Source organism: Megascapheus bottae, chromosome 17 (genome assembly GCF_031878675.1).
Source record: "Megascapheus bottae isolate mThoBot1 chromosome 17, mThoBot2.hap1, whole genome shotgun sequence".
Classification (NCBI taxonomy): Eukaryota; Metazoa; Chordata; class Mammalia; order Rodentia; family Geomyidae; genus Megascapheus; species Megascapheus bottae.
The window spans coordinates 50,953,117-51,185,230 of NC_143525.1; the positions used below are offsets into that span (position 1 = coordinate 50,953,117).

Here is a 232,114-nt window from a genome sequence, read left to right on the forward strand (position 1 = left end):
ATGGTGTGGCAGAGTCGTTGTAGAGGAACTGACCGAAAAGGTCAGGCCCTTCAAACCCCAACACTGAAGGAAACAAACACTTCTCTGGAGCAATCCTCCACCACCCTACCCCTGTGCACATGCATCACCTCTGAAGAGGGCCTCTTCCTGTCCCCACACCCACTGATGAGTAGTTGAATAAACGAGGGCACAGCTACTGTGTCACCCCAGGAACTTGGTGGGGGCTCTCTTAAGGACCCTGGTGTCACTTTGGTCCATGGTATTGGTCAAACATTATTTTGCATTATTGCATGAGACTGACATTTAAATCAGCCTTAAAGATTAGAGTTGGGCACAGTGGCTCACGCCTGTCATCCCAGCTATTCAGGAGGCTGAGATCTGAGGATCAAGGCACAAAGCCAGCCCGGGCACAGAAGAACCTGAGACTCTTATCTCCAATTAATCTCTAGAAAATGGAAGTGGGGCTTGGCTCAGGGTAGGACTGTAACCTTGGGCTGAAGAGCTCAGGGACAACATCCAAGCCCAGGGGTAGGGTGGTATCCTTGAGCTGTAGAGCTCAGGGACAGCACCCAGGCCAAGTTCAAGTCCCATGACCCCCCCCCCCCAAAAAAAAAAGAATAAGTTTGTGAGACTTTTATCTCCAATTGAACACCAAAAAACTGAAAATGGTACTTGACTTAAAGTGGTAGAGCACTAGCCTTGAGCAAAAAGAGCTCAGGGACAGTGCCCAACCCCAGAGTGTATGCCCGTATGCCCCATGCCGCACACCTGACAAAAAAAAAAAAAGAGTACCTCTCTATAACTGATAGCTCATGCCTGTAATCCAAACTACTCAAGAGGCTGAGATCTGAGATTTGGGGAGCAGTCCTGAGATTGAACTCAGAGTCCCCTAGTTGCCAGTTAGGGGATCTTCCTTCTGAGGTCCACGCCAGCAGTGGTGGAGCACATGGCCATTCTCACCATGAGTGGACTTTGCGGATCCGTTGAAAGCCCGAGTGGATTAAAAGACCAACCTCCCGCCCCAGGGAGGGAGAATTCTCCAACAGGAGGCCTTCCCAGCAGGCCAACCTTGAGCTGGCAGGGGTGCTGTGCATACTGGATGAGGGCTCCAGGCTGCTGGCTACAGTCATGAGAGACCTGCTCCTTGTCCTTTCTCCACTCATGTAGGTCCCTTTGGTTCCGCTTCCCTGGACAGCCACATCATCTCCCTCCAGGGATCCTTTGTCTTCCAGAACCTGACCCTGTGTGGCCTGGACCACCTAGTGCGACACTCCACAGGGTAGGGTGTGGCCTTCCGGGCAGGTCTGTGATGATTAAGGCCTGGGGGTTCCCCCCCCCCCAGCTCAGCCCAAGCCACCGCGACATGGAACCGCAGAGCTTGGACTCTCCTTCAGATAGATGTGTCTCCGCGGGGCAAAGGCACTGGGAGAGTTTGAAAGCCAATTTATTTAATCCTTCCAGTTGGGAGAGTAGTGACAGCACCTGGTGAGCCAGGGTAGGGAATTGAGGGCCTGAGCCTGCTGCTAGCCAAGGTCTGCTGGGGCCATGGGTGCCTGGCTGGTCAGGCGGCTCACGGTCCTTGGCACTGGGCTGGGGTTGGGTGGACCTACTGGTTCTTACGGGAGGGTATTCCTGGTAAGGAGAGCGCAGGAAGGGACAAGGGAAAGTGAAGACCATGAAGGCCTGAACTCTGCAAACTCATGCCTGTTGTGAGCTGGCCCTTGGAGACCAGGGAGATTCCCGGCAGTAAGATGTGTTCCTCCCTACCACGATGCTAGCTGACCCCTGATGACTGGCTGCCAGAGACAGGAGTGTGCTGTGGTGACACAGTGTGGCCCTGGGCCCGGAGAGGAGACAGCAGAATGCAAAGGTGGCCAGGTGGCGCCAGAGGCTGAGACAAAAGATTGCTTGAGCAGGTTTGTTTTTGATCTGTTGTGGGGTTGAACTCAGGGCCTAGGTGCATCTTTGAGCCTCTTTGTGCTCAAAGCTAGTGTTCTACCACTTGAGCCACAGTGCCACTTCCAGTTTCTTTTTTGTTTGTTTTGTTTTGTGATTCATGGGGCTTGAACTCAGCCTGGGCCATGTCCCTGAGCTCTTCAGCTCCAGGCTACCACCCTGCCCTTAAACCAAGCCCCACTTCCCATTTTCTAGAGGTTAATTGGCAGTAAGAGTCTCAGGTCCTTTTATGCCGAGGTTGGCGTTGAACCCTGATCCTCAGATCTCGGCCTCCTGAGTAGCTGGGATGACTGGTGTGAGCCACCGCGCCCAGCCCTAGCTACTCAGGATGCTGAGATCTGAGGAGCACAATTCAAAACCAGCTGAGGCAGGAAAGTACATGAAGCACTTATCTCCACTCACTTCCATCAGAAGACAGGAAGTGGCACTGTGGCTCAAAGTGGCAGCGTGCTAGCAGCCTTGAGCCAGAGTGCTCAGGGAGCGGGCCCCTAGTTCAAGTCCCGGGACAGAAACCAGCATTAAAACAGGATTGGAGGCATGTGGAGGAGCACTTGCCATGCAAGAGCAAGGCCCTAAGTTCAAACCCTGGTACTGCCAGAAAATCAGTAGTAGGTGGTCAGGCTGCCTTAGTCCTTGGCAGCTGGAGCCAGACTGCAGGGCAGTGGCTTGGTGTGGCCAGAGGAGGCCACCATGGCTCCCGCAGAAGAGCCCATCTTCACCTTGTTCAGAACAGTCTTCTTGATGGCGGCCGGTGAAACGGTCTCCTGGTCAGCCATGGTCTGTAGCTCCCTAGAGAGGCAGTAAGGGCTTAGGCTTGCTCTCTCCTCCTCCTGAAGCCCCCAGCTTCCTGCACCAGACAGCCTTGGGCTGTGCTGTCATCTAACCTCAAGGTCTTGGCATCTGCAGTCCTCTCTGCCTGCCAGGCCTGCCCTACACAGCTGCACAGCAGCCTCGCCCCAGTCAAAGTGGCTCAGGGACACCTCATCTACCATCAAGGTGGCTCGTACCCAGGGCCTAGCTGGAGGATGTGTTTCTGGGGCCTCAGCAGGCAGTGGTGGGAGGCCAGGCCAGGCCCGAGCCGCGAGGTCATGTGGTACACCGTCTGTGGGCACTGTGGCCAGAAAGATCCACCCTGCAGACCAGAACTTAGGCAGTGAATCTCAGCCCTGGCTCCGCTATGAGTGGCAGCAGTTTTTCAACTCTCATGGGGCTTTCCTGGTTCCAGGGCGCTGCCACCCTATCTAGTGAACCCCCTGCAAGGCCCCCAAGATACTGAGATCAGGGCCCCCCACCCCAGGCTCCCCGGTGTGCTGGCTCCCTCTCTGCCCTGGCTTCCTGGCAAGCCAGAGAAGGCTTCCAGCCACATCTGTGGACCCTTTCTCATAGCATAACCGAAGGAAATGAGGGCTCCTGCACACTGACCCCAGGACTGCGTGATCCCACCAGACCAACAAGCCAGAGCTCAAATATCTGCTGCCACTGGTGAGGCCAAGGCTCTAAGGATGCAGGGAGCAGGCCCACCTTGTGCGGATGCAGGAGGCCTCCACCGCATTGATGAGCAGGGACCGGAAGCCCCCACTCTCCAGCACATGCAAGGCGTGGATGGTGGCACCCCCAGGAGAACAGACATTGTCCTTGAGCTGGCCTGGGTGCTGTTCTGAGTCCAGTAGCATCTTGGCAGCTCCCTGTGGCCCAAGAGAAGGGCTAATGGTAGTGGGATGGGGTATCCCCTGGCCTGTGTGGAGCACAGTCCCAGGTAGCTTAGCACTGCTGAAGCCCCACCCCTGGGCACTCAGTATGGAGGTCCAGAAATACTGACCAGAAGAGCCTGGGCCCCGAGGCGGACTGCCAGGCGCCTTGGAAGCCCCATCTTCACACCACCATCAGCCAGAGCATCCAGGGCTGTGAACGCCTGTGCAGGGAAGGAACCCTGAGCCACTGCCCCTGCTCCCCCCGACCCCCCCCACCTCTCTACCTCCTTTGGGGCCAAAGCCGGGAGCAGGATGGAGCCAGGTAAAGTACCAGCCTCACAGCCTTGAAGCCCCTACCCCAGGCCTGAGGGGAAGAGGGGCCACGGTGTAAGAGGCTCCCGCTCCCCCCCTCCCCCTCCCCGCTGCCACCCACCCACATAAGCAGGGCTCTCACATAAGCAGGGCCACTTCCGCTGAGTCCTGTAACAGCATCGATCAGATCCTCCTCCACCTCTGTGCAGAAGCCCACACTGCCCAGAAGCTGCTCCACTAGCCTGCCATCCTCCACCTGGGCGTGCGTGCCAGTGGCATATACCGTGACTCCTTCACGCACCACAACTGGGGTGTTGGTCATACAGCGGATGACCTTGGGGGCTGGCCGAAACGCCGTCAGCTTCTAGAGGAGACAGTGGGCAGATAGCCCAGGCCACCCAGCCAGGCGGTGAGGGTGAGGATATGCTCCCTCAACCAAGGGTTTCCTGACCTCCCCAGGGCACAGAGCGCACCCCATTCTCAGGGGGCGCAGGGGTCCCCATGGCACGCCCACCCCGAGGGCCTGCTCCGCAGCACCCACCTTCTCAATGGAGTTGATGGTGACGCCGGCTGCACAGGACACCACAATGTGCCTGTCCTCGATGTCAGCACCAATCTCATCCAGAATGAAGGGAATGATGTGAGGCTTCACGGCCAGGAAGAGCACGTCACTGTGCCGCACCGTCTCCTTGTTGTGGGGTGTGAGGCTCACCCCTATCTTCTGCAGGGGTGCGAGGTGGCTCAGCCTGCCCCTGGGGGCCGTCTGCCTACTGAACCTCTACCCCTCCATGCCAAGCACCCAGTGTGTAGAACAACCTAGAAGCTGCTGGGCTGTAGGTGCAGACTAGACAGTTCAGGACCTACTCAGCTGGCTTTCCCAGGCTGAGAACTCAGAGCCCTCTCCGCCTCCTCCCCACCCCCAAATGGAAGTCTCATTCTGCTCTGAAATGCATCCCTATGCAGACAGAAAAAGGACACTGTCCAAACCCCAGCCCTGGCACAGCTTGGACTGCAGCTTCCGGAGATTCTGGTCCTCTAGGTGTAGGTGGTAGTCTCAGGCTGGGAGCATGCCATTGCCTTTAAGCCTGACACTCAGCCATGGCAAACCAAGCTGTATTCCACCCCAGGTATGTTTCCTCTGACAGCCAAAGCGAGGCCCCAGTCTGCCTAGCTGTGAGAAATCTCTCCAGTGATGCCTTGACCATATTCTAGGACCCTGCTCTGAATCAGCTGCTTCTTCCACTGGCTGTCCTCAGGCCAAGACAGGGGAGCCACAGGCAGGACCAAAAGGCAAGAGTCTGGAGATAGCGGGACTCAGGTTGGTCTTACAGGGAGAGGGGGCTGTAGCACTGCCTCCTCCCACTCCTGCCAGAGCCACCAAGCTGCTAGCTGCTGGCTTGGCCTGGACCTTGTAGGAACCTGATCTTCCCGTCCATCCTCCATACCTACCCTGAGGGCAGAAACCGTGGTGAGGTCCATGTCTGGGGAACTGGCCATGATCTTGTGTGCAGCCAGGACACCTGCAGGGAAGACGACCTACCTCAAGGCCTGTTTGGCCTCCTCAGCCCCATGCCTAGGAAGGAAAGGAGACAGCAGAGGGCCTCCTCTGCCCCCTCCCCTGGCAGTGCTCCCCACCCCCTCGGAAGTAGCAGACCCAAACATATGGCAACTTCCATTCTTCACAGAACTCGGGCCAGGCAACCAGAGCCCCGACTTCAGCCCCAAGTCCCCCCCTTCCCCCCCGGGGGACTACCCTGCCAGGCTGTCCCTGGCCCCGGGCTCTACCTGCCGCTGTGAAGCCCTTAGCCAGGGCAAAGGCCAGCTGGCCAGCTCCGATGAAGCCCACACTCATGGTGCCCACAGTTGGCGCCGGCTGTCCGGGGAGGCTCAGGAGCTGGGCAGGGTGGGCGGCAGGCGGCGGCCCGGCTGCCTCGCCAGCAGCCCACGCTCCTCCACCCAAGGAGCTTCCCCGCAGACGCCGGCCCAGATCCCGCGTCCCTGGCCTGCTGTCCAAGGGCCAGAACCCCGAGACGAGCCCGGAGGCGGCGAGGGCAGCGGTGGGAAGTAGGGGAGGCTCTGCCGCCCGGCGCTCCCCGCCCCAGTGCGGACGGCTGTCCCGGCCCCGCGAGCCCCGCGCCCCGCGCCCCGCTACCGGCTGCAGCCCGGAGACTGGGCCGCGCCTGCCACGCGGCACCCGCGCCCGCGGGCCACGCCCCCGCGCCCTCGGCCAATCCGCGGCGCGGCTGCCACGCGCTGACCAATCAGAAGCCGCGGCCGGGTGGCTGGCATTGCATCACCCGCGGGCCAGCCTCGCCCGCGCGTGCGCCGCCCGGCAGCCCCGGCGCCCCGGCCCGCTCGGCCGCTCTCCGCCGCGCCCCCGGCTCCCCCCGCTCCCCCCGCGCTCCCCGCTCCGCCGCGCCTCCCCTCCCCCGCCCCCTCCCCCCGCTCCGCCGCGCCGCCCCCCGCGCTCCCCGATCCGCCGGCCTCCCCCCGCTTCCCCCGCTCCGCCGCGCCTCCTGCGCCCCCGCTCCGCCGCGCCGCCCGCCGCGCCCCCCCTCCCCCGCGTCCCCCCGCTCCGCCGCGCCCCCCGCTCCCCCGCTCCTTCGCCCTCCCCCGCGCCCCCCCCCCTCCTCCGCCGCCCCCCGCTCCGCCGCGCCGCCCGCCGCGCCCCCCCTCCCCCGCGTCCCCCCCGCTCCGCCGCGCCCCCCGCTCCCCCGCTCCTTCGCCCTCCCGCTCCTTCGCCCTCCCCCGCCCCACCCCCCCCACCCCCCACCCCCGCTCCCCCGCGCTCTCTTTGCCCCAGGAAGAGAGAGCTGGGCGCAGCCTCGGCCACCACCGCCAGCCTCCAAGCCTCCCCGAGGCGGGGGGGGGGGGGGGGGGGGGGAGGGGGGAGGGGGCTGCAGCCTCTGCGCCTGCGCAGCGCCCAGCCCTAGGGGGCCTTGTCTGTCCGGGGTCCCCGCGGCCCTGTACCAAGGTGGCATTCCTGGAACCCCCACCCCCATCGCTGTCTAGCTTAGACCCTCTCTGAGGGACACCCGTGGTGACACCTGACCTTCCCCTGGAGCGACACCGAGCTTGAGAGCTCGGGACCAGTGTGAGCCACACAAAGCTCCCTCTTAAGACAGTGCAGGCCAGGCCGTTCTCTTCCTGAGCCCTCAGGCCTCTGGAATTTGGGCCCAGGAAGGTGCTGGAGGCGGAGGCCACTCACAGGGAGAACCCTGAGAGAGCTGGGCCTTGCTGGCAGAAGGAAGGAATGAAATGGAACATTCCTAGCTGGGCACGCAGGAGGCGGAGACCTGAGGACCAAGGTTCAAAGCCAGCCCGGCACAAAAGGACCTGGGACTCTCATCCAGCTAATCTCTAGAAAACGCAAAGTGGGGCTTGGTTCAAGGGTAGGGTGGTAGCCTGGAGCTGACAGGCCGAGTTCAAGCCTCATGACCACCAAAAAAAAAAAAAAAGCCAGTTCCTTCCCAGACAATGGCCAGGCTTTCCCTACGACTGGGGTGTGATGCACCAGGCAGGCTCCTGGATCCTCTCAGTCCTCTCAGCCAGCGGGGACCTTCAGGACCCCCCAGACATCTACAGCTGCCTGCGGGATGCTGGCCTCCAACCCCTAAGTAAAAGGCACAGACAGGCCAGGTGCTGACAGCTCACGCCTGTCAGGAGGCTGAGACCTGAGGATCATGGTTCAAAGCCAGCTTGGGTGGGAGAAAGTCCGAGTAACTTCCAAAACAAAGCCAGAAGTGGAGTAATAGCTCAAGTGGTAGAGCACTAATCTTATCTTTTTCTTTCTTTTTTTTTTGTTTTGTTTTGTTTTGTTTTGCCAGTCCTGGGCTTGAGCTCAGGGCCTGAGCACTGTCCTTGGACTTTCTCAAGGCCAGAGCTCTACCACTTGAGCCTCAGCACCACTTCCGGCTTTTTTCTATGTATGTGGAACTGAATCTGGGTCTTCATGCATGCTAGGCAAGCCCTCTACCACTGGGCCAAACAAACTCTTGGCCCATGTCTTGAACAAAAAAATCTCAGGGACCACACTCAGGCCCCGAGTTCAAGCCTCAGGATCTACACTGAGAAGAGAAAGGGTGGAGGAGGAGAGAAAGAGGTATTGCCAGACCCACGCAGTTGTACCCTCTCAAGTCAACCAGAAAAGACCACTGGGCTAACTTAGAACCACACACTGCCTGCTCGGGGCTCTCAGAGCCTTGGCTCCACTGCCTGGAGAGCTCATCCCCTCCATCTGGGCCCAGGACCCCAAGACTTCTGGGTGTATTAGGGGAGGGTCAGGGCCTGCGCCTCTGGGAAGGAAGATGAGTTCAGCATGGACCCTACCTCAGTTTACTGGCCCTCCGAGAGAAAGCCACCTAGCTTTTCAAGATAGGCCCAACGCTTCCTGCCCTCAGAGCCTGAGAAAAACCCAGAGTCACCCCCGCCCTCAGCCAGGCCCTGGTCTAGGCCCTTCTCCCGGAGTATGAAGGGAAGCAGTGTAGTTGACCACATCGCCCCTCCCCAGCAGAGACCACGCAACCAGAGCCAGGTCACAGTGACCATCCACATTTATTTCCTGCTCAAGGACCTGGTGGGGTGAGGGGACAAGCAGTCTGCAGGGTGAGGAACTGCTGAGCTCTGGCCTGTGATGCTTGGGCTCCATGCGGCCAAGGCCTGTACAGAAGAAACTGGCTGGCCGTGGAAAAGGAATGTGCCATCAGGCCCTGGCATTCAAGAACTGCCAGATAACCAGATACTGAGGAGAGGCACCTGGTGCCCAGGCTCCATGTTGCAGCTGCTCCAGGCAGGCCCTCACTCTGTGGCAGTTTTGCCCATCAGACCGGCCTCCCACAACCAGGGACAGACCCTGCAGTAGCCCACAGTCGGGGACCCTGTAGTCCTACGGACTTCAGCAGGCCCTTCCATGCCACTGGTGCAGCTCCAGCCTGTCGAGCCCCCGGAGGCCGTCCTGAATGGCCCACTGTGTCACCAGCACCCTCCCCTGGGGGCTGGAGGCTGGTGAGACTGGAGCCAGAGCTAAGGGCCTTTCTGTGATCTGGTGCTGCTTCTTAGGGAGGGGATCCAGCTCCCACACCCCTCTAAAGGCTGGCCCTGGAGCTCTCCAGGGCTTGTTTCCCATCCCTTCCACACCCCTGAAAAGGGTACCTTCCCAACTTTGTGTGTGTGTGTGTGTGTGTGTGTGTCTAAGCCCTAGGGCGTGAACTCAGGGGCTGAGTGCCATTGCTAAGCTTATATACTCAAGGCTAGCATTCTACGGCTTTGGGCCCAGGGCCACTTCCTGCTTTCTGGTGATTAATTGGAAATAAGGGTGTCATGATGCTCAGATCTCAGCTTCCTGAGTAGCTAAGATGTGAGGCGTGAGCCACCAGTGCCGGCTCCTTTCCCAACTTCTATCACCAGCCTCCGTGCCACCTCCAGCCACATCTCTGCCGTTCATCTAAACTCATTGGCCTCCTTTTCAGGACGGTCGCCACAGCACCTGCTCAGAGGGTTCCCGTAGGTTTTGGTGACCAGCATGGAGCCTGGGGAGGGCCAGGAGAGCAGAGGCAGAGGCAGAACTGGGAAGAATGAGGGCCCTGTTTTCCTGGTCACAGCCTCCAGTCCCTCCGTCCTTCCTCGTTTCTCTCCTTGCCCCGAGCCCTCCTGCTTGGCCCTAAGGTCTTGGGTCACCCTGCTCACTCCATGTGCCCTTGACCAGAGAGCAGAGGTGGGCAGGCTACCGCTTGGCAGGCTACGGGGTGGGCATGAAGCAGATCCTCTGGGAGTAGGCCAGGTCGACGACATAGAGGAGCAGGTTGACGTATGTAAAAATAGCCACCACCAGCTGGCTGTCCCAGGAGCAGCTGCCCTGGGGACAGTGCAGGGGCCGCACCGGTTCCCCGTACTTCGGGTCAAAACAGAAGACCGGCCAGATGACGGCGGCGCTGAGGTACAGAAGCACGGCCAGAAAGGTGTACACCACCACGAGGCGGTCAAAGGGGCAGCCCTGGCCCCCCGCGAGGCCCAGCACACTGACAACCACCACGGCCACCGTGGCCAGGAAGCACAGGCTGTACACGGCCACACACCACTGGGTGGCCACGTAGCGTCCGTAGCGGCTCTCGTAGACCAGCGCCCCAAAGATGATGCAGGCCACAAAGGCCTGGACTATCTTAAGGAGCCCCGAGAGGGTGGCCATGTAGCTGGTGGCCTGGCCTGGCCTGGCTCGGGTCAGGGCCACCTCGGCAGCGTAGGCCAGGAAGAGGAGTCCCGCGAAGACGCTGGCGGCCAGGCGGAAGTTCCTGGCCACGCAGCCGGCAGGCTCGGGCGGGCACTCCAGCCTGGCGAAGTACAGCGGGTAGAGGACGGCGGCCGTGGCGCACAGCAGCGTGGCCAGCATGGCGAAGGCCGCCGTGAAGTTGCCCCAGGAGAGGCGCAGGCAGTCGTGGAGCTTCGTGAACTCAAAGGTCACGATCAGGACGGAGAGGGCAAAGCAGAAGCCCCAGGAAGCCATGCAGAAGGTGCCCTGAACACCTGTGAAACCGCCCCGGTGGGCCACCAGGCTAAAAGTCGTGCAGCCGAACGCCAGCTGCAGCACGCGTGCCGTGCCCACTGGGGAGGCCACGGCCCCCAGGTGCAGGTAGGCGCCCCCCGGGGGCATCACGTTACTGCCCATCCTGCCGGTTACTGGGCCTCACGCAGCGTCCAGCGGCTGGGGGTCTCTGCGGGCCGGGGTCCTCCGTCCTCTGCGCAGTGCTGCTGGTGACACCGCGGTGGCCGAGGGGAGCGCCCCGCGCTATAAATAGGCAGCTGCCGTGATCAGAGCCCAGGAATAGCAGCCCACGTGCCTCTCCCCGTCCTGGAGGACAGATGACCCGTCTCAGGTCCCTGGGGAGCCCCTGCCAGGACCCTGACCCCACAGCTGCAGGCACACCCACCTCTCCTCTGCCCTTCCCTCGGGTGCGGGGAGGGACTCCAGCGGAAGCAGTCTCCAGGGCTGGCTGCTGGGGAGGGGGCAGCGGGGAGGTGGGGGGCGGACATGGCCTATCTCTGGCGGCCAGTGAGGGATTCCTTTCTGGGAGTTTATCCCAGTCTTTCAGGCTAGTGGCTAATGCAGAGCTTTGCTTAGGTCCAGGACGTGGTTGTCATTGTCCCAGTCCCCGCCCCTAACCTGTGACTTGCGAGTTCTGGGGAAAGAACAGAGGGTGGGAATTCTCCTGACCAAAAGGCTACCCCCACTCTGCCTGTGGCCCCGGCCAGACTTGGGAGACCAGAGATGGGGGAGGAGCTTTTGCATTTTAGTAATTATTTTGAGGGAACATTTTGAAGCCCCTGTACTCTTTAGGCATGTAGACAAACTTAATGCTCAGAGCAAGTCTACCCTCCTCTTCTCCCTCCCTTCCTCCCTGGCTGCCCTCTTCCTGTCCTTTCTTGAGAAGGCACGCAGCTAAGGCTAGCGTGGAGCACCCTAGGTCCTATCTCAGCCTCCTGAGGGCTCAGTGCTTCATTTCACTAGTGTGTGTGTGTGTGTGTGTGTGTGTGTGTGTGTGTGTGTGTGTGTGTGTATTGCCAGTCCTGGGCTTGAGCTCAGGGCCTGAGCACTGTCCTTGGACTTTCTCAAGGCTGGAGCTCTACCACTTGAGCCTCAGCACCACTTCGGCTTTTTGCTATGTATGTGGTACCAAGGAATCAAACTCGGGTCTTCGTGCATGCTAGGCAAGCACTCTACCACTAGGCCAAACTCCTGGCCCCTTGCTTTCTTTTTTATTTGGTGCTGGGGATCTAACCCAGCCAAGAACATGCTTTTCTAGGGGGAGAAAAAAGGGTGAAGAAATGCAGCAGTGGAGCACAGGCTGTGATGTGGGTCGAGAGGGGAAGGAGGGGGCTAGAGGAGGGAACAGATGACACTAGGTAACAGAAACTCTACTTATTACCTGATGGGTGCAAAGGTAAACCCTCTGTATATCACCTTTAAGACAACAATAAAGTTATTTGGAAAAATATCAAAAAACAAAAGCATGATTTTCCACTGAGCTATACTCCCTGTCCATCAAAAATTTCAATGCAATATGAATTTTTTTGGAAATGAAAAAAAATCCCGACTGTAAAGTTTGAATCTGCTCATGCCTAAGGAATATAGGAAATGTGAAAGAAAAATGATCCATTCCACTGTCTGGATTCCACCACTGTTAACCTCTCCCAGTGAATCTTCATAGATCTTCCTCAGTATTTCAGCTGGAGAAGAGTCAGATCTATAGCAGAGTTGTAAAATAGTGAAGACAATATCTATATGCCTTTTACCTAGATTCTGCAATTGTTTTTCTAGTCTGAAGACTAACTCAGGAGGATTGCAAGTTCAAGGCCAACCTAGATTACATAATGAAACATCTGCCTCAAAAGGACACTAACCAAGCTGAAGTGGCACTGTAGCTCCTGTAGCTCAAGTAGCAGACTGTTAGCCTTCAGCTCAGAGAGACTCAAGGACAGAGCCCACGCTCTGAGTTCAGAATGGCCCATACAGGTCACAACTGTGACCTTAACTACTCACGAGGCTGAGATTCGAGGATCAAGGTTCAAAACCAGACAAATCCCAGAGTTTCTCATCTCCAATTAACCAGCAAACAGCTGGAAATGGAGATGTAGCTCAAGCGCTAGAACACCAGCCTTGAGTGGAAACATCAAGTCAAGAGCGTGAGGTCCTGAGTTCAAGCCTAAGTACTAGCATTTGTGTGTATGGAGACACATACACACGTACACACAATAAACAAAAACAGGGCACAAGGTGAGATTCTTTTGTTACCTTTTTTCATTATTTAAAAAATATGTTACAGAGCAATATCATTCATCATATATTTCTTTTCTTTTTTAAAAATTAAAGTAATAAAAAAAGTCACTTTATAAAATACTAGCAAAGGACATGATGTGTAGGGGTGGGCGGGCGGGGGCCTGAGCTGCTGGGGTGATGAATGCAGTGCTTTGTGTCTGGCTCCCCCGGGGCATGGTGGGCTTGGGGAGGTGGGGCTGCAGGCAGGGGCAGGTCACAAAGGCAGGGCTGGCTCCGGGGGCATCTCACACTGGGGGGCAGCAGGGGTTCCCTGCGCTCTGGGAGAGGCAGGAGGGCCCTGCTGGTGGAAGAGTGGCCCTGAGGCAGCGGCAGCCACCGTGGCCCGGCCCCAAGCTGGGTCCTCCAGGCAGCGCCCTATCTCCCACTGCTCAGCATGCCTAGCAGCCTGCTGGGCTCCAGTCCCTGTTGCTGCGCCACCGTCTGCACATCAAAGCCCATGTGCATGAGGAACTGGGCCACGTTCATCTCCTGCCCTGTGAACTGGTCCCGGATTGTGGGGCACGAGGGGTTGCAGTGGGGCCAGGGGCAGGTGTCCACCAGGTGGAAGGGGCAGCCCTTCAGGGGGGCTCTGCTGGCTCTGTGGCTGTCATGGAGGCTTCTGTCCCAGCAGTGCAGAGCCCGGGGCAGAGAGGTCCCCTTCACCTGAACATCTGTCCAATGGCTGCACAGAAAAGATGGGGGTCACGAGGGCGGGAGGGGCTGAGGCTTCACTGGCCACACAGCAAGTGAGCGGGGGCTCATGGGGGGGCCGTGGGGGGATGGGTGCTGCCCAGAGCCCAGGAGCACTGACCTCCGGATGATGACCTCGTGGGAGAGGCAGGCAGGGGCAAAGCTGGCCCTGGGGGAGAGGAGACAGACAGCCTGAGCTGCCACCCAGCGGCTCCAGCCCACCCGAGCGGGCCCGTCCCCTGCGGGCCAGTCCCCCCCCCAGCTGCCCAGGCCTTACCCCGCAGCGCCCTGCTGACTCCTGCAAATCCCTCTTAGCTCTCTATCCCTCACCTAGCGAGCCAGCGAGGGAGCAGGCAGGGCAGCGAGCCAGGCCCGCCAGGCCGCACAGGAGACTGTCCAGGACAGATCAACTCCATTTCTGAGCCCTCTGGCCTTTTTTTTTCCTTTTCTTTTTCTTTCTTTCCTTCTTTCTTTCTTTTCTCTTTTGTTGCTGTTGATTTTCTTTCTTTTTTTCAATTTTTCTGTTATTGGGGAACTCAGGGCCTCAACCTGGTCTGCTTGCTTGCTTAGCTGGCTCTCTCACTACTTTAGTCTCGCCCTCACGCTTCCAGCCTTTTTGGTCGATTGTTTTAGAGGTGGAGTCTCAGGATCTTCTCTGCCTGGGCTGGCTTTGAGCCTTGAGTCTCCAGATCTCAGCCTCCCGAGCAGCCAGGATTACAGGCTCGAGACACTGGTGCCAGCTGACACCCGTGTCTGTGAATACAGTGGCTGATCGAGCCACACCGGCAGGCCTGCGCCAAGCAGGGCCACGGCTTCCACACTCACGGCACGTCCTTGAGTGTGCTGCGGAGCTCACGGCCGAGGTTCTGGATGTACAGCCACTGCCCCTCCTGGACCGGCTGGCCTGTGAGGTGCACGTTGTCCACTGTCAACTGGGCCTCGTCAAACAACCACTGGACCACGAACACCGGGCCTGGGACAAGGACACCGTTCAGCTCAGCACGCCTCGGCACTGGAGGCCCAGAGGCTCCATCCCAGGCTCCGAACCCCATCACGTGTGCCCTTTCTTCTGCCCCTACCCCTAGACCTGGGGATGGGTAAGTACACCCTAGCCCACCCTTCCCTCCCTCCCTCCCTCTCTCTTTCTATCTTTCCTTGAAGAGGGACTCTTATTAACCTGTTATCATCTCAGCCTGGCTGTCACAAAAATTTGGTGATGTGCAAGGGACCTCACTACTCCTCAGAATGTGGGGACAGACCTGTCAGTCCCCCGCCTGGGCACAGAGAAGCTGCATGGGCCAGAGAGGGGCAGTTAGTGCCAAACCCCACCTCTCGGCAGCAGCAGAGTCAGCTTGTAGCCCAGGGACCAAGGCACTGGACAGTCCTGAGTAAAGGCAGGACATGGGCCCTGGCACAGATGTGGCCACCCCTCTGGTGTGCTGGGCTGGACTTCAGAGGAGTGCCTCAGCGTGGATACCCTGCTTCCCACGAGCCCATGGAAGCTGGCCACTCACAACGCAGAGTCGGGTAGACTTTGTAGCCAAAGAAGCAGTTCCACTCCTCGCCCTCCTTAAACTGGCGCCGACAGCGTTCGGGGACCATGCCGTTCCAGTACCTGTGTCACAGCTGTGGTCAGGCCATGCGGGGCCTCTCCAGCAAATGCTCCCCCCCATCACCACAGCCCCGCAGACGGGCCAGCACGCAGGCGGGCACCTGATGCCTCTGCGGATGGCCTCGGTGGGCGCGCAGGTCATGGTGTCCACGCAGTCTGTTCGGTGGTATTGCTTGTTGTCCAGAAACCAGCCCGAGTCCGCCAGGCCCCGCACCTGGATGGCCGGATGGCCCAGCTCCTCCAGCTGCGCAGCCACCCGGTCCACGTTCAGTAGCACACCAGTGCCCCCCGCGCTGCAGGAAGGCCAGACATGAGGCTAGCAGGCCCGGGCGGGGAGTCCGTGCTCACTCCGGAGCCGGCGGTCAGTCCCAGCCGGGGCCATGATGAGGAGCAGAGGTTCTGCCGCCTCTGACGGATGCTGCCTAATGTTTGGCCTCCAGCCATGTCCATGTGTAAGACATGGCGGCCTCTGGAAATCTAGAGGCAAAAGACTGGCAGAGCAGCAGGCCCAGAGCTGCCCTGGGTAGGGATGGCCTCTTCCGTCCCTCCCTTCCTATGTTTCAGTTTCTTCACTTCCTCCATGCCCTGGATGGGCCCATCTGCCTCTGGAACACAGTGACTGACCAGTAGGTTATAATCCCAAGCCTCAAAGCCTGGGTCCTGGAGAAAGGACACTATTAGCCACAGCTGACCAAGTACCCAAGGCAACCCAGAAACAGTCAGTCTCTGGAAGTTCCCACTACAGAGTACTGAGGGCCAACATCCAGCACCCCTCCGGGGAGCCTGCTCCTTCCCGCAGGGCCTGTGCTCTGCCTCCTGCCTGCAGGGTTGGCAGAGCTCCATGTGGAGAGGAGAGGCCTGCACAGCTCTGCTGCTCCTCTCCCCGAGCCTCTGGCTGCCCCCACCTGTCAGCTGACCACCTGGACTCCCTCCACCCATCCTCCCCCTCCTGGCCAGCCCGGCCTACCTGCTCCCGGCCAGCAGCAGCACCTTGGCCCCACTCAGCCCTTTGCCCAGGAGCTCGCGCACCACCTCCTGGATGATGAGGGCACCCATGAAGGCATACTGGTCTGCATGGAGGAAGGAAGAAGAGGAAGGGGGTTTCAGATGGGGACCGGGCAGCAGAAGGCCTTCTATTCCAGGCTGACCGGAAGTGGGGTTCTGGGCCCTTCCTGGGGCTGGGGCTGGGGCTGGGGCTGGGGCTGGGTAGGTGGCTCAAGTACAGGAGGTCCTTGCTGCCCTCCCCCTCCCAGGGAACAGGGATCTGGCAAGGGCAGGGCCAGACCCAGCAAGGCTGGGACCCTGGTGAGACCCTCAAGGAGGTTGTAAGGCTGAGAGTTTGTCTCCCCCAGAAGCCCTACCACGGGGGCCTGGGTGCCGGGACTCACTCTTCTCAGACCTGGAGGAAGCCCCACTCCAGACGTCGCTAGAGCAGTACGGGATGAAGCTGCAACACGGGGTCACATGAGCCTGCCCCCTGCGGCCGTCTGCCAGTTTCTGGGGGGCCCCAGAGAGGATCCCCTCTGTCCCCCTTCCTTCTAACCCCCCCCCCGGCCTCCCTACAAGAGCCCAGCAAGAGCCACCACAGGACAAGGGTCCCCCCAGAAGCCACCTCCCCTGAAGGATCCCAGGAAGGGCTCCCCGGAGGCCCCCTGGGGGTCCCTGCTCTTACACCATGTTGGCATTCCACCAGTGAGGGTTCTCCTCTGGCTGAGAGGACAAGATCCCAGTGCCTGTGGGGCAGAGGTGGACCTCCTGGAGCAGGGGGCTGGCATCGTTTTTAACTTGACCTCAGCAAGGGTCAAGGTCAGTGAGGCTGGTGCCCCCCAGGGGGCTGAGGAGGTGGGCGAGGGAGGAAGTCACCCACTGTGGCTGTGGTGCCCAGGGTCTGTGACCATGGATGGGACCTCGCGCACCCCACCGCAGGGCTTTGGCCCTGGAGGGCTGCTGCTGGCCACAGGGGGCTGCGGGCAGGCTGGAGGAGGAGGCGGTGCGGGTGAGGCACATCCCCCCGGGTCTCGGGCCAGGGCTCCCCGCTGCCCAGCGGTCCGGGCGCGCTGCTGACCTGTGCGCGTGCGCGGCCACTCTTTGGAGCTCATGAGGCGCCGCACGGTGTTGAATCTGGAGTCGCAGTTGTCCCGGCTGAAGCAGTACCAGCCGCCTGCGGGCACAGCCCCCAGGCTCAGTCTCGGGGCGGGGAGGCGCGGGCGGCCCCCCCCCCCGCCACGGCGCCCACCTTCCAGGAAGACGAGCCACCGCCGACTGCCCCTGGACTCCTTCAGGTAGTAGCTGCGGGAGGGTGCGAGCCGGCGCAAGTCAGCGCCCGGCCGCCCCCGCCCCGCGGGACACCTGTCGCCGTCGGCGGGCGGGGCGCGGCGGCCGCACGGGGGCGCAGCCCGGGCGCAGCGCCCGCCCGCCCGCCGCGCCCGGGAGATGGCGCTCGCGGGGCGGGGAAGGTCCGTGGAAAATCCCCGCGGCCCGCCCGGCGCGCGGGAGCCGAGCAGCGCCCGCGCGTGGAAGGGGCGGCCGGGCTGGCGCGGGCCCGCTCCGCCCGGCTTCACGTCCGCGCGCTCCCCACCCGGCGCGTCCTGGCGGCCCCACCGCGCCCTTTCCTGCCCTCCACCCGGAGCCAAGCTGGGGTCCCAGGACGCCCATCCCCGAGTGTCCAATCCCTGCTGGAGCCGCGGCCGCCCTGGGATGGCGGGTCCCTCCAGGAAGGACGGGGAGGCGGGCGGTGCAGGGCTGGAGAGCCGGCGCCCCAGGGGCGCAGCCCGGCTGGCACGTGCCGTCCCGGCCCCGGGCCCCGGCCTCGGCCCCGGCCCCATCCTGCCCCGCCCGGCGCCCGGCGGGCCCTCGCCCACGGGGAGGCCTGGCGCGGGCAGCTGGCGGGAGCGCGGGGCCTCGGTCCGCTCAGGTCCGCGCCCCGTGTCCCGGAGCCCGGCGGGGAGCGCGAGCAGGGGCGCCGGGAGGGGCCGGGCACCCCCGCCGGCGGGGGCCTTACCCGGCCGGGCTGCCGTCGTTGCAGGTCACGGACGTGTTGAGCAGGAGGTGCAGCCGCAGGTCCTCGTTGAGCTGCTGCACCGAGCAGGGGTACAGGGACTGCGCCAGGCTCTTGACCTGCGCCATGAAGCTGTCCATGTTGCCCTCCACTGCCGTGAAGTCCAACGGGAAGCTCTCCACCGGCTGCCCGGCGCCGGGCGCCGCCTCGGCCCGCGGCGCGGGGGGCGGCGGGGGCGGCTGCGGGCCCCGGCGTCGCCAGGTCTTCCTGCCCTCGCCGCCCCCGGCCCAGTGCAGGAGGCCCAGCAGCAGCAGCACGCGCACCTCCCGGCCCATGGCCGCGCCGCGGGCCCGCGGCCACCTGCAGACAGCGGGCGGCTGTGAGCGGCGGGGCGCGGGGCCGGGGCGCGGGGCCGGGGCGGCGGGGCGCGGGGCACGGGGCGCGGGGCGCGCCCTTTCTCGAAGGACCCCGCTTGTCGCACGCGGGTCTCCGCCGGGGCGTCGAGGCTCCCGCGCCGGTGCCGCGGCTCCGTCCGCCGCTCGGCGTCCACGCGCCGCCGGCCGGGGCAGCGCAGGGTCTGGTGCGCTGGCTCCAGCCCGCGCCAATGGGCGGCCGGGGCCAAGCTGGGCGTAGTTTGCGGGGGCCGCGGGGCCGGGGTGCCCGAGCGTCAGAAGTGCCGCCGCCGCCCGGCCTCCGCGGAGGGGGAAGGGGCCGCGCTCGCTCCCTTCTTGGCGGAGGCATCGCCTTTTCTTCCCAAACCGCAAGCCTGACGGAGGGGCCTGGACTACCCCGCCGCGGCCGCCGGAGGCGCTCCCGGCCCGGCTCCGCGGGGGGCAGCGCCGCCGGGCGGCCCCGGAGGCTCCCTTCCCCGCGGTCAGCCCGGCGCCCGCCGCGGCCCCCGCCCTGGGAGCGGCCGGGCCTCCCCGCCCGCGGGGGGGGGGGGGCGCTCGGCGGGCGGCGCTGCCCGACGGCGCGGCGCGAGCTCGCGCTGGGAGCCGCCGAGCCTCCCGCCCCGCCCCGGTCTCCCCGCGCTGCCTCCCCGGCCCCGGCCCCGGCCCGAGCCCCGAGCTCACCGCGGGCAGCCCCGACTCGGCGCCTCCCGGGGTTGCGCCCGGCTGGCTGCGCCGCGCTCCCCTCTGGCGCTGGCGCGGAGCCGCCCGGGACTTTTATCCCGCCGGGCCCCCGGGATCAAAGCGGCGGCGGACACGCGGCTCCGCGCCCGGGGGCTGGCAGCCGCGCCGCCCGGCCGCCCGGGGAGCGGACAGGTGTGGCGAGGCCCCGCTCCCTCCGACGGCAGCCGAGGGGGCTGGGGCGCGGGGCCGCACGCCCGGGGCACCCAGCCACCTCCCCCGCCTGCCAGGCCGGGCGGGAGCCCTGCGCGGAGCCCTGCGGGCGTGGGGGCCTGCGCAGCACAAGTTTTACCTGGCCACCAGGGCTTCTGAGTCCACTTCCCCTCCCCTCCGTGCGCCCCATCCTGGTTTAGCCGAGATGGGGTGAAATTCCTGTCCCGAGACCCAGACTGTGGAGGAGGCTGGCGGGGTGGTGAAAGGAAGCAGGCACCGTCCATGCAGCCTCCCCTTACCCCGCTACCTGCACCGTCCATGCAGCCTCCCCTTACCCCGCTACCTGCACCATCCATGCAGGCCTCGCCTTACCCTGCTACCTGCACCATCCATGCAGGCCTCGCCTTACCCCGCTACCTGCAGGCTGCTGTCCCGCCTTTCGGGACAAGGGCGCAGGCACCTGGAGGGTTCCTAGGTCCAGAGGCCAGAAACCTCGCCCTCAGAGGGCACCTGCTTTAAGAGCCAGAAGCTGTTGGGGGGGGGGCGAGGAGGGTCAGCGGCCACAGCCAGAGGGCCTCTGAGCAGCCATGCCAGGGTGAGTGGAAGAAAATCCAAGCCCAGGGTTTTCAGGCTCTCCCCTAACCCTAGATACTCAGGAGGCCACGATCGGAAAGCCAGGCAGGACAGGAAAGTCTGTGAGACTTTTTTTTTCCTGGTCCTGGGACTTGAAGTCTGGGTCTGGGTGCTGTCCCTGACTTTGTTCTTTTCTCAAGGGTAGTGCCCTACCACTTTGAGCCACAGTGACACTTGCAGTTTTCTGAGTCCCCCCCCCCATCCACCCCATCCTGGTTTAGGTGGCTGAGATAGGATGAAATTCCTGTTCATGTGAGACAAGAGTCCTAGAGTTGAGTGCTGGTGGCTCATGCCGATAAGTCTACCTACTTGAGAGGCTGAGACTTGAGTATGAGCTTCAAATCAAGTCCAGGCAGAGAAGTCCATGAAACGCTTATCTCCAGCTAACCACCAGAAAGCCAGAAGTGGTGCTCAAAGTGGTGGACTCAGCCTTGAGCAAAACAGCACTCAGACTCTGCCCCACAACTGACGGAGGAGGAGGAGGAGGAGGGGGAGGAGTTGTCATCTCATGGGCTTTTAATCCTTAGATCTCAGTCTCCTGAGTATCTAGGGTTACAGGAGTGAGCCACTGATGCCCAGAATATGAGACTCGTCTCTACCAAAAAGCTGGAAGTGGAGCTGTGGCTCAAGTGGTAGGTCATGAGCCTAGATCAAAATGCCCAAAGACAGCACCAAGGCCCTGAATTCAAGGCCCAGAACCAACACACACACTTCCAGCATAGCCGGCAGGCTGGCTTGAAGAACAAAGTGAGAAGCTTAAGATGGGACTTCATGCCATGAGGGTGCCCCTTGTAAATGCAAAGCTGTGACTCTCAAGGAAGGGGGGACATATGGCCCACTTAGGCACCTGCAGAGAGCTACGTGCCTATTTTCCTGATGGAAACTGAGTTCACAGAGGCCAAGAGAACCCGAGCTCTTGACCTTGTTCTACTCATTCTAAGATCTACGTTTGCCATCCCATCATTGTTGGGTCAGTTTCAAAGGCCCTGTGAGCCAGGTGCGGTGGCTCACGCCTGTCATCCTAGCTGCTCAGGAGGCTGAGATCTGCGGATCCAGGTTCAAAGCCAGCCCCGGTGGGCACAAAAGGACCTGAGACTCTTTATCTCCAAGGAACCTCTAGAAAACAGGAAGTAGGGCTTGGCTCAAAGGTAGAATAGTAGCCTTGAGCTGAAGAGCTCAGGGACAGCTCCTAGGCCTAGTTCAAGCCACATGACCCACATTAAAAAAAAAAAAGTCCAGTGTAGGACTGGCCCAGCCCAGCTGCTTTGTCACCATCAAGTGTCCTCTCACATTCTCCAGTGGTAAAAGCGGATCTGCTCCAGACTTCAGCAGTGGGCAGGGACGTGCCCCGGTAGCCCTTCACTCTAGGTGTCTTATTCCAGCTCTCCACAGAGAAACACTGACTTCCAGCTGGATAGCATCGCCGTCCAGATTTGTGCTGCACACCACTCTGGCCCTGAGCCACTTCCTGGGCAAGGCCTGTGACCTCTCTGTGGGTCCCTGTTTCCTCTTCTTTAAAGCAGGGCAATGACCGTGCCTGTCAGAGGGTTGTTGAGGGATTATGGGAGCCCATGCGTGAACGGGCTCGGCAGGGTGGTGATGATGACTGCCAGTGACGTTCCCGGAGCAGCGGAGGCCATGCTCATCTTCTCCAGCATTTGCTTGAAACAAGATTTAGCGTGCACCGTGAACCACGAGTTTGTGTTTTGGTTTGTCAACACAAGTAGCAGAAGGAAAGAGGACTTAAGCCCAACCTTGCCTGCAACTCACTCCTCCTCCATCTCAAGACCCCTGCCCTTCTGCACCCCCCCCCCCCGTCCTGACTTGATGAATGACAAATGGCAACCCTAAAGCCAGGGACTGTGACGCAGACGCTCCATGGCGCCTCATACTTGTCTTTCAGTTCACTGGAAAAACAATAACAACTGGCTTTGTCCTTCTCCAGGGCCAGCTTGTCCTCTGTGCCTTAGATGTCTCCACTGGGAGTTTTTAGTGCACCAGGCCTGGTGAAATCTCCCCGGATGGCAAGTCCTTCAAGCCTCAGGGTGCTGGGCCTCTGCTTTTAGGCCATCTGCACCAAGACCAGAGGCCACCATGGTCCCAGTCCACCAGCACTCCAGACACTGCCCTGTGCCCTATGGGGGACTATGGACACAAGCATGGAAATGGCAAGTGCCAGTGAGAATGTATAGTCTGCCCTTGTGCACTGCTGTGGGAATGTGGGATAGTGCAGCTGCTGCAGAAATCCATTATTGTGACTTCTCAATAAGTTAAATGTAACACTGACCTATGACCCAGCAATGCCAATAACTAAATGAACTAGAAATAGAGCCAGGGGCGGTGACTCACGCCTATAAATCCTAGCTACTCAGAAGGCTGACGTCTGAGGACCATGGGTCAAAGCCAGCCCTGGCAGGTAAGTCCATGAGACTTATCTCCAACAAGCCACCAAAGATCTGAAAGGAGAATTGTGGCTCAAGTGGTAGCGCACCAACCTTGAGCAAAATATTGAAGGGATAGTGCCCAGGTCCTGAGTTCAAGTCCCAGCACGGATACAAAACAAACAAACAAACAAAAAACTAGGGCTGGGAGTGTGGTCTAGTGGTAGAGTGCTTGCCTAGCATTCTCCAAGACCCAGGTTCCATTCCTCGGTACCACATACATAGAAAAAGCCAGAAATGGTGCTGTGGCTCAAGTGGTAGAGCTCTAGCCTTGAGAAAGTCCAAGGACAGTGCTCAGGCCCTGAGGTCAAGCCCCAGGACTGGCAAACAACAACAACAAAAACCAAAAAACTGGAAACAGGTATCCAAATACAAGCTTGTATAGGTCCTGTTCTCAATGGCAAAAGTTTGAAACTAGTCAAAAGTCTATCAGCAGAGGAACAGGTAAGACAAATATAGCATAACTCTACAAGGGAATGTATTTCAGATATAAAAAGGAAGTTCTGACGCTTAGGACACCTTGGAAACACTATGCTAAGTACAATAAATCAGACACAACAGAGCACATACTATATCATTTCATTGACAGTAAACATCCAGAATAGGCAAGTTCACAGACACAGAAGTACAGGGGTAATTGCCAGGGGCCAGGAAGCTACATGGAATGCCTGCTAGTGAGAGGAGCCTAGGTTTATCTTTGGGGTGATGGAAATGTTGAAAATCGATTGTGGTGATGGAGCACGGTCAACTTGAAAGGAGCTCCTTTGTCACCTTGCTGCAGTGGCCCCTCAGAAACACTGGGTGAATGCTGGATATGCAATGTGCCCTTCTGTGCCCTCAGCTGCTCCTCTGCCACACTGGCGCCAGATGCTATAAGTTCTGCCCCTGTGTATTCCTGGCTCTCGTTACCATTTGTGGTGGAGTTTGGATCTGGTGTCCGTTGGGCTACAAGGTGGCTTGGCAAAATGTAAGCCCCAAGAACAGGATGGGCACAGAGTTTGATTCTGAGGTTTTGGGAGAAGCGGGGGGCCCAGGAAGACAGGGATGAGCACAGGGAACTGAGGGGAATTCTGGGCCTCACCTTTGAAGTCGGAAGTCCGATTCCTGGGAGGATGATTCAGGAGGTGAGAGCTGAGGCTCCTGTTGAGTGGTTCAGGCTGGTCAGGAGGTGCTGGGACGAGAGAGCAACAGATGGCCCTGCTCGAGACCCTCAGCAGAAGCCTACACACCCAGGGACCTCGCGGGGCACAGGCTGTCTACCTGGATCAGGGCCCACTCAACCCCCACCCCCACTCCTCCAGGCTGAGCTTTCATAGCAGGCCAGTCTGCCTTCTGGGGACCAGCTGTTGTGTGCTAGCTTCAGGAACCCCACCTCATGCAGCCCCTTCAGTGGCTCTATGGGCCTCCGAGGCCCAGATGAGCAGAGAAACTACAAGCCACCCCTCCACCATGGCTCTGGCCCCAGTCACAGGACAAGGTCAGGCAGAGCCTCTGCAGTTTAAGCTCCCCTTTCATTTCCATGAAGCCTCCCCTCCCTCACTGGATACCCTGCCCTGAAGAAGTCCCTCCCCAAGAGCTGACTGGCAGCAGGTAGGAGGCTGTGTCAGGGCCAGAGGAGGGTAGAGATGGCCGTGTGTGTGTGTGTGTGTGTGGTATACTCCAGCTCTGGCTCTGCCGAATCATGGGGTCACTTGATGTGCGCCTTGGGGCTACTTGACAGAAAGAGAGCCCTACTCCTCACCCTAGAACTGAAGCAGGAATCAGAGCTTCTTTGCCCAGGGGTAAGAGCCCTCACTGCACCCCTGGCTGCCCTCCCCCCAGCACTCTAGGCCTCCCCAGGCCCAGGCTCAGACCTATGGATGCTTTTGATCCTATGGCCCCTCTCTGAACCACCCCACTGCTTCTCCCACTTTCTTGTCTGCTGCAGGTGGGCCTGTCCTGACACAGGCTACCAGGCAGGGTCCGGGTCCACAGGGAAAGCTGGGGAAGGAAGCGGCACAGGAGGGGCTCCCTGTTAGCTGGACATAGGGCTGCCTGGGATGTCCAGGGCACCCCTGTGTTCCCAGCGTGTGTCCTGATCCAAGCCCAAGTTCAGGGAGGTTGGAGGCGACTCAGAATACAGGGGGGCTCAGCTCCGCCCTTACTAACAACTGCAGGCCTGATCTCAGCCACCAGCAGCGGGTCCCCAGGTCTCCGGGAGCTTTGTGGCTGCCAGCCAGGGAGGCCGGCTGGGCATGTGACCCTGGGCCAGCCCCTCTTCTACCCTGTGATCTGCTTGCAGGCTTGCACGTGGCCTCTGGGGAGGCAGAAACTAACCTTCAGATCTCACCACTGGGAGCCTTTCAGCACTGCCCGGGGTGACAGATGCTGCCCTTAAAGGGGCCTGCCGCTTTTAATTCAAAGCAGATCGGGGCACAGCTGTGTAGCTGCCTCTGGAGCAGCAGGAAGGCTTCCTGAGGGCCACCCTCCCCCGCTCCACACCCACTAAAGCCCGAGGGAGGTGTGGGCTGAGAACCCCAGACAGCACTGTGAGAGGTGTTTTTCTTCACACACTGTCTTACAGGAGCCCCATCCATTTGTCGGGGGGGGGGGGGGAAGCTGAGGCGGAGTGAGCTCCTCACACAGGGGACTGATCATCTGGCCATTCCTGCAGGCAGCACCCTGGAGTGGGGGGTCACTTAGTGAGGAAGGGGACGCAGCCTCTTGGCCAGTTTGGGCTAGAGAGACTGTCAAAACTTCTGCCTCTGAATAAAGAAGACATCACTTCATGTTAATACTTAGGATTTTTTAGAGAGAGGAAGCGTGTGTGTGCGTGTGTGTGTGTGTGTGTGTGTGTGTGTAAAAGGCTGTTGAAGGAAGAGGAGCAGTTTGGAGAGTTACTGTTCTGCAGCTGTGAATGTAATAATGAGTCAGGTGCAGAGGCACTTAGGTGTGTACTCACACTACTGCAGAGGATAAAAACTGAAGCAGCAAGAGTTGGGTGCTAAGCTGGGTGCTGATGGGTCAGACCTCTAATCCTACTCAAGAGGCTGAGAACCAGATAGTTAAGGTTCAAAGCTAGCCTGGGCAGAAACATCAAAAGAGAAGTTCTCCAAATTCTCAGCCCAAAGATGGGCTGTAGGGTTCGGAGGCATGGCTCAGTTGGTAGAGAACTAGCCAATGAGTGAAAGCATCAGGAACTCAGTTGTTCAGCATCTGAGCAACAACAAAAACGCTGGTTGACAGCTGGGCGCCAGAGGCTCATGTCTGTAATCCCAGCTACTCAGGAGGCTGAGAAGTCAGGACTGTGGTTTGAAGCCGGCCCAGACAGGAAAATTCTTGAGATTTTTTATCTCCAATGAACCACTAGAAAACTAGAAGTGATAATTGTGGCAAAAGTGATAGAGTGCTAGCCACCCCCCCGCCACACACACCAAAAGAAAAAATGCTAGCTGAAGGCATAGCAAGTGGCAGGATTCTAGCTAAACTAGCTAGCTAAACAAGCAAATAAAATAAATAAAATAAAATAAATTTGAGGCCAGTGTGGGTAATTAATAAAAGGACTGGGGTGTAGTTCCGAGATAGAGTGCTTATCCAGCAATCTGGAGCCTGGGGTTTAATTTCCAGTGTGTGGGGTAGGTCGGAGGAATAATGAGCCATTCATGAACTGATGCCAAAATTGTTGGGTAAATGGTTAGAGGAAAAACATATTTGCAAGCTCAAAGAATTACCCCACACCTGGCTTATTTACTTCACAAGGAACAAGGGACCTTGACCATGGCGTACGGACTCTGGCTGACCCCAAATAACCATCAGATGGTCAAACTTCATGTCCTCACTGTCAGGGCACGCTGATTCTGGAGTTCTCCTGATGGCCTATCAGCTTTGGCTCCAATCGTTCAACTGGAAGATGCAGTCTGTGGAAGATACAGTCTGTGGGAGATGCAGTCTGTGGGAGATGCAGTCTGTGGGAGATGCAGTCTGTGGGGCAGTCGCAAGCAAACAGGTCCAGACTGAAAACGTTACAACAAACTCACTGATGATGACATGATGACAGCGTGGGTGGCTCTGTGAGGCTGCACAGAGCCTGCAGTCTGTAGACTTGAGTGGCATCCCTGTGGCTTTCCCAATTTGTCTCACATACCTGGGGCTGCCTGTGTTTGTCAATATACAGAGGTGTGTGTGTGTGTGACATGTGTGCCGTCGTGTGTCACTGAGAACACCCACACAGGGGCGTTGCAAGCACATGCAGCTGCTCGGGGTGGAACGCGGTGCTTCAGCTTCTGTGCACCTGAATCCTGGCCGGGAGCCACAGAGTACACCAAGACAATGGGGCAGATGAAAGACCTATGGGTCCACCAATATACCATGGCTGGAAAGCTGGGGAGGACAGTGTCCAGAAAAGAAAGGGTGTGTACCCCCATGTCTACTCCCAGGATTTCACAGCACTCCACTCACCACGGAGGAGGAGCTTCAAGAGAAGGCCAGTCACCAGTGCAGGGCTCTGGGAGGAGATGGGGCACACAGGGCAGGTGAGCGGCTGTCCAGGTGATGGGGTAAATAAAGTAACCTGTGCGCGCAGGTGCACTGGCAGGGCGGGGGGTGTGGGGGTGTGGGTGGGTGTCCGGGCTGGGTGAGGGGGAGCGCAGGGCGGGGGTTGGGTGTCTGGGGTGAGGGGGCGCGCAGGGCGGGGGGTGGGTGTCTGGGTGAGGGGGCGCGCAGGGCGGGGGGTGGTGTCTGGGTGAGGGGGCGCGCAGGGCGGGGGGTGGTGTCTGGGTGAGGGGGCGCGCAGGGCGGGGGGTGGGTGTCTGGGGTGAGGGGGCGCGCAGGGCGGGGGGTGGTGTCTGGGTGAGGGGGCCCGCAGGGCGGGGGGGGGGGGTGGTGTCTGGGTGAGGGGGCGCGCAGGGAGGGGGGTGGGTGTCTGGGGTGAGGGGGCGCGCAGGGCGGGGGGTGGGTGTCCGGGCTGGGTGAGGGGGCGCGCAGGGCGGGGGGTGGGTGTCTGGGGTGAGGGGGCGCGCAGGGCGGGGGGTGGGTGTCTGGGGTGAGGGGGCGCGCAGGGCGGGGGGTGGGTGGGCGTCCGGGCTGGGGCAGAGGGGTGGCGAGGGGCTGCGCGGGCAGGCGGGCGCGGGCGAAGGGCTCTGGAAGGCGGGAAGCGGGCTGGCGGGATCGCGGCGCGGGGCGGCTGGACGGAGCCGCGCGCCGGGCCCGGCCCGCGCGCCGGGAGCAGGCGGCAGGCGGGGACTCGCGCCGCGGGGCCGCCCGGGGCCGCGGAGGGGGCGTGGCCTCGGCGGGGGGCGTGGCCCGGAGGCGGTCCCGGAAGTGCGCCGGCCCCGCCGCGGCGGCCGCGTGGCTTTACGACCCGGCTGTTGCGGCTGAAGTTGTTTGAAGGCGAGCGGGCCGCGGGTCACGTGAGCGGAAGATGGCGGCCCCGGCGGGCGGCGGGGGCTCCGCAGTGTCGGTGCTGGCTCCGAACGGGCGGCGCCACACGGTGAAGGTGACGCCGAGCACGGTCTTGCTGCAGGTGGGACCGCGGGCCCCGGGCGGGCCGGGCGGGCCGGGCGGCCGGCGGGGGGCGCGGCGCTGGGCCTCGCCCGGGTGGCGGTAACCCCGGGGCCTTGGGCGGCGCCGCGGGCCTCGGGGGGCGGGGCCTGCGCCGGCCAATGGGCGGGGCGGGGCGGGGCCTCGACGACCCCGCGCCCCCGCGGCGGCCCCGCGCGTCCCGGGCCGGTGGGCCTGCGCGGGCAGCGAGCTGCGCTGCGTCCCTCCCGGCGCGCTGCCCCGGCCCGCCGGCCGCCGAGGGCGCGCTGGGCTGCGGTCGGCGCGGCCCCCTCGAGGAGCGCCGGCCCGGGCGTGGACGGGCGCTGGGCGCGGGGCGGCCGGGCGGCCGGGCGCGGGCTGAGCGCACACGGCTCACCGTCCTTCCTCTCCCAGGTTCTGGAGGACACATGCCGGCGGCAGGACTTCAACCCGAGCGAGTACGACCTGAAGTGAGTTTCACGGCCGCGGTCCGGCGGAGTGACTGGGCTCCCTCGGGCGCTCTCGGGGAACCCCGCTCCCCCTCCTCCAGCGCCGGGTGCCCGGTGTGCCCATGGCATGCGCATGCGGCGCGTGTCGGCCGCTGGGCCTGGGCGCTGGCCCCAGGCCACCACCCTCACCCTTGACCCACAGCGCCTAGTCCGGGTTCTAGTGGTCAGCTGGAGGTGAGAGCCTCACAGGCTGGCTCTGAACCGCGATCCTCACATCTCAGCCTCCTGAGAAGGCTAACAGGCGCGGTGCCTGGCTCCTGGGCTTGCGAGGGTATCGCTGAGTTCCCTCCCTGCCTTCCTTTTTATTGCCAGTCCTGGGCCTGAGCTCAGGGCCTGAGCACTGTCCTTGAGCTTTTTCAAGGCTAAAGCTCTACCACTTGAGCCACAGCACCACTCTGGCTTTTCTTTTTTTTTTTTTTTTTTTGCCAGTCCTGGGCTTGCGCTCAGGGCCTGAGCACTGTCTTTGGACTTTCTCAAGGCTGGAGCTCTACCACTTGAGCCTCAGCACCACTTCCGGCTTTTTTTCTATGTATGTGGTACCCAGGAATCGAACCCGGGTCTTCGTGCGTGCTAGGCAAGCCCTCTACCACCAGGCCAAACTCCCAGCCCCATCTTTTCTTTCTTGAACTCCAAGTTCCAATCCTCAACCAGAGGCTCACACCTGTAATCCTAGGGACTCAGGAGGCTGAGATCTGAGGATTGTGGTTCAAAGCCAGCCCAGGTACAATGTCTGTGATACTCTCTTATCTCCAGTTAACCCCTAAAAAACAGGAAGTGGTGCTGTGGCTCAAGTGATAGAGCCGTAGCCTGGAGCTGAAGAGCTTAAAGACAGTGCATAGGCCCAGAGTTCAAGTCCCACCATTGACCCTCTCCCCCTCCAAAAAAAGAAAAAAAAAAAAAGAAGAAAGAGCTGGGTGCTGAAGGCTCATACTTGTAAACCTAGCTACTCAGAGAGGCTGAGATCTGAGGATTGTGTTTCAAAGCCAATCAAGGCAGGAAAGTCTCCTGAGACGATTTTCCAATTAAACACCAGAAAACTGGAAGTAGATCTGTGGCTTAAAGTGGTAGAGTGCTATCCTTGAGTGATAAATCTTGGGGACCGTGCATGACTGACCAAGTTAAAAAAGGGGCCTGGGAGTTTGGCCTAGTGGTAGAGTATTTGCCCACCATGCACGAAGTCTGGGGCTCAATTCCTTGGTACCACACAGATAGAAACAAAAGCCAGAAGTGGTGCCGAAGCTCAAGTGCTACTCTAGTCTTAAGAAAGTCCAAAGACAGTGCTCGGGCCCTGAGCACAAGCCCAGGACTGGCAAAAAAAAAAAAAAGAAAAGCCAGAGTGGTGCTGTGGCTCAAGTGGTAGAGCTTTAGCCTTGAAAAAGCTCAAGGACAGTGCTCAGGCCCTGAGTTCAAGCCCCAGGACTGGCAAAAAAAAAAAAAAAAAGGTACTTATTACCTGACTGATAAATGTACATCACCTCTGTAAGAACAATGAAGTAACTTAAAAAGGAAAAGGAAAGCCCGGTCTGGTGGCTTACATCTGTAATCCTAGTTACTCAGGAGGCTGAGATCTGAGGTTCGAGGTTCAAAGCCAGCTCAGGCACTAAAAAGTCCATAAGACTCTTAACTCCAATTAACTACCAGAAAATCAGAAGTGGCACTGTGGCTCAAGGGGTGGGTGGTAGTCTTGAGCTGAAGAGAAGAGCTCAGGAACAGCACCCAGGCCTAGAGCTCAAGTCCCATGACTAACAACAAAAAAAAAAAAAAAGGAAAAGAAATATAGTTTAGTTCAAGATCTGACTTGTAGGCCAGAGGCAAAAGACAGCCCTCTTGTGTTCCCTTCAGTGGACTGGACATGTCTGGTAGATCACAGCCATACACGTTACTGTTTTAGAACCTTCGGTGGGAGTTTCTCAGACTTGTAGTAGTTACTTGTAATGTTACTGGAGCTGAGAGAGTTAGGGTGAAGGGGGACAGGGCAGGGAAGCTCGTGAGATTCAGGCTGCAGCTCTGCCAGCTCTAGGTTAATGCACAATAAATATCCCCTTTAGTCTCTCTCCTTTTGCTTGTCCCTTCAGTCTCCCCAGGGACAGGGGTTTTCTCCCATTGGTTCATGGCCCTAGGTGGGTCTGAGCTGGCGGCAGGAGCCACATATTAAGGTCCCTGCTATGCCATTGTGCCGCCTAGACTGCTTGTTGTCTCTTCTGCCTGGTTTTCTGTCTGCAAGGCCAGCTGGCCATGACCATGCTTGTACTTTCTGGAGAGGGCAGGTTCTTGGAGACTGTTCCCAACATGTGCTGCTTGAGGCTGCTGGCCTCTTTTCCCGCCCTTGCATGTCTCTTCTGATTTACTATGGCTCTTGGTTCTCAAGTACTTCTTTCTTTTCTTTTTCCTTTTTTTTTTTCCCAGTCCTGGGGCTTGAACTCAGGGCTTGAGCGCTGTCCTTGTGCTTTCTCAAGGCTTGAGCTCTACCACTTGAGTCATAGCACCATTTCTAGCTTTTTTCTATGTAAGTGGTACCAAGGAATCAAATCCAGGTCTTTGTACATGTTAGGCAAGCACTCTACCACTAGGCCAAACTCCCAGCCCTTCCTCGAGTACTTTTGAGAAACCATATCCCTCAGGGCCCTGGAAAACCTGTGAGCATCCTTTCACGGGGCCTACAGGAGACTGGGCTCACTCTGTTCTACACGGGGTCCATGCTGACCCTCCCCACTGGGAAGTGTTTAGTCCATCTCAGGGAGCGGTGATGGCTATTGTGGGTTGGAAAGTATGGCTGTATGTCTGGTCTCAGCCTGAGTTTACTGTTTTGGTTTTTTTTAGTCCTGGGGCTTGAACTCAGGGCCTGGGCACTAATCTTGGGCTTTATCAAGACTAGAGCTCTACCACTTAAGCCAGAGCACCACTTCCAGCTTTTGTCTGTGTATGTGGTACTGAGGAATTGAACCCAGGGCTTTGTACATGCTAGGCAAGCACTCTACCACTAGGCTACTCCACTCCCGACTCCAGCCTGAGTTTACTTTGAGAATATTAAGTTGTGCCATGCTGGCTATGAGTCTGTAACCTCAGCCTTCTGTGCTGGCGACCAGGTGTGGCCCATTTGAAGGACGACCGGAAGCAGGAGCGATGGGAGGAAGGGTTCAATCCCATTGGCTGTTACCTAAATGAGAGCCGCTGAGGTAGCTAGGATACTGGAGGTTAGTCTGTTAGAAGCTGTGTTTCCTTTCTGGGGTCTGCAGATCCTGTCCTCACCTTACAAAGAGGCTCAGGCTGCTGTGTCTTCGCGCCATACTCCTTCCTTTGTGAAGGCCGCTGTAGTGAGGGGCCATGTTGAGTGGTTGCTGTTGAGGCTGAGGGAGCAGCTGGGCGGGGTCACCTGGGGCCTGGCCAGCTCTGTTGGAGTGCGTTGGGTCTGCAGGGCAGCATGTGACTGTGGTCTGTCCTGCAGGTTTCAGAGGACTGTGCTTGATCTTTCTCTCCAGTGGAGATTTGCCAACCTTCCCAACAATGCCAAACTGGAAATGGTGCCCGCCTCCCGGAGCCGCCAGGGGCCAGAGAACAGGGTAGGTGGCCGGCCACGAGACCCAAGAGTTTGCTTGCTGCTTCATGGGGGACTTGGGGAGCACAGGAGCTGAACGGGAGCTAGGGGGAGGCTTCGAGGTCAGCCACAGGCCTGCCTCACTCTATTTTCCTGGCTCAGGCTCAGCCAGTGTTTTAACTTGGGATAGCAATGACTGGAAATTGAATTGCGTTCCCCTTTCCCCCAAGTTGTGGGGCTTGAACACTGGGCTTGGGCGCTGTCCCTGAGCTCTTCAGCTCAAGGCTACCACTCTACCACTTGAGCCCCAGCGCAACTTCCCGTTTTCTTGTTTAGTTGGAGATAAGAGTTTCCAGGACTTCCACGCCTAGGCTAGCTTTGAACTGCAATCCTCAGATCTCAGCCTCCTGAGTTGTTGGGATTATAGGCATGAGCCACAGCGCCTACCTTATAATTGTTTGTTTGTTTGTGGGTCATGGGGCTTCAACTCAGCCTAGGCTCTGTCCCTGAGCTCTTCAGCTCAAGGCTACTGCCCTATGCGGGGGAGCTAAGCCCCACTTCCCCTTTTTCTAGAAGTTAATTGGAGATAAGAGTCTCAGGTCCTTTGGTGCCTAGGCTGGCTTTGAACTTTTTTTTTTTTTTGTGGGTCATGGGGTTTGAACTCAGCCTGGGCCCTGTCCTTGAGCTCTAAAGCTCAAGCTACCAGCCGACCCTTGAGCTAAGCCTCCCACTTCCTGTTTTCTAGAGGTTACTTGAAAATAAAGAGTCTCAGGTCCTCTTGTGCCTAGGCTGGCTTTGAACCTTGATCCTCAGATCTCAGCCTCCTGAGTAGCTAGGATTACAGGCGTGAGCCACTGTGCCCAGCTTGTTTACTATTTTGGTGGGTTTATGGTGCATATCCATCTTTTTTTTTTTTTTGCCAGTCCTGGGCCTTGAGCCCTGTCCTTGGACTTTCTCAAGGCTAGCGCTATACCACTTGAGCTACAGTACCATTCTAGCTTTTTTTCAATGTATATGGTACTGAGGAATCGAACCTGGGTCTTTGTGCATGCTAGGCAAGCACTCTACCACTGGGCCGAACTCCTCATTGCTGTCTATCCATTTCTGGAAATAGCTTTCATGTGCCAGCCTGATGCTTCTGCTCATAGGACCTGTAGAGCCAGGGGCAACACCAGCTGTCCCCATGGCTCCATCCTACCATACAAATGGGCCCGGCCTTGCCTGTCCTTCCCCGTGGCTGGCTGGGCTCCAGCTCTGCCGTGGGCTGTGGCTTCTCCCCAGGCTGATGTTTGCTTCAGGAGGGTTAGCTGTGGTGAGAACACCAGCCCTGGTGTGAGACCCTGTCACGGACACAGCTGGCCCTGCACTTCCCTGCCTCTGTGCCCTCTCTGTGCTACAGGAAAGAGAGTAAGGTTTTGTTTTTGCTTTGGTAATACTGAGGTTTAAATTCAGTTTTGTAACTCTCCTTCTTCCTCTGTCCTTTTTCCTATATTTTTGAAATAGGGTCTTTAGTGTGTCTGTGTGGTCCTCTTTGTTTATACTTTCTTTTTTTTTTTTTTGCTAGTCCTGGGCTTGGGCTCAGGGCCTGAGCACTGTCCTTGGACTTTCTCAAGGCTAGAACTCTACCACTTGAGCCTCAGCACCACGTCAGCTTTTTTCTATGTATGTGGTATTGAGGAATTGAACCCGGTCTTTGTGAATGCTAGGCAAGCACTCTACCACTAGGCCAAACTCCCAGACCCTCTTGTTTATACTTTCTGCATAACTAGTTTGATAGTCACTCATCCCCCCTTACCCAACGCTTTTGTTGTTGTTGTTGGTGGTGGTGGTGGAGGTCCTCGTGGGGCTTGAGCTCTGGGCCTGGGAGCTGTCCCTGAGTTGTTCAGCTCAAGGCTGCTGCCTACCCCTTTCTCAGGGACTTTAGTGCCAGGTCTGGCTTTGAACTACAGCCGTGAGCTACCACCCCGGCTCTTTTTTTTTTTTTAACAGAGCTCAGGAGCCAAGCGCTGGCCAGTCCCCTGGGCTGTGTTCTTTCCTGTGACTGCTGTGCTCCTCTTGTGTTCTTCTTCCTCTACCTTGGGATCAGGGGTTGGGGAGGCTCTGGTGTCCTGTCATGCAGGGTGGCTCCTTTGTGTGTTTTTGGGATCTAATATAAGTGTACACTTGAAATGATTTGGAGAAGTAAACTCTGGGCTCTGGTTCAGAGCTGAGGGTGGCCATTGGTGGCCATTTCTCACAGAAGTGGTGGGCTTCTGTCCACCCCCAGGCTTGGTACACAGTGTGTCTGTCACTTGTCAGAGGGGCCAGAAGATCATTTGAGGTTGACCTTTGAGATTATAGGGTATATTCCTCATTGGAGACACAAGTAAAAATCAGTGCTTTCAGCTGGGCACGGTGGCTCACGCCTGTCATCCTAGCTACTCAGGAGGCTGAGATCTAAAGATCAAGGTTCAATGCCAGCCCAGGCACAAAAGACCTTGATACTCTTATCTCCAGTTAATCACTAGAAAAATGGGAAGTAGGACTTGGCTCAGGGGTAGGCGGTAGTTATGAGCTGAAGAGCTCAGGGATAACGCCCTGGTTCAGAGTTCAACCCCACAGCCACATAAAATCAATCAATCAATCAATCAATCAGGGCCGGGAGTTTGGCCTAGTGGTTAAAGTGCTTGCCTAGCATGCACGAGGACCCAGGTTCGATTCCTCGGTACCACATACATAGAAAAAAGCCAGAAGTGGTGCTGAGGCTCAAGTGGTAGAGCTCTAGCCTTGAGAAAACCCAAGGACAGTGCTCAAGCCCTGAGCTCAAGCCCAGGACTGCCAAAAAAAAAAAAAAAAGAAAATCAGTGCGTTCAGTTAAGGAAAAGAAGTTCAGGCAGCACTGTATGTATCAAACAGTTGTCCATTGTGCAGAAGTTACTCTAAACTTGGCAGTACAGCAGCAGCTGTTCACTTATGACAAGGCTGTGGAGTCAGGAAAGCCTCTCAGCTCAACCCTGGGGCTGCACAGGTGCCTCTGAAAGGCATCTTCCAGGGGTGCTGGAACATGCAGTTCATGATGGCTTGCCACAGTGGGGTCCCCTCAGCCACCCTCCATCTCCAGGCCCATCCATGCGAGGCCTCAGCAGGGGTGAGTGCCTGCTTCTGTGCTCTCAGAAATGGCCTGGGTATGATGGAGCAGCTGCTTTACTCCTGGTGAGATCTCTCCTTTCCATCTCTCCAGGTCCGCATTGCTCTGCAGCTGGATGACGGCTCTCGGTTACAGGATACTTTCTTCTCAGGCCAGACTCTCTGGGAACTTCTTAGCCACTTCACACAGACCAGGTGAGCATTGGTCTGCAGGCCTCACTGGCAGAGGCCAGGCCAGTCTGAAACCTGCACTGTGCTCCTGGCCAGAGCATGCAGTTTTGGTGGATGGGGAGAGGCCAGTAGGTTATCTTGCTGAGCTGCAACACTGACTGCCCTGTCTCATCCTCCAAGAAGAGTAAGGTCATGCGTGCCTCTGTCTTGGTTAGGACAAAAAAGATCTCAGGATTGTGGCGCTGAGAGAAGGGAGTGAGGGATGGGTGTCTTTTACAGTGCCTATATTTCCTTGGATGGAGTGCGTGTTTTGGGGACCCTTAAATAGAACTAGATAAAAGGCTATATATAATGACTCCTCCACTAAGAACTTACTGGTGTGAAATTGGGGCTTCTTGATTATCCGTTCTTCCTGTGGATTTAATGGCTTAAACTTTATTCTAGAATGTATAGAAATAATATTTTTTGTGTTTGGAGTGTGGGGTGGAAATCTTTTGTCAAAGTGTTATTATGTTTTACTCTTTTTGCCAGTCCTGGGGTTTGAACTCAGGGGACTATCCCTGAGCTTCTTTTCCACCACTTGAGCCACAGTGCCAACTTCCAGCTTTTCTTGTGTATATGGTATTAAGGAATCGAATCTTGGGCTTCATGCAAGGTAGGCAAGCATTTTACCACTGAGCTACATTCCCAGCCCATGTCCAAGTATTATGATTATGATTATCCATTTTTTTTTTTTAGGTCTTGGGGCTTGAATTGGCCTGGGCTTTGTCCCTGAGCTCTTCAGCTCAGGGTTACCACCTTACCCCTGGGCCTGGGTGTTGTCCTTGAGCTCTTCAGCTCAAGGTTACCACCCTACCCTTGAGCTAAGCCTCCCACTTCCTGTTTTCTAGAGGTTAATTGGAGATAAGGGTCTCAGGTCCTTTTGTGCCCTGGCTGGCTTTGAATCTTGATCCTCAGATCTCAGCCTCCTGAGCAGCTAGGATTACAGACATGAGCCACCAGCTTTTTTTTTTCCCCTGTGCTGGGCTTGAGCTCAGGGCCTGAGCACTGTCCTTGGGCTTTCTCAAGGCTAGAGCTCTACCACTTGAGCCTCAGTATCACTTCCGATTTTTTTCTACGTATATGGTACTAAGGAATTGGACCCGGGTCTTCGTGTGGTCTACCACTAGGCCACACTCCCAGCCCATATGGGCTGGCTTTGAACTGTGATCCTCAAATCTCAGTCTCCTGAATAGCTAGGATTACAGGCGTGAGCCCCTGGGCTCTGCTGCTGCTGCTGCTTCTGCTGCTGCTGCTGCTGCTTCTTCCTCCTCCTCCTCCTCCTCCTCCTCTTCTTCCTTCTCCTCTTCCTCCTCCTCCTTTTTCTTCTTCCTTCTTCCTCTTCTTCTTCCTTCTTTCTTCTTCTTCTTCTTCTTCTTCTTCTTCTTCTTCTTCTTCTTCTTCTCCTTCTCCTTCTCCTTCTCCTTCTCCTCCTCCTCCTCCTCCTCCTCCTCTTCCTCCTCCTTCCCCTCCTCCTTCCTCCTCCTCCTCCTCCTCCTCCTTCTTCTTCCTCCTCCTCTTCCTCCTCCTCCCTTCTTTTTCTTTCTTTTTCTTTCTTAGTTGTTGTTGTTGTTGTTGTTGTTCTTCTTCTTCGTCCTGGTTTTGGGGACTGAATTCCTGATCTTGCATTTGCTAATCAGGTGCTTATTATTATTCGTGGTGTTGAGGACTGAATTCCTGACCTTGTATTTGCTAATCAGGTGTTTTGCCACTTGAACCACACTTCCAGTCCCTTTTTCTATTGTTTCTTTTCTTTTTTTTTTCTTTTTTTTTTTTTTGCCAGCTCAGGGCCTGAGCACTGTCCTTGGACTTTCTCAAAGCTAGAGCTCTACCACTTGAGCCTCAGCACTACCGTCTGGCCTTTTCCTATGTATGTGGTACCAAGGAATCGAACCCGGGTCTCCGTGCATGGTAGGCAAGCACTCTACCACTAGGCCAAACTCCCAGCCACTATTGGTTATTTTCTTTCTTTTTTTTTTTTTTTTTGCCAGTTCTAGGGCTTGAATTAAGGGCCTACGCACTATCTCTGAGCTTCTTTTGGTCAAGACTGGCCTTCTACCACTTGAGCCCTGGTGCCACTTCGAGCTCTTTCTGTGTATGTGGTACTGAAATTGAAACCAGGACTTCATTTATGCTAGGCCAGCACTCTACCTTGATGCCACCTTCCCAGACCTCTGTTGGTTGTTTTCATGGTTGAGTCTTGCTCTTGTCTGGGCCAGCCTGGACTTTGATCCTCCCGGTTCCTAGGCCTGCTCCACTGCTCCAGTAAGGTAGAGTCATAGCCTTGGTTTTGCCTTTGTTTCAACCTGGCCTTGAAGTGCATTCTCCTCTTTGCCCCTGACATTCCCATTTCCACTTCCCAAGTAGCTGGGATTACAAACTTCAATCCCAGTGGGATTGCCACTGTGCCTAGCCTTTAAAACTTTATTTGTTTATTTGGTCAGTTCTGGGGCTTGAATTAAATTCAGGTCCTGGGCACTGTCTTTGAGGTCAAAGTCCCTTGTCATGGGATGCCATTGTGGAAAGCAGGGCATGAAGACAGATGGATCCAGTATGCCAGGACCCCTGGAGCTGGTGGAGTGGTACCTTCCAATCCTGCTTGTTCTGGAATTCTCTATCTTGCCAGGGTGTCGTGGAACAGTGAGGATAGGACATGGGCGTTCCTGAATGAGGAAGACCCTATTTTCCCTGCACACCTCTCTAGGAAGGAGGACACCAAAGACCCTGCTGAGACAGGAGGGAAAGAGGTGGGCACAGATAAAACTGAACAAATAGGGTTAGAGGTGTGGTCGTAAAGTGCCAGCCAGTGAGCAAAAGCAAGCGTCAGATACTGACTTTGAGTCCCGGTCAGGGACAAATAACAAACAAAAAAACAAATGTAGAAGCTGGGAGTGTGGCTTAGTGGTAGAGTGCTTGCCTATCATACACGAAGACCTGGGTTCCATTCCTTGGTACCACATACAGAGAAAAAAGCTGGAAGTGGTGTTGAGGCTTAAGTGGTAGAGCTCTATCCTTCAGAAAGTCCAAGGACAGTGCTCAGGCTTTGAGCTCAAGCCCAGGACTGGCAAAAAAAAAAAAAAAAAAAAAAAGGTGGAAAGTAAGACAGGAAAGATGTGAGCCACTCAGGCCCGGTTGACATTTTCCGCCCGTGCTCCTGGTGGGGGTCGTGTGGAGGTGTTTGGATGGAGAGCTACATTTCCTTTGTAACTATCTCAGTCATAATGTGTGGAAACAAAGACACCAAGTGGCTCCAGTGTCCCAGAGCAGCCACTAAGTTAAGAGTGGCTGAGCTAACTCAGGAGGCTGAGATCTGAGGATCAAGGTTCAAAGCCAGCCCAGGCACAAAAGGACCTGAGACTCTTATTTCCAGTTAACCTCTGGAAAACGGGAAGTGGGGCTTGGCTCAAGGGTAGGGTGGTAGCCTTGAGCTAAAGAGCTTAGGGACAGGGCTCAGGCTGAGTTGAAGCCCCATGACCCGCCCCCCCCCCCCCAAAAAAAGTGGCTGAGGGTACCAAGTTTCGGGAGACAGTGCTGAGTTCATGGGGCTCCTCAAAGGAGATCCCTTTGAAGACATATTGCAGGAGAGTATGGGGCTGCTTTTCCAACAGCAGTGTTGGAGGTCCTGGGAGCTGCAGGCAGCCCTGGGGTCTAGGTGACAGTTGGTACATGCAGTGGTGAATAGTGTGTGAACGGGGTACAGTCTGATTTTCTTCCCCCCGCTTTTTTTTTTGCTATCTGTTAGCTTCATTTTGCCCAGGACTATCACTTCACCTCTTGAGCCACAGTGACACTTCCGGCTTTTCTTTTCCTTTTTTGTTCATTCTCTCAATTTTTATTTAAATCATTTATTAACATTGATTTTTACATCCTATTTCAAATGACATGTTTAACAAACAAATATTCAAGAAGGGAATCTCTAGGTACAACCACTGGCACATCATTAAAACCAGGTGAGGGTTTGTCTGTCATAGGTGCATGTGAATCTATGTCGTGAAGTGTCACACTTTCCGCAGGGCTGGCTTCTCCCGGCAGTCCTCAGATCTCGCCTCCCGAGCAGCTAAGATTGCTCCCGGCTTTCCCGTTCCCATCTGCCTCTTACGGTGTCTCAGGGTCTCTTCCTGTGGTTGAATGGACTTGTTTTGTTTAATGGTGCAGTGTGACAGCCGCACCACCCAGCAGCCCCAGTGCTCCCTGGTGTGGCTGCTTGGCTTGTCCTCGGGTCGTCTCCTTGAGGATAAGCTCGGGCAGAATTGCTAGGCTAACACATAGGCATATGCTTTAGGTGCAGAAGTTTAAACCTCAGCTTTGTTTTGGAAGCTGTCACCTTCTCCTGTGAGGTGGGTTGGAGGCCCCAGGGTGGGCAGGCTCCAGCCCCACAGAAGTTCCTAGTGGCTGAGGTGTGGATGTCTCTGGTTGTGGAGACATCAGTGGTCCCAGATGATTCACGTTCTTTGTTGAGAATGGTTCCTGCGTGGCTGGGCTTAAGGACTCCCCCTCTCAGCCCCAGGGACCAACAGAGGGCCAGTTATCCTGGTGCTTTCCTGAAAGTGGGAGACTCCAAGGCCATGTGAGTGCTGCAGCTGTGAGCTATCTCCGTGGTGGGGACTGAAAGCTCACAGCCCTATGAAGCTGATGAAATCCGCTCTGTTCAGGGTCCCCTGGCAACTGCCATTGGTGTACCACGCAAGCCGTAGGTACACACAACTCTTATGTGTGAGCCTATGTGCCTGTGTATGCACGCACGTGCATGTGCATGTGTGTGTGTGTGTGTGTATGTGTATGTATATATGTATATGTATATATATATATATATATATATATATTTTTTTTTTTTTCCCCCAGTCCTGGGCTTGAGCTCAGGCCCTGAGCACCGTCTTGGACTTTCTCAAGGCTAGAGCTCTACCACTTGAGCCTCAGCACCACTTCCCGCTCTTTTGGATGTATGTGGTACCAAGGAATCAAACCCGGGTCTTTGTGCATGCTAGGCAAGCACTGTACCACTAGAGCAAACTCTCAGCCCTGTATGTTTGTTTGTTTGTTTGTTTGTTTTTTTCCCCCCTTCAGTTGTGGGGCTTGAACTCTGGGTCTGGGCGCTGTCCCTGAGCCACAGCTCCATTTCCCATTTTCTGGTGGTAATTGGATGTAAAGCGTCTCATGGACTTTGATGCTGGCTTTGAAATGTGATCCTGAGTATCTAGGGATAACGGGAGTGAGCCACCACCACCACCCAGCTTCAACTTATAATTTCTTTTTCTTTCTTTTTTTTTTTTTTCCCCCAGTCCTGGGCTTGAGCTCAGGGCCTGAGCACTGTCCTTGGACTTTCTCAAGGCTAGAGCTCTACCACTTGAGCCTCAGGACCACTTCTGGCTTTTTCTACGTATGTGGTACTGAGGAATTGAACTCCAATCTTCGTGCATGCTAGGCAAGCACTCTACCACTAGGCCACACTCCCGGCTCAACATTACTCGTTTTTGTAATGTTTAACTCAGTACACCCAAATACTATCCTTTGAACATGTAATCAGTAGAAAAGTTTAGCTTGGTGGTGGTGGTGAGACTTGAACTCAGGGTCTGGGCACTGTTTCTGAGCTTTTGTGCTCGAGACTAGCAGTCTTCCACCTTGAGTCACAGCTCCACTTCCTGGTGGGAAGTTTTTGAAATCCAGGCTTTGTCTCATACTCAGCGCAGCTTCTGGTCTCCTGGGGAGAGGCTGCTCCTCCTGGCTGCCTCTTGTGCTCTGCTGCCTGGGGTCCACCTGGAGAGTGGCTTGGAGCTCCTGGTCCAGCTGCCCCCTATTCTGGAGCCTGAGAGTCTGCCCCCATCTGCCTTGCCTAGGCCTGCATTTGCTTTAGTTGAGGATGGTAAGACCAATGCCACTTCAGTGGTTAGTTAAGATACTGGGGGTAGGGGTGGGGGGAGGGAGTCCTGGAGTGTGGCCTAGTGGTAGAGTGCTTGCCTAGCATGCATGAAGACTGGAGTTCAATTCCTCAGTACCACATACGTAGAAAAAAGCCAGAAGTGGTGCTGAGGCTCAAGTGGTAGAGCTCTGGCCTTGAGAAAGTCCAAGGACAGTGCTCAGGCCCTGAGCTCAAGCCCAGGACTGGAAGAAAAAAAAAAAAAAGCGCCCAGGCCTTGGTGGTGGTGATGGTGGCATTTCCAAGCCTGCTTCTGAAAAGAAGCCCTCCTGGAGGCCGCTGAGGCTCTCACCCACATAGGGCCTGTCAGACAGGCTGCCGCCATCTGTCCATCCATCTATCCTCTAGGAAAGGGCCAGAGCTAAGGAGTAGGATGGAGGCTGGATGGACTGTGGCTCCGGGGAGGAGGAAGGGGCGTGGCGGCCCCGGCAGACTCCTAAGCTACTTGGGTTCAAAACAACGCTAGGCCCCTCATGCCTGCCCTCTGGACACTGCAGACTTTGGGGAGTGTGGCCTTTTTTCTGCTCTGTTAGTGCCAGTCCACCCCCCAGCTGTTCTCTGAGGTTTGTTTGGGACCTGAAGTTTTGTTTTCTGGGTTTTTTGTCAATGGCAAAAGTTCATGAACTTGACATAAAGGGGTTCACGCTGAGAAACTGCGTGCTCACTGTCCTCTCGACCATCTCTCTGTCCCCGAGTGCGGTCCCTCCCGTTCTGCTTGCAGTGTGACCTGAGCCCTTTGTGCACTGCCTGCCATTTGTGAGTGTGATTCCTGGGACCCCAGAGGGCATGTCTTCCAGAGGACAGGATTCTGCCACAGTTTGAGAACCCAGCTTGGGCCCACATTCAGGGTAGGTTTTTTTTTTTTTTCTTCCAGTCCTGGGACTGAGCTCAGGGCCTGAGCACTGTCCTTGGGCTTTCTCAAGGCTAGAGCTCTACCACTTGAGCCTCAGCACCGCTTCCAGCTTTTTTCTATGGATGTGGTACCGAGGAATTGAACCTGGGTCTTTGTGCATGCTAGGCAAGCACTTTAACCACTAGGCCACACTCCTGGCCCCCATTCAGGGTAGTTTTATGTGCCACTGAGCAGCTAACTCTGTTCCTGTCCAGCTCCCTGGGTAGAGATGGGTTTTTTCCTCTGGACACTCCTAGGTTCAGCCTCTCACCCAGCTGGGAGGTGCCTTATTCTGCCTGCAGTTACAATTCTGGTGGTTTTTGCTGGGGTTCCTTGGTATCTAATTTTCATATGGAAGCACAGTAGTGTCAGACTTGTTTTGGCAGCACTGGTATTTGTACCAGCCCTGGCTTGGTTAGGCCCACGCAGGTGACATCCCACAGAGAGCTGCAGACAGCCCAGCCGTTGGCCCCAGTGCACAGTGCCTATCACTTAGCAGCTGGGCCCTAGGGAGCAGACTGCCCACTTGTTTGTTGGGGGATGGGCACGAGCCTTACAACAGCCAGCCTTAGTGGCACCTAGGTCCATACTTGCCAGCCAAGGGAGGGAGTGAACAACCCCCTGTTGTGCCTGGTCTTTTTTTCTTTTCTTCTTTTTTTTTGTGAGCATGGGGCCTAAGCTCTGGGCCTTGGTGCTCTTCGGCTCCAGGCTACGGACCTACCCCTAGAGTCACAGCCCCACTTCCCGTTTTCTAGTGATTAACTGGAGATAAGAGTCTCATGGTTTTTAGTTCTCATGGTTTTTAGTGCTCATGGCTTTGAACCTGGGCTCTCAAATCTCAGCCTCCTAATTAGCTAGGATTGCAGGTGTGAGCCACGGCGTACAGTCTTTTTCTGTTTTTGTGGCATTACTGGGGATTGAGCTCAGTCTTGTGGACTTGCATTGGTCTGTGTAGGTCGTCAGCGTTAGTGCTGAGACATGCCTTAAACCCTTTTTGTGGTATTTTTTTTTTAGTTAAGGCCTGGGTCCCTTCCTGAATGCATCTCTCACTGTGATTTGCCTGGTTTAGGCTCTTTTCATTTTCTGGGTGACAGGTCACTGGAACCAGTTTTTTTGTTGGGATGGAGTCTCATAGACCTTTTTTTTTATTTTTAAATGTTCAGGCTTGCCTTGAACTGTGTTCCCTCCATTCTCATCCTTCCAAGTAGTTAGGGTCACAGGCCTGTTGTCTGGCAGCGTGGCCTGGATGGCAGGGCAGGTCCCTGGCATCAGAGGCGCAGACACGTGGAGGTCATAGAGCCTGTGGTGTGGCCCTGCTGGAGTGTGAGGGGACGTCTCCACGCCTGCCATGCTGACAGGGTGGCAGAGGTCTGGAAGCTATTGCTGTAGCCCCTCCCTCGGCCTGTGGCCGCCCCTCTCAGTCCCAGTCTGCATACACGCACAAGGGAACCCAGCCTCCTGCTGCTCCTCCGGAGAAGCTGCACATCAAAGCCAGGCCGCTGTTTGATGTCGTGTGCTGGGCTCTGTCCCTGTTTGTGATTTGTGTTCCATGGGGCCCCCAGGGAAGGGCTTTGTGAAGGGGTGCTGGCCATGCCTGGCCAGCTGGCCATGCTTAGTGGGCAGTCATGGATGGGTTGCTTGGCCAGCTGTGTGATAAGCCAGTTCCTTCTTTTTTTCTCTTTCTTTTTTTCTTTTCTCTTTTGTTTTTTTCTAGCCAGTCCTGGGGCTTGAACTCAGGGCCTGGCCATTGTCCCTGAGCTTCTTTTGCTCAAGGCTAGAGTTCTACCACTTGAGCACAGTGTTTCTTCTGGCCTTTTCTGTTTATGTGGCACTGAAGAATTGAACTCAGGGCTTCTTGCATGCTAGGCAAGCACTCTACCACAAAGCCACATTCCCAGCCCCAGCCAGCTCCTTCTTGAAGCAGGTCAGTTATATGCCTCATATCTGAGAGTCAAGAAAGTCTGGGTATGTGGCTCAAATGGTAGCACGATTGCCGTGATGTCCTGAGTTCAAACCTTAGTACCACCCCCCCCAAAAAAAAAGCATTCAATATGTCAGGTGGTCAAGTGCCTGCTTAATAAGTACAAGGCCCTGAATGCAAGCCCGAGCACTGCCAAGCCAGGGCTTATTCAATGAAATGAAGAAATTAAGTGACAAGACATGCAGCTCTTACATATTTGAGAGGCAAAACTCATTATTTCCATCTTTTCTGGCCCTTTCTCACTCCTTCTGTGTACTGTCTTTCCGGGTGGAATTTTCTCCTTTTTTGTTTTTGTGGCTTTTGAAGGAGGAGCTGCAGGAACCTGGCCTGAGCCCCAGGGCCATCGGGGTCTCTGGGCCAGGTCCCTTTAGGACACCCACTTGCGTCTTGGCTCCTGGGAAAGATGGTCAGTCAGGCTTCTGCAGGCTGACTGCCCTTTGTGTCTGCAACCCCAGCCCTACCCTGAGGGCTGGGTCCATGCGCATTCTACCCCATCCTGTCAGGGCCTCTGCAGGCACCAGAGGTTGACCGCACAAGGCCCCAGGCTGCTCTCAAGAATGGGGAACACACAAGAACAAAAGCAAAGAAGGGACATGAAGGAAAATTTGCTGGTGCAGACGAGTCATGATAGAGATGAAAAATGGTCTCCTTTGTGAGAATGCCGTGTGCACGTGTCTCATAGCTGTACCTTCCCAGGGCACCGTCCTCTGCTTTCCAGGCTTGCCCTCTTCAAGCCCAAGTTTGCCTGTTTGTGTGTGTGTGTGTGTGTGTGTGTGTGTGTGTGTGTGTGTGTGTGTGTGTGTGTTCTACCCCTTCCCAGCTGTGTGTCTGTTTGGATCATGACAACCCACAAGGCCTCTTTTTCTGCTGGACCCTGCCCATGGCCCAGCTTCTCTGTTTCCTGTCTTGGAATGGATGGGCTTTTGCTGCTTCGAGGGTGAAGTTGACAGTGATGTGTAAGAAGATGCAGAAATCAACTTTCCTGGGCATTGGCAGTGGCAGGGCTCCAGGCCCAGGAGGGGGCCGCACTCCATCTCCCTGGGGAGGGGCGGTGTGAGTCAGACGTCAGACGTGCTGTGTGCGAGTCTGTCAGGTTCAGCTCCCTGAGACCACCATGAGCAGAACGCCCTGTGTGGAGGAGAGCGGGCAACGGGCCCTCAGTGCTGGGATGGCAGTGGAGGGGGTATGCAGAAGGGGGCCTGCCTCACTTTCCACCTGCCTGCGGTGCTCCCTATCCATTTTCTGCTCTCCATCCTTGTCCTGTGTCCCCATGACCACATGGCTCAGCGTGCTCTGTTTGCAAGCACTGTCCAGGCTGCCGTAGCTGCTGCCATCATGCACTTGAGTGACAGGCACTTCAGGAGTTGGCCCTGCCCTGCCTGATCCCGTGGTTGTCGTTGTGATTCATGAGAGGTGTAACTTTTACTTTCCACATCCAGGCACAGAGCAGAGGTGTGGATTGAGGTCACATAGCTGGAAGGTAACTGGTACAGGTGACGGAACGTGACTCCAGAGCAGGGCATAGGTCAGGATGTGAGCTGCAGCCTCTGGAGCACAGAGAGGATGGCCTCTGCTGAGCCCGCTGTGTCCATGCAGGCCCTGAGCTCGTCGTGGTGGCCTGGGGAGCCAGAGACCCTCTTCATGGAATCTTGAGACAAAACTCAGACCCTAGAATCCTCAGGGCTGCTTGCAGGCACTCATGCTTAGTTGAGCTCATTCCCGTTAGCAAGGAGCCACATGGCAAGGGCACGGGGGTGGTGGCTGGGCTGCTTGCCCTTTGCTCCTTACCGGCTGTGGGGGCCAACCTCAAAGCTGAAAGGAATGGAGAAATCCCTGGCTGAGAGCCAGTCACTGAGGCTCTGCTTAGCTGCGGCCTGCATTGTTCTGATGGTTGTGGGGTTCTGGGAAAGTTGGGGCTGCCTGGCTGAGTGCTGCTGCCTGGACTCGGGCAGGGCTTCCACCATGCTGGGCTGGGTTTCTGGGGTTCCCGCTCTCTGACGCTTCCTTTCCTGTCAGGGAGTGCCTGGAGCATCCTGGTGGGGCGACCCCAATGTGCGTGTACATGAGAGTTGAGGTAGGTGGTGCCCTCCCCACCCGCTCACCAGTCCAGCCCAGCCCACTTTCCACCCTGGAACTGCAGCCCTGCCCAGCGGGAGCAACAGCTCCTGAAAGCAGCATGTGTTTTCTGCAAAAGAGTGGAACGGCCGCCTCTGCTGGAATGGGACCACGGCTGCCCGCCCGCCCGCCCGCCCCGCCTGCCTACGCTGCTCCCAAAACCTCCCTCAGCGTCCTGTTTGTTTTTTCAGCTTCTCTCAAAGCCCAAAGAGTCACAAAAGTGGTTTCATTTTAGTAAATATTTGCTTTGCTCCATGTTTTGATCTTTTTCAAAACTGAGTACAGCGCAGCAGAGGCAAAGCCTGGAAGCCAGGCCCTGGCCGTCTACTGGCCCCGCCCACAGATCTTACAGGGCCTTTTTGTTTCTCCCCTGGCCTAGGGCCCTATTTGGGCATCAGTGGTGGTGTGCTGCCCCTGGGAAGACCCAGGTATATGTAAGATCTCCCAATTCTCTCAGTCAAGGTCCTCCAACCAGAACTGTGTGGAAAAGCAGGGGGCCATGCTGGCCGGTTTCCTCCTTGGGAGGACATGGCCCATGGGACCTCGGGGACCAAGGCCTCCCTGTTGTGCTGGGCATACTCACTGGCGAGACTGGAGCCCAGGCGTAGGAGGGCTGCCGTCAGCTCTGGAGCCAGTTTCTACTCATCAGACCAGCATGAACTCGGTCGGGGCTCAGGAGCAGTCAGGCCTGAGCCCTCTCTGACCTAAGCTAGGTACCAGGAGAGACTTGCCATAGTCACTGGCATGGGACGGTCTTCTCCTCTAGGCAGTGCCAACCCGGAGGACAGCTAAGTTTTGGTGGAAAAGAGGCGGTGGTGTGGCTTTGGTCAGGCGGGTGCTGACAGGGTGTTAATGCCTGGGCCAGGCCAGCAGGGCCTGTGAGACTGGGCATAGCTCAGCAGGCCACGCGGCAGACAGGCGCTCAGAGTCTGGGGCCGGGAAAGAGACTCAGGGACCGCTAGCGGCATGCTGTTCCAGGAGGCCCGCAGAAATGCCAACCAGTAGTGGCTCTAGACGCTTGGTGCTTAGGGAGCAGCCCGCTAGTGTTGGTGAGTGGCGTGGGACCTGCATCCTGTCCAACTTGCCCTCGAGAAGTTGTGCTAGAAAGCAATCTGTGTATCTCTCCCCTCCTGTCCCTGTGCGCATTCCCTGTCTCTAGTCTTTCGCTGTTACCCTAGGCAGGTCTCTGGCTGCAGGTATCCCCTCCTCAGCTTGGTCTTCCCTCCCCAGCCTCTGCTGGGCTGTCCCAGTTCACAGGGAGGAGGCGAGGCTGGGTGGGGGGAGAGATGTCACAGACCATGGACTGTCGGGGGAATATGGGGGGCATGATAGAAGAGGTCCCCGTGCAGCAGAAGGCCTCAGCCCACGCCTGGTAGGGGCTTTGTTGACGAGCACTCTCGAGAGGGATGGTTTTAGGATTGCTCCAGGCTTGCAGATTCTTTGCTTTGCTTGCAGGTAACTGGTGGACCTGCCCTGCAGAGCACAACCCTGCAGTCTTTGGGCCTCACAGGGGGCAGTGCTACCCTCAGGTAGGAACAGCACAGCCGAAAGGCTGGGAGAGCTTATTTAGTTTCAGAATGTCTCAAGAAAAAGCTGGGGCCAGGCCTCTGCCTCACGCCTGTCATTCTAGCTACTCTGGAGATCTGAGGATCAGGATTCAAAGCCAGCCAGGACACAAAAAACCAGGAGACTCTTATCTCCAGTTGACCACTAGAAAATGGGAAGTGGGGCTGTGGTTCAAGGGGTAGGGCGGTAGCCTGGAGCTGAAGCGCTCAGGGACAGCGCCCAGGCCCAGGGGTTAAGCCCCATGACCAAAAAAAAAAGTTGGTGAGGGGTGTTTGAAAAGTAGGAGCAAACCCGTGCCCGGGAGTGGTGTGGTGGCCGGGGTGGGTGACCTCCCTCGGCCGTCTCACTTTTCCCTCCATGCTGAGGCGGTGAGGTGGGTCTGGGGAAGGGGAGGTGTTGGTACAGGGGGCTTGGGGCCTCTTTCTGGCTCCCCTGCAGGTTTGTCATGAGACAGTGTGACTGCACAAGCAAGCAGGAGCCTGGGCCCAGCAGGAACAAGACACCGGGGAGCCCGACCTGCTCCGTGTCAGCTGACCAGGCGTCCAGCAGCCCTCTGCTCCCCTTGAGCTCCGGGGAGCTCAGCAAGGGAGACCTGAGTCACCAGGGAGACGCAGGCACCTCAGGGACTGGCCTTGCCAGTGGCCCCAAGCCAGTGGATGCCCAGGCAAAGCAGAACGCCAAGGAGCCCGTCCCTGTCCCCTTCATTCCTTTCTCTGGTGGGGGACAGCGGCTAGGGGGCCCTTCTGGTTCCTCAAGGCCTCTGATGTCACCTTCTGCAAAGTCACCGAAGACCTTCTCCAGCCCCGGAGGCCCCTCCAAGCCCAAGAAGTCAAAGGCCGGCGAGGAGCTCCAGCACGACCCAGAGCTGGTAAGGGATGGATGGGCCAGGCTGAGGCCTCGGGGTCGCTTCTGAGGCATGTCCTCGGCTGTGCCCGTGTCCTGTTGAAGTGTGGAGCCTGAGGAGCTCCGACGAAGGTGTGCTCACCGTGCCACCCAGATGTAGGTTTCGCGTGTCTCCATCTCCATGGTGTCAAGCTGGGCGGGTCCCCACAGCGACTGGTCCCTGCAGCCTGGGCTGCAGGCTGTCACGTGAAGAGGGTGGCTCTGAGGGTGGACTGCCCCTCCCGTGGCCAGTGTTTCGTCCTAGGCTAAGTCACCTGTGGAGCATCTGTGGATTTTACCAGGGCAGGTGGGCCTGTTGGTCTGGACATCCTTATCTAGCATTGGAAGCCAAACAGGAGGGCTTTTGGCTTAGCTGCTAGGGACTTCTTTGCCGTGGAAGTTACTGTTGGCCATAGAGGAGAAAGTGGCTTCCCTTGTGAAACAGCTGCTCTCCGTGGTTGGAACGTCTCTGGGTCTCCGCTGGTGAGCTTCCGCTGGCTTCTTTGGAAAGAGCAGAGCAGTGTTGGTGTACTCACCTGAGGATGCCTGGGGGTGCAGCCCGAGTGTGGCACTTGTTGGCCTCATGGGACTAAAAGCTTCACTGCAGACTTCTCGCGTCTGGATTATGCAGTTCTTTTCCCCCAGGTTGCTTGGGAATCTAGTCTTCCTCCCTCACAGAGGGACCTGGAGTGGGCTTGTGGCTCTAGCGAAAGGCAGGGGAGCATCTCTCCTGGCTGAAGTTACCCTTGTACCACCAGGGGAGTCCCTGGGGCCTATTGCTCTGTTTAGTGGCTTAAAGGAGGGGGCAGCTGGTTTGGAGATAACATTTTTTTTTTAATTAAAAAAAATTTTTTTTATGACTACCAGGGCTTGAACTGGGAGACTCACACTTGTTCAGCTTTTTGTGTTCCCCCAAGTCACAGAGGCATTGATGGATTGGTTGATTTAGTCAGTCCTGAGGCTTGAACCTGGGGCCTGGGCACTGCCCTTGAGCTTTCACAAGGGTAGCACTCTACCACTTGAGCCCCAGCACCACCATCCCAACATCTGCCTTTTTCTGTGTATGTGGTGTGGAGGAATGGAGCCCAGGGCTTTGTGCACGCTAGGCTAGCACTCCACCACTGGGCCACACTCCCAGCCCTAGCACTTGAGGCACATCTCTGGCCTGGCTTTTTTTTTTTGTCCTGGGACTTGAACTCAGGGCCTGGGTATTATCCCTGAGCTCTTTTGCTCAAAGTTAGCACTCTACCTCTTGAACTACACCACTTCTGGCTTTTTGTGGTTAATTGGAGACAAGAATCTCACTACTTGCCTGCCAAGGCTGGCTTGACTTGGTTTTTTGCTGATCATTTTGGAGATAGAGGCTCATAGATTTTTCTGCCTGGGCTGGCTTTGAACTACAGTCCTCTCTATGCTTTTTTTTTTTTTTTTGATCAGTCATGGGGCTTGAACTCTGGGCGTGGATGCTATCCCTGAGCTCTTCAGCTCCAGACTACCACGCTCACCTCTTAGCCACAGCACCACTGCTGGTTTTCTGGTGGTTAACTGGAGCGAAGGGTCTGGTAGACTTTTGTATCTGGGCTGATTGGGAACTGAGCTCCCTGGATCTCAGCCTACTGAGTAGCTAGGGTTACAGGCATGAGCCACCAGTGCCCTGCTAAGTACAGTCCTCTGCGTCTGAGCTTCCTGAGTGGCAAGGCTTACATAGATCCACTGGTGCCAGACTTTTGGTTTTTGGCTTTTCTGTGTGTGTGTGTGTGTGTGTGTGTGTGTGTGTGTGTGTGTGTGTGTGTGTGTGCACGTGTGCCAGTCCTGGGGCTTAAATACAGAGCTTGGGCACTGTACCTGAGCTTGAGACTAGTGCTCCACCACTTGAGCTACTTACTGCTCTACTTCTGTTTTTTTTGGTACTTAGTTGGGGATAAGAGTTGCACAAGGGCTGTGAATGTAGCCTAGTGGTAGAGTGCTGGCCTAGCATGCATGAAGCCTTGGGTTCAATTCCTTAATACCACATAAACAGAAAAAGCTGGAAGTGGCGCTGTGGCTCAAGTGGTAGAGTGAGCAGAAGGGAAGCACGGAGATAGCCCTGAGTGCAAGCCCCTGGACTGGCAAAAAAAAAGGGGGGGTGGGGGCGGGAGTGTGGCTAGTGGTAGAGTGCTTACCTAGCATGCACGAAGACCCAGGTTCGATTCCTTGGTACCACATACTTAGAAAAAGCCAGAAGTGGTGCTGAGGCTCAAGAGGTAGAGCTCTAGCCTTGAGAAAGTCCAAGGTCAGTGCTCAGGCCCTGAGCCCAAGCCCAGGACTGGAAAAAAAAATAAATAAATAAAAAGGTCCCACAGACTTGTTACTGCCTGGGCTGGCTTTGAACCTTGACCCTCAGATCCTGAGTAGCTAGGATTACACGTGTGAGCCACCCACACCTGGCTTGTTTGTTTTTTTGAGCCAGAGCCTTGCTCTGTAGCCTAAGCTGATCTTAAACTGCCAGTGCTCTTGCCCTACTGCCAAAGTACTGGGAAAGAGATTACAGTCATGCTACCTTCCTGGCTCGGAAAGAGGGTATGTGTGTGTCATGTGCCAACATGCCTATCCTGCCTTGGTGTTAGGGCCAGTGTCAGAGCCCTGGAGCTGGACTATGAGTCCAGCCTGGGTCCCTATGTATTGTGGTCTGTGTGTTCTACCTCTTCCCCTGCCCCTCTCCTTTACCCATGGCAGTCCTGCTCTTACCTGCTTCTGTGGTTGTGCTTTGTGTCTACCTACACATGGAACTGGATGCAGCCTGGAGTACGCTGCTCGGCCCCCCCCCCCCAAGCATTTAATAGTGGCCTTGCGTTTTGACTCACAATCAAGAGTAAGGGGGACAGTACTGTGGCTGACTGGTAGACTGCTTGCCTAGCAGGCACAAAGCTCTGGGTTCGATTCCTCGGTACCACATGCACAGAAAAAGCTGGAAGTGGCGCTGTGGCTCAAAGTGGTAGAGTACTAGCCTTGAGCAAAAGAAGCTCAGGGACAGTGCTAGGCCCTGAGTTCAAGCCCCCTGACTGGAAAAAAAAAAAAGAAAAAAGGAGCAAGGGATAATCATCTGGATTTTCAGTGTGGTCAGAAGGGGAAATAGGGGGCCGGGAGTGTGGCCTAGTGTAGAGTGCTTGCCTAGCATGCACGAAGACCCGGGTTTGATTCCTTGGTACCACATACTTAGAAAAAGCCAGAAGTGGTGCTGAGGCTCAAGTGTAGAGTCCTAGCCTTGAGAAAACTCCAGGGGCATCCCTCAGGCCCTGAGCTCAAGCCCAGGACTGGCAAAAAAAAAAAAAAAAAAGAAGGGGAAATAGTCTTTTACCTGCTGATAACCTGAGCTCTGAGCTGCTGTCACCATATTTGTTTTGGTTGAGAAAAGAAAAATTATTCCTAGTTTCTCATACCCTTCTGTAGCAGTTTGTGGTTTTCCTTCCTGAGTCCTTTTCCTGGTTGTGTGTGATTGCATGTGTCTTCTGTGAGTGAGTCCATGTGTGCTTGAGTGTGAGTGAGTGTATCCATGTGCAAATGTGGGGCTTGGGTGATTGTTGGTGGTGGTTATTTTCCTCGCCTCCTGGACTGTTTCTGTCCCTTGTATCTGCTGGTGTCTCTCATTCTGGTGTGTTAGGTTTATGTCCTTGGGTGAAAATAGCTCTTAAAAAAAAACTTACTTCGGGACTGGGAGTTTGGCCTAGTGGTAGAGTGCTTGCCTAGCATGCACGTAAAACCTGGGTTCAATTCCTCAGTACCACATACATAGAAAAAAGCCGGAAGTGGTGCTGAGGCTCAAGTGGTAGAGCTCTAGCCTTGAGAAAGTCTAAGGACAGTGCTCAGGCCCTGAGCTCAAGCCCAGGACTGGCAAAAAAAAAAAAAAAAAAAAAACTTACTGCTGCGTGCAGCGAGTGGTTCATGCTGATAAGCCTAGCTGCTGAGATCTGAGGATCGTGGTTCAAAGCCAGCCCAGGCACTAAAGACCATGCCATTCTTATTTCCCATCAACCACCAGAAAACCAGAAGTGGTGCTGTGACTCCAGGGGTAGGGCAGTAGCCTTGAGCTGAAGAGCTCAGGGACAGCGCCCAGGCCCAGCGTTCAAGCCCCATGACCCACCAATAATAATAATAATAAATAAATAAATAAATAAATAAAAACAATGTACTATTAAGTAGTTGTCTAGAGGTGATAGTGAGGTTATGAGTAGAATGCACCTTCCTCAGTATCATCCCTCTGCCATCCTCCCCTCCCATTCTCAAGTCAGGTAGCTCAGTCTTTACATAGGGAGCGTTGACTGTAATGACTGCATTTGCTTCCCCTCCCTCCCAAATAAAACCCTGATGGGATAAATAGCTCTTTGAATAATGAATAATGTGAATGAGGAGGCATGGGGGTTGTTTTGTTTTGCAGTGCTAGGGGTAGAGTCCGGGAGCTCTTGCATACTAGGCAGGCTCTGAGCCACACCCCGGTCCTGCCTGTACTTACAGGCTAGCATCCAGTGGCTGTGTTCAGGAACAGACTTGCTGGGAAGATGAGCTCTTCCCCAGAGTACAGTTGGGAGGGGAGTAATGTGGCGGTGTGGCCCAGCTAGTAGGGTACGTGACACTTTGCAGGGGTTCCAGGAGTCGAGCCTGTTGGGGAGGTAGGACTTGTTCCAGTGCATGCTGGGAGGGCGACATGGAGGATGCATGGCAGGAGCCACCTAGCTCAGGGGACTGGGGGACCAGCTGGGTGACCTGTTCCCTTGGCCTTCTCATGGGGAGCCCCAGAGGACCCAGGGCTGGCCCCTGGGACGGTGCACATTGCCTGGGCAGCCTTGGCATGGGACAAGGTGAGGAGCAGATGAGCTGCCTGTCTTGCCCTTGGCGCTGGTCTGCTGCGTGGGTGACTCACCTCTCACCCGCCTGCTCAACAACCTTGCACAGCTGCCAGCCTCATTCTTCTTCTTTTTTTTGAAGATCAGTTTTAGTATTTGATAGCAAAGCCACTAAGCACCCCACTGTCAGCACAGCACACGAGCAGGGGCTGATCTACAGGGCCTGTTCTCAGGACCCGGACTCCAAGGTTCATGCTGAGGCTCACTGTGGGTTTGCATGCATGTCTATCGACGTGCCCACCACCCCCTGTCACCCGCCCTAAGGTGGCACACTCTCCTACGCTCCTCCCACCTTTCGCTGTCTGTAAAGTTTTGCCTCCTCTACATGTCTGTTTGCCTTTGTTTTGTTTCGCCAGTCCTGGGCTTGAGCTCGGGGCCTAGGCCCTGTCCTTGGGCTTTCTCAAGGCTGGAGCTCTACCACCTGAGCCTCAGCACCACCTTAGCCAGGTGCAGTGGCTCACGCCTGTCATCCTGGCTACTCAGGAGGCTGAGATCTGAGGATTGAGGTTCAAAGCCAGCCTGGGCACAAAAGTCTGAGACTCTTATCTCCAGTCAACTACCAGAAAACTGGAAGTCGTGCTGTGGCTGAAAGTGGTGGAGTTAAAAGAGCTCAGGGACAACATCCAGAACCTGAGGTCAAGCCCCACAATTGACCAAAAAAAAAAAAAACGTGGGAGAAAGTTGAGGTTTGTGGCTTGTTTGGTGTAAGTATCTGTGAGGCCTGCATCCACAGCTCTTATCTGGAGTGAAGTTTCCGTAGAACTTGAGGTTGAGCCGTCTGCGCACGCAGGGGGTCATCCACTTGCCGCTACCGTTTCATTTTTGGCTTTAAGGTTAGTCTGAGTTTGCTGACACTTTAGACCTCCGTGTCTGCATTCATAGAGGCTGTGATTATTGTTTGTCCTCTGCCTTTGTTCAGCCTGAAAGTTACGGCCCTGACGGGGACAGGACTCATTTCCCTTCTCCTGCTATGTTTTGGACATAGCCTTTGCAGAAGGGAACATTTGTCTTGGAAAGATGGCTGCTGCCTGCTTCGGGCTCTGCCTGCTGCCCCTGCGGTCACGGTGTGATGTGGTATGTGGCGCACTCTGAGCGCGCACGCATGGAGCTCGGCTCTGGCCCTCTGCCTCTGTTGCAGTGTTCCACTCCCCTTCTCTGGTGGGCTTCCTGGCCGCTGGGCTGACTGGGTCCTGGCCATTTCTATACTGGATCATTTCTGGTTACAGATTTGTGGCCACATGCTGTAGCCCTGTATTCTCCACAGAATGAGGGTGATCATAGCACCCACAGTGTTGAGTGGAGAAGGCAGATGGGGTCCCTAGGCTGTGTCTGGTGTAGGCTCGGGACTTAAAGAATCCATTGGTGAGCATTGGAGAAGGAAGGGGGGGGCATGTGGACCCAGGGTCCAGGTCCGACATGGCAGGCAAGAGCTCCCTGTACTGCCTCCCTCTCTCATTTCACCTTATAGTTAAGATATTTGGGGACGGGAGTTTGGCCTAGTGGTAGCGTGCTTGCCTAGCATGCGTGAAGACCTGGGATCGATCCCTCAGTACCACATACATAGAAAAAGCCAGAAGTGATGCTGTGGCTCAAGTGGTAGAGCTCCAGCCTTGACAAAGCTCAAGAACAGTTCAAGACCCAGGACTGGCCAAAACAAACAAACAAACAAGATGTGTCGCTAGGCCTTTGACTCATGCCTGTACACCTACTCAGGGGGCTGAAATCTGAGGATTGCAGCCAATCTGGAGAGGAAAGTCTGTGAGACTCTTTATCTTCCATGAACCACCAGAAAACCGGAAGTGGCACTGTAGCTCAGGTTGTTGGGTGCTATCCTTGAGCTGAAGCCCCAACCCCATGACTGACCCCCCAAAAAAGAAATATACTTCAATGGTGTCTGGTTTCTTTTTGTGTGTGCCAGTGCTAAGGCTTGAACTCAGGGCCTGGGTACTCTTAGTTTTTCACTCAAGGCTCGAGCTCTACCCCTTGAGCCTCAGCTCAAGTTAATTGGTTAACTGGAAATAAGAGTCTTAGAGACATTCATGCCAGCATGGCTTTGAATTGTGATCCTCCAGCCTCAGCCTTCCGAGTAGCCAGGACCGGTGCCTGGCTTGTCTGGTTTCTTACTGGGGAGTGAGGGCTTTGATCTGTGTCTAGTGCTTTCTGTCCACAGAGCCCCACTCACCGTTCTGTGTATCTGGTGGTTCTTGAGTTCACGCAGCTCTTTCACACCCCTATAGAAGGTTTTTCATCTTTGATGCAGTTTCTTTATTTTCCAGTTCTGGGGCTTGAACTCAGGGCCTGAGCACTGTTCTTGAGCTTTCTCAAGGGTAGAGCTCTACCACCTGAGCCACAGCACCACTTCTTTTTCTGTGTATGTGGTACCGAGGAACCAAACCAGAGCTTCACACATACTGGGCGTGCGCTCTACCCCTGTTACTCAACCACACTCTTGGCGGGGACTCTGGCTTTACTGGGGAGGGTGGGCTTAGTTCCCGCCCCTTCCTGACAGCACCAGCCTGGCCAGTGACCCTTCCTGTGAGGACAGGGCAGGTCGTGTGGCCTAAGAGGAGTCAGCCTGGTCTGCTTGCCCGGCAGCAGCAGCGCAGGCCCTGATCCCAGGCCCCTGCCAGCTGGCCGCAAGGAGGGTGCCTGTGTCTCTAACCTCCCCCCCCCCCCGCCCTGCCTTTGATCTCAGAGCGGCAGCAGATTGATGGCGGGGTGTCCCCGCCCCACCGCCCTGTGCCTCCTGTCACCAACAGCCCTGCACCCAGAAGGCCAGCGGCTGCATGCCTCTGCTTTGTGTCCTTATGCCGTCTTGGGGGAGGGGACGTGAACAAAACAGAAGTTTTTGGGGGAACTTCAAAGGTATACTTTAGTAATCAAAAAGACTTTCCAAGTTTCCCATTAATGTTTTGCCTGTGTGTGGTTTTTGGATTTAAATAAAGACTTAGAAGAAAGAGACAGGATAAAATACAGGCAGGTCCTTGCTGAGGCCTGGGATGCTTCACAGAGCCAGGCGGTTCCTGCCTTTGATGTCAGACATTAATTATTAGAAGGTAGTTTTACTGGTGATCAGAACCCGGCTCAGGGAGAGACTGGGGCTGCCGACACCCCCTGGCCCTGTCCTTTGAAGTCCCTCCACAGCCCAGGAGGCCGCTTGCAGCTAGGCTGATCCAGTAGACACCGCCCCCCCCATGCCTGCAGCCTCCCCAGCAGTTGGCACCAGAGCACCAACCCTGATCAAAGGCCTGGTCGTCCCAGCAGGACTGGTGCCTCTGGCCCGCCCCTGCAGGCGGGCTTCCTCATGGCCTCGTGCCCGCTCACACAGGCTGGGCTTCACCCTCTGGCCCCACCCTCCACACCCACTGCCCAGCCCAGCTGAGCCCACTGCTGCCTGTAGGTCTGGGAGGAGCTGTGGGAGATGTGGGGGTGAGGAGTGGGCTGTGGTGGTAAGGTAGCATGGCACACATGCTGGGCAGGTGCTGCCCTACCTGGGCAGCTGGTGCCCTCGGCGGAGCTGCACTAGCGTGGGCACCACGTGGTCAGGTGTCCCTGACGGTTGCTACCCCTTCTCCTTGGCCTGGGGCCTCTGGTCTGGACATTTCCTTGGGTCAGCCATGGCTCCTGGAGGCGCAGCCGATGTTTGTGGGAGTCACAGGCTTTGCCTCGATGGGAAAGGCCACTGAGGCTTGCTGTCAGATGACGGGCCACGTGTCTGCTTTTTGCCGCCTGGTGGCTGGCAGGTGTTTGCACACCCAGCGTAGCTGACCGCAGCTGTGGTAGGGAGTAGCCGCGCAGAGGCAGCTCCCGCAGGGCCTGCACCCTGGTCTTGTGCCTCTGCTGTCTGTCTCTTCTGGGACCCTGGGAGCAGCCACCAGGCCAGACCGGGCCATGTGGGTGAGCGAGGTCCGTGCCGCAGCCTGCGTGGACTTACTCATGGCCGTGGGGAGCCGTTACTGCTCTTCATCCCTGGCGATGAAACCAGCCATTGCGTGGCTCACTACTTCACAATGTGCAGATTTGCCTGTGGTGGCCCAGGGCTTAGAGTTTCTTCTTCTTCCTCATTTTTTTCTTTTTTGATGGTAATGGGGTTTGAACTCAGAGCATTGTCCTTGCTAGGCAGGCACTATACTGCATAAATAAAGTCTCTAGCCCTTTTTTTTTTTTGCTCTAGAAATCTCTCTCTCTCTATTTATTGTGCACATGCACCAGATCTGGGGCTTGAAGTAAGGGCCTGGGCCTTGTTCCTGAGCTTTTGAGCCACAGTGCCATTTCTTGCTTTTTGGTAGTTAATTGGAGATAAGAGTCTCAAGATTCTTACAGGCTCACTCCTGTAATCCTAGCTACTCAAGAGGCTGATATCTGAGGATCAAGGTTCGAAGTTCAAAGTCAGCGGGCGGGCGCAAAAAGACCTGAGCTCTTATCTCCAGTTAACCTCTAGAAAATGGGAAATGGGACGTAGCTCAAGGTTAGGATGGTAGCCTTGAGTTGAAGAGCTCAGGGACAGTGCCCAAGCCCCATGACCCCCCCCCCCCAAAAAAAAAGTCTCATGGACTTACCTATCCTGGCTAGCTTTGAACTTCAGTCTTCAGATCTCAGCCTCCTGAATACCTAGGATTACAGCATGAGCCACTGGAGCTTGCCTTGATTGAATTTCTCTTCTAAAGGCTGGTGCTTTGCCACTTGAGCTATACATCTACATCTGGCTTTTTGGTAATTAGAATTAAAAGTTTCATGGATTTTTCTGCCCCTGCTGACTTCCAACTGGGATCCTCAGATCTCAGCCTGTCAGTTAGCTAGGTCAGTGAGCTGCTGGTTTTGTTTATTGGTTTGTTTCTGCCAGGGCTAGCTTTGAACCACAATCCCCTGAATCTCTGCCTCCTGAATAAGATGACAGGTGAGAGTTTGCTGCCTGGCTTCTGGTAAACGCTGGTTTTCGTGGGCTATCCTGGAATCATGATATCCCTAATCTCTGGGGTTCCTGGCGGCGGCTGCTGCTGCTGCTTCTTCCTCTTCCTCTTCCTCATCTTCCTCCTCTTCTCCTCCTCCTCCCTCTTCCTATCCTAGAATCATCGTCATACCCCTAATCTCTGGGGGGCCTGGCTTCTGTTACTGCTGCTGCTGCTACTTCTGCTTCTTCTTCTCCCTCTTCCTCCTCCTCCTTCTCCTTTTCCTCCTCCTTCGACTTGAACTCAGGGCCTGAGCACTGTCCTTGGGATTTCTCAAGGGTAGAACTCTACCACTTGAGCCAAAGCTCCACTTCTGCCTTTTTCTGCGTATGTGATACTGAGGAATTGAACCCAAGGCTTCGTGCACGCTAGGCAAGCACTGTACCATTAAGCCGAGCTCCCAGCCCTCCCCTTGTTCTTTAAAAACAAATAGACTTGTCAGCTCTCATCGTGACTCATGGCTGTGGTCCTAGCAACTTGGGAGGCAGAGATGGGAAGGGTCGTGGTTTGTTTCAGCCAAGGTGGTTATGCTTGTAAGACTAGTGTGTTAGCACTAAAAAACTGTGTCAAAGGAGACTTGTGGTCCAGGCTGGCCTGGATATAAATGTGAAGCCCTATTTGAAAAATAACTAAAGCAAAAATTTCTAGAGATGTGGTTCTTGCCTGGCAAAAGTGAAGCTCTGAGTTCAAATCTCAGTGCCGTCCAAAACAAAAAACCATCTCATTTCTCTGAGATGTAAGTCATTCCTGTTCATGGTAGAGAAGACGGAAAATGAAGAGAAAATGAAAGCCTGTTTGTGGAGCGCCGTTAGCGTGCTGGTGTGAGCTTCCTGGCCGAGTCCTGGCAGCCCCACTGAAGAGCGCCGGCCGCCTTCGCCTCTGCCCTCCCCGTGCGGCTCCTGCTCGTGGACCGCTCGTCATGGGTGTGCTCCGACCCTGTCAGGTTCCCTCAGCCTCATCCCAGAAGCTCCGGAGCCTTCTGCAGCTCTGGAGGTGGCTCTGTCCCCGGGCCCTGCCGTCTGTCCTGTTTTGTGCCTCAGGAGCCGGCACAGGTCGCCTCAGACGGCGTCTGAGGGAATGGCATGGCAGCACTGCCAGCTTAACAAGAGTTCAACCTCCAGAGCTGTGCTGACTGCATGGGGCTGTGTGGCCTGTGCCAGCAGCCAAGGCTGGCATCCCTGGGTTGGGTTGGGGCTCGGAGCCCCATGCTTCTCCCTGTCTTGCACGGTGTGCCGAGGGGCAGGGACCAGGTCTTGGACCTTGGTCCACCCTCTCTGGCTCCCCACGGCCTGCTTCCCAGCGAGCAGGGCCGGCTGCTGGTGACCTCGGCTGCAGCTCCGCTTGCGGCATGCCCAAGCCTTGCCCTCTGCGTTAGCGCCCAGGCCCGCTCCAGTCTTGGCCTCTTGCTCTGGCTCGCTGTCTGCTGCCAAGCCATCGGGGCTTTTGATGGTGTCCTCGTGCTCTGGCCCTCCCTCCCTCCCCGGCGGCCCAGCTGTGGGAGTAACTCGGGGGGTTTGGCCTGTGTCCCTCGCAGAGTGATGTGCTTAGTAGCAAAACCTCAAGGGGAAATGCTTCACATTCCCTCCTTCTGAAACCTCTGTCACTCTGGCCTAGGCCAAGGGCGATGAGGAAGGAGGAAGAAAGGGTGGACAGTCCAGGACTGAGGGTTACCTCTTGAGTAGTGTTACGTCTCCTTCTCTGTTTGTCATTGTATTCTGGAAAGTCACTCAGAAAGCTAAGAAAACTCGACAGGTCACTTCTGACATGAGCAGAGCCTCGTGTGCCACCAGACCCCTCTACAATCGACCACACCATGCCCTCTTCCCACTGTCCCTTGCCTCTTCTAGGCTGCAGCGGGCTCTCCAGAAGGCTTGTCCACAGGCCTCAGAGCCAGCGGGTCCCAGCCAGGGCCTCCCCAGGATCAGTTAGACGGACATGGCTTGTAGCAGCCCCCCTGCACCCCCCCCATGTGCCCAACAAACAAACTGTTTCTCAGGAAAGGCTGCTCAGCTTCTGCAGCATCCTGGCTGGAGGAATAGAGAGCAAGTCCGTCTCCTGTCCCCGGACACTGGGCACAGCCCCAGCCCGGGCAGGCGTGGCCGTCCCCCCCGCGGCCACTGTGCTTTCCTCCTCACGTGTCATCCCGCAGCCTCTTCTCCTCTCCCCAGAACATCTCCGTAAGTCCATCAGGATGGGAAGGGAGCGTAAAACTCGATGCCCATGGAATAGTAGACGAGAGCCAGGTGCTGGCAGGACATCCTCAGTGAACGTGGCCCAGTCGGGCCCTGACAGCCGCCTGCCTCCTTGGCTTCCTTGGCCAAGAGTGCCAGCCGTGGCTCCTGCTCTGCGAGTGGTTCTGGGGTTGGAACCCCGGGGCGCTTCCATGTTGTGTCCCCCGGCCTGTCACCTGCAGCGGGGTGAAGTGGCATTCCCAACGACCCAGACCGGCACCCCGGCCTGTGTTGCCAGCACTGGGGCTTGAAGTCAGGGACTCGCTGCTGTCCTTAGATTTTTCTCTCAAGGCTGGCACTTTACCGCTTGAACCACAGCTCTGCTTCCGGCTTCTTGGTAGTAGATTAGAGGTGAGGCCTACGGTTTTCCTTCCTCAGCTTCCTAAGTAGCCCGGGGGGGGGGGGGAGTGTGAGCCGCTGGATCCTGACCAGGCTCCTCCAGCTGACCCTGCGCGGAGGCTCCGGCCTTCTGCACCCCAGCCTCACCCGATAACTGGGCTGCAGGTCCCTCTTTCTTGTCTTGTTTGATGGATTCAGAATAATGACAGGTGTCTGGGTTTTGACTGAAATTTAGTGGTCCTGGGGCAGCGTGAAGCGGGGGGCTGCTGCCCAGAGCAGTCTGTCTGTCTGTCATTGTATTTTATTGTTGGGGTAACATGTAGAGGGGTTACTTACCTTCATCAGGTAGTGGGTACATTACTTCTTGAACATGGATGCCCCTTTTTATGTTTTTCTCCCCCTTTCCCTCCCCCAGAGCAGTCATATTGTTAGAATTGACCTTGCTGTTCTGTTTTGTGGCCACATTCAGGAGTGGAGCCCTGTCTGAAGGCCAGGCTCTGTGTGGTATCATCCACTAGGTATTATGCGTCCCCCCCTTTTTTTGGTACTAGTACTAGAGCTTGAATTCAGGGCCTAGGCACCGCCCTTAGCCTTTTCACTCAAGGCTAGTACTCTGCCATTTGAGACACTGTGGATCTTGGCCTTTGGACTGTTGCTCTAAGGGGGGGTCTGAGGTAGGTGGCCAATGCCCACCCACCTCATCGTGACCTCTGCCTGCTGCCAGCCAGCTAGCCTGGCCACCCGCAGACGTGGCTGCTTCTGGTCTAGGGCATGTCCACGTTCTGCCTCCCCTCCCCCTGGTGCCCTCAAACACTGGCGGCCCTCCTGGAATGCAGGCATTAGGACCTGGCGCCTGGAGGCTCCTTACAAACAACTGTGGTGCCGACTGCCCATGGTGATGGCTGCTTGGTTGTGGCTTTGAAGGGGTCGCCCCTGGGGCCTTGGCGGTCCCCTGGAGCTCCCGCTCAGGTCTCCACCATCCCTCTTCGCGACTCTGCCAGGACTTTGTCCAGGAGCAGCATGGCAGAGCCATTGCTTGGCAGGGTGCAGGGCGTGGGGTGCAGGAGCAGTAGCTGAGGGGCAGCCCTGGAGACAGCTGCCTCCGTGCAGTGTATTGAAGGCGTTGGCCCCTAAATGCTAGGCAGGGCCAGCCAGCCTGGCCCGAAGGGCCTCCATGGGGAGATGCTGTGTCGTGGCCACACGGCGGTGAGTACCTTGGCCAGGCTTGGCCCGTGGTGGGCTCCAGCACTGAGGAGGTGTGTGTGTGTCTCACCGCCCACACCGCAAGTGGAACGGGTCTGCCTTGTAATTTTCATTGCCATTGATGCCAATTAGGAGTGACGCTGTCCCTTCCTCTGTCCCCGGGGTGGACAGAGGAAGCTGGTTTGTTCCCTAGGGGAGGAGAGAGGTGGAGTCAGCCCAGCCATGGGACTGCGGCGGCGAGGGCAGTGGGGGCATTTGGCTTGGGGTTTTTGCCAACACTCTAATTTGCTGGCTGTTGCTGCCCTTCCTCTCTGGAGCCCCTGACGTGGCCTAGAACAGGGGGGCTGCTCCCTAAATGGGCTCCTGATCTTGGGGTTCTCCTTGAGGCAGAAAGTATACAGAGGAGCTGCCCAGGCTGCCCTTGCCTGCTCCCCAAATGCCACTGGGCTCTGGGGGCCTGGTTCCTCGCCCCTCCCCATCCTGCCCCCACCCCCGCCCTGTGCTGGCAGGTAGGCTTCGGAGGGGTGGCCCAGGTCTAGAGTCTGCACGGCTGCTTCAGTTGAGGCCTTCTGTCCCCAGCCCGTGGACCGCGACCCTGTGGTATGCCACCCCGATCTGGAAGACCTGCTGCAGGCCTGGCCGGCAGAGCTGCCTGATGAGTTTTTTGAGGTGACTGTGGATGATGTGAGGCGACGCCTGGCCCAGCTCAAGAGTGAGCGGTGGGTGCCCCAGTCCCCTCAGCCACACGGGAGCATCTTCCCCACCGCAGCACCTCAGGGTGGGAGCCCAAGTGATTGAGGAGCGCAGCGTGGAGCCTGAGGGTGGAAGGAGGCGTCCCGTGGTGCCTGGGGGCCCCCACCATAAGGATGCCTGCACCCCTCTCCACAGGAAGCGCCTGGAGGAAGCCCCCTTAGTGACCACGGCCTTCAGGGAAGCTCAGATGAAGGAGAAGTTGGAGCGGTACCCAAAGGTATGCAGGGCCCAGGCAGGTGGTCTAAGAGGGGCCTCCCGGGACAGACGCTGCCTGCTGTGGTCCTGACACCCCACGGTAACCCCGACTCACGTGGCCTGCTTCTGTTTCCCATGTGCCCTTGATTTATCAGTTAACTGTGTATCTGCCATGTTTTGTGATGAAAGTCCTCTCCCCCCCATTTCCTTCTCCCTCCCCCCTTCCTCTGTGTTCCAGTACTGAGGCTTGAATGGAGAGGCTGGGTGCTGTCCCTTAGTTCTTTTTGTTCAAGGCTGGCACTATTCCACTGGAGCCACACCTCCAGTCCAGCTTTTTGGTGGATGACTGGAGACACTGCCCAGTCTGGCTTTGACCTTCGGTGGTCAGATGTCAGCCTCCTGCGTAGACAGGGTGACAGGCATGAGCTGTCAGCGCCCGGCGGCATGAGCTGCTCTTGAAGTTTACGAATGTCTGCTCTCAAGTCCGTTAGCTGACTGTAATCTCGGCATGTAGGAGATCGAGGAAGGGGGGTTGTGATTTCTAGCCAACCTGAGCTGCCTCGACCCTGTCTCAGAACACACGCACGCACTCGTGCGCGCAGAGCCAGCACGGGGAGAGAGGGCTTCGGGGGTCTGGCTCACCCCGGGCCCCTCTCTCCCTGCAAGGGCTCAGTCCTGATCAGTCCTGACTTGTGTTTTTTTGTCCAGGTGGCACTAAGGGTCCTATTTCCTGACCGGTACATCCTGCAGGGCTTCTTTCGCCCCAGTGAGACAGGTGAGCCGACTGCTGGAGGAGGCGTCGCTCCCGAGGCCCTGCCTCCGTCTGGGCTGCAGTGAGACGGCGCAGCGTTGCACCGCTGGTGACTGGCTTTTCCCGTGGACGCAGCTCTGGTTTGGGAGCCTATGTACGGCCTCTTCTGCGAGGCCACTAGACAAGGGTGGGCCCCCGTGGCCTGTCCAGGACCGTGGTGGCAAGGCCTCCTGAGGGTGCTTCCCACCGGGCCGAGCTCAGGTCAGGGTGGTTCGTGGAGCGCGTGCATGGGCTTATCTGGGCCCTGGCTAAGCCTGGAGCTGGCCAGCAAGTTGGGGTGCAGTTTTCTGAGAGTCTCGGCTGCTCAGCAGACTGCATGGTGGCTTAGCCACTGAGGGGCACCAGGGATCTGCCCTCTGCCAGGAGGGCAGGAACTGAGTCTGAGTCGTCCTGGCATCTCCAGACTGGCCTCCAGTGGGGGTGGGCGCCCTCGACTCACTCTCCCCCTCCTCTACAGTGGGGGACCTTCGAGACTTCGTGCGGAGCCATCTCGGGAACCCTGAGCTTCCCTTTCACCTGTGTGAGTTCTCCCCTGGGTGACCCGCCCTCCCGCCCCGCCGTGGCTGGAGGCAGCTGTGGGAAGGAAGGGGGCTGCTGTGATTTGTGACGTCTGTGGCAGATGACTGTGGTTCAAGTGGACCAGGGAGAGTGACAAGGGGGGGGCTGTAGGGTGGGACAGGTGGATGGCAAAGCTGTGGGGGGGTAGATGGGGAGGCGAGTGGATGGGGAGAGGCTCCTCTCAGTCCTCTAAGGTCTTGCCCCAGCAGAGCTTTCCCCAGGGGCCCTGGAGGCTCTCACCCCACGTCTGGCCCCTCTCTCCACAGTCATTGCTCCTCCCAAAACCATCCTGGATGACCAGGCACTGACCCTCTTTCAGGTACCAGCGCTTTGCTGGGGCGCCCCGGGGGGGGGGGGCGGGCCCTGTTGGGAGGGCCGGGCGGGCGGGCGGGCGGGTTGGGGCGCTGCGGTTGGGAGTCTGGCAGGAGCTGCTGCGGGCTAATAAGGCCTTTCAGAGCCGGTGAATTCAGAGGCACGGGGCGCCTCTGAAGTTGTTCCTGACAGGGCTTTCCAACCTCCTCCACTTCCTGCCTGGCCCCCGGGTGGGGTGGGCCTGCCCAACTGCTTGGCCTGCCGGCCTGAGCAGGGGCCACCCCGGGTCCTGGCCTCTGGACTGCCAGGTGACACCAGCCCCTCCCCACAGGGGAGTGAGGAAGGGGCCCTGGAGTGGAGGTGGCAGGGCTGGTGGAGAGCTGCAGGACCGCCGCCGCCGCTGCTGCCGGCCCTGGCTGGCCTCTTAATAGCAATGCCTCAGTTGGCCCCGTTCCCTCCCACTGGGGCCTCTGGAGGTCCTGAGGGCCCCAGGGCTCTGGCCACTTGATCCCAGAGCCAGGAGGAATGAATGTCCTGTCCTTTGGCCCCCTGGGAGAGCAGCTGTGCCTCCCTAGCCCCTCTGGCCTAATGGTTTCCTTTTCAAAGTCTCTTCAGATATTTTAATTAACAACAGAGGCGCCTGAAGGGCTCTGCAGAGGTCTGGGGGGAGGGGGAGGGGGAACAGGCTCCACTGCCTGCCTGGAGCTGCCATGCCTTGAGGTGAGATTATCGGCCCTGGAACGGAGCAGGACCTGCAGGCAAGAGGTGCCACTCAGGAGCTGCGGCCCTCACCCCTCCCCAGACTGAGACCCCTTTGTTCCAGCTCCACCACTCCCTGAGCCTGGCCGGCCTGCCGATTTGCACTGCATTTGGAAGATGGAGGGCCTGTCCCCCCTGCCCAGTGAGGCGGCCCTGGGGGGCTTCCTACCCAGGCTGGTTCTGCTGACACCAGCAGCCGCCTCCTGTCATCTGTCAGCTCAGTCTGGAGCCACAGGGCCTCCTGAGGGTGGCGTCCCTGTCTGCTGCTGTCGAGCTGTCAGGGTAGGGAAGGAAGCTGGCCCTTCTGGCTGGTGAGCAGGCGGCTTTCATGTTTCTGGCTGCGCTGGGCTCTGCTGCTGGTGAGTGTCCAGTCGAGTCCTTAGTTGCAGAGCACCGAGGACGTGGGAATAGAGGCTCCCCATGCACCCCGCACCAAGGCAGGCAGGGCAGACCTAAACTGTGGGCACAGTCCACCCGGCCTAGTTGACGCCTGAAGCCCAGTGAGGTCTCGCCTCTCTTGCCCTCGATGTGTTTTCTGGCCAGCTGTTGTCCACCTGTGTGCTGTTCCTTCCCTGTCCTTTCCCTGGGAGCTCTCGGCGGTCCACGAGGTGAGGGGTAGAGTAGCTTGCGGTGCATGGCCGCGTCTGTGCCAGGTTTGGAGTCCTGGCCAGGGCTCAGTCCCAGGCCTGGGTGGGGCAAGCTGCTTGGACTGTGGAGTCAGCGGAGAGGGGAATCTCCCTTCTGTTGGTCAGGGTGCTCTGCTGTCCACATGGCCCTCCTTCCGCAGGGACCCTGCAGACCCTCGCTAACGGATTAAGTCTTCAGGGGCACAGGGAGGCTGGGTGCAGGAGAAGCGCCCGGGCTAGTCCAGGTTCAAGGCGGAGAAGAGGGAGGTGAGGCGGCCCCAGACTGCGGCTGCTTAGGGGCTCTTGCACAATCCTAGCCTGAATCAGGTGAGAAGCTCCAGAAATGGGTGTCAGGCCACCAGGAGTCAGCTAGCCCCAGCTGGGGGCTCCTTATCTCCTTACCCTGGGCCCTTGGGGTTCCAGCTCACTTCCTTTGCCAAGAGAAAGAGACTCCAGCAACCCGGGCTGCTCCTTACCCTGAGCAGGCTGACCTGGCCATACCTGTGTGGTGGGGCGGTCAATTGGTCCCAGGCCCAAGGGGACAGGCTTTCTCTTGGATTACAAGTCAGAGGCTCAAGCTGTTCTGGGGACCCAAAGAGGTCAGAAGGCTCGTTTGTTCCCTGGGGACCCAGCCGAGGGTTCGGAAGGTTATAAGGTGCAGCAGGACTTGTAAAGGTTCATTTGGGGTCATTGCAGAGGTCCGGTATCCTGGAATACACCAGCTCTAGTGCCAGCCAGCCTGTGTGCCCCCCTGTCCCTTTTTTTGGGGTGGGGGTTATGGGGCTTGAACTCAGCCTGATTACTGTCCCTGAGCTCTTCAGCTTATGGCCACCGCCCTACCCTTGAGCCAAGCCCCACTTCCAGTTTTCTAGAGGTTGAGGTAAGAGTCTCTTGTCCTTTTGTGCCCAGGCTGGCTCTGAACCTTGATCCTCAAATCTCAGCCTCCTCAGTAGCTAGGATTATAGGCCTGAGCCGCTGCACCTGGCTCCCTGTCCATTTTGAGCTACCTTGCATGGCCAAGTGCTTGCAGCCAGCTGTGGAGCTCTCGGCTCTCCTTGCCCCTCACCACACTTCCCCGCCCGGCTGTCAACAAGGCGCTGCTCCTGGGCCTCCTCAACTTCCAAGTGTGCCCTCCTGGTGGGCAGTTGTGAGGGGCAGTGCCTGGACCCCGGCTGGTGGGTGCAGAGGGTGGGGCTGTCCGAGGGCAGGGTAACTTGGTGGAGGCAGGGTATGCCTGGCTGCACTGAGGAAGGTTCTGGCACTGTCCTCCCTGTGCCCTTGCCTGGCTCCCAGGCTTCCTTCCGGCCCTCACCAGGGGCCCTGGGGCAGCCCCCCCCCACCCCCCCACAGGCTTCTCACATGCTTTGATCGTAGGCCTCACAATTGGGTTTCAAGCACTCGCCGCCCTTGTTTGTGTCGCTCAGCTGCTGGCTGGGGCAGTGTTCTTAGGCCTGGGCTTTGAAGCTTGCTCTTATTAATCTTTTAACGTCCCCCCAACCCCACCCACACCGCCAGGCCTGTGGCATTCTCGAAGCAGCCTGGAGCTGCACAGAAAGCACAGGCAAGAATGCCCTGGCAGGCAGCTGCAGCCCCTACCCTGGGTGGGATGCTGGCTGGCTGGCCGGCCGGCTGGCCTCCCTGATGGGCCTTCGGCCACCAATAGCCCTGTCCCCTGTGGAGTTCTGGTGCAGCTCCCCCTCCAGTAAGTCTGTCGGGAAGGTCTGGGAAATGTGCACTCAGGCTGTGAGGATGCCAGGTAACCCAGTCCACTTTCCTGCTCGCACCACACCTCGCCCGGGAGCAGAAGAAGGGACAGGCTGTGTGGCTCAGCAAGCTTTGATCTGTCATCTCAGCAGGGTGTCACAGCCGTCACTGCCCCCTTTGGAGGTGGGATGGGAGGGCTTACGGCTAAGTGGTGCTGGCACAGTCTTCTTCCTCAGCCCATGTACCATGGCCTTGAGTCGTGCCTCGACCTGCCCTCCTGGGGCACACCTATCTCCCCTGGTTCTGGGCACTCCCTCAGCCTGAAGGAGACTCCCCGCCCACTGTCCCGCCAGTCTGGGTATGAAGGGTTAGTGGCACATCAGAGGCTTCCTTGTCTCTGCTCCATAGCTCTAGGTTGACATCCTTGACCCCAGACCCCTCCCCCCCATCTGTGGCCTGTGTGGGTAGGATACCCCTCATCGCGAGAGCACGTGTGTGTGTGTGGCTGGGGGGGGGCTGTGAGCAGGGAGGCGGAGGCAGCCCACCTCGGAGCCTCCCGCTGGGTGCTCTTGCCAGCCCCTCAGCCCCTCGCCCCTGCCTCCCCTCCAGGCAAACCTCTTCCCTGCTGCCCTCGTACACTTTGGAGCTGAAGAACCCACAGGTGAGTGTACCCCGGGCAGCCATGCCATCCCCACTCCAGCTGCCCAGCGTCCAGACCAAGACGCCCCAGGGACGTTCACTCTTGGGCTCCTATGCGGGTTTGGGAGGCCTGCAGCCCTAAAACTTGGGGCACGCGTCTACATAACCCCCCCACCCCCCGCCGTGGATGGTGGGGATTTCATCCAACTGGGCTGGGTTCTGTTCCCTCAAGCTTTCTACTTGGAGCCAGGGCTACTAGAACACACCGTCTCCCCATCTGCTGCTGACATGCTGGTGGCTAGGTAAGTGCCGTGGGCTGGGGATGTCTCTGACACTGTGCCACTAGACTAGCCTGGCTTCTCACCCCCAGATACATGCCCCGGACTTCTGGGACCCCACCTCCACTGCCAGCCCCTGACCCTGCACCTCTGGAGTCGGAGCCGACTGCCGAGGAGGGGGCGCTGCCTCTCCCAGAGCCCATCCCAGGCACAGCCCAGCCAGTGAGGAGGAGCCTGGGCAAAGTGCCCAAGTGGCTGAAGCTGCCAGGTGCCTGGTGTGGATTGGCCGGGTGGGACAGGGCAGCCAGGTCGGGACCCAGGGCCCTTTGGCCATTCCAGTGTATTTGCATTGCAGCCAGCAAGAGGTGAGAGCCGCCGGCAAGGTGCCATTGCCGGCCACCCGAGCAGGAATAAAGACGCGCTTCTCTCAGGCCTGTCCCCTGTCATTCCTGCCTCCACGACCACAGCCACCCTCCTGCCACTGCTCAGAGGGGCCGGGTTCTATGTTCCCATTAACTCCTGAGAAGCCTGGGCAGGCCAAGGCCCCGGGCCCACTGGCTTTCTCTTCATTTGTCGTTTTGAGTCACCCTCCTAGGAGGACAGGAAAAGAATTAGGCTTCCCTGGCAACACTTGCAACCCAGAGCTACCCCTGGCACTGTGCTACCCTGGGCAGGGCCTGGCCTGAGCCTTTTGGGGACAGCCATGTCAGTGTGGTTGTTGAGCCAGTTCCACACCAGCCAGTCCCTGCGTAGGTCTGACTTTTATCCACTCCAGTGCTTAAGAATCCAGAAACCAGGGCAAAGAAAAAAGTGCTAGAGCTCTAGTCCCTGAGTTCAAGTCCCAGGACTGGCAAAAAAGCAGAAATGCTTAGCTGGGTGCCAGTGGCTAACACCTGTAATCCTAGCTACTCAGGACACAGGTGAGGGGGGCACAGTTCAAAGCCAGCCTGAGCAAGAAAATTCATGAGATTTTTTTTTTTTTAATCTCCAATAAACCACAGAAAAGGCCAGAAGTAACACTGTGACTCAAGTGGTAGAGCACTAGCCTTGAACACGAAGAGGCCTAGAAATAGCAAAAAGTCTAGAATCCCACCAGAGGGCGGGCGGGGTGACTGGCCAAGCACCATCAGGCACTGCCGCTGCCTGTGTGGGCAGGAACTGGGCAGCTCTGCCCACGCAGGTCCACCCTGGACCAGTGGGGCTGCCCTCTGTCGGCTGCCTCTGAAGTTCCCCAGCTGAGCGTGAGGGTGTGGAAGCGGGCAGCTCCCGAGAGATGCTCCGTCACCCCGTCCCACAGGGCAGTGCAGGCCAGCAGGGGGAGGGACGCTCTGCCAGTCCTGGATCGCAAGTCCTCCTGTGCTTCCTTCCCGGAGCTTAGGCAGCCCGGGGCTGGTGGGAGGCCTCGGGGCTCTCCGGGGCTCCAGTCCCTCACCCTCGTCACTGGACTCCCACTACCCATCTGTGGGCCACGGCAAGAGTAACAGTTCCCAAGGAAACTGGCCACATGAGCAAAAGCTTGGTGCCCCTGCCATGGAGGGAGCAGGGGCCAAGGCTTGGAAGTGGCTCGACTTTGACTCACAGCAATAAGAAGGTTGGGCCCGGAAGAGGCGGTGCTTTAATAATGTTTTGCAAGAATGCGTTTGTAGCTCGGGGGGCGGTCCTCTGAGGGCACTGCTGCCATCGGCCTGATCGCGTGTCCAGCACAGGGTACCTGGGGTGTCTGGCCCGAGGCAGGCCAGTCAGCGAGGTCACAGGGAGGGGCGGTGGTTGCTGGGGTCTCGGCACCGACAGTGGGATGGCAGGTCCACCCTGCGTCTCAGCGGTGTCCTCAGAAGTCCAGGAGCTGTGGAGCAGGGCGTCGAGGGTCACTGGCCAGCCCCCCGTGCAGGGCGCCGTGCCGCACAGCTGCAGCCCACATACCAGCTGAGGGAGCACCTTCTCCAGCTGGTCCACGTCCACACGGGCTGCGTCCTCTGCCTGGGCCTGCCGGACCGCACGGACGGCTGCTTCTGCACCACACCAGGAAATGAGGGGCAGGAGGTGCACACCTGAACCCTGACCTTTCCCCAGTCCACTCCCACTGGCAGCCTGGGGAGACCCAGGTCGTGGCTCAATCACTGGCTCTCTGGGGAACAGGGGAAAACCTGGTTTTCCAGCAAGAACACAAGGAATCTTGAGGGTTGTAGTGCCAAAGGGTCCTTGACTCACCCAAAACGAAGATTCTCAGCAGCTCTGTCGTGAGCTGCAGGGCGTCCCCGCTAACTGCAAGGAGGAAGAGCCGGTTCCAGGGCAGCCCCTGCACCCCGCGCCCTCCCCTCCCCCTCCAGCCGCACCCGCACCTTTGGTCTTGCTGTCCCTGAAGTGCAGGTGCAGCAGTCTGCTCACTAGCTCCTGGAGAGAAAGGAAGGGTCAGCGCCAGGGCTAGCAGGGTCTTGGGCATTAGACCTGAATGGGCACGCTTGGGGCATTGCCCCACCATACCCCGTGGAACTGGCCAGAGGGGGTCTGGCGCCCCTGTCTGTCCTGGGCATGCTATCAGAGGACATTGCGCTGGCAGAGCTGCTAAACCATGCTGGAGACCAGGGAGGGGGCCTGGAGCCACGCCTAGCTTTCGCTGGCAGGGAGTGGGGAGGCAGCAGAGCCAGGCCCAGTGGTGGGGACTCCTGGCAGCTCCTAAGACCCTGAAAGAATGCTCGTGTGTAGGACGGGCAGGCTCCGCTCCGCGGGGGCAGTGGAAGGGGTGTCGGGCAGAGCGGCTGGAGTAGGCGGGCGGGAGAACCTGTGCAGGATGCCCTACAGAGTGGCTGGGAAAGAAGGGGTGAGTCCTGAGACACGGGGGCACAGCGACACCTGCTGGCCCTGCTCAGCAACCACCACCTGCGGCCCCAACGCCCTCAAAGCAGCAGGGGAGGGGAGGGGGTGCCACACACCCAGCCACCCAGCAACTTCCACAGGGCCAACGCCCTCTGGGTGAGGGGCTCCGCGGCAAGACAGGGCTTTGCCTCTGCTCAGCCACGCTAAGTCCTCCGCTGGGAGGACACAGCCAGACCCGCCCTCCCAGCACGCGCTCCCAGGGGACGTCGGTGTCTCCATCCCTGACCCCACCAAGAGAACCCACCTGCCGTGGGCGTCGTGCTCGGCCCCCCCCACACACACCCGTGTGGACGCCGTGTTCTATCCACACACACACACACACCTGCATGGACGCCGTGTTCTATCCACACACACACACCTGCATGGACGCCGTGTTCTGTCCACACACACACACACACACACACCCGCGTGGACGTCACTGCACACACACCCGTGGATGTCACTGTACACACACACCCGTGGACGTCACTGCACACACACACCCGCGGACGTCACTGCGCACACGCACCCGCGGACGTCACTGCGCACACGCACCCGCGGACGTCACTGCGCACACACCCGTGGACGTCACTGTACACACACACCCGCGGACGTCACTGCACACACACCCGCGGACGTCACTGCACACACACACCCGCGGACGTCACTGCACACACACACCCGTGGACGTCACTGCACACACACCCGTGGACGTCACTGCACACACACCCGCGGACGTCACTGTACACACACACCCGCGGACGTCACTGCACACACACACCCGCGGACGTCACTGCACACACACCCGCGGACGTCACTGCACACACACACCCGCGGACGTCACTGTACACACACACCCGCGGACGTCACTGCACACACACACCCGCGGACGTCACTGCACACACACCCGCGGACGTCACTGCACACACACACCCGCGGACGTCACTGCACACACACACCCGCGGACGTCACTGTACACACACACCCGCGGACGTCACTGCACACACACACCCGCGGACGTCACTGCACACACACCCGCGGACGTCACTGCACACACACACCCGTGGACGTCACTGCACACACACCCGTGGACGTCACTGCACACACACCCGTGGACGTCACTGCACACACACACCCGTGGACGTCACTGTACACACACACCCGCGGACGTCACTGCACACACACACCCGCGGACGTCACTGCACACACACACCCGCGGACGTCACTGCACACACACACCCGCGGACGTCACTGCACACACACACCCGCGGACGTCACTGCACACACACCCGCGGACGTCACTGCACACACACCCGCGGACGTCACTGTACACACACACCCGCGGACGTCACTGCACACACACCCGCGGACGTCACTGTACACACACACCCGTGGACGTCACTGCACACACACACCCGTGGACGTCACTGCACACACACACCCGTGGACGTCACTGCACACACACACCCGCGGACGTCACTGTACACACACACCCGCGGACGTCACTGCACACACACACCCGTGGACGTCACTGCACACACACACACCCGTGGACGTCACTGCACACACCCGCGTGGACGTCACTGCACACACACCCGTGGACGTCACTGCACACACACCCGCGTGGACGTCACTGCACACACACCCGCGTGGACGTCACTGCACACACACACCCGTGGACGCCGACCCCCTCCCCCACCCCGCACGCGGACGCCCTCCGACCCCGGGCCGGGACACTGGGCGGTGCCCTGGGAAGCGCGTGGAGCCGGCGGCGGCCACGGCGGCCCGGACCTCGGGGTTGGCGCCGCCCCTCCGTCCTGCCGCCTGCACCCGGCGCGGGACGCGCGCGCAGCAGGGCCTGGCCTCGAGCCCGCCAGGAGTCCAGGGGACGCGGGACGCCAGCACCCAGGGGCCGCGGCCGCCTCACCTTCGGAAAACCCGCGCTGGCGTCCTCCATGGCGGCGAGCGCGGCCCGCGCGGAGCGGAACCCGGAGCGCGCCGACCCGCCAGCCAATGAGCGAGCAGCGCGCCCTTCTAGAGCCACGCCCTCGGGGCTCTAGCCAATGAGCGCGGAGAGCGCTCCGCGGGCCCCCGCGGATCGCCCGCCCGTCTCGCCGGAGCGTGCGTACGGATCACGGCCCTCCTTAGCGTTCATTGGCCCGCGGCAAGCACCGCCCCCCGCACCGCCTCATGGGAGTTGTAGTTCCCGTCGCACGTCCCGGCAGACCCGCTCTTCCTGGATACGGCGGCGCCCGGGGCCGGATCCCGGCACGAGGGCCGCCCGGGGGCCGCAGGGCAGGTCGGCCTAGGAGAGGCGCACCCGTGCGCTCCGCTCCACCCGGAGGTCCGCACGGCGCCCGCCGCGCCGCCCGCCTCCGCGAGCGGCCCTGCCGCGGGGAGGCCGAGCCTCGGGGCCCAGCGGGGCCGCCGCCCGCCGCCATGGACGAGCTCCGGCGCTCCTACAGCCGCCTGTGCCGCGAGCGCGGGGCCGAGCCGCAGGAGGCGGTGCTGCAGCGGCTGCAGCGGCTCCCGCGGGGCCGCCTGGACCTGGCCGCGCACAGCCTGACGGCCGACAGCTGCGGGGCGCTGGGCGCGCTGCTGCAGAGCCCGAGCCCGAGCCCCTGCACGGAGCTGGTGCTGAGCGACTGCATGCTGAGCGAGGAAGGTGGGCAGGCCGCCGCCCGCCCGCGCCCGCGCCCCCCGCCCGCGCCCCGAGCCCCCCCGCCCGCCCGCGCCCGCGCCTCCCCGCCCGCCTCCCCCCCAGCCTCCCCGCCCCCCGAGCCCCCCCGCCCGCCTCCTCCCCAGCCCCCCGCCCGCCCCCCGAACCCCCCGCCCGCGCCCCGAGCCCCCCCCTGCCCGTGCCCCGACACCCCCCCCCCGCCCGCTGGCTCCGAGCGCCGGTGACCCCGTCCCCTCTCGCAGGGGCTGTGCTGCTGTTCCAGGGGCTCTGTGCCAACACCGCGGTGCAGGTTCTGGATCTCAAGGTGAGCGCGGTGTCCCACGAGCTCCTCCCAGCCCAGCCTCCGCCCCGCCTCGGTGTCCAGTAGGGACGGCGGCTGTCCTGAGGGCAGAGTTCACTGGCCGCCCAGGATCTGCCAGCCCTCCTCTAGCAGAGCTCCGCTCCCTGGCTTGGCCCCGCCTGACCAGCACCTGTGGAGCCTGGCGGCGGTGTCCACAGGCCAGCAAGGCGCCCGAGTGACCCGCCAGGTGTTCCATCCTAGGGTAACAACCTTCGAGCCGCAGGGACCGAGGCGCTGGGGAAACTCCTGCGTCAGAACCAGTCCATTCAGAGGTAGGGCCACCATCCCAGTCCCCGGCGGCCGCCCCCTCCCCAGCACGTCCCAGCCGCCTCTGCTCGTGGCTCAGCAGCCTCGGAGCACCTGGTCCTGGAACCCATTCACTCCTCCGGGCCAAGCGTCGCATTCCGTACCTTGTTGGCGAGGAGTAGGAAGTAGATGGTCAAGGAAGCGCCACCCTCTCCCGGAAGTCCTTGAGCCTGCAGCCCCTGGGCCCAGGCGACGCCGTGTCCCCTCTCCCTGTAGCCTCACCCTGGAATGGAACAGCCTGGGCACACACGAAGAGGCCTTCGCCATCTTCTGTGGGGGACTGGCAGCCAACAGTGCCCTCCGGCAGCTCGACCTCCGTAACAACCAGATCAGCCACAGGGGGGCCGAGGAGCTGGCCCTGGCTCTGAAGGGCAACACCACGCTCCAGCAGCTGGGTGAGAGCTGCTGCACTCTGCCTCCACCGCGGGCCGCCAGGCACCCGGACTCCAGCCCATTTCTCTCCTCCTCTGCTGCTGGATAATCTGGCTTGGGCTCTTGCTTCTTGACACTCCCAAGGGAGCATTCTAGGCTCAACCCCCAGCCACTGCCATGCCCCTGAGCTACAGGGTCACAAGCTCCCTTGCCCTGCCAGGGACTTGCGTCTAGTGACAGCGGGTTTCCTTCCAGACCTGCGCTGGAATAACGTGGGCCTCCTGGGGGGCCGGGCCCTCATGAACTGTCTCCCCGGCAACAGAGCCCTGCAGAGACTGGACCTGGCAGGGAACAACATCCCTGGGGACATCCTGAGAGCCGTGGGTACGTGCGCCCTGGGCTGGCTCAGAGCCCTAGACAGAGGAGAGTGGCCAGCCAGCCACCAGCAGCTCCAGAACTGGAGGAGAATGTCCTGGCCCCTGAGTTAAGGCCCTGTTACCGGTACACACACAGGAAAGAGTGGGGAACTGAGGGGGAGAACTTGCCAGCAGCCAGCTGCAGCCTCCTCTCTCGGTGCCCACAGCCCACGTGCTCTGGCTACTCCTCGAATGCACTCCCGGCCTCCTGGGGAATGTGTAGCCAGTCATTTCATTGGTGGGAAGGCATAGCCCCATGGCTTGCTGCCCTTCAACCATGCCACCACCCTGGCAACCCACATTGCAGCTTGGAAGCAGCTTCTCAGAATTTGCCCTGTACCCCTGAACACCATGGGCGTGGCCCCTGCTGATCCTACTGGAGAGAAGCCCTCCGGTCCCTGTGAGGGGCATCTGGGCCTCAGGCTCACAGAACACTCTTTCCGTCCCTCCTCCATCACACCATACCAGCTACGAAAGCTTCGTTAGGACTGGAGTCCTGGACTCCAACCCTGGCCCCACAGCCTGTACTTTGGGACCACTTTGACTCTGCCTGACTGACCCCCGTGCTGTCTCTGGCCTCTCTCTATTGTAGCCCTGATTCTGTGCAGTGGTAACAGTCATAACTGCTTACGTGTATGCAAGCATGTGTGTGTGTGTGTGTGTGTGTGTGTGTGTGTGTGTGTGTGATAGAGCTTGGACTCGGCCTGGACACCATCTCTCAGCTGGCATTCTACCACTTGAGCCACAACTTCCAGCTTTCTAAGTAGTTTATTGGAGATTAAATGGTTACTTTTCTGGGCTGGCTTTGAACTGTGGTCCTCATATCTCAGCTTCTTAAGTAGCTAGGATTCTAGGCCTGGAGTCACCAAACCAAGCTGGAAATAAGAGTTGTGGGTTTTGTTTTTGTTTTGTGGGTCATAGGGCTTGAACTCGGCCTGGGCGCTGTCCCTGAGCTCTTCAGCTCAAAGCTTCTGCCCTACCCTTGAGCCAAGCCCCACTTCCCATTTTCTAGACGTTAATTGGAGATAAGAGTCTCAGGTCCTTTTGTGCCCAGACTGGCTTTGAACCTTGATCCTCAAATCTCAGCCTCCTGAGTAGCTAGGATAACAGGCGTGAACCACCAAGCCCAACTTCTATCTGTCCCAGGCTGGTCCCCCTGCTTTACAGAAAAGCCTCCTTCACAGGCCAGGAGTTTGGCCTAGTGGTAGAGTGCTTGCCTAGCATGCATGAAGACCCGGGTTCAATTCCTCAGACCACATACATAGAAAAAGCTGGGAATGGTACCGTGGCTCAAGTGGTAGAGCTCTGCCCTTGAGGAAGCCCAAGGATAATGCTCAGGCCTTGAGTTCAAGCCCCAGGACTGGCAAAAATAAATAAACAAAAAGCTTCCCCTACATGTGGAGGGGCAGAAGGTGCTACCCCAGGCCCAGAGGCAGTCAGCTCTGCCCCATGGAAGTGCCTCCCTGCCTAGGATGTGGGAGGGGTCTGACCTGCTGGAGATGCCATCTCCCCCCAGGCCCCAGATAAGGGGCTTCCAGGCAGGCAGGCAGGCTGGAGCTGCGCCAGGCTGGAGGCCGACTCACCTCAGCCTGGGATAACGACGCTCTTCCTTTGCGGCAGGACAAGCCATGGACCACAACCAGGACCGGCACACGGCCTTTCAGGAGAACCAGGCTCGAACGCACACCCTCAGCAAGGAGGTCCAGCACCTCCAAGAGGAGAAGTCCAGGCAGGTAAGTGAGGCGCCACAGGGCTCAGGTCCCTGGCTGCTGTGGAGGCAGGAGCTGGCTGGGGACCCCCATCCCTCCCCTTCCCTCGGGCCTCTCAGCACTGACACCCAGGACTGAAGCAGCCTCCTGGGTCAGCTGGCCCTCAGAGCCCCAGTCCAGCCTTCAGGCTCCTCCCGTGGGGCCAGGAAGCCTGGCTGCCTTGGTGGGCCTCTGCTCTTTCCCTGACCAGGCAGGGTAAGCAGGCTCTGGACCTGATGGTGCTTTGGCTGCCTCTGTCTTCAGTATCTCAGCTTGATGGAGACAATCGATCAACAGAGGGAGGAGATGGCCAAGAGCAGCCGGTGAGCGGGGCGCCCCATCATCGGCCCTGAGTGCTGCCAAGGCCCGTGAGGGGTCAGGACAGTGGTGGGGCTGGGGTTTCCTGGAGCCACCTCTCCCCACAGGGCAGCGGCAGCACATGTGGGGCAGCTTCAGGAAGCACTGAGCGAGAGGCAGTCCCTCATCAATGCCCTGAAGGCCAAGTAAGCAGGGAGGAACACGGCTTGAGTCCCGCGCGCGCTGGCAGGGGCTCTCCCGGGCGAGGTGGCAGCCTGGGCTTTGCCAGGGGCCAACCAGGCAGGGCAGAGCAGGGTGGGGCCTTCTTCGCAGGCTGCAGATGGCAGAGGCTGCTTTGGCTCTGTCAGAGCAGAAGGCCCAGGACCTGGGGGAGCGGCTGGTCACCGCGGAGCAGGAGCGGCAGAGCCTGTCACAGAGGCAGGAGAAGGCGCACAGGCAGGAGCAGCAGGTGGGGGCAGGGTGGTGACGGGGGGGGGGGGGGGGGGCACGGTGGGCGGGCGCGGGGGTAATTGCCACGAACACCCCTTGCCCTTCCCAGGAAGCTGCCGAGCGTGAGTCTAAGCTCCTCAGAGACTTGTCCACCGCCAATGAAAAGAACCTGAAGCTCCGAAACCAGGTAGGAGGGAGTGGGAGCCTCCCTCAGGGCCAGGGCGGGCCAGGCGGGCCCGGTGCAGCTCTCTTCCATGCCCCCTGCTTTCCAGGTGGACGAGTGGGAGCGAAAGGTGAAGTCTCAGCAGGAGCAGCTGTTCATGACCAGGCAGGAGCTGACCAGCACCTCAGCTGAGCTGAAGATGCGTGCCATCCAGGCTGAGGGTAGGCGCGGGCAGCTGCCGCTGGGCATGGGAGCCCTGGGGGTGCCGTTCCCAGAAGCGGCTCACTGGGCTCTCCCCACGGGGCCCACAGAGCGCCTGGACATGGAGAAGCGAAGAGCGAGGCAGAGCCTGGAGGACCTGGAAAAGCTGCATGCCAAGGAGGTGCCATCTTAGGGGATGTCCCCTGGCTGTCCCGCTGTGCTCGCAGACCAGCCTGGGTGTGATGGTGGGGTCCTCTCACAGGCTTTGAGCTGGCGCTGGCAGGGCTGGCAAGCAACTGCGAGGATGGCTTATCTCGGGCTGCTGTGTACCCCACAGGGAGGTACCCCAGCTCCCTCGTCACTGGCACACACCCTGCCGTGCCAGAGCAGTGCCCTCCATCTCCAACTCCTACCAGGCCCTCAGGCAGCCCTCTCCTAAGTAACAGCTGTGGTGTCTCATGAGGGATGGCCGGGGACCCCGTGCCTGCCCGCCCTGCCCTCTGACCCCCATACCTGGGCAGGTAGAGCACATGACTCGCCACCTGGAAGAGAGTGAGCGGGCCATGCAGGAGAGGGTGCAGCGAGCGGAGGCCCTGCGGCTGTCTCTGGAGGAGGTGAGAACTCCAAACAGGCTGGGTTTGCCCCAAGGTGACTAGTAAGCCTGTTCCAGCTCCAGGACCCCAGGGCCACCCTTCCCGGGCTTAGCCTGGGGCCCCATCCACCCCTGTGCCACAGGTACCACACGTGGACTAGTCTTCAGGCGCTTGACCATGGAAGCCCTGCCCAGTGTGTGGCCCCAGGAGAAGGGGCGCTGGGCCTGGGCAGGCCCATGGGCTGGCAGTCACTCTCTGCGGCGCAGGAACTGAGCCGAGCAAAGGCGGCAGTGCTCAGTGAGCGCAGCCAGGCAGAGGAGGAGCTTGTCAAGGCCAGGAGCCAGGCGCGGCTGGAGGAGGTGAGCCCTGACCACAGGCTGTGCACACAGCCCTGGAGTGCTTCCCAAGGGTCTGCCCTGTGTGGACGCCACTAGCCACTGGGAGCAGAAGATGCTGAGGTGCCAGCAGGGCCGGACCTCGTCTGCAGTGGAAGGTGCTGTCCCGTCTCTCAGCCCCTGTACTGCACGGACAAAAGAAGGGGGGGAGTGCGGCCTAGAGGTAGAGTGCTTGTCTAGCATGCACCAAGACCCGGTACCACATATATAGGAAAAAGCTAGAAATGGTGCTGTGGCTCACATGGCAGAACTGTAGCCTTGAGAAAGCCCAAGGACAGTGCTCAGGCCCTGAGCTCAAGCCCAGGAAGAAGAAGGGAAGAAGAAGAAGAAGGGAAGGCCTTGCCAGGCTGGTGGCTCACACCTGTACCTCTAGTGACTCTGAGGCTGAGATCTGACAATAGTGGTTCAAAGCCAGGTGGGGACTTGTCCCCGAGGCTCTCCAGTAAACCATCAGAAAAACTGGAAGTGCCGTTGGGGCTAAAAGTGGTAGAGCACTGGCCTTGAACTGAAGAGCCCAGGGACAGTGCTCAAGTCCTGAGTTCAAATCCAAATCCCACCACTGACAAAAAAGGGGGCGGGGTTAGGGGGAGAGCCCAGGGGATATTTCTGGAGGCAGGGAAGTTGATTGACAGCAGAATCCAACCAGTCGAACTTACTTGACACTGGAATTCTCCCTGCACGTGGAAAGGGTCATCCACAGGTGGATGGTCCCTCCAGGGACCACCCGCTCACTGCCCTGTGCCCACAGCAACAGAACCTGGCTCACATGGGGGAGAAGATGCGGCTGCTGGTGCAAGCAAGGGACGAAGCGCAGAGTACCTGCCTGCAGCAGAAGCAGACGGTGTCGGAGCTACAGGCCCGGGCAGGCCAGCTCAGCCTGCAGGTGGAGGGACAGCGGCGCCGCCTGGAGGAGCTGCAGCAGGTAGTTGAACTTCCAGGGCCTGAGGCCCGCAGGGGTTGGTGGCCTAGCCGTGGTCTCACCCACTGTGCCCGCCAGGAGTTGAACAACAAGGACCAGGAAAAAGTGGCAGAGGTGTCCCGGGTGCGGGTGGAGCTGCAGGAGCAGATGGGCCGCCTGCAGGCTGACCTGGTGGCCCAGGAGGTGCTGAGGGAGAAAGTGACGGCCTTGGAGCGCCAGCTGAAAGGTGAGCACGCGCAGGGCGGGGCGCAGGGCGGGGCCTGGGTCGGGTCTCATCCGGGGAGGCTCCCTCCTTATCAGAGCCTCGCTGGCCTGCAGTGATCTCGGGTGAGCACCGGGCGGCGCTGCTGGACAGGGAGAGCGAGAACGCGTCCCTCCGGGAGAAGCTTCGGCTCAAGGAGGCCGAGATCCTGCGCATCCGGGAGGAGGAGGCCCAGAGAGCCAGCTTCCTGCAAAATGCAGTCCTGGCCTACGTGCAGGGGTCCCCTCTGAGAGCCTTGAGCACCCCAAAGTGAGCGGAGGCCAGGAGGCCCCGGGACGGCAGAGGCGCCGTGTTCGCCCTAGCGGGGCTGGCGTGGAACCAGGCGCCCCAGGACCGCCCTCCGAAGGGCTTGGGCTGGGGTGGAAATACAGACCTTCTGCCCCCAGCTGTCTGGTGCCTTCCTTCCCGCCCGAGCGGGGCGGGGCCGGGGCCGCCGGCTTCCTTTTTTAGGGGCCTGGTCTTGAACTCGGGCGCGGTCCTGCGCTCTTCGGCTCCAGGCTGCCGCCCTGCCCTCCAGCCCAGCCCACCTGCCGTTTTCTAGAGGCTCATTGGAGATGAGCCTCAGGTCCTTTGGGGCCGGGCTGGCTTCGCACCCGGTCCTCAGATCTCAGCCTCCTGAGGAGCCGGAAGGCAGGCGTGAGCCACCGCGCCAGCTCTGCCTCGGCGTCCTCCGGATTGGTGCCCTGGCGGGGCTACCACGTCCTACCTTGAGTCCCGACCCCAAACCTGTGCCGCCGCTGCGCCCGCCCCTGCCCCGTCCCCGGAGCCCCCTGCCAACCCTGGAGACCCTGCCGGCCCCGCCCCCGATACCCTGCCAACCCTGGAGACCCTGCCGGCTCCGCCCCCGATACCCTGCCAACCCTGGAGACCCTGCCGGCTCCGCCCCCGGAAACCCTGTCAACCCTGGAGACCCTGCCGGCTCCGCCCCCGAGACCCTGCTGGCCCCGCCCCTGGGACCCCTGCCGGCCCCGCCCCGGATACCCTGCCGGCCCCTCCCCCATAGACCCTGCCGACCCTGGAGACCCTGCCAGCCCCGCCCCCAGAGACACTGCCGGCCCCGCCCCCGACACCCTGCCGGCCCCGCCCCCGGAGACCTTGCCGACCCCGCCCCCGGAGACCCTGCCAACCCTGGAGACCCTGCCAGCCCCGCCCCCAGAGACACTGCCGGCCCCGCCCCCGAGACCCTGCCAACCCTGGAGACCCTGCCGGCCCCGCCCCCGAGACCCTGCCAACCCTGGAGACCCTGCCGGCCCCGCGCCCGGAAACCCTGCCAACCCTGGAGACCCTGCCGGCCCCGCGCCCGGAAACCCTGCCAACCCTGGAGACCCTGCCGGCCCCGCCCCCGAGACCCTGCCAACCCTGGAGACCCTGCCGACCCCGCGCCCGGAGCCCTCTGCCATCTCCCCCTGCCCGACTCCCCGCGCCCGGAGCCCTCTGCCATCTCCCCCTGCCCGACTCTCGGCCCCCGGAGCCCTCTGCCATCTCCCCCTGCCCGACTCCCCCTGCCCGACTCTCGGCCCCCGAAGCCCTCTGCCATCTCCCCCTGCCCGACTCCCCGCCCCCGGAGCGCCCGCTCTCGCCCCGCCCGCCCGCGCTCGGCTGTCTCCGCCGCCTCGGCTCCGGTCGGCGGCGCTCGGCTGTCTCCGGCCGCTCGCTCGGCGCTCGGGTCCGCGGCCGCTGCGGCGCCGGGCATTTCTCCGCAGCTCGGCTCGCGGCCGCGCCCGCCGCCGCCCGGCCCCGCGCCCATGCAGGCCATCAAGTGCGTGGTGGTCGGCGACGGGTGAGTGCGGGCGGCCGCCGGGGCGGCGGGGCGGGGATGGAGGGCGCGGCCGGCGGGCGGGGCGGGCGGGGCGGGCGGGGCGGGGCGCGGGCCCGCGGGCCCAGCCGCCCCTCGCCCGGCCGGGGCGCAGGGGGGTCCCGCCCGCCCGGCTCGGGGGTGGGGCCGAGCCTCACCTGCGGGCCCCGCCCCGCCCCCGGCCGCCGCGGACCCGCCGGGCTGGCGCCCCTCGGTGGGACAGGGCGGCCTTGCGGGCGGAGGGGCTGCGGCCGAGCTGGGCGCCACGTGCGCCGCGTCTCTGTCCACAGCGCCGTGGGGAAGACGTGCCTGCTGATCAGCTACACGACCAACGCCTTCCCGGGAGAGTACATCCCCACCGTGTGAGCGGGCGCGGCCGGCGGGCGGGGGCGCGGGCGGCGGGCGCGGGCCGGGCGCAGGCCGCCGGCTCGGGCCCCGGGCCCGCGGTCACCCCGGCCTCTCCCACCTGCAGTTTCGACAACTACTCCGCCAACGTGATGGTGGACGGGAAGCCGGTCAACCTGGGGCTGTGGGACACCGCCGGGCAGGAGGACTACGACCGGCTGCGGCCGCTCTCCTACCCTCAAACTGTAGGTGGCCCGGGCTGGGCGGCCCGGCCTGGTTGAGGGAGGCGGTCCCTCCCATCGCCCTCCCCACCACCCCCTCTCTCCCTCCCCAGGACGTTTTTCTGATCTGCTTCTCCCTTGTGAGCCCAGCCTCCTTTGAGAATGTTCGTGCCAAGGTAGAACTGGGCTGGACTGAGCCAGAAGGCCATGCGCTGAGGGAGGGGGCCTGGGGGGTCCCAGGCACTGAGGAAGGGGGGCCTGGGGGGCCAGCGCTGAGGGAGGGAGTCTGGGAGCCAGGTGTTGAGGGAGGGGGCCTGGGGGGACCATGCACTGAGAGAGGGGGCCTCGGTGGGGCCATGCACTGAGGAAGGGGGGCCTGGGGGAGCCAGGTGTTGAGGGAGGGGGCCTGGAGGGGCCAGGCACTGAGTGAGGGGGTCTGGGGGGGCATGCGCTGAGGGAGGGGGCCTGGAGGGGCCAGGCACTGAGTGAGGGGGTCTGGGGGGGCATGCGCTGAGGGAGGGGGCCTGGGCGGCTACCCTACCATCAGGGCCAGCATCTCCCCGCTGGGGCCAGGCTCCTGGCTGGGTGCTCACAAAGCTTTTGGTTGAGCCTTGTGTGTCTGGTCTTTCTCCAGCCCCCCCTCCCCCCACACACACAGCGTCAGGCCTGAGGAGGCCCAGGCCCTCTGGCCTGCTCCGGGGCCAAGCTAGGAAAGCCCCTAGGGCCCAGGGCCCAGGAGGCTGAGGTCAGGGCCTCTGTCCTCACAGTGGTACCCAGAGGTGCGACACCACTGTCCCCACACGCCCATCCTCCTGGTGGGCACCAAGCTGGACCTCCGTGACGACAAGGACACCATCGAGCGGCTTCGTGACAAGAAGCTGGCTCCCATCACCTACCCCCAGGGTCTGGCCATGGCCCGGGAGATTGGTGAGTAGACAGGCAAGGGACCCGGCTGGGAAGGTGGCTTGCTGGCCGGGAGTGAGGGGCCTGCCACCCCGTCCTTCTCCCCCCTCACCCGCGGGCCCTTTCCATCCCCAGGGTCTGTCAAGTACTTGGAATGTTCTGCCCTGACGCAGAGGGGCCTGAAGACCGTGTTCGACGAGGCCATCCGGGCCGTGCTCTGTCCACCTCCAGTGAAAAAGCCTGGCAAGAAGTGCACTGTCTTCTAGAGCCTGGCCATGTGTGCCCCGTGAGGCGCTGTCTGGTGCCCTGAGTCTGCTGTGGGGAGTGGCGGGGGTGGGGGGAGCATGGGGACAAGGCTGGGGGGCGGGTCCTGCCTCCCGTGCCTCCTTTCTGGGGTGCACCTCCAGCCTTCCCTGGTCCCCATGGGAGGCCAGGAGGGAGCAGGGTCTCCCTCGGGGCTGCGGGGTTGGGCCTGGGGAAGCCCCAGGATGGGCTGTCCTGGGAGGGAGGGTGAGGGGGGTGGTCTGTCCATTGTCCCAGGAGGGGGCAGTCCCTTCTGATTTTATACAATAAACCTTCTTCACCAACATCTCCTATCTCTTACTACTTGTCCTGCCCCCACTGGGCCATCCAGAGCCGCGCCCGGGATTCAGATTCCCAAAGAGGGGTCTGAGCTTGGCCCTCTCCTGCGACCCAGAGGAAGCGTTCACCTCGAGGCATTCAGCGGCAGGAAGGACTCCGCCGCTGATCTGGGGACTGGTACAGCCGGAGGCCTTGGCCAGCACCACCCAGCTTGTGCAGAGAGGGAAGGCTTACCGTGAGGCTTAGGCCAGGCTTCACCCCAGGACTGTGCCTGGTCCCTGTGTCTCCCAGCTTCCTTGAACTAGTATTAGGAAGAATTGTCAGGAAAGAGGGGTCAGCAGACAGAACACGAAGACTTCTGAGCGGGGCCCCAGTGGCTCATTGCCTGTAAGGATCTTAGCTACTCAGGAGGTTAATGTCTGACAATGCTGGTCTATCTGAAGCCAGACAGGCAGAAAAGCCCATGAGACTCATTTCCAATTAACCAGCAAAAAGCAGGTGGTGGAGGTGTGGCTCAAGTGGTAGAGTGTTTTCAGTGAGAAAGCCAAGAGCAAGCTTGAGGCCCAAGTTCAAGTCAAAGTAACAACACACACACACACACACACACACACACACACACACACAGCATGAGGATGAAGGTCAAAGTTGCTGAAGAGGTGAGGACAGCCAATTCATGACCCAGAGGCTTGGACTCCACCCTAGAGGCCACAGGCCTCTCCTGAGGCAGGGGGGCTGAGAGGTGGCTGGCAGGGACACCCTCCCTGTATAGGTTGTGGGTAGGAAGCTCAGACCTGAGAGCACTCAGATTTTCAGGTATTTTCCCAGTTAAGAGTCATTATTAATTAAATTATATAGGGCTGGGAGTTTTGCCTAGTGGTTGAAGTGCTTGCCTAGCATGCATGAAGACCGGGGTTCGATTCCTCGGTACCACATACATAGACAAAAGCCGGAGTGGTGTCGAGGCTCAAGTGGTAGAGCTCTAGCCTTGAGAAAGTCCAAGGACAGGGCTCAGGCCCTGAGCTCAAGCCCACGACTGGCAAAAAAAAAAATAATAATAATAATAAATAAATAAATTATATAAACCCACAACCTGTAAAAAACAAAGTTAACAAATCACTTCTAAATTAATATTGCATGTATCATCATCATCTGCACCCCTTGTTACTTTCATCAACTGTATCCAACCGAAGGGGAGGCATTACTCTGCATACCTCCACACCTAAAACTGAGTTGGATATTGAAATTAGCCAGGGAGTGAGGTTTATTGTTTGTTTTGGTCAGCAGTGGGGCTTGAACTCTGGGCCTGGGTGCTGTCCATGAGTTCTTCACCTCAAGGCTACCACCCTATCCCTTGAGCCACAGCGCCATTTCTGGCTTTTTAGTGGTTAATTGGAGATAAGTCTCAAGGTCTTGGTCTTTAAGGCCCAGGCTGGCTTTGAACCTCGATCATCAGATCTCAGCCTCCTGAGCAATTAGGATTACAGGCGTGAGCTACCACGCCCAGCTCCAAATCTGAGATACTATTATGTTTTGCTAGGGAAATGCCAGAACACAGCTCAGGCCCTAGTACACGTACACACGTACACACACACACACACACACACACACATGCACAAATTAGTGAAATTCAATATACTTTTTCTTTGTTTGATATATGTTACTTATTAACCGCAAGGAAAATGAACCTTAACTTTGGAATCACACAGCTGGTTTATGAGCAAACCACTGCCCTATAAGGCTCTGTAAGACCAAAGGTCACCCTGAGCCAAGTTCGCCACTCTCTTTAGAGACCCTCCTCCTTTCTGGAAGTCAGTTCTGGCCAGGCCTGCTCGTCCCCGGTTAGCACTAGATTGTGGATTGCATGGATGTCTGTCTACTTGAGACCCAGTGCGAGCAGGGAAGTTTGGTTTATTGGGGGGATGAGGGGTGGTCTCGCACGGCGCGGAGGTGTCTGGTGGAAAAGGCTCAGCTGGCCAGGAAGCCTCCGTCCACCGGCACAGTGGAGCCGGTGGTCATGCCGCTTCGGTCACTCAGCAGGAAGAGGATGGCGTCCACTACGTTCTCTACCTCTGTGGGCAGGGGAGAAGTCAGGGGCAGAGGAGAGGCTGCTTTTTCCCTACTTCCCTCCCCGGGCCCTGGCAGGCACAGGAGCCAGCGGCTCAGCTCCAGTCTGAGCTCCTGCCTGAGACTCACCAGCAAACTTGCCCAGTGGAATGCGGTTGAGCAAAACCTCGGCCTTCTGAGGGTCACTCCAGTTCTTCCGGCCCATTGTCGTCATGACCACTGTGGGGTTTACTGCATTCACACGGATCTGCAAGGGACGGCTGGGGTCAGCAGCGGGAGGTCCTTCCCCTGTGCAGGTGGCCTGGGTGGTGGGAGGCACCCTTCCCAGCTTACCCTGTGGGGCCCAAGCTCCAGGGCCATGGCCTTGGTGAGCATGTCCAGGGCACTCTTGGTGGAGCCTGTGAGGGGGCAGGGGTAGAGCCTAAGCTGGCAGCGGCTGGGGCAGGGCAGACCCAAACCCGGCGCAGTCACTCACAGTAGACAGTGTGGTTGGCCAGGGCGCGCTGAGAAGCCTGGCTGGACACGTTGACGATGGCACCCGGGGCGCCCCGGGCCACCAAGCTCTTGGCCACGATCTGAAATGGCAGAGGGACGTGAGGCAGGGCCGCGGGCCTCAGGCACCATTCCGCGGAGGGGCTTCTCCCGGGGCGGGCAGCTCACCTGGGACACCTGGATGACCGCCCGCAGGTTCACGTCGAAGGACCTGGCGACAGGTGGGCAGAGCCAGTCAGGGGCGGGAACCCGAGTCTTCTCAGCCCAGAGTTCCGCGCCCGCTCCGGGCTCACCGGTCACAGGCCTCCTTGGTGACCTCCAGGAAGGGCTGCAGGAGGGCCACGGCCGCGTTGTTCACCAGCAGGTCCACGGGGCCCACGCGCCCCAGCGCCCGCTCCGTGTCCTCCCAGCTCGACAGGTCCACGCACACGGGCTCGACCCCAGGGCACTGCACGTTCGGGGGCGAAAAGCAGCTACCGGCGGCCCTGCGGGCCCCCTCGCGGAGCGGCCAGGGTCTCCGAGCCCCGGGCAGGCTCCGACCGCGCCCGGCCGCCCCAGCCCGGCCGCTTCCTCCCGGCTCGGCGGGCGCCCGGCCTCCTCCAGGCCCCCGGGCCGAGCGGGGCCCGGAAAGGGCGGGGAGGGCGCGGCGGTCCCCCCGCCCGCCCGGCGCCTACCTCGCGGACCAGGGAGTCCAGGTCCGCCTGCGTCCGGCTCACCGCCACCACGCGCACGCCCAGCGCGTGCAGGGCCTGGACGGTGCTGCGCCCGATGCCTGCGGGGAGCGCGGCTCAGTGCGGCTCCGGGAGCGGCCGCGCCCGCCCGCGCCCGCCCGCGCCCGCCCGCGCCCGCCCGCGCCCGCCGGCCCCGCGCCCGCCGGCCCACCTTTGCCGGCTCCGGTAACCAGGGCTCGGCGACCCCGGAGCCCCAGATCCATGGCGGCGCAGTCTGCGCCCAGCGCGCCCGGGCCCCGACTGGAGTCCCGGAGCTCGGGGGCGGCGTGCCGCGGGGCCAATCGCAGAGCGGCCTCCCGGAAGGGGGCGGGCACATTCAAATCAAGTCTCTGCCAGTCGCGGCGATTGGCCGATCGGGGTGGGCGTGGCCTGGGCGGCGACCCCTGGCCGGGAAGAGGAATCGGCCCAGGCCCGGGGATTGTAGCGGGGAGTCGGCGTGGGAAGAACTTGCGTTGCTTGCTTGTCGTTATCCTTTTGCCGGTCCTGGGTCTTGAACTCAGGGCCTGGGCACTGTCCTTGGGCTTTCTCAAGGCTGGCGCCCTGCCGCCGGGCTGGGAAATGCTCCTCTCCAAGCAGCCACCAGATGGAAGTGGCGCGGGGATCGGAGCAGACCGGGCCCAGCGTGCTGGCCCCAGCCCTCACCCACAGAAGCAGCCACCAGAAAAGATGGAAATGGAGCCCAAGTGGCAAGAACTTGTCCTGTTTAATCCCCACTACTGCACGAACAACGAATACACAGATAGAACAGGATCGGGGTGGTGGAAGTCCCTGGCCAGCCGAGGTGGGCATCACTTCCCGAGGCCCGGCCTCGTGCACGGCGGAGTTGATTGCCCCGGCGTGTGCCGAGGCTTCTGTGGGTCAGGGTGGGAGGGATGAGAGCCACTGCCTGAGGACGCGCTGGCCGTGGTAGGCGCGGGCGACCGCCTGGGGCTTGGGGCTCGGGAGGCCCCGGCCTCCGGAGATTTCAGAGGCACCTGGAGGATGGCCGCGTGTGTCTTCCCACCAAGACTCCCCCACTAGCCACGCCAAACTCGCCTGACCTTGCGCCCTGCCCTCGGCCTGCCCGAGCGGAGGTAGCCAGGAGGCTACATTTGCCTGGGATCGCTGGCCAGCCACACCCGTTCTTCCCCCTGTCAGGCGGACCCTCCGACTCGCCCGTCCCCACCCGTGTCCGGTGCTGGCCCAGCCCCTCCTCCGCCTCTGCCCCTGCCCGCGTCGACCCCTGTGCCAGTTCAAGCGCGCAGCCATCTCAGGATTGGCAGCCTCCCAAACCGCGTGGGCCATCGCAGAAAAACACGGCCTGGACCCCGCGGAGACGGCAGGCCCGTGGGGCTGGCTGGGAGCAGAGTGCGCGGCGTGGCCGCGGCCCGGGCCGCCTGGGGCGGAGGTGGAGATGCGGGGGGAGGGGCTCCGAGGAGGGCGATCCCGCGTGACCCGCGCCTCCCGAGCCGCCGCCCCGCCCCGGGCGCGGCGAGGCAGGGGAGACCGGCGGAGAAATGGCCGCCCGGGCCCCGCCCCAGACCCCCCCCCCCCGTCCCCCTGGCCCGGGTCCGCTGCAGCCTCCCCGGAGAGCCCAGCCGAAGCGCGGCGCGCTGCGTTCCGGGCCTGGAGAGCCCCTTTATTTAGACACGGCACGAGCGGGCCGTGGCCCGGGAACGAGCCGAGGCTCGGGAAGTAGACGCGGAGAAACGGGACGACGGTGGCCGGCCGGGAAACGGTACCAGTCTTGGCGTGGGGATGGACGGGCTGCGGAGCCGAGCGGAAGGCGGTGGGGCTACGGCCAGGCCTGGGCCGGACCCAGCCTGGGACGGAGGTGGGGGCCGTGATCTGGGGGCGGGGCCGTGATGGGGCGGGGCCTGGCGGAAAGTGGGTGGGGCTACGCGAGGCCTGGGCCGCACGGAGCGGAGGAGGCGGGGCCGTGATTTGGGGCGGGGGCGGGATGGGGCGGGGCCTGGCGGAAAGTGGGTGGGGCTACGCGAGGCCTGGGCCGGACGGAGCGGAGGAGGCGGGGCCGTGATCTGGGGGCGGGGCCGGGATGGGGCGGGGCCCAGCGGAAGATGGGTGGGGCTACGCGAGGCCTGGGCCGGACGGAGCGGAGGAGGCGGGGCCGTGATCTGGGGGCGGGGCCGGGATGGGGCGGGGCTCCGCGGAAGGTGGGTGGGGCCACGCGAGGCCTGGCCCAGCCCTAGGAGGCCAGGTACCCTGCGTCCACGAAGATGCCGGAGCCGGTGGTGGAGGCGCTGCGGTCGCTGAGCAGGAAGAGGATGCTGTTGACCACGTCCTCCACCTCTGCGGGCCGCAGAGCCGTCAGGGCGGCGCGCCCAGGCCCCCCCGCCCGCCGCCCGCCCGCCCCGGCGAGGTCCGACCTGCGAACTTTCGCAGCGGGTGTCGCTCCTTCAGCTTCCGGGCGACCTCGGAGTCCTCTGAGACCGGCCGGCCCATGTTCGTCGGCACCACCGTGGGGTTCACGGTGTTCACGCGGATCTAGGGCAGCGGGCGGAGGCGGGGGTCGCGGCCGGGGGCGCCCCGCCGCCCGAGCTGCGGTTCCCGGGCCTCCCCCTCCCCACGCTCACCTGGTGTGGCCCCAGCTCCAAGGCCATGGCTTTGGTCAGCATGGTCATTGCGCTTTTGGTGCAGCCTAGGAGAGAGAGCACAGCCCTGCAGACCCCGCAGGGGCCCGGGGCGGGGCGGGCGGGCGGGAGAGCCGGGCGCACTCACAGTAAGTTGTCAGGTGGGGGAAGGTGACATGGGCTACCATGCTAGAGATATTGACGATGGAGCCGGGCACGCCGCGGTCAATCATTCCCTGGGCCACGATCTGGAACCGAGAGGTGTGGGCCGTGGCCACCCCGGTCCCGCGTGGGCGCTGCACCCCGCGCCCCCCCACTCACCTGGGACACCTGGATCACAGAGCGCACGTTCACGTGGAAGGACCTGGCGGGAGAGGGACCGTGACCGTCCCCGCCTCGCCCCGCCCCGCCCTGCCCTCTGCTCTCCCTCCAGATTCCCACCGATCGAAGACGTCCTTGGTGATCTCCAGAAAGGGCTGCCTCAGAGCCACGGCCGCATTGTTCACCAGCAGATCCACCGGGCCCACGCTGCCCAGCGCCCGCTCCGTGGCCTCCCAGTCTCCCAGGTCCACGCACACGGGCTCTATCCCAGGACACTGTGGGGACATTGGGTGGTGACCTGGTGACGGCTCTGGCAGGCTTGTGAGGCAGGCTGAGCCGCAGGGGAGGTCAGGCTGGGCACCTCACCTCTTTGGAGAGGGTGACCAGGTCAGCGTTGGTACGGCTCACAGCCACCACTCTGGCTCCTGAGGCTTGCAGGGCCTTCACGGTGTCCCGGCCTATTCCTGTAGAGGAAGTGTGGCCGAGTGGGCCCAGCAGGCCCAGGGAAGCCCGGGCCCGGGCAGCATGGGGTAAGGGCTGAAATTCCCGAGTCCCTGCAGCAAGCAGCAGGAGGATGCAGGCCAGAGGGTCGTGGCCTGCGACTAGGTATGTGCCCGTGAGAGGCAGGACCCGCCTGCCCTGGGGCCTTGTGTTGGTGAGAAGAGGCTGGAGTCCTGCCTGGATGGGCTCCAGCGGTGCCATAGAGGCCACTCAGCTCTGGGTGGGGTGGGGCTGGTGCAGGGCCTGAGCAGAGACATGGGTGTGGAGCTGTCCCCCAGCTCCAAAGCCCGACTTGCCTGCCCCACTCACCTTTCCCTGCACCTGTCACCAGGGCACGAAGCCCACTGAAATTGAACTGCATGGTGCCACCTCCCAGGCTCATTCTGCAGGAAGGAAGCCACTCTGGGTTTATAGGTCAGGGCTGGAAGGTGGGGCCTGAGTGGGCCGGAGCTGGCTGGGTTCCAGCGCAGCGGAGCCCTCTGGGTGGGGGAATCAGTCTCCAGGTGTGCCTGCCCACAGAACACTTCATGCTAGGCTTTGCTCATGAGTGCTGGCAAGAGGCCTGACAGCACTGGACTCGGGGGCGGGCGGGGAAGCGGCGCACAGGAAGAAAGAATCACCTTTTCCCTGCAGACAAGAGCTGAGTAACAAACTGAACAGCCAAGGTCCTGGCCTGCACTTGGCCACTGAGCTGTGTGGCCTAGGGGAGCCCACGTCTAGATTTGTTTTCATTTGTCTTATGTGGACAGAGATTTTAGCCTGTCATCGTGCTGTAACATTACTGGTACTGGGGGAGAAGTCGGATGTTCAGTTAGGGGGGATTCCAGGGCCAGTCAGGGAAATTGTGCCCAGTAGACACTGGGGTGTGGTCAGGACGCTGAGCCCTGGCCAGACTCTGAGAACTCCGTCCGCATTGGGCCCTGCCGTCCTGGAGTGAGAGGCAGCCCCCGGGCACAGGCGGCCCCCGCCCTCCCGAGCGGGCAGTTCCAGGAGCACACCCCACGTCAAGCTGCCCCTCGCACCCGGCAGCAGCCCACATGGCAGCAGGCTGGGGGCCCAGGCGTTCTCTTGGCACGGTCTTTCCCTGAGGTGCCGGCAGCCTGCATGAAACCCACGCTCAGGGCCACCCTGAGGCACCATTTCTCCTAAGATCAGACGCTGGCACAGCTGAGTGCCAAGCCCATTTCTTGCCCAGCGGCCACACCCTGACTTCCTTTACCCAGAGTTCTTCCCTCAGCACAGGGGGACGTGTGGGCAGGGGACTTCCACTCCAGCTTCTGGGGACTTGTCAAGGAGTAAATCCTGAGCCCTTCCCTGACTGGTATGACAGACGGGCACAGGCAGAAGCCACAGCCCCCACAGCCCTGGCCAGCGGGCAGGCTGTGGTCCCCTCTCCCTCCAGAAGCCGAGCCCTTCTCTCAGACCTCCCAGGAGTGTTCTGCCCCTCGTGTGGGGGGGGGGGCTGACCCTGACCTGTCACTCCTCAGGGAGGAAACCATCGCCAAGGCAGGAAACAGGAAGTTTCCAGCTGGGTTTTCTCATCACATTTGTCAAGTTAGGGTTTTTGTTGTTGTTTTTTGCCAGTCTTGGGCCTTGAAGTCAGAGCCTGAGTGCCGGGGTCAGCCAGCAGCGAACCTGGATTCCTGAAATAGGGGGCAGGGACTAGGAAAAAATAGAAGAGAGACAAACAGATGGGGTTCGGGAGGACCACAGCCCAAGAAGGCTGTGAGCTTAAGACTGCAGCCTCGTTTATTTCCAAATCAAGGCTTATATACTTTTCTTGAAACCAGGGCACTGCCAGGGGTTACATTCAGATGGTAAATCTCAGATCAGTTAAGCAGGACAAGGCCATAAAACAATAAAGCAATAAATCAAAGAGATCAGAAAGTTCATAATACAGACTATGTAGCTTCAGAAGTTCCTAGGTATGGGGCTACACGTGGCAGCTCACTTCTTTGTGTGGTTATCTGATGCAGATCAAAGGGCAGTTTGATTCCACACTCTGGCTCCCAACACCTGAGCACTGTCCTTGAGCTTTCTCAAGGCTAGAGTTCTACCACTTGAGCCACAGCACCACTTCTGGCTTGTTTGTTTTTTCTATGTATGTGGTACTGTGGAATCGAACCAGGGTCTTCGTGCATGCTAGGCAAGCGCTCTCCACTAGGCCACACTCCCGGCCCCTTGTCAGGTTAGTTTTAAAGGTGGGACCAAGCGGGCACAGTGGCTCACACCGGTATTTCTCGCTGCACAGGAGGCTGAGGTCTGAGGACCACAGTCCAAAGCCAGCCCGGGCAGGAGAGTCCACCAGACTGCTGTCCAATGAGCCACCTGAAGACTAGAGCGGAGCTGTGGCTCAAGTGGTAGAGCACTAGCCTTGAACTGAAGAGCTCAGGGACAGCGCCCAGGCCAAGTGTGTGCGCGCACACACACACACACACACACACACACGAACACACGTTCTTCCTCTCAGAGCATGGAGGAGGGCCTGTGTGCTGCCTGGCTCTGCTGCGCCCATTTCTGCCCCTTGATTTCTGGCCTCCCCCCTGCAATTCTAATCCTTGCTGAAAAAAACACGGTGCAGGGGCTCTGCCTTGGGGTCCCTGTGGTGGGACAGTGCTCCAGCTCTGTCCAAAGGGCGCAGGCTCTGGGGTTTCTGGAGGGTCCCGTCCACCGTCAGGCTGGACGGTGTGTGGGCCTCAAGGCTGTGGCCGTGCTCGCGGCCAGGCCGGGGAGCTGCAAGTGAGGGAAGGTCCTTCACCCCACGGAGAGGCGCTGAGGGGTGTAGTTCTGTATCCAGAACAACCCATGCAGTGACCCCAGAGCCTTCCCCTCACCCAGGGAAATGTGGGGGGAGGGGAAAGGGAGGGGGAGGACAGAGGTCAATGGGCCTCAGAAAGGCTGGGAACTCTCTCTTACATAATGAGATTACTGCAAGACCTGTGAAATGACGGCTTGGCCAAGCCCCAGGCCTCTGCCCTGTGCCCAAGTGAGTGAGAGTCAGCGTCGAGAGGGGAGGGGGGGCCCAGGCCTGGTGGGAGGGTGCGGGCTGGGGGTGGGGCAGCGGGCTGTGAGCTTGGTGTTCTTTGTAAGGAGATACTTCTGGGAAATGCCACCTGCCTCTCACCAGATTAGTCCTCTCTGGGGGGGAGCAGGGGAGGGCAGCCAGCCCGCCTGTTCCCAGTGCAGACCCCTTTGGGACCAGCATTGGGCAGTGGAGTGGGGAGGGGGCCCCAGCCACGGGCTGGCCGAGTGCCTCAGTGAACCCAGGCCAGGCCTAGCGGGTGGGGGTGGAGAGCGTCAGGGGTGATGGGGGAGGGGAGGAAGGTCCAGGGGCGTGGGGGGTGGAGGGGAGGAAAGCAGCCACCTGGCAGGTCAGGTCTCTGGGTGCCACAGAGATCGCCGGTGCTTTCCTCACTCTGTGCTTTTTATTTATTTTTTTGGTCGATTGTGGAGCTTGAACTCAGGGTCAGGGTCTGGGCCTGTTCTTGAGCTTTTGTGCTCAAAGCTAAGTGCTCTACCACTTGAGCCACAGCACCACTTCCAGTTTTCTGGTGATTGATTAGAGATGAAGAAAGTCATGGAGCAGGAGTGTGGCCTCGTGGTAGAGTGCTTGCCTAGCATGCACGAAGGCCCGGGTTTGTCTCCTTGGTGCCATACACACAAGCCAGAAGTGGTGCTGGGACTCAAGTGGTAGAGCTGTAGCCTTGAGAAAGCTCAAGGACAGTGCTGAGTTCAAGCCCCAGGACTGCCAAAAAACAACAAAAACCTGAGAGTCTCATGGACTTTCTTGTCCAGGCTGGCCTGGAACCAGGACCCTCAGATCTCAGCGTCCTGCGCAGTCACGACGATAGGTGAACCACCAGCACCCAGCTCTTCCTTCTCTTTTTGTGCCTCCTCCTCTCTCTTCTTTTTGGTGGCACCGGAGTTTGCCAGGCAGCGCTCTACCCCTTGAGGTTTGACCCCAGAGCACCACTCTCAAGTGTTCCTAAAACATTCTGTGGGCTGAGTGCCTGGTGTTTACATTCTTCCCTTCATTTCAGCTGTGGGCACTGCCTGTGTCCAGTGCGGTTTTGTTTTGAGGGGTTGTTTTTGTCCGTCATGGGGACTTAACTCTGGGCCTGGGCGCTGTCCCTGAGCTCTTCAGCTCAAGGCTACCACCCTACCCATGGAACCACAGCCCCACTCCCCATTTTCTAGGGATTAATTAGAGGTAAGGCTCTGGTTCTTTAGTGTCCAGGCTGGCTTTGAACCTCCATCCTCAGGTCTCAGCTTCCTGAGTAGCTAGGATTACAGGTGCGAGCCCCAGCGCCATTTTCCTTTATTTTACAAACGAAAAGGGGCTCAGGTGACTCACCTGAGGCTGACAGCCCTCAAGTCTCTGACCTGTGCAGTTGGTCCTGGGCTCTGCAGTGCCCTCTGCGGTCAGCACACCAGCCTGCACCCCCTGGAGGTAGAGTTGGTGTGCGGCCCTGCCTCAGTGGCTGGCAAAGATGGGCCTGCATCTCAGATAAGCTTCAGGAGGGGAATTGCTAATAATGTCCAGCGGGTTTGCTCACACTGCCTCCTCCTGTTTCTGCATTCCCGTTTATCCCCCGGAAAAGACAAAATCATCCCGACACCAGCAATGACAAAAAAAAAAAAAGGAACGCATGAACTCATGCATCTAATGTGCTGGCACTCCCCGTTTAGGGGTGTTTCCATCCCCTGCTCCTCGGGTACCGACGTCTAGGCTGGGGGATTAACACTGGCCCTGCCCTCTGGTGCTAGATTTATGTGCCAGGGGCTTGCTTCTGCTCAGCAGGTGATTGTTTTACCACTGTGTTTCCAGTCCCAAGGCAAGTAAAAGCTCAGCCTCCGTGAGTTATATTTCATTTTCCTCTCTCCTGAGGCTGGACTCAGGGAACTCACACTCACACTTGCGCTCTGTCTCTTGCGCTCTGAGCAGCCCAGCTTTCTGTTGGTTAGATGGAGAGTCCTGGGAACTTCTGTGTGGGCTAGCTACAGTGTCTCAGCCATCTAAGCAGCTAAAACTACATGTGCGGCTCTGAATGTTTCATTATATATTATACAATTCTTATAGTATAATCCATTGTTATTTATCCAGTATAAATAACTTGTCAAGTTTAAGAAAATGAAGAGAAAAACATTTCTATCCATGGTTCATATCTGTCAGACTCTCTAGACATTTTGGTGTATTTTTGTCCAGGTGTTTTTCCCCACAATGGATGGATGTGCTTCCCAAGCGGGGGCCTGCAGCCAGCCCCCGGGGTGAGCAGAGCCGCAGCCAGGCCCCCAGGCAGGCTTGGGCAGGTTCCTGATGCCTGTGTGTGTGTGTGTGTGTGGCCATTGCTCCAGGGAGACCCACCTGAGGCTGCTCTTGGACTGGAGGAGGGCCTGGGGGGGGGGGAGTCTGGATATTTCTGTCTGGGGAGGGGGAGGAGGTGTCTTCACTTGTGCCCTGCCACCCGTGCCGGGGGCCACCCCACAGAGCCTCTCCGAGCTCCACTCCTCCCCTGCTTCCTTCCACTCCAGTTCGGCAGCTGCTCTGAGTCTCCAGACATCGGAGAGGCATGCCTGGCTTTGTTCAGAATATTAAGTTATTGAGGCAGTGGCCTGGAGGCAAAGGCCGGTCCATGCACGGGGTCGGTGGAGGAGGCCCACGTCCAGGCAGGGGCCCGTGTGTCCAGACTGAAGGCAGAGCAACCCCCTTCCAGTCCTGGGACCTGAGACCTTTGACCCTGGGGACCCTTTGTGGGTTTTTTTTTTTTTTTTTAGGAGTTTCACAGGCTGAGCTGACTGCAAACTTTTTTTTGTGTGCCAGTCCTGAGGCTCGAACTCAGGGCCTGGGCACTGTTCTTAGACGCTTTGGCTCAAGGCTAGTGCTCTGTCACTTGAGCCTCAGCACCACTTCTGGCTTTTTCTGAGTATGTGGTACGGGGGGAATTGAACCTAATGTCCCCTGGGCACTGTCCCTGAGCTCTTCAGCTACCACCCTACCCTTGAGTCAAGCCCCAGTTCACTATTTTCTAGAGGTTTATTGGAGATAAAGAGTCTCAGGTCCTTTAGTGCCTGGGCTGGCTTTGAACCTTGATCCTCACATCTCAGCCTCCTGAGTAGCTGGGATGACAGCGTGAGCCACCGTGCCTGGCACTTCCAGCTTTTTCTCTGTATGTGATATCAAGGAATTGAACTCAGGGCATGCTAGGAAAGCACTGCACCACGAGCCACACTCCTGGTCCCCACATTAGGCTTCTTCTGGGTAGGCAAGGCGGGCACTCCACCCCCAGCTCCCATGGGTGCCCCTCCGTCCTCCACCTCCTGAGCGGGGGTAAGGCAGTAGCCCTTGACATCACTCTGTTGCCTCCTTGCCCCATACACAATGTTCCTGGGCTCATGAAAGGGATGGGCAGAGTGGCACTGTGGCTCCAGTCCTGAGCACAAAGAGGGTGAGGGACAGGATCCAGGCCCTGAGCTCAAGCCCCACAACAGATAAAAGCATGTTTAGCCGGGTGTGGCAGCTCACACCTACAAAGTTAGCTAATCAGGAGGCTGAGATCTGAGGATCGAGGTTCAAAGCCAGCTCGGGCACTAAAGACCCTGAGACTCTTATCTCGAGTTAACCTAAGAAAAACACAAGTGGGGCTATGGCTCAAGAGTAGGGTGGTGGCCTTGAGCTGAAGAGCTCAGGGACAGCGCCCAGGCCGAGTTCAAGTCCCACAACTCACAAAAAAACCAAAACAAAAAAACCCATAAATAAATGTTCGGTTTATTTGGAAGTAGTGCTGTGGCTCAAGAGGTAGAGCACCAGCCGTGAGCAAAAAGAAGCTCAGGACAGCGCCCAGGCCCAGAGTTCAAGCCCCAGGACTGGCAAAAAAAAAGAAAAAAAACTTGCTGGGATTCCTACCCTTGGCACAGCATCTTATGCCATGCGTCGACTCTAACCGCACTCTAAGCCAGGCGTCCGCTCTTCTCATAGGCACAAACTGCACCACACACACATGCCTAACGGCACACACATGCACATGCACACACAGCTGTGCAGTCACACTGCCTAGGTGTGTACTCGTTCCATGCACGCACATGCCCGTGCACCCTTGCACATGTGTGCGTGTTATGCGTTCCGGGCTGCACTGCAGAGCCAAGTGTGTACGAGGCGTGCCACCCCCCGGAGGCAGAGGGAGGCCGAGCTGGGGAGGCATGCACACTTCTGCAGATGCTGCCGCTGTCGGGTTGATTATGACAGAGCCACACTAAAGACAAGGAAGCTTTACTCACTTGGCATCATCGCCAAGGCAGGGAGGGGCGCCTCCCTGCTCCGCCTCCCCCAGGGGCCCCAAGAGAGGCTCTGGCTGCCTCAGACCCAAAGCACTGAGAGCAGGGGAGCTCCTGAGTGGCAATGCAGAGTGCTAGAGGCCTGGAGGCGGAGCCCAGACGCAGAGGCTTGGGATAGGACCGCAGCTCTGCCTGGGGCGGGCCCTGAGCACCCTGCCTGCCAATCACAGGCAGTCCTGCTCTGCACTGCCTGGCAACACTTCCTGCAGCTGAGAGGGCTGTGCTGAGGCCACGGCTGGACTGGCTGGTGGAGGGCATCTAGGTCCGGACTGTTCTGCCCTCCACTGGTCCCTGGGTGCCACTGCACACAGCCAGCTGGCCTTTCTCCTGAAGCCCCTGCTCCCCAGAATGCAGGAGCCCTGGGAGAGCTGCAGGGCAGCTGAGCCTGCTGGAGGCCAGTGGGGCCAGCCGGGATCAATGGTCAGTCAGTCACCAGGAGACGAGGTCACCCCTCCTTCTTCACAGGACACCAGTCCGTATCTGGGTAGAGAAGGCAGTGAACAGACTGGAACCTGAGGAGAGAGGAAGCCGTGTTGTGGCTGCACAGCTCCGAGGGGAGCCCCCGGCTGGCAGCCCCCTGCCCGCTCACCGTGTCGGGTCCTGCTGCAGGCTGAAGCTTCCCGCCACACTCACCACATTATGCGGGTTCTCAGGCCCTCCATAGCTCAGGGTGACCTGGAGGGCAGGCAGAATGAGGGCCTGGGCTCAGCAGACCCCCTGGCTGAGCACAGGTGCACCACTTCTGCTTTTCCTATGTATGTGGTACAGTGGAATGGAATGGAACCTGGGTCTTTGAGCGTGCTAGGCAAGCACTGTACCACTGTGGTTCAAAGCCAGTTTAGGCAGAAATATCTGCAAGGCTCCATCTCCAATTAACCAGCAAAAATAGCACTGGAGATATGGCTCAAGTAGTGGAGTGCCAGCCAACCAAGAAAGCCAAATGAGAGCCTAAGGCTCTAAGTTTGCACATCAGAACCAGAAAAAACCAGCCATCACCAAAGACCCTCGGCGCCGGGTCTAGGCTGCTGGGCTGGACACTGCCCTCACCAGAGGCCTCACGAGACTGGACCTGAGTGTTTGCTCCCCACCTGGCAGACAGATCGTCAGGGTCTGTCGGGAGCCCCGGGGGACCCCCCTCTGTGCTGGGCCCCTGGGACTCACCTGCTGGAGCACAGTGTGGGGCGGCAGCTGCCGCAGGTTCTCCAGGTGGGAGTGGAAGAGGGGGCTGTGCTGCAGGCGGGCGCCCAGCAGGCCTTCCACGATGTAGCCCACCGTGCAGTCGTCCGGCAGCCGCACGCGCTCCGCTGTGCTCATGAAGCTGCCGAGGCTGGCAGCGGCGGCAGGCAGGTCAGGTCACTCTGCCCGGCCATGGCCCCCACCCCCGGGTTGGGCTGGGCCCCACTCACCTGGCCCAGGGGCTCATCTTGAGGGCAAGGCCCCTGCTCAGGCAGAACCCCGCCCCTCCAGTCGCAAACCAGAACTTGACAGTGGCCACCTGGAGACAGGGAAGCCCTCGCTGTAGAATCCCGGCCGGACTCCCCGCACTGTCCCTGGGAGGCCTCCACCCTCTCCACCTGCCCAGCTTGCTCCTCACCGCCCAGTCTGCCCGGCTCCCCGCCCTTTCCTCCCTTCCAGCCCCGGCTCACTGTTCCGCCTCCGGGAACCCTCTCAGTGGCTTCTATGGGGTGGTCCAGGCTGGCCCGCCCCAGGTACACGTCCTGGCTGGGAGAGAAGGTGGACAGCAGCTGCAGCAAGCTCTCGGGGTTCACGTAGTTGTCGTCGTCCACGTGGCAGAACCACCTGGGGGCAGGAGCACGGATGGGCGGCCTGAGCCTGGGGGCAGGTGGGGGCGCCCCCCAGCTCAGCCCAGGCCGACAGGGTCGGGTAGACCACCGCCCACCTGCGACCAGACTCCATGAACTTGTCGTACTCCACCGACATCTTACAGCAGAGGGCCTGGCGGCTGCGCACGGCAGAGCAGTTGGTGTTGATGACCCGGCTGTCGCCTGCCACACAGGGTGACAGGAGGCTTGAGGGTGGGCTGTGCAGCCGCCAGGCCGGCCGGCTTCTCCTCGGGCTGGCAGGCAGCTCATGACTGATGTCCTGAGGGGACGGTCACTGCCACCCACGAGCTGGCCAGGCCAGGAGGCTGGGGAGGGCTGGGGGCACCAGTCAGGGGCCCAGAGCCCGCGGCCCTGGGGCGGGGCGGATGGCGCCCCGGCGGCCTCACCTGCCTGCAGCTGCAGCTCGGGGTCGTCTCCATCCGTGAAGATGAAGGTCTGCGGGAGAAATGGCCCGGGAGGCGCCGCTGGCGGGCGGGCGGGCTGAGGGCGGCGGGGCCCGGGGCTCGGGGTGGCGGGGCTCGGGGCGGCGGGGCCCGGGGCGCGGGGCGGCGGGGCTCGGGGGCCCGGGGTGGCGGGGCTCGGGGCGCGGGGTGGCGGGGCTCGGGGTGGCGGGGCGCGGGGCGGCGGGGGCTCGGGAGCGGCGGGGGCTCGGGGTGGCGGGGCTCGGGGTGGCGGGGCCCGGGGCGCGGGGTGGCGGGGCCCGGGGCGCGGGGCGGCGGGGCTCGGGGGCTCGGGGTGGCGGGGCTCGGGGCGCGGGGTGGCGGGGCTCGGGGTGGCGGGGCGCGGGGCGGCGGGGGCTCGGGAGCGGCGGGGGCTCGGGGTGGCGGGGCTCGGGGTGGCGGGGCCCGGGGCGCGGGGTGGCGGGGCCCGGGGCGCGGGGCGGCGGGGCTCGGGGGCTCGGGGTGGCGGGGCTCGGGGCGCGGGGTGGCGGGGCTCGGGGTGGCGGGGCGCGGGGCGGCGGGGGCTCGGGAGCGGCGGGGGCTCGGGGTGGCGGGGCTCGGGGTGGCGGGGCTCGGGGCTCGGGGTGGCGGGGCTCCGGGGCTCGGGGCGGCGGGGCTCGGGGGCGCGGGGCGGCGGGGCTCGGGGGCTCGGGGTGGCGGGGCTCCGGGGCTCGGGGCGCGGGGCGGCGGGGCTCGGGGTGGCGGGGCGCGGGGACTCGGCGTGGCGGGGCTCCGGGGCGCGGGGCGGCGGGGCTCGAGGGCGCGGGGTGGCGGGGCTCCGGGGCTCGGGGCGGTGGGGCTCCGGGGCTCGGGGCGGCGGGGCTCGGGGTGGCGGGGCGCGGGGACGCGGGGCGGCGGGGCTCGGGGCGCGGGGCTCACCTGCCGGCGGGCCCGGGAGATCCAGGTGCGCAGCAGCAGCCGCAGGCGCCGGGCGTGGTTCCTCCGGGTGGTCTTGACGGCGATGAAGACGTCGTCGGGCCGCAGGAGGGGCCCCGCGGAGGCCGGGGCGGCGCGGGAGGCCGGGGCGGGCGCCGGGGCGCGGGGCGGCGATGGCGGCAGCGGCAGCAGCAGCAGCGCGGCCAGGGTCGCGGCCAGCGCCAGGCAGGCCCGGCACAGCGCCGCCCCGGCGCGGGCCATGGGCCGCGCGGACCCCGGCGCGGCGCGCGCGGGCCTGGGCGGCGGCGGCTGCGGCGGCGGCGCCTTTAAGAGCCGGGCGCCCCGCCCCGAGCGCGACCCGGAAGCGGCGGCCGTGCTGCCCCGGAAGCGGACGCGCGCCGCGGCCGAGCGGGGAAGATGCCGCTGCCGGTGCAGGTGTTTAATCTGCAGGTAACGGGCCGGGCCGCGGCCGCTGGGCGCGCGCGGGGCCGGGCGGGCGGGCGGGCGGGCGCGGAGGCCGGGCCGGGCCGGGGCCCCGCGCGCGCCCCTCGCCGGCCTCGCGGGCCGCTCCCCCCCCCGCCGCGCCAACGCCCTCCGCCCGCAGCCGCCAGGCCCGGACCGGCGCCATGAGGGGCAGCCCGGCCCCCAGCTCGGCCTCCTCCTCGGCCTCCGACCTGGGCCGCAGCCCTCCGCGCGGCAGGGCGGCCCTGCGGCCCGGCACGGCCGGGGACTGCAGCCTCAGCGCCAGCCTGTCGGCCTGCACGCTGCTCTCCGAGGTACCGCCCGGCGCGGGCCGCCGGCGGCGCTCGGGCTGCGGGGCTGGGGCTGCGGCCTGCGGGGCCGGCGGGGCTCGGGCTGCGGGGCTGGGGCTGCGGCCTGCGGGGCCGGCGGGGCTGGGGCTGCGGGGCTGGGGCTGCGGCCTGCGGGGCCGGCGGGGCTCGGGCTGCGGGGCTGGGGCTGCGGCCTGCGGGGCCGGCGGGGCTCGGGCTGCGGGGCTGGGGCTGCGGCCTGCGGGGCCGGCGGGGCTGGGGCTGCGGCTGCGGCCTGCGGGGCCGGCGCTGTGGTTGCGGCCTGCGGGGTCTGTGGGGCTCGGCCTGCGGGGCTGGGGCTGCGGCCTGCGGGGCCGGCGGGGCTCGGGCTGCGGGGCTGGGGCTGCGGGGCTCGGGCTGCGGCCTGCGGGGCCGGCGGGGCTGTGGTTGCGGCCTGCGGGGTCTGTGGGGCTCGGCCTGCGGGGCCGGCGGGGCTCGGGCTGCGGGGCTGCGGGGTCGGTGGGGCTCAGACTGCGGGGCCAGCGGGGCCGGCGGGGCTCGGGCTGGGGCTCGGGCTGCGTGGAGAGCCTCCACTGGTGCCCCGCAGAGGCCCCCGGGCACAGGAGATTATTTCTTCCCCTTCCAGGACATGGTTTCTCTCCGGGCTGCTCGGGGTAGATTCCCGGCAGCCCTCCTGCTGCCAGCGGGTGCCAGGCACCCCGCCTGCTTTCCCACTCAGAGTTGGGCCTCGGGCTTTTGCTCCACTCCAGCCCCTAGGGGCTCCTAAGGAGCCGCCTGACAGGAGCGGCGTGGGCACTGGGTGGGGGGGGGGGGGTCGTGAGGCTTCCTCCCCGCTGGCTGGGGCTCCAGGTGCCTGTGTTGCAGGGAGCTGTGGAGCCCATGCAGATCGACGTGGACCCCCAGGACGACCCCCAGAATGCACCCGACGCCAACTATGTGGTGGAGAACCCCACCCTGGTATGGAAGCCAGGAGAGGATTCTGGGACTGGGGGGGGGGGGTCCCTGTGTACACTCGAGGAATTCTCTGCCTCTCAGTGGTCTTGCTATGCCTCTGACCTGGCCCAGAGTCTTCAGAGAGTCCTGAACTTGAGGTTCTTAGTCCAGCGCCTCCTTGTGAAGCCTCACAGCGCTGGCTGGGCAGTCCAGACACAGCCTTCCTTCCTCCTCCCTCACATCAATGTCAGCATCCAGCATCGACTCCTGAGCCCCCCCATCCCTGCAGTCTGTGTGTGTGTCAGTCCACGTGTCCATCTTCAGGGCCTCTTGGATCTAGATGAAGGACTGAGGAATTCTTGCACACCCTGCCTGACGGCCTCTCTCTGGCCGCCTCTTGCCTCCGTCCTAGGATCTGGAGCAGTACGCAGCCAGCTACAGCGGCCTGATGCGCATCGAGCGTCTGCAGTTCATTGCTGACCATTGCCCTCCGCTGCGGGTGGAGGCCCTGAAAATGGCCCTCTCCTTCGTGCAGAGGACCTTTAACGTGGACATGTATGAGGAGATCCATCGGAAGCTCTCTGAGGCCACCAGGTGAGGCTTTGGTGAGAAGAGGAGGAGGAGCTGGGCGTGCACACCTCTATTCCAAGCCACTCAGGAGACTGAGATCTGAGGATCACGGTTCAAAGCCATCCTGGGCAAGAAGCTGTGAGCGAGAGGCCAGAGCTCCAGCGGCCTTGAGGGCCTGCCGTGCCTGGCACTCTGCTTCTCTCCTCACAAGGTGGGAAGCAGCAGGCCCCCCTCTCCTCCCTCCACTGGGTTAGGGGCGCCCTCCCCCCACCTACGTCTCCTACCTTCCTGATGGCCAGGCTGTCCCACAGGGAGCTGCAGAACGCCCCAGATGCCGTCCCCGAGAGTGGTGTGGAGCCTCCGCCCCTCGACACGGCCTGGGTGGAAGCCACGCGGAAGAAGGCCCTGCTGAAGCTGGAGAAGCTCGACACAGACCTGAAGAACTATAAGGGCAACTCCATCAAGGAGAGCATCAGGTGCCAGCCTGCCAGGGCGGGGGGCGGGGGGCGGGCACTCCTGGTCCCCTGTCTCATGCAGGCCGTGCCGTAGGCGGGGCCACGACGACCTGGGCGACCACTACTTGGACTGTGGAGACCTCAGCAACGCTCTCAAGTGTTACTCCCGAGCCCGGGACTACTGCACCAGCGCCAAGCACGTCATCAACATGTGCCTGAACGTCATCAAGGTAACCTGGGTGGCCGGGGTGCAGGGGCGGCCTGAAGAGGCCCCCCCAAACTCAGCCTGGTCCTCCCCACTCACCCGACAGGTCAGCGTCTACCTGCAAAACTGGTCTCACGTACTGAGCTACGTCAGCAAGGCTGAGTCTACTCCGGAGATTGCTGAGGTAACGCCACCTCCGATGCGCTGGAGCTCACCCTGCCCCACCCCTGCCCTCGGTGGGTGGGCTGGGAACTGCCCTGGGCCCTGGTGAGACTGGGGTCTCATGGGTGTGACTGTCCCTTGCAGCAGCGTGGAGAGCGGGATAGCCAGACCCAAGCCATCCTCACCAAGCTGAAGTGTGCTGCAGGTCAGGCTCCGAGGCCAGAGTCGTGAACCCTTCAGAGACGGGCCGGGCCGTCCTGCACCCGCCTCGTGACATGGTCGGGTGGGGGTGAGCTGCTCATGTCCCCAGCAGAGGCTGAGGCATTACAGGGGCACCTGACTCAGGAAGCAGGTTCTGTTTGTGGGAGCCGCTGTTTCGGTTCCACAGCTGTCTTGTCTGAGGACAGTCCCAAGGGGAAGGCGGGGGCAGGAGATGGTCAGCTCTCCTCGGCTTCCACACAGCAGGTTTCTCCACCTCCAGGCTTGGCAGAACTGGCTGCCCGCAAGTACAAACAGGCCGCCAAGTGCTTTCTGCTGGCTTCCTTTGACCACTGCGACTTCCCTGAGGTGAGGGCACTGGGTCTGGAGCCTGTGCAGGCCCCTGAGGGACACGACAAGCTGGTGGGCTCTTGGTTACTCCTAAGCACGTTCCGAGTGGTCGTGGGCAGGGTAGCCCCGCTCTGGACTTCCTTCCTGTCCCGTGAGCCCGCGGGTTCCCCTGACCCGAGGCCTCTGCCCACCCCTCTGCTCCTCAGCTCCTTTCTCCCAGTAACGTGGCTGTTTATGGGGGTCTGTGTGCTTTGGCCACCTTTGACCGGCAGGAGCTGCAGCGCAATGTCATCTCCAGCAGGTAGAGAAAGGTGGCAGGGTCCCTTCACCCTTTGGGTCTGTCTGTCTGTGGGCAGGTCTTGCTGCCCCCTGGGGCAGGGGGGCGTGCAGTCCCTGGGCTGAGCCCCGTGGCCTCCACAGCTCCTTCAAGTTGTTCCTGGAGCTGGAGCCGCAGGTCCGAGACATCATCTTCAAGTTCTACGAATCTAAGTATGCCTCTTGCCTGAAGATGCTGGATGAGATGAAGGTGAGACCCGGCCGGCCTGAGTCTGGGCGGCCAGGGCTGTGGCTTGAAGGGCCCCTGACCAGCAGCCCTTCTCTCCAGGACAACCTGCTCTTGGACATGTACCTGGCCCCTCACGTCAGGACACTGTACACCCAGATTCGCAACCGGGCTCTCATCCAGGTAGGGGGGCCGGGGAGGGGCGGGGCTGGTCAGGGGGCAGCCGTATCTGGAGGTCACGCGCGTCTGGGTGTTTGTGCTCTTCAGTATTTCAGTCCCTATGTGTCAGCTGACATGCACAAGATGGCCACAGCCTTCAACACCACGGTAGCCGCCTTGGAGGACGAGCTGACACAGCTCATTCTGGAGGGCCTCATCAATGCCCGCATCGACTCCCACAGCAAGGTGGGGGGGTGGGGGGCAGAGGGTCCCCTGCGGGCAGAGGGTCACCCGCCGGGCCCCACTGAGCCTGTGCTCCTCCAGATCCTGTATGCCCGGGACGTGGACCAGCGCAGCACCACCTTTGAGAGGTCCCTGCTGATGGGCAAGGAGTTTCAGAGACGCGCCACGGGCCTGATCCTGAGGGCGGCCGTGCTGCGCAGCCAGATCCACGTCAAGTCCCCCCCCAGAGAAGGGAGCCAGGGAGAGCTGACTCCAGCCAACAGCCAGTCCCGGATGAGCACCAACATGTGAGCACCTGGGCGCCCGCCTGGCCGCCCCCTCTGGAGGGAAGCCTCCTGGCTCTTGGGCAGCCTGGCCTGATTGCCGGCCGGCCCTTGACACCTGCAGTGGGACTTGTGGGGGAGGTGGACGGGCTCCCCCCATGTCCACTCAGGCCCCACCTCAGGGATGGCTTGCACACAGCGCCCAGGTAGGGGCCTCCCCTCCTCGTGCAGTCTGCCACCGAGGTGGCTGTGTCCCCAGGGGTTCATTAAAGAGCAGCCTGACTGCTGTCCTTCACCTCCGCTTGTGTCTTCCTGGTTCCACACGTCCCAGCCACTGGTGGGGCTCGAATGCAGGGCCTGAGTGCCTTCTCTGAGCTAGCACACCACCACTCTGGCCACAGCTCCGATTTGTTTTGTTTAGGGGGGATGATGAGGGTTAGAGGTGAACTGTCAGTTTCCTAATGACATAGATTACAGGCATGAGCACCAGGACCAGGCTTTCCTTTTGGTCTCTGAAAGTCAGGGCTCTGGCCCTCCCTACCCACAGCCGCCCCCTTCTCACTCCAGTCTCCTTGGCTATGGCAGTCACAGGGTTTTTCTATGTACATTTAAAAAAATGATTTATTGTTTGTTCTTGAGAACTCAAAAAGCGTGAGGAAGGGCATCCAGCCTGGCTTGCCCCGGTGCAGCATCGCTGGGCCCTAGCCCGGGCCACAGGATATCAGCGTCCTTTCGTGTCCTGGGAGGTTCCCTGAGAAAAGTGTCCTGGTTCTGTGGCCGTCGTGGGTGGGGACAGTGCCTGCTGCTTCCTCAGGCCAGAGCGCTGCCCACTGGAGAGCAGCCACCCGCTGCTCCAGGGCCCGCCTGCGGAGGCTCCTGCAGGCCAGGCTGCACCCCCTTCCAAGCCAGCGACTTCTCCAATTTGGTCTTGAAAAGCAGCCCGTGACCTGGCCCAAGGTGAGGGTGGGGTTAGAAGTCAAGGTGGCCAAGGCTGCTGGGGTGCGGCGGGGCAGGGCGCGAGGTCCCTCACCTGGACAGTCTGCTGTCTCTCTGAAGGCCCGCTTCTTGCAGCAGCCACGGCACAGGTTGAACACACACCTGTTCCCCTGGGCACAGGAGAGCGAGAGGACCTTAGGCTTGCATCCCATCCAGGGCTTAGGGTGGCCACAGCTCTCAGAATGAGCACAGATGGCCTTGCCCCTCACTCACACCAGCTCTACCCCACTCCAGGCTGGAGAACCTGGGCTCGCCCGCCCATCTCCAGGAAGCCTCGCCAGCTCACCTTTGGGTTTCCACACTGGTCACACTTTGCATACTTTGCTGAGGAAGGAAGAAGGGTGTTAGTGTTAGGTGAGGTGAGCCAGACGGCCAGGGTTCTCTCTGGGATCAGCCTCCCGCCAGGGTACGAATGCAGTGGGCATGTCCCTCCTGGGAAACGACACTGCTCCATCCCAAAGGCCATCAAAGGGCCCACCTTCCCACAGCAAAAGGAGGCCACCGTGGGAGAGGCATGTGCTGGGCGTCCCCAGGAGCCCCACAAAGCAGTGCTGCCAGGCTAAAGGGCCCACACAGGACAGCAGGCCGTTGCCGAGAGGATGGGCGGGGAGCATGGTCTAGTGGTAGGGTGCTTGCCTAGCATGCATGAAGACTCAGGTTTAATTCCGTGGTACCACGTACACAGAAAAAGCCAGAAGCGATGCTGTGGCTCAAGTGGTAGAGCGCTAGCCTTGAGAAAGCCAAGGACAGTGCTCAGGCCCTGAGTTCAAGACCCAGGACTGGCCACCCCCCCCCCCCAAAATTAAGGTTGAGTTGGGAATCATAGATCACACCCGTCACCCCAGCTACTCAGGAGGCTGAGATCTGAGGATCAAGGTTCAAGCTGAGCCCAGAAACAAAAGGACCTGAGACTCATCTCCAATTAACCTCCAGGAAATGGGGCTTGACCGGAGGGTCGGGCAGTGCTTGAGCTGACTGAGGGACGGCCACGGCCAAGCCCCCTCAGGAGGGCGTGGGCTCAGGGCACCGCGGCCCACAACACGCTGGGCCCAGCACTCACGTTTCAGGGAGGGGTCAAAAGTCTTGCGGGGGTTGCGCAGTTGCTTCTTCTGTTTGTTCTTAGACAGGCTTTCCACAGGGCTGGCCTCCTCTTCCAGAGCACGCTTGCTGCGGCCACTGCTGTGCTCCCTGGGCCTGGAGGACGCCCCAAGAGGTGACCCGCTGACCTTCATCAAATGGGTCCAAGCGTAGGTGAGGCCCCGGGAGCCACAGCAGGCAGCCCGTGTTGGTGCAAGCTCCACGGAACTGGAGTGTTGCCTGCCTGGCCCTCAACGCAGGAACCACAGCCCATCTCCACCCCAAGGAAGCTGCAGTGGCCAGGCCTGCAGGAAGTGACCCACTGTGGGAGGGGGAGCAGACTGGTACCTTCGTCACCACAACCCCACTGTGGCGGGCTCTGGAGCTCACCCTGGCCTGAGGGAAGGCTGGCAGATCCAGTGGAAGAAAGGAAGGTCACCTGCAGGGCCTGCTCCCTCCTCCTGTCCTCGCATGTCCTCCTGCAGGAGCCCCAGGGGGTCAGACAACGCCTAGCCCGCTCCCGCTCCACCCCGGGCCCCAGCCTACCTGGCAGCGCAGTTTGAGGGCCTGGCTCACCGCGGCCAGGCCCTCCAGCGTCTTCACCTTAGCCAGCTCTTCCCGGAGCTGCTGGTGAACCTGTAGCCTGGGGCAGATGACATTGCAGTGCGGGGGCTGTGCTGGGCCTGCTCCCCCCTCCCCCCTCCCCCCTCCCCCCCCAGTCTTGGCCCTTCAGCACCTGACAAGTGAGCACAGGCAACTCACGTGTGGTGCCACAGCTTGAAGAGGTGGGCCCGCACGAAGGACAGCGGGCAGCGGTGCTGCTGGACGATGTCCAGGTACTCCTCGGCCAGCTCCCACACGGCGGGGCTGCGGCCCTCGAACAGGGCGGGGTTGTGGAGGAGGCCCTCTGCGGGTGAGGAAGAAAGCCACCCAGAGAACGAGCTAGCCAGGCTGAAAGCCCGGAGATCCAGGCAGCAGGCCCAGAGGGGCGGGCTGGGAGAGCCCCAGGCCCCCACTCACCCGCACTCATGACCCCCTGCACGCCCGTGTCCTGAATGCACCGCTCCACGTCCTGCAGGGACCGGATGTTCCCATTGGCAAACACAGGGATGGACACAGCCTTCCTGTTGGCAAAGAAAGCTCTGACCCCGTCCCCCACCCAGTCTTCACCCCACGGGTGCAGCTGAGATCATGCCCCGAGGAGGCGAAAGGACCACTGGCCACGCAGTGTCCACTCACCTCACAGCCTTGATGTGCTCCCAGGACGCCACCCCCGCCAGGGGCCCCTTCTGCTCCTTGGTGCGTCCATGCACGGTCAGCAGCTAGGACAGGCCAGAGCCTGGCTCAAACTGATGTGGGGAGTCTCTCAAGTTCCCAGCCCCAGTCCAGGTAGAATAAAAGGCTACCTTGGGCCTTGCTCTGCCCCTTGTCCCCAGGAGTTTGGGAGCCCAGCTCTTGGAAAGGAAGTTCTTGGAGAGACGCACCCTTACCACCCAGGGCACGGGGACGGTAGGGGGGTCCCGCTCCAGGCTCACATGCAAAGGGCAAGATCCCACCAGGCCTGTGCTTGTTAGTCTGGGTTCACCATCCGGGGCAGGGACAGGACCAGCCAGGGTCCACCAAGGTCCGCGTGACCTCTTTTTCCTGCTCCTCCAGGGGGCTGGGTGCCAAGCCCCTGCTCCACAGGTGGCAGCAGATACCAGAGAGGTGGGGACAAGTCACAAGGAGGAGCCCACTACCGTGGGGCCCCCAGGGAAAGAGCTGGCTCTGCGCTGAGTCCAGGCTGCCGCTGGCCTCGCTTCCACACTGCGCCTGGGACCTCACCTGGCAGCCAGCCTTCTCCAGCATCTGGGCGTACCTCACAGTCTTGTCAATTTCTGGGAAGACACGGATTTTGCAGGTGACAGGAACGGCCAGCCTCTCGTGGGCCAGCAGAACTGGAAGGAGAGGTGGCCTCTAAGGTAGCTGTGGGGCCCTGCTTCATGAAGCCGAGACCCACAACCCAGGCCAGCAGAGCCACGCCCTTTCCTGGAAGACAGCCTGCCTTGTCACCGCCAGATGCTCCCACTTCTTTCTCGTCCTCACAAGTTCTTGTGCTACCACCTATGTGACCCAGGGGCTATAGGCCAGGCTCTGTCCCCTGGGCTGCTGCTCCCAGCATCTAATGTCTGGTTCTGAGGGGCAGATGGCACAGGACACCACACGTCACCGTTCATCTCTGTCCTCTCCTTACCCCCACCAAGCAGGCATGCCATGAGCCCTTGTCAGGCTCCAGCCACCGCAAGTAGGCCTGTGGTCAACTCACTCATTCTCTGGAGCAGGCCCCACTCTTCCTGCAGGAAGGCACCATAGTGACCTGTGAAGGACAAGCACGGCCCAGGCTGCCTCAGCTCCCCTTACAACCCCCCCACGAGGACCCTGCAGCCAGGCCGCACAAAGCCATCCCTGAGGGGTCCCCAGACACAGTGGGGTCTCTGGTCAGGGCAGAGGGACAGTCAGTCGGCACTGGGCTCAGATTCGAGGTCCTGTCTACCCCGACGTCCACAGACACCTCACGGCCAGGAGCAGCAGCACCTGCTCAGGAGTCCGAGAGGACCACGATATATGTGGTGGACGGCTATGGGGAGCTCACCAAAAAGTGGTGAGCCTGGACCTGTGGGTGTGGCCAGCAGAGCCGGTGCACGCAACACTGAGGGAGGAGCTGCTGTCTCAGCCACCACCACAATCTGACAGGGCCCAGCCCTCCCCCACCTCCCCACATCCACACCCCACCCCAGCAAGCCCAGGCCCTGCAGCAAGGGACACTGGAACCAAACTCACCCCTCTTAGCTATCATCTGCGGGCAGCCCAAGTTCAAGTCGATGGCATCACAGTAATCCTGAGCCAGGAGGGCGGCCTGCACAAACACCTCAGGATCATTGGCACAGAACTGCAGGGAACACAGCCGTCAGCCCAGCCCGACCAGGCCCTGGGCCCAGCCCCAGGGAGGCGGCCATCTGTCCGGTGTCTACAATGGGACAGGACCTCAAGAATTCCTCTGGTGCCACACAGAGGCCCTACGCCAACACTCTGGGCAGAGGCATGGGATTCTGGGAAAGGAGGGGAGACAGAGACCCGGGGGCTGAGGCTCAGTCGGCCTCTCCACCAGGCCGCCCACGGCGGGACGGGGCCGCCCGGGGCAGGCGGGCACCTGCACGATGAGGGGCCGGTCCTCGGGGCACACTTCGCAGTACAGGTTCTCCCGGCGGTAGTTGGCGTCGCGGACGAAGACCTGGGCGTGCAGCATGGGGCTGTAGCAGAGCTGGGCGCCGTGGCGGCGGCTCAGCAGCCGCCAGGCCAGCTCGCTCTGGTCCACCATGGGCGCCACCACGTGGCGGGCCGCGCCCAGCGTGCGGCGCCAGAACTCGAAGCCCCGCAGCTTGGGCCGCAGCTCCACGCCGCGGGCCGAGGGGCCTGGCGGGCTGGGCCCCATCTCCACGCCGCCCCGGCCCGGCCGCCGGGGAGCGCCGGGGGGGGGGGGGGGGGGGGCGAAGGGGGGACGCTGAGGGGGGGCGACCCCGGGAGGGGAGGGGGGACGCTGGGGGGGGGCGACGCGGGGGGGAGGGGACGCTGAGCGGGGGCGCCGGTCGGGGGGGAGGGGGCACGCGGGGGGGAGGGGGGACGCTGAGGGGGGGCGACCCCGGGAGGGGAGGGGGGACGCTGGGGGGGGGCGACGCGGGGGGGAGGGGACGCTGAGCGGGGGCGCCGGTCGGGGGGGAGGGGGCACGCGGGGGGGAGGGGGGACGCTGAGGGGGGGCGACGCCGGGGGGCGCGGGGGGGAGGGGCGACGCCGGGGGAGGGGCGCGGGGGGAGGGGGGACGCTGAGGGGGGGCGCCGGCCGGGGGGGAGGGGGCGCCGGGGGAGAGGGGGGACGCTGAGGGGGGGGCGACGCCGGAGGGGGGGGGGAGGCGCCGGCCGGGGCCGCCCGAGGCCGCGCCTGCCCGCCGAGCCTCCGCAGGACGCGCCGGCTCCGCCCGCCCGGCTCCGCTAGGACCGCGCCGCCGCCGGAAGCGCCGCGCCGGAAGCGCCTGGCCGGAAGCGCCGGGCCGGAAGCGCCGCGCCGGAAGCGCCTGGCCGGAAGCGCGCGGCGAGGGGCTCCGGGCCGTCCCTGGTGCGTCGGCAAACGCGGTCCGGAGAACCCACGAGCGGCGCCAAGGGGCCGCCCGGGCGCAAGGGAGAGTCGGACGGGGCGGGGGTGCTGGGGGAGAGTGGGGGCCCCCGGACCCCCTGCGCCCTGTGCAGGGGCTACAAAGAGAAACCCGCAAGGAGGAGGCGGCTCCCTGCCCTCGAGGAGGAGGAGGAGGAGGAGGGGGCTCCCTGCCCTGGAGAAGGAGGAGGAGGAGGAGGGGGCTCCCTGCCCTGGAGAAGGAGGAGGAGGAGGAGGGGGCTCCCTGCCCTCGAGGAGGAGGAGGAGGGAGGACTCCCTGTCCTAGAGAAGGAGGAGGAGGGAGGACTCCCTGCCCTCGAGGAGGAGGAGGAGGAGGAGGGGGCTCCCTGTCCTAGAGAAGGATGAGGAGGGTCCCTGCCCTCGAGGAGGAGGAGGAGGGAGGACTCCTGTCCTAGAGAAGGAGGAGGAGGGAGGACTCCCTGTCCTGGAGGAGGAGGAGGAGGGAGGACTCCCTGCCCTGGAGGAGGAGGAGGGGGCTCCCTGTCCTAGAGAAGGATGAGGAGGGTCCCTGCCCTCGAGGAGGAGGAGGAGGGAGGACTCCTGTCCTAGAGAAGGAGGAGGAGGGGGCTTCCTACCCTGGAGGAGGAGGGAGGACTCCCTGCCCTGGAGGAGGAGGAGGAGGGGGCTCCCTGCCCTCGAGGAGGAGGGAGGACTCCCTGCCCTGGAGGAGGAGGAGGGGGCTCCCTGTCCTAGAGAAGGAGGAGGAGGGGGACTCCCTGCCCTGGAGGAGGAGGGGGCTCCCTGCCCTCAAGGAGGAAGAGGAGGAGGAGGAGGAGGGAGGCTCAGGCCGTCTGGCCCCCCAAGCCTCTCTGGGCTAAGGAATTTCATGCATGCAGTGGGCTCCGCCTGTCCTCCGTGCTTCTCCAGGAGGACCGCGGTTTGAAGCCAGCCTAGAAGGAAAGTCCTTGAGGCCCTCACCTCCCATTGACCAACACATCGTGGTGTGGCTGTGGCTCCAGCTCATAAAGCACCAGTGTGGAGCTGAAGAGCTTGGGGTCGGTGCGGGCCTGAGTTCAGGCCCCAGGAACTGCAGAAAAAGGAAAAAATTGCTAAAGAAAACAAGTGTCGACTAGGTCAGGAAAAGCTGTTGATTCAAGTCACTGTCCCTGCAGAGGACCAGACAGACTCTTCGGAACAGCCCGAGGAATCGTCCAGATCGTGGACAGACTCTTCGGAACAGCCCGAGGAATCGTCCAGATCGTGGACAGACTCTTCGGAACAGCCCGAGGAATCCTCTAGATTGTAACACATGCTAGAAAGTCACTTTTGCTGAGAGCCGTTGACTCCCTTCTGTGCATCTCTGCAGGAACCAAGATCAGAGAGAAAGCTTGTCTTCCCGCCAGGAGCCCTTCTCTCCGCTGGAAACTTTGCAGCCATCTTAGAAGGAAGGTGACAGCTTGGAAGGAGACAGGAGACCTGACCCGTTAGGTGTTAATGACTGACTTACTGTGAGAAGACCCCCACCCAACCACGGAGACCGTCCCACCAAGACAGGCTGGCCTGTGGCCCAGTTCTCAGGTTCCCAGTTCTTGGTCTATTTTGAAAGCAGGCTCCGCAGGATGCTGGGACAGCCTAGGTCTCGGGTGAGTGTGGTCACGCTGGGAGGGCCCTGATCAAGCTGTCCTCAGCTGCGTCCCCCCTGGAATGGAGCAGGGGCAGAAGCCTGGGCCAGGGCCTGTGTGCCTCACTCACAGTTCCAGCTAGCATCTGGTAGACTTTCCTGAGTCCTGTGCTCAGCTGTCTGCCCTGAGGGCAACTTCAGAGGCGGAAGCTGCAGCCCCCCAGGCCCTCCCCCACCACCGCCCCTTTTGGTTCAGCCTTCCTGTGAGTGTGGGAGGTGCCTGGATGCTTTTAGGAGCTGCTCTCCCTCGTTCCCTGCTCCCGCCCTCTGACTCATTTTTTCTTTTCTTTTTTTGCCAGTCCTGGGCTTGAGCTCAGGGCCTGAGCACTGTCCTTGGACTTTCTCAAGGCTAGAGCTCTACCACTTGAGCCTCAGCTCCACTTCTGGCTTTTTTCTATGTATGTGGTGCCGAGGAATCGAACCCGGGTCTGGTCTTCATGCCTGCAAGGCAAGCACGCTACCACTAGGCCACATCCCAGTCCATATCATCAATATTTGAACTAAAGGCCTTACACTCTCTCTGAGTTGTTTGCTCAAGGCTGAAGCTCTACCACTTGAGCCACACCTCCTCTTCTGCCTTTATTGGTGACTGCTGGGAAATGAGTCTCTTGGCTGTGTCTGCCAGGGATAGCCCCATCCTAGATCTCAGCCTGCTGAGCATTCAGACTGCAGGGAATGCACTTGTGCATGGGTTGAGGCCTGGTCTTGCAATGCTGCAGGCCCAGAGGGAGTGCCCAGCCTAAACGGGGTGGCGGTGGGCATGTGGGGGGTCTGAAAGCCAGGTGTTGCTGACTCGAGAGGCTGAGATCTGCTGACCATGGTTTAAATGAACCACCAGAGAACCAGAAGTGACTCTGGCTCTGGGGTAGAGTGCAAGCCTTGCACTGAAAACACTCAGGGGTAGCACCCAGGCCCTGAGTTCAAGCCCCATGGCCTTCTGTATTACAACCCCACTCTGCATAATCCCCCACCCTATGCCGGTGCCCTCTGCACCCACCCACGGCGGGCACAGCAGGATGGACTGTGGACTGCCTCTTGTCCCACAGCAGGGTCTGGTCACCATGGGAATCTGCCAACCTGGTATACAGCAGTGTGGCGTGTGGTTGCCATCTTGATTTCCCGTGTAATGAGAGGTTGAGCATGTTTTCATGTTTAGGGGACTAGTTGACTTTCATTTGGTTTATGGGTCTCTTAAAACAGCTTTATGGAAGTATAATGAACATTTTAAAACTACGTATAATGTGACAATTACATGTTTAGAAATGTGCATGTGTCAGGGAAGCCATCATGGGCCACAGTGGGCATGGCTGGGCCCCTGCCCCTTCCCCTCTCCCACAGTGCCCGGCAAAGGCCGCACCAGGCCCCTTGATGTCAGGGAGCCATCTCCCCCCTCTCCCCTTACCTGGAACAGCCACATAAGGTTACACGAGCCCCCAGCTGACTGGCAGGCCTGGTGGCTTCAGAACCCCCTTATTTACCATTGGGTAGCAGCCATAAATCTTCCACCACGATGAAGACCCTAGTTCTCATGTCCACACCATGGTCTCTACCTCCTCTCCTCCACCCCTGAACCCTATAGCTGGTGCCGCTTCTTTCATGTGTGCGAGTGTGTGTGCTGCCCGCCCCCCCAGCTTCCCCACCATTACACTTTTTCCTTTGTCCCCTGTACCTGGACGTCTGCAAGGTCTTTGGCAAAGTTGCCACATCCTCTAACCATCACCGCCCCGTCCCCTCCCTGTCTCAAAGAAAAAAAGAACAGGCCAGGCACTGGTGCTCAGGCCTGGTTTTTATCTTTAGTCACCAAAAAGCTGCAAGCTGCAGGCTCCGACTTCAAGCTCCAGAATCCACACAGGAAAAGGCACAAGGTCAAGAATAGGTGTGACTGGGTTTCAGGGGGCGGCTGCACACCCAGCTTTTGTTGTGATACTACAGGAAGCACGTTTTTTTTTCAGCTGTTCAGATTATGCAATTTTTACTTTTGTTGGTTGTGGGGCTTGAACTCAGGGCCTGGGCGCCATCCCTGAGCTCTTCAGCTCAAGGCTCTACCACTTGAGAGCTTTCCTGCCTGGGCTGGCTTTGAACTGGGATCTCAGCCTCCGTAGTAGCTAGGATTAGGTATTTTACTTCCTAAAACAGGATCTGATCACACATCCCAGGTTGGGGCTGAAACCAGGATCACCTGTTTCTCCCACGGCCCACCAGCCTCTCCGCTCATCTGTTCCCAGCGACTGTGAAATGAACGAGTCTCCATGTTTGGGGCTCTTTGCACTAGATACCTGTGTAGAGTTGGGCTAAAAGCTGCCCCCTGGACAAGCCTCAGTCCAGTGACTCCTGAGGGCGCCCAGGCTCAGCGCACAGCTCCAACGCTGCAGAGCCGTCCCCACGCCCTCCTTGTTCAGTGTGGACGTTCACTGGGCAACTCAGGCCGTCCCCACTGGCTGCCATCTCGAGCTGGATTCCACTTGGTCCTTCCCAAGATCTCGTCCCAGGCTCTTGGGGGCTCTGGGGCTGTTGTGCCCACAGGGTGACACTCGAGTTTCAGGGGCTTACGTCTCCCGTCTGAAGGGCGTCCCACCACCTCCACGCCTCTGCCCCAACAGCAGGGCTGGCCGGGGCATGCGGGAGGACCTCCATCCCAGCTGCGCCTGCACAGGCCGGTGGGTGCCTGACTCAGCAGCGACCGAGTCAGGTCCAGCTGTGCCATGTGGGGACCCACGTGCTGCAGTCACGGAGGGAAGAGGAACCAGGTGGAGGCCAGCACTTTTGTGCACTTTAATCGTGGGGGGGAGCAGGGCACACAGCAGCACTTTACTAAACTGATGCAAAAACAAAACGCGATCCAGACATGGCTTTTTACACACTGACGGAAAATTCCAAAATGCCAACCCCCAGTGTGGCTCTGAATCACAGTGGACAACGGCGCAGTCCGCAGGGTCAGAAGCTAGCCCTGCATCACGGAGCAGCCGGGCGGGTGTGGGGTGGGGGCCCCCCTCCTGGACAGCAGTCCTCTCCTCCCATCCTGTCCCAGCGGGAGCAGGGCATGGCTAGAAGGCCTCCGCCATGGGGCCTCAGGCCACCCTGTGCACAAAGGGGCAGCGCTCCCGTTCCTCTTCCAGGGGGAACGGCCCAGAGCCTCCCAGCAATAAATAGGAAAATTTAAATGGAGAAAGAACCAACTAGGGTGGCCAGCCCCACATGGTACAGAAGGCTCAGCTTGGCTCCACCAGCCCCGCTGACTCTTCACAGACCGGGTGTCTCCAAGTCAGCAGCTCCGGGACCCTGCGCCTGGGCGGGAGGTGGGTGGAGGGGACCCTCCACCGGGCATCCTGCGGCAGGGCGGGACCCTCCTGGTCCCCACGCAGGCGTGGAGGTGTGGGGCGCGGCTCAGCTGCCCAGCCTAGCCCTCCCGCACGCTCACACGAGGCTCAGCCAGCGAGCTGTGGATGATGCTCACGATGGACTCCAGGCCTTGGCCCTCCAATATGGAACGGTGGTCACCCTCGATGACGTGCACAGACACCTTTCCTTCACACACCTGCAGAGGACAGCGCTGCCTGAGGCCGGCTGCGCCCCCGCCCCTGTCCCCCCTGCCTCTCCCATCCTCCCATCCCCTCACCTGAGAGAGGTTGTAATCGGCGCCCAGGTCCTCGTCGCAGGCCCCGCCCGTCTTGGCTCGCAGCAGGGTCACGCTGCCCGGGTACTTGGCCTTGGGCCGGTAGAGCTCCAGGGCGTGCAGCTTGTGGTAGAAGGACCTGGCCGCGAAGCTCAGCTCCTCGCGGCTCAGGCCCTGGTGGCTCTTGGTGATGAGGTCCACAGCGGCAGCCACCCTGGCGTCCAGGTCCTTGAGGGGCAGCAGCGTCTCCAGCAGCTGTGAGGGATGCCGGTGAGCCGGGTCCCCGGCGGCCCCCGCCCCGCCCCGCGTCCCCGGGCCCTGCCCACCGTCTTGTGGTCCGCGTCGATGAACTGCTGGGTGAAGAAGCACACGGCCTCGCTCTCGGCCTCCGCCTCACAGCCTGGCGTCATCTTTGCCCGGTAGCTCTGTGGAGGGAGAGGCGGCTGCAGCAAGCACGGCAGTGGCCGGGACGGGGAGGTGAGCCCGAGCAGCGGCGGCCCTCACCTGAGTGTAGGCCAGCACGTAGGCGGGGGAGCCGTCGAACAGGAAGAGGCTGTTGTGGGTGGGGGCCGAGCCCTGCTGGACCTGCAGCTGGGAGCAGATCTCGAAGGCCACACAGGCGCCATAGGAGTACCCGGCCACGCGGTAGGGCCCCTCGGGCTGCACCTGCTTCATGTGGCCCAGGTAGTAGGCTGCCAAGCTCTGGATGCTGTCCAGCGGCGCGGCTGTGAGGGCAGCACGGGCTCAGCGGGGAGTGGAGGCAGGGGGGTTGGCGGTGGGACGGGGCGGCTGTGAGGGCAGCACGGGCTCGGCGGGGGGGGGGAACGGGGGTGGCGGTACCTCGCGTGCACTGCAGGCCGTAGGCAGGCACGCTGAGCCTGGCCGCCAGGCTGTGGAACACGGTGGTGGAGCCCTCGATGGCGTGGATGAGGAACAGGGGCCGCTCGGCGCTCTGCACCGAGTTGAGCCGGGTCAGGGTGGGGCCCTCGGGGTTCACCAGCAGCGTGCTCAGCAGGGCCTGGTTTCGGGACGGGCTCTCGGCCTTGGGCTTGGGCTCCACCAGCTCTGTGGGGCGGCAGGGAGAGATGCCCAGCTGGCAAGGGACACGCCGCAGAGGCAGGGGCTGGAGGGAGCCGAGGCCTCGCCCCGCCCCCGCCCCCTCGCCCGCCATGCCACGCACCCGGGGAGGAGAGCTCCTTCAGCCTCTGCAGCGTGAGCTGCCGCACTTCCCGCATGGAGAGCAGCAGGTCGTACTCGCGCTCCAGCGTCTGGCGCACCTCCACGCCCATGAGGGAGTCCAGGCCCAGGTCTGCCAGTGAGCTCTGGAGGTTGACGCTTGCCAAGTCCCGGATGCCTGTGGGGGAGCGGGGTCATGGGGGGAGTGTGCAGAGGCTGGGGGCCGCCCCCCGCCCCATCGCTGCCTTTTGCGGAGACCCGGGGCGGGGGGCTCACCCAGGATGTGGGCCACAGCCTTCACCAGGTCCCGCTGGCCCCCGCCGTCCACGCGCGACACGGCCTTCTTCTCCGCCAGCACGAAGCTGCTCAGGACGGCGTGGGGCTGGCTCAGGAAGAGGTCCAGGACCTCCATGCAGGAGGTGATGCGCTGTGGCAGCGTGCCCCCAATCACCGTGTCGTTCGTGCCCATCGCCTCCAGGACGATGCCCACGTCGCCGATGGCGCCCCACTGCACAGCAAGGCCTGTGGGGTGGGGGGGGAGGCATGACGGGTTGGTGGTCTGGGGCGGGCGGGGCGGGGCTGGCAGGGCGAGGAGCAGTTTTTACCTGGAAGGCCGTCGTGCCTGCGCTGCTCACAGATGCGCTCCATGGTGGAGTTGGCAAAGCCGTAGTTGGTCTGGCCCGCATTGCCGCGCCCACAGCTCACCGAAGAGAAGGCCACAAAGTAGTCCAGCTCAGGACAGGCTTCCCGGGTCACCCTGCGGGCACCTCCGTCACTCTCTGCCAGCGCCGGGCTTCCCCCTGCTCAGGTTGCCCAGCTGTCCCCCCACCCCGCCCGCAGGTCCCCGGGGGCCAGGCCCGGCCAGGGACACGGCGAGAGCACCCACCTGTCCAGATGCAGAGTGCCGCTGTACTTGGGCCTGTTGACGTCCCGGAAGAACTCTGGGGTCTGGTTCTCCAGCATGGCGTCTCTCAGGACCTGTGGAAACACCTCAGCCCTCGCTGCAGTTCTGGGGCTCCCGCCCCGGCTCTGTGCCTCCCGTCCTGGATCTCGAAGGCACCTGGTGCCAAAGGGCTTTCCTCACCATGGCTAGGTTGAAGACGCCTCCGACGGGCCCGAGCTGCGCCGCCTCAGTGACGAGGGCGCGGGCGCCCTGCAGCGAGCTGGCGTCGCTGGTGGACACGAGCACCCGGATGCCCTGGCGCGTCCACTCGCCCACCTGCTTGGCCTGGTAGCCTGAGGACAAGGGGTCATGGAGCAGCCAGCCCTCCAGCACTTCCATTCAGAGGGCAGGGACAGGAGGGCAGGGCCGCCCCCCCACGGCCGCCTGTGCTCACCTGTGCGGATCCCAGAGCGAGAGGTCAACACCAGCTTCTGAGCACCACGCTGCACCAGCCACTGAGCGAGTTCAAGGCCAAAGCCGCCCAGGCCGCCCGTGATAATGTAGCTCTTGTGAGCCGGGCAGAAGGTCTTGGCGATGGCTGACATCAAGACAGGCTGTACTCTGGACACCACGGCGTCTTGCTCCTCCTCGCGCACCTGTGGTGGGGCGGCAGCGGCTCAGCAGGGGGGGTGTGGGGGCGGGGGCGGGGGAGGGGAGGCGGGACCCCGGGCCTCACCTGGATGAGGACCTTGCCGATGTGCTTGCCCTGGGCCATGTAGCGGAAGGCGTCCTCCACCCGGGACTTGGAGAAGGTGGTGCGCTGCAGCGGCTGCACCACGCCCTGGCGGATGCCGGCCTGCAGCAGCGCCGACACCTCGCGCCAGTCCGCACTGGCGTCCTCGAAGAGCGCGTCCAGGAGGATGCCGTGGAAGGTGACGTTCTTCAGGAAGACGGCCATGCCTGGGGAGGCGTGCTGGCTCAGCACGGCCGCGCCCGCGCGCCCGCCCGCCCGCTCCCCGCGCCCGCCCGCCCGCGGCCCAGGAGCTGCCCCTCACCCAGAGGGTGGTTGTTGGAAAGGTCGAATTTGCCTATCTCCAGGAAGCGGCCGTGCTGAGCGAGGCACCTCACGCTGGCCTGCAGCTTCTCCTCCGCCAGGGAGTTGAGGACCAGATCCACACCTGGGACAGGAGATGAGGGGTTCTCACCACCCACACCAGAGGCCGGCGGGGTCCTCTGGGGCCCAGAGGGGCCGGGCACTCACCCTTGCCATCTGTCTGGCGCAGCACGTGCTGTTCAAAGGATGTGTCCCGAGAGTTGGCGAAGCTGGCAGCCTGCAGCTGGGGAAAGCGAGCCTGGAGATATGCCCGCTTCTCAGCAGAGCCTGGTGGGAGGGGCACAGTGAGGCTGGGCTGGCAGGGCGGCGGGGGGGGGGGGCTGAGTGGGGGGACGGGACGGGCCTCACCCACGGTGGTGAAGACACGGCAGCCCATGCTGAGGGCGATGGCGATGGCGGCCTGGCCCACGCCTCCAGAGCCCGAGTGGATGAGCACCGACTCCCCTGGCCGGATTCGGCCGCGCACCACCAGCGCATAGTAGGCGGTGGCATAGACCACGGGCACTGTCGCTGCCTCCTCCAGGGTCCTGGGGACACAGCAAGGGTCAGCTCAGGCTGCTTGCCGCCCACAAGGCAGCCCCCCCCCCCCCCCCGCAGCGGCCTGGCCCACTCACCAGCTGGATGGCACGTCCCAGAGAAAGTCCAGGGACAGCAGAACAGATGTGGCCAGGCCTTCTGCAGGTACCAACCCCATCACACGCCGGCCGTGGGCATCTCGGCCTGAGAATTCCATGCCCAGCATGCAGTCCCGGGAGGCCCACTTCCCTGCGGGGGGAGGGGGGAACACGACGTGAGCACAGCCCTGGGGCTGACGTGAGCACGGGCGGAGGCGTCCACTCTGGAGCCCGAGGCTGGCACCTGGGATGGCATCTGGGGACAGCTTGCCCGTGGCCAGCATGATATCCCGGAAATTGAGTGCTGCGTAGTAGACGGTGCAGAGCTGGGTGTCGGTGCCAGCGGCTGGCGCGTGTCTCAGGGGCGAGCACACCCAGGAGATGGAGGCCAGATCTCCCCGGGTGAGCACGTTCACGAAGGCGTGCGCAGTCTGCTCCTTCGGCTTGTCTGCAGACGACAGGAGGTGGGGCTGCTGTGGTCTCTCTGGACATGGCCCGTGGCGGCGGCTTGCCCTGCACCCTGCAGCGGGGCGGGGCGACTCACCTTCCTCCAGGGGGAAGTGGCGGAAAGACCCCCAGGCCCCGTCGCGGTACACGTTCATCACCAGGTCCCATGCCAGCAGCTTCTGTAGTTCCGCAGAGCCGGGGTCCAGCTTGGGGACGGGGGCCATGCTGCTGAGGTTGGACAGCAGGATGCACCTGTGGGCAGCCAGAGGTGAGGGGGCTGGGCGCGAGGGGAGGAGCAAGGTGGGGCAGGGCTCTGCGCTGGGCCGCTCGCCTACCGAATCCGGTGCCCGCCTGGCTCTTTGCGGAGACAGTTCACCAAGCCCACCACGCCGGAGGTGGGGCACTCCGTGGCAGTCAGCCACACAGGCCGAGAAGATGACTCCGCCAAAATGCTCTGCAGGACAAACAGAGCTCAGCCTCGGGAAGGGCCAGCCGTGCCACGGCGCCACGGGGCGGCCCCACGAACTGACCTTCAGAGACTCCACCCACGGGAAGTCAGGGTCCTCCACGGGCAGGAGGATGGGGCTGTCCGGGGGGGCGGGGCGGCGGCACAGGAAGAGGGCCGAGCCATAGAAGGACCTCTTCAGGCCCACCAGGTGCAGGGAGGTCTTCGAGAACAGGCTCTCCCACTCCGCCTGGTACATGGGGGACGTTAACTGGGGGCCAGCCTGCCGGGCACCCCACCCCCACCTGGGACCCCAGAGCAGTACCTGACTTAGGAGACTGGGTCCGCCCTGTGGCTCTGAGGAGAGGAAGGCTAGGGTCTCTCCCAGGGCGTGCCCTCGCAGCAGGGTATGCAGCAACAGAAAGCCACCTTCCTTAAGGGCAGCTGCCATGTTGCCCAGGGCGCTGGCCGGACTGGCCAGTCCCAGGGCACAGTTGCACACCACAAGGTCGGCCGTGCCTAGGTTGCTGGGGGCGGCTTCGGTGGGGTCCCACTGGCCCTGAGCGATGCCCTGCTGCTGCAGCTGAGGCTGGGCAGCCTCCAGGGCCTGGGGCAGGCGGTCTGTGGCCGTATAGTCCAGCTGCAGCATGGGCTGCGTGTTGAGCAGGGGCGGGACGCGGGAATACAGGCGGCCCTCGCCAGCCAGCACCTGGGGGTAGAGCAGGGTCTGGATTAGAAGCAGGAACAGGGCTGGCCCTTCACCCAGAGCCCCTGCCATGACCTCAGGGGCAGGGCCGGCAGCCGAGGCGATGCCTACCTCCACCACCTTCATCTTGAGGCTGGGGAGGTTCTCCATCGCCGTGTCCACGCAGGACTTGAGGGCCCCCGAGTCCAGGAGACCACAGAGCAGGGGGTCCTCGGGCAGCAGGGCCCTCTCCTGGCTCAGTGCCTGGGCCAACTCCAGCTGCAGGTTCCCGTTGAGCTGCAGCTGGCAGGCGGCCGCCAGCAGCCGAGGAAGCCCGTGCGGTGAGGTTTCCGGGAGGGCCTGCACCCCGTCCAGCCCAGGCACCACCAGCTTCAACCCCTGTTGGGCTGCCTTGGTCTGCAGAGTCCTCGTCACCCCTGGAGGGGGAGATGGGGTGCTCCTCAGGGCTCCGGCGGCTGTGTCCGGGCCCAGAGCAGCTATGCCTCCTCAGGATGCGGCAGCTGGCGTGAGTACCGGAGTGGCTGGCCAGGCACACGGGCTGGGGACGCTGTGATCTGTGTCCCCTGAACCCCACCACGACCAGGGACAGGCTAGAGGCACAACTCCAGGGCAGAGCACCGGCTGCACGTGCAGGGCCGCATCGGGGCGGGGCGGCGTGGGGGACGGGGCCTCGGGACCTCACCCTTGCACAGGCCCAGCTCCTCCTGCAGGGCGGCGCTCTCTGACAGGCAGTCCGTCTCCACGTGGGGCGTGAAGCAGAACGTCTCCAGGGTGGGCGCCGGCTGGTCCTGCTGACGCCGCGGGGCTGCCGACGTGTGGAGCCGGGAGATGTGGGCACCGCCGGCCACCGTGGTGCTCAGACAGTGGTTCACCACCACGTCAGCCACTGTGGGGACAGGCTGGTGAGCGCAGGCGGACGGCGCCTGGCCGGGCCATGGCCGGCACGCGGGCCTGGGCCAGCTACCTCGGGTCTGGTCCTGCAGCGCGTACACCTTGCGCAGGTGGGTGGCAGGGTCGATGTGGATGGCCGTGAAGCGGGTGGGCAGGTGCAGGCTGCGCTGGCTCAGGCCCAGGATGGACACCTGAAGCATCGTGTCCAGGAAGGTCACCCAGTTGTCCTTCCACAGCAGCTTGGCTGAGCTCCCTGCGGCAGGAGGACCGGTCAGCCAGCCCTCGGCCTCCCCGGCCCCGCCCGGCCCACACGTGCAGCTCGGGGCGCCCTGCCCACCCTCCAGGCTGGCCTCGAGGATGCCCTGGAACTCGGGGCCGTAGTCGTAGCCGCGCAGCCGCAGTGCTTTGTAGATGTCGGTGTGGGCCAGGGAGGAGGCGGGTGCAGACTCAGCGGGGCCCAGGCCTTCGGGCTGGTCAAAGAGTTTGGGGTCCGGGTTCTCCCACAGGTACACTTTCCCTGTGTGGGGAGCAGGAGGGTGAGTGGGCTGGGCGAGCCCCCCCGAGCCCCCCCGCCTGGCTCGCCCACTCACCGCTCACTATCAGGTTGCCGTTGTCAGACACCTCAAAGGTGTGGGAAGCCTCCAGCAGCCGCACCTCCAGGGACACCGTGCCTGTGGAGGGGCAGGGTTAGCCAGGGTCCCCCACTTGGGACAAACCCCCCCACACTGCGGCACCCTCACCTGTCTTGGGCAAGATGGTGGCCTGGTGCAAGGTCACATCCTCAAACACCACCGGCGTCTGCTCCAGGGCCAGGCACAGGCTGCGGGCCAGGGTCTTCCACACCAGGTGCAGGTAGCCCGTGGCGGGGAAGAGGACACGGCCGTCGATGCGGTGATCCACCAGGTAGCAGTCTGAGGACTCGGGGCTGGTGTCTACACGCAGGCAACAGGCCTCAGAGCCTGCCTGTCCTCCGGAGAGGCCGCCCGACCCCCCAGCTCCTGACCCACCCAAGGGCCAGCTCACCAATGTTGTAGACGGTGGCCGACGAGGAGCTGCTGCCGCTGGGGAAGTCGGTGGGGGCAGGCACGTCCCAGGTCTGGCTGTGGTCCCACCTGATGTGAGGGGAGATGAGCGGCGTCCCGCGGGGGGCGGGCAGCTCCACCGGCGGAAACAGGGCGTTGGGGTTGATGTCGATGCTGGTGTGGGGAGAGAGAGGGTGAGCAGGCCGCGGGGCTCCGGGGGAGGGAGGGTGAGCAGGCCGGGGGCTGGGGGGAGGGGGGGAGGGTGAGCAGGCCGCGGGGCTGGGGGGAGGGTGAGCAGGCCGCGGGGCTGGGGGGGAGGGTGAGCAGGCCGCGGGGCTGGGGGGAGGGTGAGCAGGCCGCGGGGCTGGGGGGGGAGGGTGAGCAGGCCGCGGGGCTGGGGGGGGGAGGGTGAGCAGGCCGGGGGCTGGGGGGAGGGTGAGCAGGCCGCGGGGCTGGGGGGAGGGTGAGCAGGCCGCGGGGCTGGGGGGGGAGGGTGAGCAGGCCGCGGGGCTGGGGGGGGGAGGGTGAGCAGGCCGGGGGGGCTCCGGGGAGGGGGGCACACGTGACGGCAGGTGGACGGACGCTCTCACCCCGTGAGGTGCAGCTTGCCCAGGTTGGTGAGGAAGAACTCCAAGTTGTCTTTGTGGTCCTTCTTCATGAGGGGAATGATGGTGCAGCTGGGCTTCACGCCTCGCTTCAAGACGGCCTGGGGTGGAGTGGAGGGTGAGCGCTGACTCCCCCTCCGCCAGCCCCCCCACCAGCCCCCTCCCCCGCCAGCACACACCTGCAGCAGGGCATGGGACGCGATCTCCAGCACCACGGCGTTCTCCGGGATGTGCCGCAGAGCCTCCTGGAAGAGCACGGGGCTCACGAGGTTGTTCACGTTGTACTCGGCCGAGGACGTCTGGGCCAGGCTGCCCCCCCACTGGGCCTCGGGGATAGAGGTGCTCAGCCAGCGCGCCGACCGAGCCCGTGGGTTCCGGATCACCTGCAGGAGGGAGCTGGTCAGCCCGAGCCCGGCCAGCTGAGCCCGGGCCAGGCGGAGGCCCCGCTCACCTTCCTGAGGGCCTGCAGCAGGGAAGGGGCGATGGACTCCATGTACGGGGAGTGGAACGCGATGCCGCCCGTGCGAACCTCCTTGGCAAACACGCCCTCCTGCTTCAGCTGCTCCACAAACTCGCTCACCGAGGCCTGGTCACAACGGGCAGGTCACAGACGGCCGGTCAGCAGGGCTTCCACGGGCCCCATCCGGTGCCACCCACTCCAACCAGGCCCCTGAGCAGTGGCAGAGCCAAGGGGCCAGGGAGCCCTAGGGCTGTGTGTGGCTGGGTGAGCAGACCTCAAGGCCAGCCCCCAGAGCCAGGGCTCCACGCAGGGGCCTACCTGAGGTCCAGAGATGGTCACCGTGTCCTCAGAGTTGTGGCAGGCTGGCACCACACCAGGGGGACAGCGCTGCTTGCATTCCTCCCAGGACAGGCCTGTGGAGGCAGCTTGTCTTACAGGGTGGCCGTGCGAGGGGTCTAGGTCCACCCGCTCCCCCCTTTCTGATGACCAGGGCCCCAGGGAAGAATGGGACTTTCTGAGGCACTGTCACCATGGAGGAGCTATGGACAGGAGGCCCAGTCAACTCAGCTGTGAGCCCGGAGGTCCAGACCCTCAGAAGGAACTGGAGCGCGCTGGGCACATGGAGGGGTGTGGTGGGCTGGGGAGAGGCCTACCCACAGCTGCCATGGAGCCAGACGGAAGTTTGGCCTCCTTGATGCACTGGCCTCTCCAGTAGGCCGAGAGCACGGCCTCTTCCTGGGAGAGGCAGCCATCGGCATAGCCACAGGCCACCTCCCCCAGGGAGTGCCCGATGATGCCATCGGGCTTGAGGCCCACAGCGGTCAGCAAGTCGACGAGGGCAATCTGTGAAGAAGGACAGCGCTTACACCCCCACCTGGCTGTCAGGCTGGCCAGACCCCCGGCCCCACCTGGCCCACGCTCCATGCACCAGGCCTGAGAGCCTCGGAGGCCTCTCCTTCCCTCCCGACCTGTGCTCCGTGCCACGCTCTGCCCAGGATCAGGACTGAGTGGCCACGGTGACCACAGCTTTGCCAGGACCCCACACCCAGGCCAGGTGGGCCCACCTGAATGGCCGTGAGGCTGACGAAGGCCTGCACGATGTCTTCGAAGGCGTTCTCCTGGCTGCTCAGCAGGTCAGACACCTTTAGCCCCAGCGGCCGCAAGGCCTGGTCGGAGCGCAGGATGGAGTCGCGGAAGCTGCCCAGGCACATGAGGGCCAGCCCCATGCCTCGCCACTGCGTGCCCATCCCTGTCCCAGAGAGAGGGTCAGGCTGGGCGCAGCCAGGCAGCGGCCCGGGGCCCGCGCGGCGCAGAGGGCAGCGGCTCACCTGAGCAGATGAACCAGAGTGGGCGCCGGCCAGGGGCCACCTGCTGCACCCCCTGGGCCCCGGCCTCGGCACCCAGCACCGAGTAGCCCCGGAAGGGCATGGCGGCCGTGGAGGTGGTAGCGATGTCGTTAAGCATGCTGACAAAGGCCCAGTCCTGGCTGTGCTGGCAGCCCTGGTCCAGCAGGCTCTGCACGGCCTCCGCGGTGCGTCCGCTGGCCTGCAGCAGGCGGGGTAGGGCGGCGTGGGGGGTGGGCGCCGACGGGCCCTGTGCATTGGGCTGCAGGATGACGTGCACGTTGCACCCTCCAAAGCCAAACGAGTTGATGCCCACCAGGCCACCGCGGACTGGCAGGGGCTGGTCCACCACCCTCAGCCGGCCGTCCAGCAGGGCGGGGATGTCCGGGTTGGGGTTGTGGAAGTGCAGGTTGGGCGCCCAAAGCCCGTGTTCCAGGGACAGCAGCACCTGTGGACACAACACGAGATGGTGAGCAGCTGGCCTCGGCGGGCCAGGACCCCAGGCCGCCCTCACTCGGAGGCTGGGCTAAGACCCTTCCTCACTTGGGGCCTTGTGCCCCGCTGTCTCCACCCTGAGGGGAAGCAAGCGGTGGCCCCACACGCCCAGGCACGAGCCCCTCAGCCAGGCCTGCCAGGCCGTAAGGGCCTGGACTTAGCGGAATGGGTGTGAGTACAGGATGGCACCAGGTAAGGGTGGGCACCAGCCTGTGTTGGCCCCATTCCCAGGTCAGGCCCCTGCCCCTGCTAGCCAGCCTGACCCTAACCCCACCTCAACCACTCCCTGCTGCCAGACAAAAGTTCAGCAGGACGTCCTGTCGCAGGACACGTCTGTGTGAACAGACCCCTTCTCCCGGCCACTTAGTGCCCACAGCTCCGTGTCCCTCCCCGGCCCCATCTCTAGCTGGTGGGAGGTCCGTGGCCGAGCTGTGCTGCGTGCTCACCTTGGCCACAGCTGCAAGCCCGGAGGCGGGCTCAGGGTGCCCCATGTTAGACTTGGTGGAGCCGATCAGAAGGGGATCTGAGCGGGAGGCGCAGAGGGCTCCCGCAATGCCGTTCAGCTCCTGGGGATCTCCCACCTGACAGGACAGGAAGTCAAGGTCAGGTGGACACCTCTGGTGGCGGTGGCATCGCGGGCAGGCGGGTCACCTCTCACCTTGGTGCCTGTGCCGTGGGCCTCGATGTACTCCAAGGCCTCGGGATCCAGCCCGGCCGGCAGGTACATGGAGCGCAGGAGCTGCTCCTGGACCTCCCCGGAAGGGAAGGTCACACCTGTGGAGGGCAGCGTCAGCCTGGCTCCCTGCCCCACACCGGGGGCTGCCGAGCCGCCTGTCTGAGCCCTCAGACTCACCTTGCTCCTTGAAGCCGTCGGTGTTGGTGCCAGCGTTGAGGATGGTGGCGTAGACACGCCGAGCCAGGGACTTTTTCAGCAACAGCATGGCCACCACAGCTTCCGAGCGGCAGTAGCCATTTCCTGGGGGCAGAGCGGAGCCTGAGCAGGGGCCACGCAGGCCCCACCGGAGCCCGGGAACGGGCTGTGACCCTGCTCCTGGAAGGGGTGCCACGGGGCCCGGGGCGTGCTTCTGCCTACCCGCCTCGTCGAAGGACTTGCAGGTCCCCTCGGGGCTCAACATGCCCAGCCTCATGAACTGCACAGAGGTGTTGGGCTTCAGCATCAGGTTGATGCCGCCCACCAGGGCGGCCGGACATTCCCCGTTGCGGATGGCCTGGTACGCGTTCTGCAGCGCCAGCAGGCTGGACGAGCAGGCCGTGTCGATGGCCGTGCTGGGCCCTGAGGGCAGAGCGCGAGGCGGGTGTGGGTGCCCAGGATGGCCAGCCCCGGCCTCGGGCACCCAGTCCCTCCCCGCGGGCGGGGACACCTACCCTTGAAGTCAAAGAAGAAGGAGAGCCGGTTGGCCATCATGGCGCGCTGGCAGCCCACCATGCTGTAGCCCAGCAGCGTCTCCGGGTCACGGCTCAGGGCCTCCGCGGCCTCCGAGCCACTCACGCCCACCCAGACGCCTGTGTGCGTCCCTCGGAGCGAGGCAGGGTTGATACCTGTCAGAGGCGGCAGTCAGGCCCAAGAACTAGGTCACTGAAGAAATGGGGCACCCGGGGGCAGATGGGCCCCCAAAGAGCAGGCAGAACAAGTACAGAGGGTAGTACTGTCCTGTGGCCCGGCGTCACCGGCAGGCCTGCAAGCCTGCTGGCCAGCGAGCGCTCCAGCACCCAGAGCAGCCTGCTCTGGGGTGGACTGAGATAAGGAGATGCAGGGAGACAAAAGGCGGAGTGAGTGTGCAGGCTGGGGAGGAGGAAGGGACACCGTGCAGCCCCCGGGGAGCCGTCCCAAGGCTGGGGAGACTGGGCAGCCAGAAGCGCCTGAAGCAAAGGCCCCGCCATGGGGCCAGACCTGGACAGGACAGGCTGTGTATGCAGGCTCACAGTCAACCCCACTTCACTGCCTCTACACAGGCCGCCCACTGGGAAACCCAGCAGAACCCAGCGGGCCATTCCCCGCCTGCAGAACCCGGGAAGGAAACCATTGCAGCTGAGAGGACAGGGCAGTGTGGACAAGTACACAGGGAAAACCGCTTCAGCTCCCAGCAGGCAGATTGAGAACCCAGAGCCACTCTGGGTCTCTGCCGTCAGCGCCACCCCACCTGCAGACCAGCCAGCCACACACCAGGCTGTGAGGAAACTGGTGCCAGGGGCCCGTCTAGGACACTGTAAGCAGTTGTGAAACTGGGGCCTGCAGGCGCCTACCTGAGCCATTGACCCAGATGGGGGCCTGGACCAGAGACAAGAAGCAGGCTTACGCCATATATGCTCCTGAGAGCAAAGTCGCTGCCATGGCACTTTCTTCCAGGGCCTCACCCACAGGAGCTGGGAGCGCCGCTGGTGCCCCTACCCCGCTCAGACAGGAGCTGGGAGCCCACCAGGAGCCCACCTCCATCCACGATGGCTTCATAGGCGACCTCCAGCAGCAGCCGGAGCTGGGGGTCCATGGTGTGTGCCTGCTTGGGGTGGACTCCGAAGAAGGAAGCATCGAACTTGGATATGTCCTTCAGCTTTCCAGTCCTCCGGGGAAGCCCGTAGAGCCCTGTGGACAGTGCAGGCAGGTTTTCCCTGAAGGGACCCATGGGCACTGCAGGCCTTGGACCAGGATGGACTCCAGGAGCCCAGGCCACTCGGGAAAGGTTCCCTGGGAGTGGGGGGTCACTCTGCTCCAAAGGACCCCAGCCGGGAGACCCTCTGCCTGGCCCAGGGCTGGCTGGGCCAGCTGCACCAGGCTGACTCACACCCGTCCATCAGGTAGGGCAACTCTGCCCTAAACCCACTGGGCGTGAGACTCGAGCCTGCCTCCCCGGGTGCTGTGTGCCAGCTCAGGGCACAGGCCGGCTGCAGGCAGGAGCGGGGGAGGTCCTGCAGGAGGATCCGATCCCCTGGCCTTTCCCTGGCCTTCGGGGCGCCCTCCCCTGCAGGGCTCCCCAGTCGACACTGCTCCTTTGTGAACCAGGCCTCAGCCCCGCGGCTGTGTAGGGAGGCTCTCCAGCAGTCTGCAGAACCTTCCCCGCTGCCTGCCCGGCCCTCCGAAGGCCCTCCAGGGCTGCTCACCAGCCTTCCATCGCCGGTCGTCGTCAGTGACCATGTCCACGCCACCGATGAGGTTGGCCCAGAACTCTTCCAGGTTCCCGGACTCGGGCAGCTTCCCCGACATTCCGGCAATCACCACCTCCTCCATGGCTCTGGGGGATGGCCGCGTGGGTGGGTCGTGAGTCCACAACCGCAAGAATTACCCTGACCTACTGGTTGCACAGTGCAGGCCCAGGCCTGGGTGCTGGGGGCCGGGTGGGTCTGGGAGCGACCCAGGTACTGACCTGGAGTGACCCCACCCTGCTCGGCAGCCCAAGCCCCCAGCAGGTCTGGAGGTTCAGGGAAGTGGGATGGGGCTGGACACCAAGGGAAATTTGCGAGCTTAGGCTAGGAGCAGGGGGGACAGGCCAGGCAGAGGCCAGAGCTGCCTCCACCTACCCAGGCCAGCGCAGAAGTTAGGACTGGGAGGAAGCCGAGGTGAACGGAGGTCCAGGCTCGCAGGGACCGGGCAGCGTGGTCCCCACTCACCCAGCGGCAAGGCGCAGGGCACATCGGCCCCGCAGCCCGCGTCCACCTCCCGGATCTCTACGGTACCTGCCCGGGAGACGGGGCCTCGGGCCAGGGGCCCAGCCCGGAGCCTCCCGCGCCCGCTCTCCCGGCGAGGAGGGAGGCCCGGCAGGCCCCGCGACTTCCGCCGTGGGCCCCGGACCCTCGTGCGCCCCGGGCCGCACCCCTGCCCGCCCCGCCGGCGCCCGCCAGGCCCGGGCCCCCCGCCAGGCGCATCCACGCGGCCCCGGGCTGGCGCGGCGCCCACGTGACCACGGCCGTTCGCCCCCCCCCCCCCCGCCCCCGGCGGCCGGATCCCGGCGGGCGGCCCGGGGCCCGGCGGGCGGCGGCCCGGCGGCGCCTTTGTGGGCTCGGGAGGCCGGGGCCGCCCCCCGCCCTGCCTCCCGACCACCCCGGCCGCCGGCCCCGGGAGCCGCTTCCCGAGGCCCCGAGCGCGGCGGCGGCGGCGCGGAGCGCGGCGGTACCTGGGCTGGCGCGGCGGCGGGCGGTTGCGGCGGGCGCGGGGCGCGGGGCGCGGGGCGGCGGCGGCGGGCGGGCGGAGCGGAGGGGCCGCTGCCGTCTCTCTGGCTCCCTCTAGGCCGCGCCGGCGCTATTTAAACCGCGGCCATCCCCGCGCGGCCACGCCACATGGGCTGACAGCTTGGCTGCGCCGCCCAGGCCAATGAGCGTCGGGGCTGCGCCCCGGGACCCGGCGCGCCGCCGCCGGTGGGGTGATGCCCGCGCGCGCCGCCCCCCGCCCGGACCCCGCGCGGGAGCGCGCTCGGCGCCGGGGACGCGCAGCCCCCGCCCGCTTCCGACCCCGCCCCCGGCGCTCGGAGAGGGGCCCCGGGGTCGGCGCCGGGGCCCCGGGTCCGCGGGGCCACGTGGGCCGCGCTCCGGCGGGGCGGGGCGGATGGCTGCGCGGGGAGCGCGGGGACCACGACACTGGGGAGCGGGGGAGCCCGGGGCCCACGATACTGGGGAGCGCGGGGAGCCCGGGGACCACGACACTGGGGAGCGCGGGGACCACGACACTGGGGAGCGGGGGAGCCCAGGGACCACGACACTGGGGAGCGGGGGAGCCCGGGGCCCACGATACTGGGGAGCGCGGGGAGCCCGGGGACCACGACACTGGGGAGCGCGGGGAGCGCGGGGACCACGACACTGGGGAGCGGGGGAGCCCAGGGACCACGACACTGGGGAGCGGGGGAGCCCGGGGCCCACGATACTGGGGAGCGCGGGGAGCCCGGGGACCACGACACTGGGGAGCGCGGGGAGCGCGGGGACCACGACACTGGGGAGCGGGGGAGCCCAGGGACCACGACACTGGGGAGCGGGGGAGCCCGGGGCCCACAACACTGGGGAGCGGGGGAGCCCGGGGCCCACAACACTGGGGAGCGGGGGAGCCCGGGGTCCACGACACTGGGGAGCGGGGGAGCCCGGGGACGGCTCCGCAGGGACGGGAAGGCCCGGCAGCAGCCCGAGGCCACGCGGACGCAGGACCCGGCCTCGCGCTCTCCGGCGCGCGCGCAGGGCCGGGGGCGTGGCCTGCTCCTCGAGGCGGCCAATCGGGGCCGGGGCTTCTCGCGCTCGCCCAATGGCGGCGCGCGGGTGGGCGTTGCTAGGCGATAGGGCGAGGGGCCGGCGGCGGAGGCGCAAGCGCGGTCGTTGACCCGGCCGAGGGCGCCCTGGGCCGGGGTTACTGCCGGTCAAGCCCCTGGTTCCGGTGGCCGGCCGCCCGGGGCGCCCCCTGCGCCCGCGCTCCCACCCCGCGGCCGCCGGGGGACGGAGACGGGGCCGCGCGGGCGCAGCTGGCGGCCGGGACCCCCGCCCGCGAGGCGGAAAACAAAGGAGCCGCGGCGGGTTTCCGGCCCGTTCCCTCCCCCTGCCTCCCTCTCCCCCGACGGCCTGGGCCCCAGGAAAGCCTGGCACGGGCTCGAGCTCGGGGCCCGGGGCTCGGAGGGGGTCGCAGGGTCGGCCCTGGCTCCTTCCCACACCGGGCGCCTCCCCGGGGCCCCCAGCGCTTCCCGCCCCGGGCTGGACCCTGCCCCGCGGGGCCCGGGCTCCCTGCACGTCCGGTCTGCACACCTGCCAGCCAGGTGAGCAGACATCTCTGTCCACACTCGACCCACGAGCACACTGCCTGCCAAGGTCACACAGCTGAGTGGGGGCTGTAAGCAGCCCTCACCCTGTAGGCCTCAGAGAGCCGCTGTGTCTGGCTCACACCTGTAACCCTCCCCACTCAGGAGGCTGAGATCTGAGGATCCGGCTTTGAAGCCAAGGCGGCAGGAAAGCCTACATGAGAGACTCTTCAACTAACCACAGAAATCTGGAAGTGGTCTATGAATCAAGTGGTAAAACCCTAGCCTTGAACAAAAGAGGTCAGGGACAGTGCCCAGGCTCTGAGTTCGAGTCCCAGTACCAGCATGTGTGTGTGTATGTGCATGGGCACACACTCAGACACCACACGAAGGCTGAGCGCTGGTGGCTCATGTCTATTATCCTAGATACACAGTAGGCTGACATCTGAGGATCAGGTTTGAAGCCTAGGCAGAAAAATCCCAGGAGACTAATCTCTCATTAACACTCAAACAGGAAGCAGAGCTGTCTTTTTTTTTTTTTTGGCCAGTCTTAGGACTTGAGCTCAGGGCCTGAGCACTGTCCTTGGGCTTTGTCAAGGCTAGAGCTCTACCACTTGAACCTCAGCACCACTTCTGGCTTTTTTTACATATGTGGCACCGAGGAATCAAACCTGGGTCTTCATGCATGCTAGGCAAGCACTTTACCACTAGGCCACACTCCTGACCCCATAATATAGTTTCAAGTTTTTGGCTTGAACTCAGGGCCTGAGCACTGTCCTTGGGTTTTCTCAAGGCTAGAGCTCTACCACTTGAGCATAGCACCACTTCCTGCTTTTTCTATGTTTGTGGTAGCGAGGAATCAAACATGGGTCCTCATGCATGCTAGGCAGGCTCTCTACCACCAGGCCACACTCCTGGCCCCCATGATCAGCAGGTCTCGACCTCCTGTGTAGCTAGGACTGCAGCAGCTTGAGCCACCAAGAGTACCGGCACGTTCGTGTGGCACCCGTGTCCCCTCCTGCTAGATGTGCACCTGGGGCACAGGGTTTGGTTGTTATGTAACGGGGAGGACTCACAGTGATGCTCCCTTCTGCAGCACCCAGGTGAGGGCCCAGTGTGTACAAGGCTGTCTCAGGCTCCAGGAGCCAAGGGACCGTCACCCCCAAAGGAGAGTCCGCACTCCTGAGAGCCCCGCACATGGCACGCTCTGTGGGCTGGCGCTCCAGTGAACCCCCAGGTTCTGGAGAAGGCATGGCCTGTGCACAGGTGGCAGTTGACAGGGCCGGTGTGTGCGCCTGGCAGGGAAGTGGGGCCAGGCTTTGGCACTTGCCTGGTAGGCATTTCCCAAGCAAGACAAGACAGACAACTCTGCTAGCCAGAGCCTGGGGAGGAGGCACTGGGCTTTAATGACAGCTCTTCAAGCAATGCAGGAGGACTTAGAACCTGGGACCCTGGCCTTCCTTCATGCCAGCTTGCAGGCCTCACCCCTTCCGGAATCCCCCGAAATGTACAAATGTAAGCCCCAGTGTGGGAGGCCGGTGGGGTCAGTCCTTGAGGCTATAGTTGCGGATTGTGGGGGGGTGCTGGCAGTGTTTACATCTTGCAGGTGGAGGCCTGGCCGGCCTGGCAGGTTGAGCCCTGGACTGAGTTGCCACCTTGGTTCCCTGGATGGCAAAGGTCCCCTGCAGTGCGGTGAGGCTCCTGTTGGTCTTGTGGGGACAGCAGGCTGCGGGTAGTGCTGGGGGCTCTGCAGGCGGAGGAACCAGAGAAAGAGCTCAGGTTAGGAGGTAGTGAGCGCGGGGCCCGTGCCCGAGAAGCTGGCGTCCACACGGCTGGTTCTGCGCCTTCCACAAGCAGTGGCTCCACACCTGCTCTCTGCCCTGCCTTCCCCGGCTGGCAAGTCCTGGGGCGCCAGGGTGCCGACAGCTGAGTGAGGCTGGACGCACACCTGGGGCGAGGGGGATGCCCTGCCAGGGTCCATCCAGGCCCTAGGGTGGCGGTAAGCTGTCCTCCCAGGAGCACTACCCACCCTCAGGGTGACTGCGCCTTTCCAGCTTTCCTGAGTCTTGAAGATTATAATGTGTATTTTTGTTGGTGGTGGTGGTGGTCCTGGGGCTTGAACTTGGCCCAGCGCTGGGCCTGAGCTCTTCAGCTCAAGGCTACCACCTACCCCTTGAGCCACAGCCCCACTTCCTATTTTCTCGTGGTTAACTGGAGATAAGAGTCTCCTTTCCTGTAGGCTGGCTTTGAACCCCGATCCTCAGATCTCAGCCTCTCAAGTAGCTGGAATGACAGGCGTGAGCCGCCCGAGGCACCTTTCTTTCTTTTTGCTGGTCGTAGGGCTTGACCTCAGCCTGGGCGTTGTCCCTGAGCTTTTCAGCTCAAGGCTACCGCCTACCCTTGAGTCAAGCTCCACTTCCCGTTTTCTAGAGGTTCATTGGAGATAAGAGTCTCAGGTCCTTTTGTGCCAGGCACTAAATAGGAACATGGGACTCTTACCTCCAAGTAACCACTAGAAAACCAGAAGCGGCATTGTGGCTCAAGGGGTAAAGCAGTAGCCTTGAGGTCAAGAGCTCAGGGCCAGCACCCAAGCCTAGAGTTCAAGCCTCACAAGTGACCAACAAAAACAAAAAAAAACTGTCAACTTCTAGATCTCTGGAAGGCTAGCCCAGCACCCATGAGGACGTGCTCTCCACCATGACCACCTCCCCATGTGGCCAGGAACTGTGGCCAGGGGAAGGGTCTGGGAGACACCGCAGGGGCCAGCAGCGTGGATGGAGCCAGCCAGCCTCCACCTGGAGCCCAGACCTGTGCCGCTGGGACAGTCCGGGCCCCTGGGACAGGCACGAGGTAGAGGCTGCTCTCCCGCCTGGCCTGGGGCCGCTCACCACCACCAGCCTGCCTCGGCACCCAGCACACTTCCACCAGCTGCCTCAGTTCACAGACACTACCCAGCTCTTTGGGGTCCGCGTGTCCCACAGCCGGCCCCACCCTCCACTCTGAGTCTCTAGGCTACAATCCACAGCAAGGGGATCCCTTGGCCTGGTGTCATGGCTATGACCCTGTGGGGGCAGGGGTGTCTCCTCTGTCACTTGATGGCCCTTCCACTCAGGAATGCTGTACTTTCCCTGGGTGTCCCCTGGTGGGTAAGGCAGGGCCGCAGGGGGCTAGAGATCAGCAGGTCTCAGCTCAGGAGTTCCATGGACGGTTGAGGGCAGACAAGGTCCCTCTTGCTGCCCACTGAGTAGGCAGAGGACAGGATGGGCCTTGAGCACTGGTGCCCAGTGTGAGCCAGTCAACAGTGTGATCCTTTGCAGACGCCCTCCCTAAGCAGGCCCACGCTGGCCACCTGCTTCATGGCCTCTAGTTTCTGTTCTGTGCCTCTTCCTACAAAGCCTCCCTGTGGGAAGGAGGCCTGGCCAGGCTCCCTGGACCCCGGGGCAGGGGACCCAGCCTCACTGTTCCCTGGTCATGAGACATCAAGCTGAACACGCTATGCCTGCGTGTTGGCCCGGGGCCTGGGGTTTCGTCTCCAACAGGATTCCCGTCTGTGGCCCGACTAGTAGCTGAACTGTGAATGCTCTCAGGCTGCTCCTTACCCTACCTGTGCTGTCCAGCAAGCTGTGATTTCTTCACTGAGTCTGAGGAGGCCCTGGGGAAATTCAGATGCATACCTTGCCTAGTGCAGGCTCGGACACCTGCCTTCTGCTCCGCCTCTGGCCTGGCCTGTGAGCTGGGGAAGTTCTGTGAGACATTCGGGGACTCCATGCAACTCCCAAGGTTTCCTTCCCCTAGGGTCTTGAGGCAGGACTCTGGGATATGCCTGTGAATGCCTGCGCAGGCATGCTGGTCCTAGGGCTTGAACCCAGGGCCTAGGTGCTGTCCCCGTGCTCTACCACTTGATCCATCACTCCACTTCTGGCTGCTTTTTGGTGGTTAGTTGGAGATAAGGGTCGTATAGAACCATGGTTTTCAGCTCTCAGCCTCCTGAGTAGCTCAGATGACAGGCGTGAGCCACCATGCCTGGCTGTGGGCACCGAGGAGAATCCCTTGGAGAAGGCTGGTGGAGTTCAGGCCGGAGACGGGCTGGGTGCCCAGGAGTCACTCAGGTGCCCACTCTCCTAATGTGATCTCCTTAGGTGATTTCTGCCCTGAAGCCTGTCCTAGGCACTGCTCTGGCTTCCGTCCCGGAGGAGCGTGGAGCCAGACCTGTGGAGGGAGGCCTGCCCCACTGCAGACCACACGTGTGGGGCTGGGGACCTTCCCCGGCCAGGGCCTGAAGCACTGCACGCTGTGCCCCAGGGCCTTTCTGGCTGAAGGTTTCCTGGGGCCTGGCTAGTCCAGCCAGGCCAGTCCTGTCGCCCGCACCAGCCTCTTTCCCATGGGGCCCTCGGGCGCTTCTCTGCCCAGTGGGGCAAGCTGTAAGCAAACACTTTGCAGGCCTCCTGGTGGCTGGCCCAGATGCCTGTGTTTGTGGTATGGGGCCACACTCAGGCCCCTGCTTGCCACGCACTCTTCACTGGAGCCATGTCTCTGTTTTGGTCAGTCATTTTTCAGATAGGGCCCTGAGCTAAGTTCTTTTTGGCTGAGTTGTGGGGCTTGAACTCAGGGCCTGGGCGCTGTCCCTGAGCCTCTTTGTGCTCAGGGCTGATGGAGACCTGTGACCCTCCTGAGTAGCTGGGACTGCAGCCGTGTGCTGCCGTGCCTGCTCTGAGCCCCTCTTTTATGGGAGACACTGGGGTGAACTCGGGGCCTGCGTGCTGCTACTGAGCCCCTCCCGCCCTGCTCTGTTAGGCTCTGGTACTTTCCCGGATCCTCCCACGACTGGCTGGACAGGAATGGGGCATGACCTTGACCCCAGCCTTGGCCCTGAGTCTCTGGGAGCGACTGGCTCCTATGGCCCTGCCCCTGTGGTGGTCACTGCAGCAATGGCCTGGTGTCCCCACCCTGTCTCTTCCTGAAGGGGGCTTTGCTGTCAACGGGCTGGCTGGTGTGGCCCTGAGTGCCTGACCTTGCCCCCGCCCCAGCCGCCTGGGCTTGCCTCTGTGAGGGACAGCACACACCTCTGTTGTGCCACAGGGGAAAACGAGGTACCCAGCCAGTGTGGCCTGGCCATGGAGCTTGGAGGGGGGGGAAGCCTGGGTGGTCTGTGTCTGCTGTCCCAGGAGTGGCCTGCTGTCCCCAGGAGTGGACACCATTCTTGCCCTGCCTGCTCTGAGTACTGCAGGGGACACAAAGGGCAGGACCCACTGGGGCTCGTGCCTGGAACGGGAGAGAGGCATGGACCCAGCCTGGTGGGGAGTGACAGGACTGAGGCCACCATGGGGTGGCCTGACAGCTGGCCAGCCTCTGGTGCCCTTGGAGGGCAAAGGTGCCCGAGTGGGAAGGGGCCTCTGGGCCAGCGAGGTGTCCCTGCCAGGGCGGGGCCACTTTAGGCCATTTGGGGAGCAAGTGAACTGGCTTTGGATCCCAGAGTGCCACGAAACCTGACACCACACCACTGGGCACTGCACACGGGCTCCCCACATGGGGAGCAGCACAGGCGACTGAACCAGATGCCCGGGCGGCGGGAGGGGATGGGGACGGCTGGGGGGCGGCATGGCGGTTCTGGCTTTGCACAAGGCCCACTCCACCGTGTCTGCTTGTGGTCCTGGCTCCCTGGCAGTGGACCCCTCGGCCCGGGCTCCTCTCCCCTCCCAGATGGCTGGGCAGCCCTTCCCTCTCCATCCACAGGCCTGTGGGGATTCGCTGGCCATGCTCGCACAGGCTGCCCGGCTTGCTCAAACACTGGGCAGCGGGCCAGCCCGAAGGGCTCTGGCCAAAATCGCTCTCTGGTGGCCTGGACAATGACCCTCTGGCCCCCATGGCCACGTCCTATCCCTAGAAGGTGCAGGGCGGGAGCACGCCGGCCCCACATGCAGGGCCCAGCCTGGCGGCCGGGCCTGCGGCATGGCTGTGTGAGGGAGGGGCCAAGGATGGAGGAGAGCAGAGCCACCGGAGGAGGTGGGAGGGGAGGGGGACAAGCCAAGAGCCATGGAGTCCGTGTGCAGAGCCAAGAACGGCTGCCGGTAGAGGCCTCACCTGCACTGCGAGGTGAGCAGGGCCCACCCTGTGCTCCTCTGGCGAGAGAAGATGCAGGGCCTGTTCTTGGAGCTGTGTCCCTCTGGCGAGCAGGGGCACAGCGCTGGGCCGGAGGCCCAGGCATCCTGAAGCTCTAAGTCTGTCCTCCACACTCAACAAGCTGAGGTGGGAGCATCACCTCAGGTCCTTGACACAGGCTGGCAACTCTACCCCTTGAACCAAGTCTCTAGCTCTGACTTTTGCTGTTTACTTTTGGACATGAAACCCTGTGCATGTCCCTCCCTCCCCCCGGTGGTGGGACTTGAGCTCTGGGCCTGGGGGCTGTCCCTGAGCTCAAAGCTACCACCCTACCCCTTGAGCCACAGTGATTAATTGGAGACTTTAATGCCCAGGCTGGCTTTGAACCTCCATCCTCAGAGCTCAGCCTCCTGAGTAGCTAGGATGTCAGTTGCAAGCCACCGCACCTGGCTTTTTTTTTTTCATCTTTTAAAAAAATTTTTCTTTTCATTTTTTGCCAGTCCTGGGCTTGAACTCAGGGCCTGAGCACCGTCCTTGGACTTTCTCAAGGCTGAGCCACAGCACCCGCGTTTTCTGTGTACCTAGGAATGGAACTCAAGGCTTCTGCACTCCACCACTAGGCCGTGCCCAGCCCCTGGTGTTCTTTTCTGCCCAAGGCTGGCTCTGAACCCTGATCTCCAGATCCCAGTCTCCTGAGTTGTGAGGAATACAGGCTTGAACTACTATCAGCTGGTTCAAGTTCCCCAGGTCTGTGGGTGAAAGGGTGGATGTGTGACTGGAGAATTGCTGGCACTTCCTCGGCAGTGAGGCGGGCAGGGCCCACAAGGTCTCTGCTCTGGCTCTCGTGGCTGCCAAGGCAAACCCCACTGTGCCGTTCCAACTACAGGTGTCACGGGGAAGCCCAGAGCTCCTGAGGGACACATGGCCGTTTCCCACATGTGGGGAAGCTGTGGCTCTGCAGAAGGGCGGTGGGGCGGCCCGGGCACATAGGGCAACCCCAGCGGTCAGGGGACAGAGCTGCAGCCAGCCTGGCCCAGCCAGGGACACACCGTCTCAAAAAAGCAACAACTTAAAAGCTGTCCAGTTCCTTTTTATGAAGTAGTCTTCCAATCCGGCTGTGAACAATACGAGGAAACTGGAACTCTATCCAAATAATAAACGTAACTGGTAAGACTATAAAATAACAGCAACTCAGCTCAAATGGGTATTAAAAAAGAATCGTTACCGCTGGGCACTGGGACCTCACGCCTCTTATCCTAGCCACTCAGGAGGCTGAAATCTGAGGATCAGAGCTTGAAGACAGCCTGGGAAGTAAAGTTCTAATGAATGCTAGAAGTGGAGCTGTGGTTTGAGTGGTAATACACTACCTTGAGAAAAACCACATACAGTGACAGGCCCCGAGTTCAAATCCATCTCTGGAAACCAGCCTTTCGGTCCAACAACAACAAAAAAGTTGTACTGGCACAATGCCTGTCTTTTGAGCTGCTCGGGCCCTGGCCGGAGACCGTGATCCAGCCTACAGCCTCTTCCAGCTGGGGCCACGTGCTCCTCACACAAGGATGTTTGCTGAGTCCTCCAGAAACCAAGTATCAGCTCACAAATGCAGAAAATACAACTGGCTTCTCTAGTCAGCTGTGGGCCGGGAGTTTGGCCTAGTGGTTAAAGTGCTTGCCTAGCATACACGAAGACCCAGGTTTGATTCCTCCATACCATATATACAGAAAAAGCTAGAAGTGGTGCTGAGGCTCAAGTGGTAGAGCTCTAGCCTTGAGAAAGTCCAAGGACAGTGCTCAGGCCCTGAGCTCAAGCCCAGGACTGGAAAAATAATTTTTTTTTAGTTCTGGGGCTTTTGAACTCCAGGGCCTGGGTGCTGTCTCTGAGCCTCTCTGGCGCTCTATCACTTGAGCCCCAGCACCAGTTCCAATTTTCTGGTGCTTAATTGGAGATAAGAGGCTCACTGGAACGTTGCTTCCTGGGCTGGCTTTGAACCACGATCCTCGGCTCTCAGCCTCCTGAGTAGCTAGGATTACAGGCCTGAGCCCCCGGGACATGGCTTAGCCTCTGGCTTTTGAAGTTGAGATTCTGTTTCTTCAAACAAAATCCCGACCACAGGCCCCAGGAGAAACTGGAGATGCTGGAGGCCGGCTCCTTCATGGGCTCCCCACATGGAGGAGCCTGGGGCTCCTGACTGCCGTGGGGCGGCCTCGCCTGGTGTCACCAGGACACTCAGAAGGCCGCCGCATGTGCTCGGCAAACACCCAGCCAGCAAGAAGAAAAGGGTGAGCCTGGGACACTGTCACCCATGCTTGCAAGCCTCTGCTGCAGCCTAACTCCACAGCTCTCCAGCAAGGCCAAAACCACGTTCCTGAGGCTCTCTTGAACTCACCAGCAATTTTTTTTTCTTATAGAATGTCTATGTAATTTTTTTTTGCCTGTCAATCTTTGGGCTTGAACTCTGGGCCTGGGCACTGTCCCTGAGCTCTTCAGCTCAAGGCTAGAACTCTACGATTTTGAGCCAGAGAGCCACTTCCAGTTTCTGGTAGTTAACTGGAAATAAGAGTCTCACAGACTTTCTTGCCTAGGCTGGCTTTGAACCACGATCCTCAGATCTCAGCCTCCTGAGTAGCTAGGATTACAAATGTGAGCTACTGGTGTCTGACTCTACATAAGTATTTTGCTATGGTTTCTTGGGTTTGTTTTTATTATTGAGTTGTAAAGGTCCTTACATATTCTGGATGTAAGTGCTTAACAGGTATCCAGATATTAATACCAGATGAGAAGTTTTGTTTTTGTCTTTTTGTGGGTCATGTGCCTTGAACTCTGGGACTAGGCACTGTCCCTGAGCTTCCGAGCCACTTCCAGCTTTTTCTGTGTATGGGTACTGGGGAATCGAACCCAGGGCTTCATGCATGCTACGCAAGCACTCTACCACAAGCCATATTCCCAGCTGAGAAGATTCTCTTTTCATACCAACAGCCGAATTTGAAGACCAGAACTTGAACCCCCCTGCCTGCTCCCCCACAGAGCTGGAATCAAATGGAGGCTCCTGAAACTCTGCCACCAATCACACCCCGTCCCTAAGTCACTTTTCACTGGGGTTTGGTGGTTTATGTGTGTGTCGGTCCTAGAGCTTGAATTTGGGGCCTGGGTTCTATCTGTTCTGGAGCTTTTTCACTCACAGTGAAGTAGGAGGCGGAGTGGAAGTAACTTCTTGCAGCCATCTAGGCAGCTCTAGCTGGGTGGAGGGAATTCTCCACCAGGGGCAGAAAAGCCCTAAGAGGTGAGAGAGGCTAGTCACTGACTGCAGATAAGGACTCTGCTTCAGAGAAATGCCATGACATAGCCTCTGGCAAGCTTTGCTTGTGGATCTGGAAGCTCTGGCATCTCCTCTTCCTGTCTGGGGTGTGGGGAAAGGTGAAGCCTGAATCCCTGGAGACAGGGGTGGGCACTTGACTGACAGGTTACTAGACTTGTCAGTTCAGTGCCTGGGATGGGGGTTTTCTGTGAGCCTGCCCCTGCCCTGACCCTATTTGGGCCTGGCACTGCTTTGGTTCCATTACGCTGTCTCTATGTTTGCATCCTGTGTCCGGTCTGGCTTTTCTCTGTTTACCATGGTGTCCTAATTCAGTTATCCACTGGAGCTGAATTGGCTTGTTGGGTATTGTTTTTGTTGTTTCTTTCCTCGCTAGCCTGTTTCCTAGCTTTATTAAGTGCATTTTCTGGCTGCTGGCCTTTGAGGTAAGAGTCCGCCATGCAGTCACTGGTGTTCTAATAAAGACTCCAAGATTCGAACCCTCAAAATGTGGCTTCTCTGTATTCTCACCTTACAACAAGGGCTAGGACTTTACCACTTGAGCCACAACTCCACTTTTGGCTTTATGGCACTTAACTGGAGATAAGTGTCTCATAGACTTCTCTTGTGCCAGGCATATGGATCACACCTGTAATCCTAGCTACGCTCACGAGGCTGAGAACAGAGGATCATTGTTCAAAGCCAGCCCCAGACTCTTATCTCTAATCTCTAGAAAAGGGGAATTGGGGCTTGGCTCAAGGGTAGGGCAGTGGCCTTAAACCAAGAGATCAGGGACAATGCCCAGGCCCAGAGTTCAAGCCCCATGTCCCACCAAAAAAAAAAGAAAAAGTCTCATAAACTTGTTTTTTACAAGAAGCCACTGGCACCTAGCACCTAGTTTCTTGTAAAGCTCTTCTTTGACCTTGTTGTCTGCTGGCCTTCCAAAGCAAACTGGAAGCCCAGGGCCCAGGCCTGTGGTGAATCCTAGCTGTTGGGGACGCTGAGATCTAAGGATCAAGGTCCTTGCATGTCAGTACTGGAGCTTGATCTCAATGCCTCCCACTCTTGCTTGACTTTCTCGATTATTTTTTTGTTGGTCATAGGGCTTGAACCTGGGGTCTGGGCGCTGTCCCTGAGTTCTTTAGTTCAAGGCTACTGCCCTACTCCTTGAGCCATGGCACCACTTCTGGTTTTCTGGTGATTAATCGGAGACAAGAGTCTCACAGAGTTTAGTGCCCGGGCTGGCTTTGAACCTCGATCCTCAGATCTCAGCCTCCTGAGCAGCTGGGATGACAGGCGTGAGCTGCCATGCCCTGCATGGGTGGCCTTCTTAATCTACATTTTTTTTTTTAGAGACAGGGTCTTACTATGTGGTCCTGAGATCTGGGATGAGTTACCTGTGTCTTTATACTTTCTAAATTTTCTCTCCATTTTTTAAGAGACAAGGCCTTGCTGTGTTGTCCAGGACAGCCTTAAACTCCTGAGCTCACATGATCCATATGACTCAGTATTCAGAAAAACTAGGATTAAAGGCTTGAGCCAGCAACCTGCTGTAAGTTTATACTTGAAGTGGATTCCTGGAAACAGCATGTAATTGAGTTTGTTTGTTTGCCAATCCTGGAGCTTGAGCTCTGGGCTTGAGCTCAGGGCCTGAGCACTGTCCTTGGACTTTCTCAAGGCTAGAGCTCTACCCCTTGAGCCTCAGCACCACTTCTGGCTTTTTCTATGTATGTGGTACTGAGGAATCCAAGCCGGCTCTTGGAGCATGCTAGGAAGCACTCTACCACTCCCGGCCCCCCTGAGCTTTTTTACTAAAGACTAAGGCTGTACCACTTTAAGCTATCACTACTTCCAGTTTTCTGGTGGTTAACAGGAGATGAGAGTCTCATAGACTTTCATGCCCGGGCTGGCTTTGAACCTCGATCCTCAGCCTTCTGAATAGCTAAGATTGCAGGCGTGAGCCTTGGTGAGTCTTACCTTTTTCTCCTACTCTGTTAAAGGCCATACTTATTTTTAATTTTTGCTAGTCCCGTGGTGCTTGAGCTCAGGGATTAGGCACCGTCACTGGGCCTCGGTGCTCAAGGCTAGCACTCTATCACTTGTGCCTCAGTTCTACATTGAGCTTTTTTGGTGATTAATTGGTAATAAGGGTGTTCAGACTCTCCTGCCCAGGCTTGCTTTGAACCGTGATGCTCACATCTCAGCTAGGACTGCAGGTGAGAGCCCCTGGCCCCCAACTTGGTGACAGATTTTTTTCCCTTATGCATGCCACTGAGGATGCCCCAGGCTGGGGCTGGCCTAAGCAAGGCTCTGCCATCCACTCCACCTCCATGCACACATCGGACCCTGCTCTATCCTGAAGCAGCATCACACAGCTTGAAGCAGACACCGCCTCCCTTCCTGGCCAGATCCCGGTGCATTTTCCTCCCATGCCTTTCGCCATGCCTTCAGACAGGGCTGGGAAGGTGGCGTGGTAGTATGCATGAAGCCCTGGGTTCCATTCCTTAGCACCATATATACAGAACAAGCTGGAAGTGACGCTGTAGCTCAAGCAGTAGAGCGCGAGCCTTGAGAAAAAGATGCATAGGAACCGAGCCCAGGCCATGAGTTCAAGCCCCAGACTGGCAATAAATAAAGTAAAGCTGGGTGCTGGTGGCTCACACCTGTCATCCCAGCCACTCAGAAGACTCAGATCTGAGGACCGAGGTTCAAAGCTAGCCCAGGCACTGAAAACTCTTATCTCCAATTAACTACTAGAAAACTGGAAATGGCGCTGTGGATCAAGGGGTAGGGCAAAAGCCTTGAGCTGAAATGCTCAGGGACAAGGCCCGGGCCCAGAGTTCAAGTCCCAGGACCGACCAAAAAAACAAAAATAAGGTCCCACAGCAACTGAGTCATTGTCCTTCCTATTAGACTGATGGAGGTTAGCCTCACGTCAGGAAACCTCAGACCTGCTTTCCTCCCCACTCCAGCGCTGAGAGGACACGTGGGCCATCATGACATCGTACCTAGCCGCTGTATGAACGCGGCCTCGAGCACGCCACGTGGCATTCTCGCCTGCCCCAGAACCTGTTGTGCACTGGTGTGGCCCAGGACTGAGCGAGGACTCGGAGCCCCTGTGGAGTGTCGGCCTTTCTGGACTCCCTTGTCCTACCTCGCCAGCCTGGTGGGGTCTAGGGGTCAGGGGCGCTGAATCACAGGCATGCTGTCTACGGGGGATGCAAGGGTCTGGTCCTCTGAGGCCCTAGAGCAAGTGCCACCAAAGACAGTGGGCTTGTTATTTCTTCAGGTGTCTGTTTAAAAAGTTTCTTCAGGGACCAGGAGTTTGGCCTAGTGGTTAAAGTGCTTGCCTAGCATGCATGAAGACCCGGGTTCGATTCCTCAGTACCACATACATAGAAAAAAGCCGGAAGTGGTGCTGAGGCTCACGTGGTAGAGCTCTAGCCTTGAGAAAGTCCAAGAACAGTGCTCAGGCCCTGAGCTCAAGCCCAGGACTGGAAGAAAAAAAAAAGTTTCTTCAACATACTGCTTTTCTGAGTAGTGCAGGGGTTGTTTCATGTAACAATTTCAACAAAAACCTCAACCGTCTCTCAAGAAGCATGGAGAGCCCTTTAAGAGATGCCTGCTCCAGCTCTACCTCTCAGAGTGTGGGGCCCTTGGGCTTCTGCTGTTGTTAGGCCTGGGGGCTGAAGTCAGAGCAGCCTGCTAGGCAGGTACTCTACAACTTGAACCACGCCTCTGCCTCCTCTGACTCTCCTCCCTACCCCCGTCCGTGTCCTGGGGCTTGAACTCAAGGCCTGGACACTGAGTCTGAGCTTCTTCTGCTCAAGGCTATCACTCTATCACCTGAGCCATAGCACCATTTCTGGCTTTTGCTGTGTATGTGGCACTGAGGAATCAAACTTAGGGCTTCACTCTAGGCGAGCACTGGACCACACTCCCAGCGCCACCCAGCTTTTAATTAGCATGCATTCGTTGCAGAAGGTGGTTTATTGAGACACTTCTATATCGGCATTTAATAGCTCCCAGTCAGCCTCGCCCTCTCTCTCCCCTCCCGCCTCTCCCACATGGACAATTTGGAGGCTCTAACGGTTGTTTTCACGCGAGGAGCAACTACCTGAGCCCCAGCCGCTCCCCCTCCTCCACCGCAGCCCTTCTTCAGGGCTTGGGGAATCACTGCCGGAGCACTGGTTTGGAGAGCCCTGTATTGCCATTACAAGAAGAGCCACAGGACGCTGTCCTGCGCCTCAGCCAGGTCCCCCGGCGGCGTGGGCCAGGCTGAGGGGCTGGAGGACTCGGACAGGACCTGGGGTGTATGCGGGGGCCTCCCCACCCTGGCTGGGCGCGTCAAGCCGAGCCCTGGTGGCTTCCTGAGGTTGTCCCAGCTCCTCTGGCCTTGGCCCCGGGAGCCCGCTGCTCACCTGGCACAGGTCCCTCGGGCCCCGGGCACCGTGTCAGGATGCGAGTGTGGGGACTGACAAGTGGAACGGCGTGTTCTGGGTCAGCCTGGGGTGCCCTCACCTGTGCCTCTCCTCCCAGGCCCGCAGCCAGCGGCTCTCACCTGCCCTCATGGGAAACAAAGGCTCCACTCAGAGGCCACGGTCAGTCCAGGAGCTCGGGTGTTCAAAACACGCCTCAGGGGACCGGGAGCTTGGCCTAGTGGTGGAGTGCTTGTCTAGTATGCACGAAGACCCGGGTTCGATTCCCGGGTACCACATACATAGAAAAAAGCCGGAAGTGGTGCTGAGGCTCAAGGGGTAGAGCTCTAGCCTTGAGAAAGCCCAAGGACAGTGCTCAGGCCCTGAGCTCAAGCCCAGGACTGGAAAACAAAAAAACAAAAAACAGCAACAACCCCAAAACCAAACCCAGAAACCCCACCTCAGGCAGCCTGGACTTTGAAGCCAGTTTGGGTTTGTGATGGGTCACAGGGCAGCACCTGGAAGTTTCCTTCCTCTGCCTCTGCTGGGCCGCCAAGGCCCACCGCCCTGGCTCAGCACCTTTCCTCCCCTCTGCCTCCCACTGTTGGCACCCTGTCCCTCGCCAAGGCTGGCCTCTACCTCCCCGCTCGGGTCTGCATGGCCGGTGCCTCGGCCCTGGCTGGCTCTACGGATGGAACCATGCGGGCCCCACATCCAGCAGGTCAGGATGTTTCAAGGCTGATTCTGACTTGGGCCATGTCGGCAGCTCCCACCCCCGGGAACGTGGGGCCCACCTGAGCCTGTGGCCTGCGGCCATCCCTGCCCCAACCCCACTGAGCACTCTGCACCGTGTGCCAGCCACCGAGCCACCCAGGGCTGCAGCTCTCCTTCTGGCCCCCACCTGGCACCTGGAGAAGCCAGGCGTGAGGGAGGCAGTGGAGATGCCGGCCGTGGCCGTGGCGGTGGCCGTGGCTGGCCCCTTCCGGGCGGGGTCCTCACCCCAGCGGCCCTACTTTTAGTTTTCCCTCTTAGATGGGCAGATAAGAAACACCTGGCAACAGGGTGCCACTGTCACCGGCCAAACAGCCCAGAGCCGGCCTTACGTAACCCGGCTTTGCAAGCACAGTGTGAACACTACCCGGAACTCTTAGCGCCTTGTAAAGGAAAAAAAATCATGATTTCAGGGGAAAGTGAATGCAATTTTCAAAGGAAACCGTGCCTGCGTGGGTTGCGTGTCCCCTTTTGGCTCAGGCCCTGTCCTCCCCGGAGAGCCAGGCGCAGGCTGGTTCCAGGACAGGCTGGGAAGTGCGGGCAGCGGCAGCCCATCCCCGGCCCACTCAGGAGCGGCCCTGCCCAGAGCCGAGCGCGCTCCTGGACGACCTTCGCCCTTCTGCCCACGCCCTTTCCTTCCACCAGTTCTGGTCTGGCCGGTCTTTTTTCTGGAACTCCAGGGAGCAGCAGGCACATTGGCACGGTGCCCTAGGCCTCAGTTTCCCACTGGGGAATGGAGTCATGGCGTTGGTGGGAGCTGGCCGCTCCAGCAGGTGAGGCAGGCATCAGGGCAGCAGGGGGTATGTGCCCCAACACCGCCTGGGGCCACGGCCTGCCCGCGGCCTGCCCCACAGCAGACTCAAGGCTCCTCTGGCGTGGACTGCTGGCCCTCCCCAGACTGACCTGGAGAAACAGAGCTGGTTTTCACGTGTCCCTGGCTTCCCTGCTGCCTTGTGGAAAAGGCTCGGGGCCTCTGGTGCCTATGACCACCTAGGGAAATGGCTAGCCTGGTTTAGAGCTTAAAAAGCCAGGACACCCAGTCCTGGAGCATCACTTTTCCCTGGTCGGGCTGGCGGGAGAGGGAACGCTCCAAGCCTTCCGCCCGCAGGCTGGCTCCTGGCTCCTGACAAGCCTGGTGACACCTTCAGTCCTCACACTCCCTGCACCTTTGGCCCAGCTATTGCTCGGCAGACACACTTCTCTGTGGGCTCCCAGGCTCCGGCACACAAGGTACACACTGTCCACAGCTCCACCTCAAGAGCCAAGCGGCTGGGAAGCCCTGAGAGCCCACGGGATAGGTGGGAGGGCGGGCAGGCAGGGAGGCAGGCAGGCAGGGAGGGAGGGAGGGAGGGAGGGAGGGAGGCAGGGAGGCAGGGAGGCAGGGAGGCAGGGAGGGAGGGAGGGAGGGAGGGAGGGAGGCAGGGAGGCAGGCAGACAGGCAGGAGGCAGGCAGGCAGAGCAGGCAGGCAGAGCAGGCAGGCAGGCAGGCAGAGCAGGCAGGCAGACAGGCAGGAGGCAGGCAGACAGAGCAGGTAGGCAGGCAGGCAGGCAGGCAGAGCAGGCAGGCAGGGAGGCAGGGAGGCAGGCAGGCAGGCAGGCAGGCAGGAGGCAGGCAGGCAGGCAGGCAGGAGGCAGGCAGGCAGGCAGGCAGGCAGGCAGGCAGGGAGGCCAGCACAGGCCGGCTCCTTGGAGGCTGCAGGGTTGTTGTAGGGGACAGGCCTGGTGCCCGGGGCACTGCACACATTTGAACGCTGGCCCCCTTCCTCCTAGGAGTCTCTGGGGCTGAGGACGGACAAAGCTCCTAGAAAAGAGGCCTAGGGGACCTGAGAAGGTGCTCACCAGTGAGGGAGGCCTGGAGCCACCTTCGGGGCGCTGGCCGCTGGCCAGCTGACCTCAGTGGTGATGCAGAGCACTCCTGTGTTTTGGTGCTGGGGCAGCTGCCAGGCGGCCTCTCCTGGCAAGCCACAGAGCCCTGGCTATTATTATTGTTGTTCTTGTTCTTGCCAGTGCTGGGGTTTGAACTCAGGGCCTGAGCACGGTCTCAGGCCAGAGCTCTACCACTTGAGCACAGCACCACTTCCGGCTTTTTTCTATGTATGTGGTACTAAGGAATTGAACTCGGGTTTTCGTGCACGCTAGGCAAGCACTCTACTGCTAGGCCAGCCCTAGCCAGCCCAGGTTAAGGGGGGAAAATGCCTTATAAACCCTTCTGGTGCAGCAGCCCTGAGGCTGGAGAGACTAGGGGAAAGGAGGCCTGGCAAATGGCTGCCAGGAATTCAAAACATGGACGCCTAAAGCAAATACAGGAGCTACTCATTCACCTACTTCCCTGAAGATGAAGAGAGCAAAGTCATTTTAGGGGAAAATGAGACCTGGTGAAGGCAACTTAGATACAAGGTATTAAAAACAAAAGCACTATCTTTGCTTCCGGAGAGACAAGGAGAACTTTCCTTATCTGGAGAGTTTAGGTTTTATTACCTGGAAGAAATGCCCCAAACGTCCAGGAGCTCAGAAAGGACACCAGCCGTGACTGTCTGGCGTGGTGGTTCACACCAGTAATCTTAGTGACCTGAGGACCTCTGTTCTAGGCCAGCCCCGGCACGACAGAACGTGAGACTCTATCTCCAGCTAATCACAAGGAAACTGGAAGTGGGGCTATGGCTCAGGGTAAGGCGGTCTTGAGCTGCAGAGCTCAGGGACTGTGTCCAGAGTCCAAGACCTATGACCCACAAAAACAAACAAACCAACAAACACACCATCGCCTAACTGTGAAGTCAGACCCCCTGCCTCGGCCATGTAAAGTCCCCAGACGCCCAAAAGCTGTGTGTGTCTGCCTCCCTCCCAGAGCACCCTGCTCAATAAAGCTCTGCCCAGTTTTCATACCACTGCGACTGGTCTAGAAATTCTCTGCAGCTGGGTAACTGGAGTCAAGGTCAAGGACCCTGCTTTTAGAGGGAAAGCTGGTTTGTTTGTTTGTTTGTTTGTTTTCCTTGTTGGAAACAAGGTGGATGCAGCTCAGGCAGACCCCAGGCTCTGTTTGCTCGTCTGGGCCTCCAGAGCCCTGGCCTGCCTCTTCAAGCAAACCTGGACGTGGACGGGGCCTGCCATCAGCAATACACTTCCCTGGGAACTTCCAGCCATTCTTCTCCAATCTCAGTCTAAAGTGCTGGCTGAGGCTCATCTAGGACAAAGCCTCTCAGATGTCTCCACCCTCAGGGACTTCTGGAGACCAGAGGAAACCAAGATAACTAAGAAAAACAGAGCAAGGCTTGGGGGCCCAGGCTGGAAGAGAAAATAAGATGGGGGATTGAACTGCTGCAGGTCAGGGATGGAGGAAGCAGGTGTGTGCCCTCAGGGGAGCAGGGCCTGTCAGTGTGCCCACCAGCGGGGGCCAGCAGGTGAGGGAGGCTGGGCTGGCCGTGGCTAGAAGGAAAGGGGTAGGGACCGAGCTGAGGTGTGGGGCCAGCTAGCTGACTGCCACCACCTGTCCATGTGCTCCCCAGAGGTGGTGGAAAGAACCAGAAGGGAGGTCCGCACAGGGCCTGGGCTGAGTTCAAGACTCAAGGCTGGCGCTCTACCATTTGAGTCACAGTCCCACTTGTGGCTTTTTCTGCATATTGGCACCAAGGAACCCAACCCAGGGCTTCCTGCATGCTAGGCAAGCGCTCTACCCCTGGGCCACACTCCCGGCCAGGCCACGCAGTGTTGCACGCTCATGTCCAACACATGTGAGGCTGGGAAGGTCACAATGACTGGACCACCGGTGCCACGGCAGCCATCTCTCACCGGTGAGCACCAGCTCCAGGGCCGCCACCAAAGGGCTTCTTCTGACTACCATTGCAAAAGTGCTGTTAGAGCCACCGCCGGGCGGCTCTCCAGCCCTTCTCTGCCGGCGGGAGGCCTCACGCGGCCTCCTCCCGCTCTCTGGAGTAGCCAGGGTCCCCAGCACAGGCCTGTGGCAGAGATCGGAGGGTCTCGGTTCAAAGTCAGCCCTGGCTCCCCTCGGAGTGGCAGGCACAGCTGGAGTCGCCGTGAGGTCAGGGCAGGGACTGCGTGCCGCTGTGGCCCTGGCCACACAAGCCTCTCACTGACCAGGCACCTGGGGCACAGCTATCCATCAGCCACCCACCGCCCCGGCCACGCAGAGTCCAGCGCCCCTCCATACCAGCCCTCCTTCTGGAAGCCTCTTCTTCACCCTCCTCTGCCTGCTCTCCAAGCACACGACCCTGCACCCCAGTGAAGCGGGAGGTGGTGTTCTGTGGGTGGGTGGGGGCAGCGAGGGTGCCCGGCTCTGCTTGCTGGTTCACTGACCCCTCCCAACCATGCCCCACCCAGCACTAGGATGGAGTCCTGTCCATGTCCCCAACGCCTGCCCTCCCCTCCTGCTCCCCACCTGCACCCAGAAGGCCCCTCTGCACCCAGACCCCTGGCCCCACACCCACCTTGAATGTTGCCAGCTGAGTATGTGCCCTGTCACTCTGCACTCAGGCCACCCCAGAACGGCCCCAGGACCCTCCCTGAGATGCCCACCGGTGCTGGCGGCCGGCCCAGCCCCAGGTCCTCCCCAGGCCTAGGTACCTGGCCTAACAACGGAGTGTGACTGCCACCTGCTGTTGTAAATCAAGTTTTATTTGCACCATCTAAATCCTGAGATTGGAGGGCAGAGGTGAACAGTTGCCAAGACCAGAGCCACCAAGCCTCATGCATTTGCTGGGCCCTTTCACAACAAGTCGCTGTGCGTCCTCTGAAATGTTTGGTGTGTGTGTGTGTGTGTGTGTGTGTGTGTGTGTGTGTGTGTGTGTGTGTGTGTGTGTGTGGATATGACTCGAGCTAATCTGTGAGTATGTGTGTGTGTGTGTGAGTGTGTGTGGATATGACTCGAGCTGATCTGTGTGTGTGTGTGAGTGTGGATATGACTCGAGCTAATCTGTTAGTATGTGTGTGTGTGTGTGAGTGTGTGTGGATATGACTTGAGCTGATCTGTGTGTGTGTGAGAGTGTGTGTGGATATGACTCCAGCTGATCTGTGTGTGTGTGTGTGTGTGTGTGTGTGTGTGTGTGTGGATATGACGAGCTGATCTGTGTGTGTGTGTGTGAGAGAGTGTGTGTGGATATTTCTCGAGCTGATCTGTGTGTGTGAGAGTGTGTGTGGATATGACTTGAGCTGATCTGTGTGTGTGTGTGTGTGTGTGTGTGTGTGTGGATATGACTTGAGCTGATCTGTGTGTGTGTGTGTGTGTGTGTGGATATGACTCGAGCTGATCTGTATGTGTGTGTGTGTGTGAGTGTGTGTGGATATGACTCGAGCTAATCTGTGAGTATGTGTGTGTGTGTGTGAGTGTGTGTGGATATGACTCGAGCTGATCTGTGTGTGTGTGTGTGAGAGAGAGTGTGTGGATATGACTCGAGCTGATCTGTGTGTGTGTGTGTGTGTGTGTGGATATGACTTGAGCTGATCTGTGTGTGTGTGTGTGAGAGTGTGTGGATATGACTCGAGCTGATCTGTGTGTGTGAGAGTGTGTGTGGATATGACTCGAGCTGATCTGTGTGTGTGTGTGTGTGTGTGTGTGGATATGACTCCAGCTGATCTGTGTGTGTGTGTGAGAGTGTGTGTGGATATGACTCAAGCTGATTGTGTGTGTGTATGTGAGTGTGTGTGTGGATATGACTCAAGCTGATCTGTGTGTGTGTGTGTGTGTGTGGATATGACTTGAGCTGATCTGTGTGTGTGTGTGAGAGAGTGTGTGTGGATATGACTCGAGCTGATCTGTGTGTGTGAGAGTGTGTGTGGATATGACTCGAGCTGATCTGTGTGTGTGTGTGTGTGTGTGGATATGACTCCAGCTGATCTGTGTGTGTGTGTGAGAGTGTGTGTGGATATGACTCCAGCTGATTGTGTGTGTGTGTGAGTGTGTGTGGATATGACTCCAGCTGATCTGTGTGTGTGTGTGAGAGTGTGTGTGGATATGACTCAAGCTGATTGTGTGTGTGTATGTGTGTGAGAGTGTGTGTGGATATGACTCCAGCTGATCTGTGTGTGTGTGTGAGAGTGTGTGTGGATATGACTCAAGCTGATCTGTGTGTGTGTGTATGTATGTGTGTGTGTGAGTGTGTGTGTGTGTGTGTGTGTGTGGCTATGACTTGAGCTGATCTGTGAGTGTGTGTGTGTGTGTGTGTGTGTGTGGATATGACTCGAGCTGATCTGTGTGTGTGTGTATGTATGTGTGTGTGTGTGTGTGTGTGTGTGTGGCTATGACTCGAGCTGATCTGTGAGTGTTCTGGCCAGCCACAGTGCTCCTGGGTAGTCTTCAGGACTCTGTGGTCCAGAGGACATCAGTGTGTGCAGACCTTTCCCCAGCCACCCTCCCTCACGACGGCACAGCGTCCTCCCTCACCCTGCCGTCCTCCCTCACGAGGGGACAGGGTCCTCCCCCACGACAGCGTCCTCCCTCACCACGGCACAGCGCCCCCTCCCACAGGACAGGATGGCCCTCCCCGGTGGTTCCCTCTGAGCTGAAGGATGAGGCGGACGTGGCCTGCTTGCTGAGTGCTCCAGGACGTCACGCGGGACCCCGTGACCCAGGTCTTCTGGGACATGCACTTCTCTGTGGGAGACCTGTGACCCTGGAGCAGGCAGCACCAAGCCTCACTCCTCCTCCAGGGGTGGAGGGAGAGTGGAGAGGCAAGGACGCAACCTCCACGTTCACCAAACTTCAGAACAGAACTTCCAGGCCTGAGGACTGAGGGTGGGGTGGGCGGGCAGCCTGCGCGGGAGGAAGGAGGAAGGGTGGCCAGGGGCTGCGGCCTGACAGCAGGGTTCAGGAGGAGCAAGCGCAGGCCTGCCTGGTGTGGGGAGGCTGGAAGCCCCAGGCCCAGCCTCAGGCCGCAGACCGCACCCGCAGCGGTCGAGGAAGGGAGAGAAAGGCCCCACCGAGCACCTGACTGACAGCGCTAAGGCCAATGGGTTGAATCTGTGGCACAACTCTGCTGGACTTGGGGGGTAGGTCAGCTTTATTTCCCACACAACACTCGGCTAGTTCTGGGTGAGGATGAAGGAAAGGGAACCCAAAGTGCTTCCAGGCTCGGCGCGGTGGCTCGCGCCTGCCATCCCCGCTACTCAGGAGGCTGAGATCTGAGGGTCAAGGTTCAAAGCCAGCCCGGGCACAAAAGGACAAGAGACTCTAATCTCTAGTTAACCTCTAGAAAACAGGATGTGGGGCTTGGCTCAAGGGTAGAGCAGAGCGGTAGCCTTGAGCTGAAGAGCTCAGGACAACACCTCGGCGAGTTCAAGACCCATGACCCCCTCCCCCCCCCCACAAAAGTGCTCCCAATAAAGAGAGAACTGCCAGAGCTGGTGGCTCACGCCTGCTCTTAGCCACTCAGCAGGCCAAGATCTGAGGACAGTAGTTCAAATTCAGCCTTGACAAGAAAGGCCTTGAGGCTCTTATGGCCAATTAACCTCAAAGAAGCAGGACACCAAGCCATGGCTGAGTGGCAGAGCCCCAGCCCTGCTGCCTTGAGTGGAAGATGCTGGAGGATGGTGTCCAGGCCCCAACAAGCACAAGAACCCACAGGCGAGGATGCTGTGACAGCTACCAAATCCAGCCAACAGGTGCCCACCTGCCTCCAGGAGCTAGCGCACCAGAACACGAGGGCTGACCGGACGAGGCGCTGGAGCCAGGAAGCGCGGTCTGCGTGGCTGAGCCCAGGGTGTGGGCGCAGAGGGGGTCACAGCCTGAGCCTGCCTGCTCACATGGCTGCTCCAGCCCCAGGACCAGGCGAGACATCCCAATGGAGCCACCCACACTGCCGCTCTTCTCCAAGCTGGACCTCAGGTACTGAGGAAAGGAACCCAGGGCTAGGCTTGCTAGGCAAGCACTCCACCACCAGGCCTCGCTCCCAGGCCCCGGATGCTGTTCTGAAGCAGCCTTCTCTTCAACGCCCACCCCGCCCCGCCCTCCACGGCCTTGTCACAGTGTCTCAGGAAAAGGCTCAGCAGTTCTGAGCTTTCAGCTACGCTAGAGCTGTGTGTGAGCTGGGCGTGTCCAGGCCGTGGCTTGGCACCAGAGCAGGACAGAGTCCTGGCTTCTGTAAGCACTTCCGGCTTCAGGAGCATGCGTGAACTCAGAGAACCAAGATGGGGGCACACACGCTTGCACACATGTGTACTGGAACTTGCACTCTCTCATTGTTTTCTGCTTGTATCTGGTATTCTACCACTTATGCCATGCCTCTAATTCTGGGTTTTTGCTGGCTGGGCTGGTTTTGAACTCTAATCCTCATATCTCAGCCTGCCAAAGAGCTGGGCTTGCAGGTGGGAAGCTGGCTGTGCTGGTCTCTTGTGGAGTGGACGTAGCCACGCTGCGTCCACTCTTGGCATGGAGGTGGACGCCATGCCAGGCCATGTTTATGGGGCTCTGTGGCGTGGGGTTCCGGAAACAGCCTTGGGTGAGGGGGGGACAGGCAGATGTGAGCCCAGGGGCTGGCACAGACTGGAGATGACAGCACACAGGCTGGGTCTCCCGTCCACTGCGGGCGTCGCCCGTCCTGTAGGCCGCCACCTGGGCAGGCTCTGTCCTACCTGGTGTGGAGCCCTCCTCAGAGGGGAGGCCAGCGGGGCTGGACCCGAGGTCCAGTAAGCGCCAGGTGTCCTGCAGGGAGCTGCTGGCCAGTGAGGATGACCGACGGGTGTGCTGGCTGTTCTCCCCAGGGATGCCCTGAGCCCGTGGTGTCCCTGGGGACCGGTTTTCTTTCTGGCAGGTCACAGTCTGCCTCCACAGGAGTTAGGAGAGATGTGTCATTCCAGGGGCCCCCCTCAGGCCAACCTCCCCTCCCTCATTCCCCGGGGACAGAAGGGACACTGGACAGGCCAGCCCTCCAGCCACCCAGGGTGGGCGCCACTGAGGGGTGGGTGGGCCTGAGTCATTGCGTCCCCCAGGGAGCCCCTGCTCTAAACCAGGCACCGCGACCCATCCTGGCAGCCACTGGGCGCAGCTGCAGCCCCAGCACCCTTGGCACCCAGCTGCTGGCTGTACTCCAGCTCCTGCCCGAGAGCCTCGAAGCGGGGGGCTTCTGCTGACCTGGACTGGGCAGGGCTGCTTCTTCCCAGCAGGGTCTGCAGAGGTCTTTTTCTTCATGCCTTTTGGGCCCTGTAGGGAGACAGTGGGCAGGCACCATGTCAGGTCACTTTGTAGCATGGTGGAGGGCAGTAAGGACAGGAAGCAGCTCTCCCCACCTTGGGTTCCAGGGCCTTCAGGTCCATCAGGACTCTGGCCTCTGGGGACGGCCTGGCCTGCTGTGTGCAGACTGGATGGCATGGCCTCCACTGCTCCATGCCAGGAGGCTTCAGGGAGGCCATGGGCTAGACAGGGCCGGCCTGTATGACAGCTTTGTTGTTTGGAAGAGATGAATAAAGCTTAAGAAGACATTCTGCCTGGCTCTGGGAGCATGGCCTAGTGGTAGAGTACTGGCCTAGCATGCATAAAGCCTGGGTTGCATTCCTTATATACAGAAAAAGTCAGAAGTGGTGCTGAGGCTCAAGTGACAGACTGCTAGTCTTGAGAAAATCCGAGGGCAGTGCCCAAAGCCCTGAGTTCAAGCCCAGGGCTGGAATGGGAACACACACATACAGGTGGCTAAACAGTAATTAACGGAGGTGACAGGAAGGTTACAAGAGTCAGGAAATGCAAAGCAAGGGTGACTCTGGGCTCCCCAGAGCTAGGGAAGAGGCCAGAGACAGGCACCCTGGGAACTGCCTGGCTCTGCCGTCAGGTCGGCCTTCTCTCCTCCCCGTTTGTCTTCCTCAGGGCCTTCTGCAGGAAGCGGTGGCCTGTGGGGACCGCCCTGGGCCTGGGCCTCTCCCAGCCCTTCTCTGTTTCTTCTCCTGCAGAAACCACACCATAGCCCCCATGCCCACTTCTGGGCTGGCCGCTCACTGTCCCTCCCTGACCTACACCCTTGCTCACGGCTCCGCCGTGCAGGTTCTCCGTGGGTGGCCTCTGGCCGGATGGAGAAAGAGAACCGCAGATGTCACCCTGATGCTCCCCATGCTCTTTTTCCCACACTCCAGATGGGCAGCCGGTGTGAGCACTGAGCTGCTCACGGCCTCCAGTCCCACCCTACTGGCCTCCCTCTTAAGCCTCAGCAGTTCCCGCCCTGGGCCTGTGGGCCATGGCTCCCAGCTGGCTAGGACAAACCAGGGGCTATTTAAGGCAGGGCAGAGGCACGTCACCTGAGTACCATGGGGCTGCAGCTCTCCTAAAGGCGGTGCAGGGCGCACAGGCATCTCAGATGCCGCACCAGGGTCCAAGGGCTCTCGGGTGGGAGAAGCAGGGCGAGGACGTGGCTTTCCTGGAAAGGAGATGGGGAAAGGCTGGCTCTGAGTTCAGTGTCTGGTCTCTGCTCACAGCTAGGCCACTGGAACACAGAGGAGGGCAGGGTCCAGTGCTGAGGCCCACGCAGTGCACAGCAGCAAACCCTTTCCTTCCAAACCAAACCAAACCCGCACAGGTGGCTCACACCTAATCCTAGCTATTGAGGAGACTGAGAGCTGAGAACTGCAGCTCAAGGTCAGCCTGGGAAGAAATCCATGACTTTTCTTTTTTTCTTTCTTTTTCTGTTTTGGTTTTTTGTTTTTTTTTTTTTGGTCATGAGACTTGACCTCTGGGCCTGGGCGCTGTGCCTGAGCTCTTCAGCTCAAGGCTACCATCCTACCCCTGGAGCGACAGTCCCACTTCCAGTTTTCTAGAGTTAATTGGAGATAAGAGTCTCACAGACTTTAGTGCCCCGGCAGGCTTTGAACCATGATCCTCAGAGCTTAGCTCTGAGTAGCCAGGATGACAGGCGTGAACCACTGAGACTGGATTCCATAAGATTCTTATCTCCAATGAATTACCTAAAAAGCAGATAGAGCTTTTGTAAAGTGGTAAAGTGGTAGAGCACTAGCCTTAAGCAAAAGAGCTCAGGGATAGCCACAGGACCTGAGTTCAAACCCTAGGAACAGCACCAAAAAAAAAAAAAAAAAAAAAGCATGAAGCCAGGTACCAGTAGCTCATGCCTATAATCCTAGCTACTCAGGAGGCTGAGATCTGAGTTACAAGGTTCAAATCCAGCCCGGGCAGGAATGTCCAGGAGACTCTTATCTCCAATTAGCCACCAGAAAACGGGAAGTGGGGCTCGGCTCAAGGGGTAGGGCAGTAGCCTTGAGCTGAAGAGCCCAGGGACAGTGCCCAGGCCCAGAGTTCAAGGCCCACAACCACCACCACCACCAACAAAAAATCCATTGTCCATATTCCTTTTTTTGGCACTGAGATTTGCACTTAGGGCACTGTGCCTGCCAGCAGACACGCAGCCCCAGAAGCCCCAGAAGCCATGTCCAGCCCTCTGCTTCAGCTACATTTCCGGTTGTCTTGCTGTTTTGCCAGGGCCTCTTCCTCCCACAGAGCTAGGGTTTTCAGGCACAGGTGTACTTCACTGGGTCTTAACTTTTTGCCTGCTCTGGTCTCAAACCTGGGTCAGCCAGTCTCCCCTCTCAGAGCTGGAGTTACAGGCAGGAGCCACCATCGTGCCCCTACTTTGTAGTTCCTTAATTGTGTGTGTATGTGGGGGGGGGGGGGTCCTGGGGCTTGAACTCTGGGCCTGGGCGCTGTCCTTGAGCTCTTCATCTCAAGGCTACTGCCCTACCCCTTGAGCCGCAGGGTCACTTCCCATTTTCTGGTAGTTAATTGGAGATAAGAGTCTCCTGGGCGGACTTCCATGCCTGGGCTGGCTTTGAACCTGGAACCTCAGATCTCAGCCTCTTGAGTAGTTAGGATGACAGGCGTGAGCCACCGCGCCTGGCTGGAATTTTTTACCCGTCTCTATCGGCCAAACAAATTTGGTGAATATTTAGTTTCTGTGAGTCTGTGATCCAGAGGTATTTTTATTTATTGCTACAAAAAAAAGTCTCCCTGCTTCCTGTCTTGTTGGCAGAGAAGAGGCGCAGACGCCACCCAGAGGCCAGGGCAGGAAGCGAGGAACCACAGATGCTCTGTCCACCTTCTCTGAGAATCTACCCACCACGGCCCGAACCCACGGCAGGCCTGCAAGGTCCCCGGGTGCAAGGACGAGCCTGTGAAAGCATATGTGGGAGAGATCACACAGAGGACAGAGAGTTTCCTGCACTGTCACTAAAGATGGGTTGTTTCTGTAAAAACAGAAAAAAAAAAATCTCGTTTTTGTTTTTTCCCCTGGGAATTGAACCCAGGCGTACATCCTACTACTTGAGTTTCTTGAGGGGCTTGAATTCAGGGCCTGGGTCCTGTTCCCGAGCTCTTTCGCTCCAAGGCTAGCACTCTGTCACTTTGAGTCACGGCTCTACTTCTGGTTTTCAGGTGGTTCTTGCCTGGGCTGCTCTGACCCCTGATTTTTAGATTGCAGCCTCCTGAGTAGCTAGGGTCACAGTGTGAGCAGCCAGGCACTCGGCCACAAAACCTGTCTCACGTGTAGGCTGGACGTGTGGGCTGTCTGAGGAATGCTGTGCCTGGATCTCACATGTGGAGAGGCAGGAGAGGCAGAGGGTGGTGTGGTGCTCAGGAGCCAGGGGCTAGGCCTGTGCCTGGTCCGACACCGCCCTGCAGTCTGGGGGGCTGGGCCGCACCCTCTCTAGGTCTGTTGAGAGGAGAGGCAGCAGGGAAGCCACAGGTCACCAGCTGGGGTCACAGCCACAGCCCAAGACGTGGACAGGCTGCCAGCCCGTGGCCCTCCAGTCTCTCCTCATCCCGTGCACCAGGCTGGCGTGTGCCAGGGACTAGTGAGGGTGGTCAGCTCCTCCCCGTGGTGACCTACAGCCCAGCGAGCCACGGGCCAGGGCCCTGACCCCGGGGGGAGCCACCGGGAGCCACCGGCAGTTTTGGTCTTTGGTGACAGTTGGTCGCCCTGCACTACTTAGGGACAGGCACACAGCTTGCCAGCCAGATCAGGGGCCTGGGTAGGGGAGAGGCTGCCTATGGGCAAGGGTGGGCAGAGAACGGAGGGAGCGGGCAGAAATGTCCCTGCCTCTTCTCCCTGCTTCTCCACCAGGGGGAAGGGGCTGGGGCTGGGGCCTCCACTGGAATCCGTGGAGTGGGCCTCCTCTCCCTCTCTCCCTCCCTCCCTCCCTCTCTCTCTCACCCTCTCTCCCTCTCTTTCTCTCTCTCCTTTTCTCCCTCCCTCCCTCCCTCCCTCCCTCCCTCTCTCCCTCTCTCTCTCTCTCTCTCTCTCTCACACACACACACACACGCCCCTTCTGTGTCTCCCTCTGACGTAAACACAGGATTGTGTGGGGAGGACACAGGCAGCTGGGTCAGCAGGCCTTGCTGCTCTACACGCCACTCCACACCACACCACAGACTAAGGACAAAGCAATGAGGACAGACGGGAGTCCCAACACAGACGGACGGTGATGGCTTCTCTCCCCACCACACGCATTCCAGGCACAGCACCATGCTAGCTAACCAACCACACTTTGGAGCTCTCAGGGCACAGTTCTGTGAGCCTGGGCCCTCCCGTTTCCCCTCCCCTGCCTCAGCGTTCTGAGGCCCTCGGCATCCTGCCTTGGACAGGCCACCACAGTCCCTAGGGTCCAAACATCCAATGGGAGAAGCCCCCACAGCCAGCTCTCCCCAGCCCCGAGGCCATCTTCCTTTCCTGGCCAACCGTCCCCCTTCACCGCCATGTGGAGACAACCCAAGGCCTCACGTATGCTAAGCATAACTCCAGCCTGAGAATATCTTTTTTTTTTTTTTTTTTTTTTGAGCTGGGTTTGGTGGCCCACACCTGTAAGCCTAGCTACTTAGGAGGTTGAGATCTGAGGATCACAGTTCAAAGCCAGCCTAGGCACTAATGTCTGAGAGACTCTTATCTCCAATTATCCACTAGAAAACAGGAAGTGGGGCTGTGGTTCAAGGGTAGGACGGTAGCCTTGAGCTGCCGAGCTTAGGGACAGCGCCCAGGCATCAAGGAAGTGCAGAGTGCGGTGCAGGCCTTGATCCCAGCACAGGGTGGGGGAGCAGAGAGGGGGTGCAGGCCGTGCTCTCAGCACTCAAGCAGCTGAATCAAGAAGACTGAGAGTTTCAGGGTATCTGGAAAGGGGGGATGTGGTTCCCAGGTGGAAGAGGTAGAGGTCTTGATGCGTGAACCCCACCCCAGCCGTGAGGCTCCACAGGGGGTCTCCAGACCAGACTAGGAAGAGTTTGTGAGACCCCATCTCAACAGTCAAAGCTGGGCATGGCGGCATACACTTGTCATACCAGCTGCAGTAGAATGTACACAGGATAGAGACCCAGTTTGGCCAGGGCCAAACGCAGGACTCTGTTAACCATAACCACAGGCGCTGAGGGCATGGGTCAACTGGTAAAGCGCCTCCCAAACTCAATCAGTACTGAAACAAACTAAAGTAAAACCAGAGCGAAAGGGCGGGAGGCACGGCTGAAGCAAGCGGTAGAGTGCCTGTCTAGTAAGAACAAATCCCTGAGTATGGACCCAGTACGGACACACTGGAAGCCTGTCCTGACTCGATGGCACTGGGAGCTGGAATGGCTCTCTCTGGATGGCAAAATCCCTACAGCCAGCTCTCCAAGAGCCCGGCCTCTCCTCTCCGGGGAAAGCTGAGTCCCAGTGCCCTGAGTGCCCTGCAGTGCCCTGGGCTCCCAGGCCCCACCCACCCTCGGCCATGACAGGAGAGGTATGGCCGCTGCTCCCCAGAGACAGTGGGAGCTTGGGGGCTGCCACCTTGCTGAAGAGACAGGGGCAGGGCCCGAGGCGAGGGTGGCTGTCTGTGAACAAGTGTTCTCTCCCAGAGAAAGCAGGGGTGCAGGCTGACCCTGTGTGAAAGTGCCCCTCCCCTACCATCTAGTAAGAACAAATCCCTGAGTGCAGACCCCAGTATGGACGCACTGGAAACCTTTCCACCCAACATGCTGGCTTCGCTGGAGAGGCCATGTCTAGGCCTCCTGAGCTGCCCTCGGGGCCCCAGCCAGACTCCCATGTCTCCAGGGCTGCTCTGGGCACTTCCCATGTGCCCCCTTTTTGTGGTGTCTGGGACTCTCTATCCCTTGATTTCCTAAGAAATCAGCTGAGTCCGACTTCCTGACCTGTGGCCTGGCCCAGGCCTCCACCAGGGGGACAGCAAGGCCCCTGCGTGGGGCCTTCTGCAGTGGAGAGGCCAGCAGAAAGGCTGCTTGGCCCTGCCTGCCCCCAGGCATGCTGCCCTGCACCTCCGCTCCTCTTCCTGCTGTGTCCGGTAGGGGCCTGCGAGCCTGGAGGCGGGTCTGCCAGCTGCGGCCCGCCCCGCCCACCTGCCCGCCGGCCCCCTTTCTCTCCCTCTCTCCCCAACACGAGACTCACCTTTGGCCTGGCCCAGCTCCGCCCGCAACCGGTTTCCCATCTCAATGAGCTGCTCCTTCTCTAGGCAAAGGCGGAGGATTTTTCTGGTTGCTTCCTCAAGTTTCTGCTGCAGGTGGGACGTAGGTAAGGGCGGTGGGGTTTGCACCCCTGGCTGGTGGTTCATGGGGAATGGCCCCCGCTCCTCGGGGCCCACCGCTTGCGCATCCTCCAGGCCGTGTGAGGGAAAAGGGCAGAGCAGTCAGCTGCAAGAGGCCTGGGGGAGGGTGCCACCTTGCCATACTGCCATCCCAGAGCCACACCACGTCCACCTGCAGCCTCCAGGCCAACAGCAAGGAGAACAAAGGGTGTGTGGCGTGGGGCTGGTTCAGTGCCCTCTTCCCTCCAGGGATGAGAAGCCGGGCTCCAGGCTCCCTACCTCCAGGGCTGTGGTCTGCTCTCCATTATTTTAGCCTCCCCAACTCCTCCCTGTGAGAAGAGCCCCCTTCCCCTAGCCCTGTCCTGCAGCCTGCAGGCTAGCAGCTCGACCTTTGTGCCTTTCACGCAGAGATCATGGAAACTCACGGGAGCCCCAGAGAGCAAAGGGAGCCCCACGCCCAGACAGCTCTGGACTCTTGGCTTTCTGCCCTCTGCCCCTGCCCTGGGGCTGGTGCTAGCTGGCCTGCAGGCTCACGTGGCCTGCTTCTCCCCCCCCGCCCCCCAGCTCACCCCTTTGTCTTCCTGGAAGAGGTCCAGGCAGGTGAGGCCCGGCACAAGCCTCTATCAGCCCACTCGGAATTCAGACCCTGCAGCACGCGCTGCCAAGCAGGGGCCTGGGATGCGGGAAGGAGGCGGGAAACAGCCAGGCTACGGCCAGTCTGACGGCTCCTCACAACTACACCCGGGAGAGGACAGCCTGTTCCTCACACCCGGGAGAGGACAGCCTGTTCCTCACACCCGGGAGAGGACAGGCTGCCCCTGCGCTAACCGCGCCTGTCCCATGCCCCGGGGTGGCTGGCACAACCTGTCCTGGCCAGCTTCCTGGTCTTCTCAGGACTGGCAGGCACTTGTGCCCTTCGGGTGCTGCTGTCCCTCTGGTGTCCTGAGAAGTGGCGAGAGGGGTGGCCATCACCGGATGGTGGGGAGGGGGGGAAGCGGCAGGCTGGGCATGGGAGGGGCTCAGAGCTGAGCCTCTGGGAGAGGAAGGCCTGAGGGTGGCACTGACCTGGGGGAGGCCGGCACGGCTTCACACCCAGGGGAAGTCAGGAAAGAACCCGTTCTGAGCTGAACACCAAGAGATTTAGGTAAACCTCCCCTCCAACATGGGCTCGCCCCAGTGGGGCCCGGCCCTCATGGTCCAGTGCCTGCCGTGCCAGTGCCGGGGCTCCAGCCTTCGCCTGCAGTGAGGAGGCCTGGCCTAGCTCAGCCCTCGCTCTGCCACAGGTGCCTGCAGGCCTCTGCCTCTGTTTCTGGTAAAATTTTATTTTAATTTTGTTGGTCCTAGGGTTTGAATGCAGGGCCTGGGTGTCTGGCTGACGTGGTTATTTTGAAGACTCTCTGAAACTCTCCAACCCCCACCAGAGACACACTTGGTGGCCCACTGTGGGCTATGCTACCACCCTCTGCATGGTCCAGACCCAGCGCCCTCGTCCCTCACCAACCCAGCACCTTGGTGGGTTTGTTGCTACCATTTGTCACAGGGTCACGGGTATCCATGGGGCACTGCTGGGCAGAGCCAGTGCACCCTGGATTAGCCCTGCCCCTCCCCTGGACAGCACTGATCCTTTCCTCTCCCCCACCCCACTGTGGGCACTGCCCCTCCCCATGTGGGCCAAATCTCCTGGGTGTCCAACACTGCCCCCACATGGCCCAGGGACAGCTGCTTCAGCTCATGGGCTCTAGGTCTCTTGTTGATGTTTTCTGATTTTTGTTGGTTGGGGGGCTTGAACTTGGAGCCTGGCAGCTTCTACCATTTGAGTCTCGACTCCACTTGTGGCTTTCTGGTGGTGGATTACAGTCTCAAGGACCTTCTTGCCCGGGGCTGGCTTCAAACCACAATCTTCAGACCTTAGCCTCCTGTTAGCTAGGACAACGGGCGTGAGCCGCAGGCACCCGGCTGTTCTTTCTTGAGCCTGTTGCCCCGGCTACCCTCAAACTCAAGACCCTCTTCCTTACCGTCCTGGGAGCTAGGCTGGCTATGCCACTGTGTCTGCAGAAAACATGCCAAGCCCTCTCCCTGGGCAGGAGCCAGAGCAGCAGCCAGGGCCAGTGCCCAGGCCCCAGCACGGAGCGCATCTCCACAACCCCGTCCACAGGGAGAGCTGGGTGACCCACGGCTGCAGCCTTGGCCGCAGGAACTGTACCGGACCTCACGGGGACGGCCCTGCCCCTTGCCCACCCCAGTCCTTCCTGCACAGACACTGCAGCTGCACCCCCACAAGGACCATCCAGGCCACCGTAGATCACCCCTCTGCCCAGACAGGAACAGGTGCTGGGGTGCCCAGGCTGGCTGGAGCCACGCGTGTCCTCACTGAGAAGACTCTCCCCATCTGAGAAGACGCTGGGCACCTGTGGGGTCTCCACGCCACAGTGCCCACTGTCCTCACTAGCCACCTTGTCAGGCCAGGCGTGGGCTCGTGCCTTCTCCGCACGTCCCCAGGAACGAAGCAGAGGATTGGGAGCAGCCTCCGAGCCCTCAGGGACAGGGATGGAAGCGTCTGTGGGCTCCTGTTTCTCTGTCTGAGACAACAGACATCAGTGACCTGAGGACCAGCCCCACTGCCCCTAGGAGCACTGGCCTCTGGCCTCCTCTCTGCTGACCTTCCCTCTCTGCCTGACACCCATTGGTCCGGCGTCTGTTGAGTTGGTGGTCAGGGGTGGCAGCCTGGAGGCCTTGTTGAGCAGGACGGGCCACACCTGCACTTCCTGCTTTCCCTCAGGAGACCACAGGCCCGCTGGGCCTACGAGCACTCAGACCGTGGAGAAGCAGGAGAGCGTGGGCCCCGAGGGTCTGCAGGGCAGCTGAGGGTGCTCTCCCTAGTCTGGCTGCCTCCGGTGCAGCCTCCACTACATACTTTCTATTGGCAAGGCTTCCTTCCTCGCCTCTCCTCTCTCTTTCTGTGCTGGTACCGAGACTTGAACTCATGGCCCGGGACCTGTCTCTTAGCTTTTCACTCAAGGCTTTTTTTTTTTTTTTCTTGCCAGTCTCAGGGTCTGAGCACTGTCCTTGAGCTTTCTCAAGGCTAGAGCTCTCCCACTTGGGCTGCAGCACACTTCCGGCTTTTTCTGTGTAGGTGGTACCGAGGAATGGATCCCAGGGCTTTGTGCATGCCAGGCAAGCACTCTCGCACCAGGCCACGTTCCCAGCCCCACGCGGGCTTCTTGCTGGTCAACTGTGGCTAAGGCTCATGGAGTTGCCTGCCCAGGCTGGCTCTCAACTGCATTCTTGGATGGTGCAAGCCCTGCCTGAGCATGGGGGCCCAGCCATCTGCAGCATGTCTTGCAGCCCCTCTGGACACGATAGGACGGGGAGGTCTGCTGGCCAGGGCTTGGGCACACGCACAGCTATTACTCAGCTGAGCTCCCAGCATGGCCCCGCCGGCAGCGTGGTCTTGCTGGGTTTCAGGGGGGCGTGGGGGCCTGGAAGGTCTGGCCTTGGCCCCTGGGGATGGACACAGCTTAGCCTTCGGGACCGGCTGGTTCAGCCCTTCAGAGCCTGATGGCTCAACACCAGCTGGGGCCTCCCATAACCCTGTGCCCTACCTGCTGCTTCTTGTATCTCTCCTTGGGCATGGCCTGTGCCATAGGGGCCCTGGGTTGTGTCCCCTCATGTCCCCGGGACACGTGCAGCCTCCCGCTTTTGGACTGCTCCCGCAAGAGGGCTCAGGACGCATCCGGACGTTGTTCTGGGCCCTGAGTCGGAATGTTCAGACGCCCCACGGGGGGCGGGGGACGCCGCCACGCTGGCTGCAGACCTCGGCACACTCCGATCACTGCAGGCAGGACCCAGGCCTGGCCAGAGCCCCAGGGCTGCCTGTCCACCTTCCCTCATGACCTCGGGAAGGATGAGCCACTGGCTAGACCAGCCAGGGTCCAGGGCTGGCGGCACAGGTGCCCAGGATGACAGAAGCTGTGCTGAGTGCCACATGCCTTTCCTCCTGTGGGCCTGGGCACGGGTGTCCTGTGGTGGGTGGTGGTGTGGTGACACGGGCACGGACAGCCTCGGATGCTGTGCGGAGGGGGCCCTGAGCTCTGGCAGGCTGCGCAGACCAGGCCAGAGCGAAGCCCACCCTCAGAAGCACGCAGACGGCAGCAGGGACTCACCTCTGTGCCCTGTGGCTCCCAGGGCCTCCCTCCTTCCTGCCCAGCTCTCTTGAGATGCAGCTCCAGCTCCGCCACCTGTGTCTGCAGCTCCTGCACCTCCACATGCACCTGGTCCACCAGGGGCAGCAGCCCAAGCTTCAGGGGCCTCTTCTGCACCTGTACCTGCAGTGGTTTCAGAATGGCAGGAGGACTGAGAGTGGGGGCAAACCCGAGGACAGTGGGAGGATGGGAGGGGGAGGGGGAGGTGTGGGGAGGATGGAGGAGGGAGGAGGGAGGGAGGAGGGGGGCCGCCCTGGAGGACACTGCAGGGTGTGAGCACTCTTCCCCTACCCCCCTGTTCCTCTCCTGCCCCCCCCCAGCTCCCGCCCCAGACCCCAAGGCTGGCTGAGAGAGCCCGCGTGAGGCTCTGTGTCCCGGCCCTGGCCCTGCATCCTGGTCCAGCAGGAGACAGCCCCCTCTGGGACATGCGCATGAAAAGGCAAGCCTTTCCTCTGTGGGGACCACAGAGGCCTAGAAGGCCGTGTACATCCTGGGACCCACCAAGGAGCGGCCCGGCCTGGCCTGGCGGCTCACACCTGAAGACTGGGCAGAGATCAAGGGGTCGCAGTGCCGGTCAGCCAGAGTCCTCTGAGCCTGGCCACCAGGGTCAATCCCAAAATGCAAGCAAAGCAAGCACGGGCTGGGCATGGCTCAGAAGGGCCTGGCTAGTCAAGCACCAACACAGGGTGTGAGGGGCCAGAGAGAGAAAGAGGGTTTAACAGGAGAAGCCACAGACCACACACACGCACGCGCACACACACACGCGCACACACACACACACACACACACACACACACACACACGCACACACACCCAGTTGGTAGGCAGATGCAGTCTTATCACCATCTTTGAGTAAAATCAATTAAAAAGGTAGAAAGCAGCTGGTGCTGGGAAGGTGTGGGGACCTGAACATTTACACACTGCCAGGGGGGATGGACGGCGGTGTTGCTGTTGGAAACAGTCTAATGACTCCTCAGACATTACACAGAATCATCCACGTCCATGGCGCCCGGCCCCAGGCATTCCCCACCAAACTGAGCACGCACACCCACAGCCGCCAGCACACACAGCACGGGGACCCTCCCGCCCGTGGCCATCAAAAGGGACTATCCACCCACGGAACAGCGGGACAGACGCAGACAGCACATGCGCAGGGCCCTGGGCTCTGTGGCACAGACCTCTCATTTGTCGGGGCTCCTGCACACTTCCTAGGGGGGCACAGCCCACAGAGGTCCAAGGTCACAGGGTCACAAATGGCACCCAGAGTCTGGGGTGCCCCGCCTGGAACAGCTCCCTGGCAGGAAGACCATACTTCCTGGGCCTCAGTGGGCCATCTCACCTTCTTTTTGAGCTCTGTCACCAGCAAATCCAAGAGATGAACCCTGTCTCTGAGCTTCCTGAGTGCCAAGCCAGTGAGGGCCGGGAGAGCTCCTCCTGCAGAGAGGAGCCATCTGTGAGCTGGCGACATCACCCACGAGAAGAGGGGTGAGGCTCCCTGACCCAAGGGGAGCTCCAGGGAGTCCCGCCCTGGAGTGGAGGGAGGCGGGTCCCTACAAAGGTCCGGTGTGTCCTACGCCAAGTGTAGCCCCACCTGCAGAGAGCGTGGGTGACCCGTGTGCAAGAGCGCGATGTGAGCTGAAGCACTAGTACAGACACAAAAAGTGCAGATGAAAGGCAGGGGCGTGGTTCACGCCGCCGAGGCCTCGGGAACAGGCGCTCCTAAGGTGAAGTCGTTCAGCCCGCAGGGCGCTGTGCTCCCGCTACAGTCTCTCGACACCTCCAGAGGGTAAAGATGGAGAGGATCACGGCTCCAGCCCAAGCTGGAGAACAAAGGCTCTAAAGAAGATGTGAAAAGCTGGGGCAAGGAGTCTGGCCTAGTAGAGTGCTTGCCTAGCATGCATGAAGTCCTGGGTTCAATTCCTCAGTACCACATACACAGAAAAAGGCTGGAAGTGGTGCTGTGGCTCACGTGGTAGAGCTCCAGCCTTGAGAAAGTCCAAGGACAGTGCTCAGGCCCTGAGCTCAAGCCCAGGACTGGCCCAAAAAAAGAAAAAGCTGATATAACAGGGCGAGGTGGCTCACACCTGTAATCCTGCTCAGGAGGCTGAGATCTGAGAGTCAAGGCTCAAAGGCAGCCCAGGCACTAAAATCCATGAGACTCATCTCTAATCAACCACCAGAAAACCCGAAGTGGCACTGAGGTTCAAAGCAGTAGAGCATTAGCTTTGAGCTTAAGAGCTCAGGGACAGGGCCGGGAGTTTGGCCTAGTGGTAGAGGGCTTGCCTAGCATGCACGAAGACCCGGGTTCGATTCCTTGGTACCACATACATAGAAAAAAACCAGAAGTGGTGCTCAAGTGGCAGAGCTCTAGCCTTGAGAAAGTCCAAGGACAGTGCTCAGGCCCTGAGCTCAAGCCCAGGACTGGCAAAAAAAAAAAAAACACAAAAAAAAACCCCAAAGCTGGGTGTGGTGTTATGCATCTTTCACCCTAACTATGCACAATGGTATGTACCATGAGCAAGATCCTACCTGAAGACATCTAATACAAAAGGGCTGGAGCAAGACTCAGGGGTAGAGTGCCCACCCAGCAGGCTTAGGCCCTGAGTTAAAACTCTAGTACTGGGCTTAGAGTGCTTGTCTAGCATGCATGAAGACCTGGGTTTGAATTCTTGGTACCACATACATAGAAAAGGCTGGAAGGGGTGCAGTGCTCAAGTGGTAGAGTTCTAGCCTTGAGAAAGTCCAAGGACAGTGTTCAGGCCCTGAGTTCATTCAAGCCCAGGACTGGCAAAACGAATAAACAACAAAAGAAGTTGCTTATCCTGTGAGATATGCTTGTTTGCTTGCTTGTTCTAAGACACATACTTGCTGGATGCCAGCGACTCAGGAGGCTGACATCTGAGGATCGTGGTGGAAGCCAGTCCAAGCAAGAAAGCCTGTGAGACTGTTATCTAATCAGGTACCAAACAAAAAAGCCAAAAGCTCGGGGACAGCTCTCAGGCCCCCCCCCCGCAAAGCCAACGACTAATTATATGCCCTAAGCTGACTTGGGGCTCTCGGTCCTCCTGTCTCCGCTTCCTGAGTGGCTGGGGTTTCATGTGTACACTACTGTTCTACTCACCCCATGCTTATCTAAACATTTATAGGGCATTTCTCCATGCACTAGAGTGGCAATCTGCTTCTGTTCTCTCTGGTTTATTCTTGTTAATTCTTAGAAGGGAGAGAGAAAGAGGGAGGTGCTTATTTATAGCCTTTTCAACAAGTCAACCACTGGGGCTGGGAGCATGGCCTAGTGATAGAGTGCTTGCCCGGCATGCGTGAAGCCCTGGGTTCGATTCCTCAGTACCGCATACACAGAAAAAACCGCAAGTAGCACTGGCTCAAGTGGTAGAGTGGTAGCCTTGAGCAAAAGAAGCTCAGGGACAGTGCCCAGGCCCTGAGTTCCAGTCTAGGATCATCAACAACAACAACAAAAAGTCAACCACTGATTTGTAGATTCTCTAATACACAATGTCCATTTTCTCCATGTCTAGTACCGACTTTGTCTCTCCTACTTTTCTTCTTGTCCTGAGCATCTAGAGATTTCAAATATTTATGCTATGTTCCACGCAGTCTCAAGCTCTCCATCTTGTTCCTCTCCTCTTCTCTTTTGGAGACTGGGTTTTGTACCAGATTGGCCTCTACCTCAGGAGTGGCTCCTCTTGCTCCAGCCTCCCAGCGCTGTCCCTGTGGGTCATGTGCACTGTGCATGTGGGTCAAGCGCCTCAAGTTGTTTTGACTTTTTGCTCACGCCTGTACTCCACCACTTGAGCCATCCCTCTGCTCAGAATGGAGGTGGGAGTATTGTGCATTTGTTTGAGCGGGCTGGCTTTAACCTGGCTCCTTTGGTCTCTAACGCGTGAGGAAGCTAGAGTTACAGATGGGACCCACTGGCCGGCTTGTTTGTTTGTTTGTGGTCAGAGCCTGGGCACTGTCTCTGACCTCTCTGGCTTAAGGCCAAACTCCCAGCCTGCACTTTGTTTTTGAGGTTAAGAGTAGTGCCAGCCTTTGCCATCTTGAACTGGCGCCCTGCCTCCTGAGCATTGGGGATCATGGGGAGGCATCTTCATACCTCGCTATGACAGAAGCTCGAAAGTGACATGAAGAACAACTTTTCTTATAATTTACCATCAAAAGAAAATCTCTACAGTCCGTCCTGTAGCTATGAATAAAACTCATCTGACAGTTTAAAGTCTCCCCACAAAGAAAACTCTAGACCTTGGTAGCTTCATAGTTGAATCATACCAATTTCAGGAAAAATTAAGCTCAGTCTGACATGTGCCACAGACCCTCTGGAGAAAGGAAATGACCGGCTCGGAGAGTGCCAGCATCCACCATGGGCGAGCACAGCCCGGCTTCCTGGGTTTCACCTCAAACAACAAGGGGGTGCAGCCAGACCCCACTTGACTCATTGGAAGGGGAGAGCGCGACTGGGCTCTGCGGGATGCACACATACAATGAAGATGGAGGGGCGGGCTCCCTGGGACCACAGACCAGCAAGGGCACTGTCCCTGGCTGTCCGCTCTGGCTCCGAGTCCTGCCCAGCCACCAAGAGACTTAGAGCAGCCCCTGAGCTCAGCCTGGGTCAGGGCTGCCGGGAACTCTGGGGCCACAGAGCCTGGGTCCAAGACAAAGAGTGTAGAGACCTGGGAGAGCAAGTCCAACCCCGCAGGAAACCAGGGGCAAGGTGTGCTGGGCTGGCAGGCCAGGCCTGCACCTCGGGAGGACGTGCCAGCACCGGCAACCAAAACACCGTGCACACGGCTGAGGAGCCACGCGGAAGCCCACGGGTCACGTGGTTCCACTTATGTGAGACTGGAGAGGGATGGGAATGGCTCACTTGGGGGGCACCTGAGCTGTGTGACACATGTGTGGGGAGTCCTCACCTGTGGTCTCTGTGTGGGCCACAGGGCCCTGTGACGGCACAGAAGGTTCTGGCACACTGATCAGCTGCTCTTCTAGGCTTTGAAATTTGCACTGTAGGCTTTGAATTTCTGCTTCAAGAGCCAGAATATAATCTGCAAACACAGGGTAGCCCGGCCCAGGCACCTGTGTCCCAACACATCCTCCCGCCACTCCTGTCCTCCTCTGCCCCACCTTCCTCTGCCCGTCCCCCACGGCTCAACCCTATGGAGCCCTGCCTGGCCCTGCCCCTCTCCTCTTCAGGCCACGGTCTCCAGTGCGGGCGGGGGGGGGGGGCTCAAGTTCTGTCCTTGGGCCTCTCTGTGCTCAAGGGCTAGCGCTCTACCATTGAGCCACAGCACTATTTGTGGCTTTTTTCTGACGACTTGATGGAGACGAGTGGCTGGTTTTGACTCATGATCCTCAGATCTCAGTCTCCCAAGTAGCTAGGATCGCAGGTGGGAGGCCCCTGCACCCAGTTCTGAAAACACTTTTCAATACGCAACCGTGAGGAAGCGTCACTGTGACTCAAAGTGGTAGGGCGCTAGCTCTGAGCAAAAAAGAGCTCAGGGACTGTGTCCAGGCCCTGAGTTCAAGCCCCATGACTAACAAAAAAAATACTATGGGTCAGACCCTAAATCTGACTTAGGACCATACCTCCAGCTATACCATAGTCCTGGATATTAGCTTCTAGGTGCCAAGGCAGGCCCTGCAGTCCTCTCCCAAGGTCGTCTCCTCCTCCTCCTTCCTCCTTCCCTCTCTCTCCTCACTCTCTCCCTCCCTCCTCTTCCTCTCTCCCTCCAGCACTCACCTGGCCTGGCTGGGTCTCCTCCTGCCCCAGGATCAGGTGGGTTTGCCACAGGGTTCTCCCCTAATTGGGCAGAGAGCGGGATCTGGTTGCTCAGCGCTTCCATCTCTCTCCTCATCTGTGACACAGCGTGCCGCAGACTCGTGTTCTGCTCACGTAGCTGCTGGATCTCAGCAGAGGGAAAGGCTTGGCTCGTGTCTCCATCGTGCTGGGGCACAGGTACCTGTGACCACACACAGACAGCCATGTCTGGGGAGGAAGAGTGGAGAGTCTGCAGAAGGGAGGAGGCTCTATGCTTAGTGCTGACCATGCCCTGGAAAATGGCTCCATATATATTTAGGCACTATATATATATTTCATTAAAAAAATGTACTGGGCAGCTGGGCACTAAAGTCTATGAGACTCATTTATTTATTTATTTATTGCCAGTCCTGGGCTTGGGCTCAGGGCCTCAGCTTTGCCCTTGGGTTTTCTCAAGGCTAGAGCTCTACCACTTGAGCCACAGCACCACTTCTAGCATTTTTTCCTATGTATGTGTTACCGAGGAATCAAACCCAGGTCTTCATGCATGCTAGGCAAGCACCCTACCACTAGGCCAAACTCCCAGCCCTAAAGTCTGAGAGACTCTTATCTACAATTAATCACCAGAAAACCGCAAGTGGCGCTGTGGTTCAAGGATAGGGAGGTAGTTTTGAGCTGAAAAGCTCAGGGACAGTGCCCAGGCCCAGAGTTCGAGTCCCATGAATAACAACAAAAAAAAATGCACTGGGCACAATAGCCAATTATGGAAACAGCCCAGAAGCCCTATAGTAGATGAGTAGATAAATATATAAATGTATATACATACACACACACACACATGGGGCTGCAGGGCTGGGAGTTGGGCCTAGTGGTAGAGTGCTTGCCTCAAACGCACAGAGCCTGGAGTTTGATTCCTTGGTACCACATACACAGAAAAAGGCAGAAGTAGTGCTGTGACTCAAGTGGTAGAGTGCTAGCCTTCTAGCCTTGAGAAAGCTCAAGGACAGTGCCCAGACCCTGAGTTCAAGACCAGGACTGGCCAAAAAAAGAAAAAAAAAAAAGAGCCAGGCACTGGTGGCCACACCTTTCATCCTAGTCATTCAGGAAGCTGAGAGCTGAAGACTGTGGTTCAAAGCCAGGCCAGGCCGGAAAGTCTGTGAGGCGGGACTCTGACCTCCAATTAATCACCAGACGTAGTGCTGTGGCTCAAAGTGGTTCAGGGTCAGCGCCCAGGCTCTGAGTTCAAGCCCCATGACTGGCACACACACCACAAAGTCAACTGGGTGCAAAGAAGCTACCTGACAGGATCCAGACAGCACAGCCTGACAATCCAACCTGTAGACAGCAGATGGCTGAACACCTGCATGAGCCCTAGACTAAGAGGGGAGGAGCCTTGGCACTCCAGAGAGAGCAAACTGTCCTACTCCTGGCTCACACCTGACCAGGGCTGTGGGGGTCTCCTGAGGTCTGACCCCGCCTCTCCCTGCTCAGCAGGTCCGAGGGGCTCTGGGTGTCCCAGTGAGCTGGGGGGACACTCTGACCAGGTCTAGGACTGCAGGGTGCTCTGTGCATATTCACCCCAGACACCAGGGCGCCCTCTCCTGCGGGGACAGGGGAAAGGCAGCCTGGGAGGCAGCCAAGTGCCACCAGAGCCCTCTCCAGGGCTCTCCAGCCCCAGATAACTGGGTTAGTGATTTTCCACAAAGGGGAAATGGCGGATTGCTGACGAAATTAAGGCACCCATAAAGGAAATGCAAATCATAACAACACTGAGATTCAATCTCACCTTAGTGAGACTGCCAACCCTGAGACGATGAACTACAACCAGTGCTGGCAGGGATGTGGGGACAAAGGAACTCTGTCACACTGTTGGCAGTTCGAGGTTCCTCAAAAACTAACCACAGACCTTCCTTATGAGGCAGACATGGTGCCGTGGGGCCTGTGCCAGGTCACCTCAGGTCAGCACACAACCCTGTTGCCGCCGGGGCCGCACAGGCTCCACCTGGGCCCACAAATGGACACTGTGGTCTCTGGAGGCTGGTGACAGCTACTGACCACTGCTGCCACTGCCAGGCACAGCCAGGAGCGATGGGGAGACCCGTGGCACACAATGGTCCCGGTCTGGCCAAGTCTGAGGAAGGTCTGGAAAGAGTATTCGTATCTAGTGTCAAGGCAGATTTTGGGTTGTTTATGTGCCTGGTCCTGGGGTCCCTAAGATTTGGTGCTCCTGCATAGTGCTATACCACTTGAACCACAGCTCCACTTTCAACTGGAAATGAGGCCTGTAGACTGTCCTGCCCAAAGGGCTATCCTCAGATCTCAGCCTATTGTGTGGTTAGAATTACAGGAGTGAGCCACCATGACCCAGCTCAAATTTTGGGTTTTTCTCAGGCTGGAGATCAAATTCCGGGCCTTGCTCTTGCTAAGCATGGACGGAGCCATCCATAGCCCAGAGTTCCATCTGAATATGAGGTTTTGGGGGTTTTTTTGGTTTGTTTTGTGGGTTGTGGGACTTGAACTCTGAGCGTTGTCCCTGAGCACTTTAGCTCAAGGCTAACACCTACCTCTTGAGCCTCAACCCCACTTCCGGTTTTCTAGTGGCCAATTGGAGATAAGCGTGTCTCGGGCTCTAGTGCCCAGGCTGGCTTTGAACCGTGATCCTCAGATCTCAATCTCCTGAGTCGCGAGGATTACAGGCGAGAGCCACTGTGCCCGGCTCCCAAGCACTAAGAACGAGGAGCTGTGAGCTGTGTGTCCATATTAACTCCTATGCTGTCCTCCCGCTCCCCTGCCCAGCAGACACTGCAAGGAGCACGACTGACGAGGCCCCCAGTTCTGGTATGCCTGGCGCTGCTGCCCCTGTGGCTGAGAAGGAATACCTGGGGTCCAGAGGGGCCCACGGGGTGGGGAGGGGTGCTCACCTGCACCTCCAGCCCAGGGTAGGGCCCGCTCCCCCGCAGAGCCTCTCTGGCCTGGTCTCGCTCCAGGGTCACAGTCCTCAGCACCAGCTCCTGTTCACGCAGAGCCCGCTCGGCCTCCTGGAGCTTCGCAGCCACCTACAATGGTGCCATGGCATTAGTGGCACAAGAGGCACCAGCCCCCGCTTAAGAAATGGACCGCGTGGACAAGCAAGGAGCCACGGGACCAGTGACCAGGCACTGAGCACTGGAACCACCACAGCTGCAGTGGGCAGCTGAGCTCCTCCGACTCAGTCCCGTACCCCACGCTGCCCTGCTGGGCAGTGCACGCAGGCAGGGGTCAGCCATGCGCCGTGCACGGCCATCCATATAGGTGCAGAGGTCCTAGTGCACAGGGGCCCTCCGTGCAGGGGTCACTGGTTCAGGGGTCATCTCGACAGGGTCCACGGCACTGGACTTAGCAGGCATGGCATATTTTATTACCATGACTAGTACAGCACCACACCCAACCTCACTGCAGCCTGCGTGGCTCTGCCTGTCTGCCCAGCCCTGGCCCCTCTGCCCTCAACTGAGACGTAGCCCCTGCGCCATGCCCACCTGGTCTCTGGCTTCAGTCAGGCCCTGTATCAGAGCCTCTGACTTCTGGATCTGGTCTCGTTCGACACTGTCACAGCGGCGCTGCCAGTCCAGGCCCAGCTGCACCTGTTCACGCTCCAGGCTCCGCTCCCTCTCCACCGCCAATGTCAGCTGCTGCTTGTATCTGTGGACGTAAGCTCCCTGAGGCCCCTGCCACGTGGGTCCTCGCTTTTGTCGTCCCCAGGCTCTGAGCACCCCACCTGCCTGCTTCTCCCTCCACCCTCCTCACCTCTGCCCCTGTTTCTCCCCAGAGAAAGCAGGCCAGGCCTTGGTTTATGCCGTTCGTATGCTAGACCGGTCCATCACCAAGGTGATCCCACAAATGATGCTGCGGGGACGTCACCTGTCTATGTCCTGCTGGAATCTGGCCAGCTGGGCCTGGAGCTTCTCCTCCCCTTCCTGCAGCGCCTGGAGCTGGAGGTCTCTGGCGATCACGTCCTTGGCCATCTGTGCCATCTGGGCGTCCCGGCCAGCTTCCAGGGCTGCCACCTCCTCACGGAGTCTGAGCAGAGGAGCTGTGTCAGTACGTGTGGCTATCCTCACCCTCACTCTCTCCTACACAGCACCCCAACTGTGGGTGTGCGCGTGCGTGTGCGTGCGTGCGTACGTGTGCATGTGTGGCTATCCTCACCCTCACTCTCTCCTACACAGCACCCCAACTGTGGGTGTGTGCGTGCGTGTGCGTGCGTGCGTGCGTGTGTGTGTGTGTGGCTATCCTCACCCTCACTCTCCTACACAGCACCCCAACTGTGGGTGTGCACGTGCGTGCGTGCGTGTGTGTGCGTGCGCACATGTGGGTGCCTGGCTCGCAAGGAAAGGCACAGGAGAGCTGAGGTTCCTTGCTAAAGAAGGCAGTGGCTCACACACACGGTGGAGGTGGGCAGTTCCAGTGTACACCTGGAGACCAGCCCCAGAGTCTCCGGCATGGCCTTGGCACCCCCCCACACACTTTCAAATTCAAAGTGACGCTCTACAGGGGAGCCAGGCACCCACTTGCCTCCAAGAGACCACCCACCAATGGACCAAGTGCAATGGCAGGCAGGCAGGCAGGCAGGCAGGCAGGCAGGCAGGCAGGTGGCGCTGTGTCAGCTCCGCCCTAGGTCTGCTGCCAACCCAGATGCCCATGCGCCACCTTCCTGGAGATGGCAGCCAGCACACCCTGAGCCATCGACTGCGGGGGGCTGGAAGCGGAGGGTGAGCTGGCTGTGCCCCAGTCCTCCCTGGCCCTCAGGGGCCAGCTCGCCTGGTGTGGAAGTGTACTCCAAGCCTGGTCTGCACAGAGTGAGAAAAGCCACCATGCATCGCCTTGAGAGATGCAGACACCCTGGCACCGGCCTGTGCCCGTGCCCAGTGCTAAGGAACAGACGTGACAACACACCAGCTCCACGCTCAGGGCAACGGCTCTGCCTCTGCCCACGAGCCCCATACCAGCCCGCATCCCAGGAACTGGCATAGAAATGTCAGGGCTGCTGGCGTCTCCACCCCCACCTGGCTCTGGGCCCCAGCTGGCCCAGCTGGGGCCCAGAGGCAGGACTGGGTGCTCTGCTAGGAAGACACAGAGTAGAAAGGTCCCGGCAACATTGTTGTGTTGGCCTTAGTACTACAGATGTGTCTGGGTGTCTTAACTCCAAACCTACCAAAACAAGAAGGGCTACTAGAACCGAGTCTACAGCTTAATGCCAACTTACACACAGAAAATAACATCAGAATAACTGTGCTCCCCAGAGGCTGAAGGAAGGCAAGCTTGGAGCCTGAAAGTCTGTTTTCTTTTCCTTTTTTTCCCCTCTAGAGTCCGTGTCTTGCTCTGTAGCCCTCCTGGGCCTCGAGCTCTCAATCTGCCCTTCTCAGCCTGTGGAGTGCTGGATCATGCATCTGCCACACCCCACCCACCTCCAATCTAGTGTCTAGTGCCAGAAGGACGCTTGTGTCGTAATGAGCCTCAAGAACAGAACAGAAATGAAAAGATCAGCCTGGCTGAGAATGTGGTTAGTGAGTGGTAGTGTGCTTGTCTAGCAAACATGAAGCCCTGGGTTACATTCCAGTACCACATACACAGAAAAAAGCTGGAAGCAGTTCAAGTGGTAGAGCTCTAGCCTTGAGCAGAAGCAGCTCAGGGACAGTGCTCAGGCCCTGAGTTCAAGCCCCAGGACTGGCAAAAAAAAAAAGTCAAGCCAGACACTGGTCACTCACATTTGTAATCCCAGCTATGCAGGAGGCTGAGATCTGGAGGCTCTTCAGTTGAGGTCAGCCAGGCAGAAAAATTGGCTACATTCTATCTCCAAAACAGCACTGGGGTTATGGCTCAAGGGGTAGAGCTCCAACCTAGCAAGTAGAAGGCTCTGAAGTCAAACCCCAGCCCTGCCAAAAGAGCTCACAGCCAGGAGCCTCACTGAGCTCCACAGGGGTCCCCAGGAGGGTGGGGAGGGGACCCAGCAGAGGGGGTGATGGCAGTCAGGGTATGCCTGCTCTCCAGCTGTGCTTCTGGAGCTGGGGCCACACTCAGGGCACGAGAGCAGGGCTCCAGAGCCATCCCCCACAAAGCGGGAAGGCAATTGGGAAAAGCCAGCTGGTGAACAAACACCAGCTACACCTCCAACGTTTCTGGGGAAGACACTTCTCTAGGAATCAAGAGGCAAGTGTGGTGCCACCCCTCTCTCCCTGTTATTACGTTGCTTCCTGTGTATGGCTTCCTTTATGGCTCTCAAGACACGAGGCATTCGTGGAGCTGTGCCTGGTTTAAGTAACAGAAGGGGCCAGGTACTGCTGGCTCATGCCTGGAATCCTAGGTTCTCAGTAGCTGAGATTGGAGGATCCCAGTTTGAAGTCTTCCCAGGCAGGGAAGTTCCCAAGAGATGTTTGTCTCCAATTAACCACTCAAAAACTGGAAGTGGTGTCTGGCTCAAAGTCGTAAAGCACTAGCTTTGAGCAAAAGAGCTCAGGGACAGGGTCCAGGCCCTGAGTTCAAGCCCTACTACCAACCAACCAACAAAACACAAAACCAGAATGGGGTCAAGCATCCAGTTCACACCTGAACTCCAGGGGGGGCTGCTGTGGCGGGGGCGGGCCACGCGCAGGCTTACCTGTCAACGACGGCACCCTTCTCCCTGACAGCGGCAGCCTGGGCCCTCTCTGCCTTGCGCAGCTGCCCCTCCAGGGTCTCACACTGGGCCTGCAGCTCTGCCACCCTGGTCTTCTGAGCCTGCTGCTGCTCCCTGTGGGTGCCCTTCACTGATGCCAACACCGTGTCCTTCTCCCTGACCAGGCGGTCAAGCTCTTCATACCTGAAACACAGCGACGGCCTGAATCTTCTGTGCTGCTCTCTGCCTTTCTCACACCATGCTGTCCTGGTGGGGCGGTGGCCGAGCCTCTGCCCTCGTGGGGCCACTGTACGCGGGCCTGTCACCCTGTGTGAGCAGGGGTGGCAGGCCCCCATGATGCACACCCCCACAGCAGGAGCCCCAAGTGCAGGCCGCTGCCTGGGCCAGGTCCCCGCCAGCGCACGAGCACGGCATCACTCGCCAACACTGCCAAGCCAGTTGGCTCGGGGCACCAGTTCTGTTTGGCTTGCTCTCATGAGTCACTTTGCAAGCAATGTTGGATGGCTCAGCTTTAATGACAGTCCTCCAAGCACTCCACACGTGCTATCTGAAGCGAGACCGGCAGAGGCAGCCTGCTGCGAAGGGGGTGGGCTTTGCTGCATAGGTGATTGGTTAACGTATTTCCTACGCTGAAACGGAATTTACAAGTTCATGGACAGACCGCATGCGTGCACACAGGGAAACACCTGACGAGCAAAGCATTTTAACTTAAGCCCACTCTGCTGCTGCCTGCGTCAGCGACACTTCCACTGACAAACATTTGGGTAAACATTTGCCCAGTGCCAGTGGCTCATGCCTGAAATCCTAGTTACTCAGTAGGCTGAGTACTGAGGGCTGTGGTTCAAAGCTAGCCAAGCAGGAAGGTCCATGAGACTTCTCCGATGAATCACCACCAAGCCACGGTGGAACCGTGGTTCAAATGTGAAGAGTGACAGCCTAGAGCAAAACATCTGGGGTCTTTGCTAGGCCCTGGGTTCTAGGGACCAGGTGCTGAGCTCTGCAAGCTGCTCTGGCCTCCATTCCCAGGCAGCAGCCCACACAGAAGCACTCACTTCCTCTGAAACGTCTCCTCTTCTTTCTTCCTGGCCACCTGCACGGAGTGGAGCTCGTCCTCTAACTCCTTTATCCTGGACAGACAGACAGACAGTGTCAGCGCAAGAGCAGAACGGGACCAAGGAAACAGGGGCAGGGCCCTGACTAGTCACCAGAGGAGGACCTGCACACAGGCCAGGGGAGGACTGCACACAGGCCACGGGAGGACTGCACACAGGCCACAGGAGGACTGCACACAGGCCAGGGGAGGACCTGCACACAGGCCAGGGGAGGACTACACACAGGCCAGGGGAGGACTACACACAGGCCAGGGGAGGACCTGCACACAGGCCAGGGGAGGACTACACACAGGCCAGGGGAGGACCTGCACACAGGCCAGGGGAGGACTACACACAGGCCAGGGGAGGACCTGCATACAGGCCAGGGGAGGACTACACACAGGCCAGGGGAGGACTGCACACAGGCCACAGGAGGAAGGACTGCACATAGGCCGGAGGAGGACTGCACACAGGCCACAGGAGGGAAGACTGCACACAGGCCAGGGGAGGACTGCACACAGGCCAGGGGAGGACACGCACCGGGCATCTTTTACGGCCTCCAGGTCCCGGAGCTCCCAGGTTCGGCCCTGCAGCCTGCTCTCCAGCTCGGCGTTCACCGTCTCTGCCCTCTGAAGGCACTCTGCTGCCTGGGCTCCAGCTTCCTTCAGAGCCTCCAGCTCTTTGTTCAGAAACTTAACCTGAGGATTTAAAGGCATGTAGGATTGTGTGTGAGGCACTTGGTGCAGGAGGCCGCGTGGTCAACAGCCAGAGGAGCCTGAGAAAGATGAATCGGCACACGCCACATGTGGCCTGCACTGGAATGTCATCCTGCGTCCCCCAGTCATGTAGGAAAAAGTTTAAACTCATCTGTGTGCCAGTTGCTCACCTCTATAATCCTAGCTACTCAAGATATTGAGATGTGAGGATCTTGGTTCAAAGTCAGCCAGTGCAGGAAAGTTCAAGAGTCTCTTATTTCCAAGTAACCACCAAAAAGCTAGAAGTGGAGGTGTGGCTCTAGTGGTAGAGCATGGCCTCGAGTGAAAAGCTCAGGGGCAGTTTCTGAGTTCAGGCTCTGAGTTCAAGCCCCAGTGGTGGCACAAAATAAAATAAAACTCACAACGAGGCAATAGCTGAAAGTGAGGTGCTGGACACAAAACTGCCCTTCACCAGGCTTGGAGAGAACCTTCACCTTCAGGAAGCAGGCAGGTGACAAGCCCCTGCCCCAGTGGACACTCTGACAAACCTGGGGTCCCCTGAAGCTCTCTGCACCCACCAAAACTGGGGTCCTGGTCTATGAAGGGTCCTGCATGTGTTCACACTCACCTCAAAACAGACCAGTTCAAGTCCACTGGTGTCTCTCTCCCTCTTTTCTTTTCTTTTTGGCCAGTCCTGGGTTTTGAACTCAGGGCCTGAGCTCTGTCCTTGGGCTTTCTTCAAGGCTAGCGCTTTACCACTTGAGCCACAGCACCACTTCTGGCTTTTTGTATGTGGGGGGGTGGTGGGGTCATGGGGCTTGAACTTGGCCTGGGCACTGTCCCTGAGCTCTTCAGCTCAAGGATACCACTCTACCTTTGAGCCAAGCCTACTTCACATTTTTCTAGAGGTTAATTGGAGATAAGAGTCTCAGGTTCTTTTGTGCCTGGGCTGGCTCTGAACCTTGATCCTCAGATCTCAGCCTCCTGAGTAGCTAAGATTACAGGCGTGAGCCACCACATCCAGCACCTCTGGCTTTTTCTATGTATATGGTACAGAGGAATTGAACCTGGGCCTTTGTGCATGCGCTAGGCAAGCACTCTACCACTAGACCAAACTGCCAGCCCCCCCCTTTTTTGTCAGTTGTGGGACTTGAACTCTGGTCCTAGGCTCTGTCCCTGCACCTCTGTATGCTCAATGCTAACACTCTACCGCTTGAGCCATAGCATCTCTTCCAGTTTTTGAGTGGCTAACTGGAGATAAGTGTCTCACGGGATTCTTGCGTGACTCTTGTGTGGCCTCTGCTGCCCAGGGTTCTCAAGGGGACGTTGTGGGGTCCTGTGGGGCCACCCTGGCCTGAGGCCACACTGTAGAGGCCTTGGGCCTCTGCTGGACTGTTTGAAAGATAGGGTGCTGAAATGGGGCTGCCTAATGGGCTGGGCAGGGAGCAGACCCCATCACCCATCCCATACCAGAAGCAGAGGCAGTCCTGCCCGCCGCGCCCCTTGTGGCTAGCACCTGCCCCACCATGCCCATTCTCCCTGGGCAGGGCACAGGCAGGACTGCCAGTGTGGACGGAGCTCTGGCTCCATGTTGCCAGCTTTACACAGGTGGTAAAGCCCCTGGGCCTCAGGCTGGCGCCCTTCAGAGAGCAGGCCACGTTGGAGCCACGGCGGGGCCGGGGGTGATTGGAAGCAGGTGCTTCCCCAGGCCTGGACTGGTGGACCTGGGCACCAGGGCTCCTGACTAAGTGTGGCACCCCAAGCACTCCACAGCAGTCTCGACGCTGAGAGGACGGGCTTGCTGCAGGGGGAAAGCTCCGAAGCCTTCCGGGTGAGGCCTGTTACCTTCAGCTCGTGGGACAAGACCACGCTGCTCATGTCATCTGCCTTGAGTCGGAACTCATGCTCCCGCTTCTGCATTTCAGCCCCAAACTCCAGTAGCAGCTCCTAGAACGAAAGGGTCACAGTGAGGGGACAGTAAGGGAAGGACAGCGGGGCTGGCCCATCCTGTGCATTGGCCAGCCAGGTGACAGGATGCAGGCTGGACAAGACCCCACCGCGGCACAGCATTCCCTGGGGGCTGAGGGATCCTCTGCCTCTGTGAGCACTGCGCTGTGCGGACAGCAGCAGAGGCCCAAGCTGCTCCACCAGGGCGGTGTGCTGAGGCCTGAGAGCAGCGCCCTCCCGCTCCACAGCGACCCTGGAGAGACCGGCAGGGCTGGCTGTGCTGGGCCCCTCATGCCTGCCTCCAGCCCCACGCAGGCCTGTCTGCATGTGACCCTTTCCACGCCCCGGACCTGTGACTACGGAGGATGGAGGTCCTCATCAGAGGCTCGTGCTGAGCCTTTGGACCCCAAGCCATCAGAATCACGAGCAGCAGGCCTTCAGAACACACAGAGAAGCTGGGCTTGCATGTCTCCCCTGTTCTGTTTCTATTTCACGAAGGGGAGGTCCCGCAGCCATCCCTGGGAGAAGACTCGGAGACTTTAAAGCAGGGCTGAGAGATGGAGTGTCCCTGAGCACGCAGTCAGCAGAGCGGCTGCCTCTGCCCCACTCATGCAGCCCCTTCGGGACCGTGCAGCGGTGTGGGGATGCATTAGCTCTGTACCTGCACCTATAACATGTTTTAGTTCTGAGCACTGTTCTTTCTGGCTGTGAGGGCCGGTAGCATAGCCTAGTGGTAGAGTGCTTGCCTAGCTTGCATGAAGACCCGGGTTCAATTCCTCAGTACTACAAACAGAAAAAACCAGAAGTGGTGCTGAGGCACAAGTGGAGCAAAAAAAAAACCAGAAGGCATAAGTGAATAATACTTCATTTATTCTAATCCTCTGCAAAACAAAAATAGAGTACCAGGGATCAAATGAGAGTTGTTGCTGGAATGCCAGTACGGCGGGAAGAAGGCTCTTCAGGTGTGGCGCGGCCACTAGGGGGCAGGCGAGCCCCCGAGTAAGCTGGAGCAGGGAGAGCCAGCGCCCAGAGCCCAGCCTGCTGCTGCCGCCTGCTGGGCTCCCTGCTCGCCCCCCTCCCCTTTGTGTCCAGATTCCCGGGTACGCCTGACATCTTGCTGGCCACACAACATGCACGTACCCCAGCTGAGCCGTGGCCCCCTCGCGCCAGGGCCAGGCCTAACTGGCCCTGCAGAGAGTGGCAGCCTCCCTGTGGAGACCTCTGGTGGACAGTCCACTCTCCACACGCTTCGCATGATGTCCACAGCCCTCAGCAGCAAGCTGTCTCCACCTGTGTTTGGGATTCTGGCCCAAACCAGGTATCCTGCAACCCCTCAGACCCCTGATGTCCCGCTGGCTCTCCCTTCCAAGTCCACCCAGAACACTGGAGTCAAGACCCAGGCCACCCACAGCCCCGTCTCCAGCCACGGCCGTCCTCGGTCGGGTTAGCTGGGTTCACGTCACTGCTTTGCTCCAGCCCCACAGGTCCCCATCACCTGACAGCTCGCAAGGCCCCGCAGGCCAGCCACACCTTGGCCCTGCCAGCCCTAACTTGCAGAGAACCCCAAATGCACAGGTGCCTGCCTCCCTCCAAGAAGCCCTCATCAGAGTCCTTTGCTCAGCAGCCCTCCCTAGAACTGGCGGGGCGGGGCGAGGTGACTTGTGCCTGTCCCACCTACTCAGGAGGCCAAGATCTGAGAGGACTGCGGCTCTAAGCCAGGCTGGCCAGGGAGCTCTCAGTTACCTCGAAGTAACCACTAAAAAGTCAGTGGCACAAAAGGATACTGCAGCTCAGGGACAGCACCCAGGCCCTGAGTTCAAGCCCCATGTCCAGCACACACACACACAAGAGAGCCCACACTATCACACTAAGCCATGAGGCACCATGGAGCATGGAGTCCCAGAGGCACAGGAGAAGCCGTACGGCTGGGCCCCATGTCCAGATCAGAGGGGCAGAGGCACCAGTGCCCATCCTGCTGCCACAGGGCCCCTGCTGGCCCCAGTGGGTAAGAAGAGTGACCATGGGTGAGGACAAGGTCAATGAGACAGAGTCCTGTGCATCCTTCCAGGCACACTTGGCTCCAAACCTCCTTTGGGGGACCCCTCAGGACCCCAGCCTTGGCCAGCTGGAGCCATGCCTCCGCTGGCTGACCCTCAAGCGGCTATGCAGGCAGGGAGATGCAGTCCAGCAGTCTGCATGCACCAGGACTCGGGCACAGGATTACGCCTGTTGGAGAAGTGTGCTGGCTCCAAAGCTGGCAGACAGCCCCTGCCGTACCTGTCCTATGACACCTTCATCATCAGTGCAAACAGATCAAAACAACCCCCACAGCGCTGCTCTTCCAGAAGAGGTAGACATGGGACAGCGTACCAATTCCCAGTTCCAGTCCAGACACCATGTCAGTGTCTGTTGAGAGGAACGTGCAAACCCACATTTCCAAATCGCCACTGTCACACAGCAGATTCTGCACACACTGGTCAAGGCCACGACAACCAAGTCCCAACATTCAAGGACCCAGGTTCAAGTACATGCGTACACGCACACTCTCACTCACGCATGCACACACAGGCACACCCAGAAGGGCAGTCGTGCTCTGTGCTGGGGTCCAGACCCAAGAAATGGGTGTCCAGTGTCCACTTCTGTGCCCTGAGACGCCTCACCCTTACCTCCGCAGCCTCGCCAGTCCACAGATGCCACCGTCCCGAGGGGACATCCCGCAGGAGTGTGGCACGGGGCTGAGCCTCTGGTTCGGCTGACAGGAGGGAAGAGGATGCTTCGAGTGGCTGTGTGGAGAGATGCAGACCCACGGCAGTGCCCTCCAGCCACTCTCTGGGAGGCCCTGAGCTCCGCTCCGTCCCGATACTCGCTCAGCCAACAGGGTCTGGTTCACACCCTCCACACCCAAGGCAGGCGGCAGGGGGTCCCCAGGAGACGCAGCAGGCCTCCTACCTGTTTCTGCAGAGCCAGCTCCCCGTCAACCTCCTCCAGCTTCCGCTCCAGCCTCCACTTGAGGTTCTCATACTGCTCCTGCTGCTGGTCGAGCTCACTGTTCTTCTCACTGTGGAGCAGAAGCTGCAGTCAGCACGGCCGAGCCCTCGCCAGGCATGCATGGGCGCGCAGCATGCAGCAGCAGGCCACAGGGGTGGGGCATGCTTTCTCAGGCAGCTGCAGTCAGGCTCAGTGAACAGCAGCTGCGCATCCCACCTGCCTGCTGCCTCCTCATGGGAAGAGAACACAACCCAGCGCACATCACCACAGGCCAGCACAGTTGTGTCTTCATCGCTTCACAGACACAACTCAGGAAAACAGAAGATGCCAGCTAAGAAAAAGAACACTGGGGGCTGGGAGTGTGGCCTAGTGGTGGAGTGCTTGCCTAGCATACACGAAGCCCTGGGTTCAATTCCTCAGGAACATGTACAGAGAGAAAGCTGAGAGCGATGCTGTGACTCAAGTGGTAGAGCCTTGAGAAAGCCCAGGGACAGTGCTCAGGCCCTCAGCTCAAACACCAGGACCGGAAAAAGAAAAGAAATAGGTAAGAGAAATAACCTGATAAGAGAAATACCTCAATAGAGTCCTGGGGCTGCGTGGGACAAAAGGCCCAGGATGGAAGGAAAAAGTGGGGCTGAAAAAACTGCATGAGCATGGCTAAAAGAACACAGATTTAGAAAAAAAAACCAATGTGAAAAGAAGAGGACAACCACATACATAGAAAATAGCTGGAAGTGGTGCTGAGGCTCAAGTGGTAGAGCTCTAGCCTTGAGAAAGTCCAAGGACAGTGCTCAGGCCCTGAGCTCAAGCTCAGGACTGGCAAAAAAAAAAAAAAAAAAAAAAAAAGAAAAGAAAAAGGAAAAGAAAAGAAAAAAGAAAGGGGCTAGAAGTTTTGCCTAGTGATAAGAGTGCTTGCCTAGCATGCACGAAGGCCCGGGTTCAATTCCTCGGCACCCCACATACATAGAAAGAGCCAGAAGTGGTGCTGAGGCTCAAGTGACAGAGCTCTAGCCTTGAGAAAGCCCAAGGACAGTGCTCAGGTCCTGAGCTCAAGCCCAGGACTGGCAAAAAGAAAAAAGAAGAAGAAGAAGAAGAAGAAGAAGAAGAAGAAGAAGAAGAAGAAGAAGAAGAAGAAAACATAACACATTATCACAAGATAACATAAATCACCTTAACTCTCAAAACTTTCATGAAGAAAAAATCAGGACAAAGAAAGCAAGGGAAGGAAGAGAGAGGGGAGAGAAAGTGAGGGGTGAGGACATGTGGGGTGCAACCTGATACCCAGGGCTGAGATGTGAGGTGTGATGGGGCCTACAGAGTCGCTGCTCCCCTGCAAGGGGCTGGCTCTTTGCCTGTCCCCTGGGAGAGTGGCACCCACTGGGATACCTGCACTGGGCCTTTACCATCTAGGCTGAGATGGGCAGGGGCCATGAGAACCTGGGACTTCCCTAGACCAGGGCTCTCCTCAAAGTGGCCCTGTCTACCCACATGCATCCTCACTGCTCCAGATGCCCCTCTGCTATCCTGTGGTGAGCCCCCCAAGACCCTTCAGAGTCCATGGCAGAGCGCAGGCCCCCAGCAGGCGGGGACGGGCCAGCCAGATCTCCAACACTGAAGAGAACGACACTAACCTCTCGGTGGTTTTCACTTTGGCCTGTTACCTGACCTACAGAGCGGCCTTGTAGCTAGAAAACATATGGTTTTTGTATTTGAAGCAATGTAGTTTCCATTAGGAGAGTATGTCTAGGGAAAAAAAATCTTTACACTTGTCAGGTGCAAAGCAAATCTGTATATCTCCTATCCAGTCGCTAACATCACACCCACAGATGCAGCAGTTATGAGAAGGGAGGGGGTCTGGAAGAGTTTTGTTTATTTTTGGCCAGTCCTGGGACTTGAACTCAGGGCCTGGGCACTGTCCTTGAGCTTCGTTTGCTCAAGGCTAGGGCTCTACCACCTGAACCATAGCACCACTTCTGGATTTTTCTGTGTATGTGGTACCAAGAAATTGAACCCAGGGCTTTGTGTATGCTAGGCAAGCACCGTACCAGGAGTCCACACTCCTGGCCTGGGTCTGGAAGATTTGAAGGGAAGCCTTTTCCACCAACAGTTTAATGCAGGGTGTCATGCTTATAAGCCTAGGACAGGGCTCAGGCCCTGAGCTCAAGCCCAGGACTGACAAAAATAAATAAATTCAAAATATTCAACCAACTCAAAATGCTCTACTTTCCGAATCCTGGAAGAGAGAACAAAACATGCAGGGCTTTGTTCTTCCCACATTTACTCAGCACGCACTCGGAGACCACTTGGCGCGGTGTGGACTCTGGAGGCACTGGGAGCATGGGCGGTGGCCAGGCAGCTGGCTGGGGCTGGGTGCCTCGGCGCCTGCCAGGGCCCTTCACGGATGGTGCTCCCTGTGGATGGTGGTGCTCACCTGTGGATGCGCTCCAGCTCCAGCCGGTGCTCCTGCATCCTCAGCTGCTGCTGCTGCTGCAGCTCTTCCACACGCCTGGCCTCCCGGGCCAGCGCCTGCTTCAGCTTGGCCACCTGGATCCTGAGCTCACTTGTCTCAGCCTGCCTGGCCTCCTCCTGTGCCCGGGCCTGGGTGAACAAGGCATCGTAGTGCTCCAGCTCCTGATCGCGCTCCTCCAGCACTTGCAGATTGTAGACAAAGTCCTCCTGCAAGCGCTGCAGCCTCGCCTGCGCCTCCTCTAGTCGGCTCTGGGCGGCGTGGAGAGCCGCCTCCTGCAGCTGGGCTCGGTGGGCCTGCAGCTCCCGCCATTCCTCCTCCTTGCGGACCAGCAGCTGGCTGAGGGCCTGCTCGGAGCACAGAGGCAGCATGGTGACGCCTGCAGCGGAGAGAGGGCAGCAGAGGGCACAGCATTGGAGAACCCAGCCTCCCCTCCACCACCTGTGGAGGACACACCACGGGGACCCAGCCTCCCCTCCACTGTGCCCGCCGACTGTGCAAGGCCCCCAAGCATTGCACAGTTTGAAGCCTGGCTCTTGAGTAGCTGAGCTAGGTCGAGCCTGACCTGGTCCCTCTCATCCCACACTGATTCCAGGGCTGAGATTCCCGCCCGGGATGATATCTGTGACTCTATCACTACAGATGAGCGTTTGGTAAAGTAATGGAAATAAAGAAGGCTGGCATCCCAAACCAAAAACAGCAAAAAAAATCAGCATTATCAAATGACTGCTAAGCTGCTAACCAGTCCACAAAACTTCCGCGCTTCTCTTTGTCTCTGGATCTGCTATGGACAAGCCAGGGTGGCCGCCCGATCCCGAGGGCTGGTCACGCATGCTCTAGAGTGCCCGGTCCTTGTCACGCCTGCCACCTCAGAGGTGGTGGTTTCTATACACACACCAAGCCAGCTGATGGGACTCCCTGCAGAGGAAAGCACACTAGGCAACCACTTCTGGGCACCATAGCTGGGCACCTAGCCAGGGTGTGGTGTGTTCAGGAGGGATATAAAAGTCAGATGAAGCTGGGCGCGACGAGCTCACACCTGCAATCCTCGCTACTCAGGTGGCTGAGACCTGAGGATCGTGGTTCAAAGCTGGCCGGGACAGGAAAATCCACCAGACTTATCTTGACTAAACTACCAAAAAGGTAAAAGTGGAGCTGGAGCTCAAAGTAGAAAACCAGTCTTGAGCAGAAAAAGCTGAGGAACAGAGTGTAGGCCCCGAGTTCAAGGCCCATCAGTGGCACACAACACACAAGGCCCAGAAACAGGACTGCCCCCCCCCCGGAAGAGCACATGGACTCGGAGCATGCCCTCCAGCACCATGACTTTGCAGGGGGACTCCAGGATGGAGCCCAGGCGGGAGAGGCTCCCCGCAACCAGCGGCCACCCCAACCTCTGGGAGGGAAGCCTCAGCATAGGATTCATCCAAGATATCTCCCTAAACCGCCAAATCAAAGCACAGCCCCACACCCCTGCACCTGCCCTCAGACAGACCAGAACACTCCTGCACACACTCACACAGCCCACACCCATGCCACTGCCCTCAGACAGACCTGAACACTCCTGCACACACTCACACAGCCCACACCCCTGCACCTGCCCTCAGACAGACCCGAACACTCCTGCACACACTCACACAGCCCCACACCCCTGCACCTGCCCTCAGACAGACCTGAACACTCCTGCACAATCTCACACAGCCCACACCCATGCCACTGCACTCAGACAGACCTGAACACTCCTGCACACACTCACACAGCCCACACCCCTGCACCTGCACTCAGACAGACCTGAACACTCCTGCACACACTCACACAGCCCACACCCATGGCACTGCATTCAGACAGACCTGAACACTCCTGCACACACTCACACAGCCCACACCCCTGCACCTGCCCTCAGACAGACCTGAACACTCCTGCACACACTCACACAGCCCACACCTCTGCACCTGCCCTCACACAGACCTGAACACTCCTGCACACACTCACACAGCCCACACCCCTGCACCTGCCCTCAGACAGACCTGAACACTCCTGCACACACTCACACAGCCCACACCCCTGCACCTGCCCTCAGACAGACCTGAACACTCCTGCACACACTCACACAGCCCACACCTCTGCACCTGCCCTCACACAGACCTGAACACTCCTGCACACTCTCACACAGCCCACACCCATGCCACTGCACTCAGACAGACCTGAACACTCCTGCACACACTCACAGCCCCACACCCCTGCACCTGCTCTCAGACAGACCTGAACACTCCTGCACACACTCACACAGCCCACACCCCTGCACCTGCCCTCAGACAGACCTGAACACTCCTGCACACACTCACACAGCCCCACACCCCTGCACCTGCCCTCAGACAGACCCGAACACTCCTGCACACACTCACACAGCCCACACCCATGCCACTGCACTCAGACAGACCTGAAAACTCCTGCACACACTCACACAGCGCACACCCCTGCACCTGCACTCAGACAGACCCGAACACTCCTGCACACATTCACAGCCCCACACCCATGCCACTGCACTCAGGCAGACCTGAACACTCCTGCACACACTCACACAGCCAACACCCCTGCACCTGCCCTGAGACAGACCTGAACACTCCTGCACACACTCACACAGCCCACACCCCTGCACCTGCCCTCAGACAGACCTGAACACTCCAGCACACACTCACACAGCCCCACACCCCTGCACCTGCCCTCAGACAGACCTGAACACTCCTGCACAATCTCACACACCCCACACCCATGCCACTGCACTCAGACAGACCTGAACACTCCTGCACACACTCACACAGCCAACACCCCTGCACCTGCCCTGAGACAGACCTGAAGACTCCTGCACACACTCACACAGCCCACACCCCTGCACCTGCCCTCAGACAGACCTGAACACTCTTGCACACACTCACACAGCCCACACCCCTGCACCTGCCCTCAGACAGACCTGAACACTCCAGCACACACTCACACAGCCCCACACCCCTGCACCTGCCCTCAGACAGACCTGAACACTCCTGCACACACTCACACAGCCCACACCCATGCCACTGCACTCAGACCTGAACACTCCTGCACACTCACACAGCCCCACACCCCTGCACCTGCCCTCAGACAGACCTGAACACTCCTGCACACACTCACACAGCCCACACACCTGCACCTGCCCTCAGACAGACCTGAACACTCCTGCACTCACTCACACAGCCCACACCCCTGCACCTGCCCTCAGACAGACCTGAACACTCCAGCACACACTCACACAGCCCCACACCCCTGCACCTGCCCTCAGACAGACCTGAACACTCCTGCACACTCACACAGCCCCACACCCCTGCACCTGCCCTCAGACAGACCTGAACACTCCTGCACACACTCACACAGCCCACACCCCTGCACCTGCCCTCAGACAGACCTGAACACTCCTGCACACACTCACACAGCCCACACCCCTGCACCTGCCCTCAGACAGACCTGAACACTCCTGCACACACTCACACAGCCCACACCCCTGCACCTGCCCTCAGACAGACCTGAACACTCCTGCACACACTCACACAGCCCACACCCCTGCACCTGCCCTCACACAGACCTGAACACTCCTGCACACACTCACACAGCCCCACACCCCTGCACCTGCCCTCAGACAGACCCGAACACTCCTGCACACACTCAAACAGCCCCACACCACCGCACCTGCCCTCAGACAGACCCGAACACTCCTGCACACACTCACACAGCCCACACACCTGCACCTGCCATCAGACAGACCTGAACACTCCTGCACACACTCACACAGCCCACACCTCTGCACCAGCCCTCAGACAGACCTGAACACTCCTGCACACTCTCACACAGCCCACACCCATGCCACTGCACTCAGACAGACCTGAACACTCCTGCACACACTCACACAGCCCACACCCCTGCACCTGCCCTCAGACAGACCTGAACACTCCTGCACACACTCACACAGCTCCACACCCCTGCACCTGCCCTCAGACAGACCTGAACACTCCTGCACACACTCACACAGCCCACACCTCTGCACCTGCCCTCAGACAGACCCGAACACTCCTGCACACACTCACAGCCCCACACCCATGCCACTGCACTCAGGCAGACCTGAACACTCCTGCACACACTCACACAGCCCACACCCCTGCACCTGCCCTCAGACAGACCTGAACACTCCTGCACACACTCACACAGCCCACACCCCTGCACCTGCCCTCAGACAGACCTGAACACTCCTGCACACACTCACACAGCCCACACCCCTGCACCTGCCCTCAGACAGACCTGAACACTCCTGCACACACTCACACAGCCCACACCCCTGCACCTGCCCTCAGACAGACCTGAACACTCCTGCACACACTCACACAGCCCACACCCCTGCACCTGCCCTCAGACAGACCTGAACACTCCTGCACACACTCACACAGCCCACACCCCTGCACCTGCCCTCAGACAGACCTGAACACTCCTGCACACACTCACACAGCCCCACACCCCTGCACCTGCCCTCAGACAGACCTGAACACTCCTGCACACACTCACACAGCCCACACCCCTGCACCTGCCCTCAGACAGACCTGAACACTCCAGCACACACTCACACAGCCCCACACCCCTGCACCTGCACTCACACAGACCTGAACACTCCTGCACACACTCACACAGCCCACACCCATGCCACTGCACTCAGACAGACCTGAACACTCCTGCACACACTCACACAGCCCACACCCCTGCACCTGCACTCAGACAGACCCGAACACTCCTGCACACACTCACACAGCCCACACCACTGCACCTGCCCTCACACAGACCTGAACACTCCTGCACACACTCACACAGCCCACACCCCTGCACCTGCACTCAGACAGACCTGAACACTCCTGCACACATTCACAGCCCCACACCCATGCCACTGCACTCAGGCAGACCTGAACACTCCTGCACACACTCACACAGCCCACACCCCTGCACCTGCACTCAGACAGACCCGAACACTCCTGCACACACTCACACAGCCAACACCCCTGCACCTGCCCTGAGACAGACCTGAACACTCCTACACACACTCACACAGCGCACACCCCTGCACCTGCACTCAGACAGACCCGAACACTCCTGCACACATTCACAGCCCCACACCCATGCCACTGCACTCAGGCAAACCTGAACACTCCTGCACACACTCACACAGCCAACACCCCTGCACCTGCCCTGAGACAGACCTGACCACTCCTGCACACACTCACACAGCCCACACCCCTGCACCTGCCCACACACAGACCTGAACACTCCTGCACACACTCACACAGCCCACACCCCTGCACCTGCCCTCAGACAGACCTGAACACTCCTGCACACACTCACACAGCCCACACCCCTGCACCTGCCCTCAGACAGACTTGAACACTCCTGCACACACTCACAGAGCCCACACCCCTGCACGTGCCCTCAGACAGACCTGAACACTCCTGCACACACTCACACAGCCCACACCCCTGCACCTGACCTCAGACAGACCTGAACACTCCTGCACACACTCACACAGCCCCACACCCTTGCACCTGCCCTCAGACAGACCTGAACACTCCTGCACACACTCACACAGCCCACACCCATGCCACTGCACTCAGACCTGAACAATCCTGCACACACTCACACAGCCCACACGCCTGCACCTGCACTCAGACAGACCTGAACACTCCTGCACACACTCACACAGCCCACACCCATGCCACTGCACTCAGACCTGAACACTCCTGCACACTCACACAGCCCCACACCCCTGCACCTGACCTCACACAGACCTGAACACTCCTGCACACACTCACACAGCCCACACCCATGGCACTGCATTCAGACAGACCTGAACACTCCTGCACACACTCACACAGCCCACACCTCTGCACCAGCCCTCAGACAGACCTGAACACTCCTGCACACACTCACACAGCCCACACCCCTGCACCTGCCCTCAGACAGACCTGAACACTCCTGCACACACTCACACAGCCCCACACCCCTGCACCAGCCCTCAGACAGACCCGAACACTCCTGCACACACTCACACAGCCCCACACCCCTGCACCTGCTCTCAGACAGACCTGAACACTCCTGCACACACTCACACAGCCCCACAACCCTGCACCTGCCCTCAGACACACCTGAACACTCCTGAACACACTCACACAGCCCCACACCCCTGCACCTGCCCTCACACAGACCCGAACACTCCTGCACACACTCACACAGCCCACACCCCTGCACCTGCCCTCACACAGACCTGAACACTCCTGCACACACTCACACAGCCCACACCCCTGCACCTGCCCTCAGACAGACCTGAACACTCCTGCACACACTCACACAGCCCACACCCCTGCACCTGCCCTCAGACAGACCTGAACACTCCTGCACACACTCACACAGCCCACACCCCTGCACCTGCACTCAGACAGACCTGAACACTCCAGCACACACTCACACAGCCAACACCCCTGCACCTGCACTCACACAGACCTGAACACTCCTGCACACACTCACACAGCCCACACCCATGCCACTACACTCAGACAGACCTGAACACTCCTGCACACACTCACACAGCCCCACACCCTTGGACCTGCCCTCAGACAGACCTGAACACTCCTGCACACACTCACACAGCCCACACCCCTGCACCTGCACTCAGACCTGAACACTCCTGCACACTCACAGAGCCCCACACCCCTGCACCTGTCCTCAGACAGACCTGAACACTCCTGCACACACTCACACAGCCCACACCCCTGCACCTGCCCTCAGACAGACCTGAACACTCCTGCACACACTCACACAGCCCCACACCCCTGTACCTGCCCTCAGACAGACCTGAACACTCCTGCACACTCACACAGCCCCACACCCCTGTACCTGCCCGCAGACAGACCTGAACACTCCTGCACACACTCACACAGCCCACACCCCTGCACCTGCCCTCAGACAGACCTGAACACTCCTGCACACACTCACACAGCCCCACACCCTTGCACCTGCCCTCAGACAGACCTGAACACTCCTGCACACAGTCACACAGCCCACACCCGTGCACCTGCACTCAGACAGACCTGAACACTCCTGCACACACTCACACAGCCCACACCCCCGCACCTGCACTCAGACCTGAACACTCCTGCACACACTCAGACAGCCCACACCCCTGCACCTGCCCTCACACAGACCTGAACACTCCTGCACACACTCACACAGCTCACACCCCTGCACGTGCCCTCAGACCTGAACACTCCTGCACACACTCACACAGCCCACACCCATGCCACTGCACTCAGACCTGAACACTCCTGCACACTCACACAGCCCCACACCCCTGCACCTGCCCTCAGACAGACCTGAACACTCCTGCACACACTCACACAGCCCCACACCCCTGCACCTGCCCTCAGACAGACCTGAACACTCCTGCACACACTCACACAGCCCCACACCCCTGCACCTGCCCTCAGACAGACCTGAACACTCCTGCACACACTCACACAGCCCACACCCATGCCACTGCATTCAAAACAGACCTGAACACTCCTGCACACACTCACACAGCCCACACCACTGCACCTGCACTCAGACCTGAACACTCCTGCACACACTCACACAGCCCACACCCCTGCACCTGCCCACACACAGACCTGACCACTCCTGCACACACTCACACAGCCCACACCCCTGCACCTGCCCTCACACAGACCTGACCACTCCTGCACACACTCACACAGCCCACACCCCTGCACCTGCCCTCACACAGACCTGACCACTCCTGCACACTCTCACACAGCCCACACCCCTGCACCTCCCCTCAGACAGACCTGACCACTCCTGCACACACTCACACAGCCCACACCCCTGCACCTGCCCTCAGACAGACCTGAACACTCCTGCACACACTCACACAGCTCACACCCCTGCACGTGCCCTCAGACCTGAACACTCCTGCACACACTCACACAGCCCACACCCATGCCACTGCACTCAGACATGAACACTCCTGCACACACTCACACAGCCCCACACCCCTGCACCTGCCTCAGACAGACCTGAACACTCCTGCACACACTCACAGCCCCACACCCATGCCACTGCACTCAGGCAGACCTGAAGACTCCTGCACACACTCACACAGCCCACACCCCTGCACCTGCCCTCAGACAGACCTGAGCACTCCTGCACACACTCACACAGCCCACACCCCTGCACCTGCCCTCACACAGACCTGAACACTCCTGCACACACTCACACAGCTCACACCCCTGCACCTGCCCTAGGACAGACCTGAACACTCCTGCACACACTCACACAGCCCACACCCATGCCACTGCATTCAGATAGACCTGAACACTCCTGCACACACTCACACAGCCCACACCCATGCCACTGCATTCAGACAGACCTGAACACTACTGCACACACTCACACAGCCCACACCTCTGCACCAGCCCTCAGACAGACCTGAACACTCCTGCACACACTCACACAGCCCACACCCCTGCACCTGCCCTCAGACAGACCTGAACACTCCTGCACACACTCACACAGCCCACACCCCTGCACCTGCCCTCAGACAGACCTGACCACTCCTGCACACACTCACACAGCCCACACCCTTGCACCTGCCCTCAGACAGACCTGAACACTCCTGCACACACTCACACAGCCCACACCCCTGCACCTGCCCTAGGACAGACCTGAACACTCCTGCACACACTCACACAGCCCACACCCCTGCACCTGCCCTCACACAGACCTGAACACTCCTGCACACACTCACACAGCTCACACCCCTGCACATGCCCTCAGACCTGAACACTCCTGCACACACTCACAGCCCCACACCCATGCCACTGCACTCAGGCAGACCTGAAGACTCCTGCACACACTCACACAGCCCACACCCCTGCACCTGCCCTCAGACAGACCTGAGCACTCCTGCACACACTCACACAGCCCACACCCCTGCACCTGCCCTCACACAGACCTGAACACTCCTGCACACACTCACACAGCTCACACCCCTGCACATGCCCTCAGACCTGAACACTCCTGCACACACTCACAGCCCCACACCCATGCCACTGCACTCAGGCAGACCTGAAGACTCCTGCACACACTCACACAGCCCACACCCCTGCACCTGCCCTCAGACAGACCTGAACACTCCTGCACACACTCACACAGCCCACACCCATGCCACTGCACTCAGACCTGAACACTCCTGCACACTCACACAGCCCCACACCCCTGCACCTGCCCTCAGACAGACCTGAACACTCCTGCACACACTCACACAGCCCACACCCATGCCACTGCACTCAGACCTGAACACTCCTGCACACTCACACAGCCCCACACCCCTGCACCTGACCTCACACAGACCAGAACACTCCTGCACACACTCACACAGCCCACACCCATGGCACTCCATTCAGACAGACCTGAACACTCCTGCACACACTCACACAGCCCACACCTCTGCACCAGCCCTCAGACAGACCTGAACACTCCTGCACACACTCACACAGCCCACACCCCTGCACCTGCCCTCAGACAGACCTGAACACTCCTGCACACACTCACACAGCCCACACCCCTGCACCTGCCCTCAAACAGACCTGACCACTCCTGCACACACTCACACAGCCCACACCCCTGCACCTGCCCACACACAGACCTGAACACTCCTGCACACACTCACACAGCCCACACCCCTGCACCTGCCCTCAGACAGACCTGAACACTCCTGCACACACTCACACAGCCCACACCCCTGCACCTGCCCTCAGACAGACCTGAACACTCCTGCACACACTCACACAGCCCACACCCCTGCACCTGCCCTCAGACAGACCTGAACACTCCTGCACACACTCACACAGCCCACACCCCTGCACCTGCCCGCACACAGACCAAAACACTCCTGCACACACTCACACAGCCCACACCCCTGCACCTGAGCTCAGACAGACCTGAACACTGCTGCACACACTCACACAGCCCCACACCCTTGCACCTGCCCTCAGACAGACCTGAACACTCCTGCACACACTCACACAGCCCACACCCATGCCACTGCACTCAGACCTGAACAATCCTGCACACACTCACACAGCCCACACGCCTGCACTTGCCCTCAGACAGACCTGAACACTCCTGCACACACTCACACAGCCCACACCCCTGCACCTGCACTCAGACCTGAACACTCCTGCACACACTCACAGCCCACACCCCTGCACCTGCCCTCAGACAGACCTGAACACTCCTGCACACACTCACATAGCCCACACCCATGCCACTGCACTCAGACCTGAACACTCCTGCACACTCACACAGCCCCACACCCCTGCACCTGACCTCACACAGACCTGAACACTCCTGCACACATTCACACAGCCCACACCCATGGCACTGCATTCAGACAGACCTGAACACTCCTGCACACACTCTCACAGCCCACACCTCTGCACCAGCCCTCAGACAGACCTGAACACTCCTGCACACACTCACACAGCCCACACCCCTGCACCTGCCCTCAGACAGACCTGAACACTCCTGCACACTCACACAGCCCACACCCCTGCACCTGCCCTCAGACAGACCCGAACACTCCTGCACACACTCACACAGCCCACACCCCTGCACCTGCCCTCAGACAGACCTGAACACTCCTGCACACACTCACACAGCCCACACCACTGCACCTGCCCTCACACAGACCTGAACACTCCTGCACACACTCACACAGCCCACACCCCTGCACCTGCCCTCACACAGACCTGAACACTCCTGCACACACTCACACAGCCCACACCCCTGCACCTGCCCTCAGACAGACCTGAACACTCCTGCACACTCTCACACAGCCCACACCCATGCCACTGCACTCAGACAGACCTGAACACTCCTGCACACTCACACAGCCCACACCCCTGCACCTGCCCTCAGACAGACCTGAACACTCCTGCACACACTCACACAGCCCACACCTCTGCACCTGCCCTCAGTCAGGCCTGGACACTCCTGCACACACTCACACAGCCCACACCCCTGCACCTGCCCTCACACAGACCTGAACACTCCTGCACACACTCACACAGCCCACACCCCTGCACCTGCCCTCACACAGACCTGAACACTCCTGCACACACTCACACAGCCCACACCCCTGCACCTGCCCTCAGACAGACCCGAACACTCCTGCACACACTCACACAGCCCACACCCCTGCACCTGCCCTCAGACAGACCTGAACACTCCTGCACACACTCACACAGCCCCACACCCCTGCACCTGCCCTCAGACAGACCCGAACACTCCTGCACACACTCACACAGCCCACACCCCTGCACCTGCCCTCAGACAGACCTGAACACTCCTGCACACACTCACACAGCCCCACACCCCTGCACCTGCCCTCAGACAGACCTGAACACTCCTGCACACACTCACACAGCCCACACCCCTGCACCTGCCCTCAGACAGACCTGAACACTCCTGCACACACTCACACAGCCCACACCCCTGCACCTGCCCTCAGACAGACCTGAACACTCCTGCACACACTCACACAGCCCACACCCCTGCACCTGCCCTCAGACAGACCTGAACACTCCTGCACACACTCACACAGCCCCACACCCCTGCACCTGCACTCACACAGACCTGAACAGTCCTGCACAAACTCACACAGCGCACACCCATGCCACTGCACTCAGACAGACCCGAACACTCCTGCACACACTCACACAGCGCACACCCTTGCACCTGCCCTCAGACAGACCCGAACACTCCTGCACACTCACACAGCCCACACCCATGCCACTGCCCTCACACAGACCTGAACACTCCTGCACACACTCACACTGCCCACACCCCTGCACCTGCACTCAGACAGACCTGAACACTCCTGCACACACTCACAAAGCCCACACCCCTGCACCTGCGCTCAGACAGACCTGACCACTCCTGTACACACTCACACAGCCCACACCCATGCCAATGCGCTCAGACAGACCTGAACACTCCTGCACACACTCACACAGCCCACACCCCTGCACCTGCCCTCAGACAGACCTGAACACTCCTGCACACACTCACACAGCCCACACCCCTGCACCCGCCCTCAGACAGACCTGAACACTCCTGCATACACTCACAGTCCCACACCCCTGCACCTGCCCTCAACAGACCTGAACACTCCTGCACACACTCACACAGCCCACACCCCTGCACCTGCCCTCACACAGACCTGAACACTCCTGCACACACTCACACAGCCCATACCCCTGCACCAGCCCTAACACAGACCTGAACTCTCCTGCACACACTCACACAGCCCACACCCCTGCACCTGCCCTCACACAGACCTGAACACTCCTGCACACACTCACACAGCCCACACGCCTGCACCAGCCATCACACAGATCTGAACACTCCTGCACACACTCACACAGCCCACACGCCTGCACCTGCCCTCAGACAGACCTGAACGCTCCTGCACACACTCACACAGCCCAACACCCCTGCACCTGCCCTCAGACAGACCCGAACACTCCTGCACACACTCACACAGCCCACACCCCTGCACCTGCACTCAGACCTGAACACTCCTGCACACACTCACACAGCCCACACCCCTGCACCTGCACTCAGACCTGAACACTCCTGCACACACTCAAACAGCCCACACGCCTGCACTTGCCCTCAGACAGACCTGAACACTCCTGCACAGACTCACACAGCCCACACCCCTGCACCTGCACTCAGACAGACCTGAACACTCCTGCACACACTCACACAGCCCCACACCCCTGCACCTGCCCTCATACAGACCTGAACACTCCTGCACACACTCACACAGCCCCACACCCCTGCACCTGCCCTCACACAGACCCGAACAGTCCTGCACACACTCACAGCCCCACACCCCTGCACCTGCCCTCAGACAGACCTGAACACTCCTGCACACACTCACACAGCCCACACCCCTGCACCAGCCCTAACACAGACCTGAACACTCCTGCACACACTCACACAGCCCACACCCCTGCACCTGCCCTCAGACAGACCTGAACACTCCTGCACACACTCACACAGCCCACACCCCTGCACCTGCCCTCAGACAGACCTGAACACTCCTGCACACTCTCACACAGCCCACACGCCTGCACCTGCCCTCAGTCAGGCCTGGACACTCCTGCACACACTCACACAGCCCACACCCCTGCACCTGCCCTCAGACAGACCTGAACACTCCTGCACACACTCACACAGCCCACACCCCTGCACCTGCACTCAGACCTGAACACTCCTGCACACACTCACACAGCCCACACCCATGCCACTGCCCTCAGAGAGAGCTCAACACTCCTGCACACACTCACATAGCCCACACCCATGCCACTGCACTCAGACAGACCTGAACACTCCTGCACACACTCACACAGCCCCACACCCCTGCATCTGCCCTCAGACAGACCTGAACACTCCTGCACACACTCACACAGCCCACACCCCTGCACCTGCCCTCAGACAGACCTGAACACTCCTGCACACACTCACACAGCCAACACCCCTGCACCTGCCCTCAGACAGACCTGAACACTCCTGCACACACTCACACAGCCCACACACATGCACCTGCCCTCACACAGACCTGAACACTCCTGCACACACTCACACAGCCCACACCCCTGCACCTGCCCTCAGACAGACCTGAACACTCCTGCACACACTCACACAGCCCACACCCCTGCACCTGCCCTCAGACAGACCAGAACACTCCTGCACACACTCACACAGCCCACACCCCTGCACCTGCCCTCACACAGACCTGAACACTCCTGCACACACTGACACAGCCCCACATCCCTGCACCTGCCCTCAGACACACCTGAACACTCCTGCACACACTCACACAGCCCCACACCCCTGCACCTGCCCTCAGACAGACCCGAACACTCCTGCACACACTCACACAGCCCACACCCCTGCACCTGCCCTCAGACAGACCTGAACACTCCTGCACACACTCACACAGCCCCACACCCCTGCACCTGCCCTCAGACAGACCTGAACACTCCAGCACACACTCACACAGCCCACACCCCTGCACCTGCCCTCAGACAGACCTGAACACTCCTGCACACACTCACACAGCCCACACCCCTGCACCTGCCCTCAGACAGACCTGAACACTCCTGCACACACTCACACAGCCCACACCCCTGCACCTGCCCTCAGACAGACCTGAACACTCCAGCACACACTCACACAGCCCCACACCCCTGCACCTGCCCTCAGACAGACCCGAACACTCCTGCACACACTCACACAGCCCACACCCCTGCACCTGCCCTCAGACAGACCTGAACACTCCTGCACACACTCACACAGCCCACACCCCTGCACCTGCCCTCAGACAGACCTGAACACTCCTGCACACACTCACACAGCCCACACCCCTGCACCTGCCCTCAGACAGACCTGAACACTCCAGCACACACTCACACAGCCCCACACCCCTGCACCTGCACTCACACAGACCTGAACACTCCTGCACAAACTCACACAGCGCACACCCATGCCACTGCACTCAGACAGACCCGAACACTCCTGCACACATCACACAGCGCACACCCTTGCACCTGCCCTCAGACAGACCCGAACACTCCTGCACACTCACACAGCCCACACCCATGCCACTGCCCTCACACAGACCTGAACACTCCTGCACACACTCACACTGCCCACACCCCTGCACCTGCACTCAGACAGACCTGAACACTCCTGCACACACTCACAAAGCCCACACCCCTGCACCTGCGCTCAGACAGACCTGACCACTCCTGTACACACTCACACAGCCCACACCCATGCCAATGCACTCAGACAGACCTGAACACTCCTGCACACACTCACACAGCCCACACCCCTGCACCTGCCCTCAGACAGACCTGAACACTCCTGCACACACTCACACAGCCCACACCCCTGCACCCGCCCTCAGACAGACCTGAACACTCCTGCATACACTCACAGTCCCACACCCCTGCACCTGCCCTCAACAGACCTGAACACTCCTGCACACACTCACACAGCCCACACCCCTGCACCTGCCCTCACACAGACCTGAACACTCCTGCACACACTCACACAGCCCATACCCCTGCACCAGCCCTAACACAGACCTGAACTCTCCTGCACACACTCACACAGCCCACACCCCTGCACCTGCCCTCACACAGACCTGAACACTCCTGCACACACTCACACAGCCCACACGCCTGCACCAGCCATCACACAGACCTGAACACTCCTGCACACACTCACACAGCCCACACGCCTGCACCTGCCCTCAGACAGACCTGAACGCTCCTGCACACACTCACACAGCCCAACACCCCTGCACCTGCCCTCAGACAGACCCGAACACTCCTGCACACACTCACACAGCCCAAACCCCTGCACCTGCACTCAGACCTGAACACTCCTGCACACACTCACACAGCCCACACCCCTGCACCTGCACTCAGACCTGAACACTCCTGCACACACTCAAACAGCCCACACGCCTGCACTTGCCCTCAGACAGACCTGAACACTCCTGCACAGACTCACACAGCCCACACCCCTGCACCTGCACTCAGACAGACCTGAACACTCCTGCACACACTCACACAGCCCCACACCCCTGCACCTGCCCTCAGACAGACCTGAACACTCCTGCACACACTCACACAGCCCCACACCCCTGCACCTGCCCTCACACAGACCCGAACAGTCCTGCACACACTCACAGCCCCACACCCCTGCACCTGCCCTCAGACAGACCTGAACACTCCTGCACACACTCACACAGCCCCACACCCCTGCACCTGCCCACACACAGACCTAAACACTCCTGCACACACTCACAAAGCCCACACCCCTGCACCTGCCCTCACACAGACCTGACCACTCCTGCACACACTCACACAGCCCACACCCCTGCACCTGCCCTCACACAGACCTGAACACTCCTGCACACATTCACACAGCCCACACGCCTGCACCTTCCCTCAGACTTGAACACTCCTGCACACACTCACACAGCCCACACCCATGCCACTGCACTCAGACCTGAACAATCCTGCATACTCACACAGCCCACACCCCTGCACCTGCCCTCACACAGACCTGAACACTCCTGCACACACTCACACAGCCCACACCCCTGCACCTGCCCTCACACAGACCTGACCACTCCTGCACACACTCACACAGCTCACACCCCTGCACCTGCCCTCAAACTTGAACACTCCTGTACACACTCACACAGCCCACACCCATGCCAAGGCACTCAGACAGACCAGAACACTCCTGCACACACTCACACAGCCCACACCCCTGCACCTGCCCTCAGACAGACCTGAACACTCCTGCACACACTCACACAGCCCACACCCCTACACCTGCCCTCAGACAGACCTGAACACTCCTGCATACACTCACACAGTCCCACACCCCTGCACCTGCCCTCAACAGACCTGAACACTCCTGCACACACTCACACAGCCCACACCCCTGCACCTGCCCTCACACAGACCTGAACACTCCTGCACACACTCACACAGCCCACACCCCTGCACCTGCCCTCAGACAGACCTGAACACTCCTGCACACACTCACACAGCGAACACCCCTGCACCTGCCCTCAGACAGACCTGAACACTCCTGCACACACTCACACAGCACACACCCATGCACCTGCCCTCACACAGACCTGAACACTCCTGCACACACTCACACAGCCCACACCCCTGCACCTGCCCTCACACAGACCTGAACACTCCTGCACACACTCACACAGCCCACACCCCTGCACCTGCCCTCAGACAGACCTGAACGCTCCTGCACACACTCACACAGCCCACACCCCTGCACCTGCCCTCAGACAGACCTGAACACTCCTGCACACTCACACAGCCCACACCCCTGCACCTGCCCTCAGACAGACCTGAACACTCCTGCACACACTCACACAGCCCACACCCCTGCACCTGCCCTCACACAGACCTGAACACTCCTGCACACACTCACACAGCCCACACCCCTGCACCTGCCCTCACACAGACCTGAACACTCCTGCACACACTCACACAGCCCACACCCCTGCACCTGCCCTCAGACAGACCTGAACACTCCTGCACACACTCACACAGCCAACACCCCTGCACCTGCCCTCAGACAGACCTGAACACTCCTGCACACACTCACATAGCCCACACCCATGCACCTGCCCTCACACAGACCTGAACACTCCTGCACACACTCACACAGCCCACACCCCTGCACCTGCCCTCACACAGACCTGAACACTCCTGCACACACTCACACAGCCCACACCCCTGCACCTGCCCTCAGACAGACCTGAACACTCCTGCACACACTCACACAGCCCCACACCCCTGCACCTGCCCTCACACAGACCTGAACACTCCTGCACACACTCACACAGCCCACACCCCTGCACCTGCCCTCAGACAGACCTGAACACTCCTGCACACACTCACACAGCCCACACCCCTGCACCTGCACTCAGACAGACCTGAACACTCCTGCACACACTCACACAGCCCACACCCCTGCACCTGCCCTCAGACAGACCTGAACACTCCTGCACACACTCACACAGCGCACACCCATGCCAATGCACTCAGACAGACCTGAACACTCCTGCACACACTCACACAGCCCACACCCCTGCACGTGCCCTTACAGACCTGAACACTCCTGCACACACTCACACAGCCCACACCCCTGCACCAGCCCTAACACAGACCTGAACACTCCTGCACACACTCACACAGCCCACACCCCTGCACCTGCCCTGAGACAGACCTGAACACTCCTGCACACACTCACACAGCCCACACCCCTGCACCTGCCCTCAGACAGACCTGAACACTCCTGCACACTCTCACACAGCCCACACGCCTGCACCTGCCCTCAGTCAGGCCTGGACACTCCTGCACACACTCACACAGCCCACACCCCTGCACCTGCCCTCAGACAGACCTGAACACTCCTGCACACACTCACACAGCCCACACCACTGCACCTGCCCTCAGTCAGGCCTGGACACTCCTGCACACACTCACACAGCCCACACCCATGCCACTGCCCTCAGACAGAGCTCAACACTCCTGCACACACTCACATAGCCCACACCCATGCCACTGCACTCAGACAGACCTGAACACTCCTGCACACACTCACACTGCCCCACACCCCTGCATCTGCCCTCAGACAGACCTGAACACTCCTGCACACACTCACACAGCCCACACCCCTGCACCTGCCCTCAGACAGACCTGAACACTCCTGCACACACTCACACAGCCAACACCCCTGCACCTGCCCTCAGACAGACCTGAACACTCCTGCACACACTCACATAGCCCACACCCATGCACCTGCCCTCACACAGACCTGAACACTCCTGCACACACTCACACAGCCCACACCCCTGCACCTGCCCTCAGACAGACCTGAACACTCCTGCACACACTCACACAGCCCACACCCCTGCACCTGCCCTCAGACAGACCTGACCACTCCTGTACACACTCACACAGCCCACACCACTGCACCTGCCCTCAGACAGACCTGACCACTCCTGTACACACTCACACAGCCCACACCACTGCACCTGCCCTCAGACAGACCTGACCACTCCTGCACACACTCACACAGCCCACACCCCTGCACCTGCCTCACACAGACCTGACCACTCCTGCACACACTCACACAACCCACACCACTGCACCTGCCCTCAGACAGACCTGAACACTCCTGCACACACTCACACAGCGCACACCCATGCCAATGCACTCAGACAGACCTGAACACTCCTGCACACACTCACACAGCCCACACCCCTGCACCTGCCCTCAGTCAGGCCTGGACACTCCTGCACACACTCACACAGCCCACACCCCTGCACCAGCCCTAACACAGACCTGAACACTCCTGCACACACTCACACAGCCCACACCCCTGCACCTGTCCTCAGACAGACCTGAACACTCCTGCACACACTCACACAGCCCACACCCCTGCACCTGCCCTCAGACAGACCTGAACACTCCTGCACACACTCACACAGCCCACACCACTGCACCTGCCCTCAGTCAGGCCTGGACACTCCTGCACACACTCACACAGCCCACACCCCTGCACCTGCCCTCAGACAGACCTGAACACTCCTGCACACACTCACACAGCCCACACCCATGCCACTGCCCTCAGAAAGACCTGAACACTCCTGCACACACTCACACAGCCCACACCCCTGCACCTGCCCTCAGTCAGGCCTGGACACTCCTGCACACACTCACACAGCCCACACCCCTGCACCTGCCCTCAGACAGACCTGAACACTCCTGCACACACTCACACAGCCCACACCCCTGCACCTGCCTTCAGTCAGGCCTGGACACTCCTGCACACACTCACACAGCCCACACCCCTGCACCTGCCCTCAGACAGACCTGAACACTCCTGCACACACTCACACAGCCCACACCCCTGCACCTGCCCTCAGTCAGGCCTGGACACTCCTGCACACACTCACACAGCCCACACCCATGCCACTGCACTCAGACAGACCTGAACACTCCTGCACACACTCACACAGCCCACACCCATGCCACTGCCCTCACACAGACCTGAACACTCCTGCACACACTCACACAGCCCACACGCCTGCACCTGCCCTCAGACAGACCTGAACACTCCTGCACACACTCACACAGCCCCACACCCCTGCACCTGCCGTCAGACAGACCTGAACACTCCTGCACACACTCACACAGCCCACACCCATGCCACTGCCCTCACACAGACCTGAACACTCCTGCACACACTCACACAGCCCACACCCCTGCACCTGCCCTCAGACAGACCTGAACGCTCGTGCACACACTCACACAGCCCCACACCCCTGCACCTGCCCTCACACAGACCTGAACACTCCTGCACACATTCACACAGCCCGCACCCCTGCACCTGCACTCAGACAGACCTGAACACTCCTGCACACACTCACACAGCCCACACCCCTGCACCTGCACTCAGACAGACCTGAACACTCCTGCAGACACTCACACAGCCCCACACCCTTGCACCTGCCCTCAGACAGACCTGAACACTCCTGCACACTCACACAGCCCACACCCATGCCACTGCACTCAGACCTGAACACTCCTGCACACTCACACAGCCCACACCCCTGCACCTGCCCTCAGACAGACCTGAACACTCCTGCACACACTCACACAGCCCACACCTCTGCACCTGCCCTCAGTCAGGCCTGGACACTCCTGCACACACTCACACAGCCCCACACCCTTGCACCTGCCCTCAGACAGACCTGAACACTCCTGCACACACTCACACAGCCCACACCCATGCCACTGCACTCAGACCTGAACACTCCTGCACACACTCACACAGCCCACACCCCTGCACCTGCCCTCAGTCAGGCCTGGACACTCCTGCACACACTCACACAGCCCACACCCATGCCACTGCCCTCAGACAGACCTGAACACTCCTGCACACACTCACACAGCCCACACCCATGCCACTGCACTCAGACCTGAACACTGCTGCACACACTCACACAGCCCACACGCCTGCACCTGCCCTCAGACAGACCTGAACGCTCCTGCACACACTCACACAGCCCCACACCCCTGCACCTGCCCTCACACAGACCTGAACACTCCTGCACACACTCACACAGCCCACACGCCTGCACCTGCCCTCACACAGACCTGAACACTCCTGCACACACTCACACAGCCCACACGCCTGCACCTGCGCTCACACAGACCTGAACACTCCTGTACACACTCACACAGCCCACACCCCTGCACCTGCCCTCAGACAGACCTGAACACTCCTGCACACACTCACACAGCCCCACACCCCTGCACCTGCCCTCAGACAGACCTGACCACTCCTGCACACACTCAGCCCCCCACCCCTTCACCTGCCCTCAGACAGACCTGAACACTCCTGCACACACTCACACAGCCCACACGCCTGCACCTTCCCTCAGTCAGGCCTGGAACATCCTGCACAGAGCACACACTGAGAGGCACGTGATGTGGAGTGCCGCCCGTGTCACATGGCCCTTCGTGACACAAGCCCCCACAGGGTGCTGTCTGTATCCCTGGCTCTGGGCCTGAGGGTCATCTGCCTGGGAGCAGCACGTCAACACCCCGTGCCTGCTCCCTGTCACCAGCGCTGCCTCAACTCACTGAGTGCTCAGCAATCCACTGGAGTTGCTCTTCTCCCCCCGCCCCAGTTTCCCCTTCTGCTGCCAGTACTGGGGCTTGAACTCAGGGTCGAAGCTCTCACCTGCCCTTTTCTCTCAAGGCTGGTGCTCCAGCCCTTGAGCCCCTCTGTTTCCAAGGGAGTTAATGGTCTGAGGAAAAGCTCATTATGTCACATGAAGTTTAATCTCCTTACCTGGTGCTTGTGGCCCCCTCTTTCCCTCCCTGAACCTTGGGGCTGTGCGGTGGGCTGAGTCCCAGCCCCCAGGGCCTGCGTGGAGGAGCTACTGAGCTTGACCTCGGCCAGCTGGGAGGAAGCAGGAGGCTCTTGTCCGAGGTGGGGAGCTGCTGTCCTCAGCGCCCGTTCTTCACCCGCTCACAGAGGGTGAGGTTAATCCGCCTATGCCTCACAGACTTACGGGTGCACCAAGCTGTCCTCCAGCCAGCAGATCCCCAGGAAGCACTGCTGCGGGGTCACTGGGCAGCAGGCCAAGGGTGGACTGGGTTAAACTCATGGTCCAGGCTCCACAAGAACCCAGAGCTGGGCAGGGGCACTGCCCACATTAAAGGGGACACCCCGCCACCCTGACCCTGCTGCCTTCCCTAACTTGAGCTTTCAAACCCTTCTACTTAGTGGCTGCCATAGCACAGCAGCACTTAGGGGGCTCTGGGAAGACAAGCGTGGCTCGGTGCAAGGCGCAGCTTCCTGCCTGTGAGGCCATGGAGTCCCGACTGCCAGGATCTCACGAGAGACACGGCACTCTGTCAAGTAGGTCAGCTAGGACAAGCTGTCACTTATGGCCTTCAGGCCTGCTGGTGCCTGGTGTACCCCGAGGCCACAGGACACTGGTGAAGACGCTCCAACTCTCAGAAAGGCCAGCAGAGGCCCACAGGCCAGAGCACGGGCAGCCCTGTCCGAGGCAACACACAGCCGACCTCATGCTTCCAGCAAGGCCGCACGGCATCACTGCCCAGACAGGGCTGGGGCCAGAGGCTGCCCGAGTGTGGAGCAACCTCCGCTGCTCGCTGCCTCCGGGTGGGGGGTGTGCGGCAGAGGGTCAGCCTTCTGCAGAACTTACACGGGACGTGCACTCGGCTGAGAGGGTGTGCTTGACCCAAACCACACGTCTGCGGCCCAGCTTCCAAGACGCAGACCAGGACCTATCGCTGCCAAAGGAGCCAGCAGGCTGGACAGGCCGTGTGGATGGTGGGGGCCGGCACAGGGCGGGGGCCGGCACAGGGCGGCGGCCGGCACAGGGTGGCGGTTCTGTCTGCTCCCTCCCTCGTACAAGCTGAGACTCAAGAGTGTGAGGCCCGGGCCTGGCATGCGCGGGGACATGTGGGGACACGAGGGGACACAAGAGGACACACCGGAACACGCGAGAACACTCTGGGACATGAGGGGATACACCGAGACACATGAGGACACTCCAGGTCATGCAGGGACACTCCGGGACACGCGGGACACGTGGGGACACTCCAGGTCATGCCGGGGACACTCCGGGAAACGCGGGACACGTGGGGACACTCCGGGACATGCTGGGGACACTCCGGGACACGCGGGACACGTGGGGACACTCCGGGACATGCCGGGGACACTCCGGGACACGCGGGACACATGGGGACACTCCGGGACATGCCGGGGACACTCTGGGACACTCCAGGGCCTGCCGTGGAGGCCCCAGGTGACAGGGCTCCTGGAGTCTGCGCCCGCCCACGCCCACTCACCGTGTGCACCGCGGGGCCCTGGGCCCAGCCCTCCTCGGCCTCCTCCTCCACCACGGAGTGGCCTCCTCCGGGACCCCTGCAGTCCTCGGCTGGGCTTCCCTCAGGCCTCGGCTTCCCTCAGGCCTCGGCTTCCCTCAGGCCTCGGCTTCCCTCAGGCTCCGCTTCCCTCAGGCCTCGGCTTCCCTCAGGCCTCGGCTTCCCTCAGGCCTCGGCTTCCCTCAGGCCTCGGCTTCCCTCAGGCCTCGGCTTCCCTCAGGCTCCGCTTCCCTCAGGCCTCGGCTTCCCTCAGGCCTCGGCTTCCCTCAGGCCTCGGCTTCCCTCAGGCCTCGGCTTCCCTCAGGCCTCGGCTTCCCTCAGGCCTCGGCTTCCCTCAGGCTCCGCTTCCCTCAGGCCTCGGCTTCCCTCAGGCCTCGGCTTCCCTCAGGCCTCGGCTTCCCTCAGGCCTCGGCTTCCCTCAGGCTCCGCTTCCCTCAGGCCTCGGCTTCCCTCAGGCCTCGGCTTCCCTCAGGCCTCGGCTTCCCTCAGGCCTCGGCTTCCCTCAGGCCTCGGCTTCCCTCAGGCTCCGCTTCCCTCAGGCCTCGGCTTCCCTCAGGCCTCGGCTTCCCTCAGGCCTCGGCTTCCCTCAGGCCTCGGCTTCCCTCAGGCCTCGGCTTCCCTCAGGCCTCGGCTTCCCTCAGGCTCCGCTTCCCTCAGGCCTCGGCTTCCCTCAGGCCTCGGCTTCCCTCAGGCCTCGGCTTCCCTCAGGCCTCGGCTTCCCTCAGGCTCCGCTTCCCTCAGGCCTCGGCTTCCCTCAGGCCTCGGCTTCCCTCAGGCCTCGGCTTCCCTCAGGCCTCGGCTTCCCTCAGACCTCGGCTTCCCTCAGACCTCGGCTTCCCTCAGACCTCGGCTTCCCTCAGACCTCGGCTTCCCTCAGGCTCCGCTTCCCTCAGACCTCGGCTTCCCTCAGACCTCGGCTTCCCTCAGACCTCGGCTTCCCTCAGGCTCCGCTTCCCTCAGACCTCGGCTTCCCTCAGGCTCCGCTTCCCTCAGACCCCGCTTCCCTCAGACCTCGGCTTCCCTCAGACCTCGGCTTCCCTCAGGCTCCGCTTCCCTCAGACCTCGGCTTCCCTCAGACCTCGGCTTCCCTCAGGCTCGGCTTCCCTCAGACCTCGGCTTCCCTCAGACCTCGGCTTCCCTCAGGCTCCGCTTCCCTCAGGCCTCGGCTTCCCTCAGGCCTCGGCTTCCCTCAGGCCTCGGCTTCTCTCAGACCTCGGCTTCCCTCAGGCCTCCGCTTCCCTCAGACCTCGGCTTCCCTCAGGCTCCGCTTCCCTCAGACCTCGGCTTCCCTCAGGCCTCGGCTTCCCTCAGGCCTCGGCTTCCCTCAGGCCTCGGCTTCCCTCAGGCTCCGCTTCCCTCAGACCTCGGCTTCCCTCAGGCTCCGCTTCCTTCAGACCTCGGCTTCCCTCAGACCTCGGCTTCCCTCAGGCTCCGCTTCCCTCAGGCTCCGCTTCCCTCAGGCCTCCGCTTCCCTCAGGCCTCCGCTTCCCTCAGGCCTCCGCTTCCCTCAGGCTCCGCTTCCCTCAGACCTCGGCTTCCCTCAGGCTCCGCTTCCCTCAGACCTCGGCTTCCCTCAGGCTCCGCTTCCCTCAGGCCTCGGCTTCCCTCAGGCTCGGCTTCCCTCAGGCTCGGCTTCCCTCAGGCCTCGGCTTCCCTCAGGCTCCGCTTCCCTCAGGCCTCGGCTTCCCTCAGGCCTCGGCTTCCCTCAGGCCTCGGCTTCCCTCAGGCCTCGGCTTCCCTCAGGCCTCCGCTTCCCTCAGGCCTCCGCTTCCCTCAGGCTCCGCTTCCCTCAGACCTCGGCTTCCCTCAGGCCTCGGCTTCCCTCAGGCTCGGCTTCCCTCAGGCTCCGCATCCCTCAGACCTCGGCTTCCCTCAGACCTCGGCTTCCCTCAGGCTCCGCTTCCCTCAGACCTCGGCTTCCCTCAGGCCTCCGCTTCCCTCAGGCCTCCGCTTCCCTCAGGCCTCGGCTTCCCTCAGGCCTCGGCTTCCCTCAGGCCTCCGCTTCCCTCAGGCCTCCGCTTCCCTCAGGCCTCGGCTTCCCTCAGGCCTCCGCTTCCCTCAGGCTCGGCTTCCCTCAGGCTCGGCTTCCCTCAGACCTCGGCTTCCCTCAGACCTCGGCTTCCCTCAGACCTCCGCTTCCCTCAGACCTCGGCTTCCCTCAGGCCTCGGCTTCCCTCAGGCCTCGGCTTCCCTCAGGCCTCGGCTTCCCTCAGGCCTCGGCTTCCCTCAGGCCTCGGCTTCCCTCAGGCCTCGGCTTCTCTCAGGCCTCGGCTTCCCTCAGGCTCCGCTTCCCTCAGGCTCCGCTTCCCTCAGGCCTCGGCTTCCCTCAGGCCTCGCCTTCCCTCAGGCTCCGCTTCCCTCAGGCCTCGGCTTCCCTCAGGCTCGGCTTCCCTCAGACCTCGGCTTCCCTCAGACCTCGGCTTCCCTCAGACCTCGGCTTCCCTCAGGCTCCGCTTCCCTCAGGCCTCGGCTTCCCTCAGGCCTCGGCTTCCCTCAGGCCTCGGCTTCCCTCAGGCCTCGGCTTCCCTCAGGCCTCGGCTTCCCTCAGGCCTCGGCTTCTCTCAGGCCTCGGCTTCCCTCAGGCTCCGCTTCCCTCAGGCTCCGCTTCCCTCAGGCCTCAGCTTCCCTCAGGCCTCGGCTTCCCTCAGACCTCGGCTTCCCTCAGGCTCCGCTTCCCTCAGGCCTCGGCTTCCCTCAGACCTCGGCTTCCCTCAGACCTCGGCTTCCCTCAGACCTCGGCTTCCCTCAGGCTCGGCTTCCCTCAGACCTCGGCTTCCCTCAGGCCTCGGCTTCCCTCAGGCCTCGGCTTCCCTCAGGCTCGGCTTCCCTCAGACCTCGGCTTCCCTCAGACCTCGGCTTCCCTCAGACCTCGGCTTCCCTCAGGCTCCGCTTCCCTCAGGCCTCGGCTTCCCTCAGGCCTCGGCTTCCCTCAGACCTCGGCTTCCCTCAGACCTCGGCTTCCCTCAGGCCTCGGCTTCCCTCAGACCTCGGCTTCCCTCAGGCCTCGGCTTCCCTCAGGCCTCGGCTTCCCTCAGACCTCGGCTTCCCTCAGGCTCGGCTTCCCTCAGACCTCGGCTTCCCTCAGACCTCGGCTTCCCTCAGGCCTCGGCTTCCCTCAGGCCTCGGCTTCCCTCAGGCCTCGGCTTCCCTCAGACCTCGGCTTCCCTCAGGCCTCGGCTTCCCTCAGGCTCGGCTTCCCTCAGACCTCGGCTTCCCTCAGACCTCGGCTTCCCTCAGGCTCCGCTTCCCTCAGGCCTCGGCTTCCCTCAGGCCTCGGCTTCCCTCAGACCTCGGCTTCCCTCAGACCTCGGCTTCCCTCAGGCCTCGGCTTCCCTCAGGCCTCGGCTTCTCTCAGGCCTCGGCTTCCCTCAGGCTCCGCTTCCCTCAGGCCTCGGCTTCCCTCAGGCTCCGCTTCCCTCAGACCTCGGCTTCCCTCAGGCTCCGCTTCCCTCAGACCTCGGCTTCCCTCAGGCCTCGGCTTCCCTCAGGCTCGGCTTCCCTCAGACCTCGGCTTCCCTCAGGCTCCGCTTCCCTCAGGCCTCGGCTTCCCTCAGGCCTCGGCTTCCCTCAGACCTCGGCTTCCCTCAGACCTCGGCTTCCCTCAGGCCTCGGCTTCCCTCAGGCCTCGGCTTCTCTCAGGCCTCGGCTTCCCTCAGGCCTCGGCTTCCCTCAGGCTCGGCTTCCCTCAGGCCTCGGCTTCCCTCAGGCTCCGCTTCCCTCAGGCCTCGGCTTCCCTCAGGCTCCGCTTCCCTCAGACCTCGGCTTCCCTCAGGCCTCGGCTTCCCTCAGGCCTCGGCTTCTCTCAGGCCTCGGCTTCCCTCAGGCCTCGGCTTCCCTCAGGCTCCGCTTCCCTCAGGCCTCGGCTTCCCTCAGGCTCGGCTTCCCTCAGGCCTCGGCTTCCCTCAGGCTCCGCTTCCCTCAGGCCTCGGCTTCCCTCAGGCTCCGCTTCCCTCAGACCTCGGCTTCCCTCAGGCTCCGCTTCCCTCAGGCCTCCGCTTCCCTCAGGCCTCCGCTTCCCTCAGGCCTCCGCTTCCCTCAGGCTCCGCTTCCCTCAGGCCTCGGCTTCCCTCAGGCCTCGGCTTCCCTCAGGCTCCGCTTCCCTCAGGCCTCGGCTTCCCTCAGGCTCCGCTTCCCTCAGGCCTCGGCTTCCCTCAGGCCTCGGCTTCCCTCAGGCCTCGGCTTCCCTCAGGCTCGGCTTCCCTCAGGCTCGGCTTCCCTCAGACCTCGGCTTCCCTCAGGCTCGGCTTCCCTCAGACCTCGGCTTCCCTCAGGCTCGGCTTCCCTCAGACCTCGGCTTCCCTCAGACCTCGGCTTCCCTCAGGCTCGGCTTCCCTCAGGCCTCGGCTTCCCTCAGGCTCCGCTTCCCTCAGGCCTCGGCTTCCCTCAGGCCTCCGCTTCCCTCAGGCTCCGCTTCCCTCAGGCCTCGGCTTCCCTCAGGCCTCGGCTTCCCTCAGGCTCCGCTTCCCTCAGGCCTCGGCTTCCCTCAGGCCTCGGCTTCCCTCAGGCCTCGGCTTCCCTCAGGCCTCGGCTTCCCTCAGGCTCCGCTTCCCTCAGGCCTCGGCTTCCCTCAGGCTCGGCTTCCCTCAGGCTCCGCTTCCCTCAGGCTCCGCTTCCCTCAGACCTCGGCTTCCCTCAGACCTCGGCTTCCCTCAGGCTCGGCTTCCCTCAGGCCTCGGCTTCCCTCAGACCTCGGCTTCCCTCAGGCCTCGGCTTCCCTCAGGCTCCGCTTCCCTCAGGCTCCGCTTCCCTCAGGCTCCGCTTCCCTCCGGCTCCGCTTCCCTCAGACCCCGTTGCCATAGCGACCCGAGTCCGCCGGGTGCACGCAGTCCGGCCGGGCGGAAACCGGAGCCCGGGCCCTGGGTTCCGGCCTCTGCCCGCTGCCCTGTGCGCAGGCGCGAGGGGAGCAGGCGGGGCCGGGGGGCGGGGCCAGGCCGGGCGTGGGGGTCCGGGCCGCGGGCGGGGCCAGGCCGGGCGTGGGGGGAGCCGGGCCGGGGTACAGGGGACCGGGTGGGGTCCCGGGCCGCGGGCGGGGGCCGCCACACCCCTTGGGCCCCTGGCTTCCTAGCCGGCCCACAGGCCGGGAGGACGCGGGCGCTTGGCCTGGGTGTTAGACTCCATTAGACTTCGCCACTAAACCAGGCAGGCGCCGAGAGGAAAGTTGACCCCAGCTGCAGGACGGCCGGACCCCTCTCACAGCGAGAAGCCCAGCGGCGTGGTGGCCTGACCTTCGTGACCCGGGTTATAGCGGAGGAGGAGGAGGAGGAGGAAGAGGAGGAGGAGGAGGAGGAGGAGGAGGAGGAGGAGGAGGAGGAGCAGGAGGCCCGGACTTCGCCGCCGCCGGCCTGTGTGGCGGTGGCTGCCGAGGGGAGGGGCCGTCATTCGCTGCCTGTCCTCACCGGGCCTCACCGCCCGAGACCTGGGCATGGAACCTCCGCCGAGCCCGGCCTGAGCCCACCCTGGGGCCTAGTGGTGACACCAGGCTTCCAGACCTCAGGAGGAAGGGTTGACAGGCGGCAGCCCTGAGAAGACAGCAGCGCCAACGTCCTCAGCCAGCATGGCTGCCGCGTAACTATGAGGAGAATTGCAGAAAGGTACGGTATGCGCGGTGGACGTCGTCCCAGGCCTCGGTCCCTGCCCTTGGAGGAGCCAAGACCGGTCTCAGCGGAATGGTGCAAGAACAGGGGGCCTGGCGGCCATCGGCGTCTCTGGCGGCTTTCTTGACCCTGACAAGACATTGCCTTTGGGGGATCATTTGCCTTCCACACAAGTCCCTGGCCGTGCACGCGCTTCCTGGAGATTGCTGAGGGGCTGAGGACTTGGAGTTACCTGGCAGGCCCCGCAAGGCATCTTGGGCTGCCCCTGCAGTGGCAGCCTCCTGCCCACATCCTCACAGGAGGTCATCTGCCCCAGGAGGCAAGCCGGAGCCAGGCACTTTTGTCTGGACATTTCTTGGAGACTGTACTGCCAGGAGTGGGGTGTTATTCCACATACCTGCCCCGCACACCCCCCCCTGCCTCCTGAAGCCTCTTTCCCCCAACCCGATCACCACTCCCTGCTCTAGTGTGTTGGAGTTGGTCTAGACCCTTCTGTGGCCTCTCAGTACAGCAAGGCTTCCCAGGCCCTTTGCACTTGCTGTTCAACTAGAAATGGAGCAGGCACAGGCTCCGTCTCTCCATGCCTCGCAGCTCCACTCCAGGGGAGTTAGCTCCCTGCTGGGTGCACCACCCTGCCTCAGTGATGCCACTACACCAGCCAGGCGTTAGGGTGAGGGTTCCATGCCCAGGAAAGCCCAGCTTGGGCTTCCAGAAGGGAAGCTGGGCCTGGATTCTGCATCCCAGATCTGCAGATGCCTCAGATTTCACTTCCCTATGAAGTAAAGGGCTGCGGGAATCCATGTGTTGTAGGTGATTTTCCTTCCCAAAGCCTATACTGAAGCTCCAGCCACTCCCCCCCTCCATGTGGCTGTTTGCAGACCTAATTAGGGTGGGAGGAGGCATGAGGGACACGTCAGAGAGAAGGCCAGGTGAGGACACAGGGAGACGGGATGTGTGTAGGCCTGCAGCCTGCTGGCGTCCAGATCACAGACACCAGCTCCAGAGCCGAGAGAAAGAAGAGTCTGTTCCAGGCGCCCATGGCTGCAGTTAACGAAGCGGAGCCAACACCACAGCAGAGGCAGACATGCCTGGAGCCCTGTCACAGTGACCGCAGACATCCCTGTAGCCAAGCCACATATCCTGGTACCCGGGGTTTGGAGCAGGAGTGGCAGCAGGCCTGGCAGTTGTGGTCTCTGCAGCTGAGGGGGACCCTGGCTGGGAGTGTGCCAGCCGCTCACACCAGCGTGGGGCTGCTGCCCCCCAGCCCTCTGTCCCGGACCTGCCCTGCCCCTCTGCTCTGCCGTCTGGCGTCTCTGAAGAGGACCCTCCTCCCAGCCCCTGGCAGCCTCGCCTCCCCACCCCACGCCCACCAGGCTGTCCTCTGAGCTTAGATAGCCAGACTCAGATGAGAGACAGCGGTGAGGGAGGTCGTGGGGCTCAGGTAAGGAAGACCTCCAGCCGGGCGTGACTCCGGAGAGCTCGGGCGCTGGAGGTGGGAGTGCACCCTGCCCTGTGCTCACTGCCGTGTCTGTGTGCAGCTCGCCCACCTCGAGCCCTCCCCCGTGGAAGGCACGAGGGAGGTGTGGGACTTGGGCCCGCTGTAGCCACCTGTGGCAGATGGGGAAGCCGAGCAGCGCAGGCCCGGAGCTCCGGGACAGTGGTACCAACCGGGCCCTTCCCTGCCCTCGGGCACAGCCGGGCAGGGCAGCCCCCCTGCACCCCCCACCCTGTCCTCCAGCACAGCTGGCCAGCCATCAGCCCAACGCTGGGTGGCAGTGCCTCCATCCTGGGGTAAATGAGGCGGGGCTGCCATGGGCAGTGACTGGGGCTCGGAGTGCACCTGACTTGGCCATTCACTGACCCCTGGATGGGACGTCTACAGGGCAGCAGTGCCCTCCGGGGCACTGGACTCAGAGTCCTTCCTTGGGTCCTGGCCTCAGGCTGGCTGGGCTCCCACAGGCAGGGTGGACAAGCAGCGGCCTACATGACTCGAGCAAGTCACTTCCTCGCTGGGGTGGGACATGGGTGTCAGGCCTGCAGGGCCGACTTCCCCTTTGCCTGGCTCCTGGGCCCAGGGCAGGAAGTGTGGGAGAAGTGCTGGGCACAGAGGTGGGGGGGGGCGGTGGAGAAGCCAGCCGCCATCTCTCCCTGGTGGCTGCCTCCGTTGTGCAGCCAAATGGCCCCTGACCACAAGGAACCAGCAGCTGCCCAGTGGACAGTGACTGGGCTGGAGGCCAGGGCAAAGAGCAATGTTCTGAGGAGGGTAGACCCTCGCTGGCCACACCCACAGGCAGAGCCAGGGCCCCTGGGCGCCCATGGGACTACCAGGAAAGCAGGCACGGTGCTGTGTCCCTGCTCCTCCGTGTCCTGCCTGGCCTTGGTGGTAGCCTGAGAGGGCACCCTAGGCCGTGAGGGTCTCATGCCGGTCAAGTCCCTTAGCCACCGCAGGGTGCCGTCTCCATGGGATTGCAAGGAGGAAGCAGGTCAGCAGTGGTAAAGGACCCCACCATGCCCCTGTGTTCCCACACCTTGTGGCTTCCCCCAGACATCAGTGCCGAGTCACAGGGCGGCTGGATGGTTGGGCAAGGCCTTACCCCTCCCTCGGACCGAGGCACAGCCTTGACTGCAGGCCCGCCCTGCGCCTGGGCCCCCAGATCCCAGGACACCCTCCTCACGCTCCCTCCATGGACTCTGGTGAGGCAGAGTCTGCAGCTGCCCCAGCGATGGCCAGCCTGCCCGGGGCCGGTGCAGGGTGTCCCGAGCTCTACCTTCTGGATCTGGAAAATCCATGCTGTCCCCTATCGGCCCTGCCTGGGTCCAGAAAGTTCCAACAACACAGGCCTAGCCCTCAGAGATGTGGCTCGAGCCTGTCCTGGAGGGAGAGAGCCCAGAAACTAGGGGTCCAGGCCAGCAGGTGCCCAGAACCCTGGAGAACAAGGTGCAGGGGGAGCCAGAGGCCAGGGTGAGGCCAGGTGGAGCCTGAAAGCCCACCTGGGCCCTGAGTGACCTGTGCTGAGCAGGAACGAGGTCCTAGCACTGACCACGGGGCAGGCCTGGAGGCTCTGTCCCTGCTCTGTGGAGGGAGGACGGTCACTCCCTGGCCTGTGTCAGGGTGGTTCTGGACTGGGCAAGATGGCAGGGCAGCAAAGGCCCTCTGTCTGGGATCTGCCCCATGGGTGGCCTGTGCGGGAGTCTGAGGTGGGGACAGGCACCATGAGGACAAAGCAGGACTTGGGGGCCCCAGGCATCTGCACTACGGGCTGGGGGGCTGTCAGGACTGTCTGAGGGAGAGAGGCCGGTAGATGGGCAAGGCCACTCCCAGGCAAGTGTGGGCAGAGAAGCAGGAAGTGGAGCCCCAAGCTCCGCGGGTACAGGGAGCCCTCAGAGCCGGAGCAGGGCTGGGCAGTGGGCCCAGGGGCATCCACAGGGCACCAAGAGGAGCGACAGGTGTGGCTACCGAGCTTAAAGGCCTAGAGAAGGTGTGGACAGCCCCGCCTGGGAGACACAGGGCCAAGCCACACTGGGCTCTGTGAGCTGGGGGTGCATCACCTCAGGACGCTCCCAGGACCCCAGCAGACACCCTGTGGCTGCAAGCCAACCTGCCACCTGCCACCTGGCCTCGGCAGGACTTCTAGCCCGGCTTGCTTGTCTTCCTATGGTTGTCTCCCAGGCGAGGAGCCGGCCCACAGAAGCATTAATGAGGTCTCTTGCTGGGCGCTGGGGGCGCCCTGACCCCAGCTACTCACATGCAGAGTGGTGATTTAAAGCTAGCCTGGGGAGCCCAGCGCCACCTCACCAGCAAAGTGCCAGACTGGGGTCATGGCTCACATGGGAAAATTCCAGCTGTGAGCAAAGTAAAGCCGAGGAAGGTGAAGATCCAAGTTCCCACCAGAAAAATCAACCATTCCAGCCATAAAAAGAGACTTGGTGGCTCACGCCTGTAAGTCCTAGCTACTCAGAGGCTGAGATCTGAGGGGCCTGGGCCCACCGGCCAGGCCAGGCCAAGCGAAGCAAGCAGGAGGAGCACTGGACTCCTGGAGGCCCTGCCCCCACGGCAGGTGCCACAGGGTGACCCCAGCTCCTCCCTGCCCAGCTTCCAGGCCGAAAGACAGCACAGACAGGGAGCGCCACTGCAGGCTCGACAGGCGGACAGACAGAGGAGCTTCCCCGCTGCCTGGGCCTCCACTGGTAATAGAGGCTTGGAGCAGGCACGGCTGGGCCACTCTGGGAGTAGGAAGCGAAGGCCCAGGGCAGCCTCCAGCCCCACGGGCACAGCTCAGCCATAGACAGGCTTAGGCCCGTAGCTCAAGACCCAGGCCTGGAAAAAGAAAAGGAGAAGCAGAAGAAGTAAAAACAGTGGTTAGAAAACTGAAGAAGGTTTTGGAGAGGAGTGCTGCTGGCTCCTCCAGCAGGGGGACCTGAGAAGCACGGTGTGAAGCAAGCTCAGGCAGGAAAGGCCTTGAGATGTTCATCTCCGAAAGAAGCCAGAAGCGGGCTTGTGTGGTAGAGGGGCTGGCCTTAAGCACAGAAGCTCAGGGAAGGCATCCAGGCCCCGAGTTCAAGCCACAAGACTGGCATAAAAACAAACAACAAGCAAAAAGAATGCTTTAGACTGGGCTGGAGGTAGCCCTGGCCCGGAATACGTGTTTTAAATGCTGGAACAACAGGAAGTCCACAGGCAAAGGAATGAAGTCAGAGTCCTATCTTACACTTCCTAAGCCTGACCTCACAAAGGGTCAACAGCCCTGACACAATTAGGTGAAACCAAGGTGCTACCAAGGGGAAGATCCCAGGTTCTCAGCATCTCCAACAGGGCACAACAGATGCAGGGGGGAGGGGAGGGGAGGGCAGAGAGGGGAGGGAAAGGAGGGGAACCAGAGAACACAGGTGCTGGAGAGCCAGGTTGTAAGACATTTGGGGGGGAGGGGAGAAACATTTCCTGTTCTCCAGGCAGGAAAAGGCAGTTAAGGACCACGGGCAGCGTTACCTTTCCGGTGTTCCCTCTGAGCTGTCACCAGGTCCCAAGCAACCCGAGCCCTCAGGCCAAGGGGCTTTACTTAGTAATCCAAGGCAGGCTCCCAGCCCACCCTGACTTCGGGGGATTCCTGTCGGAGCGCTCCCTCCCTGCAGTCTCTGCCCCTGCGCAGGATTTTACCATTTCAGAGGAGAAGGCAGCTTCACTGGGCTTTCCTGGTGATAACTTAGCATTTAAATGGAGGGAAGATCAGCGTCCAAACTTGCTACCAACGGCCCTGTGTACACTTATTAAGAATCTAATTTTGGGTTGCGAATGCGGCTCAGTGGTAGAATGCTTGCCTAGCATGCGTGAAGCCATAGGTTCAATTCCTTAGTACCACATGAACAGAAAAAGCCAGGAATGGTGCTGTGGCTCAAGGGGTAGAGCACTAGCCTTGAGCAAAGCTCAGGGATAGTGCCCGGGCCCTGAGTTCAAGCCCCTGGACTGTCTTTCCCTGTTTCCTCACATGTCCTTTCTGTCACATTCTCCCCTCTAAATGACTTTGCTGCCTTTTAATCTTAGAAAGGGATGCAGAGGGAGGAAAAAGAATCCCCAGGTCTCCTGGGGGTGTAGCTGGGGAAGGGGATCATTTTCAGAATTCTTTCCCTATGGCTGAACTGCCTTAACAAGGATAGAGTTCCACCCCCAGGATCACAGATGAAACACAACAACAACAAGAATAAATTGTTCCTGGCACTGGAAACACAAGCAACGAGAGACACGAAGGCAGCCCAGGCACTGGGCCCTTCGGAAGCTGAGATCGGAAATCCCAGTTCCAAGCCAGCCCGGGCAGAAAAGCCTGTAGACTCCCATCTCCAGTTAACCACCAAAAAGCTGGAAGTGGAGCTGTGGATCAAGGGTAGAGCCCAGCCTTAAGCAAAACAGCTAAAGGATGGCACCCAGGCCCTGAATTTAAGCTACTAAGATAAAAACAAAACCCAGCCCCACAGAGGTGCTGTGTTGTCACAGGATGTGAGGAAATCCCTCCACTGAGCCTGCAGTGAAAGCTCCACCTGGCTGAAGGTCAAATGGAGAGTCAGCTGGGGAAGCAAGTTCACAGGGACTGAACGGGGCTGCCCTGTGAATTCCAAGCCCATCACCTGTCTACTCGGGTTCTGCTTCTGAAGAACGGGGGGAATGAATCCAGGTGTCTCTCGCAAGAATTGATGAGCAAGTGACACAAAACAATGGCGCACTGCACGTGCCAGGCTCGGCGCTACTCTGCTGTGGAACTGAATGACTGCGGGAACTAAAACCCAGTTATACAAGTGGGGAGAGCGAGACTGAAACAGATGTCTTATCTAAAGTCATGTCTGATTAAATAGCTGGATTCAAACCCAAGTCCAAAACCAAAATATTTCCTTTATTAGCCTATTACATTGAAAATAAAGGCTTTCGGGGATGAGCGTTTGGCCCAGTGGTAAAGTGCTTCCCTAGCATGCACAAAGACCTGGGTTTGATTCCCTGGTACCACATACACAGAAAAGGCTAGAAGTGGAGCATTAACCTTGAGGAAAGCTCAAGGACAGCACTCAGGCCCTGAGTTCAAGCCCCAGGACTGGCAATAGATAGATAGATAGATAGATAGATAACTGCTTTCAAATCACCCCCTTGACTTGAGAAGGAAGAGCTTCTGCTGTCTGTCTGCTGGATGTAGACTGTGGACTCATAGAATTCCAAGTTAGCAAGGCCCTGAGGCTCCCATCACCAGATTGCGTTCCTCCCACCTCTCTCTCTCTCTCTCTCTCACCCACACACACACACACGTGCACACATGTATGCATGTATACAGACACACACTCATGCAGGCACACACATATACTGAAACAGGATAGGCGGCTGCTGGCTCACACCTGTAACCCTAGCTACTCAGGAGGCTGAGATCTGAGGATTGTGGTTCAAAGCCCAGGCAGGAAAGGCCACGAAACTCTTATCTCCAATTAATCACACACAAAAAAGCTGGGTGGTGCTGTGGCTCAAGGGGTAGAGTGCTAGCCTTGAGCAAAAGGAACACAGGGACCAGCGCCCAGGCCTCCAGATCAAGTCCCAGGACTGGCAAAAGAAAAAAAGAAAAAAGAAAAGAAACTGTTTCATGCCTACATACAAAAAAGCCCAAAACAACAACAAAAACCCATACATCTAGCCAGGCGCTGGGCACTCAGCCCTGTCACCCTAGCTACTCTGTTTCAGGCATCTGAGGATTGCAGTTCAAAGCCGGCCCGGGCTGAAGAATCCCCTTATCTCCAAGGCACCACAGAAAACCCAGCGTAGAGCTGTGTCTCCGTGATGGAGTGCTAGCCTTGAGCACAGAGCAGAGCCCCTGGGCCCTGAGTTCCAGCCCTAGGACTGGCTAAACAGAAACAGAACAAAGCAAAACAAAAAATCCACAAAGACACTTGTATAGGAATGTCCCCAGACAAAAGGACGGGAGTGATGCAAACGTCTACCAACAGTGCATCAACAGAACTTGTCTGGGTTCTAGAATAGTACGCAGCCATCAAAAGGAAGGAAGTATTGGCCAATCCTCCTTCATCCACCAGCTTCAAAGACCTTATGCTCTGTGAAAGAAACTAGTCACAAAGGGTCTGCAGTGACATGCATCTGCTTTGGGGGGGGCGTAAATTACCTCACGGCGGCACGCTGCTTTTAGTGGCGGTGCTGATTTTGAAGATTTGCAAACTTGCCTTGATTGTATCTCCTGGTTTACTTTTTTAACTTTGCTGATTTAATTTTTTTTTTAAGTTTTAGCAAGAATTGATTGCCTTGATTTTGCAGTATCGAGGCTTTAATTCTAGGCCTCAAACTCTTTTGCTTAGCTTTTTCGCTTAAGGCTGGAGTCCTACCAGTGGAACCACAGCTCCACTTTGACCTTTTTGCTTGCTGGTTAGTTGGAGATAAGAAGCTCCTGGATATTCCTGTGTGGACTGGATTGATCTCGGTCTTACCATCCGGAGTAACTAGAATTACAGGCATGAGCCACCAGGGCCCAGATATTGCCTTGATTTTGTGAGCGTACTGTGCGCACACGTTTGTGTAGGTGTGTCTTGGTACTGGGGCTTGAACTCAGTATCTGGGCGCTGTCTCTGAGCTCTCTTTGTTCAAGAATGGCGATAGCACTTGAGCGCTTCCAGCCACGGCACCACTTCTGGTTTTCTGGTGGTTAATTAGAGACGGGAATCTCACGGGTACTTTTCAGCCTGGGCTGGCTTTGAACTGTGATCTGGAATCTCAGTGTCCTGGGTGCAGGCGTGGGCCACTGGTGTGGGCTCTGCTATGGTCTGGTGGGTCCCCAGTGGAGCGGGGACCCCCAGAGGAGGCCGCGTCTCTGACTTCATCATGGATGCCCCCCAGTGGATGGGGCGTAGGGGGCTGCAGCAGGCAGGGCCTGGCTGGAAGAGGCAGGCGACCCAGGGTCCTGTCCTCCTCCCCCCTTCTCCTCCCCCTCTTCTCCCGCTCCCTCCGCCTGGAGATGAGCAGCACCAGGGTGAGTTTCCTCCCTGGAGCCCGGGAACAATGGAGCCCAGTGATCCCCGACAGAAACCACACAGGCTGGAGCCAAAGCAAACCCACGCTGCTCCAAGTGTTTTATCACTGCCCTTGGGGTGACTGAGGTTGAGGTGGCTCCCCAGCCTGTGGGCCTCGCCAGGCCCCTTCGCCTCCCAGGCAGCCAGGGTGTCCCTGCCTGGCTCCTGCTGGGGCCCCAGTGCCCCTCTGGATCTGATCAGTTCCTCCTTCCAGGTGTGAGCGCGAAGAGAAGCCCCCGCATCCAGCACCGTCCAGCCTCCAGGGCCTTGCAGGTCAGCAAAGGGAAGGTCAGCTGTGCCCCACACGGGAGCACCCGCTTGGCCTGAGCAGGGGCATGGAGAGGGGTGGGGGAAGAAAATGGGGTGCAGATAGGACCTGGGGTATCCACCCCCCTAGGGATCCACTCCCCTCGGGTCTGGCCTCTGTCCAGTGTGGGCTTCCCTCAGAGTCCATCCCCACAGACCCACACCACACCCACTTCCCCTCCCACCACCCACTCAACACCCGTGCACAAATACACACAGGACACACCACACACCCCCGCGTAAACTCACACAGACCCACACAAGCCCACATATAATATACACTCAATGTTCACGCACAAAGCACTTCTCACCCCCCACCCAACACCCACTTGACAAACACGCAGCATCCCAACACAACAGCCACAAACACACAGACAGCGACATCAACAACGCAAACACCCAACAGCAACAGCCTATGACCACAGCGGAACACCCACGCCCTCACGTGCTAACACACCCGACGCCCCCCAATGCGCTCAGGCCCGAAGGCCAGCACCCACGCACAGACGGGCAGAAGCATCCACACTGCATCCACATCCAATGGACACCGGCAGACACCAGCGCATGCGACCTGGCCTAGTGAACAACCCCAGCACCCACAAGCATGGCAATCTCCATTCACAAACACACCTAACACTCAGGCGCAGCAACTCGTGTGCAAAAACAGCCCAGCCTCGACACTCACAAGCTCACCAACACAAATTCATGTTGCCTGCACCAGCACCAGGAACGGCCACGCCACGTACTCACACAGTAGCTGCTTTCCACACCCCGCACACCGCCCGCACCCCGGGCCAGTGCCGTCCCCGCGGGCTGCGCTGCTGGGAGGATCGGTGTGTCCTGTGGGGGAGGCTGCGGACTCCGGGCGGCCAGGCCCGGCGCTGGCCAGGCTGGGCGGTGCAGCGCCCACTTCCAGCCGGGCCTGGCCGGGGAAGAAGCTGGGGTCCGGGCGGAGGCGAGGCTCCGTCCGCTGTGGAGAGGTGAGTGGACCCCCTGACCTGGCCGGGCCTGGGTCCCCTCCGTGGGGTGGCACAGCCTGGCTGGGCTCCGGCCAAGACCACGAAGGACTCCCGGGGGCCCGGCAGGTTCTCGGGCGGCTGCCGGGGGAGCCCGGCCCGACTCAGGCCCGGGCCCCGGCCCGGGTTCGATGCCCGGGAGAGGAGCTGGGGCGCAGGTGGCGCAGCGCCGGGCTGGGGAAGCCGAGCTCAGGCCCGGGACTGGCGGTGGGAGGCTCGTGCTGGGGCGGCGGGGCCTCCACGGGGGTCCACGCGGCTCCAAGGGTGTCCACGGGGCTCCACGCGGCTCCACGGGGCTCCACGGAGCCTCCACGCGGCTCCACGCGCCTCCAGGGAGCCTCCACGCGGCTCCACGGGGCTCCACGCGCCCCCACGGAGCGTTCACGCGGCTCCACGGGCGTCCACGCGACTCCACGGAGCCTCCACGCGGCTCCAAGGGTGTCCACGGGGCTCCACGCGCCTCCACAGGGCTCCACGCGCCTCCACGGGCGTCCACGCGGCTCCACGGAGCCTCCACGGGCGTCCACGGGGGCTCGCGCGCTGCAGGGCGGGCAGGGCGGGCGGCGCCCGGGTCCCGGCGCTCCGGGCCTCCGTTCTTGTCCCGGGCGCTGACGTCCGGGCGGCGGGGCGGTGTGAGCGGCCGCGGGGGGCGCGGGGCTCGGCGCGGGGCGGGGCGGGGCGGCCCGGGGCTCCGCGGCGGGCAACGGGGACCCGGGGGGCGGCGCCGGGCGGCGGTGACGTGAGCGGGGGCCGGGCCGCGCTGGACGCCCAGCTTAAAGTCGGCCCGGCGGGCAGCGGCGGGCGCGGCGGGCGCGGTGGGCGCGGCGGCAGGTAGGCGCGGCCCGGCCCTCGGGCCTCCGGGCTCCTCTCCGGGGTCCCCGCCCGGCTCCTCTCCGGGCTCCTCTCCGGGGTCCCCGCCCGGCTCCTCTCCGGGCTCCTCTCCGGGGTCCCCGCCCGGCTCCTCTCTGGGGTCTCCGCCCGGCTCCTCTCCGGGCTCCTCTCCGGGGTCCCCGCCCCGGTCCCCGCCCGGCTCCCCGCCCGGGCCCTCGGGGCACGGCACCCCTCGCGGGGCGCGCGCTCTCGTCCCGTCCGTGCCGGGCCGCTTTCGGCGGGGAGCCGGCCGGGTGGGGGGCGCACGTGCGCCCCGAGCCCAGCAGCCCGGGCGCTCCACGGCGCCCCGCTCCCCTCGCCGCGGGAACTCCAGGAAGACTGAGCCGGTGGCGCCTGCGGGACGCCGGGCTCCCGGGCCCGGCTCCTCTCTGTCCCCCACCGAGGGCGGCGCGGCGACCGGTCAGGGCCCCGGGTCTCCCGCGCGCCGGGCCGGTGACTGGCGCTCCAGGGTCCCCGCGGGGTCTCCGGGGTCCCAGGCCGGCCCTGCCCGGGAGGGGGCCGGGGGCCCGGGCGGGCGGGCGGGGCGCGGACGGCTCCGAGACCCGGCCGGGGCGCAGGGGCGGGGCGCGGCCTCCACCTGTGCGGGGCCGGGGCCGGGCCAGGCTCGCCCGGCGTCCCGCTCGCCGGCTCCCGCTGGCGGGCCCAGGGCGCCTATTCCAGGCAATACGGCGCGGCTCCTCCCTTGGCGCGGTCACGTCCCCCACGTTCCCCGGCCTCGGGGGCGGAGCCTCCTCCCCGCCGCCGGCCTCCGCCCCCCTCCGCCCCCCTCCCCGGCGGAGCCCGCCCCGCGCCCCGCGCCCCGCGCCCCGCGCCCCGCGCCCCGCGCCCCGCGCCCCGCGCCCCGCGCCCCGCGCCCCGCGCCCCGCGCCCCGCGCCCCGCGCCCCGCGCCCCGCGCCCGGCGCCCCGCCCCGCGGCCGCCTCCCGGCCTGGCCCTCCGGCTGCGGTGTGCGTGGCGGGGACCGGCGGCCCAGCCAGCCGGGCGCGGGGCGGTGCGGGCGGGATGGGCCTGGGCTCCGCTGGCCCCGCAGCGCCCATCCCGCCTCCCCGGCCCCCGCAGACCCCGGGATCCGCGGGGCGCGCAGGGCCCGAGATGGCGGTGGAGATGGGGTCCGGGCCCGCACCCTCGTCCCGCTCCCCGCGTGCGCGGGGCCGTGGGGGGCCGGTGAGGCGGGCACCGCCCCCCGGCGTGCAGGAGCCCCGGTCTGGGCGCGGCGGGCTGGGACCCGCCTTCCGGGCCGAGGGGCCCAGGCAGCGGCAGACTGGCCCCCAGCAGGAGGGGCGGCGAGCGGGCGGGTGCCCCGCGGGCCCCCTGGGCGCCTCCCCAGGGAGCCCTTCCCGGCCCGGGTTATTCCGGGCGGTCCACGGAAGGTAAATGTCACGGGAGGCCGGCTGCCCGAGTGCCCGGCCTGCCCTCCGCGCCGGACCTCCCCGGCAGCTCGGCTCACCAGCCCTGCTCCGCGGAGAATCCCTGGCCCTTAGGTCCGACCCCAGGCCCGCTGGCAAGAACTGGGCTTCCCCTGCGCTCCCGACAGGCGCCCCTCTGCGCCACGTGAGCCCAGTGCTGGGCTCCGGCCGGGAGCCCCTGGACGCGCCGTGCCCTGCAAGACCCCGGCAGGCGCCTCTGTTTCCACCTCCCCTGTGAGCGGGGCCTAGAGCCCGGGACAGGCCCTGCCTGCACGGCAGGCGTCCAAGGCTGGACGGTGCCCTGTGTGCCTGCGGGGCCTGGCGTGCAGACGCCGCACTTCCTCCCTAGCCCCCAGGCCCCTCTGAACCACGGGTTCGAGGTCCGCACACTTGGTTTATATGGAAATGTATTCCTAAAATACACATGGGGGGACTTCTTTTCCTGGACACAGGCTCAGTCTATAATCCAAGCTGCTTGGGAGTTGGTAGGTTTGGTGAGATGATAGTTCAAATCCAACCTAGGCAAAAAGTTTGAGAGGTCTCTACCTCCATCAGTAAGCTGAGTGTGTCAGCCGATCCTGCCATCCCCGCTGCAGAGGAGCAGAGAACCACAGTCTAAGCTTTCCTGGGAAAAGTTGAGTCTGTTTAAAAAAGAAGCCAGGAACCAGTGCTCCCACCTTTAATCCCAGCTACTAAGGATTGGCTGAGAAAGATCGGGGATCATGGTTCAAAGGCAGCTCAGACACGAGAGTCTATGAGACCGTTACCTCCAATTAACCACTAGAAAAAATGGATGTGGCTCTGGCTCAAGTGGTAGAGCCTTGAGCTGAAGAGCTCAGGGACAGCGCCCCGGCCCAGAATTCAAGCCCCACGACGGACAAAAAAAAAGTACACAAAATAAGTAAAGGGGCTGCGAGTGTGGCCTAGTGGTGGAGTGCTTGCCTAGCATGCACAAAGACCTGGCTTTGATTCCTTGGTACCACATACACAGAAAAGGCCAGAAGTGGTGCTGTGGCTCACGTAGTAAGAGTGCTAGCCTTGAGCATAGACTCAGGAACAATGCACACACCTTGAATCGAAGCCCCAGGACTCGCAAAAATAAATCATAATTAAAGCAAAAAGGGCTGGGGCATGGCTTAAGTGGA

General features: G+C 60.4%; 14 protein-coding genes and 2 long non-coding RNA genes across 28 annotated transcripts; 4 read left to right on the forward strand and 12 right to left on the reverse strand.

Annotated features, from left to right (window-relative positions):
- Positions 1–2,035: 2,035 nt before the first annotated feature.
- Positions 2,036–6,060, reverse strand: Pycr1 (pyrroline-5-carboxylate reductase 1). Its single transcript, XM_090351389.1, has 7 exons — positions 5,745–6,060; positions 5,409–5,479; positions 4,501–4,680; positions 4,102–4,323; positions 3,776–3,868; positions 3,478–3,641; positions 2,036–2,745 (listed from the first exon to the last, which is right to left on the reverse strand). The coding sequence occupies exons 1-7, from the start codon at positions 5,809–5,811 to the stop codon at positions 2,583–2,585; spliced, it is 960 nt and encodes a 319-aa protein (XP_090207515.1). The 5' UTR covers positions 5,812–6,060; the 3' UTR covers positions 2,036–2,582.
- Positions 6,061–9,696: 3,636 nt separating this feature from the next.
- Positions 9,697–10,620, reverse strand: Myadml2 (myeloid associated differentiation marker like 2). Its single transcript, XM_090351538.1, has one exon. It carries the CDS (start codon positions 10,618–10,620, stop codon positions 9,697–9,699), a length of 924 nt encoding a protein of 307 aa, XP_090207664.1.
- A 2,130-nt stretch (positions 10,621–12,750) lies between these two features.
- Positions 12,751–18,403, reverse strand: Notum (notum, palmitoleoyl-protein carboxylesterase). The gene is made up of 11 exons (XM_090351779.1): positions 18,072–18,403; positions 17,307–17,359; positions 17,136–17,231; positions 16,743–16,803; positions 16,459–16,517; positions 16,038–16,140; positions 15,172–15,363; positions 14,973–15,073; positions 14,284–14,431; positions 13,580–13,627; positions 12,751–13,450 (listed from the first exon to the last, which is right to left on the reverse strand). Exons 1-11 carry the CDS (start codon positions 18,401–18,403, stop codon positions 13,144–13,146), a joined length of 1,500 nt encoding a protein of 499 aa, XP_090207905.1. The 3' UTR covers positions 12,751–13,143.
- A 4,600-nt stretch (positions 18,404–23,003) lies between these two features.
- On the reverse strand, positions 23,004–26,279 carry LOC150052123 (uncharacterized). The gene is made up of 3 exons (XR_016538472.1): positions 26,143–26,279; positions 23,507–23,596; positions 23,004–23,381 (listed from the first exon to the last, which is right to left on the reverse strand). It is a non-coding gene; the product is annotated as an uncharacterized LOC150052123 (long non-coding RNA).
- Positions 26,280–27,560: 1,281 nt separating this feature from the next.
- Positions 27,561–69,318, forward strand: Aspscr1 (ASPSCR1 tether for SLC2A4, UBX domain containing). The gene is made up of 16 exons (XM_090351390.1): positions 27,561–27,925; positions 28,336–28,391; positions 31,876–31,990; positions 35,186–35,286; positions 46,105–46,162; positions 47,659–47,732; positions 48,208–48,637; positions 62,833–62,972; positions 63,142–63,223; positions 63,910–63,976; positions 64,470–64,532; positions 64,837–64,889; positions 68,581–68,632; positions 68,843–68,912; positions 68,981–69,156; positions 69,244–69,318. The coding sequence occupies exons 1-16, from the start codon at positions 27,824–27,826 to the stop codon at positions 69,255–69,257; spliced, it is 1,653 nt and encodes a 550-aa protein (XP_090207516.1). The 5' UTR covers positions 27,561–27,823; the 3' UTR covers positions 69,258–69,318.
- A 1,307-nt stretch (positions 69,319–70,625) lies between these two features.
- Positions 70,626–73,839, reverse strand: Cenpx (centromere protein X). Of its 2 annotated transcripts, none has more exons than XM_090351392.1 (5): positions 73,669–73,839; positions 71,228–71,279; positions 71,097–71,150; positions 70,824–70,897; positions 70,626–70,731 (listed from the first exon to the last, which is right to left on the reverse strand). In XM_090351392.1, exons 1-5 carry the CDS (start codon positions 73,696–73,698, stop codon positions 70,717–70,719), a joined length of 225 nt encoding a protein of 74 aa, XP_090207518.1. In that variant the 5' UTR covers positions 73,699–73,839; the 3' UTR covers positions 70,626–70,716. The 2 variants fall into 2 exon arrangements, with proteins under 2 accessions (XP_090207518.1, XP_090207517.1); XM_090351391.1 differs by having other exon boundaries at positions 70,809–70,897.
- Positions 73,840–73,931: 92 nt separating this feature from the next.
- Positions 73,932–81,268, forward strand: Lrrc45 (leucine rich repeat containing 45). The gene is made up of 17 exons (XM_090351393.1): positions 73,932–74,406; positions 74,664–74,725; positions 74,963–75,033; positions 75,284–75,462; positions 75,695–75,823; positions 77,476–77,588; positions 77,868–77,926; positions 78,029–78,106; positions 78,234–78,369; positions 78,460–78,537; positions 78,623–78,734; positions 78,825–78,895; positions 79,236–79,328; positions 79,574–79,666; positions 80,451–80,624; positions 80,700–80,847; positions 80,940–81,268. Exons 1-17 carry the CDS (start codon positions 73,932–73,934, stop codon positions 81,134–81,136), a joined length of 2,268 nt encoding a protein of 755 aa, XP_090207519.1. The 3' UTR covers positions 81,137–81,268.
- On the reverse strand, positions 74,719–77,511 carry LOC150052127 (uncharacterized). Its single transcript, XR_016538378.1, has 3 exons — positions 77,439–77,511; positions 75,172–76,063; positions 74,719–75,007 (listed from the first exon to the last, which is right to left on the reverse strand). It is a non-coding gene; the product is annotated as an uncharacterized LOC150052127 (long non-coding RNA).
- Positions 81,269–82,546: 1,278 nt separating the features above from the next.
- Rac3 (Rac family small GTPase 3) lies at positions 82,547–84,496 on the forward strand. Its single transcript, XM_090351398.1, has 6 exons — positions 82,547–82,663; positions 82,969–83,040; positions 83,151–83,268; positions 83,358–83,420; positions 84,012–84,171; positions 84,283–84,496. The coding sequence occupies exons 1-6, from the start codon at positions 82,629–82,631 to the stop codon at positions 84,411–84,413; spliced, it is 579 nt and encodes a 192-aa protein (XP_090207524.1). The 5' UTR covers positions 82,547–82,628; the 3' UTR covers positions 84,414–84,496.
- A 2,121-nt stretch (positions 84,497–86,617) lies between these two features.
- Positions 86,618–88,347, reverse strand: Dcxr (dicarbonyl and L-xylulose reductase). Of its 3 annotated transcripts, none has more exons than XM_090351396.1 (8): positions 88,168–88,276; positions 87,960–88,057; positions 87,579–87,613; positions 87,454–87,496; positions 87,269–87,368; positions 87,127–87,191; positions 86,923–87,040; positions 86,618–86,798 (listed from the first exon to the last, which is right to left on the reverse strand). In XM_090351396.1, the coding sequence occupies exons 1-8, from the start codon at positions 88,217–88,219 to the stop codon at positions 86,695–86,697; spliced, it is 615 nt and encodes a 204-aa protein (XP_090207522.1). In that variant the 5' UTR covers positions 88,220–88,276; the 3' UTR covers positions 86,618–86,694. The 3 variants fall into 3 exon arrangements, with proteins under 3 accessions (XP_090207522.1, XP_090207520.1, XP_090207521.1); XM_090351394.1 differs by having other exon boundaries at positions 87,579–87,733; XM_090351395.1 differs by lacking the exon at positions 87,960–88,057 and having other exon boundaries at positions 88,168–88,347.
- Positions 88,348–90,037: 1,690 nt separating this feature from the next.
- LOC150052130 (carbonyl reductase [NADPH] 2-like) lies at positions 90,038–91,787 on the reverse strand. The gene is made up of 8 exons (XM_090351397.1): positions 91,718–91,787; positions 91,274–91,371; positions 91,028–91,182; positions 90,908–90,950; positions 90,735–90,834; positions 90,590–90,654; positions 90,383–90,500; positions 90,038–90,305 (listed from the first exon to the last, which is right to left on the reverse strand). Exons 1-8 carry the CDS (start codon positions 91,767–91,769, stop codon positions 90,202–90,204), a joined length of 735 nt encoding a protein of 244 aa, XP_090207523.1. The 5' UTR covers positions 91,770–91,787; the 3' UTR covers positions 90,038–90,201.
- Positions 91,788–98,153: 6,366 nt separating this feature from the next.
- Positions 98,154–102,161, reverse strand: Rfng (RFNG O-fucosylpeptide 3-beta-N-acetylglucosaminyltransferase). The gene is made up of 8 exons (XM_090351399.1): positions 101,904–102,161; positions 100,971–101,019; positions 100,641–100,746; positions 100,387–100,540; positions 100,147–100,235; positions 99,902–100,067; positions 99,330–99,415; positions 98,154–99,252 (listed from the first exon to the last, which is right to left on the reverse strand). Exons 1-8 carry the CDS (start codon positions 102,159–102,161, stop codon positions 99,186–99,188), a joined length of 975 nt encoding a protein of 324 aa, XP_090207525.1. The 3' UTR covers positions 98,154–99,185.
- Positions 102,162–102,287: 126 nt separating this feature from the next.
- Positions 102,288–106,758, forward strand: Gps1 (G protein pathway suppressor 1). Of its 8 annotated transcripts, none has more exons than XM_090351404.1 (13): positions 102,288–102,350; positions 103,535–103,627; positions 104,016–104,197; positions 104,473–104,649; positions 104,723–104,858; positions 104,940–105,017; positions 105,140–105,200; positions 105,477–105,562; positions 105,751–105,845; positions 105,965–106,070; positions 106,149–106,229; positions 106,314–106,451; positions 106,530–106,758. In XM_090351404.1, the coding sequence occupies exons 1-13, from the start codon at positions 102,318–102,320 to the stop codon at positions 106,737–106,739; spliced, it is 1,476 nt and encodes a 491-aa protein (XP_090207530.1). In that variant the 5' UTR covers positions 102,288–102,317; the 3' UTR covers positions 106,740–106,758. The 8 variants fall into 8 exon arrangements, with proteins under 8 accessions (XP_090207530.1, XP_090207531.1, XP_090207533.1 ...); XM_090351405.1 differs by having other exon boundaries at positions 105,143–105,200; XM_090351407.1 differs by having other exon boundaries at positions 104,485–104,649.
- A 656-nt stretch (positions 106,759–107,414) lies between these two features.
- Positions 107,415–112,262, reverse strand: Dus1l (dihydrouridine synthase 1 like). 3 transcript variants are annotated; one of them, XM_090351410.1, is made up of 13 exons: positions 111,975–112,262; positions 111,605–111,680; positions 111,090–111,140; positions 110,609–110,721; positions 110,024–110,106; positions 109,805–109,908; positions 109,547–109,691; positions 109,331–109,427; positions 109,175–109,263; positions 108,768–108,901; positions 107,994–108,031; positions 107,742–107,817; positions 107,415–107,658 (listed from the first exon to the last, which is right to left on the reverse strand). In XM_090351410.1, exons 1-13 carry the CDS (start codon positions 112,254–112,256, stop codon positions 107,522–107,524), a joined length of 1,425 nt encoding a protein of 474 aa, XP_090207536.1. In that variant the 5' UTR covers positions 112,257–112,262; the 3' UTR covers positions 107,415–107,521. The 3 variants fall into 3 exon arrangements, with proteins under 3 accessions (XP_090207536.1, XP_090207537.1, XP_090207535.1); XM_090351411.1 differs by having other exon boundaries at positions 110,609–110,661; positions 111,605–111,713; XM_090351409.1 differs by having other exon boundaries at positions 111,605–111,713.
- A 5,098-nt stretch (positions 112,263–117,360) lies between these two features.
- On the reverse strand, positions 117,361–132,597 carry Fasn (fatty acid synthase). Its single transcript, XM_090351412.1, has 43 exons — positions 132,554–132,597; positions 131,544–131,674; positions 130,876–131,028; positions 129,813–129,986; positions 129,520–129,720; positions 129,280–129,402; positions 129,085–129,200; positions 128,873–129,007; positions 127,917–128,379; positions 127,653–127,837; positions 127,242–127,431; positions 126,907–127,001; positions 126,580–126,714; positions 126,308–126,511; positions 126,114–126,229; positions 125,525–125,697; positions 125,242–125,433; positions 125,092–125,172; positions 124,839–125,018; positions 124,575–124,754; positions 124,293–124,496; positions 123,722–124,026; positions 123,230–123,613; positions 122,990–123,154; positions 122,795–122,913; positions 122,557–122,711; positions 122,257–122,460; positions 122,013–122,163; positions 121,747–121,925; positions 121,546–121,665; positions 121,340–121,462; positions 121,021–121,244; positions 120,739–120,940; positions 120,486–120,637; positions 120,288–120,379; positions 120,007–120,158; positions 119,678–119,923; positions 119,406–119,579; positions 119,066–119,290; positions 118,730–118,950; positions 118,552–118,650; positions 118,229–118,480; positions 117,361–118,147 (listed from the first exon to the last, which is right to left on the reverse strand). The coding sequence occupies exons 2-43, from the start codon at positions 131,668–131,670 to the stop codon at positions 118,010–118,012; spliced, it is 7,509 nt and encodes a 2,502-aa protein (XP_090207538.1). The 5' UTR covers positions 131,671–131,674; positions 132,554–132,597; the 3' UTR covers positions 117,361–118,009.
- Positions 132,598–135,540: 2,943 nt separating this feature from the next.
- On the reverse strand, positions 135,541–190,465 carry Ccdc57 (coiled-coil domain containing 57). Its single transcript, XM_090351539.1, has 30 exons — positions 190,004–190,465; positions 187,534–187,642; positions 184,483–184,584; positions 182,483–182,640; positions 181,904–181,978; positions 180,834–181,034; positions 178,097–178,255; positions 177,715–177,877; positions 177,121–177,255; positions 174,182–174,401; positions 173,355–173,486; positions 169,769–169,863; positions 168,391–168,552; positions 164,092–164,296; positions 158,960–159,078; positions 157,809–157,877; positions 157,310–157,496; positions 157,041–157,171; positions 156,349–156,566; positions 152,516–152,682; positions 149,896–150,008; positions 148,708–148,866; positions 147,962–148,014; positions 146,549–146,713; positions 140,231–140,312; positions 139,914–140,102; positions 139,486–139,561; positions 139,244–139,370; positions 137,824–137,972; positions 135,541–135,896 (listed from the first exon to the last, which is right to left on the reverse strand). Exons 1-30 carry the CDS (start codon positions 190,408–190,410, stop codon positions 135,694–135,696), a joined length of 4,530 nt encoding a protein of 1,509 aa, XP_090207665.1. The 5' UTR covers positions 190,411–190,465; the 3' UTR covers positions 135,541–135,693.
- Positions 190,466–232,114: the final 41,649 nt, after the last annotated feature.

Excerpts from the sequence above, each read along its gene's own strand:
- Rfng (XM_090351399.1), bottom strand. The coding sequence starts at position 102,161 with ATGGCCCGCGCCGGGGCGGCGCTGTGCCGGGCCTGCCTGGCGCTGGCC. Across the intron at positions 101,020-101,903 it reads TCTCCCGGGCCCGCCGGCAG|ACCTTCATCTTCACGGATGG; the intron begins GTGAGCCCCGCG and ends TTTCTCCCGCAG. Across the intron at positions 100,236-100,386 it reads GGGTTCCCGGAGGCGGAACA|GTGGCCACTGTCAAGTTCTG; the intron begins GTGAGCCGGGGC and ends CCCTGTCTCCAG.
- Aspscr1 (XM_090351390.1), top strand. The coding sequence starts at position 27,824 with ATGGCGGCCCCGGCGGGCGGCGGGGGCTCCGCAGTGTCGGTGCTGGCT. Across the intron at positions 46,163-47,658 it reads GCGTGTACATGAGAGTTGAG|GTAACTGGTGGACCTGCCCT; the intron begins GTAGGTGGTGCC and ends CTTTGCTTGCAG. Across the intron at positions 48,638-62,832 it reads TCCAGCACGACCCAGAGCTG|CCCGTGGACCGCGACCCTGT; the intron begins GTAAGGGATGGA and ends TTCTGTCCCCAG.
- Ccdc57 (XM_090351539.1), bottom strand. The coding sequence starts at position 190,410 with ATGCTGCCTCTGTGCTCCGAGCAGGCCCTCAGCCAGCTGCTGGTCCGC. Across the intron at positions 182,641-184,482 it reads TCTTGTCCCACGAGCTGAAG|GTTAAGTTTCTGAACAAAGA; the intron begins GTAACAGGCCTC and ends TTAAATCCTCAG. Across the intron at positions 156,567-157,040 it reads GCACAGCCAGCTTCCCACCT|TACCTGAGGTCCAGCTTGGA; the intron begins GCAAGCCCAGCT and ends TCCTTTCCTCAG.
- Notum (XM_090351779.1), bottom strand. The coding sequence starts at position 18,403 with ATGGGCCGGGAGGTGCGCGTGCTGCTGCTGCTGGGCCTCCTGCACTGG. Across the intron at positions 16,141-16,458 it reads TTCCTCCAGGTCTGAGAAGA|ACCAGTATGCCTTCATGGGT; the intron begins GTGAGTCCCGGC and ends TCCTCCATGCAG. Across the intron at positions 14,432-14,972 it reads AGTCTACCCGACTCTGCGTT|GCCCGGTGTTCGTGGTCCAG; the intron begins GTGAGTGGCCAG and ends TCCTTGTCCCAG.
- Rac3 (XM_090351398.1), top strand. The coding sequence starts at position 82,629 with ATGCAGGCCATCAAGTGCGTGGTGGTCGGCGACGG. Across the intron at positions 83,269-83,357 it reads CGCTCTCCTACCCTCAAACT|GACGTTTTTCTGATCTGCTT; the intron begins GTAGGTGGCCCG and ends CTCCCTCCCCAG. Across the intron at positions 84,172-84,282 it reads GGCCATGGCCCGGGAGATTG|GGTCTGTCAAGTACTTGGAA; the intron begins GTGAGTAGACAG and ends TTCCATCCCCAG.
- Myadml2 (XM_090351538.1), bottom strand. The coding sequence starts at position 10,620 with ATGGGCAGTAACGTGATGCCCCCGGGGGGCGCCTACCTGCACCTGGGG.
- LOC150052130 (XM_090351397.1), bottom strand. The coding sequence starts at position 91,769 with ATGCAGTTCAATTTCAGTGGGCTTCGTGCCCTGGTGACAGGTGCAGGG. Across the intron at positions 91,372-91,717 it reads GGTGACAGGTGCAGGGAAAG|GAATAGGCCGGGACACCGTG; the intron begins GTGAGTGGGGCA and ends CTTCCTCTACAG. Across the intron at positions 90,835-90,907 it reads CTGTGATCCAGGTGTCCCAG|ATCGTGGCCCAGGGAATGAT; the intron begins GTGAGTGGGGGG and ends TCTCGGTTCCAG.
- Gps1 (XM_090351400.1), top strand. The coding sequence starts at position 102,527 with ATGAGGGGCAGCCCGGCCCCCAGCTCGGCCTCCTCCTCGGCCTCCGAC. Across the intron at positions 105,018-105,139 it reads CTACTCCGGAGATTGCTGAG|CAGCGTGGAGAGCGGGATAG; the intron begins GTAACGCCACCT and ends TGTCCCTTGCAG. Across the intron at positions 106,230-106,313 it reads GCAACCGGGCTCTCATCCAG|TATTTCAGTCCCTATGTGTC; the intron begins GTAGGGGGGCCG and ends TGTGCTCTTCAG.
- Cenpx (XM_090351391.1), bottom strand. The coding sequence starts at position 73,698 with ATGGAGGACGCCAGCGCGGGTTTTCCGAAG. Across the intron at positions 71,151-71,227 it reads CAGGGACAGCAAGACCAAAG|TTAGCGGGGACGCCCTGCAG; the intron begins GTGCGGGTGCGG and ends TCCTCCTTGCAG. Across the intron at positions 70,898-71,096 it reads GCTGAGAATCTTCGTTTTGG|AAGCAGCCGTCCGTGCGGTC; the intron begins GTGAGTCAAGGA and ends GGTGTGGTGCAG.
- Lrrc45 (XM_090351393.1), top strand. The coding sequence starts at position 73,932 with ATGGGAGTTGTAGTTCCCGTCGCACGTCCCGGCAGACCCGCTCTTCCT. Across the intron at positions 78,896-79,235 it reads AAAAGCTGCATGCCAAGGAG|GTAGAGCACATGACTCGCCA; the intron begins GTGCCATCTTAG and ends ATACCTGGGCAG. Across the intron at positions 80,625-80,699 it reads GCCTGGAGGAGCTGCAGCAG|GAGTTGAACAACAAGGACCA; the intron begins GTAGTTGAACTT and ends TGTGCCCGCCAG.
- Fasn (XM_090351412.1), bottom strand. The coding sequence starts at position 131,670 with ATGGAGGAGGTGGTGATTGCCGGAATGTCGGGGAAGCTGCCCGAGTCC. Across the intron at positions 125,173-125,241 it reads CACCATCTTGCCCAAGACAG|GCACGGTGTCCCTGGAGGTG; the intron begins GTGAGGGTGCCG and ends GCCCCTCCACAG. Across the intron at positions 121,245-121,339 it reads TTCCAACAACCACCCTCTGG|GCATGGCCGTCTTCCTGAAG; the intron begins GTGAGGGGCAGC and ends ACGCCTCCCCAG.
- Dus1l (XM_090351409.1), bottom strand. The coding sequence starts at position 112,256 with ATGGGGCCCAGCCCGCCAGGCCCCTCGGCCCGCGGCGTGGAGCTGCGG. Across the intron at positions 109,692-109,804 it reads GCAGGGGGTCATGAGTGCGG|AGGGCCTCCTCCACAACCCC; the intron begins GTGAGTGGGGGC and ends CCTCACCCGCAG. Across the intron at positions 109,264-109,330 it reads CCCTCAAACTGCGCTGCCAG|GAGGACATGCGAGGACAGGA; the intron begins GTAGGCTGGGGC and ends GGGCTCCTGCAG.
- Pycr1 (XM_090351389.1), bottom strand. The coding sequence starts at position 5,811 with ATGAGTGTGGGCTTCATCGGAGCTGGCCAGCTGGCCTTTGCCCTGGCT. Across the intron at positions 4,324-4,500 it reads CCATCAACTCCATTGAGAAG|AAGCTGACGGCGTTTCGGCC; the intron begins GTGGGTGCTGCG and ends TGTCTCCTCTAG. Across the intron at positions 2,746-3,477 it reads GCCTCCTGCATCCGCACAAG|GGAGCTACAGACCATGGCTG; the intron begins GTGGGCCTGCTC and ends CTGCCTCTCTAG.
- Dcxr (XM_090351394.1), bottom strand. The coding sequence starts at position 88,219 with ATGGATCTGGGGCTCCGGGGTCGCCGAGCCCTGGTTACCGGAGCCGGC. Across the intron at positions 88,058-88,167 it reads GGTTACCGGAGCCGGCAAAG|GCATCGGGCGCAGCACCGTC; the intron begins GTGGGCCGGCGG and ends CGCTCCCCGCAG. Across the intron at positions 87,192-87,268 it reads GGCCAACCACACTGTCTACT|GCTCCACCAAGAGTGCCCTG; the intron begins GTGAGTGACTGC and ends GCCCCCTCACAG.